The 280,746-nt window shown below is 48.0% G+C and overlaps 10 protein-coding genes, 3 long non-coding RNA genes, 1 other non-coding gene and 1 pseudogene across 91 annotated transcripts; 5 read left to right on the forward strand and 10 right to left on the reverse strand.

Annotated features, from left to right (window-relative positions):
* Window positions 1-235: 235 nt before the first annotated feature.
* Window positions 236-37,513, forward strand: RDH13 (retinol dehydrogenase 13). 4 transcript variants are annotated; one of them, XR_010115212.1, is made up of 9 exons: window positions 6,890-7,192; window positions 11,187-11,305; window positions 13,662-13,817; window positions 21,933-22,037; window positions 22,155-22,367; window positions 23,203-23,304; window positions 25,387-26,019; window positions 37,276-37,308; window positions 37,419-37,513. XR_010115212.1 is itself a non-coding variant. In XM_055238994.2 (8 exons), exons 4-8 carry the CDS (start codon window positions 13,691-13,693, stop codon window positions 25,620-25,622), a joined length of 783 nt encoding a protein of 260 aa, XP_055094969.1. In that variant the 5' UTR covers window positions 236-408; window positions 5,746-5,862; window positions 11,187-11,305; window positions 13,662-13,690; the 3' UTR covers window positions 25,623-26,598. The 4 variants fall into 4 exon arrangements, 3 of the variants coding, with proteins under 3 accessions (XP_055094969.1, XP_055094967.1, XP_055094966.2); XM_055238994.2 differs by lacking the exons at window positions 6,890-7,192; window positions 37,276-37,308; window positions 37,419-37,513 and adding exons at window positions 236-408; window positions 5,746-5,862 and having other exon boundaries at window positions 25,387-26,598; XM_055238992.2 differs by lacking the exons at window positions 6,890-7,192; window positions 37,276-37,308; window positions 37,419-37,513 and adding an exon at window positions 236-408 and having other exon boundaries at window positions 25,387-26,598.
* On the reverse strand, window positions 27,738-54,225 carry LOC134732255 (uncharacterized). The gene is made up of 3 exons (XR_010115224.1): window positions 53,925-54,225; window positions 53,754-53,807; window positions 27,738-27,798 (listed from the first exon to the last, which is right to left on the reverse strand). It is a non-coding gene; the product is annotated as an uncharacterized lncRNA (long non-coding RNA).
* GP6 (glycoprotein VI platelet) lies at window positions 32,301-45,980 on the forward strand. The gene is made up of 6 exons (XM_055239013.2): window positions 32,301-32,421; window positions 37,276-37,308; window positions 37,419-37,676; window positions 42,849-43,133; window positions 43,829-43,882; window positions 45,291-45,980. Exons 1-6 carry the CDS (start codon window positions 32,388-32,390, stop codon window positions 45,524-45,526), a joined length of 900 nt encoding a protein of 299 aa, XP_055094988.1. The 5' UTR covers window positions 32,301-32,387; the 3' UTR covers window positions 45,527-45,980.
* Window positions 54,226-56,063: 1,838 nt separating the features above from the next.
* Window positions 56,064-57,182, forward strand: LOC134732097 (uncharacterized). The gene is made up of 3 exons (XR_010115019.1): window positions 56,064-56,095; window positions 56,279-56,410; window positions 56,715-57,182. It is a non-coding gene; the product is annotated as an uncharacterized lncRNA (long non-coding RNA).
* Window positions 57,183-59,813: 2,631 nt separating this feature from the next.
* Window positions 59,814-94,689, reverse strand: NLRP2 (NLR family pyrin domain containing 2). The gene is made up of 13 exons (XM_055238787.2): window positions 94,617-94,689; window positions 90,283-90,581; window positions 86,334-86,378; window positions 83,052-83,123; window positions 78,913-78,978; window positions 76,870-78,430; window positions 75,055-75,225; window positions 73,668-73,832; window positions 69,798-69,968; window positions 69,323-69,493; window positions 65,859-66,029; window positions 62,558-62,728; window positions 59,814-60,218 (listed from the first exon to the last, which is right to left on the reverse strand). The coding sequence occupies exons 2-13, from the start codon at window positions 90,560-90,562 to the stop codon at window positions 60,080-60,082; spliced, it is 3,183 nt and encodes a 1,060-aa protein (XP_055094762.1). The 5' UTR covers window positions 90,563-90,581; window positions 94,617-94,689; the 3' UTR covers window positions 59,814-60,079.
* Window positions 94,690-94,842: 153 nt separating this feature from the next.
* Window positions 94,843-136,599, forward strand: NLRP7 (NLR family pyrin domain containing 7). Of its 3 annotated transcripts, XM_055238781.1 has the most exons (13): window positions 94,843-95,045; window positions 110,287-110,493; window positions 110,631-110,667; window positions 116,558-116,873; window positions 118,997-119,071; window positions 119,536-121,114; window positions 121,767-121,964; window positions 123,459-123,629; window positions 125,240-125,410; window positions 126,175-126,345; window positions 129,115-129,282; window positions 132,605-132,775; window positions 136,247-136,599. In XM_055238781.1, exons 2-13 carry the CDS (start codon window positions 110,486-110,488, stop codon window positions 136,377-136,379), a joined length of 3,198 nt encoding a protein of 1,065 aa, XP_055094756.1. In that variant the 5' UTR covers window positions 94,843-95,045; window positions 110,287-110,485; the 3' UTR covers window positions 136,380-136,599. The 3 variants fall into 3 exon arrangements, with proteins under 3 accessions (XP_055094756.1, XP_055094757.1, XP_055094758.1); XM_055238782.1 differs by lacking the exons at window positions 94,843-95,045; window positions 110,287-110,493 and having other exon boundaries at window positions 110,606-110,667; window positions 121,851-121,964; XM_055238783.1 differs by lacking the exons at window positions 94,843-95,045; window positions 110,287-110,493; window positions 132,605-132,775 and having other exon boundaries at window positions 110,606-110,667.
* A 10,092-nt stretch (window positions 136,600-146,691) lies between these two features.
* Window positions 146,692-152,390, reverse strand: NCR1 (natural cytotoxicity triggering receptor 1). 5 transcript variants are annotated; one of them, XM_055239023.1, is made up of 7 exons: window positions 152,347-152,390; window positions 152,234-152,269; window positions 151,761-152,045; window positions 150,181-150,459; window positions 149,641-149,688; window positions 147,323-147,370; window positions 146,692-146,873 (listed from the first exon to the last, which is right to left on the reverse strand). In XM_055239023.1, the coding sequence occupies exons 1-7, from the start codon at window positions 152,378-152,380 to the stop codon at window positions 146,692-146,694; spliced, it is 912 nt and encodes a 303-aa protein (XP_055094998.1). In that variant the 5' UTR covers window positions 152,381-152,390. The 5 variants fall into 5 exon arrangements, with proteins under 5 accessions (XP_055094998.1, XP_055094997.1, XP_055094999.1 ...); XM_055239022.1 differs by having other exon boundaries at window positions 147,323-147,373; XM_055239024.1 differs by lacking the exon at window positions 147,323-147,370.
* Window positions 152,391-168,501: 16,111 nt separating this feature from the next.
* FCAR (Fc alpha receptor) lies at window positions 168,502-185,611 on the reverse strand. 7 transcript variants are annotated; one of them, XM_055239017.1, is made up of 5 exons: window positions 185,523-185,611; window positions 184,480-184,515; window positions 175,235-175,525; window positions 172,641-172,862; window positions 168,502-170,282 (listed from the first exon to the last, which is right to left on the reverse strand). In XM_055239017.1, the coding sequence occupies exons 1-5, from the start codon at window positions 185,554-185,556 to the stop codon at window positions 170,068-170,070; spliced, it is 798 nt and encodes a 265-aa protein (XP_055094992.1). In that variant the 5' UTR covers window positions 185,557-185,611; the 3' UTR covers window positions 168,502-170,067. The 7 variants fall into 7 exon arrangements, with proteins under 7 accessions (XP_055094992.1, XP_055094990.1, XP_055094994.1 ...); XM_055239015.1 differs by having other exon boundaries at window positions 172,575-172,862; XM_055239019.1 differs by lacking the exon at window positions 184,480-184,515 and having other exon boundaries at window positions 172,649-172,862.
* A 5,283-nt stretch (window positions 185,612-190,894) lies between these two features.
* LOC129461414 (U6 spliceosomal RNA) lies at window positions 190,895-191,001 on the forward strand. The gene has a single exon (XR_008650547.1). It is a non-coding gene; the product is annotated as a U6 spliceosomal RNA (small nuclear RNA).
* A 1,744-nt stretch (window positions 191,002-192,745) lies between these two features.
* On the reverse strand, window positions 192,746-207,089 carry LOC129460711 (killer cell immunoglobulin-like receptor 2DL3). Of its 12 annotated transcripts, none has more exons than XM_055238976.1 (9): window positions 206,993-207,089; window positions 206,319-206,354; window positions 205,292-205,576; window positions 203,503-203,802; window positions 201,656-201,955; window positions 198,416-198,466; window positions 194,044-194,148; window positions 193,528-193,580; window positions 192,746-193,427 (listed from the first exon to the last, which is right to left on the reverse strand). In XM_055238976.1, exons 1-9 carry the CDS (start codon window positions 207,024-207,026, stop codon window positions 193,230-193,232), a joined length of 1,362 nt encoding a protein of 453 aa, XP_055094951.1. In that variant the 5' UTR covers window positions 207,027-207,089; the 3' UTR covers window positions 192,746-193,229. The 12 variants fall into 12 exon arrangements, with proteins under 12 accessions (XP_055094951.1, XP_055094956.1, XP_055094957.1 ...); XM_055238981.1 differs by having other exon boundaries at window positions 194,040-194,148; window positions 206,993-207,072; XM_055238978.1 differs by having other exon boundaries at window positions 193,112-193,427; window positions 203,503-203,766; window positions 206,993-207,026.
* Window positions 207,090-209,013: 1,924 nt separating this feature from the next.
* Window positions 209,014-222,044, reverse strand: LOC129460708 (killer cell immunoglobulin-like receptor 3DL3). Of its 3 annotated transcripts, XM_055238969.2 has the most exons (9): window positions 221,686-222,044; window positions 220,703-220,738; window positions 219,647-219,931; window positions 218,066-218,365; window positions 216,177-216,496; window positions 216,079-216,100; window positions 210,303-210,407; window positions 209,796-209,848; window positions 209,014-209,695 (listed from the first exon to the last, which is right to left on the reverse strand). In XM_055238969.2, exons 1-9 carry the CDS (start codon window positions 221,717-221,719, stop codon window positions 209,423-209,425), a joined length of 1,428 nt encoding a protein of 475 aa, XP_055094944.1. In that variant the 5' UTR covers window positions 221,720-222,044; the 3' UTR covers window positions 209,014-209,422. The 3 variants fall into 3 exon arrangements, with proteins under 3 accessions (XP_055094944.1, XP_055094945.1, XP_055094947.1); XM_055238970.2 differs by lacking the exon at window positions 216,079-216,100 and having other exon boundaries at window positions 216,203-216,496; XM_055238972.2 differs by lacking the exons at window positions 210,303-210,407; window positions 216,079-216,100 and having other exon boundaries at window positions 216,203-216,496.
* A 10,790-nt stretch (window positions 222,045-232,834) lies between these two features.
* On the reverse strand, window positions 232,835-239,101 carry LOC129459497 (leukocyte immunoglobulin-like receptor subfamily A member 4; annotated as a pseudogene).
* Window positions 239,102-240,754: 1,653 nt separating this feature from the next.
* On the reverse strand, window positions 240,755-244,180 carry LOC134732251 (leukocyte immunoglobulin-like receptor subfamily B member 5). The gene is made up of 3 exons (XM_063615462.1): window positions 243,784-244,180; window positions 243,421-243,511; window positions 240,755-241,091 (listed from the first exon to the last, which is right to left on the reverse strand). Exons 1-3 carry the CDS (start codon window positions 244,022-244,024, stop codon window positions 241,049-241,051), a joined length of 375 nt encoding a protein of 124 aa, XP_063471532.1. The 5' UTR covers window positions 244,025-244,180; the 3' UTR covers window positions 240,755-241,048.
* Window positions 244,181-247,472: 3,292 nt separating this feature from the next.
* On the reverse strand, window positions 247,473-269,680 carry LOC129460674 (leukocyte immunoglobulin-like receptor subfamily B member 1). Of its 50 annotated transcripts, none has more exons than XM_063615419.1 (19): window positions 269,268-269,533; window positions 268,472-268,692; window positions 254,619-254,942; window positions 254,329-254,445; window positions 253,859-253,940; window positions 253,661-253,696; window positions 253,188-253,472; window positions 252,739-253,041; window positions 252,216-252,512; window positions 251,660-251,962; window positions 251,291-251,341; window positions 250,953-251,000; window positions 250,716-250,772; window positions 249,972-250,091; window positions 249,548-249,623; window positions 249,431-249,468; window positions 249,118-249,170; window positions 248,075-248,230; window positions 247,473-247,995 (listed from the first exon to the last, which is right to left on the reverse strand). In XM_063615419.1, the coding sequence occupies exons 4-19, from the start codon at window positions 254,338-254,340 to the stop codon at window positions 247,849-247,851; spliced, it is 2,064 nt and encodes a 687-aa protein (XP_063471489.1). In that variant the 5' UTR covers window positions 254,341-254,445; window positions 254,619-254,942; window positions 268,472-268,692; window positions 269,268-269,533; the 3' UTR covers window positions 247,473-247,848. The 50 variants fall into 50 exon arrangements, with proteins under 50 accessions (XP_063471489.1, XP_063471484.1, XP_063471487.1 ...); XM_063615414.1 differs by having other exon boundaries at window positions 248,075-248,233; XM_063615417.1 differs by lacking the exon at window positions 254,619-254,942 and having other exon boundaries at window positions 269,268-269,632.
* Window positions 269,681-274,689: 5,009 nt separating this feature from the next.
* LOC134732253 (uncharacterized) lies at window positions 274,690-278,501 on the reverse strand. Its single transcript, XR_010115219.1, has 4 exons — window positions 278,126-278,501; window positions 277,459-277,494; window positions 277,051-277,217; window positions 274,690-276,839 (listed from the first exon to the last, which is right to left on the reverse strand). It is a non-coding gene; the product is annotated as an uncharacterized lncRNA (long non-coding RNA).
* Window positions 278,502-280,746: the final 2,245 nt, after the last annotated feature.

A 280,746-nucleotide genomic window follows, 5' to 3' on the forward strand; every position in this document is an offset into this window, starting at 1 on the left:
CGCTGTGGAGGAAACGAAACAGGTGAGGGAACGGAGTGACTAGGAGCAGGCAGGTGCGGCTGCTTCAGGTAGGGTGGTCAGGGAAGGAGGCGGCGTCTGAGCTTTGACCTCAATTTCGAGAATGAGCCAGGAACGCGGACAGGATTTGAGGCAGAGGAAACCTTAGGGAGGCTGGCGGGTTAAATCTGCAGGGGTGTGGCTGGCCGGCGGAAGGGAGGTGTGAGACAGTCACGTTGATGGTGACAGCAGCAGTGAGCGTAACAGCCGAGAGGTGGCCGAATGCTTACTGTAATGGGCTGGCCCAAGCCTGAGCGTCTAGAGTTCCCAGCCCGCTTAAGGAGGGAAGGAAAACACAGGCAGCTCTAAGTGTGCGATGAGGGAGGTCTCATCGGCAGTGAGGAAGCCCAGGTGGGTCCCCTTCCCAGCTGAAAGGGGTTCGGGTAGGTTTTTCCTGGGCATTCCTCTGAGAACAGTCAGCCCTGGTGAGGGTGCGGGGAGAGGCGCTTATGGCGCAGGGAGGGTGGGTCTGGGAACCGGCCTGGCAGGAGGAGGAGGGAGACTGCCGGCGGCCGGGAGCTGTTTGTTCTCTGGGAGGGATCGTGGCAGGGCGGTTTGTGCAGCCCTTTCCTGAAACCGGAGGAGCCTGGCTCCTTCCCAGGTCTCTGAGGGATGGGTCGGGGCGGGGGTGGTGGTGACGGGGATAGGACCCCAGACAGACTTGAGTTTGGATCCTGGGTTGGAGCCGGTGACTTCACTCTCAGCTCCCTGAACATCAGGGCCAGCCGGCCTGCCTGCCTGCCTGCCTGCCTTCCTTCCTCCCTCCCTCCCTCCCTCCCTCGCTTCCTCCCTCCCTCCCTCCCTCCCTCGCTTCCTCCCTCCCTCCCTCCCTCCCTCCCTCCCTCCCTCCCTTCCTTCCTCCCTCCCTCCCTTCCTCCCTCCCTCCCTCCCTTCCTTCCTTCCCTTCCTCCCTCCCTCCCTTCCTTCCTTCCCTTCCTCCCTCCCTCCCTTCCTTCCTTCCCTTCATTTCCCTTCCCTCCCTCCCTCCCTCCCTCCCTTTTTCTTTTCTTTTCTTTTCTTTTCTTTTTTTCTTTTCTTTTCTTTCTTGACGGAGCCTCACTCTGTCAGCCCAGGCTGGATTGCAGTGGCACGATCTTGGCTCACTGCAAGCTCTGCCTCCTGGGTTCACGCCATTCTCCTGCCTCAGCCTCCCCAGTAGCTGGGACTACAGGCACCTGCCACCATGCCCGGCTAATTTTTTGTATTTTTAGTAGAGACGGGGTTTCACCATGTTAACCAGGATGGTCTCGATCTCCTGACCTCGTGATCCACCCGCCTCGGCCTCTCAAAGTGCTGGGATTACAGGCCTGAGCCACAGCGCCCGGCCTCCTCTTTCTTTTTTTGAGACAGAATCTCGCTCTGTCACCCAGGCTGGAGTGCAGAGGTGTGGTCTCGGCTCACTGCAACCTCCACCTCCCAGGCTCAAGCGATTCTCCTGCCTCAGCCTTCCGAGTAGCTGGGACTACAGGTGTGTGCCACCATGCCCAGCTAATTTTTTGGTACTTGTAGTAGAGACAGGGTTTCACCATGTTGGCCAGGCTGGTTTCAAACCCCTGATCTCCAGTGATCTGCCTGCCTTGGCCTCTGAAAGTGCTGGGATTAAAGGCGTGAGCCACCGCGCCGGGCTGTGGAGTAGCTAAACTTCCACTGCTGAGGTCTCTCAGGATGTGTATAGGGAGAGAGAGTGGGGGGGAGAGGGAGAGACAAAGGAAAAGAGGAACAGAGAGAGAGGGAGGAAGAGAGGAAGAAAGGAAGAGAGAGAAACAGGAAGAGTGAGAGGAGAAAGAGAGGAAGGGGGAGAGAAAGAGAGATGGGGGAGAGAGAAAGAGAGAGAGAGAAGGAGACACAGGAGGGGGAGAGAAAGAGGGAGAGAGAGATGAGAGAGATATGAGAGAGAGATGAGAGAGAGAGAGAAAAGACACACAGGAGGGGGAGAGAAAGAGGGAGAGATGAGAGATTGATAGCACCCAGCTAATCAATCAGTGGCTCTAGTGCCATGAGCCGGAAGGGAGGAATGGATACTGGGGAACAGTTGGTTGACTTTCCCTAGTGGGACAGTCCCTCTTTCTAGAACTACCTTTCCTATGTCCCCCGTGCTTCTCTCCAGTCCATACTCTACATCTCAGCCAGAAAAGAAGAAATTCTAAAACATGCTTCTGCCCGTGACCCTCCGTGACTCAACACTCTTCAGCAGTACTCAGCGCCCTCTGAGTCAACGCCAAGCTTCCTACCGTGGCATGGGAGCCGCGCTCTGGGTCCTTTTACTGATGGCTCCCGCCTCATCCCTTCACCCCCTCCCATACCCTGCATGCCAGCCCGGGCAGGCCCTCCCTCCTCCCACAATCTCTCTCATGCATTCCCGTCCCATGCCTTCTGCTTAAGCTGTTCCCACAGCCTGGAGTCTCCTTCCTGGCGGAAGGAAATCTTTCCGGCTCACACGGCCGTGATCCCCATCATTTCCTGCAGAAAGCTTGCCCAGCTCTCCGACACAGGGACCTTCTGCCCCTCCTGAACCCTGAGTCCCCTCCGTCTTAACTGGGAGGTCACCTGTTTGCATGGTGTCTGCTCAGCTTGCAGGCAAGGCCACCAACACCCTCTTTTCCTGTCTTCTTTCCTTCCTACCACCCTCTCCTGTCCACCCTCTGCCCCTCCTTCCCTTCTTCTCTTCTTTCCTTCTAGTTACTGAGCCACGCATGTGTTGCATGCAGCAAAGATGAATAAAATAAACCTAGAGCAATCATTCCAGTTACTATGGCCATATAACAAATTATTCTAAAACTCAGTGGCTTCAGACAAGGATCCTGTCTATTTTACTCAAAACCCTACCATCTGCACAGGCCTTGGTGGAGGCAGCTTATCTGTGTGCCCTTTGGTGATGGCTGGGGCTGTCAAGAAGCTGGGGAGGTGCTTGGGCTGGAAAGACTCAAACGGCTGGAGTCTGGGACAACTGGAGCTCCTTGCCCCGCTTTGCTTATCTCTACACAGGGTAGCTAAACTTACCTTACACTGCTGAGGCCTCTGAAGATGTGTGTAGGGAGAGAGAGTTGGGGGGAGAGGGAGAGAGAGAAGAAGAGAGAGAGGAGAGAGAGAGAGACAAGAAGAGAGAGAGGAAGAACAGAGAGGAAGAGGGAGGGAGAGGAAGAGAGAGGAGAGAGAGGGAGAGAGGAGAGAAAGAGACAAGAAGAGAGAGGAAGAAAAGAGAGAGGAAGAGAGAGGGAGAGAGGAAGACAGAAGGAGGGAGAGGGAGAGAGGAAGAGAGAAAGAGAAGAAAGAGAAAGGAAGGGAAAGAGATGAGAGAAGGAGAAAAGAGAAGACAGAGGAAGAGAGAGAGGAAGAGAGAGGGAGAGAGGGAGAGAAAAAGAAGGAGAGAAAGACAGAGAGAGGGAGAGAGAGGAGAGAGAGAAGAACGAGAAAGGAGAGAGAGAATGTGAATGAGAATTGGGTGCCATAAAGCCTCTGATAGGGAAAGCAAAGGGCATTGTGGGAGAATCCTCTCAGCACCTGGGACAGCACCCAATGCTGATAAGGAACTTGTTAACAAGGAGGAAAATGGTAAAGGGGTGGACAGCCCACCTGGAGTCCCAGTAGATGTTCTAACTCCCTTGGGTGTGTCTGGGAATCAGGTAGGAGGTCCTCAGAGGAGGAATTTGCGTGCATTGTTCTCTTTATAATAACCATATTAACAGCCAGCAATATTCTGGCACTTACTATGGATTAAGTCCTTGTTATGAATGACTTCATGCCATCCTTCCAAATTCAATGACAGGTGGCTGGGCGCGGTGGCTCACACTTTGTAATCCCAGCACTTTGGGAGGCTGAGGCAGGTGGATCACCTGAGGTCTGGAGTTCGAAACTGGCCTGGCCAACATGGCGAAACCCCGTCTCTACTAAAAATACAAAAATTAGCCAGGTGTGGTGGCGAGCGCCTGTAATCCCAGCTACTCCTGAGGCTGAGGCAGGAGAATCGCTTGAACCCAGGAGGCAGAGGTTGCAGTGAGCTGAGATTGCGCCACTGCGCTCCAGCCTGGGCATCGGAGAGAGACTCTCAAACGGAGCTGGCAAACTGTGGCCCACTGCTTATTTTTGTAAATAAAGTTTTATGGGAACACAGCTATGCTCACTTGTTTTCATACCATCTATGGCTGCTTCCCAGCTCCTATGGCAGAGTAGGTGCAGCAGCCACTGTGTGGGTCACAAGGCTGAAATTATTTACTATCTGGCTGTTTGTAGAAAAAGTTTGCTAATCCCTGTCGTGGAGGTCAATGATATTAGGATTTCAGTTTACAGAAAAGGAGAAAAAGACATAGAGAAAAACAGTGTTTTTTTTTTTTCAAGGTTGAGAAAATGAACATCTGAACCAATTGCCCATGTTATTAAATTTAAACATTTATTATTATTATTTTTGAGACAGGGTCTTGCTCTGTCACCCAGGCTGGGGTGCAGTGGCATGATCACGGCTCATCATAGCCTTGACCTCCTGGGCTCAAGTAAACCTCCCATCTCAGCCTCCCAAGTAGCTGAGGCTGCAGATGTGTGCCACCAAACCTGCTAATTTTTGTATTTTTTGTAGAGAGAAGGTTTTGCCGTGTTGTCCAGGCTGCTGTCAAACTCCTGGGCTCATACTATTCCCCGCTTTGGCCTCCCAAAGTGCTGGGATTACAGGCATGAGCCACCATGCGCAGCCTAAAATTTTTCTTTATTTTTACTTGTGGTAAAATATGCGTAAAGTAAAATTCACCATCTTAACCATTTTAAGTGTACAATTCAGTAGTGTTAAGTATATTCACATTGTTGTGCAGCCATCACCACCGTCCACCTTCAGGTCTTTTTTTATTTTGCAAAACAAACTATCTATTAAAAAACAGCTTCCCAGCCAGGTGCAGTGGCTCATGCCTGTAATCCCAGCACTTTGGGAGGCCGAGGCAGGTGGATCACCTGAGGACAGGAGCTCGAGACCAGCCTGGCCAACATGGTGAAACCTCGTCTCTACTAAAAATACAAAAATTACCTGGGCTTGGTGGCTGGCACCTGTAATCCCAGCAACTCGGGAGGCTGAGGAAGGAGAAAGGCTTGAATCCGGGAGGCAGAGGTTGCGGTGAGCCAAGATCACGCCACTGCACTCCAGCCTGGGTGACAGAGTAAGACTCCGTCTCAAAAACAACAACAACAACAGCTTCTGGTGTGGCGCGGTGGCTCACACCTGTAATCCCAGCACTTTGGGAGGCTGAGGCAGGTAGATCACCTGAGGTCAGGAGTTTGAGACCAACCTGGCCAACATGGTGAAACCCCATCTCTACTAAAAATACAAAAATTAGCCGGGTGTGGTGGCACGAGCCTGTAGCCCCAGCTACTTGGGAGGCTGAGGCAGGAGAATTGCTTGAACCCAGGAGGCAGAGGTTGCAGTGAGCTGAGATGGCCCACCAGTCTCCAGCCTGGGTGACACAGTGAGACTCTGTCTCTCAAAAAACAAAACAAAACAAAACAACAAATCCTGTGACTTCCCAATCTCATCTCCTCCAGCCCCTTGAGCCACCACTCTATTTTCTGTCTCTATGAATTTGACTCCTCCAAGTGCCTCTTATACAGCATTTGGCATTGTGTAACTGGTTTAATACGTTTGAGATGGTGAGAGTTTAAGGTCTACAGGACTAAGGTTTTTTCTTGTTTTTTGTTTTTTTTTTTTGACAGAATTTCACTCTGTCGCCAGGCTGGAATGCGGTAGGGCAATCTCGGCTCACTGCAACCTCCACCTCCCGAGTTCAAGTGATTCTCCTGCTTCAGCCTCCTGAGTAGCTGGGACTACAGGTGCCCGCCACCACATCCAGCTAATGTTTGTATTTTTAGTAGAGACGGGGTTTCACCATGTTGGCCAGGCTGGTCTCGATCTCCTGACCTCGTGATCCATCTGTCTTGGCCTCCCAAAGTGCTGGGATTACAGGCGTGAGCCACCGTGCCAGGTCATGGACTAAGGTCTTAAAATAGCTCTTCCTGCCTGTGTAATCTCCATTATGGCAGGGCTCATATAAGAAGATGACAGTTCATCTGATGGGGAAGAAAACTTACTCCTAGTCAGAGTGACTTGGGTTGAATTCTTCCCTGTTTCCAGCGGTGTCTGCTCCTGGCACCTCAGGCACTGTCAGGGGTAGGAGGTGGTGATCAGATATGCTCGCTGTGAGCAGTGCAAGCGGAAGCAGGTGCCCAGAGGTGCATCCCGGTTTGGTGGGGGTGACAAACATGGACAGGTAAGTGCAGGAGTGTGTGCAATACTCACTCTAAGAAAGGTAGTTCAGGCAGAGTTCAGGGAAGATATCTCTGTGCAGGCCCAGACATGGGGATGAGATTCTGATAATTTGGGAATGAATCAGGCCCCCAGCCCCTCCTCCCTCAGACTCAGGAGTCCAGGCACCCACCCCTCATCCCTCGGACCCAGAAGTCCATACTCCCGGCCCCTCCTCCCTTGGACTCAGGAGTCCAGGCCCCCAGCCCCTCCTCCCTCAGACCCAGGAGTCCAGGCCCCCAGCCGCCTTCTCCTGCAGGACCCCAGGAGCTTGGGTACCCACAGGCTACTAGATCCTTGTTTCTGTGCGTGGAAATTCTCAAATTATCCCCAAAAGTCTATGAAGAAGGTAAACACACATTTCCAGATGAGAGAATAGGCTGATATAGTTGAAAGACACACAGAGGGTCACAGTCTGGAATTGACAGTGGTGGGATTCGAACCTATTTCACTCCAGAACTGCGTCGCGCCTTATACGGTGCGGCAAGTGTGACGTCATTCGAACAAACCATAGGCCCCGCCCCCGGACGCAGCCACGCCCACAGGCTCCTGAAACCACCACTCCCAGCTGTGACAGCGCTCAGGACCGATGCTCATAGGTCCCGCCCCCGGGATCCCCGCCCCCTCCGCCCGCGCCCCGCCCCTCGCAGCCCAGTTCCGGAACCCGCGGGCCCAGCCGCGCCTGCGCCTCCGCTGGTGCGTGCCTGCGTCGCGCGCTCTTACTCGGAGCTGCAGAGGCGGCTGGTGTGCAGCAAGCTCCGCGCCGACCCCTGACCCCTGTCCCCGGCCGGGCATGAGCCGCTACGTGCTGCCGCTGTCGGCGCTCGGCACGGTAGCAGGCGCCGCCGTGCTGCTCAAGTGAGTACATTCTAGTCCCGCGTGCGCGGTCAAGGCGGGCCCCCCGCGCAGGGGCCGGGAAGGCGGCGGAGACCCCCGCCCCTCGCACCCGGGTCCAGGCCCCGTAGCTCCCGACCCGCAGTGCCCGCCCGGAGTGGGGCAAACCTGCGCTCTGGCCGGCCAGGTCACCGGCCCAAGGTCACTCGGAGGGAAGGGCGAGCCTGGGCCCTTGTAAACGTTGCTTTCCTTGCAGACTTTTAAACTCTTTATTTTGTTGTTTTGTGTTATTTATTTGTTCGTTTATTTTTAAAGGCAGAATCTGGCCTTGTCACCCAGGCTGGAGTGCAGTGGCGCGATCTTGGCTCACTGCAGCCTTGACCTCCTGGGCTCAGGTGATCACTCTCACCTTAGCGTCCCCAGGAGCTGAGACCACAGGCGCGCCACTACGCCCGGCTAATTTTTGTATTTTTAGTAGAGACAGGGTTTTGCCATGTTGGCCAGGCTGGTCTCAAACACCTGCCCTCAGGTGATCCGCCCGCCTCGGCCTCCCAGAGTGCTGGGATTACAGACGTGAGCCACTTCGCCCAGCCTACTTAGTTTACTTTCTTAAAAATTAGCCTCAGTGGCTGGTGACCGCTGTATTGCATGGTGCCCTTCTCTCCTGTAGGTGCAGTGCTGTTTACCTGCTCAGTCTCCTGTTGCTGGACACTGTCTTGTTTCCAGCGTTAAGCCTCTGTGGGACATGGGTGTGGTGGGCAGAGTCATGGCTCCGCAGAGGGGTCCACATCCTAATCCTCAGAACGTGTGACTACGTTACCTCACGTGTGAGAGGTTCTTGCTGATGTGTTAAGTGAAGGATCTTTTTTTTTTTGAGACAGAGTTTCGCTGTTGTTGCCCAGGCTGGAGTGCAATGGCACGACCTTGGCTCACCGCAACCTCCACCTCCCGGGTTCAAGCGATTGTCCGGCCTCAACCTCCTGAGTAGCTGGGATTACAGGCATGTGCCACCACGCCTGGCTAATTTTGTATTTTTAGTAGAGGCGAGGTTTCTCCATGTTGGTCAGGCTGGTCTTGAGCTCCCGACCAAAGGTGATCTGCCCACCTTGGCCTCCCAAAGTGCTGGGGTTACAGGCATGAGCCACCGTGCCTGGCCAAGTGAGGGATCTTATGATTATCATGTAGTCTTTTTTTTTTTTGGAGACAGGGTCTGTCACCCAGGCTGGAGTGCAGTCATGCTGTCACAGCTCACTGCAGCCTCAACCTCCCTGGGCTCAGGTGGTCCTCCCACCCCAGCCTCCTGAGTAAATGAGTCTGCAGGCGCGCACCACCAAGCCCTGCTAATTTTTGTATTTTTAGTAGAGATGGGGTGTCAGCACGTTGGCCATGGCTGGTCTCGAACTCCTGACCTCAAGTGATCCTCCGGCCTTGGCCTCCCAGAGTGCTGGGATTACAGGTGTGAGGCACTGTGCCGGGCCTGCCTTGTAGTCTTATAGGGTCCTTATAAGAGGGAGCAGGAGGCTCAGTCAGAGGGGAGATGGAAGATAGAAGGAGAGGTTGTCGGGTGTGGTGGCTCACGCCTGTAATCGCAGCACTTTGGGAGGCCAAGGCAGGCGGATCACAAGGTCAAGAGTTTGAGACCAGCCTGACCAACGTGGTAAAACTCCGTCTCTACTAAAAATACAAAAGAAATTAGCCAGGTGTGGTGGCATGTGCTTGTAATCCCAGCCAAGGCAGGAGAATTGCTTGAACCTGTGGCAGGAGAATTGCTTGAACCTGTGAGGTGAAGGTTACAGTGAGCCGAGATCGTGCCACTGCACTCCAGCCTGGGCGACAGAGCGAGACTCTGTCTCAGAAAAATAAATAAATAAGTAATAAATAAATAAAGGAGAGGTTCCAGTGAGGATGCAGTTTGAAGATGGAGGCGGGGCCAAGAGTGGAGGAATGTGGTGGTCTGTAGGAGCTGGAAGTGGGTTCTCCCCTAGGGCCTCCAGACGGAACCTGACTCTACCAACACCTTGATTTATTCCAGTGAGACGTATTTTGGACTCTTGACCTGCCGAACTGGAGGAAGATGCACTTACGTGGTTTTAAGCCACTAAGTTTGTGGTAATGCGTACGGCAGCCATGGGAATCTCATGCAGCAGGCATTTTAAATTTAAATTTTTTTGAGACAGTCTCGTCTGTTGCTCAGGCTGGCACCATTTCGACTCACTGCAACCTCTGCCTTCCAGGTTCAAGCAATTCTCGTGCCTCAGCCCCCCCAGTAGCTGAGATTACAGGTGTGCGCCACCACGCCTGTGAAGGGGTGGCCTGCCCCTCCACACCTGTGGGTATTTCTAGTCGGGTGGGACGAGAGACTGAGAAAAGAAATCAGACACAGAGACAAAGTATAGAGAAACAACAGTGGGCCCAGGGGACCGGCACTCAGCATAGGGAGGACCCGCACCTGCACCGGCCTCGATGAGTTCCCTCAGTTTTTATTGGTTATTATTTTCATTATTTCAGCAAAAAGGAATGTAGTAGGAGAGCAGGGTGATAATAAGGAGAAGGTCAGCAAAAAACACGTGAGCAAAAGAATCTATGTCATAATTAAGTTCAAGGGAAGGTACTATGCCTGGATGTGCACGTAAGCCAGATTTCTGTTTCTCTCCACCCAAACATCTCAGCGGAGTAAAGAATAACAAGGCAGCATTGCTGCAAACATGTCTCGCCTCCCACCATAGGGCGGTTTTTCTCCTATCTCAGGATGAACAAATGTACAATCGGGTTTTATACCGAGACATTCAGTTCCCAGGGGCAGGCAGGAGACAGTGGCCTTCCTCTATCTCAACTGCAAGAGGCTTTCCTCTTTTACTAATCCACCTCAGCACAGACCCTTTACGGGTGTCGGGCTGGGGGACGGTCAGGTCTTTCTCATCCCACGAGGCCATATTTCAGACTATCTCATGGGGAGAAACCTTGGACAACACCCCGCTTTCCAGGGCAGAGGTCCCTGCAGCTTTCCACAGTGCATTGTGCCCCTGGTTTATTGAGACTAGAGAAAGGCGATGACTTTTACCAAGTATACTGCTTGTAAACATTTTCTTAAGGCACGTCCTGCACAGCCCTAGATCCCTTAAACCTTGATTCCATACAACACCTGTTTTTGTGAGCTCCAGGTTGGGTCAAAGTGGCTGGGGCAAAGCTACAAATTAACAACATCTCAGCAAAGCAATTGTTTAAAGTACAGGTCTTTTTCAAAATGGAGTCTCTTATGTCTTTCCTTTCTATATAGACACAGTAACAGTCTAATCTCTCTTTTCCCTACACGCCTGGCTAATTTTTGTATTTTTAGTAGAGACAGGGTCTCGCCATGTTTGCCAGGCTGGACTTGAACTCCTGACCTCAAGTGATCTGCCCCTGCCCCCCGAAACTTCGGCCTCCCAAAGTGCTGGGATTACAGGCGCGAGCCACCTCGCCTGGCCGGGAATCTCATGCAGTGAGCATTTAGAAAATAACGAGTGTCGGCCGGGCGCGGTGGCTCACGCTTGTAATCCCAGCACTTTGGGAGGCCGAGGCGGGCGGATCACGAGGTCAGGAGATCGAGACCACGGTGAAACCCCGTCTCTACCAAAAATACAAAAAAATTAGCCGGGCGTGGTGGCGGGCGCCTGTAGTCCCAGCTACTCGGAGAGGCTGAGGCAGGAGAATGGCGTGAACCCGGGAGGCGGAGCTTGCAATGAGCCGAGATCGCGCCACTGCACTCCAGCCTGGGTGACAGAGCAAGACTCCGTCTCAAAAAAAAAAAAAAAAAAGAAAATAACGAGTGTCACTTGCTGAAGGCGTTCCACACACCATACATGGGTGGAGCCATTTGTGGAGAACGTGACAGAGATCCCGTGGTGGGATGTAATGACGTCTGTGTTTCAGTTGGGGTACGTGAGGGAGCTCAGACAGGTTTGCCTGAGATCAGTCAGTCAGGGGCACGTGGGGTGAGTGGGCAGACAGGACTGACCATGCCGCTTCTCACCCTCAGGGACTATGTCACCGGTGGGGCTTGCCCCAGCAAGGCCACCATCTCTGGGAAGACGGTCATCGTGACGGGCGCCAACACAGGCATTGGGAAGCAGACCGCCTTGGAACTGGCCAGGAGAGGTAAAATCTCCCCTGCTTTGGCTCCCAGAGAGATATCTGCACATCCATGCTCATTGCAGCATTATTCACTGTCCAGAAGTGGATGGAACCCAGGCACTCATCCACAGATGAACAGGGAAACAGAATGTGGCCTCTATAGACAGGGGCATATGATTCAGCCTTAAAAAGGAAGGGCATTCTGGCTGGGCGCGGCGGCGCATGCCTGTAATCTCAGCACTTTGGGAGGCCGAGGCTGGCGGGTCAAGAGGTCAGGAGTTCGAGACCAGCCTAACCAAAATGGTGAAACCCCGTCTCTACTAAAAATACAAAAATTAGCCAGGAGTTGTGGCGGGCACCTGTAGTCCCAGCTACTTGGGAGGCTGAAGCAGGAGAATCGCTTGAACCTGAGAGGCAGAGGTTGCAGTGAGCCGAGATGGCGCCATTGCGCTCAAGGCTGGGTAACAGAGCGAGACTCAAAAACAAAACAAAGCAAAACAAAACAAAACAAAAAAAAGGGCATTGAAACAGATGAACCTTGAGGACATTCCACGAAGTGAATGAAATAAGCCGGTCGACAGAAGAGCAAATACTGTATGATTCCACTTACAGGAGCTACCTAGAGTTAAATTCATAGAGAAGTTTGAATGGTGCTTGCCAGGGGTCGGGAGGGGAGGGGAGAATGGGGAGTTATTGTTTAATGGAAACAGAAGTTTAGTTTGGGAAGATGAAACAGTTTGAGAGATGGATGGTTGTAATGATTGCACAACATTAGGAATTATTATTATTATTATTATTTTTTGAGATGGAGTTTTGCTCTTGTTGCCCAGGCTGGAGTGCAGTGGCGTGATCTTGGCTCACTGCAACCTCCGCCTCCTGGGTTCAAGCGATTCTCCTGCCTCAGCCACCTGAGTAGCTGGGATTACAGGCATGCAGCACCACACCCAGCTAAGTTTGTATTGTGTTGGCCAGGCTGGTCTTGAACTCCTGACCTCAGGTGATCCACCTGCCTTGGTCTCCCAAAGTGCTGGGATTACAGGTGTGAGCCACCGTGCCCATGCCCAGCCCAGCCATAAATGTTTTTAATACCAATGAACTGGACACTTAAAAATGGCTAAGAGGGCAGGTCTTGGTGGCTCACATCTATAATTCCAGCACTTTTAGAGGCTGAGGCAGGAGGATCACTTGAGGCCAGGGGTTCCAGACCAGCCTGGACACCATAGCAACACCCCCATCTCTACCAGAATTAGCCAGGCATGCTGGCACAGGTGGTGCCTATAGTCCCAGCCTAGGACTTCAAGGCTGAGTGAGCTATGATGGTGCCAGCACTCCAGCTGCAGCAGCAGAGTGAGACTGACTCAAAAAAAAAAAAAAGAATAAAAAGAAAAGGGGGTTAAGATGATAAATTTTAAGTGATTTGTATTTTACCACAACAAAAAAAATTGGAGGCTGGGCATTGTGGCTTATTTGTAATCCGAGTACTTTGGGAGGCTGCGGAGCGGATCACCTGAGGTCAAAAGTTCAAGACTAGCTTGGCTAACATGGTGAAACCCCTGTCTCTACTAAAAATACAAAAAAAAAAAAAAAAAAAAAAAAAAATTAGCTAGTTGTGGTGGCAGGCGCCTGTAATCCCAGCTACTCGGGAGGCTGAGGCAGGAGAATTGCTTGAACCCAGGAGAGGTGGAGGTTGCAGTGAGCCAAGATTGCACCACTGCACTCCAGCCTGGGTGACAGAGTGAGACTCCATCTAAAAAAAAAAAAAAAAAAAATCCTCTTGCCTTGGCCTCCCAAAGTGCTGGAATTACAGGTGTGAGCCACCGTGCCTGACCAATTCAGTGATGTTTAGTATAGTCACAGTGATGCAACCATCTTTAAAATCAATCTTAGAACATCTGTTTCCCTAGAAAGAAACCTTGCTCACTTTAACTATCAAGCAGTAATTCCCTCTCCCCACCCCCAGCCCTAGAAAACCAGTAATCTATTTTCTTTCTCTATGGATTTGCCTGTTCTGGGCATTTCATAGGTGTGAAATCATATACATAGAATTCATGTAAGTGGGATTGTACGCTGTCTGGTCTTTCGTGTCTCCTTTCTTTCCCTGAGCACAGTGTTTCTGATGGTCATCCTTGCTGTAGTGTGAGCCAGTGCTTCACTCCTTTTCACGGCCGTCTAATATTCCATCTCTGTGGATGGACCACATTTTGTTGTCCCTTCATCCACAGATGGACATTTGGTTGCTTCTACCTTTTGGCTCTTGTGAAGAATGCCGCAGTGAACATTGGTGCACGTGTTTTTGTGTAGACGTATGTTTTCATTTCTCTGAGGTCAGTACCCAGGAGTGGATTATTAATTTAAATCTTTTTCCATCCTGGGTTTTCAGGAGGCAACATCATCCTGGCCTGCCGAGACATGGGGAAGTGTGAGGCGGCGGCGAAGTACATCCGCGGGGAGACCCTCAATCACCACGTCAACGCCCGGCACCTGGACTTGGCTTCCCTCAAGTCCATCCGAGAGTTTGCAGCGAAGATCATTGAAGGTAGGAGAACGCTGGCCATGTGGGGTGAGGACTGGGATAGGCGGCTCCCAGGGCCAGGCTCTGAGAAGTGAACGAAGCAAGCAAACTTTAGAGCAGAGTTTTGGCAAACTATGGGTTAGGGGCCAAATCCAGTTGCTGCCTTTTTTTGTACAGCCTGCAAGCAACGACTTTGTTTATTTATTTATTATTATTATTATTTTGAGAGGGAGTCTCACGCTGTTGGCCAGGCTAGAGTGCAACGGCGTGATCTTGGCTCACTGTAACCTCTGCCTCCTGGGTTCAAGCGCGGACCTTAGCCTCCTGAGTAGCTGGGATCAAGGTGCCTGCTACCACACCCGGCTAATTTTTGTATTTTTAGTAGAGACGGGGTTTCACCACGTTGGCCAGGCTGGTCTGGAACTCCTGACCTCACATGATCTGCCTGCCTCAGCCTCCCAAAGTGCTGGGATTACAGGTGTGAGCCACCACGCCCGGCCTGAATAATTAGTTAGTTTGAGACAGGGTCTGTCACCTAGGCTGGAGTACAGTGGTGCAAACACAGCTCCCTGCTGCCTTGACCTCCTGGGCTCAGGTGATCCTCCTGCCTCAGACTCCTGAGTAGCTGGGGCTATGGAAGCACACCACCGCACCTGGCTAATTTTTTTTTTTTTTTTTTTTGAGACAGGGTCTTGCTCTGTCACTCAGGCTGGAGTGCAGTGATGCAGTCATGGCTCACTGCAGTGTCAACCTGCTGGGCTCAAGTGATCCTCCCACTTCAGCCTCCCAAGTAGCTGGGAGTACAGGCTTATGCCACCACACACAGCTAATTATTGTTTTTTTGTTTTGTTTTGTTTTTAGAGCTGGGGTTTCACCATGTTGCTCAGGCTGGTCTGAAACTCCTGGGCTCAAGTGATCCACCCAGGTCAGCCTCCCACAGTGCTGGGATTACAGGCATGAGCCACTGCACCCGACCTTATTAAGCATTTATTGATCAAGTGCCTTCCCCACCATGGTTAAAGAAATACGTGTTTGTTATGGGACATTTATAAAATACTGCAGTGTAAAGAAGACAGAACTGGCTGGGCACGGTGGCTCACGCCTGTAATTCCAGCACTTTGGGAGGCTGAGGCAGGTGGATCACTTGAGGTCAGGAGTTCAAGACCAGCCTGGCCAACATGGTGAAACCCTGTCTCTACTAAAAATACAAAAATTAGCCAGGCGTGGTGGTGCACACTTGTAATCCCAGCTACTCAGGGTGCTGAGGCAGGAGAATTGCTTGAACCCGGGAGGCGGAGGTTGCAGTGAGCTGAGATTGTGCCACTGCACTCCAGCCTGGGTGACAGAGTGAGACTCTGTCTCAATAAAAAAGAACTAAACACCTTTGATCTGCACCAACCCCAGGAGAATCACTTTTATGGATTTCTTTCTAGTCTTGTTTCTAATAGGTTCGTGTGTGTGTATTTATGTATTTTTATGTAAAACTGGGACCATCCTCTAGCTTTTCTGTTGTTCATCTTTAAATAGACTCAAGAATACATTAAAATTATATATTTATTGTTTAGTTGACATGTACACTTGTATATATTATGTACAACATGATGTACATTGTATACATTGTAGAATGGCTAAATCAAGCTAATTAACATATGTATCACCTCAAATACTTACCTGTTTTTGTGGTGACCACATTTAAAATCTCTTCTCTTAGGACTGCTTGAGCTCAGGAGTTAGAGACCAGCCTAGGAAGCATAGTGAGACCTTGTGTGTACGAAAGATTAAAAAAAAAAAAAATTAGCCGGGCATCCTGGCATGTGCCTATAGTCCCAGCTACTCAGGAGGCTGAGGCAGGAGGATCACTTGAGCCCGGGAGTTCAAGGCTGCAGTGAGCTGTGTTTGCACCACTGCACTCTAACCTGGACGACAGAGCAAGACCTTTTTTTTTTGAGAAGGAGTCTTGCTTTGTCACCCAGGCTAGAGTGCAATGACACAATCTCGGCTCACTGCAACCTCCACCTCCTGGGCTCAAGCGATTCTCCTGCCTCAGCCTCCCAAGACTATAGGTGCCCGCCACCATGCCCGGCTAATTTTTGTATTTTTAGTAGAGATGGGGTTTCACTATGTTGGTCAGGCTGGTCTCGGACTCCTGACCTTGTGATCCGCCCGCCTCAGCCTCCCAAAGTGCTGAGATTACAGGCGTGAGCCACCGCGCCCAGCTGCTTTGTTTCTTTTCTAGTCTGGCACTGAAGGGGCCAAAGCTTTCTTGTTCAGAGTCAATGTGCCCCGCTCAGTAAATGGGTACTCAGGAAATGAACAAGGAAAGAGGGAGTTGTGGGACCTCATTTATTTAGCAGATGTGATCTCAGACCTGACCAGGTGCTGGAGGTGTGAGATGAACCAGAGCTGTCCTTGTGCCACTCACAGCCATAGGGAGGCAGGTGCAGGTGTAGGTTCGTTCATTCATTCATTCATTCATTCATATTGAGCCCCTGCTGTGCCCTTGGGGATCAAGAAAGAGCCGGCACTGTTGTGGATCAGGTGAGAGGCACTATGGTGAGATCACAAAGAACAGTGAGAGGGCAATGCCTCAGAGGTGGATGAACATTTACTAAGCACCTGCTGTGTACCAGGTACAGCATGTCACCTTCATGCACACTGTCCCAGGCAGTCCCACCCAGGGCGCCTCTCATCTTGTCTCTGGCTTGTGGAGACAGGTGTCCGGAGCACTGAGGTCCCGGAGACAGTGCAGGGCCTTGTGGGCAGCGAGGACCCAGGCTGGACGCACTTGGGCAGGTGATGCCTCCTCTCTTAGCCACACGTTCCTCTTCCAGGAAATGGAATAATAATTCCTTCTATTTTCTGGGATTCTCTAGAAGATTTTTTTTTTTTTTTTTTTGAGACAGTGTCTTGCTCTGTCGCCCAGGCTGGAGTGCAGTGGCGCCATCTCGGCTCACTGCAAGCTCCGCCTCCCGGGTTCATGCCATTCTCCTGCCTCAGCCTCCTGAGTGGCAGGGACTACAGGTGCCCGCCACCACGCCCGGCTAATTTTTTATATTTTTTAGTAGAGACGGGGTTTCACCGTGTTAGCCAGGATGGTCTCAATCTCCTGACCTCATGATCCGCCCACCTCAGCCTCCCAAAGTGCTGGGATTACAGGTGTGAGCCACCACGCCTGGCCTCTCTAGAGGATTAAGTAAAGCTGTGTCTGTGACTTTTTTTTTTTAGCAAATCAAGTACCAGCTTCTTGGTGTTTTCCTAAGATCAACAGCCAGGAATAAAGACATCAGTGGATTTAAAAATAGTGAAGATGGTACATTTTATGTGGTGTGTATTCTACCACATTTGGGCAGGCCAGGTGCAGTGGCTCACGCCTGTCTTCCTGGCACTTTGGGAGACAGAAGTTTTGGGAAGATCACAGTTTGTGAGATGACACCCTGACAGAGCCGGAAGCTGTGGCTCTTTCCAGCTCCAGACTAGAAAGAACACAAAGCAAAGAGCCCCAGGAAGCAGGTACCCACAGCCTTGTTTATCAGGGAGTTTGAGATCAGCCTGGGCAACATAGCAAGACCTCATCTCTACAAAAAATACAAAACAATTAGGCAGGCTTGTGGGCGCGGTGGCTCACGCCTGTAATCCCAGCACTTTGGGAGGCTGAGGCGGGCGGATCACAAGGTCAGGAGATCGAGACAATCCTGGCTAACACGGTGAAACCCCGTGTCTACTAAAAAATACAAAAAAATTAGCCGGGTGTGGTGGCGGGCACCTGTAACCCAGCTACTTGGGAGGCTGAGGCAGGAGAATAGTGTGAACCCGGGAGGTGGAGCTTGCAGTGAGCCGAGATGGCGCCACTGCACTCCAGCCTGGGTGACAGAGTGAGACTCCATCTCCAAAAAAAAAAAAAAACAATTAGGCAGGCGTGATGGTGTGCACTTGTAGTCCCAACTATTTGGGAGGTGGAGGTGGCAGGATTGCTTGAGCCTGGGAGGTTGAGGCTGCAGTGAGGTTTTTTTATTTTTTTTTTTGAGACGGAGTTTTGCTCTTGTTGCCCAGGCTGGTACAATGGTGGGATCTTGGCTCACTGCATCCTCCACCTCCTGGGTTCAAGTGATTCTCCTGCCTCAGCCTCCCGAGTAGCTGGGATTACAGGCCTGCACACCACCATGCCCGGCTAATTTTTTGTGTTTTAGGTAGAGACAGGGTTTCACCATGTTGGTCAAGCTGGTCGACCTCAGGTGATCTGTCCGCCTCGGCCTCCCAAAGTGCTGGGATTACAGACATGAGCCATCGCGCCTGGCCTGCAGTGAACTTTGATTGTACCACTGCACTTGGGGTGAGACCCTGTGTCCAAAAAAAAAAAGAAAATGTTGAGGCAGTTCCCAGATAAACAAAACAACAGGCCAGGCACTGTGGCCCATGCCTGTAATCCCAGCACTTTGGGAGGCCGAGGTGGGCGGATTGCTTGAGCTCAGAAATTCGAGACCAGCCTAGGCAACATAGCCAAACCCCAGTTCTACAAAAAATTTTAAAAGTAGCTGCTCCTGGTGTCGGGCGCCTGTGGTTTCAGCTATGTGGAAGGCTGAGGTGGGAGGATCGTCTGAGCCCTGGCGGCGGAGGTTGCAGGGAGCTGAGATTGCGCCACTGCACTCCAGCCTGGGCCACTGAGTGAGATTCCCTCTCAGAAAAGAAAAAGCAGGCTGGGCGTGGTGGCTCACACCTGTAATCCCAGCACTTTGGGAGGTGGAGGCGGGTGGATCACGAGGTCAAGAATTCAAGACCAGCCTGACCAAGATGGTGAAACCCCGTCTCTACTAAAAATGCATAAATTAGCCAGGTACGGTGGCAGGCACCTGTAATCCCAGTACTCGGGAGGCTGAGGCAGCAGGCAGCGGAATCGCTTGAACCCAGGCGGTAGAGGTTGCAGTGGGCCATGGGCCAAGATCACACCACTGCACTCCAGCCTGGGTGGCAGAGTGAGACTTCATCTCAAAAAAAAAAAAAAAAAAAAAAAGAAAAAACCAAAACCAAACGAAAACAACAGAAGCCAGCGGCACTCCTGGGTGCCCAGCGTGAGTGGAGTCTCCCTGCTCCCGCCTTTGGACCTTACCCGTGCTGTGCCTGCTGCCTGCATTCCCCTTCCCTGGGTCTCCGCACGTGGGCCCTGCTTCATTTTCCTGGTCCCAGTTTCTGCGTCACCTCCTGAGAGGGGCCTCCTGTCAGCTTCCACACAGCTCTGTCACGGGTAGATTCTCTCACGAGTGGAAGTGGCTCTCAGCTGCACTGGAATGTCCGGTCCACACGGACGGAGCCTCAGCTGTCCTGTCCACCCTGTATTTCCAGTGCCCAGTAACAGGTGCTTAGAAAATACTTACCGAATGAGTAACTGTACAGTTGTACCAGGCAGGTGGTGATGTTATCCTTTTTTTTTTTAACAAGGAGTAAACTGAGTCACAGAGAAGCGATGTGACTTGGCCAGGATCATGCAGCTGGCCGGGGTGGAGCCAGGGTTTGAAGCCGTCTGTCCTGCTCCAGAGCTCGTATTCATGACGGGTGTGCTGCAACCCCTCCTCCCACAGACAACGAGACGGTGTGTGTGTTACGCACTGGACACCTAATTCATGATCCCCGCTGAAACCACTTCCGTTTTTACTGATTCCATTGTGTCCTCCACCCCAAGGATAGGTTGGGCTCCTGACCCCCCGTCCCTCCGCATGTGACCTCACTTACAGGTGGGTGTTTACGGAGGTCCTCAAGTTAAAATGAGGTCATTAGGGTGGGCCCTAATACAGTGACTGGTGTCCTTATTAAAAGGGGAAATTTGCACACGCAAACAGACGTGCTAGCTGGGCATGGGGGCGCGTGCCTGTGGCCCCAGCTACTTGGGAGGCTGAGCAAGAAGACTGCTTGAGCCTGGGAGGTTGAGGCTGCCGTGAGCAGTGACTGCGCCGCTGTACTCGAGCCCAGGTGTCAGAGGGAGACCCTGTCTCAAAGAAATATAAAAAATAGGCCGAGTGTACCGAGTGTGGTGGTTCACGCCTGCAATCCCAGCACTTTGCGAGGCCGAGGCAGGTGGATCACAAGGTCAGGAGTTTGAGACTAGCCTGGCCAACATGGCGAAGCCCCGTCTCTAGTAAAGATACAAAAAATTAACCAGGTGTGGTGGCAGGTGCCTGTAGTCCAGCTACTCGGGAGGCTGAGGCAGAATTGTTTGAACCCGGGAGGCGGAGGTTGCAGTGAGCCAAGATCGCACCATTGCACTCCAGCCTGTGTGACAAGAGTGAAACTCCATCTCCAAAAAAAAAAAAAAAAATAGGTTGGGGGCAGTGAAATTGCAGCACTTTGGGAGGCCAAAGCAGGAGGATTGCTTGAGGCCAAGAGTTTGAGACCAGCCTGGGCAACATAGTGAGACCATGTCTGAAAAAAGAAGTATATATATATTACACATACATACATATACATACATATATACATACATATACATACATATATACATACATATATACATACATATATACACATACATATACATACATATATACACATATACATATACATGCATACATATACATACATATATACATATACATACATATACATACACACATATACATGCATATACATACATACATATACATACATATACATATATACATACATATACATATATACACATACATATATACATACATATACATATATACATATATATACACATACATATACACATATACATATACATACATATATACACATACATATACATACATACATATATACATATATACATACATATATACACATATATACATACACATATATACATACACATATATACATACATATATATACATACATATATATACATACATATATATACACACATATATATATATATACACACACATATAAAATTAAAAAAGGAAAAAAAAAAGACAGCTCCAAAGGGAAGAGGAAGGGAAGAGGGAGAGAGGAGATGGTCACCTCTGAGCCAAGGAGAGAGGCCAGAGCAGATTCTCCCTGGGGGCCCTCAGAGGGAACCAGCCCTGCCCACACCTTGATCTGGGACTTCCAGCCTCCGGGACTGTGATTTTTTTTTTTTTTTTTTGAGATGGAGTTTTGCTCTTGTTGCCCAGGATGGAGTGTAATGACGCGATCTCGGCTCACTGCCACCTCTGCCTCCTGGTTTCAAGCTATTCTCCTGCCTCAGCCTCCTGAGTAGCTGGAATTACAGGTGCACGCCACCATGCCTGGCTAATTTTGTATTTTTAGTAAAGACGCGGTTTCTCCATGTTTGCCAGGCTTGTCTTGAACTCCTGACCTCAGGTGATCCGCCCACCTCGGCCTCCCACAGTGCTGGGATTACAGGCGTGAGCCACTGTGCCGGGCCAGGTCCGTGAGGTTTTAAACCACCTGTCTGTGGCACTTTGTTATGGAACCTGAGCCGAGTGGTACAGGGAGGAAGGCCCTGTGGTTCAGTGCATTTTACAGCTGAGGAAACTGAGGCTGCAGTCTCCATCTGTGTGTCCTTTGGTTGCTTGTGTGAGGTGGCAGGTTTGGGAATGAAACCACACCTGCGAGCCTGCGGTGCCGGGGCTCCCACAGGCAACCCCCCGTTTTTGGCCCCGTTTTGGTCAGGGGCTCCTGCAGGAAAGAGTCCCAAGGCTTAGATGGAGGTGCGGAGGGCGTGTGAGTGTCCTGGGGCTGCTGTAACAATGTACCACAAACCCAGTGGCTTACACCCTCAGACATGCATTCCCTCACGGTTCTGGAAGCCGGCAGTCTCAATCACGGTGTCCCTGTGGCTGTGACCTGTGAGACGGGCCGTAATCCTCCCAGCCTCTTCCAATTCCAGTGGGGGTGCCCACCCTCACCTTGGAGCTGCGCCTCTCCGGTCTCCACCTCCGCTCACACGTGGCCTTCTCCCCATGTGTCTCTGTCTCTGTTTTCCCTTCCTATAAGGACACCAGTCACTGGATTAGGGCTCACCCTAATGACCTCATCCTGACGTGGCCACTTCTGCACAGACCCTGTTTCCGTCACAGGCCACACTCACGGTCTGGGAGTACAGGAGTGTTTCTGCTGGTGCCTCGGGCTGGGGTCTGTCCTCACCCTGATGTCTCCTTCCCCACCCCTCTCTTCCAGAGGAGGAGCGAGTGGACATTCTAATCAACAACGCGGGTGTGATGCGGTGCCCCCACTGGACCACCGAGGACGGCTTTGAGATGCAGTTTGGCGTTAACCACCTGGGTGAGGCCTGGGCAGGGGCTGCACCGTGGGTTCAAGCGATCCTCCCCCGTCATCCTCCCAAAGTGCTGGGATTTTAGGCGTGAGCCAAAAGTGACCTTTACGTCATCCTTCATCCAGGTCACTTTCTCTTGACTAACTTGCTGCTGGACAAGCTGAAAGCCTCAGCCCCTTCGCGGATCATCAACCTCTCGTCCTTGGCCCATGTTGCTGGGCACATAGACTTTGATGACTTGAACTGGCAGACGAGGAAGTATAACACCAAAGCCGCCTACTGCCAGAGCAAGCTGGCCATCGTCCTCTTCACCAAGGAGCTGAGCCGGCGGCTGCAAGGTACGGGGGCGCTAGGCTCCGCCTCCCTCTTGCTCTACTCTGAGCCTAGAGCGGCCTTCCCATGATCCTAGGCTGATGGGAGGCCAAACAGCGGATCCAGAACACAGTCGGCGAAAGTACAGCATGTGGACCACGCTGCCCCCTTCTGGTGCCTGGAGCAGACATCACTAATCGATCGTTCTGATGATTGTCTGTTCATCCCAGGTGGTCTAATCTGCCTGGATCAGATGTCCTTCCCTGCTGCTGTTGGGCAGGCAGCTCAGCCTTTTGGCTCCAGCCAGTGAGTCTCAACCGGGGGCAGTTTTGACCTGCAGTTGTCAATGCCTGGAAACACAGTGATCACAGCTGGGTTGGGGAGAGATTGCTCTGGGCATCTGGAGGGTAAAGGCACGCATGCTGCTCAACGTCCTACGGCACACAGGACTGCCCCTCACTCCTCCCAACCCACAGTGTCCATAGTGCTGAGGTTGAGAAGTCTGTGCTGGGCCCTTGCTTCTGAAAGACGGTCTGTGGACCAGCGGTGCCAGCCCCACTGGGAGCTGGTCAGAGTTACGGTATCTCAGATCCCACCGCCACCCACCGATGCAGGCTCCCGGGGTAAGCTCAGCGTTCTGGGTTTATCAAGCCCTCCAGGAAAGCTCGGCTCCCAGCAGCCATGTGGCAGAGCCACCCTGCAAGATGAGACCACTTCACCAAGATTTCAGAGCAAGAGGGACGATGGGGTTTGAGTTCAGGAAGCAGCCTGGTGCCCGGAAAGCCCCACAGCTGGGTGTGGGCTGCCACAGCCTTCCAGGTGAGGCTGGACCCCTCCCTCAGTCTTCTCTTTCTTCCCCAGGTTCTGGTGTGACTGTCAATGCCCTGCACCCCGGCGTGGCCAGGACAGAGCTGGGCAGACACACAGGCATCCATGGCTCCACCTTCTCCAGCACCACACTCGGTGAGTCCCCTCCCAGCCTGGGTCTCCATGCTGTGCCCTCCACCCCTGCTTTCTCGGCCCAGGGCCCCAGGACCCTCCCTCAGAGACGGTCCCTGAGGCCTCATGCCTGCTCCTCACCTGCATCTTCCGAGGCACAGAGCACAGGTCCTTTTCCTCTGTCGACCTGGCCTGCCAGCCTCTAACAGCCCCAGGAAGCAGGCAGAGCCCCGCTGGCAGATGAGAAAACCGTGTCTCAGAGGAAGAGGCCGTGGAGCTGACTCCTAGAGTCAGGCTGTGCTCAGGGTAACTCCAGCTTCACCCCAAAACAGCCGCACCTCCTGGGGAAGAGCTGTTACCCCTCTGAGCCTGTTTCTTCATCTGCAGAGTGGAGGCCTTAATAGGATTCAGCTCACAGTTGCTGGGAGGGTTAGACGAGACCGTCCTTGGAAGGGCCAGCACAGTACCCCGCCCAGAGAATAGGTGGAACAAACAGTTGGAGCTTTACTTACTTATTTTTGAGATGAAGTCTTGCTCTGTCACCCAGGCTGGAGTACAATGGCATGATCTCCACTCACTGCAACTTCCACCTCCCAGGTTCAAGCGATTCTCCTGTCTCCAAGTAGCTGGGATTACAGGTGCACACCACCATGCCTAGCTAGAGGTGGGGTTTCATCATATTGGTCAGGCTGGTCTCGAACTCCTGACCTCAAGTGATCCAACTGCCTCGGCCTCCCATTGTGCTGGGATCACAGGCGTGAGCCACCACCTCCAGCCAGTTCAAGCTTTATTACTAGTGTTTATAATCCTGAAAAACATGGAGTGGGTGATTGGTTGGCATCAAGAATCTTAACGTGGCAAGGCTAATAGCCACGGCTATAATCCCAGCACTTTGGGAGGCTGTGGTGGGCAGATTACCTCAGGTCAGGAGTCCGAGACCAGCCTGGCTACCATGGTGAAACCCCGTCTCTACTAAAAATACAAAAATTAGCCAGGCGTAGTGGCGTGCACCTGTAGTCCCAGCTACTCAGGAGGCTGAGATAGGAGAATCACTTGAACCCAGGAGGCAGAGTTTGCAGTGAGCCAAGATCGCACCAGTGCACTCCAGCCTGGGTGACAGAGCGAGACACCAGGTCTCAAAAAATAAATGTCTTTTTTTTTTTTTTTGAGATGGAGTTTTGCACTCATCACCCAGGCTGGAGTGCAGTGGCACAATCTTGGCTCACTCCAACCTCTGCCTCCTGGGTTCAAGTGATTCTCCTGCCTCAGCCTCCCGAAGTAGCTGAGATTGCAGGCGCCCACCACCGCACCCAGCTGTTTTTATTTTTAGTTGAGACGGGGTTTCACACGTTGGCCAGGCTGGTCTTGAACTCCTGACCTCAGGTGATCCACCTGCCTCAGCCTCCCAAAGTGTTGGGATTACAGGCGTGAGTCACCACACCCAGCCTTTTTTTTTTTTTTTTTTTTTTGAGATGAAGTCTTGCTATTGTCACCCAGGCTGGAGTGCAATGGTATGATCTCAGCTCACTGCAATCTCTGCCTCCCAGGTTCAAGGGATTCTCCTGCCCCAACCTCCTGAGCAGCTGGGATTACAGGCACCCGCCACCACACCCAGTTAATTTTTGTATTTTGAATAGAAATGGGGTTTCACCATGTTGGCCAGGCTGGTCTGGAACTCCCGACCCCAGGTGATCCGCCCGCCTCGGCCTCCCAAAGTGCTAGAATTGCAGGCCTGAGCCACCTCGCCTGGCCAGAAAAAAAGTCCTTAACCTGAGGCTGATGCCAGGTGCATTTAATAAGATAAGTTATTTAAGGAGAAATGGGGTAGGGTGAGGACTGGGGCTGACCAGGAGGAGAGCTTCCATTTTCCTGGACAAAGCCAGGAAGGCTCCTTGGGGGAGGCAGCTTTTGGTCTGATCCCTGGTCCGGTGGGATTTGCCTGGGCAGTGTCAGGGAAGGGAACTGCAGATGGAGGCAGCCAAGGGAAAAGGGCTAGAGGAGGGCTCTGTGGGACTCCAGGGGCCTGGAGCTCACTGATGGGGGAGTGGGGCTTCCTCCCTTCTCTCTGAGCGAGTGTGGACTGAATGCCCTGTATGCTGATTGCAGGGCCCATCTTCTGGCTGCTGGTCAAGAGCCCCGAGCTGGCTGCCCAGCCCAGCACATACCTGGCCGTGGCGGAGGAACTGGCAGATGTTTCGGGAAAGTACTTTGATGGACTCAAACAGAAGGCCCCGGCCCCCGAGGCCGAGGATGAGGAGGTGGCCCGGAGGCTTTGGGCTGAAAGTGCCCGCCTGGTGGGCTTAGAGGCTCCCTCTGTGAGGGAGCAGCCCCTCCCCAGATAACCTCTGGAGCAGATTTGAAAGCCAGGATGGAGCCGCAAGACCGAGGACAGCTGTCCGCCATGCCCGCAGCATCCTCTAGGGGGCGGTGCTGGCACCACCTGAGCTGGGAGACCCAGGACTGGCGGCCGCCATGCCCGCAGCGTCCTCTAGGGGGCGGTGCTGGCACCACCTGAGCTGGGAGACCCAGGACTGGCGGCCGCCATGCCCGCAGCGTCCTCTAGGGGGCGGTGCTGGCACCACCTGAGCTGGGAGACCCAAGACTGGCGGCCGCCATGCCCGCAGCATCCTCTAGGGGGCGGTGCTGGCACCACCTGAGCTGGGAGACCCAAGACTGGCGGCCGCCATGCCCGCAGCGTCCTCTAGGGGGCGGTGCCGGCCGCAGTGGACTGGCCTGCAGGTGAGCACTGCCCTGGGCTCTGGCTGGTCCCATCTGCTCTGCTGCCAGCAGGGGAGAGGGGCCATCTGATGCTTCCCCTGGGAATGTAAGCTGGGAACGGCCGGGGAAGCAGGGGCTCCATGCGCTTGTGGGCCATGTCAGGAGAGCCGGTGGTGCCTGTGGGAGAGGGCTCCAAGGTGCTGCGTGAAGGGCACGGGCGAGCTGTCTGACACTGGATTCTTGCGTCCCTCTGGGGCCTTGTGCATGCATGGTCCTCTCTGAGCCTTGGTTTCAGCGGTGAGGTGCTCAGAGTAACTGCTGTCTCCCGCGATGGTGCGGTGCGGTGAGCCGTTGCCTGGCTGTGCACAGCCCTTGCCAGGGGTGTTTGCTGAGGGTTTCCTGTGCCAGAGCCCGGCCAGAGAGCAGGTGCAGGGGTCATCCCGAGTTCAGGCTCTGCACGGCATGGAGTGGGAACCCCACCAGCTGCTGCTACAGGACCTGGGATTACCTGGGGCTCCCACCTTCCTATCAATTGTCACGGTAATCTAAACCGCAGACTCTCAAACTTGCTCATTTAAAAAAAAAAAAAAATGTGCCCGAGTCGTAGGTTTTGTTTTTCATCTGTGTATGGGTGAATGCCCATGAGCTGAACAAAGGCAAGTCATGGATTTACTCCTTTTAGGAAACAAGGCATCAGTTTATCACCAGGGCAACAGGCCATGCAAAAGTTCAGACTTTTTAGAGATGAAAGCCCCTTTTTCACAGGTAATAACCGTTTAAGTCCGGGCATCTTACAAGACTGCTGTGTTAGAAACTGGATAGAGATCAGGGTGAGATGAAGGGGCTCTTAGCTTAGGTGCAGAACCGAAGGAGGCACCGAAAAGCTCAGTAATCAAGATAGAAAACATGTTTTCATATTTGAGATACTGGGGAGGCCAGGGATATTGCTCAATATCCTGCAGTACACAGAACAGCCACCCAGTCTCGCTCTGTTGCCCAGGCTGGAGTGCAATGGCATGATCTCGGCTCACTGCAACCTCTGTCTCCCAGGTTCAAGCGATTCTCATGCCTCAGCCTCCTGACTAGCTGGGATTACAGGCGCCCACCACCACACCTGGCTAATTAAAGACAGGGTATCACCATGTTGGCCAGGCTGGTCTTGAACTCCTGACCTCAGGTGATCCACCCGTCTTGGCCTCCCAAAGTGCTGGGATGACAGGTGTGAGCCAGTGCACCTGGCCCTTTTTGCTTTTTAGAGACAAGGTCTCACTGTGTTGCCAAGGCTGGAGTGCAGTGCCATCACAGCTCACTACAACCTCAACCTCCTGTGATTCTCCTGCCTCAGCCTCCTGAGTATCTGGGACTACAGGTGCATGCCACCACACTTGGGTAATTATTTGTAGAGGTGGGGTCTTGCTGTGTTGCCCAGGCTGGTCTCAAACTCCTGGGCTCAAGTGACCCTTCCACCATGGCCTCCCAAATTGTTAGGATTACAGGCGTGAGCCACCGTACCTGGCCTTAGTTTTCTTTCCGATGCCATACCAAATGGCTGGAGGGTGTGTTTGGGATGACCTGACTCTGGTAGGCAAGTTCCAGTGGACCCCACAGTGAGACCACCTCCCTTTGAGTGTGGGGGAGATGTAGCGACGGGCTTCTAGCAGTAGGGTAGGGCAGAGGTGACGGTAGGTTAGTCTTGTTATGAAACTGACCTCTGTGATGGTAGCGTCCCTCTTGTCAGCCCTCTTGTCTTGCCCTCTCACTGGCTGGCGGTGATGGAGCCGGCTGCCATGGTGAGCGGCCCTGTAGAGAAGCCAGGGAGGAATGGGGACAGCTGGGAGAAACAGAATCACACCGACAACCATGTGCGTGAGCTTGCTATGTGCTCTTGCTTGGAAGTTACAGGTTCAGCCCAAGAGGAGTGGACCACTCCAGGGTGGGAATACCAGGAGGGGGAATCGGAAGGCCACCCTAAGCACGCCGACCGGAGACAGTGTGTGTGTAGTAGCTATTTCTTACTGGGAGTTCATGGAAAAGCAAGTTTGGGAAACACTCCCATCAGATGGGTGGGCTGAGGATAACCTCAAAGGCTTTGGTTCTCTGAATAGGTGCGTAGGACTCACCCAGGCACTCTTTCCTTTTTTGAATTGTGGTAAAAAGTACGTAACACTGGCCAGGCGTGATGGTGCACGCCTGCAATCCCAGCTACTAGGGAGGCTGAGGCAGAAGAACTGCTTGAACCAAGGGGGCGCTGCTCCTGACTGTAACACGTTTTCAACATCCCCGCTCTTTGGTGGCACAGGGGCTGGCCCCATATACATATGCGATGGCAACTGACCGGGTCCCTGATACACCGGGAGTGCTCCAGAAACACCCCGTTGCCTGGGACGGAGGATGTTATGTGGCCCTCCTAGGGTTTGAGTTTGATAAATGGGCAAAGGAAGTGGTTTTTAGTAGAAAGCCAGCTTTCCTTTTTTTTTTTTTTCCCAGCCAGCAAACCCCAAACAGGAACCTATAGTTGGTGATGGATGTGCGTTCAGAAAGCAGGGAGGGAGGGGGAGCCAGAGGTAAGGGGGGTCATCAGCCATAGCTGTCTGCTGCATCACCCCCTCGCTATCTCCAGAAAGTTTTCTGGGCTTTTCCTGTTGCACAGTGTGGAAGTCCCCCATCGTCATTCATATTGAGGAAAGTCAAAGGACAAACCCTAAAGATGGCAGTGTCTTTCTGCCTTCCTAGTCAGGCTGCTGCTGTAGCGGAGTGTCACCCTGATTTCCAGCCCCACAGCACACAGTCGCACAGTGAGACCCTGCCTGGCGTGATTCAGAGGCAACATATTTCCCAAGGTGGCTGTGAAGGAACTGGGGGGATAAACACAGCCCGTGAACCGCAAGCCAGAGGGCAGGTCCAGCTGGCTGCTGCTGAGTCATCACAGCGTGTTGTGTCTGAGCACTTCTCCAAACTACCCAAGTGGCACCCGGGGCGACATTTACATCATCTTGAGTACAAGTCTCTCAAGGAAAAAGCGAGCCCAGCATCTTCTGCCATGGCAACCCTGGCTTGGAGCCTCATAGGAGAGAAGGCCCTAAGAATACCATTTTCTTGCTCTAAGTTGCTCTTATGGGAAAGAAGTGATAATATTCTTCCTAAATGCCATCATTCGTGCATCTTTCCCACCTACATGTGTCACCGGATCATTCCCTGCCTGGGTGGGGCCGTCCTGTGCACTGCAGAATGCTGAGCAGTGTCCTTGGCTTCAACCGACCAGATGCCAGGAGCACCCCAATTTCTGCCATCGGATGACTGAGTTCACTGTTGCATTTGATTTTTTATGTATCTTTTAAAAAGGACCCAGTAGGGCCAGGCACAGTGGCTCACACTTGTAATCCCAGCACTTTGGGAGGCTGAGGTCGGCAGATTGCTTGAGCCCAGGAGGAGTTCAAGACCAGCCTGGGCAACATAGTGAAACCCTAACTCTACAAAAAACAGTTTTTTTATTTTTATTTTTTTTTAGACAGAGTTTCGCTCTTCTTGCCCAGGCTGGAGTGCAGTGGCGCAATCTCGGCTCACCGCAATCTCTGCCTCCCGGGTTCAAGCGATTCTCCTGCCTCAGCCTCCTGAGTATCTGGAATTATAGGCATGCGCCACCACGCCCAGCTAATTTTGTATTTTTAGTAGAGACGGCGTTTCTCCCTGTTGGTCAGGCTGGCCTCGAACTCCCGACCTCAGGTGATCTGCCTGCCTCGGCCTCCCAAAGTGTTGGGATTACAGGCATGAGCCACTGCGCCCAGCCAGGTTTATAGTTTTCTAACCCTTATGACCAATCTCATAGTATTCTGCAGGGATAAGCATGAAACCACTTGTTCAATAAATGCAAACAAAAATGCCAATGATTCTTAAGACATTTCTAATCTTATTTTACCAATAATTTTAAAGCCAGCTTATGTATTAAAGATTTATAACCACTGTTATTAACGTTTAAAGTTCTATGCAGCTTAAAGCATTTATAATTGATAAAACTGCCGATACTGAGTGCCTGACATAACATTTGAAAGGTGGCAGGCATTCAACCATGGTCACTGAATTAGAGATGTAGGGGAGATGATGGCAGGGAGGTTTTTAGATATCAACACCCTGATATTTATCATTTTAACCACTTGTAAGTGCACATACAAGTCAATGGCATTGGCTGGGCGCGGTGGCTCACGCCTGTAATCCCAGCACTTTGGGAGGCCAAATCACGAGGTCAGGAGATCGAGACCATCCTGGCTAACACGGCGAAACCCCATCTCTACTAAAAATACAAAAATCAACTCGGCATGGTGGCACGCACCTGTAGTCCCAGCTACTCAGGAGGCTGAGACAGGAGAATCGCTTGAACCTGGGAGGGGGAGGTTGCGGTGAGCCAAGATCACGCCACTGCACTCCAGCCTCGGCGACAGAGCGAGACTCCGTCTCAAAAAAAACAAAAAAACAGTCAATGGCATTAGATATAAATACATTTACAGTGCTGTGTAACCATCACCACTATGGATACCCCAGACTTATCATCATCTTCAACCTAAGCTCCCCCTATTAAATAGTAACTCCCCACTTTTCCCAGACCCTGGCAACCACCATGCTAATCCCTGTCTCTATGAGTTTGACTCCTCTCGATACTGCAAATAAGTGGAACAATGCAGTATTTATCCGTCAAATCTGGATTATTTCCTTTAGCGTAATGTCTTCAAGGTCCATCACGTTGTAGCACGTATCTGAATTTTATTCTTTTATAATATTTATTTTATTTTTGGAGACAGAATCTAGCTCTGTCACCCAGGCTGGAGTGCAATGGCGCGATCTCGGCTCACTGCAACTTCCGCCTCCCGGGTTCAAGCCATTCTCCTGTCTCAGCCTCCGGAGTAGCTGGGACTACAGGTGCCTGCCGCCATGCCCGGCTATTTTTTTTGTATTTCAGTAGAGACAGGGTTTTACCGTGTTGCCTAGGCTGGGCTTGAATTCCTGAGCTCAGGCAATCTGCCTGCCTCGGCCTCACCAAAGTACTAGGATTACAGGCATGAGCCACCGCGCCCAGCCTTATTTTTATTTTTGAGAGAGTCTCACTCTGTCGCCCAGGCTGGAGTGCAGTGGTGCGATCTCAGCTTACCGCAATCTCCGCCTCCCAGGTTCAAGCGATTCTCATGCCTGTCTCCCAAGTAGCTGGGATTACAGGCGTGCGCCACCATGCCCGGCTAATTTAACGCCCAGCTAATTTTTGTATTTTTAGTAGAGACGGGGTTTCACCATGTTAACCAGGCTGGCCTCGAACTCCTGACCTCAGGTGATCCACACGCCTCGGCCTCCCATAGTGCTGGGATTACAGGTGTGAGCCACTGTGCCTGGCTGATTTTTATTCTTTTAGTTAAGGCTGGTTGATATTACCTTGTGTGTATATACTGCATGTTGTTTATCCATTGTTGATGGACATTTGGGTGGTTTCACCTTTTGGCTATTGTGAATAAAGCTGTTATGAATGCTGGTGTACAAATATCTGTTAGAGACCCTGTTTTCAATTCTTTTAGGTGTATACCCAGAACTGGAATTGCTGGATTTTATGGCAATTCCATGTTTACCTTTTGGAGGAGCTGCTAAAACTGTTTTCCACAGCAGCGGCACCATGTTACGTCCCTGCCAGCAATGCACGCGCGGTCCAATTTCTCTGCATACTCACCAATATTTGCCATTTTCCATTAAAAAAAATTACAGCCCGTCGGGTGCGGTGGCTCATGCCTATAATCCCAGCACTGTAGGAGGCCGAGGCAGGCAGATCAACTGAGGTCAGGAGTTCAAGACCAGCCTGGCCAACATGGTGAAACACCATCTCTACTAAAAATACAAAAATTAGCCTGGCATGGTGGTACATACCTATAATCCCAGCCACTTGGGAGGCTGAGGCAGGAGAATCGCTTGAACCTGGGAGGTGGAGGTTGTAGTGAGCCGAGATGCCACCACTGCACTCCAGCCTGGGCAAAAAGAGCGAGACTCTGTCTCAAAAGAAAAAAAAAATTACAGCCATCCCAGAAGGTGTGAAGTCATATCTCACTGTGGTTTTGATGTGTATTTTCCTAGTGACATCAGGGAGTTTATGGGAGCACGGGAACACAGACCAGGCCCCAGCAGGCGGACGAACGGTACAACCCCAGGCTGGCCAGAGGAGATAAGCGCAGCTCCTTGGAGCTTGTGTGCAAGTCACTGTACTGAGGAGCCGGCGACGGCTCGATGAGTCTCAATTAGGAAAGGCCGGGGCTGGTGGGGGAAGGGAGGAGAGCATTCTTCACCCTCATCACATCCTGAGCCTGTGCCCCAGGCTGCCACCACTTCCCCTCCCTGGCCACAGAGCTCGGGGCTGAGGAACCATGTCTCCATCCCCGACTGCCCTCCTCTGTCTTGGTGAGTCCTGAGGGTCGATCTGGGAAATGCTGAAGGGCAGGCATGGACTGCCAGACAAAGGATTTTTAAGAAATTTGTGTTGGTGATGAATTTCAGGACAAAAAGGAACCTGTGAGAGCCCCTTCATTTGTTGGGTGGGGAAACGGGGGCTAGCGAGGTGGCGTGTTTTGCATGAGTTATTCCAGTGTATTCATGGCTGGGTCAGGAAATGAACAGAGGTATCCTAGCATTAGTCACAACTTTGTTCTGCTACACTGCAGTTGCCCCTTTTTTAAAAAATGTGGGCCAGGCACGGTGGCTCATGCCTGTAATCTCAACTTTGGGAGGCCGAGGTGGGTGGATCACCTGAGGTCAGGAGTTCAAGACCAGCCTGGTCAACATGGTGAAACCCCGTCTCCACAAAAATTAGCCGGGCATGATGGCGGGTGCCTGTAATCCCAGCTACGCGGGAGGCTGAGGTGGGAGAATTGCTTGAAACCAGGAGGCAAAAGTTGCAGTGAGCTGAGGTCAGGCATTGCACTCCAGCCTGGGCAACAGAGACTCTGTCTCAAAAAAAAAAAAAAAAAAAGCTGAGTGCCATGGCTCATGCACTTTGGGAGGCCGAGGCGGGTGGGTCACCTGAGGTCGGGAGTTTGAGACTAGCCTGACCAACATGGAGAAACCCCATCTCTACTACAAATACAAAATTAGCCGGGTGTGGTGGCACATGCCTGTAATCCCAGCTACTCTGGAGGCTGAGGCAGGAGAATCGCTTGAACCCAGAAGGCAGAGGTTGTGGTGATCCAAGATCACACCATTGCACTCTGGCCTGGGCAACAAGAGCAAAACTCTGTCTCAAAAAAAAAAAAAAAAAAAAAATTGTGGAATTGATGATATCTGGACTAGGTATGGATTTAATTTGTCAGTATCCCCTACAGTAGTGGAGTAAATAAGAGTCTCCTGACGGATGGGTGGCAGGTCGAATGCATTTCTGCTGCCTGATCTTCACTTGTGCTGGGCATGTCGAATGCATTATTTCTTGATTTCTTCAGAATTTGACCACTAAAGGGACAGCATCTCCAAAAGGCTAAGCAGGAAGGAGATGGTTGTTACTGGAGATGAGAGGGTTAACTGTGAATATAAACAACCTTTCATTCATTATCCATCCACGGATGTGTTCTGTTTTTTTTTTTTTTTTTTTTTTTGAGATGGAGTCTCGCTCAGTCGGTCACTCGGGATGGAGTGCAGTGGTGTGATCTCAGCTCACTGCAAACTCTGCCTCCCGGGTCCAAGTGATTCTCCTGCCTCAGACTCTCGAGTAGCTGGGATTACAGGCATCTGCCACCAGGTCTGGCTAATTTTTGTATTTTTAGTAGAGACGGGGTTTCACCATGTTGGCCAGGCTGGTCTCGAACTCCTGACTTCAGGTGATCCACCCACCTCGGCCTCCCAAAGTGCTGGGATTACAGGCGTGAGGCACCGCACCTGGCCTGTTTTAACATTTATTTAATTTTATTTGAGACAGGGCTTCACTTCTGTCACCCAGGCTGGAGTACAGTGGCATGATCATGGCTCACTGCAGCCTCAACCTCCCAGGCTCAACCAGTCCTTCCCCATCAGCCTCCTGAATAGCTGGAACTACAGTTGCACACCATCATGCCTGGCTCATTTTTGTAATTTTTGTAGTTACAGGGTCTCGCTATGTTGCCCAGGCTGGTCTCGAACTCCTGGGCTCAAGCAATCCACCCACCTCAGCCTCCCAAAGTGTTGGGGTTACAGGTGTGACCTCTACAGGTTACTGCATCTGGCTTAATGTTTGCTTCAATAGCTTTTGGGATACAAGTGGTTCTTGGTTATGTGGATGAATTATATTCTGGTGAATTCTGAGATTTTAGTGCACCTGTCACCTGACTAGTGTACCTTGTACCTAATGTGTAGTTTTTCATCCCTACCCCCCTTCTGCCCTTCCGAGTCTCTGAAGTCCATTACATCACTCTGCATGCCTTTGCATACCCACAGCTTAGTTCTCACTTATAAGTGAGAAAATACAGATTTTTGTTTTCCACTCCTGTGTTACTTAGAATAATGCCTTCCAGCTCCATCCAAGTTGCTGCAAAAGACTTTTTTTTTTTTTTTTTTTTTAAGATGGAATCTTGCTCTGTCGCCAAGGCTAGAATGCAGTGGTGCGATCTCGGCTCACTGCAACCTCCACCTGCAGGGTTCAAGCGATTCTCCTGACTCAGCCTCCTGAGTAGCTGGGATTACAGGCACGTGCCACCATGCCCAGCTAATTTTTTGTATTTTTAGTAGAGATGGTGTTTCACCATGTTGACCAGGCTGGTCTTGAACTCCTGACCTTTGATCCACCCACCCTGGCCTCCCAAAGTGCTGGGATTATGGGCATGAGCCACTGCGCCCGGCCAGTGGTGCAATCTTACCTCACAGCAGTCTTGACCTCCCGGGCTCAAGCAATCCCAGGAGGGGATTGCTTATATACATGTATTTGTATCCATATATATATATATATATACATACACACACACACACACATGCATATACACATGTATACATACACATATATGTATATGTATGTACACACAGGTATATGCACACATACATGTATGTATAGATGTATGTTTACATATATGCACTATATGTGTATATACATATAGTGATCAGATCAGGGTAAGTAGCACACCCATCTTCTCAAACATGCATCCTTTCTGTGTTGGGAATTTTCACCATCCTCCTTCAGGCTATTTGAAACTGTTATTATATATATTACATTCTATCATGTAATCATGGAATATTGATCCAACCAAATGCTGTAAATACTGGGAAACCCATGGCCAGCACGTGCTGAGACGCCCTGACTTACACACTGAGGCGCCATCCTGCTCCATCCTTGGAGCCCAATGCGTCCCATTAGTGTGGGGTTTTATCGCATATATTACATAGACAATAAAATACAATAATATACAATACGCAATAGTATTTACAATACCTGTCTATACAATTGCATACTATTGTAATGCACTTGGATATTATTTAATATTGGGAGACTGAAGGGAGGAAACGAAGGAACAGCAATGTCTGAGGTCCCATTCCTCACATCCACTGAGGAAGTCAATGGGCAATGTCTAGCACGAATGAATCCACAGTGTCTAACACGAACGAATCCACAGCGTCTAACACGAACGAATCCACAGCGTCTAACACGAACGAATCCACAGCGTCTAACACGAACGAATCCACAGCGTCTAACACGAACGAATCCACAGCGTCTAACACGAACGAATCCACAGCGTCTAACACGAACGAATCCACAGCGTCTAACACGAACGAATCCACAGCGTCTAACACGAACGAATCCACAGCGCCTAACACGAACGAATCCACAGCGTCTAACACGAACGAATCCACAGCGTCTAACACTAATGAATCCACAGCGTCTAACACTAATGAATCCACAGCGTCTAACACGAACGAATCCACAGCGTCTAACACTAATGAATCCACAGCGTCTAACACTAATGAATCCACAGCGTCTAACACTAATGAATCCACAGCGTCTAACACGAACGAATCCACAGCGTCTAACACGAACGAATCCACAGCGCCTAACACGAATGAATCCACAGCGTCTAACACGAACGAATCCACAGCGTCTAACACTAATGAATCCACAGTGTCTAACACGAACGAATCCACAGTGTCTAACACGAATGAATCCACAGTGTCTAACACGAATGAATCCACAGTGCCTAACATGAATGAATCCACAGCGTCTAACACGAATGAATCCACAGTGCCTAACACGAACGAATCCACAGCGTCTAACACGAACGAATCCACAGCGTCTAACACGAACGAATCCACAGCGTCTAACACGAACGAATCCACAGCGTCTAACACTAATGAATCCACAGCGTCTAACACTAATGAATCCACACCGTCTAACACTAATGAATCCACAGCGTCTAACACGAACGAATCCACAGCGTCTAACACGAACGAATCCACAGCGCCTAACACGAATGAATCCACAGCGTCTAACACGAACGAATCCACAGCGTCTAACACGAACGAATCCACAGCGTCTAACACTAATGAATCCACAGCGTCTAACACGAACGAATCCACAGCGTCTAACACTAATGAATCCACAGCGTCTAACACGAACGAATCCACAGCGTCTAACACGAACGAATCCACAGCGTCTAACACGAACGAATCCACAGCGTCTAACACGAACGAATCCACAGCGTCTAACACTAATGAATCCACAGCGTCTAACACGAACGAATCCACAGCGTCTAACACGAACGAATCCACAGCGTCTAACACGAACGAATCCACAGCGTCTAACACGAATGAATCCACAGCGTCTAACACTAATGAATCCACAGCGTCTAACACGAATGAATCCACAGCGTCTAACACGAACGAATCCACAGTGTCTAACACGAATGAATCCACAGTGTCTAACACGAATGAATCCACAGCGTCTAACACTAATGAATCCACAGCGTCTAACACGAACGAATCCACAGCGTCTAACACGAATGAATCCACAGATAGCAGTATGCCGCCACGCCTCGCCCTCCTCTCCCACCACCCCCAGCCATGGATCTGTTTTCTTCTCCGTCTCCTATAGATTTACCTATTCTGGATATTTCATATAAATGACCTCATAAACTATGTGGCTTTTTCTGACTGGCTTGTCCCACTTAAATTACATTCCTGTGTGTCTTTTGAAGAAATAATTAGGACAGAGTAAAGCATACGCATGCAAATGTCTTATCACCGCGCCCAGCAGGCAGGAATGTCCATAAAAGCGAGTGCTGGCATCTGGTCCCTTTCTTCTTTCCTCAGGGCTGTGTCTGGGGCGTGTGCCAGCGCAGAGTGGTGAGTCCTTCCCCAGACCTCTTCCCTCCTGCGGGATCCGCCAGCGTGGGGGGCAGCGGGGCCCAGGCGGGGTCTGCAGGGAGGCTGACCCAGCCCTGCTCCTCTTCCAGGACCGCTCCCCAAGCCCTCCCTCCAGGCTCTGCCCAGCTCCCTGGTGCCCCTGGAGAAGCCAGTGACCCTCCGGTGCCAGGGACCTCCGGGCGTGGACCTGTACCGCCTGGAGAAGCTGAGTTCCAGCAGCTACCAGGATCAGGCGGTCCTCTTCATCCCGGCCATGAAGACACATCTGGCCGGACGCTACCGCTGCTCCTACCAGAACAGAAGCCTCTGGTCCCTGCCCAGCGACCAGCTGGAGCTCGTTGCCACCGGTAAAGGAAGGGGGATCGGAGCCTGGGACTGCGTGGTCCTCCATTCAGGACACAAATACGGGGGACATTGAGGGCAGGGATTAGGGTGAGGCAAACGAGGCACTGGCCTAGCGGGTGGTGGTGCCACAACATTTATGGATCAATGTGAATAATATTTTGTTTTTTGGACACAGGGTCTTGCTGCGTCACCCAGGGTGGAGTGCAGTGGCGCGATCTTGGCTCACTGCAGGCTCCGCCTCCCGGGCTCAAGCGATTCTCCTGCCTCAGCCCTCCAAGTAGCTGGGACTACAGGTGTGCACCACCACGCCCAGCTCATTTTTTATGTTTTTCTAGAGATGGGGTCTCTTGACAGTTTTCACAAAAGGCATTAAAATACAAAAGAGAGAGAGAGGGTCTCGCTGTGTTGCTCAGGCTGGTCTCGAACTCCTGGGCTCAAGCAATCCTTCCACCTTGGCCTCCCAAAGTGTTGGGATAACAGGCGTGAGCCACTGCATCTGTCTGTGAATAACATTTTAATGCAATTTTTTAAAAAATCAAAATAAATTGCAAAAACATCCACGATAAAAAAAAAAATCAGAATTTCAAATAAAGGCAGAATCAGCCAGTGCCTGTGCCAAGTCATACCAGAGCCTGTGCCAAAGCGAAAAACAGGCACCCCTTTATCTGTGTTTTAACACACTTAAAAAAATTAGAGATGGGGTCTGCTACATTGCCCAGGCTGGAGTGCAGTGGCTGTTCACAGGAGCAATCATAGCTCACTGCAGCCTGGAGCTCCTTGCCTTCAGCAATCCTCCTGCCTCAGCCTCACGAGTAGCAGGGACTACAGTCACAGGCCACCATGCTTGGCTCAGGATTCTTTTTAAAAGTGTGTTTTGGAATAATTTTTAGACTGACAGAAAAGTTGCAAAGATAATATTAATGCAAATATTTCACCCGGGATCCCCTCATGTTAACATCTTACATTTGTTACAACTAAAAAATAAACATAGCACTGGTCCCAGTGGTTTACACCTGTAATCCCAGCACTTTGGGAGGCTGAGGTGGGAGGAGTGCTTGAGCTCAGGAGTTCAAGACCAGCCTGGGCAACACAGTGAGACCTCATCTTCAAAAAAATTAAAAATTAGTGGGGCATGGTGGCATACACCTATAGTCCCAGCTACTCAGGAGGCTGAGGCAGGAGGATCGCTTGAGCCAGGGAGGCCGAGGCTGCAGGGAACTGTGATCATGCCTCGGTGACAGAGTGAGACCCTGTATCAAAAAACAAACAAAAAACTAACCATAGATACAACTATGTTATATCAAGTAAACTCCAGGCTATTTGAATTTCACCAGTCTTTCCACTAATATCCTATTTCTGTTCCCAGACCCCGTCCAGGGCCCACAATGCATTCAGTATTTATGTCTCCTTAGACTCTTGATTGGTGCGAATATTCTAATTTCTTTTCTTTCTTTTTTTTTTTTTTAGAGAAGAGGTTGGGCCAGGCGCAGTGGCTCATGCCTGTAATCCCAGTACTTTGGGAGGCCGAGGCGGGTGGATCACTTAAGGTCAGGAGTTCGAGACCAGCCTGGCCAACATGGTGAAACCCCGTCTCTACTTAAAAAAAATAAAAATAATTAGCTGGGCATGGTGGCGCACGTCTGTAATCCCAGCTACTCCGGAGGCTGAGGCAGGAGAATCGCTTAAACCTGGGAGGCAGTGAGCCGAGACTGCGCCACTGCACTCCAGCGTGGGCGACAGAGCAAGACTCCGTCTCGGAAAAAAAAAAAAAAAAGAGAGAAGAGAAGAGGTCTTACTATGTTGCCCAGGCTTTAGTACAGTCGCTACATTCACAGGCACGATCATAGCTCACTTTAGCCTCAAACCCCTGGGCTCAAGTGGTCCTCCCTAGTAGCTGGGACTACAGGTGCACCCAGTTAGTGCACTTTTAAATGGTTAATTATTTTCTAGAAGTAGGTTTTGGAACTATCACTGATGGGCTTGCATCCACAAAAGCCTAGAATATAAAATCCTAATAAATCTTTCAGGCGAATAAATAAAGTATTCAAGCCGGGCGCGGTGGCTCACGCCTGTAATCCCAGCACTTTGGGAGGCTGAGGCAGGTGGATCACGAGGTCAGGAGATCGAGACCATGGTGAAACCCCGTCTCTACTAAAAATACAAAAAAAATTAGCCGGGCGTGGTGGCGGGCGCCTGTAGTCCCAGCTACTCGGAGAGGCTGAGGCAGGAGAATGGCGTGAACCCGGGAGGCGGAGCTTGCAGTGAGCCGAGATTGTGCCACTGCACTCCAGCCTGGGTGACAGAGCAAGACTTCGTCTCAAAAAAATAAATAAATAAATAAATAAATAAATAAATAAATAAATAAATAAATAAAGTATTCAAACAGCATAATGTGAGTTTTAATGACCTACTCTTCAAATTTTCAATAATTTTTTCAAATGTTAATTGTTTGGGAATAATTAAATTTTACATCCCAGGAGAGTGCCTCACTCACGCTACCCTAATTCCTGGCCAGCTGCACTGTGGGTCTGTTCCGCGTTGTAAATCCTGCCTCCCCCCTCTTCCCTGCCTCACTCTCCTCCACAGCATCACCGGCCTCCTCTCTGCTACTAGAGTGGACCAGCCTGGCTGCCTCATTACTTCTTTCGGGGTCAGACCCAAATGCTGTCTTCTCACTAAGTATATCCCCCACCACCCTAGTCAAAGTGGCCCTCCTCACTATCTGGTATGTGAAGTATACCTTTATTTATCGTGGTGGTGGTTGTCTATTTCTAATTCCTGGCCGGGCGCGGTGGCTCACGCCTGTAATCCCAGCATGGGAGGCCGAGGTGAGCGGATCACCTGAGGTCAGGAGTTCGAGATCAGCCTAGCTAACATGGTGAAACCCTGTCTCTACTAAACATACAAAATTAACGGGGCATGGTGGCGCATGCCTGTAGTCCCAGCTACTCGGGAGGCTGAGGCAGGGAAATCGCTTGAACCCAGGAGGCGGAGGTTGCAGTGAGCTGGGATCACGCCACTGCACTCCAGCCTGGGCAACAGAGTTAGACACTGTCTCCAAAAAAAAAAAAAAAAATTTAATTCCTGATGGAATTTTTATTTGTTAGAATACAGAGCTGGGAGCGGTGGCTCATGACTGTAATCCCAGCACTTTGGGAGGCCAAGGCGGGTGGATCACCCGAGGTCAGGAGTTCAAGACCAGACTGGCCAACATGGTGAAACTCTACAAAATACAAAAATTAGCCGGGCATGATGGTGAGTGCCTGTAATCCCAGCTACTCGGGAGGCTGAGGCAGAAGAATCGCTTGAACCTGGGAGGCGGAGATGGCAGTGAGCCGAGATCGTGCCATTGCACTCCAGCCTGGCCGACAGAGCGAGACTCCATCTCAAAACAAAACAAAACAAAACAAAACAAAACAAACGAAACAACAAAAAAAGAATACAGACAGACACATAATAGTTGCTTAAGTGAAAATTAAGAGAAAATATTGCTGAGTGAATGTTATAGTTATCAGGCAGCTTATATATTTCCTTCCTTCCTTCCTCCCTCTCTCCCTTCCTCTTTCTTTCTTTTTCTTGTTGAGTGAATGCCATAATTTTCAGGCAGCTTATATTTTTCTCTTCCTTACTTCCTTTCTTTTGCTTTCTCTGTCTTTTTTTTGAGACAAGGTCTCACTCGGTCACCCAGGCTAGTGTACAGTGATCACGGCTCACTGCAGCCTCGCCTTCCTAGGATCAAGCGATCCTCCCACCTTGGCCTCCCAAAGTGCTGGGATGACCGGTGTGAGCCGCCGCACCCAGGCTAACCTTTGTTTTTCTGACTCCTGTGTGCAGGCATGCATCACCACACCGGTCTATGACAATCCCCTCACATCAGAGTAGTGTAGGTTCGTGTTTAGGAGTGGAGACCCTGGAATCAAACTCTGTGAGTGCAGATTTCAACTCTGCCACTTACGATCTTGGACAAGTTTTTTATTTATTTTTAAATTTAAAAATGTCCAGCTTTGTTGAGATATAATTGAAAAACAAAAATGGAATATATCCAAGGTGTACAAGTTGATGTTTTGATATACGAATCCACTGTGAGACAGTTACCACTAGCAAGCTAATTAACACACATCACCTCACACAGTTAACTTTTTTGTGTGTGAGAACACTTATAATCTACCCTCTTAGCAAATTTCAGGTGTACACTGCAGTATTGTTACCTAGAGTTGGACAAATTATTTAATGCCATGTGCCTTAGTTTCATTTATAAAATAGGGACTTTAAGAGTGAGGACTCTGGGCCGGGCACGGTGGCTCACGCCTGTAATCCCAGCACTTTGGGAGGCCGAGGAGGGCGGATCACGAGGTCAGGAGATCGAGACCATCCTGGCTAACACGGTGAAACCCCGTCTCTACTAAAAATACAAAAAAAAAATTAGCCGGGCGTGTTGGTGGGCGCCTGTGGTCCCAGCTACTCAGGAGGCTGAGGCAGGAGAATGGCGTGAACCCGGGAGGCGGAGCTTGCAGTGAGCCGAGATGGTGCCACTGCACTCCAGCCTGGGGGACAGAGCAAGACTCCTCAAAAAAAAAAAAAAAAAAAAAAAAAAAGAGTGAGGACTCCATAGGTCTCTGAGGGTTCACTGAGCTGATACACATCAAGAGTTTGGAAGGCACCAGGAAGCTGGCACTGTCAGCCACGTTAACAACGTAACAATTGTATGTGGCAATACAAGCTTACAGCCCAGTATAAGCTTAAGCTTAACAACGTAACAATTGTATGTGGCAATACAAGCTTACAGCCCAGTATAAGCTTAAGCTATTTATTTACTCCAGCGCTTGCTAGGCAACAGGCACTCTGCAAATTACTGTGTACTGTCTCATTCAGTCACCCTCATTTTAACAGACAAGGCAGTGAGGCTCAGATACAAAGGGAGATTTGTCTCCAGGGCCACCAGGCCCTTAAAGGCAGAACTAGGATTTGCACCCAAGCACTAGGACGTGAGCACAGCCTCGCTTCCTCAACCACTCGGTGACCCGACCTGTCTGTGAGCTTGGGTGGGGGAGTGCACTCTCTGGGAGGGATACAGCCAAAAAGCTCCCCAGCTCTTAGGCAGGTGGGGGGACCTCCCCAGTATCAGCTGAGATGCTGGCTGCTGCCTTTAACATCAGCCTTTCCTTTTCTCCCAGGAGTTTTTGCCAAGCCCTCGCTCTCAGCCCAGCCCGGCCCGGCGGTGTCCTCAGGAGGGGACGTAACCCTACAGTGTCAGACTCGGGGAGGCTTTGACCAATTTGCTCTGTACAAGGAAGGGGACCCTGCGCCCTACAAGAATTCCGAGAGATGGTACCGGGCTAGTTTCCCCATCATCACAGTGACCGCCGCCCACAGCGGAACCTACCGATGCTACAGCTTCTCCAGCACGAACCCATACCTGTGGTCGGCACCCAGCGACCCCCTGGAGCTCCTGGTCACAGGTAGGGGTGGTGCAGACCAAACCTTTCTTCCTCAGCCTTTATAGGTCCTGATGGCCATTCCAAGGGAGGGGCCATAAGTAGGAAGGAAGTGGGAGGGCAGGAAGCCCTGGGCTGCAGGGGAGGGACCATAGGTGGGAAGGAAGTGGGAGGGTGGAAGCCCTGGGCTGCAGGGGAGGGGCCACAGGTGGGAAGGAAGTGGGAGGGCAGGAAGCCCTGGGCTGCAGGCAGCTGGGAGAATGGAGGTTTCTTTTTTTTTTTTTTTTTTGACGAGGTCTCACTCTGTCACCCAGGCTGGAGTGCAGTGGTGCGATCTCAGCTCACTGCAACCTCCGCCTCCCGGGTTCAAGCGATTCTCCTGCCTCAGCCTCTCGAGTAGCTGGCATGACAGGTGCCTGCCACCATGCCCGGCTAATTTTGTATTTTTAGTAGAGACGGGGTTTCACTATGTTGGTCAGGCTGGTCTCGAACTCCTGACCTTGTGATCTGCCCGCCTCAGCCTCCCAAAGTGCTGGGATTATAGGCATGAGGCACTGTGCCCAGCTCAAATACTTATTAACATCCACAACAGTCCAGTGATGTAAGCTACTTTAGGCTCATTTTTCAGGTGAGGAAACTCAGTCACGGAGATGTTTCATTATTTGTTCAGGACCCACAGCGACAAGAGCACGGATTTATCTCATTTTCTGATTTCCCAGGAACCTCCGTGACCCCCAGCCTGTTACCAACAGAACCACCTTCCTCGGTAGCAGGTAGGTTCTGCAGGGTCCATTCTGGTGCACAGCATATGAGGTACATGGACCCCTTCTTTTCTTTCTCCTCTCTGCTTAGACTTCTCGATTTAATTCACTTGGTTCTTTCCCAAATCTGCTTTGTTTTAAAAATCCTTTACTTCTGCCTGTAAACAGGGTGGGTGTCCTAAGTAGTTAGATGTTAAGATGCTACCCCCAATCCTACTCTAGGTAGATGGTTTATCACATATAACACGCAGAAGAATAGTCAGAGTGGCCTGCTATACTGTGGAGTCCAGCTGGTTGAATGTGGGCAACAAAAACCAACCAACCAACCAACCTGTAGAGTCCGGGATTCTGTTTCTGAGTCACTGATTCCATTGATCAGCGGTTCTCAAATTTCCATGGGCATAAGAATCACCTGGAGGCTTAAAGAACAGATTTCTGAGCCCCCAGGGCTTCTGCTTCGGTAGGTCTGGGGTGAATCCAGTCATTTTCATTCCTAGTAAGTTCCCAGGTGATGCTGATGCTATGGCTCCAGGATGCCGCTTTGAGAACCACTGCAGTAAGTTTTGTGTAGGTGTGCTATCCCCTCCACTTTCAAAAGCATCTCAGCTGAATACGGTGTGCCGGACCACGGCCTGCACTTCAAGAATATCATACGCTAGGCTGGAGGCTGGGCGTGTCTAACATTCCCTGTGTCTCAGAGCAAAGCACCAAGGCAGGAGAAACATGCTGGAAAGAGCCGAGGTTGATAAGGATGAGATTTGCGGGGTTGAGGGCAGAGTGGGGGCTATTATGCCCAGTGGGCAAGGACATGGAAGATGGTCACATACTGTGTGCGTGCATGTGCGCGTGTGCGTGCATATGTGTGCGTGTGTGTGTGTGCACGCGTGCATATGTGTGCGTGTGCTTCTGACTGACTTTTTGAACTTTCTCTTTTGAAATGGTTCTAGAGTCACAGGAAGTCTACAATGATAGAACAGAAGAATCCCATGTGCTCTTTTTCCAGTTTCCCCTAATGGTTACATCTTACATAATTAGAGTACAACATAAAAACCAGGAATTTGACACTGGCATAAAGTAGGTGTCTAGTTCTATGCCAATTTGTCACAGTTGTAGATTGGTGTCACCATCACCGCACTCACTGTACAGAAGGGCCTCCCTTGGGCTACCCTTTTATATTCACACCCACACCCTTCTCTGTGTCTGGGAGGAGTTGTCTCAGAGGCAGCACACGAGGGAGAGGTGCTAGAGAGTCGGGGTCTGGCCCTGACCCCTACTCGGGAGGGGAGGGACCCTCCAGGAAAGCGAGTGGCATCCCCTAGCTAGTAGAGGATAATAGGATCTCTGAGAAGCCCAGATGTGGCTTGGAGGGCGTCCTGGAGGTGAGCTCTTTCACCTGCCCCGCCTTTCCTCATTCCTCCAGGTCCTGCCCGCCAGTACTACACCACGGGCAACCTGGTCCGGATATGCCTCGGGGCTGTGATCCTAATACTCCTGGCGGGGTTTCTGGCCGAGGACTGGCACAGCCGGAGGAAGCGCCTGCGGCCCAGGGTCAGGGCTGTGCAGAGGCCGCTTCCGCCCCTCCCGCAGACCCGGAAATCACACGGGGGTCAGGATGGAGGCCGACCGGATGTTCACAGCCGCGGGTTACGTTCATGACCACTGAACCCCAGGCACGGTCGTATCCAAGGGACGGATCATGGCATGGGAGGCGACTCAAAGACTGTGGCGTGTGTGGGGCGTGGAAGCAGGAGGGCAGAGGCTCCAGCTGTGGAAAGGAGGCCATGCTGCCTCCTCCTGGTGTTCCATCAAGGAGCCGTTCAGCCAGTGTCTGTCTGTCTGTCTGTCTGGCTCTCTGTCTGAGGGCACCCTCCATGTGGGATGGAAGGAATCTGTGGAGACCCCTCCTCCTCCCTGCACACCGTGGATGACGTGGTACCTGGCTGGACCCCATACTGGCCTCTTTCTTCAACCCTCTCTAATACGGGCTCCAGACGGATCTGTAACGTTCCCAGCTCTCAGGGTCGACTCTGCTCCATCCTCTGTGCAAAACCCTCCCGTGCTTCCCCTTGGCCCTCTGTGCTCTTGTCTGGGTTTCCCCAGAAACTCTCACCCTCACTCCATCTTCCGCTGCAGTCTAGCAAATCTCCTTTCGTCTCTCAGAACGGGCCTTGCAGGCAGTTTGGGTGTGTCATTCATTTTCCTTAGTATAAAACTAGCACGTTGCCCGCTTCCCTTCACATTAGAAAACAAGATCAGCCTGTGCAACATGGTGAAACCCCATCTCTACCAAAAAAACAAAAAACAAAAATTAGCCAGGCGTGGTGGTGCATCCCTATACTCCCAGCAACTCAGGGGGCTGAGGTGGGAGAATGGCTTGAGCCTGGGAGGCAGAGGTTGCAGTGAGCTAAGATCACACCACTGCACTTTAGCCCGGGTGACAAAGCCTGACCTTGTCTCAAAAAAAAAAATAAAGTGATGGATATGTTAATTACCCTGATTTGATCATAACACATTGTATACATGTACTGAAATATTGCTGTCTACCCCATAAATATGTACAATTATGTATAAATTTTTAAAATAATAAAAATAAAATGAGATAATGCACCATCTCCACCCCCCTCATATTTACTTTCTGAAGGAAATGTTAGGTCTTCTCAAGGTAAAGTTCTATATTTATTATAGCATTTAGGCACTTCTTGACCATCTAATGAGTGTAAAACTGTACCACTGGGCCAAGTGCAGTGGCTCATGTCTGTAATCCTAGCACTTTGGGAGGCCAAGGCAGGAGGATCACTTGAGCCCAGGAGTTCAAGACCAGCCTGGGCAACATAGTGAGACCCCATCTCTACTTAAAATAAAGAAGATAAAAATTGTTTAAAAAAAGGAAAAGAGGGCCGGGCGCGGTGGCTCACGCCTGTAATCCCAGCGCTTTGGGAGGTTGAGGTGGGTGAGTCACTTGGGAAAAGACAGAGGGATGGCAGAAAGAAGTTCCAGGACGACCGATGCCAATCAGAGCTAGCGAGCACACAGCTTGGGTGAAGGGGGAATGGGCAAGTTGCTTAGAGAAGCCTCCAAATGTAAGAACGGGTCAATTATTTGTCTTAACATAGTGGAAAATCATACTGAGATGCCATCAGAAGACAGAGGAAAAATAATTATAGAGGTCAAGTAAACTAAGTAGATTTTAAAAAGACCAGTATAGCCTAGGCACAGTGGCTCACGCCTGTAATCCCAGCACTTTGGGAGGCTGAGGCGGGATCACCTGAGCCTAAGAGTTCGAGACCAGCCTGGGCAACATGGCGAAACCTTGTCTCATATACAAAAACTACAAAGAATTAGCTGGGTGTGATACCACATACCTACTCTCGGGTACTCAGGAGGCTGAGGTCGGGGGTCACCTGAGCCCGGGGAGGTTGAGGCTGCAGGGAGCCATGATTGCACCACTGCTCTCAAACCTGGGTGACAGAGTGACACCCTGCCTGAAAATAAAAATAAAAAACAAATATAAACTTTAGGGGAACAATAACAACAACACATGGTTACACATTTTGAGAAACCTAATATTAACAAGTTCCTAAAGAAAACAGCTAAAAGTGGGTGTCTCTTAGGCGGAGCAATGGAAGAGACGGTTGGTTAGCCACTGCATTTTGTACACACCCTTTTAGTGCTATTGGAATTTTTTTAGGTAGGTGCTGTCAGGCCTCTGAGCCCAAGCTAAGCCATCATATCCCCTGTGGCCTGCACGTACACATCCAGATGGCCGGTTCCTGCCTTAACTGATGACATTCCACCACAAAAGAAGTGAAAATGGCCTGTTCCTGCCTTAACTGATGACATTGTCTTTTGAAATCCCTTCTCCTGGCTCATCAGCTCCCCTACTGAGCACCTTGTGACCCCCACTCTGCCCATCAGAGAACAACCCCCCTTTTACTGTAATTTTCCACTACCTACCCAAATCCTATAAAACGGCCCCACCCTTATCTCCCTTCACTGACTCTCTTTTTGGACTCAGCCTGCCTGCACCCAGATGAAATAAACAGCTTTATTGCTCACACAAAGCCTGTTTGGTGGTCTCTTCATATGGACGCGCATGAAATTTGGTGCCGTGACTTGCATCGGGGGACCTCCCTTGGGAGATCAATCCCCTGTCCTCCTGCTCTTTGCTCCGTGAAAAAGATCTGCCTACGACCTCGGGTCCTCAGACCCACCAGCCCAAGAAACATCTCACCAATTTTAAATCAGGTAAGCGGCCTCTTCTTACTCTCTTCTCCAACCTCTCTCACTGTCCCTCAACCACTTTCTCCTTTCCACACTTCAATCTCTCCCTTCTCTTAATTTCAATTCCTTTCATTTTCTGGTAGAGACAAAGGAGACACGTTTTATCCGTGGACCCAAAACTCCAGCACCAGTCACGGACTAGGGAAGGCAGCCTTCCCTTGGTGTTTAATCATTGCAGGGACGCCTCTCTGATTATTCACCCACGTTTCAGAGGTGTCAGACCACGCAGGGATGCCTGCCTTGGTCCTTCACCCTTAGCGGCAAGTCCCGCTTTTCTGGGGAAGGGGCAAGTACCCCAACCCCTTCTCTCTGTGTCTCTACTCCTTCTCCACCTTTCTGGGGGGCAAGAAACCCCCAACCCCTTCTCCTTCACTCTTAGCAGCAAGTCCCGCTTTTCTAGAGGAGGGGCAAGTACCCCAATCCCTTATATCTCTGTGCCCCAATCCCTTATTTCTTATCTCTGCACTCAGATCCCTTATTTCCACGCCCCAACCCCTTTCCCGCTTTTCTGGAAGGTAAGAACCCCCGAACCCCTTCCCTCCATGTCTCTTTTCTCTGGGCTTGCCTCCTTCACTATGGGCAAACTTCCACCCTTCATCCCTCCTTCTTCTCCCTTGGCCTGTGTTCTCAAAAACTTAAAACCTCTTCAACTCACACCTGACCTAAAACCTAAATGCCTTATTTTCTTCTGCAATGCCGCTTGACCCCAATACAAACTCTACAGTAGTTCCAAATAGCCAGAAAACGGCACTTTCAATTTTTCCATCCTGCAAGATCTAAATAATTCTTGTCGTAAAATGGGCAAACGGTCTGAGGTGCCTGACGTCCAGGCATTCTTTTACACATCGGTCCCTTCCTAGTCTCTGCCCAGTGCAACTCATCCCAAATCTTCCTTCTTTCCCTCCCACCTGTCCCCTCAGTCCCAACCCCTAGCATCGCTGAGTCTTTCTAATCTTCCTTTTCTACAGACCCATCTGACCTCTCCCCTCCTTGCCAGGCTGAGCTAGGTCCCAATTCTTCCTCAGCCTTCGCTCCTCCACCCTATAATCCTTTTATCACCTCCCCTCCTCACACCGGGTCCGGCTTACGGTTTCGTTCCGTGACTAGCCCTCCCCCACCTGCCCAGCAATTTACTCTTAAAAAGGTGGCTGGAGCTAAAGACATAGTCAAGGTTAATGCTCCTTTTTCTTTATCCCAATCAGATAGTGTTTAGGCTCTTTTTCATCAAATGTAAAAATCCAGCCCAGTTCATGACTCGTTTGGCAGCAACCCTGAGACACTTTACAGCCCTAGACCCTAAAAGGTCAAAAGGCCGTCTTCTTCTCAAAATACATTTTATTACCCAATCTGCTCCCGACATTAAATAAAACTCCAAAAATTAAATTCCGGCCCTCAAACCCCACAACAGGATTTAATTAACCTCGCCTTCAAGCTGTACAATAATAGAAAAAAGTTGCAATTCCTTGCCTCCACTGTGAGACAAACCCCAGCCACATCTCCAGCACACAAGAACTTCCAAACGCCTGAACCGCAGCAGCCAGGCGTTCCTCCAGAACCTCCTCCCCCAGGAGCTTGCTACAAGTGCCAGAAATCTGACCACCAGGCCAAGGAATGCCTGCAGCCCAGGATTCCTCCTAAGCCGTGTCCCATCTGTGTGGGACCCCACTGGAACTGGGACTGTTCAACTCACCTGGCAGCCACTCCCAGAGCCCCTGGAACTCTGGCCCAAGGCCCTCTGACTGACTCCTTCTCGGCTTAGCGGCTGAAGACTGACGCTGCCCGATCGCCTCGGAAGCCCCGTAGACCATCACAGACGCCGAGCTTCAGGTAACTCTCACAGCAGAAGGTAAGTCCTTCCCCTTAGTCAATACGGAGGCTACCCACTCCACATTACCTTCTTTTCAAGGGCCTGTTTCCCTTGCATCCGTAACTGTTGTGGGTATTGACAGCCAGGCTTCTAAACCCCTGAAAACTCCCCAACTCTGGTACCAACTTGGACAACGCTCTTTTATGCATTCTTTTTTAGTTATCCCCACCTGCCCAGTTCCCTTATTAGGCCGAGATACTTTAACCAAATTATCTGCTTCCCTGACTATTCCTGGACTACAGCCACATCTCATTGCCGCCCTTCTCCCCAACCCAAAGCCTCCTTCGCGTCTTCCTCTCATATCCCCCGACCTTAACCCACAAGTATGGGACATCTCTACTCCTTCCCTGGCAACCGATCACATGCCCATTACCATCCCATTAAAATCTAATCACCCTTACCCCACTCAACGCCAATATCCCATCCCACAGCACGCTTTAAAAGGATTAAAGCCTGGTATCACTCGCCTGCTACAGCATGGGCTTCTAAAACCTATAACTCTCCTTACAATTCCCCTATTTTACCTGTCTAAAAACTGGACGAGTCTTACAGATTAGTTCAGGATCTGCGCCTTATCAACCAGATTGTTTTGCCTATCCACCCTGTGGTGCCCAATCTGTACACTCTTTTGTCCTCAATACCTTCCTCTACAACTCACTATTCCGTTCTCAATCTTTAAGATGCTTTTTTCACTATTCCCCTGCACCCCTTGTCCCAGCCTCTCTTTACTTTCACTTAGACTGACGCTGACACCCATTAGGCTCAGCAAATTACCTGGGCTGTACTGCTGCAAGGCTTCACAGACAGCCCCCATTACTTCAGTCAAGCCCAAATTTCATCCTCATCTGTTACCTATCTCGGCATCATTCTCATGAAAACACACGTGCTCTCCCTGCTGATCGTGTCCACTTAATCTCCCAAACCTCAATCCCTTACAAAACAACAACTCCTTTCCTTCCTAGGCATGGTTAGTGTGGTCACAATTCTTACACAAGAGCCAGGACCGCACCCTGTAGCCTTTCTGTCCAAACAACTTGACCTTACTGTTTTAGCCTAGCCCTCATGTGTGCATGCAGTGGCTGCCGCTGCTTTAATACTTTTAGAGGCCCTAAAAATCACAAACTACGCTCAACTCACTCTCTACAGCTTTCATAATTTCCAAAATCTATTTTCTTCCTCATACCTGACGCATATACTTTCTGCTCCCCGGCTCCTTCAGCTGTACTCACTCTTTGTTAAGTCCCCACAATTACCATTGTTCCTGGCCCGGACTTCAATCCGGCCTCCCACATTATTCCAGATACCACACCTGACCCTCATGATGGCATCTCTCTGATCCACCTGACGTTCACCCCATTTCCCCACATTTCCTTCTTCCCTGTTTCTCACCCTGATTACACTTAGTTTATTGACGGCAGTTCCACCAGGCCTAATCACCACTCACCAGCAAAGACAGGCTATGCTATAGTAGAAGCCACTAGCCCGCCTCTTAGAACCTCTCATTTCCTTTCCATCGTGGAAATCTGTCCTCAAGGAAATCACTTCTCAGTGTTCCATCTGCTCTTCTACTACTCCTCAGGGATTATTCAGGCCCCCTCCCTTCCCTACACATCAAGCTCGAGGATTTGCCCCCACCCAGGACTGGCAAATTAGCTTTACTCATATGCCCCGAGTCAGATAACTAAAATACCTCTTAGTCTAGGTAGACACTTTCACTGGATGGGTAGAGGCCTTTCCTACAGGGTCTGAGAAGGCCGCCGCAGTCATTTCTTCCCTTCTATCAGACATAATTCTTCAGTTTAGCCTTGTCATTCCCTTCTGTCAGACATAATTCCTCAGTTTAGCCTTCCCACCTGTATACAGTCTGATAACAGACCAGCCTTTATTAATCAAATCAGCCAAGCATTTTTTCAGGCTCTTAGTATTCAGTGACAGACTAATGGTCTATTAAAAACACACCTCACCAAGCTCAGCCACCAACTTAAAAAGGACTGGACAATACTTTTACCACTTTCGCTTCTCAGAATTCAGGCCTGTCCTCAGAATGCTATAAGGTACAGCCCATTTAAGCTCCATTTAAGTTATTTCTTTGAGGATAGATTTCCACGATGGAAAGGAAATGAGAGGTTCTAAGAGGCGGGCTAGTGGCTTCTACTATAGCATAGCCTGCCTTTGCTGGTGTGTGGCGATTAGGCCTGGTGGAACTGCCATCAATAAACTAAGTGTGATCAGGATGAGAAAAAGGGAAGAAGGAAATGTGGTGAAATGGGGTGAACGTCAGGTGGATCAGAGAGATGCAGTCATGAGGGTCAGGTGTGGTATCTGGAATAGACGCTCCTTTTTATTAGGCCCCAGTCTCATTCCAGACACCAGACCAACTTAGACTGTGCCCCAAAAAACTTGTCATCGCAACTATCTTCTGTAGTCATACTCCTATTCACCGTTCTCAACTACTCATACGTGCCCTGCTCTTGTTTGCACTGCCGGTTTACACTGTTTCTCCAAGCCATCATAGCTGATATCTCCTGGTACCATCCCCAAACCGCCACTCTTAACTCCTAAAGTAAATAAATAATCTTTACTGGCAAAGCTGTGCTGAACCTCCTTAGGCACTCTCTAATTAGATGTCCTAGGTCCTCCCAATTCTTAGTCCTTTAATACCTGTTTTTCTCCTTCTCTTATTCCGTTTAGTTTTTCAATTCATACAAAACTGTATCCAGGCCATCACCAATAATTCTACACGACAAATGTTTCTTCTAACGTCCCACAATATCACCCCTTACCACAAAATCTTCCTTCAGCTTAATCGCTCCCACTTCAGGTTCCCACGCCGCCCCTAATCCCACTCGAAGAAGCCCTGAGAAACATCTCCCATTATCTCTCCATACCACCCCCCAAAATTTTTGCCGTCCCAACACTTTACCACTATTTCGTTTTATTTTTCTTATTAAGAAGACAGGAATGTCAGGCCTCTGAGCCCAAGCTAAGCCATCATATCCCCTGTGACCTGCACGTACACATCCAGATGGCCGGTTCCTGCCTTAACTGATGACATTCCACCACAAAAGAAGTGAAAATGGCCTGTTCCTGCCTTAACTGATGACATTGTCTTGTGAAATTCCTTCTCCTGGCTCAATCCTGGCTCAAAAGCTCCCCTACTGAGTACCTTGTGACCCCCACTCTGCCCGCCAGAGAACCCCCCTTTGACTGTAATTTTCCTTTACCTACCCAAATCCTATAAAACGGCCCCACCCCATCTCCCTTCGATGACTCTGTTTTCGGACTCAGCCCACCTGCACCCAGGTGATTAAAAGCTTTATTGCCCACACAAAGCCTGTTTGGTGGTCTCTTCACACGGACGCGCATGAAAGGTGCGTGTATATTTTTGTAACACAATAAATAATGACAGTATACACTTTTTCTTTTAGAAGTATGCTGTTACACAGAATTAAGAACAGGAAGTCTCAAAATTGTTTCCTTCAGGAGAGAAAACTTATTGATGGGGGAGACTTCTGAAACACTTGCTTTGCATACTGCCGCTTAGTTAAAAAATCGCATTTTAACTTAAAAATATCCAAAAATAACACGGTTTTATAATAACAAATTATTACAAATATTACAAAATAATAAAAATACAAGTAATGCAGAGTGGAAATACAAAGCTATGTGTGCTAGACGGCTAATAAGTCATAACAAACAACACCAAAATTAAAGAACAAGATAGTTGTGACTTACCTTGGTCAATCACTTTCCATAGTAATTCAAATCATTCAATCCAGGATCTCATCTCTGAAAATGAAGGAAAAAAGCAACAGAAAATGGTGTAGAGGTCTCTGGTGTTCCAAGAATAGGCGCTGGAGGGAGATGTGGGTGCCTGAGCTGTGCCCAGTCACTCAAATGGCACACCTGATGCTACCTGTTCACTTCAGGCCAAGCAGGAGAGAGAAAAGACGTTCCCCTCAGCCACTTCCTGTCTTCTGATTTCACTTCTTGCCTGCCTCCGACTGCAAGTCCTGGTTTGACGTCACTTCCTGTCTTCTGATTTTACTTCATGTATGACCTCACTTCCTGTCTTCTACAACCACTTCCTGTCTTACTTCACTTCCTGTCTTCTGACTTTGCTTCCTGTATGACCTCACTTCTTGTCTTCTACCAGCACTTCCTGTCTTCCGATGTTACTTCCTATCTTGACTTCACTTCTTTTTTTTTTTTTGACAGGGTCTCGTTCTGTCGCCTAAGGTGGAGTGCAGTTGTGCCAGCTTGAAACCACCTTTCCAAAATTATGACTGAGACAGTGAAAAAGATTTAACTGACTCCATTTTGCTTCTAGCCTCCAAGCTGTCTTTTTTCATTCCTGGGCATAGGCTGAACTTTGGGAGAAACTTAGTTTATAGTTTAAACAAAGACGATAGCCCTTTTCCAAAGCAGACCTCTTTGTTGCCTGGGGACTAGATTGGCTCTGTAGGATAAACATTAGCCACGAGATTAGAAATTATGATTTAGGAGTCATGCAGCTGGAGGCTACAAGATTGTGACCCTCCCTAAACTGCCTCTAAGATCAGTGCTTAATTTGCAGACCCTGTACTTGATGGATCAGCTGGCACCACCCATATCAATAAACTGGCCCATCTTATCTTTTGGCCTCCACTCAGGAACTGAGTGCAAGAAGATAGCTTTGGCTCCCATGATTTCATCCCTGACCAATCAGCACTCCTGGCTCACTGGCTTCCCACCCACCCACCAAGTTATCCTTAAAAACTCTTCTTCCTGAATGCTGGGAGACACTGACTTGAATAATAATAAAACTCTGGTCTCTCGTAGAGCCAGCTCTGCATGAACTATTCTCTATTGCGATTCCCTGTCTTGATGAATCAGCTCTGTCTAGGCAGTGGGCAAGGTGAACACCTTGGACGATTACAATCTTGGCTCACTGCAACCTCCACCTCCTGGGTTCAAGCGATTCTCCTGCCTCAGACTCCCAAGTAGCTGAGATTACAGACGTGCACTACCATGCTCAGCTACATTTTTTTTTTTCTGTCCCCAGGCTGGAGTGCAATGGTGCGATCTCGGCTCGTTGCAACCTCCACCTTCCGGGTTTAAGCAATCCTCCTGCCTCAGCCTCCAGAGTAGCTGGGATTACAGGCATGCGCCACCACGCCTGGCTAGTTTTTGTATTTTTGGTAGAGACAGGGTTTCACCATGTTGGCCAGGCTGGTCTCGAACTCCTGACCTCACGTGATCCACCTGCCTCTGCCTCCCAAAATGCTGGGATTACAGGTGCGATCCACCACGCCCAGCCCACTCCCTGTCTTCTGACTTTACTTTCTGCTTTTACTTGCACAGAGCACAACATTTACATCATCTACACTGCTCTGTCTGGGTGAGTAGAGGAACCCTGAAGAAGCCTGGGTCAGGGCTAGGGAATGAGCGAGGGGAAAGGATGTGGTTACCATGGAAGTTGTTTTGGGGCGCAGGATGTGGTCTGGGATTGGGGAGTGTGAAAAGAAAGACCGTCACCGGGGTCTTTCTTCCAGAGCTGCAGCTGAGCCAGAGGATCTTCAACAGCAGAGGTCTTCGTATTCTGGTGGAAGAGCTGAGGATTGAGAGAAGCGTGGCTTAGCTCATGGAGTGACCTTAGCTTTGAGAAGCCTGAAAACGAGGCTTGGAGGTGGAGAGTGGGGTGTGTGTGTGTGCACTGGGGGAGGGGTCACTCTCATGACCTCTGAAAATGAGGCTTGGAGGTAGCGAGTGGGGTGTGCGTGTGCATTGGGGGAGGGGTCACTCTCATGGCCTCTGAAAATGAGGCTTGGAGGTAGCGAGTGGGGTGTGTGTGTGTGCATTGGGGGAGGAGTCAGGCTCTCATGGCCTCTGAAAATGAGGCTTGGAGGTAGACAGTGGAGTGTGTGTGTGTGTGGGGTGTGTGTGTGCATTGGGGGAGGAGTCAGGCTCTCATGGCCTCTGAAAATGAGGCTTGGAGGTAGACAGTGGAGTGTGTGTGTGTGTGTGTGTGTGTGGGGTGTGTGTGTGCATTGGGGGAGGAGTCAGGCTCTCATGGCCTCTGAAAATGAGGCTTGGAGGTAGCGAGTGGGGTGTGTGTGTGCATTGGGGGAGGGGTCAGGCTCTCACGGCCTCTGGCTCTTATTGTTTTTTTTGTTCCGGGAACATTTGCCAAGCCCATCATCTGGGCTCACCCAGCCCTCGTGGTTCCTGGGTGCAAACATGGCCATGGAACTGTGGAAGGGTTTTTTTTGTACTCTTAGCAGAGAACCCAGTGAATGCTTTCTTCTCGATCATCAGTGTGATGAGATCCAGAGCAAGCAGGGGCTAATGCTGCTGTGAGCCTGAGGCCACACTTTCAGAATTCAGTGATGGGCGGAGGCGAGTGGTCACAGGTAAGGAGGTGCAAGAAAATAGGGACAGTAGTTCATCTCTGAACATATAGATTCAGACACACAGAAACCACGTGCCACAGGTTTCACTGTTTAGGACTTGTCGGTCATGAGGGTGGGCATCTGAGAGTATGGCTAGATGAAACACACATTGGAGAAAGATGGTGAATTATGAGTGCAAGTTTACATTTTATGGGCCCCCGGGGTGTCAATAGTTCCTAAATGGATGTAAATGTTACTCAATTTCTTCTCTAAAGATGGGGCTAGATTACAATGGCTCTCAACCTAAGAAAACTTTGCATTTCAGGAAGTATTTTCTACGGCCCAGAGACGTTTTTGATCATCATCACTGTGAGGATGCTGGCATCCAGGGGGTGGAGGCCAGGGATGGTGCCAGACACCGTGTAAATGTACAGGACCATGCTTCCCACCAAGTAGTGATCTGACCCCAAATGTCAATAGTGTGGAGAATGAGAAACCTTTAGTTTCTTCATGCAATGTCCTTTTTAAACTTTATGCCTCTCTTTTACCAATTTTCCCCCTTCTTCCCGCTGAAACTGAGAATAAAGATGCTCTGGAGGTCGGGCACGGTAGCTTATGTCTGTAATCCCAGCATTTTGGGAGACCGAGGCAGGCGGATCGCTTGAGGTTAGGGGTTCAAGACCAGCCTGGCCAACACGGTGAAACCTTGTCTCTACTAAAAATGCAAAAATTATCCAGGAGCCTGAGGCAGAATTGCTTGAACTGGGGAGGCAGAGGCTGCAGTAAGCCGAGATCACACCACTGCACTCCAAACCCGGCAATGGAGCGAGACTGTCAAAAAAAAAAAAAAAAAAAAAAAATGCTCAGGGAATGACCCATGCCCCATTGAACAAGGAGACCTTGAACCAGGAACAGAAGGAAACAGGAAACCTCAGAAGCCCAAACTGTATGCAGTGGAACTGGAAAGTGATGGAGTGGTTTAAAGGTAGTACCAGAGAACTTGGATCTAGTCGGTGAGAATAAACCAATGGCCCCTGATGAAGAAATGAAAGTAGGAAGAGAGATTAATTTTTTTAGTTTTAAATTTAAATATTAAAACTACTTTTGACCAGGTGTGGTGGCTCATGTCTATAATCCCAGCACTTGGGGAGGCCAAGGTGGGCAGATCACCTGAGCTCAGGAGTTCAAGACCAGTCTGGGCAACGTGGCGAAACCCTATCTTTACCAAAAATACAAAAATTACCTGAGTGCAGTGGTGCACACCTGTGGTCCCAGCTACATGGGAGGCTGAGATGGGAGAACTGCTTAAACTGGGGAGGTAGAGGCTGCAGTGAGCCGAGATCGTGCCATTGCACTCCAGTCTGGGTGAAAGGGCAAGATTCTGCCACCCAAAGAAAAAAAAAAAAAAAAGAAAAAAATGTTGCCAGGCGCGGTGACTCATACCTGTAATCCCAACACTTTGGGAGACCAAGGCCGGTGGATCACCTGAGGTCGGGAGTTCGAGACCAGCCTGACCAACATGGAAAAACTCCGTCTCTGCTAAAAATACAAAATTAGCCAGGCTTGGTGGCATATGCCTATAATCCCAGCTACTCGGGAGGCTGAGGCAGGAGAATCGCTTGAACCTGGGGAGGTGGAGGTTGCAGTGAGCCAAAATCGTGCCATTGCACTCCAGCCTGGGCAACAAGAGTGAAACTGTCTCAAGAAAACAAACAAACAAAAAACCATGATTTTATTAGTGTTTAATAAAAATTTGTACTGTTATTTTTCCCCCTTACCATTTGTTTGCTCATCCAGTAAACACAGCAACAGTCTCCCCATGAGAAGCAACTTTGCCAACTAGTGTCGTCTTTATAGTACAGTTCCTTTTGTTTGTGGTTTTACAGCATAGAGCTTGCACTGCTGCTTTGTTGAATTTGGAATTCTTTATCACAAGGAAATACTGGAGACTCTGTAGTGAAAAACTATGCATACCATGAGATTTTTTTTTTTTTTTTTGGAGAAGGAGTCACTCTGTTGCCCAAGCTGGAATGCAGTAGTGCAGTCTTCAGCACAGTGCAACCTCCACCTCCTAGGTTTAAGCAATTCTCCTGCCTCAGCCTCCCAAGTAGCTGGGATTACAGGCATGTGCCACCATGCCTGTCTAATTTTTTATATATTTTTTTGAGATGGAGTCTCGCTCTGTCACCCAGGCTGGAGTGCAGTGGCGTGATCTCGGCTCACTGCAAGCTCCGCCTCCCGGGTTCACGCCATTCTCCTGCCTCAGCCTCTCCGAGTAGCTGGGACTACAGGCACCCGCCACCATGCCCAGCTAATTTTTTTTTGTATTTTTAGTAGAGACGGGGTTTCACCGTGGTCTCGATCTCCTGACCTCGTGATCCGCCCGCCTCGGCCTCCCAAAGTGCTGGGATTACAAGCGTGAGCCACTGCGCCTGGCCATTTTTTATATTTTTAGTAGAGACGGGGTTTCACCACGTTGGCCAGATTGGTCTTGAACTCCTGACCTCGTGATCTGCCCACCTCAGCCTCCCAAAGTGCTGGGATTACAGGTGTGAGCCACCGTGTCTGGCCGAGATGCTATTTTAAGTAAAGCTGGAATTTTTAAAGAGCAAAATCAGAGCAATGACATGGTCATATATGAGCTACACCGAAGCCCCTAAAATATTGTAGGCTGGTGGGAGAAATGCTGTGGTAGGTAATACTCAGCAGGCGGTGACCCATGCAGGTCGAGAAGTAACAACACAGGCCGGGCACCGTGGCTCACACCTGTAATCCCAGCACTTTGGGAGGCTGAGGCAGGAATATTACTTGAGCCTGGGAGTTTGAGATCAGCCTGGGCAACATAGTGAGACCCTGTCTTCAAAAAAATCCCACAAAAATTGGCCTGGTTTGGTGGTGTGCACCTGTAGTCCCAGCTACTGAGGAGGTTGAGGCTGGAGGATCGCTGGAACCTGGGTGCTTGAGGCTGCAGTGAGCTATAACCATGCTGCTGGATTCCAGCCTGGGCAACAGAGCAACACTCATGCTTGAGGGGAAAAAAAAAAAAAAAAAAAAAAAAAAAAAAGCCAGGTGCAGTGGCTCGTGCCTGTAATCCCAGCACTCTGGGAGGCTGAGGTGGGTGGATCACTTGAGGTCAGGAGTTTGAGACCAGCCTGGCCGACATGGTGAAACCTCATCTCTACTAAAAATACAAAAAAATTTAGCCGGGTGTGGTGGGGGATGCCTGTAATCCCAGCTACTCAGGAGGCTGAGACAGGAGAATCGCTTGGGCAACAGAGTGAAACTCAGTCTAAAAAAAGAAAGAAAAAAGATAGAAAATACCACAGCAAGGCAAAGATTGACAAGGCAATAGAAATCAACGCAATTAAACACGGTCACTTCCCCCAGCCCCCAGGTTCTCCCCAATGAGACATCTTCTCTCTAACTTGTCAAAGCCCATTAAGTAACAGCTTCATTTGTGAATGCTCTCACCTTTATTTCTCTCAATATACCCGTGACACAGATATTTCATATGTAACAAAGGACGTGTGCACGTGTCAAACAGAGGCAGAATCATGGCTAAAACACCTAGCCCAGCAATGAACTCATGATCCCTGAGGAGTGGGGGCGGGGGAGGAGAGGAGTCACCAGCAGTTCACCAACACCTGGAAAATCGATGACTTCACGGAGAATGAATGACTCAGGGGGGATTCAGATCATGAAGTCATGAGAAGAAGGCCTTTTTTTCCAGGGATCATGTTTCTCAGTATCAATAATCAGTTGTGGGTTGTTTTCTTCTATTTCTTCCAGCAGCTTATCGAGTTCATCATTAAAGTCATCTATTTTCAACCTGGGGTACAATGGGGGAAGAAAAGGTTACTTTGTGCATCAAGGAGATTTGTTTCAAATTCCCAAGTACCTGAAAGTCTGTTAAGGAGGCACAGGGCATGGGTCACCTTTCCTGATTATTCTAGGTGGCAAAAGGAGTGTTCCACATTGATTTTTTTTTTTTTTTTAAGACAGTCTCTCTGTCGCCCAGGCTGGAGTGCAGTGGCACCATCTCAGCTCACTGCAACCTGTGCCTCTCGGGTTCAAGCCATCCTATCCTCAGCCTCCCAAGTAGCTGGGACTACAGGTGCCTGCCACCATGCTCGGCTAATTTTGGTGTTTTTAGTAGAGTTGGGGTTTTACCATGTTGCCTAGACCGCACCTGGCCTGATTTGGTTATTTTTTATTTTTAAATATAAAATGAGGCCAGATGTGGTGGGTCATGCCTGTAATGCCAGCACTTTGGGAGAGCGAGGCAGGCAGATCACTTGAGGTCAGGAGTTTGAGACCAGCCTAGACAAGATGGTGAAAGTCCATCTCTACTAAAAATATAAAAGTTAGCTGGGTGTGATGGTGTGTCCCTATAGTCCCAGCTACTCAGGAGGCTGAGACAGGAGAATCACTTGAACCTGGGAGGCAGAGGTTACAGTGAGCCGAGATCGGGCTCCTGCACTCCAGCCTGAGCAACAGAGGGAGATTTTTGTCTAAAAAATAAATGAAGCAAATAATAAAATGTAAAATTAAAGACTTCCATTTCTCTTTTTAATCTTTTCATTCCTCTTATTCTCAACCATGTTGATCTGATGATAGAGAAAACATAACATCAGGTTAACCTTGTAGTGGTATATAGCCATGTGTAGTTTTAGATGCTTGCTGATTATCATACACAGAAAATGGAATTGCTGAGTACAGCTGGGCTGTAGCTCTAATACTTGCCTACCTGCTCTGTCACCCACTTCGGCAACTTGTACTCGGTGGACCCTGGAGTACCAGTTAAATAGAGGAGATGCAGGCCAGGCGTGGTGGCTCACGCCTATAATCTTAGCACTTTGGGAGGCTGAGGCAGGCGGGTCACCTGAAGTCAGGAGTTCGAGACCAGCCTGACCAATATGGAGAAACCCCGTCTCTACTAAAAATACAAAATTAGCCAGGCGTGGTGGCGCATGCCTGTAGTCCCAGCTACTTGGGAGGCTGAGGCAGGAGAACCTCTTGAACCCAGGAGGCAGAGGCTGCAGTGAGCTGAGATAGCGCCATTGCACTCCAGGCTGGGCGACAAGAGCAAAACTCTGTCTCCAAAAACATAAATAAATAAATAAATAAACTTAAAGCTTAAAAAAACCCTTAGTGTCCATATGTCTTTTGACTTACAAAGTATCTTAGGCTGAGATTTGTGTTAAATAAACAAGTAATCTATGTTTCTTCTACATAAAGATTATTTTGAGCCAGCAGTAGAGTATATTGCTTGTGAGAATTTCTGGAAGTTCCCACACTCCTAGGAAGGGGCTTCTTGGTTCTTTGACGCCATGGTATCGAAATACAACTCAGGCCGGGTGCAGTGACTCATGCCTATAATCCCAGCACTTTGGGATGCTGAGGTGGGCAAATCACCAAGGTCAAGAGTTCGAGAGCACCCTGGCCAACATGGCAAAACCCTGTCTCTACTAAAAATACAAAAATTAGCTAGGTGTGGTGGTGCATGCCTGTAATCCCAGCTACTTGGGAGGCTGAAGCATGAGAATCGCTTGAACCTGGGAGGTGGAGGTTGCAGTGAGCAACCATTGCAACCCAGCCTGGGCAACAGAGTGAGACTCCATCTCAGGGAAAAAAAAAAAAAAAAAAAGGAAAAGCAGAACAAAACAAAACCCCAAAACCCTGATAAAATGCAACAAACAAAACGCAGCCCAGTGACAACTGGCTCTCATGAGCAGGTACACAGCAGCCGTGGCTGGTGCAATGGCTCATGCTTATAAACCTAGTACTCAGGAATGGAGGCAGAAGGATTGCTTGAGCCCAGGAGCTGGAGCGAGCCTGCAGCGAGCCATCATTGTGCTGCTGGACTCCAGCCTGGGGAACATAGTGAGTTCTTGCCTCGAAGAAATAAAGGGCCGGGCGCGGTGGCTCATGCCTGTAATCCCAGCACTTTGGGAGGCCGAGGCAGGCGGATCACCTGAGGTCAGGAGTTTGAGACCAGCCTGACCAACATGGTGAAACCCCGTCTCTACTAAAAATACAGAAATTGGCTGGGTGTGGTGGCGGGAACCTGTAATCCAGCTACCAGATGAGTCTCCTACAGCAGGTCCATGTCATTATGCTTCCCCTAAACCTGCCACTCTGGAGAAAGCCTGATGGGGAAGTAAATACCTGAGTGTCTGAAGGGTGCCATTGGGACGTGTCAAGGTTTCAAACAGCATCTTCACTCCACTAGACCCCAAGGGATTCTGACCCAGGTCCAGAGTGACGAGGCTCTGGTTGCAGCTGAGGGCAGAGCAGAGGTCTTCACAACTGAACGGAGGGATGGAACATCCCCACAACCTGGGGAAACACAGAAATCCACACATTAATTCGGCTGGTGCTGATCGATGCCCTCCTATAAGCCAAGCCCCCCCTCGGGTGTTGGGGATCTGCATGACCAACAGAAGTCTCAGGCTGGGCGCGGGAGCGCTGTAATCCCAGCACTTTGGGAGGCCAAGGTGGATGGATCATCTGAGGTCAGGAGTTCAAGACCAGCCTAACACGTTAAAACCCTGTCTCTACTAAAAGTACAAAAGTTAGCTGGGCGTGGTGGCGGGCACCTGTAATCCCAGCTACTCGGAAGGCTGAGGCAGAATTGCTTGAATCCGGGAGGCAGAGGTTGCAGTGAGCCGAGATCACGCCATTGCACTCTAGTCTGGGTGACAGAGTGAGACTCAGTCTCAAAAAAAAAAAACAACAACAACAACGAAGTCTCCGCCCTCAGGGCTCATCTGCTAACAGGAAAATATGGAGGTGATGAGGGGTTATGAAGGACAAGGGGTACAGGGAATAACTGGGGGTTCTAGCTACAGTGGTTGGAGGTGATGGGGTGAAGGGACCAAGTCATAGAGCTCAGGGGGAGTTCTCCAGGCAGAGAAATAGCTTGTGCAGAGGCCCTGAAGGTGCATGTGATTGACACGTAAAATAGAACATCCAGGCAGCGGGCAGGAGTGAGCCAGGGAGGATTGTCAAGATGAGGTCATAGGTAAGCGGTGGCCAGCTCACAGAAGACCGCGAGGCCATTGTCAATATAGGATTTTACCTAGATTGACATAGGGAAGCACTAAGGCTTTTGAGCAGAGAGGTTAAATAACTTCCATCTTTAAAGTTATTCTTAGAGACAGTCTCGCTCTATTGCCAAGGCTGGAGTGCTGTGGCATGATCTCAGCTCACTGTAACCTCTGCCTCCTGAATTCACGCAGTTCTCGTGCCTCCAAATAGATGAGATTATAGCTATGTGCCACCACGCCCGGCTAATTTTTGTGGTTTTAGTAGAGACAGGGTTTCACCACGTTGGCCAGGCTGGTCTACGAACTCCTGACCTTAGGTGATGCACCTGCCTTGGCCTCCCAAAGTGCTGGAATTACAGGCATGAGCCACTGCACCCGGTCACTTTTTTTATTTTTTGAAAAAAGTTCTCAGTCAGTTGCCCAGGCTGGAGTGTGGTAACACCATCTTGGTTCACCGCAGCCTTGACCTCCTGGGCCATCCAGCAACTCAAACTTTTTGCTCCTCTACACGTGTCAGTGAGTGATTCAAAGCGCCTTTGTTTTTTTTTTTTTTTTTGAGACAGGATCTCACTGTCACACAGGCTGGAGTGAAGTGACATGATCTCAGTTCACTGTAACTTCTTCCTCCCAGGCTCAAGTGGTCCTCCCACCTCAGCCTCCTGAGTAACTGGGAGCAGAGGTACACAGCCACGCTCAGCTAATTTTTGTACTTTTAGTAGAGACAGGGTTTCATTGTGTTGGCCAGGCTGTTTTTTTTTTGTTTTTGTTTTTGTTTTGAGACAGAGTCTCGCTGTCGCCCAGGCTGGAGTGCAGTGGCGCGATCTCGGCTCACTGCAGGCTCCGCCTCCCCGGGGTTCACGCCATTCTCCTGCCTCAGCTGGGACTACAGGCGCCTGCCACCTCGCCCGGCTAATTTTTTGTATTTTTAGTAGAGACAGGGTTTCACCGTGTTAGCCAGGATAGTCTCGATCTCCTGACCTCGTGATCCGCCCACCTTGGCCTCCCAAAGTGCTGGGATTACAGGCTTGAGCCACCTTGCCCAGCTGGAGTCAAATTCTTTTAAGATTCCCTCCCCGGGCAGGATTCCAGGTTCAAGTGCATTTGACTGTAGGTAACTCACAAGGGATTTGTAAGATAGCCATGTTGAGACCACTCACCTGCTGATAGAGCCAGCATTTTCTGGCACGATGTCCAATTCCTACCTTTTTTTTTTTTTTTCCTGAGATGGAGTCTTGCTCTTGTCGCCCAGGATGGAGTATAGTGACAGGATCTCAGCTCACTGCAACCTCCGCCTCCAGGGTTCAAGTGATTCTCCTGCCTCAGCCTCCCAAGTAGCTGGGATTAAAGGCACCTACTGGCTGGGCACGGTGGCTCTCGCCTGTAATCCTAGCACTTTGAGAGGCCAAGGCGGGAGGATCACCTGAGGTCGGGAGGTCGAGACCAGCCTGACCAACATGGAGAAACCCCGTCTCTACTAAAAATACAAAATGAGCTGGGTGTGGTGGCACATGCCTGTTTATTTCCAGCTACTTGGGAAGCTAAGGCAGGAGAATCACTTGAACCCAGGAGATGGAGGTTGCAGTGAGCCAAGATTGCGCCACTGCACTCCAGCCTGGGCAACAAGAGTGAAACTATCTCAAAAAAAAAAAAAAAAAAAAAAAAGAGGCACCCACTAGTACACTCGGCTAATTCTTATATTTTTAGTAGAGATGGAGTTTCACCAAGTTGGCCAGGCTGGTCTTGAACTCCTGACCTCAAGTGATCCGCCTGCTTCGGCCTCCCAAAGTGCTGGGATTACAGGTGTGAGCCACCGTGCCGGGCGCAATTCCCACCTCTCTGAATGTGGGGTGCTGGGCAGTGGCTTTGGGCTGAATGGCTTGAGGCACTGTATCCTTAAAATTTCACAGGTGTTCTTTGCATGACACAGACTAGAACTTAGACATAGGGCCGGGTGCAGTGGCTCACGCCTGTAATCCCAGCACTTTGGGAGGCCGAGATGGGCGGATCAACTGAGGTCAGGAGTTTGAGATGAACCTTCAACATGGCGAAACCCCGTCTCTACTAAAAATACAAAAACATTAGCCGGGCATGGTGGCGGGCACCTGTAATCCCAGCTACTCGGGAGGCTGAGGCAGGAGAATCGCTTGAATCCGGGAGGCGGATGCTGCAGTGAGCCAAGATCACGCCATTGCACTCCAGCCTATGTGACAAGAGCAAAACTTCGCCTCAAGAAAAAAACAAAAAACAAAAAACTCAGACATAGACTAGAACTTATTCCTTTAACCATCCTAGTGAATGCTCAATTGACTCTATCCAAGTCCTGTCAATTATATAACTTGGGAGGTTGGCTTCACTGATTCTATTAGCCACAGATTCAATAAGGTATAAGTATAGGAAGTTGAACTTATAAGTTAACTCACCACAGACATTTCAAGTTGCACAGTGGTTTCCTCAAAGCTTCGCACAGGAGCTTCACTCCGATAACTCCTATGTGATTCAGCCCCAGATCCAAACACGATAGGGTTGATTTTTCTTGGAGAAGCTTTGCGAGATCGCAGCAGCCATCGCTAGTTATGTCGCAGTTCCACAGCCTAGAAATCAACCACAGGAAGAAAGAAAACCCGAACCTGTGAGTTCTCAGTGGTGTGATGCACCTTCCACTCTGAGCCGTGGGTTTTAGACACACTTAGAGACAATGGTGACATGGAAATGGAATCGTGGGTGGCGTGGTGGACAGAAGAATGGCCTCCCCCAAAGATGTCCAAGTCCCAACTCCTGGAATCTGCGAGCAAAAGGGACCTAGAAGATGTGACTGAGCATCTTAAGATGGTTTATATCCTGGTTTATTTGGGTAGGTCCAGCAATCACAGGGATCCTCGTAAGAGGGAGCTGAGAGTCAAAGCCAGCAGGAGGTGATGTGATAAGGGAGCCAGAGCAACATTTCAGATGCTTTGCTGAAGTTGGAGGAAGGGCCACAAGCCAAGGAATGCAGGCGGCCAACAGAAGTTGAAGTAAAAAAGATTCTCAGCGGGCATGGTGGCTCACTTCAACCTCTGCCTCCTGGGTTCACGCGATTCTCGTGCCCCAGCTTTCCGAGTAGCTGGGATTACAGGCGTGTGTGTGTATGTGTGTGTGTATGTGTGTGCACGTGCCACCACACCCAGCTAAGTTTTGTATTTTTAGTAGAGACAGGGTTTCCCCATGTTGGCCAGGCTGGTATTGAACTCCTGACCTCAGACGGTCTGCCCACCCTGGCCTCCCTAATGTGCTGGAATTACGATTCTATTTCCTAAATTCAGTTGCTAGAGAGGTAGTGTCTTACAGGCAGAAGACACCAGCTCAGACTCCGACATGTCTGGTACTAGGATCCTAGATATTAACCAACACAGATTATCAGAGATATTTCACCTTAGCTCTGTTTTCTTTCTTCTGTCTCAATAGAGTTCTAAACTTAATTATAATTTGAACTATAATGCCCATGTATCTCTGGGTCCCAAGAGAAGTATACCACTAGCTGAGGGACACAGGACCTGGAAGGACCTTGGAAATAGATGGCAGATTGGAGCCCATGACGGAGGAGTGAAAACACACCCCCAAATCTTGAAACTTTATGAATGTATAGAAACTTCATTTTTTTTTTTTTCTGAGGCAGAGTCTCGCTTTGACACCCAGGCTGGAGTACAGTGGCACAATCTCGGCTCACTGCAACCTTCACCTCCCAGGTTCAAGCAATTCTCTGCCTCACCCTCCCAAGTAAGCTGGGATTACAGGCATCTGACACCATGCATGGCTAATTTTTGTATTTTTAGTAAAGACAGGGTTTCACCATGTTGGCCAGGCTGGTCTCGAACTCCTGACCTCATGATCCACCTGCCTCGGCCTCCCAAAGACCATGACTGGCCTTCTAGAAACTTCTATGACTGTGTAATGGAGGAAAACCCACATAAGACTAAAGGGAAGTTGACAACTTAGCAAAATAGGGGCATGGATCAAAAAGTTGAATTGAGGGGGCTGGCACGGTGGCTCACACCTGTAATCCCAGCACTTTGGGAGGCTGAGGTGGGCGGATCACCTGAGGTCAGGAGTTCGAGACCAGCTTGACCAACATGATGAAACCTCGTCTCTACTAAAAATACAAAAGTTAGCTGGGTGTGGTGGCATGCACCTTAATCCCTGGGAGGCTGAGGCAGGAGAATCGCTTGAACTCAGGAGGTGGAGGTTGCAGTGAGCTGAGATGGAGCCACTGCATTCCAGCCTGGGCAGCAGAGCAAGACTATTAAAAAAAAAAAAAAACCACCACACCACCCACACACCCACACATACACACAACCAAAAAAACTAGACATTCATTTGAAGATACAGTTAGTGAGTGGGTGACATCTCACTGCTTGTGGCACTTCATTTTTAGTGTTTCAGGGCCTAGATATAGTGGGTGTGGGGAGAATCCTTTCCTTCTACTCGTCTCCAGCCATGAACTGAATATGTCATTAAATTTAAGTGGGTAGTTTTCAGATGCCAGGTGCATATCCTAGATTAAAGCTACTTTATAGGAAGAGGACAGTTCCTAACTGTTGGAGGTGATGTTAGAGACAAAGAATGCCAGAGATGTATGGCTGGGCGCGGTGGCTCACGCCTGTAATCCCAGCACTTTGGAAGGCCGAGGTGGGAGGATCACAAGGTCAGGAGTTGGAGACCAGCCTGGCCAACATGGTGAAATCCCATCTCTACTAAAAATACAAAAATTAGCCGGGCGTGGTGGCGGGCACCTGTAGTCCCAGCTACTCAAGAGGCTGAGGCAGGAGAATCAACCTCCTTGAAGCCGGAGGTTGCAGTGAGCCTAGATCACGCCATTGCACTCCAGCGTGGGCAAGAGTAAAACTCCATCTTAAAAAAAAAAAAAAAAAAATACCAGAGATGTTAACACAAAATTGAATCTCTGAACAGGCATGAGCCACCATGCCAGGCCCCAATTCGTTTCTAAAGATTTGTCCTATATTTTTTTTGAGAGAGAGTCTTGCTCTATTGCCCAGACTGGACTGCAGTGGTGCCATCTCAGCTCACTGCAACCTCCACCTCCCGGGTTCAAGTGATTCTCCTGCCTTAGCCTCCTGAGTAACTGGGATTACAGACATGTCCCACCATGCCTGGCTAATTTTTGTATTTTTAGTAGAGAGACGATGTTTCACCATGTTGGCCAGGCTGGTCTCGAACTCATGCCCTCAAGGGATCTGCCAGCTTTGGCCTCCCAAGGTGCTGGGATTATAGGCGTGAGCCACTGCGCCAGGCCACGTGTCCTGTGATTTTAATATTAACAAGAGGATCATATTGAGCGTGTAGCTTCCAATAGCTTCCACTGGGAGTCTGAGCCTACACTGGCCCAGAAGACTACCTGATTTGCAAATCATTCATTAAAAAATCAGTAAATGAATTCCATTTACAACCAATTGCATGCAATTTATGTTACAGTTATAGTTCTAAGAACACAGATTAAAAGAAAAAACAGCATGGGGTGACATGGCTCATGCCTGTAACTCTAGCACTCTGGGAGACCAAGGCAGGCAGATGTCTTGAGCTCAGGAGTTTGAGACCAGCCTAGGCAACATGGCGAGACCCCATCTCTAAAATATATACATACATAAAGAGGAAAAAAAAACAACAAACGCTGAAAACCAGCTACATTCTCCAAATCCCTATAGAATATTACTACTACCTACTACTTATACTTTTTCCTATCATCATCTCCCCAGGTCTCACCAGTTGTCATTAGCATCATGCTTGGGGCATTTAGAGGAATTAAGTGTTCTCATAACCACCCTACTCAAACCCGGAGGTGGGGGGTGTGTGCATATACACCCACGCACACAGGCAGCCAGCACGGACTTACACCAAGTTCTGCAGTTTACACTCGGGGTACCTCAAGCCCTCACACAGGAACTTCACCCCTGTATCCTTGAGGGAGTTCTTGGCCAAGCACAGGTGTGTCAGCTCCCGGCTGACAACCAAGACAGCAGCAAGGTCCTTGCAATTGGCTTCTGTAAGCTGACAGTTTTCCAACCTGCAAAAGAATCACAAATGGCAACACGGTTGACATTTTCAACTTCAACCTTCCCGGCTATCTCCACAAGTGCCAGCATCCAAAAGCCCCTTCTTGTGAACTCCCCACCCTCTCTCATGCACTGGTGATCCTATGAAGGAATAGGAATGAGAGAAGAACAAGACTCACAGGCCATCGGCCTGGATCTAAACATGGGAACAGGTGTTCACATCAGCGAGAGGCTCCATACAGCCAAGTCAGGCATGACCATTGCTCGTCTATGGCCCCAGATCAAAAGCACAGCTGCTCTGAAGACAGGACTTACGACAACCTCTGCAGAAAGCACTTGGGGTGTCTCAAAGTTGTGTACAGCAACTTGGCACCCTCATCCAGAAGCTCATTGTCGGAGAGGTTTAAGCACATCAGGGATTGGTTGACTTCAAGGGCCGAGGAGAGATCAGCCCACTGCTGAGTGGTAGCGGAACAAGACACCAGCCTGTGGGAGAAATGGGAACAAAGTCTTTTTTTTTTTTTTTTTTTTGAGACTGTCTCACTCTTGTTGCCCAGGTGGTGCGATCTCGGCTCAGTGCAACCTCTGCCTCCTGGGTTCAAGTGATTCTCCTGCCTCAGCCTCCCGAGTAGCTGGGATTACAGGCATGCACCACCACGCCCGGCTAATTTTGGATTTTTAGTAGAGATGGGGTTTCTCCATGTTGGTCAGACTGGTCTCAAACTCCCAACCTCAGGTGATCCGCCCACCTCGGCCTCCCAAAGTGCTGGGATTACAGGCGTTCAGCCACCGCGGCCGGCGGAACAAGTCATTCTTGAGACTCTAACCATGGAATAGTCTTTGGTTTATATCTCACTGGTTATGTTATACCCAGACTTGAATTATCTGGAGCAGTAGTTGTCAAAGGGTAGTCCCCAAACCAGCGGCATCAACATCACCTAGCAATCAGCTGCAAATACAGAACTTAGTCAATCTGACTCCAACGTTGGATGCAGAGTCCACTAACCTATGTTTCGTTGTTTGGTTTTTTGGAAGGGAGTTATTTATGCTGTGTCGCCCTGGCTGCAATGTCGTGGCGCGATCTCGGCTGACAGCAACCTCTGCCTCCTGGATTCAAGCGATTCTCCCACCTCAGCCTCCCGAGTAGCTGGGATTACAGGCGCCCGCCACCATGCCCGGCTAATGTTTTTGTATTTTTAGTAGAGATTGGGTTTTACCACGTTGGCCAGGCTGGTCTCAAACTCCTAACTTTGGCCGGGGCGACGGCTCACACCTGTAATCCCAGCACTTTGGGAGGCCAAGGCAGGCAGATCACGAGGTCAGGAGTTTGAGACCATCCTGGCCAACATGGTGAAACCCCGGCTCTACTAAACATACCAAAGTTAGATGGGCGTGGCGACACGTGCCTGTAGTCCCAGCTACTCAGGAGGCTGAGGCAAGAGAATCACTTGAACCCAGGAGGCAGAGGTTACAATGAGCCGAGATCACTCCACTGCACTCTAGCCTGGGCAACAGAGCAAGACTCTGTCTCAAAACAAAAAACTCCTGACTTTAAGTGATACACCAGCCTAGGCCTCCCAAAGTACTGGGATTACAGGCATGAGCCACCATGCCCAGCCCACTAACCTATGTTTCAAGGTGCTCTGTTCATCCAGAAAATGTGTTAGAATAAATTCATAAGAAATGAGTGGCTAGGCACAGTGGCTCATGCCTGTAATCTGAGCACTTTGGCAGGCCAAGGCAGGTGGATCATGAGGCCAAGAATTTAAGACCAGCCAGGACAACATGATGAAACCCTGTTTCTCCTAAAAATACAAGAATTAGCTGGGCATGGTGGCACATGGCTGTAATCCCAGCATTTTGGAAGATGGGTGTCACTTGAGGTCAGGAGTTCAAGACCAGCCTGGCCAACATGGTGAAACCCCGGCTGTACTAAATATACCAAAAATTAGCTGGGCGTGGTGGATTGCCTGAGGTCAGGAGTTTGAGACCACCTTGGCCACCAGCATGGTGTAACCCTGTCTCTACTAGAAATACAAAATATTAGAAATATAAGAATACAGCCGGGTGCCTGTAATCCCAGCTACTTGGGAGGTTGACGCAGAAGAATCACTTGAACCCGGGAGGCAGAGGTTGCAGTGAACCAAGATTGTGGCACTGCAGCCTGGGAGACAGAGCAAGACTATATCTCGAGAAAAAAAGAAAGAAATTAGTGACCCAAGTCTTTAATTCACCCAATATTCCCCCTCACCCTGCATCCCATTATTCTCATGTAAAAAAGAAAAGAGGGTAATTGTAATGGTTAGTAATGACAGCAGCCACTATTGAATGCATGTGCTTGGATTTGGTTTCATTTAACCTTCAAATACCTGTGAGATGTACAGCATCCTATTCAACTGAGAAGATCCCATTAAGCAGCCTAAGATTGTATCAGTAGAGCCAGAGCAATAAATTTTTTTTCTGTCCTCGAGATGGAGTTTTGCTCTGTTGCCCAGGCTGGAGTGCAATGGCATGATCTTGGCTCACTGCTACCTCTGCCTCCTAGGTTCAAGCAATTCTCTTGCATCAGCCTCCACAAGTAGCTGGGATTACAGGCACGCGCCACCAGGCCCGGCTAATTTTTTTGTATTTTTAGTAGACATGGGGTTTCACCATGTTGGCCAGGCTGGTCTTGAACTCCTGACCTCGTGATCCACCTGCCTTGGCCTCCTAAAGTGCTGGGATTACAGGCATGAGTCACTGCACCCAGCCAAGATTTTAATTTTTTTTTCTTTTTTGAGACAGTCTCACACTGTTGCCCAGGCTGGAGTGTGGTGGTGTGATCTCAGCTCACTGCAACCTCCGCCTCTCAGGTTCAAATGATTCTCCTGTCTCAGCCTCCTGAGTAGCTGGGACTACAGGCATGTGCCAACATGCCCAGCTAATTTTTGTATTATTAGTAGAGACGGGGTTTCACCATGTTGACCAGGCTGGTCTTGAACTCCTGACATCAAGTGATCCACCCACCTCGGCCTCCCAGGTGTGAGCCACTGTGCCCGGCCCAGGGCAATAATTTGAGGCTAATGACCGCGTACTACACCAATGTGGCCAAGTGAGGCTTCATGGAACCCCATGACGCATGACGGTTCTCATCACCTGGGCAGCCACGTGGACAGCTTCCCAAGGGGAGAGCTCTCAAACCAGAGGACTAACAGAAAACGGGCAATTTGATGCTCCTGAAGGGTTCTTGCTTGAAAAATGTCAATAGCTGGTATTCTGAGTCATCATATAGGAGAAGCATGAACCATGAGTGAATGATCTGATAGAAGATAAAGATTCTGGGCTGGGCATGGTGGCTTACGCCCTGCTTTGGGAGGCCGAGGCGGGGGTGGATCACCTGAGGTCATGAGTTCGAGACCAGCCTGGCCAATGTGGTAAAACTCCATCTCTACGAAGAATATAAAAATTAACCAGGTGTGGCGGTATGCACCTGTAATCCCAGCTACTCAGGAGGCTGAGGCAGGAGAATCACTTGAACCTGGGAGGTGGAGGCTGCAGCGAGCTGAGATCATACCATTGCACTCCAGCCTGGGTGACAGAGTGAGACTCCATCTCAAAAAAAAAAAAAAAAGGAAAAGAAAAAACCAGAACCAAAACATAAGGACTCTGGCTGGGCATAGTGGCTCACACCTATAATCCCAGCGCTTTGGGAGCCTCAGCGGGGGCAGGTCACCTGAGGTCATGAGTTCAAGACCAGCCTGGCAACGTGGCAAAACCATCTCTACTAAAAGCAAAAAAATTAGCCAGGTGTGGTGGCGGGTGCCTGTAATCCCAGCTACTTGGGAGGCTGAGGCAGCAGAATTACTTGAACCCGGGAGGCAGAGGCTGCAGTGAGCCAAGATCGTGACATTGCACTTCGGCCTGGGCAACAGACCAAGACTCCATCTGAAGGAAAAAAAAAAAAAAAAGAAGATAAAGATTCTGGGAGTTTCTTTGGATTCAGGGTCCTTATATATGGTTGTCCAGGTTGTTTACTGCTCAAGGCAAGTAGAAACCCAAGTTCAGCCCATGCTGCATCCTGGGTCATCTGCCCTTAGTACTGTTTCTAGTCAGAATAATGAACTTTTTCTTATTTATACAAAATTGCCATATAAGCTTGTGGTAGCTGTTTGTATGATGAAGGATTTTAATGATTAAGACATATACCCGAGATATCGCAGGTTACATTCTGGATGTCTCAAGACCTCACACAATGTGGGAAGCATATCATTCTGGTCATTGCCTTGAAGGGTCAGATACGTTACAGTCTTGTGAGCTCGAAGAGCTAGGCAGAGGTTCCGAAGAGCATCAGCTGGGGAAATGTTTTTGAACCTAGGGAAAAGAGAATGAAAGTGAAATCTTGAGTGTGCACACCTGTATCGTACTTCAATAGAAACCAGGGGCTCAATATATTTAAACTTTAGCAACTATTTTTTCCATGTTTAAATTTTTGTCCATCTTTACAGATTTTTTTTTTCTTTTCTTTTTTTTTTTGTTGTTGACATGGAGTCCCACTCTGTCACCCAGGCTGGAGTGCAGTGGCGCAATCTTGGCTCACTGCAAGCTCCGCCTCCCGGGTTCACGCCATTCTCCTGCCTCAGCCTCTCCGAGTAGCTGGGACTACAGGCGCCCGCCACCACGCCCGGCTAATTTTTTTTGTATTTTTAGTAGAGACGGGGTTTCACTGTGGTCTCGATCTCCTGACCTCGTGATCCGCCTGCCTCGGCCTCCCAAAGTGCTGGGATTACAAGCATGAGCCACCGCGCCCGGCCTTTTTTTTTTCTTTGAGATGGAGTCTCACTCTGTCGCCCAGGCTGGAATGCAGTGGCACGATCTTGGCTCACTGCAAAGCAAACTCTGCCTCCCGGATTCAAGCAACTCCTACCCTCAGCATCCGGAGTAGCTGGGATTATAGGCACCTGCCACCACGCCTGGCAAATTTTTGTATTTTTAGTAGAGACAGGGTTTTGCCATCTTGGCCAGGCTGGTCTCGAACTCCTGACCTCAGGTGATCCCCCCGCCTTGGGCCCCCAAAGTACTGGGACTACAGGCGTGAGCCACTGTGCCCGGCCCCCCCCCCCTTTTTTTTTTTTGGAGACAGAGTCTCGCTCTGTCACTCAGGCTGGAGTCCAGTGGCAGGATCTCGGTTCACTGCAACCTCCGCCTCCTGGGTTCAAGGAATTCTCCTGCCTCAGCCTCCCAAGTAGCTGAGATTACAGGTGCCTGTCACCATGCCTGGATAATTTTTGTATTTTTAGTAGAGGCAGGGTTTTGTCATGTTGGCCAGGCTGGTCTCGAACTCCTGACCTCAAGTGATCTGTCTGCCTCAGCCTCCCGAAGTGTTGGAATTCCAGGTGTGAACCACCATGCCCAGCCCCTAGAAATTACTTTATATGATTATCCCACAAGACACCTTTAAGGACAGGACTCTCTCAATTCCCTGTGTCTTGAGCACTTAGGAGTCTAGGACAGGAATCTGAATATTGCTCCAATGTTAAAATTGTAACATTTTCACACCCTAAGGATTTTAATTCATGAATTAGTTTCTACTTACACCACTCTCTGGAGATGACAGGTGTCAGAGGCTATTTGTTCACACAGGATCCTTACTAGGGAGGCACTGAGAAAGCTATTATTGATCGTTAGACCCATCAGATCCTTATTTGAGCCAAATATGGAACAAAGGTCCGTCCAGAAAGGAAGCATGTGCTCGTCATCCTGGGATCTACAGGGAAGAGAAGGGGGTTACACCAAATGTGTGTCCATCACGGCTGAAGTATTTAGGGTTTCTCTGTGCATATACCCCTAACAAATAAGTATAACTGAAAGCTGGACCATTTAATCATTTAGCACCAACATCAGACAACTCAACACCCAAGAAGCATCACAGGAGAAAGAACCTATTCTTCTTACACAAAAATCCAGTAGAGGGTAAAAATAAGTTAAAATGCTAAGCACATCATTGATAAAAGATAGAGAATATAGACCGGGCACGGTGGCTCACACCTGTAATCCTAGCACTTTGTGAGGCTGAGGCGGGTGGATCACCTGAGGTCAGGAGTTCGAGACCTGCCTGGCCAACATGGTGAAACCCCGTCTCTACTAAAAGTACAAAAATTAGCTGGGCATGGTCCTGGGTGGCTGTAATCCCAGCTACTTATGAGGTTGAGACAGGAGAATCATTGAACCTGGTGGGGCGGAGGTTGCAGTGAGCCGAGATTGAGCCACTTCACTCCAACCTGAGAAAAAGAGTGAAACTCTGTCTCAAAAAAAAAAAAAAAAAAAAAAAAAAAAGATTGGGAATATACATATCTATACATATCAATAAGAAATATTCAGGCAGGGCGTGTGGTAGCTCATGCCTCTAATCCCAGCAGTGTTTTGGGAGTTCAAGACCAGCCTGGGCAACATAGTGAGATTCTGTGTTTCCAAAAAAACAAAACAAAACAAAACAAAACCCCTTAAGTTAGCTGGGCATGATGGTGCACACCTATTACCTGTCATCCCAGGTACTCAGGAACTTCACTTGAACCCCGAAGTTTGAGGCTGCAGTGAGCTATGATGGCACCACTGTACCACTCTGTACTCCAGCCTGAGCAACAGAGCAAGACCTTGCCTTAAAAAAATATATTTGGGCCGGGCATGGTGAATCGCACCTGTAATCCCACTTTGGGAGGCTGAGGCAGGTGGATCACCCGAGGTCAGGAGGAGTTCAAGACCAGACTGGCCAACATGGTGAGATCCCGTCTCTACTAAAAATATAAAAATTAGCCAGGCAAGGTGGCGGGTGCCTGTAGTCCCAGCTACTCAGGAGGCTGAGGCAGGAGAATCGCTTGAACCCGGGAGGCAGAGGCTGCAGTGAGCCAAGATCATGCCACTGCACTCCAGCCTGGGTGACAAAGCAAGACTCCATCCCAAAAACAAACAAACAAACAAAAGAGTCCAACAAGAGGGAATTCCTGACCCTAAGCCACAGTGCACAGGATGCTCTGGCCTCTTCCTAAGGGTGCATGGGATGAGGCTAAAGATGGGGCCGAGTGCGGTGGCTCACGCTTGTAATCCCAGCACTTTGGGAGGCCAAGGCGGGCGGATCACGAGGTCAGGAGATCGAGACCATGGTGAAACCCCATCTCTACTAAAAAAATACAAAAAATTAGCCGGGCATGGTGGTGGGCGCCTGTAGTCCCAGCTACTAGGAGAGGCTGAGGCAGGAGAATGGCGTGAACCCGGGAGGCGGAGCTTGCAGTGAGCCGAGATTGCGCCAGTGCACTCCAGCCTGGGCGACAGAGCGAGACTCCGTCTCAAAAAAAAAAAAAAAAAAAAAAAAAAAAAAAAGATGGAACGACTGGTAGACTGAAACGGTTCTTACCTCTCAGCCTCAGCGTCTGATTCAGACACAGTGACATTCTCCGGGAGCTCCGCCTTTATGACCTGCAGTGACATTTTCTGCAGGTTTCGACAGTGCTTGACACAGAATGAAGATGGCAGAACGTCTACTGCATTTAAGTGCAGGGATATTTCTTTGAACTGAGCCATCACCTCCTTCACCAGCTCCTCCTCCTGAGACTCGTACAGACAGCCGAGGAGCTCCTTCAGGTCTGTCATCGTTGAATGTCCACCCTTACAACTTATGTCGCATCGCAGCAATTCCTGTTTGATGTCTGCTGACATCCGGCAGCCAAAAGTGGCCTCCAGCTCCTTGGCTCTCTTCTCATTAGCGAGGCCGAAGGAGTAGTATCCTGCTTGAATCAGGTCGGGGTTCCTCAGTCTTTCTCCTCCGGAAAGCAGCTTCTGTACATCCCCAATGTCCCAGGCGTGGCCGTCCCTGTCCTCCTCCTCCTCCTTCTCCAGGGCGTAGAACAGCGCAGCGAGAAACTGCTGGAAGCTGAGGTGGATGAAGGAGTAGCAGCCTTTCGAGACTGTGTCCTGGCGGAGGATGTGTCCGTCCAGGAACGGGAGGAGGTCGGACTCCTGCACCCCGAGCCTTTCCAGGTCCTCTCGGTGGAGCACAGACATCTGCGCCCACAAGCCCTGCGCGGCCAGGAGGCTCAGCTTCCGCAGCGCACCCCGCAGCTGTGCGCCCTGCGGGAACCGGCTGCAGAGGAAGCGCAGGAACAGCCCCGTGCGGGTGAGGCAGGTGGGGGCCGGGTCCTTGCCCTTCTCCATCTGCAGCTTCAGAGTCGTGCACACGATCCGGCACACCGCCGGGGCCGAGCCCAGCTGGAACAGGGCCGCGTTGCTCCTCATCAGCTCAAAGGCACGCATGGCTTGGTCCTCGTCTCCAAAGTGTCTCAGGAAATAGGCCCTCCTGTCCTCCTCCAGGAAGCCCTCCACCCTTATGTAGATCGGCTCCTCCGCCAGGAGCCGGAGATCCCTCAGGGCCCGGGACCGCGTGGTGACCAGCAGGCCGGCCTTGGGTAACATACTCCTCTTCAGCAAACTCCCCAGGAGGACCGGCACCGGCTTCTGCTTCTCCCAATCCCCGCAAATGTCCTGGATCAGCGCCCCAGGTGGGGCTCCCAGCTCATCAAAGCCGTCAATCACGAACAAGATTTTCTGTGCTTGGGCTAGGATGTGTGGAATGTCATCCTGCAATTCAGGCCAGTCCCTGAAGACCAGCTCTGCAAAACTGCATGGGCCCAGGCGGCTGAGCTCCCTGCAGCTGAGGTAGAACGCGTATTTGAATTTGTGGGTGAGGTTGTCCTCTGCCCAGTCTAGCATTAGTTTCTGGGCCAGCGTGGTTTTCCCAAGGCCTGCAGGACCGTGCAGCACCACCGTGTAGGAGAAGGGCCCGGGAAGCACCCTGGGGTTGCTGAATGGGATCAGCATCTTGTATCTCTCAGCCATAACCTGGACCTCTTTGCTATCGCCAGGCCAGCTCTTCCACATCTCCCGGAACTTCGTCTTCAATATATACCTGTACCTATTGTCTTTATCATTGGTGAGGAGGGAAGGGAGAGACAGAGGATGCAATCAGTTACCCATAGAGAAAACCAAAATAACAAAATGCCTTGTGTTGGCCGGGCGCGGTAGCTTATGCCTGTAATCCCAGCCCTTCCGGAGGCTGAGGCAGGCAGATCACCTGAGGTTGGGAGTTCAAGACCAGACTGACCAACATGAAGAAACCTTGTCTCTGCTAAAAACAAAACATTAGCTGGTCATGGTGGCGCATGCCTGTAATCCCAGCTACTTGGGAGGCTGAGGCAGGCGAATTGCTTGAACCTGGGAGGCAGAGGTTGCAGTGAGTCGAGATCACGCCACAGCACTCCAGCCTGGGCAACAAGAGCAAAACTCCATCTCGATACATACATACATCAATAATGCTTTGTGTCACATAGGAAAGTTAAGAGGACTTCAAGTTTATAAAGAGAAACTTGATCCCAAGCTCACCGCAGGAAGATATGGTACAGACCTGGCTTTTCTCCTTTAAAGACTTCTTTAGTCAGGCAGGTGACATCTTCCTCCGTTTCTATAAACGCTACAAAACACAAACTCATGTGAGCTTGACACAAAATCAGGTGTATTTCCTGTGGAGTCTCAATTAGGGAAAAGAGTCAGGCTGACAGGACCCCGGGGGAGAAAACAGATAAAGCAAACAAGCTACAGATATGTTTTCCGGCCAGGCGCGGTGGCTCATGCCTATAATCCCAGCACTTTGGAAGGCTGAGGTGGGCGGATCACTTGAGCTCAGGAGTTCGAGACCACCCTGGCCAACACAGAAACCCCATCTCTACTAAAAATGCAAAAATTAGCCGCCAGGCATAGTGGCGCACGCCTGTAATCTCAGCTACTTGGGAGGCCGAGAGGCAAGAGAATTGCTTGAACCTGGGAGGTGGAGGTTGCAGTAAGAGATCGCACTACTGCACTCCACCCTGGGCAACAGAGCAAGACTCCATCTCAATAAAATAAATAAGCTTTCCTCCATGGTTCAGGGCATACAAACAAGAGGAAACAGGTCAGCTATAGGTCTGTTTGAGACAGTCTCACTATGTTGCCCAGGCTGGAGTGCAGTGGCGCAATCTCAGCTTACTGCAACCTCCGCCTCCAGGGTTCAAGCGATTCTCCTGCCTCAGCTTCCCGAGTAACTGGAATTACAGGCATGTGCCACTGAGTATAGGCTAATTTTTGTATTTTTAGTAGAGACGGGGTTTCGCCATGTTGGCCAGACCAGTCTAGAACTCCTGACCTCAGGTGATCCACCCACCTCAGCCTCCCAAAGTGCTGGGATTACAGGCGTGAAACACTGCACCCGGCCAGGTCTGCTTTTATGGTCCAGGAGATATGGCCCAAGATGTTTGGCCTTCCTGGCCAGATCACACACAGAGCTCACAAACTCCCTGCTTGCCATGAAACGCCTCAGTTTATCAAACACCTCTGCTGAAAGAAGACTGCCAAGTTAAACCCCCTGTTGACATTATCAGCCCAAGCCCTATTCTATAAAATCTGCAGGAAGCTTTGGTCTCCTGGCAATGAGCTTCTCTCATGACAACCTGCCCGCTGTGGTCTCTCTGCCAATGTCTCTTCCTGCTTTCTCCAATAAATCTGCCTTTCTTTACCTACGATTGTCTTGATAAATTTCTTTACCCGCCATGCCACCAGGCACTGTTCATCCACATTTCCCGCTGAAGCATGATGATGGAGCAGGCTCCACAGTGCCCCAAGTCGCACCGGAATTCTTTGTCAAGATTGTGTGCTAGGCCGGGCACGTGGCTCACGCCTGTAATCCCAGCACTTTGGGAGGCCGAGGCGGGAGGATCACGAGGTTAGGAGATTGAGACCATCCTGGCTAACACAGTGAAACCCCGTCTCTACTAAAATACAAAAAATTGGCCGGGCGCGGTGGCTCACGCTTGTAATCCCAGCACTTTGGGAGGCCGAGGCGGGCGGATCACGAGGTCAGGAGATCGAGACCACGGTGAAACCCCGTCTCTACTAAAAATACAAAAAATTAGCCGGGCGCGGTGGCGGGCGCCTGTAGTCCCAGCTACTCGGAGAGGCTGAGGCAGGAGAATGGCGTGAACACAGGAGGCGGAGCTTGCAGTGAGCCGAGATTGCGCCACTGCACTCCAGCCTGGGCGACAGAGCGAGACTCCGTCTCAAAAAAAAAAAAATAAATAAATAAAATAAAAATACAAAAAATTAGCTGGGCGTGGTGGCACACGCCTATACTCCCAGCTACTTGGGAAGCTGAGGCAGGAGAATCGCTTGAACCTGGGTGGTAGAAGTTGCAGTGGGCCAACATTGCACCACTGCACTCCAGTCTGGGCGACAGAGCAAGACTCTGTCTCAAGAAAAAAAAAAAAAAAAAAGATTGTGTGCTGGGAATGACATTGGCCGGGTCTAGAGAGATGAACAGGGCAAACAATTCCTTCAACCAAGTTACTCACCTCTATTCTACAGAGCCATAGCAAGAAATACTTGCTGTATCAAAAGTCAATGTGGACTAGGCATGGTGGCTCACGCCTGTAATCCCAAGCACTTTGGGAGGCCGAGGGGGGTGGATCACCTGAGCTCAGGAGTTCAAGACCAGCCTGGCCAACATGGTGAAACCCTGCGTCTACTAAAAATAAAACTAAAACATGCAAAAATTAGCCAGATGTGGTGGTGGGCGCCTATGATCCCAGCTACTCGGGAGGCTGAGGCAGAATCACTTGAACCTGGGAGGTGGAGGTTGTGGTGATCCGAGATCACACCACTGCACTCCAGCCTGGGCGACAAGGGTGAAACTCTTTCTCAAGAAAAAACAAAAATGCTACCAGGAAGATAAGAGGGAACGTGGAGTAAGCAAGGCTGATCTGAAACTGATCACAGGCTGGGTGCGGTGGTTCACACCTGTAATCCCAGCACTTTGGGAGACCGAGGTAGGTGGATCACTTGAGGTCAGGAGTTCCAGACCAACCTGGCTACCCTGGCGAAACCCCATCTGTACTAAAAACTAGCCAGGCATATAGTGGTGGGCACTTATAGTCCCAGCACCTGGGGAGGCTATGGCAGGAAGATCCCTTGAACCCGGGAGGCAGAGATTGCAGTGAGCCAAGATCGGGCCACTGCACTCCAGCCTGCGTGACAGTGAGACTCTATTTCAAAAACAAAACAGAAAAAACCTATCACAAAGTCAGCTCAGGCAGGTCACCTACCCAAAAGACTCAATTTTCTCTGTGAGTTGTTTATATTAAAGTTGTCTGAACAATGTACCATAAATACATTTATGCCTGTCAATTTTTTTTTTTTTTTTTTGAGACGGAGTCTCACGCTGTTGCCAGGCTGGAGTGCAGTGGCACGATCTTGGCTCACTGCAACCTCCACCTCCCGGGTTCAAGTGATTCTCCTGCCTCAGCCTCCTGAGTAGCTGGGACTACAGGTGCCCACCACCACACCCGGCTAATTTTTGTGTTTTTAGTAGAGTTTTCGCCATGTTGGCCAGGATGGTCTCTATCTCTTGATCTTGTGATCCACCCACCTCAGGCTCCCAAAGTGCTGGGAGATTATAGGCGTGAGCCACCACACCTGGCCACCTGTCAACTTTTAAAGAATTTAAAGAAGGCCGGGTGCGGTGGCTCACGCCTGTAATCCCAGCACTTTTGGGAGGCTGGGGGGGCGGGGCAGATCTCGAGGTCAGGAGTTCGAGACCAGCCTGACTGAGATGGTGAAATCTGTCTCTACTAAAAATACAAAAAAAATTAGCTGGGCGTGGTGGCATGCACCTGTAGTCCCAGCTACTCAGGAGGCTGAGGCAGGACAATCACTTCAATCTGGGAGGCGGAGGTTGCAGTGAACAGGAATGGTGCCACTATACTCCAGCCTGGGTGACAAGAACAAGACTTTGTCTCAAAAAAAAAAAAAAAAAAAAAATTAGCTGGGTGTGGTGGCAGGCGCCTATATCCCGGCTACTCAGGCGGCTGAGTCAGGAGAATCAGGAGAATCGCTTGGACCTGGGAGGTGGCTGTTACAGTGAGCCGAGATCACGCTATTGCATTCCAGCTTGAGCGACAGAGAAACTGTCTCAAAACAAAAACAAAGGCTGGGCGCGGTGGCTCACACTTGTAATCCCAGCACTTTGGGAGGCCGAGGCGGGTGGATCACGAGGTCAGGAGATTGAGACCACGGTGAAACCCCGTCTCTACTAAAAATACAAAAAATTAGCCCGGCGTGGTGGCGGGCGCCTGTAGTCCCAGCTACTTGGAGAGGCTGAGGCAGGAGAATGGCGTGAACTCGGGAGGCGGAGCTTGCAGAGCTGAGATCTCGCCACTGCACTCCAGCCCGGGTGACAGAGCAAGACTCGGTCTCAAAACAAAAACAAAAACAAAAACTAAAACTCTTTGCACCGTGCTCCTAACTTTCTACAAACTGAGTTCTAATTCTCTGCAACGTTCGTTCTTCCCTCTATTCTTATGGAAGGGAGGTTGGCATTCTCCGGGAGACAGTGGGCAAATTAAGAAGAGTGGAGAGAAAGATTGAAGAGAGATGGGGTTCTTCAAAGGAACAGGAGAAAGCAGCAAGAAGGGGCGGCTTCCCTCGGCTGACTCCAGCGTCGGAGGTCCTGACACCCACCTAGTGCTTCTGCTTCGAAGCGTTCCAGCATTTCCTCCAGGTCTAGAGGTGGTCGTTCTTTCCGTGTTACCCCTGAAGAAAAAGGGGGGGCATTACAGGCCTGTTGCTGTGCTGGCAGTGGGACTCCAAGATGGCTCAAGTTCGACCACTGAGTCTCAATAGTTAAATCTAGATTAGGTAATTTACTAGATTACTAAAAAGGATGTGGACAAGGTACTGGATGTAAAAGTGAAAGTACATTAGGCCATGATCCCAGGTTTACATGCCTTTCTGGTGAGAATTCCTAAGTAGTTCAGAACACACGGTGTGAAAGACACACACACACACACACACACACACACACACACACAGTACTCATGCATAAGGCCACTGGAAAGGCTTTGAGGATTAACCGCCTAGTTTTTCTTTTTTTTGAGATGTAGTTTCGCTCTTGTTGCCCAGGCTGGAGTGCAATGGTGTGATCTCGGCTCCCTGCAACCTCCGCCTCCTGAGTTCAAGTGATTCTCCTGCCTCAGCCTCCCGAGTAGCTGGGATTACAGGCATGCGCCACCGTACCTGGCGAATTTTGTATTTTTAGTACACACAGGGTTTCTCCATGTTGGTCAAGCTGGTCTCAAACTCCCAACCTCAGGTGATCTGCCTGCCGGGCCTAACTCCTTAGTTTCTGATGAGGTAAATAAATTTAAAATGAACTGGGAAAGAATGTAAGAAGAAGGTGGAATCAGCCGGGCGTGGTGGCTCACGCCTGTAATCCCAACACTTTGGGAGGCCGAGGCAGGTAGATCATGAGGTCAGGAGATCGAGACCATCCTGGCCAACATGGTGAAGCCCCATCTCTACTAAAACAAAAAATTAGCCGGGATGGTGGTGTGTACCTGTAAGTCCCAGCTACTTGGGAGGCTGAAGCAGGGGAATTGCAGGAGGCGGAGACTGCAGTGAGCCGAGATCGCTCCACTGCACTTCAGCCTGGCAACAGAGCAAGCGAGACTCTGTTTCAAAAAAAAAATAAAATAAAATAAAAATAAAAAGAGAACAAGGTGGAATCCTAATAAGAGTATCTGCAGCTTAACCCTGGATAATGAAGGGGCGAGTCCGTGGAACTCCTGAAAAAGATGCTGGGGAGGCAACTGGACACAGGCATGTGAACTTCAGGACAAAGGCTGGTCTGAGAAGAGCCTTTCGAGTCTTCACCACCAGGTGAGGTGGCTCACGCCTATAATCCCAGCACTCTGTGAGGCCGAGGCAGACAGATCACTTGAGGTCAGGACTTTGAGACCAGCCTGGCCAACATGGTGAAACCCTGTCTCTACTAAAAATACAAAAATTAGCCAGGCGTGGTGGTAGGTGCCTGTAATCCCAGCTACTCGGGAGGCTAAGGCAGGAGAATCACTTGAACCTAGGAGGCAGAGGCTGCAGTGAGATTGTACCCCTGCACTCCAGCCTGGGTGACAGAGCAAGACTCTGTCTCAAAAAAGGTCTTCATAGGCCAGGCGCGGTGGCTCAAGCCTGTAATCCCAGCACTTTGGGAGGCAGAGGCGGGCGGATCACGAGGTCAGGAGATCGAGACCATCCTGGCTAACATGGTGAAACCCTGTCTCTACTAAAAATACAAAAAAATTAGCTGGGCGTGGTGGCGGGCACCTGTAGTCCCAGCTACTCGGAGAGGCTGAGGCAGGAGAATGGCGTGAACCCGGGAGGCGGAGCTTGCAGTGAGCCGAGATCGCGCCACTGCACTCCAGCCTGGGTGACACAGCAAGACTCCATCTCAAAAAAAAAGAAAAGAAAAAAAAAAAAAAAAAAAAGGTCTTCATGAGACCGGGCGCAGTGAGTGACTCACACCTGTAATCCCAGTACTTTGGGAGGCTGAGGCAGGTGGATCACGAGGTCAAGAGTTCAAGCCCAGCCTGGCCAACATGGTGAAACCCCATCTTTACTAAAATTACAAAAATTAGCTGGGCTTGGTGGCAGACGCCTGTAATCCTAGCTACTCGGGAGGCTGAGGCAAGAGAATCGCTTGAACCGGGAGGCAGAGGTCAGAGGTTGCAGTGAGCCGAGATCATGCCACTGCATTCCATCCTGGGCAACAGAGTGAGACTTTGTCCAAAAAAAAAAAGTCTTCATGGCCAGGTGTGGTGAATCATGTCTGTAATGCCAGCACTTTGGGAGGCCACGGTGGGAGGATCACTTGTGACCAGGAGTTTGACACCATATCTGGCAACATAGTGAAACTGTCCCTACCAAAAATACAAATATTAGTCAGGTGTGGCAGTGCACACCTGTAGTCCCAGCTACTCAGGAGGCTGAGGTAAGAGGATCTCTGGAGCCTGGAAGGTTGAGGCTGCAATGAGCTATGACTGTGCCACTGCAATCAAGCCAGAGCAACACAGCAAGACTCTATCTCAAAAAACAATCTTCAGGATATAAGTAGCTGATAAGGGCCAGGTGTCATGGCTCACACCTGTACCCCAGCAGTTTGGAAGGGTGAGGCGGGAGGACTGATTGAGTTTAGTAATTCGAGACCAGCCTGGGCAACATAGCAAGACCGTCTCTACAAAAAGTGAAAAAAATTAGTCAGGCGTGGTGGCGGGTGCCTGTGGTCCCAGCTACTCAGGAGGCTGAGGCAGGAGGATCACCAGAGCCTGGGAGGGCAAGGCTGCAGTGAGCCATGATTGCACCACGGCACTCCAGCCTAAGAGACAGAGTGAAGCCCTGTTTCAAAAAAAAAAGGCCGGGTATGGTGACTCACGCTTATAATCCCAGCATTTTGGGACACTGAGGTGGGCAGATCACTTGAGGTCAGGAGTTCAAGACCAGCCTGGCCAACACGGTGAAACCCCATCTCTACAAAAAACACAAAAAATTAGCCAGGACTGGTGACCGGCACCTGTAATCCCAGCTACTCCAGAGGCTGAAGCAGGAGAACTGCTCGAACCCGGGAGGTGGAGGTTGCAGTCAGCCGAGGTTGTATCACTGCACTTCAGCCTAGGTGACAGAGCAAGCCTCCATCTCAAAAAAGCAAAGTCTCTAGCTTATCCAGATTCAAAGGCCAAGCTTACCCTTCCCTGCTTTGTATGTACTTATAGATTTCCAACAAATGCTATCGTGTTTCGGCTTCCCAGGTCTTACTGCTACGCACCTGCATGACCAGCTCCGCCCTGGGAGCAGGGGTGTGAACTCCGGCATTTCTCTGCATTCTTAGTGCTCAGCACATTCTCCTTAAAACAAAGGCCCGAGTCCCCAGATCTCACATGAAGAATAAAAGTTGTAAATGAGGTAACTTACCTAATGATAGAGGCTTGTTTTTATTAAACGATTTCAAAGCTGCTTCTGAAAAAGAAGGGGGGAAAAATTTTGCATTTAACATAAGCTCAAGATTTTATTGCCTTCATAAAAGAAAAGATGACACTTAGAACTGGATCACTTGTTCCTTTCTCTTACCTCCTTCCAGTTCAAAATGCTTGCATCTTTTTTTTTTTTTTGAGACAGAGTGTCACTCTGTCACCCAGGCTGGAGTGGCACGATCTTGGTTCACTGCTACCTCTGCCTCCCAGGTTCAAGCGATTCTCCTGCCTCAGCCTCCTGAGTAGCTGGGACTACAGGCATACACCACCAATGCCCGGCTAAGTTTTGTATTTTTAGTAGAGATAGGGTTTCACCATTTTGGCCAGGCTGGTCTCAAACTCCTGACCTTGTGATCCACCCACCTTGGCCTCCCAAAGTGTTGGGATTACAGGCGTGAGCCACCACGCTCGGCTGCTTGTATCTTTTAATAGCCAGCATTCTTATATCTGCAGTTGGGCTCAAGGCACTCGATGAGCCTTAGCACAATCTTCTTTGTAGTTTTTAGCTTTTTTCCGGAAAATCGGCTTAGTATGCCCACCATAGCCACTCTGCTTCCTGTCATAACACTGCTTCCCCTGGGCATACCAAGAATCCTTGCCCTGTGTCACTTTGTGGGGCTGGTGCTTGCCATACTTCTTACAGAAAGTCTGGCGGGTTTTAGGAACATTCACCATGTTTGTGCGAGCGCTATCGGCATGGAAAGAAAATTTGCATCTTTTTCAGAGCCCAGACCCTCATAAGTTTACAACTCTCTGGGTTTCCTCCTGCTGTTTTCAAACTTGTAACCTCCGGAGGCCAGCTAGAGTTAAAAACCCTCGGCCCGGCATGGTTGCTCACACCTGTAATCCCAACACTTTGGGAGGCCAAGGTGGGCAGATCACCTGAGGTCGGTAGTTCGAGACCAGTCTGGTCAACATGGTGAAACCCCGTCTCTACTAAAATACAAAAATTAGCGGGCGTGGTGGTAGGCGCCTGTAATCCCAGCTACTCTGGAGGCTGAGGCAGGAGAATCACTTAAACCCGGGAGGAGGAGGTCGCAGTGAGCCGAGATTGTGCCATTCTACTCTAGCCTGGGCGACAAGAGTGAAACTTCGTCTCAAAACCAAAACCAAACCAAAAAAACAAACCCTCATCCATCGTTAAAGACAGGAAACATTATGCTAAAAAGTGATCTCTAGCTGAAATAAAACTGGCAATTTTTAAATAAAAAGATAGGATTTCCTTAAGTTTGAGGAGTATTCCATTATGTAATTAATACCATGTTTTCTTTTTTTTTTTTTTGAGATGGAGTCTTGCTGTCACCCAGGCTGGAGTGCAGTGGCACAATCTTGGCTCACTGCAACCTCTGACTCCCTGGTTCAAGTGATCCTCCTGCCTCAGCCTCCCAAGTAGCTGGGACTACAGGAGTGTGCCACTATGCCCGGATAATTTTTTTATATTTTTAGTAGAGACAGGGTTTCACCACGTTGGCCAGGCTGGTCTCAAACTCCTGGCCTCAAGTGATCCACCCGCCTTGGCCTCCCAAAGTGCTGGGATTACAGGCGTGAGCCACCGCGCCCGGCCTACCATGTTTCCTTTTTGAGGCTTGGGGTCCCAACAATCTTACAACCCAGGCAGTAGGCAGGGTACCCAATGGGCACATTTTCTATTCATCCACTGATGGTCACTTAGACTGACTCTATATCTTGGTTACTGTAAATAAAGCTGCACTGGCCAGGCACTGTGGCTCATGTTTCTGATCCCAGGACTTTGGGAAGCCAAGGCAGGAGGATCGGTTGAGCCCATAGAAGTTCGAGACCAGCATGGGCAACATGGTGAAACCCTATCTCTACAAAAAAAAAAAAAAAAAAAAAAAAAAAAAAAAAAATACAAGAATCAGCGAGGTGTGGTGGGAGGCTATAGTGGCAGGATTGCTCAAGTCTGGGAGGTTGAGGCTGCAGTGAGCTGTGATTGCCCCATTGTACTCCAGCCTGATCAACAAAACGAGACCCCATTTCAAAAAAAAGTGTAGCTGGACATGGTGGCTCACACCTGTAATTCCAGCACATTGGGAAGCCGAGGCGGGTTGATCACATGGTCAGGAGTTCAAGACCAGCCTGGCCAACATAGTGAAACCCCATCTCTATTAAAATACAAAATTTAGGGCCAGGCGCAGTGGCTCACACCTGTAATCCCAGCACTTTGGGAGGCTGAGGCAGGCGGATCACCTGAGGTCGGGAGTTCGAGATCAGCCTGACCAACATGGAGAAACACCGTCTCTACTAAAAATACAAAATTAGCCAGGCGTGGTGGCACATGCCTATAATCCCAGCTACTAGGGAGGCTGAGGCAGGAGAATCGCTTGAACCTGGGAGGCGGAGGTTGCGGTGAGCCGAGATCGTGCCATTGCACTCCAGCCTGGGCAACAAGAGTGAAACTCCGTCTCAAAAAAAAACACAAAAAAACAAAATTTAGCCAGGCGCAGTGGTAGGTGCCTGTAAAATCCCAGCTACTCAAGAGGCTGATGCAGGAGAATCGCTTGAACCTGGGGGGCAGGAGTTGCAATAAGCTGAGATTGTGCCACTGCACTCCATCCTGGGCGACAGAGTGAGACTTGTCTCAAACAAACAAAAAAAAAACCGTAAAAAAAAGTTATGGGGTAGAAAGTTTAGAGTTGTTTTAAATGCACTTGCTAGCTGGGTGCGGTGGCTCACGCCTGTAATCCCAACACTTTGGGAGGCCAAGGCGGGCAGATCACGAGGTCAGGACATCGAGACTATCCTGGCTAACATGGTGAAACCCCATCTCTTGTTTAAAATACAAAAAAAAAAAAAAAAAAAAAATCAGCCGGGCGCGGTGGCTCACGCTTGTAATCCCAGCACTTTGGGAGGCCGAGGTGGGCGGATCACGAGGTCAGGAGATCGAGACCACGGTGAAACCCCGTCTCCACTAAAAATACAAAAAAAATTAGCCGGGCATGGTGGCGGGCGCCTGTAGTCCCAGCTACTCGGAGAGGCTGAGGCAGGAGAATGGCGTGAACCCGGGAGGTGGAGCTTGCAGCGAGCTGAGATTGCGCCACTGCACTCCAGCCTGGGCGACAGAGCGAGACTCCGTCTCAAAAAAAAAAAAAAAAAAAAAAAAAAAAAAAAAAAAATCAGCCAGGCGTGGTGGGACATGCCTGTAATCCCGGCTACTCGGGAGGCTGAGGCAGGAGAATCGCTTGAACCCAGGAGGCGGAGGTTGCAGTGAGCCGAGATCGTGCCACTAAACTCCAGCCTGGGTGACAGTGAGATCCTCTCTCAAGAAGAGTTAAATAACCATAGTTCATGTGCATTTTATTGTATTGTTATTTTTAATTGTCTTTGCCCCCATTATTTTTGATCTAGGATTAGTTAAGTTCACAGATATGTTAGGCCAACTGTACGATACCTGAAAGGGATAGAAACAGGTAGAAAATAAGGACCAGGACAGACACCAGGGTTTATGAAGATCCAGCACCTGTGTTCAGAACAAGCAGTCCCTCTCCAAGCCTCAATGCCGTTTTTTTTTTTTTTGAGATGGAATTTTGCTCTTGTTGCCCAGGCTGGGGTGCAATGGCGTGATCTCAGCTCATAGCAACCCCCGCCTCCTGGGTTCAAGTGATCTCCTGCCTCCGCCTCCTGAGTAGCTGGGATTACAGGTGTCTGCCACCACGCCCAGCTAATTTTTGTATTTTTAGTAGAGATGCTGTTTCACCATGTTGGTCACGCTGGTCTCAAACTCCTGACCCTCAGGTGATCCAACCACCTCGGCCTCCCAAAGTGCTGGGATGACAGGCGTGAGCGAGCGTGCCTGGCCTTCTGAATTTCTAAAGTCCTGGAGAGGACGCCTGCTTCCTCCTAGGACACAGGGTGGACCGATTTCCACTCACCTCTGAGTTCGTCCTTTGCACTCTCAGACAGATCCATTCGGTGCATCTTTTCAAAGACCTGGATGGTCGCCATCTCCACCCAGTAGCTGTGACAATGGCTGGTAAGGATTTCTGCCAGTTGCTTTCTATCAGCTTTGTCTACCTCCTTGTGGGGGATCTTCTGGAGCTCATTTGCCAGGGAGACGGTCATGATCAGAGACTTGAACTTGCTCAACTCATCCTGGCTGAGCTGCTCCAGGAGAGCCGGCAGGTTGAAGCCCATCGGCCCCGGAGACACCATCTTGTCCCACGTGGGAGCTCTGATGAGAATTAAGGGAGGAATGGAGAGGGATGGTGATTAGCACTCCTGTCTCAAATGCCAGTCCCCACTGTGCCATGAACGAGGACACTCACCATCTACCCTGCTTCTTCAAGAATAAACTCCCAGCCTGGGCAACATAGTGAGACCCCCATCTCCACAAAAAATAAATTAGCAGTGGGTGGTGGTACATGCCTGTAGGCCCAGCTACTCAGGAGGCTGTGATGGGAGGATCGCTTGAGCCTGGGAGATTGAAACTGCAGTGAGCCTTGATTGTGCCACTGCACTCCCATCTGGACAACAGAGCAAGACCTCAGCTCATTTTATTTTTATTTACTTATTTTTGAGACAGTTTCACTCTGCTGCCCAGGCTGGAGTGCAGTAGTATGATCTCAGTTCACTGCAACCTCCGCCTCCCAGGTTCAAACAATTCTCCTGCCTCAGCCTCCCGAGTAGCTGGGATTATGGGCACCCACCACCACGCTCGGATACTTTTTGTTTTTTTTTTTTTGTTTTTTTTTTTTTTGGTTTTTTTTGAGACAGAGTCTTACTTTGTCACCCTGGCTGGAGTGCAGTGCTGCAATCTCGGCTCACTGCAACCTCTATCTCCCGGATTCAAGCAATTCTCCTGTCTCAGCCTCCCGAGTAGCTGGGATTACAGGCATTCACCACTATGCCCAGCTAATTTTTTGTATTTTTAGTAGAGATGGGGGGGGGTTTCACCAAGTTGGCCAGGCTGGTCTCGAACTCCTGACCTCGTGATTCACCTGCCTCGGTGCCCAGCTAGTTTTTCTAATTGCAAAATAACCAGCTACTGTCAGGGTTTTCCCTGAGGGGCTGCTCAGGTTCTAAAAGTTAACCTATAAAGCAAAAACACTCTCTCATTATAGCAAAGTAGTAATACAACAATGAAAGGACAAGCATAGATCGGATGAGGAAGTGGGGAGCTATGTGGATCACCCAGGAGACAAGACACTTCGTGAAAACTGGGGTGAATATGAAAATGCAAACACACAGCCGGACGCAGTGGCTCACGCCTGTAATCCCAGCACTTTGGGAGGCCGAGGTGGGCGGATCACGAGGTCAGGAGATCGAGACCACAGTGAAACCCTGTCTCTACTAAAAATACAAAAAATTAGCCGGGTCTGGTGGCGGGCACCCGTAGTTCCAGCTACTTGGGAGGCTGAGGCAGGAGAATTGCTTGAACCCGGGAGTGGGAGGCAGAGGTTGTGGTGAGCCAACATGGTGCCATTGCACTCCAGCCTGGGGCGACAAGAGTGAAACTGTCTCAAAAAAAAAAAAAAAAAAAAAAAGGCTTGAAGATGCGTTAGTGGTGGAGCCTGGTTTCAGGACACAGGTGTGTGGCTTTTACTTTACTGAAGCTGGCCGGGGGGCCATGGCTCACACCTGGAACCCCAACACTTTGGGAAGCCAAGGCAGGAGGATTGCTTGGAGTTTGAGACCAGCCTGGGCAACATGGCAAGAACCTGTCTCTACAAAAAAAATACAAAAAAAAAAAAAAAATGTGCTGGGCATAGTGGCATGCACCTGTGGTCCCAGCTACTGAGGAGGCTGAGGTGGGAGGATCACCTGAGCCAGAGAAGTTAAGGCTGCAGTGAGCTGCGATCGCACCACTGCACTCCAGCCTGGTAAAACAAACAAAAACACAACACTGGGGGTGGTGGCTGATGTTTGTAATCCCCGAACTTTGGGAAGCTGAGGTGGGTGGATCACTCCAGTCCAGAAGTTCCAGACAAGCCTGGCAACATAAGACCCTGTCTCTATTTTAAAAACAACAGCAGGACCGGGTGGGATGGCTCACACCTGTAATCCCAGCACTTTGGGAGGCCGAGGCGGGAGGATCACCTGAGGTCTGGAGCTTGAGACCAGCCTGGCCAACATAGTGAAACCCTATATCGACTAAAAATACGAAAATTAGCCGCGTGGTGACAGGCGGCTGTAGTCTCAGCTACTTAAGAGGCTGAGGCACGAGAATTGCTTGAACCTGGGAGGTGGAGGCTGCAGTAAGCTGAGATAGCACCATTGTACTCCAGCCTGGGCAACAGAGCTAGACTTTGTCTCAAAAAAAAAAAAAAAAAAAAAAAAAATAGCACCAACAAAAACTTTACAGAAAGGGTATAGCACCTCTCTAGATGATAGCTGTGAATAACTTGAGAATGGCAACTGGCATAGGTATTTGCATAAGACTCAGGTCTGGAAGCTGGACTAAAACAATGCTAAAGAGGCTTCGTCACCTCAATGAATAAAAAATACCTTCTGTTAAGAGGACTCATTAGACACAAAACCTCGGCACTGCCCAGGACTCCACATACAGCAACCACAGCAACTGACCTGTTCCAATGTATTTTTTTTTTTTGGAGCTCTCTATAGCTCTATCTTAAATCCCCCAAGAGAACAGAAATAAAAGCACACAAACCTATCCTCTTATGAGCCAACATAAACTAGAGTCTCTCTAGATCTAAGCATCTGCTACTCTTTCCGAATTCAGAACCACTGGATTTTATTTTTTGAGACAGTTTCTCTCTTGCTGTGCAGGCTGGAGAGCAATGGTATGATCTCGGCTCCCCGAAACCTCCGCCTCCCGGGTTCAAATGATTCTCCCGCCTCAGCCTCCTGAGTAGCTGGGATTACAGGCATGAGCCACCACGCCCACCTAATTTTATATTTTTAGTAGAGATGGGGTTTCTACATGTTGGTCAAGCTGGTCTCGAACTCCTGACCTCCGGTGATCCGCCCACCTCGGCCTCCCAAAGCGATTACAGGCGTGCGCCACTGAGACAGGCAGAACCACTGTATTTCTAACAGAAGAAAAGATTTAGGCTGGGCGCAGTGGCTCCTGCCTGTAATCCCAGGACTTTGGGAGTCTGAGGCAGGAAGATCGCTTGAGCCCAGGAGTTAGAGACCAGCTTCGGCAACATACTAAGACCCTACATCTAGTGAGTCTCTACAAACAGTGGTAATAATATTATTATTAGCCAGAACAGATGTGGTGGCACCCTCCCACGGTCCCAGCTACTTCAGAGGCTGAGGTGTGAGGATTGCTTGAGCCGGAGAGGTCAAGGCTTCAGTGAGCCGAGATCCTCCCACAGCGCTCCAGCCTGAGAAACAGAGTTAAAACCCTCAAAAAAGAAAAAAAAAAAAAAAAGGCCCCTGTGATCCCGACACTTTGAGAGGCCGAGGCGGGCGGATCACAAGGTCAGGAGACTGAGACCAGCCTGGCCAACATGGTGAAACCCCGTCTCTACTAAAAATACAAAAAATTAGCCGGGCGTGGTGATGGGCGCCTGTAGTCCTAGCTACTCAGGAGGCTGAGGCAGGAGAATTGCTTGAACCCAGGAGGCGGAGCTTGCAGTGGGCCAAGATCGCACCACGGCACCCCAGCCTGAGCGACAGAGCCAGACTTCGTCTCAAAAAAAAAAAAGAAAAAAAAAAAAAGACAACTTGAGGTTCCAGCAAGAGATGAAAGGCTATTCAATGTTTGCCAGGCGTGGTGGCTCACGCCTGCAGTCCCAGCTACTCAGGAGGCTGAGGTGTGAAAAATCGCTTGAACCTGATCGCACCACTGCACTCCAGCCTGGCCGACAGAGCGAGACCGTCTCAAAAAAAAAAAAAAAAAAAAAAAAAAACACCGGGCGCGGTGGCTCACGCCTGGAATCCCAGCACTTTGGGAGGCCGGGGCGGGTGGATCACGAGGTCTGGAGATCGAGACCATCCTGGCTAACACGTGAAATCCCGTCTCTACTAAAAATACAAAAAAAAAAAAAAAAAAAAAAAAAATTAGCCAGGCCTGGTGGCGGGCGCCTGTAGTCCCAGCTACTCGGGAGGCTGAGGCAGGAGAATGGCGTGAACCCGGGAGGCGGAGCTCGGAGTGAGCCAAGATGGCGCCAATGCACTCCAGCCTGGGCGACAGAGCGAGATTCCGTCTCAAAAAAAAAAAAAAAGAGGAGAAATTTTACCAACTGTGGAATGGAGAAATAAAGAAAGGAAGTTGCAGAGTTGCCGGAGAGCCACTCACCTCCCAGCACCTGGCCCTACTCTCCGGCGGCGGTGAGGGCTGTAGGTTGAGAAAGCTCTAATAAGGCTTCTCGTTCGGCCGCAGCCCTGTGATTGGCCCACGGGGCGTAATCGCTGCTGAGCACTTCCGGTATCCACCGGAATTACCGGGGGGTCGTTTGGGGACGGGGAGTGGTGGGTGGGCGATTCCTCACCTGACCTTCCCGATCTCCACCTGTGGTTCTCAGTCTTAGCTGCCTGTTAAACTTACCTATCTGGAGCCTCATTTCAAAGCACAAACGCCCAGAGATTCTGCTTGATTGGTCAGACTGGGGCGGCCCAGACCCTGGAGTTCTTAAGAGAGTCCCAGATAATTGTGATTGCCGCCGAGGCTGAGAATCACCGCTTAGAAACCTCAGCTGTGATTGGCTACCTTCTCCCATCACCCCAGGTATATTATTAATAAAAATCCAACCGTACTTCAAGTGAAGTATCAATGACACGTCAACTATGAGACACATGAAAAGCACCAAGTTCATCAGTTTTACACTCACAGTATCTTTTTTTTTTTTTTTAGTGGAGTCTTGCTCTGTTGCCCAGGCTGGAATGCAATGGCACGATCTCGGCTCCCTGCAGCCTCCGCCTGCCGGGTTCAAGCGATTCTCCTGCCTCAGCCTCCTGAGTATTTGGGATTACAAGCATGCACCACAACGCCTGGCTGATTTTTGCATTTTTTTTTTTTAGTAGAGACGGGGTTTTGCCATGCTGGCCAGGCTGGTCTCAAACTCCTGACCTCAGGTGATCCGCCAGCCTCAGCCTCCTAAAGTGCTGGGATTACAGGCGTGAGCCACCATGCCTGGCTGGCAGTATTAATTTTGTAAATATATAAATAAGACTAAAAAGTTGGGTTTTATAGCTTTTTTTCATGTTTGTTTGTTTTTGCTTTTTTTTGAGACTGATTCTTGCACTGTCGCCCGGGCTGTAGTGCAGTGGCACGATCTCGGTTCACTGCAACCTCTGCCTCCAGAGTTCAAGCGATTCTCCTGCCTCAGCCTCCTGAAGAGCTGGGATTACAGGTGCGTGCCACTGTACCCGGCTAATTTTTTGTATTTTTAGTGGAGATGGGGTTTCACCATGTTGGCCAGGCTGGTCTTGAACTCCCAACCTCAGGTAATCCGCTCACCTCGGCCTCCCAAAGTGCTAGGATTACAGGCGTGAGCCACTGCGCCTAGCCTTTTTTTTTTTTTTTTTTTTTGTATTTTTAGTAGAGACAGAGTTTCACTATGTTGGCCAGGGTGGTCTCAAACTTCGGACCTCGTGATCCGTCCGCCTCGGACTCCCGAAGTGCTTGGACTGCAGGCATGAGCTACCACGCCCGGCCTTTTTCATGTTTTAGAACCAATATATGTATATGTACGTGTATATTTCTTTTTGTTTTTTCTTTTTGAGACAGGGTCTCACTCTGTCGCCTAGGCTGGTGTGCAGTGGCATAATCATAGCTCACTGAAGGCTACAGGCATACGCCATCACGCCTGACTAGATTTTTGTATTTTTTTATAGAGACGGGGCTCTCACTATGTTGCCCAGGCTGGTCTCAACCCCATGGGCTTAAGCAACCTTCCCACCACGGCCTCCCAAAGTGCTGGGGTTTCCGGTGTGAGCCACCGTGCTTGACCCTGTATTTACTTATTACGTCCTCCAAACTTTGCCACACAGTAGCGATTGCCATGATCCTACCCATTTTTCACTTTCCTTGAGAAAATGAAGGCAAGACATATTTAGAAAACCTGTCTGAGGTCTTGAAGATCACAAACAGCTGTCAGCTTCCGGAAGCCCATCTCTTCACTGCTGCGCTCAGTTGCCTATCCTAGAAAGAATAAGAAAGTGAGGGGCCCGGCGCGGTGGCTCACGCCTGGAATCCCAGCACTTTGGGAGGCCGAGGCGGGCGGATCACGAGGTCAGGAGATCGAGACCATCTTGATTAACACGGTGAAACCCCGTCTCTACTAAAAATACAAAAAATTAGCCGGGCGTGGTGGCGGGCGCCTGTAGTCCCAGCTACTCAGGAGGCTGAGGCAGGAGGATGGCGTGAACCTGGGAGGCGGAGCTTGCAGTGAGCCGAGATGGCGCCACTGCACTCCAGCCTGGGCGACAGAGCGAGACTCCATCTCAAAAACAAACAAAAAAGAAAGAAAGAAAAAAAAAAGAAAGTGAGGGGCCGGGTGTGGTGGTTCATACCTGTAATCCCAGCACTTTGGGAGGCCGAGGCGGGTGGATCACCTGAGGTCGGGAGTTGGAGACCAGCCTGACCAACATGGTGAAACCCCATCTCTACTAAAAATACACAAAAAATTAGCTAGGCGTAGTGGCAGGTGCCTGTAATTCCAGCTATTCTGGAGGCTGAGGCAGGAAAATCGCTTGAACCTGGGAGGCAGAGGTTGCAGTGAGCTGAGATCGCGCCATTATACCCCAGCCTGGGCAACAAGAGCGAAACTCTGTCTCAAAAAAAAAAAAAAAGTGACGGATGGAGGGAATAGGAAGGATGAACGAAAATGTGCCAAGAGCAGTTTTCAGACCGCACATTTCAATAACTTCTTTTTCTTTTTTTCTTTTTTTTTTTTTTGAGACGGAGTTTCACTCTTGTCGCCCAGGCTGGAGTGCAATGGCGTGATCTGGGCTCACTGCAACCTCTGCCTGCTGGGTTCCTGCGATTCTCCTGCTTCAGACTCCGGTGTAGCTGGGATTACAGGCATGCACCACCACGCCCAGCTAATTTTGTAGTTTTAGTAGAGACGGGGTTTCACCATACTGTGTTGGCCAGGCTGTTCTTGAACTTCTGACCTCAGGTGATCCACCCGCCTCAGCCTCCCAAAGTGCTGGGATTACAGGCGTGAGCCACTTCCCCCCACCTTTTTCTACATTCTTAATATGGACACCCTACCATAATTTGAAGGTACTTTTTTTTTTTCCTTTTTGAGACAGAGTCTCCCTCTGTTGCCCAGGCTAGAGTACAGTGGTGCAGTCTTGGCTCACCGCAACCTCCGCCTCCCAGGTTCAAGCAATTCTCTTGCCTCAGCCTCCTGAGTAGCTGAGATTACAGGCGCCTGCCATCATGCCAGGCTAATTTTTAGTAGAGATGGGTTTTCACCATGTTAGTGAGGCTCTTATTGAACCCCTGATCTGAGATCCACCTGCCTCGGCTTCCCAAAGTGCTGTGATTACAGGTGTGAGCCACCATGCCCAGCCACAGTACCGTTTTTAAAAAATTTGTATTTTCTTTTATTTATTTATTTTGAGATGGAGTCTCGCTGTTGTTGCCCAGGCTAGAGTGCAGTGGCATGATCTTGGCTCACTGCAACCTCTGCCTCCCAGGTTCAAGCAATTCTCCTGCCCTAGCCTTCCAAGTAGCTGGGATTACAGGCTCCCACCACCATACCTGGCTAATTTTTGTATTTTCAGTAGAGATGGGGTTTCACCACCTTGGCCAGGCTGGTCTTGGACTCCTGACCTCAGGTGATCCACCTGCTTTGGCCTCCCAAAGTGCCGGAATTACAGGTGTGAGACATTGTGCCCAGCCCCCTCCCCCTCTTTCTTAACTAGAGACTGGGTCTCCCTTTGTACACCGGGCCGGTCTTGAACTCCTGGGCTCCATGGCCCTCCCGCCTTGGCCTCCCAAAGTACTGAGATTACAGGTGTGAGCCAGTATGCCTGGCCCATTATTTTATATTTTAATATAAATATTTACATTTATAAATTTCCATCAGTGGCCGGGCATGGTGGCTCAAGCCTGTAATCCCAGCACTTTGGGAGGCCGAGGCGGGCGGGCGGATCACGAGGTCAGGAGATCGAGGCCATCCTGGCTAACACGGTGAAACCCCGTCTCTACTAAAAATACAAAAAATTAGCAGGGCATGGTGCCACGCACCTGTAGTCCCAGCTACTCAGGAGGCTGAGGCAGGAGAATGGCGTGAACCCGGGAGGCGGAGCTTGCAGTGAGCCAAGGTCTCGCCACTGCACTCCAGCCTGGGTGACAGAGCAAGACTCCGTCTCAAAAAAATAAATAAAAATAAATAAATAAATAAAATGAATAAATACATACATACATTCATACATAAATGAAAAGGAGTAGAGACTTGGAGCTTCTGGGGGTGGTAGAGGCAAATTAAGGTATGATAAAAGGGGGAGAAGTTGCCAGGCACGGTGGTTTATGCCTGCAGTTCCAGCACTTTGGGAGGCTGAGGCAGGTGGATCACCTGAGGACAGGAGTTTGAGACAAGCCTGGCCAACATGGTGAAACCCCGTTTCTACTAAAAATGCAAAAAATTAGAAGGTGTGATGGTGGGTGTCAGTAATCCCAGCTACTTGGGAGGCTGAGGCAGGAGAACCGCTTGAACCTGGGAGGCGGAGTTTGCAGTGAGCCGAGATTGCGCCACTGCACTGCAGCCCGAGCGAGGGAGCGAGACTTCATCTCAAAAAAAGGAAAAAAAGAAAGGAGGAAAAGTATGATGAGCTGGGGGTTGAATTATTAATGCAGGTGAAAGTTCCTCAGGTAATAAAAGTTGTCTCTGAGCAACTCTCTTGGTAGAAATATCCTTTTTTTTTTTTTGAGACAGAGTCTTGCTCTGTCGCCCAGGCTGGAGTGCAGTGGCCCAATCTCGGCTCACTGCAACCTCCTCCTGCTGGGTTCAAACAATTCTCCTGCCTCAGCCTCCCAAGTAGCTGGGACTACAGGGGTGTGCCACCACACCTGGCTAATTTTTCTTTTGTATTTTTAGTAGAGACAGGGTTTCACCATGCTGGCCAAGCTGGTCTCAAACTCCTGACCTCCTGAACCGCCCGCCTCAGCCTCCCAAAGTGCTGGGATTACAGACGTGAGCTACTTCGCCTGGCCCTTTTGTTTTTTGTTTTTTTTTTTGAGATGGAGTCTCACTCTGTCGCCCAGGCTAGAGTGCCGTGGTGCGATGTCAGCTCACTGCAGCCTCTACCTCCTGGGTTCAAGCAATTCTGCCTCAGCCTCCTGAGTAGCTGGGATTACAGGTGTGCAACGCCACGCCTGGCTAATTTTTGTATTTTTAGTAGAGATAGGGTTTCACCATGTTGCCCAGGCTGGTCTCGAGCTCCTGGACTCAAGTGATCTGCCCATCTTGGCCTCCCAAAATGCTGGGATTACAGGCGTGAGCCACCACACCCTGTCCTGGTATAAATATCTTTACTAATGAAGATTTCTCTTATTGAAGCCAGGGCATGGTGCTTGCCTGTAGTCTCATATACCCAGGAATCAAGAGGATTGCTTGAGCCAAGGAGTTCAAGTCCAGGTTGGGCAACATAGTGAGACCCCATCTCAAAACAAAACAAAAAGCAAAGGAGAAAATTTCTTTATAGATGTAGATTTCCTTTACAACAGGGCAGGTTTTTAGAGGTAGTCCTTTGTCTATCGTTTTCAAAATGATCAATATGGCAAAGATAAATGTTTTGGGATGGTGTGTCTTGAGCCCCAGCACCAAAAAAAGAACCTCAGCAAAGCCTCAAACAACTGCCCCCCACCAATAACAAACCACAAATGATTTGTTGAATTTTTTTCATCTCTCTTATCTAGCCATAGGCTACTTTCCTGTTATAGATCCTAGAAACTCTTGAATTCTTCCATTTCCTTCCAGAGAAAATAGGCTTTCAAATAGGCAACACACTAAGTCAAATTAATACACTTTTTTTGGTGGGGGAGGGGTTGGGGGTCTTGCTTTGTTGTCCAGGCTGGATTCAGCCTCTCCAGTAGCTGAGGCTGCAGGTGTGCAATAGCACACCTGGCTCATTAATTAATTAATTAGTTTAGAGACAGGGGCTGGCTCTGTTGCTTAGGCTGGAATACAATGGCATGATCTTGTTTCACCGCAGCCTCTGCCTCCCAGGCTCAAGTGATCCTCCTGTCTCAGCCTCCCAAGTATTAGCTGGGATGACAGGCATGCATCACCACACCTGGCTAATATCTGTATGTATGAATTCATTATTTATTTAATTATTTATATTATTTATTTTTATTTTATTATTTATTTATTTATTTGAGATGGAGTCTCGCTCTGTCGCCCAGGCTGGAGTGCAGTGGCGCAATGTCGGCTCACTGCAAGCTCCTCCTCCCGGGTTCACGCCATTGTCCTGCCTCAGCCTCCCGAGTAGCTGGGACTACAGGTGCCCACCACCACGCCCGGCTAATTTTTTGTATTTTTAGTAGAGACGGGGTTTCACCGTGTTAGCCAGGATGGTCTCGATCTCCTGACCTCGTGATCCGCCCGCCTTGGCCTCCCAAAGCGCTGTGATTACAGGCGTGAGCCTCCGCGCCTGGCCCCAGTCCCTGCATTTTAATATTTTTTTTTTTTCAAGATGGAGTCTTGCTGTGTCACCCAGGCTGGATTAGAGTGGCACAATCTCAGCTCACTGAAACTTCTGCCTCCTGGGTTGAAGCGATTCTTCTGACTCAGTCGTCCCAGTGGCTGGGATTACAGGCGCCTGCAACCATGCCTGGCTAATTTTTGTATTTTTCTATTTTTTTGAGATGGAGTCTTGCTCTGTTGCCCAGGCTGGAGTGTAGTGGCGCAATCTCGGCTCACTGCAACCTCTGCCTCCCAGATTCAAGCGATTCTTCTGCCTCAGCTTCCTTAGTAGCTGGGACTACAGACGCCCGCCACCACACCCAGCTAAGTTTTGTATTTTTAGTAGAGACGGGGTTTCACCATGTTGACTAGGATGGTCTGGATCTCTTGACCTCGTGATCCACCTGCCTGGGCCTCCCAAAGTGCTGATATTATAGGCATGAGCCACTGCACCCGGCCTTTTTTTTTTTTTTTTTGAGACGGAGTCTTGCTCTGTCTCCCAGGCTGGAGTGCAAAGGCACAATCTCCGCTCACTGCAACATCCGCCTCCTGGGTTCAAGTGATTCTCCTGCCTCAGCCTCCCGAGTGGCCGTCATTACAGGCGCCTGCCACTGCGCCCAGCTAATTTTTGTATTTTTTTAGTAGAGATGGGGTTTTGCCATGTTCACCAGGGTGTTCTCAAAGTCCTGACCTCAAGTGATCCACCTGCCTTGGCCTCCCAAAATCCTGGGATGACAGGCATGAGCTACCACACCCCGTCCTGTTTTTCCTACTTTCACACTCAACACAGAATACTTCACCAAAAATGTATGTTTCTCCCCACCAACAACCAGTTCTCCAGCAGAGACCAGCTGGGTGTCCTCTCCTTTGGTTTAGTTCTGACACTCCCTACCTGGGGACAGCATCAGATCCCACAGGTTCAGGGCTGAGTCCCACAAGACTGACTGACTCCCTCCCTCCCTCCCTCCCTTCCTTCCTTCCTTCCTTGTCCCAAAAGACTGACTTCCTTTCCCTCCCTCCTTCCCTCTTTCCCTCCTTCCCTCCCGCCTTCCTTCCTTCCTTCCTTCCTTCCTTCCTTCCTTCCTTCCTTCCTTCCTTCCTTCCTTCCTTCCTTCCTACCTTCCCCTTTGTTGCCCAGGCTGGAGTGCAGTTGCGAGATCACGGCTCACTGCAGCCGTGACCTCCTAGTCTCAAGTGATCCTCCTGCCTTGGCCTCCTGAGTAGCTGGGACTACAGGCATGCACCATCACAGTTGGCTATTTATTTATTTATTTTTGAGACACAGTCTTGCTCTGTCATCCAGGCTGGAGTGCAGTCCTGTCATCTAGGCTGGAGTGCATTTTTGCAATACAAAAATTAGCCAGGCATGGGAGCGAACATGTATAATCCCAGCTACTCGGGAGGCTGAGGCTTGACAATCCCTTGAATCCAGGAGGTTGAGGGTCACAACTCACTGCAACCTCAGCCTCCTGGGTTCAAGCGATTGTCGTGCCTCAGCCTCCCGAGTAGCTGGGATTACAGGCGTTCATCCCCATGCCTGGCTGATTTTTATTTTTATTTTCTGAGATGGATTCTCGCTGTGTCGCCCAGGCTGAAGTGCAGTGGCACGATCTTGGCTCACTGCAACCTACGACTCTGGGATTCATGTCATTCTCCTGCCTCAGCCTCCCGAGTAGCTGGGACCACAGGCGCCCGCCACCTCCTGGCTAACTTTTGTATTTTTCGTAGAGATGGGGTTTCACCATGTTAGTCAGGCTGGTCTGACCTCAAATAATTCACCCACCTCATCTTCCCAACACGCTGGGCTTACAGCCATTGTGTTCAGTCGAAATTTTGTATATTTGATGGAGAAGAGGTTTTGTCATGTTGTCCAGGCTGGTCTGGAACTCTTGAACTCAAGCAATCCACCTGCCTGGGCTTCCCAAAGTTCTGGGATTCCAGGCACGTGCCACCATGCCTGGCCCAAGGCTGCTCTTCCTAAAGAAGAAAATTATTCCAATGATTTTATTTATTTATTTATGAGATGGAGTTTCACTCTTGTTGCCCAGGCTGGAGTGCAATGGCGTGATCTCAGCTCACTGCAACCTCTGCTACCTGGGTCCAAGTGAGTGATTCTCCTGCCTCAGCCTCCCAAGTAGCTGGGATTACAGGCATGTGCCACCACACCCAGCTAATTTTTTAAAATATTTTAGTAGAGTTTTGTATTTTAGTAGAGACGGGGTTTCTCCATGTTGGTCAGGCTGGTCTCGAACTTCTGACCTCAGGTGATCCGCCAACCTTGGCCTCCCGAAGTGCTGGGATTACAGGCGTGAGCCACCACACCGGGCCACCAATGATACTTTTTTAAAGCAAGTAAGGACGAGCTGGGCATGGTGGGTTCTTGAAGCTCATGCCAGAAAGAATTCAGGGCAAGACCATGGAGTAAAGTGAAAGCAAGCTTATTAGGAAAGTGAAGGAATAAAAGAATAGCTACTCCATAGACAGCTGCCCGTAGGGCTGCTGGTTGCCCTTATTTTTTTTGAGATGGAGTTTTGCTCTTGTCGCCCAGGCCGAGTGCAATGGCGTGATCTTGGCTCACTGCAACCTCTGCTTCCTGGGTTCAAGTGATTCTCCTGCCTCAGCCTCCTGAGTAGCTGGGATTACAGGCACCTGCCATCACCTCTGGCTAATTTTTATATTTTTAGTAAGAGATGGGGTTTCACCATGTTGGCCAGGCTGATCTCGACCTCCTGACCTCAGGTGATCTGCCTGCCTCGGCCTCCCAAAGTGTTGGGATTACAGGCATAAGCCACCACTCCCAGCCTTGGTTGCCCATTTTTATGGTTATTTCTATGGATATGCTAAACAAGGGGTGGATTATTCATGCCTCCCCTTTTTAGACCATATAGGGTAACTTCCTGACATTGCCATGGCATTTGTAAACTGTCATGGGGCTGGTGGGAGTGGAGCAGTGAGGACAACCAGAGGACACTCTGGTCACCATCTTGGTTTTGGTGGAGTTTGGCTGGATTCTTTATTGCTAAGGGAGGAGACCACCCCTCATATTGTCTTATGCCCAATTTCCACCTCCAAAGAAAGAAAAAGTAAAAACTAAAAGGCAGGAATGAAATCCACAAGCAGACAGCCCGGCGCCACACCCTGGGCCTGGTAGTTAACGATCGACCCCTGACCTAATCGGTTATCTATAGATTACAGACATCGTATAGAAAAGCACTGTGAAAATCCCTATCCTGTTTTGTTTGGATCTGATTACTGGTGCATGCAGCCCCCAGTCACGTAGCCCCTGCTTGCTCAATCAATCACGACCCTCTCACGCGCACCCCCTTGGAGTTGTGAGCCCTTAAAAGGGACAGGAATTGCTCACTCGGGGAGCTCAGCTCTTGAGACAGGAGTCTTGCCAATGCCCCTGGCCGAATAAACCCCTTTCTTCTTTTTTTTTTTTTTGAGACAGAGTCTCACTCTGTCACCCAGGCTGGAGTGCAGTGGCACGATCTCGGTTCACTGCAAGCTCTGCCTCCCGGGTTCGTGCCATTCTCCTGCCTCAGCCTCCCGAGTAGCTGGGACTACGGGCGCCCGCCACCACGCTGGCTAATTTTTTGTATTTTTAGTAGAGACGGGGTTTCACCGTGTTAGCCGGGATGGTCTCGATCTCCTGACCTCGTGATCCACCCGCCTCGGCCTCCCAAAGTGCTAGGATTACAGGCGTGAGCCACCGTGCCTGGCCACCCCTTTCGTCTTTAACTCGGTGTCTGAGGAGTTTTGTCTGTGGCTGGTCCTGCTACATTGCAACCTGTCTTATCAGCAAGGTCCTTATGACCTGTATCTTGTGCTGACTTATCTCATCCTGTGACTTAGAATGCTTTTTTTTTTTTCTTTTTACTGCAAGCTCCGCCTCCCCGGCTCAAGTGATTCTCCTGCCTCAGCCTCGAAAGTAGCTGGGATTACAGGCGCCTGCCACCACGCCTGACTAATTTTTGTATTTTCAGTAGAGACAGGGTTTCACAGTGTTGGCCAGGCTGGTCTCAAACTCTACCTCAGGTGATCCACCTGCCTCGGCCTCCCAAAGTGCTGGGCCACCGTGCCTGGCATTTTTTTTTTTTTTTTTGGACAATGCCTTAACTGTCTGGGAGTGCAGCCTGGTAGGTCTCAGCCTTATTTTACTCAGCTCCTGTTCAAGATGGGGTTGCTCTGGTTCACAAGCCTCTGACAGTAGGTCCGTTGCCCAGTGCACGCGGTGAGTCAATTTGCCGGGTCACTGGGTTGCAGAAGAGACGGAAGTTTAATCATAGGGCTCAGGAATGAGGAGATGGGAGGAAGCCTCCAATCCATCTTCCCCAGAAGTCTGGGTCTAGGGTTTTTTTTTTTTTTTTTTGAGATGGAGTTTTGCTTTGTCACCCAGGCTGGAGTGCAGTGGCAGGATCTTTGCTCACTGCAACCTCCACCTCCCAGGTTCAAGTAATTCTCTTGCCTTAGCCTCCTGAGTAGCTGGGGTTACAGGTACCCGCTACCACGCCCGACTAATTTTTTGTGTTTTTAGTAGAGATGGGGTTCCACTATGTTGGCCAGGCTGGTCTTGAACTCTTGACCTCAGGTGATTCACCTGCCTTGGCCTCCCAAAGTACTGGGGTTACAGATGTGAGCTACCACGCTTGGCCAGGGCTAGGGTTTTTTGTTGTTGTTGTTGTTGTTGTTGTTGACATGGAGTCCCACTCTGTCACCCAGGCTGGAGTGCAGTGGTATGATCTCGGCTCACTGCAACCTCTGCCTCCCAGGTTCAAGCGATTCTCATGTCTCGGCCTCCCGAGTAGCTGGGACTACAGGCACCCGCCACCATGCCTGACTAATTTTCATATTTTTAGTAGAGACAGGGTTTCACTATGTTGGCCAGGCTGGTCTTGAACTCTTGACCTCAGGTGATTCACCTGCCTTGGCCTCCCAAAGTGCTGGAGTTACAGGTGTGAGCCTCTGCGCCCCGCCAGGGCTAGGGTTTTTAAGTGTTTTGGTGTGTGCCAAAGTGTGGCCATGCTGACTGCTGGCGGAGACAGGGACATGAACACGCAGTGTTCTCATGCTGATCCTATTCCTCGCTGGGGTCTTCAAACTGGGTAGTGTCAGCTATTTGGCTGGAATTCAGGGTCTGAAAAACATCTGAAACCATCCTTAAACAAAAGCCTTATAATTCTAATGTCCCAGAGTTTATCTATAGGAACCATGCAGATACAAATCCCTCTAATGACCCTCCTGTCAGAAATCCTATCTACGGGAACAATAAGGAGGCAAAAGTGCAGTGTCTAGAGCCACATGACGCTCAGCAGCCAGGGCATGGTCCAGAGTGCAGCCTGATTCACATTTTTTCATTTTTATTTTTTTACTAAAAGCGGGTTTTCTTTTTTTCTTTTTTTTTTTTTTTTGAGATAGAGTCTCCCTCTGTCGCACCCAGGCTGGAGTGCAGTCGTGCGATCTCTGCTCACTGCAACCTCTGCCTCTGCCTCCCGGGTTCAAACAATTCTCCTGCCTCAGCCTCTCGAGTGGCTGGGATTACAGGCGTTGAGCTACCATGCCTGGCTAATTTTTGTATTTTTGTAGAGACGCAGTTTCACCATGTTGGCTGGGCTGGTCTCAAACTCCTGACCTTGAGTGATCCATCTGCCTCAGCCTCCCAAAGTGTTGGGATTACAGGCCTGAGCCACTGTGCCTGGCCTACAAAGGTTATTTTTGTGGGGAAAAGAAAGAGAGATCAGATTGTTACCGTGTCTGTGTAGAAAGAAGTAGACATAGGAGACTCCATTTTGTTCTGTACTAAGAAAAATTTTTCTGCCTTGAGATGCTGTTAATCTGTAACCCTACCCCCAACCCTGTGCTCCCTGAAACATGTGTTGTGTCAACTCAGGGTTAAATGGATTAAGGGCTGTGTAAAATGTGCTTTGTTAAACAAATGCTTGAAGGCAGCATGCTTGTTAAGAGTCATCACTACTCCCTAATCTCAGGTACCCAGGGACACAAAACACTGCGGAAGGCAGCAGGGACCTCTGCCTAGGAAAGCCAGGTATTGTCCAAGGTTTCTCCCCATGTGATAGTCTGAAATATGGCCTCGTGGCTGACCATCTCCCAGCCCGACACCCGTAAAGGGTCTGTGCTGAGGAGGATTCGTAAAAAAGGAAGGAACGCCTCTTTGCAGTTGAGACAAGAGGAAGGCATCTGTCTCCTGCCCGTCCCTGGGCAATGGAATGTCTGGGTGTAAACCCCGATTTTATGTTCCATCTGCTGAGATAGGGGAAAACCACCTTAGGGTTGGAGGTGGGACATGCGGGCAGCAATACTGCTCTGTAAGGCATTGAGATGTTTCTGTGTATGCATATCTAGAGCACAGCACTTAATTCTTTACCTTGTCTATGACGCAGAGAGCTTTGCGCACGGGTTTACCTGCTGACCTTCTCTCCACTATTATCCTATGACCCTGCCACATCCCCCTCTCTGAGAAATACCCAATAATGATCAAGGACGGGGGATCCTCCGTGTGCTGAACGCCGGTCCCCTGGGCCCCCTTTTTTCTTTCTCTATACTTTGTCTCTGTGTCTCTTTCTTTTCCAAGTCTCTCCTTCCACCTAACGAGAAACGCCCACAGATGTGGAGGGGCAACCCACCCCTTCATATTTTAAAGGATACAAATGAACAGCCAAGGAGGAGATGCATAGGGGGAGGTTTAGAGGAGTCCCAAGTGCAGGAGCTTCTGTCCCTGTGGACCTGGGGTGCACCATTGTCCTGGCACACGGATGCACCCCGGTTCACCAACCAGGAAGTTCTTCTGAACTTTCCTGTTTTTTTTTTTGAGACTGTCTCACTCCGTCACCCAGGCTGGAGTGCAGTGGCGCTATCTCAGCTCACTGCAGCCTCTGCCTACTGCGTTCAAGTGATTCTCATGCCTCAGCCTCCTGAGTACCTGGATCTACAGGTGCACTCCACCACGCCTGGCTAATTTTTTATTTTTTTAGAGGCAGGGTCTTGCTATTTTGTCCAGACTGGTCTAGAATCCTTGGGCTCAAGCAATCCTCCCATCTAGGCCTCCCAAAGTGTTGAGATTACAGGCATGAGCCACACGACGCCTGGCCCAAACCCTTTTCTTTTGGGGTTTATGTAGGATTCCTTAGGTGGGCAATGCTGATCACATAGCTGGCAGTTCATAATCAATTCAACCTTCAGCCCCTCTCCTCTCCCTGGAGGCCACTTGGAGCCTGGGGCTGAAAGTTCCCAATGTCTAATCACTGACGGTTTCCTTGGCAGCCAGTTCCCTGCCCTCTTGGGGTTATCTAGGGGCCTTCCAAAAGTCACCTCATTAACATAAGCTCAGGTGTGGTTGTAGGGCCTAGGTATGCATAACAAGAGATACCTCTTTCATCTTTATCTCTCCATAGCTGCTCTAGGACTAAAGGCCAAATGTTTTAACAAAACATACTCTCTCTCTGTCAGCTAGAATATAATTTATTTTTATTGTTTTTATTTTCTTTTTTTTCAGAGAGGGAGTCTCGCCATATTGCCCAGGCCGGTCGTGAACTCCTGGACTCCGGCAGTCCTCCCGCCTCAGCCTCCCAAAGTGCTGGCATTACATTCATGAACCACTGCACCTGGCCATCTTTTTTTTTTTTTTTTTAAAAGATGGAGTCTCGGCCAGGTGCGGTGGCTCACGCCTGTAATCCCGGCACTTTGGAAGGCCGAGGCGGGTGGATCACGAGGTCAGGAGATCGAAACCATCCCGGCTAACACGGTGAAACCCCGTCTCTACTAAAAATACAAAAACTTAGCCGGGCGTGGTGGCGGGCGCCTGTAGTCCCAGCTGCTCCGGAGGCTGAGGCAGGAGAATGGCGTGAACCCGGGAGGCGGAGCTTGCAGTGAGCCGAGATTGCACCACTGCACTCCAGCCGGGGCGACAGAGCGAGACTCTGTCTCAAAAAAAAAAAAAAAAAAAAAGATGGAGTCTCTGTCTCCCAGCCTGGAGCGCAATGGTGCAATCTCGGATCACTGCAACCTCCACCTCCCAGGTTCAATCAATTCTCATGCCTCAGTCTCCTGAGTAGCTGGGATTACAGGTGCACACCACCATGCCTGGCTAATTTTTTGTTTTTAGTAGCCAGGGGGTTTTTGCCATGTTGCCCAGGTTGGTCTCGAACTCCTGACCTCAGATGATCCACCCGCCTCAGCCTTCCAAAGTGCAGGGATTACAGGCATGAGCCACCGTGCCTGGCCTCCACGGTGCCTATCTCTATAGATGGCATGCTGCAACTGGTATATACATCTTCATTTGTGGGACCATTTACTTCCATTAAATTAACAGTTTAAATTACCAAAATTCTGTGCTGAATGCTTTCCACAAGATACACTGTTTTATTTAAAAACAATTTTAGGCCAGGTGCGGTGGCTCATGCCTGTAATCACCTGACATCAGGAGTTTGAGACCAGCCTGACCAATATGGTGAAACCCTGTCTCTACTAAAAATAGAAAAAATTAGTCGGGCATGGTGGCATGTGCCTGCAGTCCCAGCTACTCGGGAGGCTGAGGCACGAGAATTGCTTGAACCTGGGAGGCAGAGGTTGCATGAACCGAGATTGCACCACTGCACTCCAGCCTGGGCCACAGAGCGAGACTCCATCCAAAAAAAAAAAAAATTAAATATCAGTTATTTATTTATTTTTTTGAGACAGGGTCTCACTCTGTGGCCTAGGCTGGAGTGAGGTGGCCAGTCACAGCTCACTGCAGCCTCAAACTCCTGGGCTTAGGTGATCCTCCCACCTCAGCCTCCTGAGTAGCTGGGATTACAGGTGCAGCCCATCATGTATGGCTAATTTTTTTGTTTTTGTTTTCGAGACAGAGTCTTGCTCCTGTCACCCAGGCTGGAGTGCAATGGCGTGATCTTGCCTCACTGCACCCTCCACCTCCCGAGTTCAAGTGATTGTCCTGTCTCAGCCTCCTAAGTAGCTGGGATTACAGGCACCACACCTGGCTAATTTTCTGTATGTTTAGTAGAGACAGAGTTTCACCATGTTGACCAGTCTGGTCTCCAACTCCTGACCCCAGGTGATCCATGGCTAATTATTAAATATTTTTGTAGAGATGGCATCTTGCTATGTTGCCTAGGCTGGTCTCAAATTCCTGGCCCCTAGGGATCCATTGGCCTAAGCCTCTCAGCCTGCTGGGATTTACAGGCAGGAGCCACCACATTTGGCCACAAAGTAGACTTATTGTATTTGTAACTTAGGAAGTCACAGAAGTTTTTATCCTCTTTTTTTTTTTTAATTTTAATTTATTTTTGCTTAATTTTTTTTCTCTACAAGAGTTTTTAAAGCTGGGAGCCAGGTACCCTGCAAAACTCAAAATGTGTATTTCCTGTTCCGTTGCCTATCACACCTGGCCCGGGTGGTCTAGGAAGGGAATTGCACCTTAATCTCACCTGGGGAGATTTAGCAAGCCGTGGTTCTCCAAAGCCCACTGCAGCCCAATTACAGCCGAATCCCTGAGGATGTGGCCCAGGTGATGTCAAGGTGAGCCTGAGGTTAGTGGTTGGGAGCCACCCAATGTTAATCTCAGTGGGGCGGATCCACCCTGGGCGGGAAAGCTCTCTCTCCACCCAGCGTACCAAGGGCCAGAGACCTCCCCTTTTTATCCATTTGCTTTGCAGAAAACACAGGCTGGAAGCAAGTCCTGACCTAAGGGAGGTGAGTGCTGGTTCTTGCATCTATTTATTTGTCTCTTCAAGGAAGAAGTAATTAGTGGTTGAGTTTTATCCAATTCCTTTGCAGAAAACAGGCTGGAAGCAAGACCTGACCTAAGGGAGGTGAGTGCTGGTTCTTGCATCGATTTCTTTGTCTCCTCCTTTAAGGGAGAAGAAATTATTGGTTGAGTTTCCACCATAGCCCTTCCCAAGCCTTAATGGTTGGTGTGAGGATACTGGAAGGATCTTTGATTTTTTTTTTTGAGACAGTCTCCCTCTGTCGCCCAGGCTGGAGTGCAGTGGCGCGATCTTGGCTCACTGCAAGCTCCGCCTCCAGGGTTCACCCACCATTCTCCTGCCTCAGCCTCCTGAGTAGCTGGGATTATAGGCATGTGCCACCACGCCCGGCTAATTTTTGTATTTTTAGTAGAGGCGGGGTTTCACCATGTTGGCCAGGCTGGTCTTGAACTCCTGACTTTAGGTAATCCATCTGCCTGGGCCTCCCAAAGTGCTGGGATTCCAGGCGTGAGCCACCGCGCCTGGCCTAATGGTTGTCTTAAGGACTTCTATTCAAATATAGTTTAGAGGAGCTCAGGAGTTTGAGACTAGCCTGGGCAACATGGTAAAACTCTGTCTCTACAAAAAAATACAAGGCCAGGCACAGTGGTTCATGCCTGTTATCCCACCACTTTGGGAGGCCGAGGCGGGTGGATCACTTGAGGCCAGGAGTTCGAGACCAGCCTGCCCAAAATGGTGAAACCCCGTCTCTACTAAAAACACAAAAATTAGCCAGGTATGGTGGTGCATGCCTGTAATCCCAGTTACTTGGAAAGTTGAGGCAGGAGAATAGCTTAAACCTGGGATGGGGAGGTTGCAATGAGCTGAGATCGCGCCACTGCACTCCAGCCTGGGAGACAGAGTACGACTCCGTCTCAAAAAACAAAGAAGGCCAGTCCTTGTGCTGTGTCCAAGCTACTTGTGGGGTGAGATGGGAGGATCACCAGAGCTGGGAGGTGGGGGCTGCAATGAGGTGTGATTGAGCCACTGCACTCCAGTCTGGATGAGATGGAGACCCTGTTTAAAAAAAAAAAAAAAAAGGCTGGGCGCGGTGGCTCACGTCTGTAATCGCAGCACTTTCGGATCACCTGAGGTCAGGAGTTTGAGACCAGCCTGACCAACGTGGAGAAACCCCATCTCTACTAAGAATACAAAATTAGCTGGGCGTGGTGGCACATGCCTGTAATCCCAGCTACTCGGGAGGCTGAGGCAGGAGAATCATCTGAACCTGGGAGGCAGAGGTTGCGGTAAACTGAGATTGTGCCATTGTACTCCAGCCTGGGCAACCAGAGTGAAACGCCGCATCCAAAAAAAAAAATGTAGATGGCCAGATGCGGTTGCTCACGCCTATGATCCCAGCACTTCGGGAGGCTGAGGCGGGCGGATCACGAGGTCAGGAGATCGAGACCATCCTGGCTAACACGGTGAAACCCTCTCTCTACTAAAAATACAAAAAAAATTAGCCAGGCATAGTGGCAGGTGCCTGTAGTCCCAGCTACTCCTGGAGGCTGAGGCAGGAGAGTGGCGTGAACCCAGGAGGCGGAGCTTGCAGTGAGCCGAGATCACGCCACTGCACTCCAGCCTGGGCGACAGAGCAAGACTCTGTCTCAAAAAAAAACCAAAAAACAAAAAAGACAAAAAAAAAAACCCTTGTCTCTACTAAAAATACAAAAACTAGCCAGGCATGATGCGGTGCGCCTGTAATCCCAGCTCGTTGAGAGGCTGAGGCACTAGAATCACTTGAACCTGGGAGGTGGAGGTTGCAGTGAGTCGAGATTGTGCCATTGTGCTCCAGCCTGGGCAACAGAGGGAGACTCTATCTGAAAAAAAAAAAGAAAAGAAAAAAATGTACTTGGGAAAAAAAAATACTTGGCTGGGCCTGGTGGCTCATACCTGTAATCCCAGCACTTTGGGAAGCTGAGGCAGGCAGATCACCTGAGGTCAGGAGTTCAAGACCAACCTGGCCAACATGGTGAAACCCCGTCTGTACTAAAAATACAAAAAACATTAGGTGTGGTGGCGCATGCCTGTAATCCCAGATACTTGGGAGGCTGAGGCAGGAGAATCGCTTGAACCCGGGGAGGAGGAGGTTGTGGTAAGCCTCACACCATTGCACTCTGGCCTGGGCGACAGAGCAAGACTCTTTCCGAAAAAGAAAAAAACCCTGAATTTTTTCTCAAGCGTTCTCACTGCAAAACGGAAAGGCAACTATAAGAGGCAGTGGATATGTTAATTAGCTTGATTGTGGTAATCATTTCATTGTATATATAACATCGCTCCATGCTGTACACTTTAACACGTAAACATTGTATATATTACTTTAAAAATACTTAAAAAATACAGACAAAGTCTCCTTGTGTTGCCCAGGCTGGTCTGGGACTCCTGGGCTCACATGCTCTTCCTGCTCAATCCTCAAATTGTATATATGTAATTATACCTCACTGAAGGGGTGGCCTGCCCCTCCACACCTGTGGGTGTTTCTTGTCGGGTGGGACGAGAGACTGAGAAAAGAAAGAGACACAGAGACAAAGTACAGAGAAAGAAAAGTGGGCCCAGGAGACCAGTGCTCAGCATAGGAGGACCCGCACCGGCCTGGTCTCTGAGTTCCTTCAGTATTTATTAATCATTATCTCTATCATCTCGGAGAGGGGAATGTGGCAGGACAATAGGGTAATAGGTAATAGTGGGGAGAGGGTCAGCAGGAAAACATGTGAAACAAATGTCTCTGTCATAAACAAGCATAGAAAATATGGTGTGCTTTGATGTGCACATACATAAACATACCTGGTGTATTAAAGAGCAGTATTGCCACCAGCATGTCTGACCTCCAGCCCTAAGGTGGTTTTCCCCTATCTCAGTAGATGGAACATACAATCGAGTTTTACACGAGACATTCTATTGCCCTCAGATGAGCAGGAGACAGATGCCTTCCTCTTATCTCAACTGCAAAGAAGCCTTCCTCTTTCACTAATCCTCCACAGCTAGGGGACGGTCAGGTCTTTCCCTTCCCACGAGGCCATATTTCAGGCTATCACATGGGGAGAAACCTTGGACAATACATGGCTTTCCTAGGCAGAGGTCCCTGCGGCCTTCTGCGTGTTTTGTGTCCCTGGGTGCTTGAGATTAGAGAGTGGTGATGACTTTTAACAAGAATACTGCCTTCAAGCATTTGTTTAACAAAGCACATCCCGCATAGCCCTAAATCCATTAAAGGACACAGCACATGTTTCTGCGCGCACAGGGTTGGGGGTAGGGTTACAGGTTAACAGCATCTCAAGGCAGAAGAATTTTTCTTAGTATAGAACAAAATGGAGTCTCTTATGTCTACTTCTTTCTACACAGACACAGTAACAGTCTGATCTCTCCTTTTCCCCACACCTCCCAGCTGGGGAAAAAGATTTGCTGTTCCCTCCAAGGGTAAAGCTGTCCACCTGTATCACCACCCAGGCTTGGCAAGTCACAATGTTATTTATTTTCCAGGCTGCCTCTTTTTTTTTTTTTTTTTTGAGACGGAGTCTCGCTCTGTCGCCCAGGCTGGAGTGCAGTGACTCGATCTCCGCTCACTGCAGGCTCCGCCTCCTGGGTTCCCGCCATTCTCCTGCCTCAGCCTCCGGAGTAGCTGGGACTACAGGTGCCCGCCACCATGCCTGGCTAATTGTTTGTATTTTTAGTAGAGACCTCGTGATCCGCCTGCCTTGGCCTCCCAAAGTGCTGGGATTACAGGCCTGAGCCATTGTGCCCGGCCTTCTTTTTTTTTTTTTTTTTTTTAAGGCAGTGTCTCACTTTGTCACCCAGGCTAGAATGCAGTAGTGCGATCTTGCCTCACTGCAGCCTCAACTTTCCGGGCTCAAGAAATCCTCCTGCCTCAGCCCCCCAGGTAGCTAGAGTAGAGATAGGTTTTCGCCTTGCTACTCAGGCTGGTCTCCAACTCCCCAGACTCAAGCGATCCTGCTGCTTCAGCCTCCCAAAGTGTTGGGATTACAGGTGTGAGCCACTGCGCCCAGCCATTAGTTACTTACTTTTGAGACAGTGCCTCACTCTGTCACCCAGGCTGGAGTGCAGTGGCTCGCTCACTGCAATCTCCAAATCGCAGGCTCAAACGATCCTCCTGTGTCAGCCTCCCAAGTATCTGGGACTACGGGTATGTTCCACCAGGCCTGGCTAAGATTTTTTTTTTTTTTTTTTTTTTTTTTTTTTTGAGAAGGAGTTTCGCTCTTGTTGCCCAGGCTGTAGTACAATGGCACCATCTGGGCTCACTGCAACCTCCGCCTCCCGGGTTCAAGTGATTCTCCTGCCTCAGCCTCCCAAGTCCCTGGGATTACAGGTTCCTGCCAATACGTCTGGCTAGCTTCTGTATTTTTAGTAGAGATGGGGTTTCACCATGTGGGCCAGGCTGGTCTCAAACTCCTGACATCAGGTGATCCGCCTGCCTTGGCCTCCCAAAGTGCTGGGATTCCAGGCCTGAGCCACCTTACCCAGCCAGTACAGTTATATTTATATCTGTCCTCCTGCTATTTGTTTTCGATGTGTCATTCAGTGGTGGGCTGAAATGTTAAACAAGTGGCTCTTGGGGTTGGTGGCGAGGAAGTCTTGGTTTGTAGTGTTTGCTGATTTCTTTTTTTGTGTGTTTGAGACAGAGTTTTGTTCTTGTTGCTCAGGCTTGAGTGCAATGGCGTGATCTCAGATCATGCAACCTCCACCTCCCAGGTTCAAGTGTGATTCTCCTCTCTTGGCCTCCTGAGTAGCTGGGATTATAGGCACCTGCCACCACGCCTGGTTAATTTTTGTATTTTTAGTAGAGACAGGGTTTCGCTGTGTTGGTCAGGCTGGTCTCGAGCTCCCGACCTCAGGTGATCCACCCGCCTCGGCCTCCCAAAGTGCTGGGATTACAGACGTGAGCCACCACACCCTGCCGTGTTTGCTGATTTCTGTGGTATGATTGTGATTTTGTACTATCAGTGTGAAATCACAGCCCATGGATGTTGGTATAGGTACATGTAGGAAGCCCCTATTAGCCAGCACGGGCTGGCCCTAGCATACCACTGACCCTTCATTCTTTGTATTCTTTTTTTTTTTTTTTTTTTTTTTTGAGACGGAGTCTCGCTCTGTCGCCCAGGCTGGAGTGCAGTGGCGCAATCTCGGCTCACTGCAAGCTCCGCCTCCCGGGTTCACGCATTCTCCTGCCTCAGCCTCTCCGAGTAGCTGGGACTACAGGCGCCCACCACCACGCCCGGCTAATTTTTTTGTATTTTTAGTAGAGACGGGGTTTCACCGTGGTCTCGATCTCCTGACCTCGTGATCCGCCCGCCTCGGCCTCCCAAAGTGCTGGGATTACAAGCGTGAGCCACCGCGCCCGGCCTCTTTGTATTCTTTTTTTTTTCTTTGTTCATTCTTTTTTTTTTTTTTTTGAGATGGAGTCTGGCTCTGTTGCCCAGGCTGGAGTGCAATGGCATGATCTCTGCTCACTGCAAGCTCCGCCTCCCGTGTTCACACCATTCTCCTGCCTCAGCCACCCGAGTAGCTGGGACTACAGGTGCCTGCCACTACGCCTGGCTAATTTTTTGTATTTTTTTTAGTAGAGGCGGGGGTTTCACTGTGTTAGCTAGGACGGTCTCGATCTCCTGACCTTGTGGTCCACCTGCCTCGGCCTCCCAAAGTGCTGAGATTGCAGGCATGAGCCACTGTGCTGGGTCAGATTTTCCGTCTCTTAATTCAGTCTACATAATATTTTACCACTCATGGTGCTGCAGGGACAGTCTTGTTCTTGGCACATAGGCAACTGTGGTTTCATTTAATGATGGTAACTGGTGAACTGTTTTTTCTTTTTTCCCCCGCAGTTCTTCAGCCTTAACCTGAGGTCTCATACTTGGAGCACTATGATGTCAACCCAGCTACAGTGGACTCTGGAGACCCTTCTGGAACAGCTGAATGAGGATGAATTAAAGAGTTTCAAATCCCTTTTATGGGATCTCCCCTTGGAAGACGTGCTACAGAAGACCCCATGGTCTGAGGTGGAAGAAGCTGATGGCAAGAAACTGGCAGAAATTCTGGTCAACACCTCCTCAGAAAATTGGATAAGGAATGCGACTGTGAACATCTTGGAAGAGATGAATCTCACGGAATTGTGTAAGATGGCAAAGGCTGAGATGCTGGGTAAGTAGCACCTGGGGTGTCCTGGTCATTTGTAACAAAGAATGAGCCCTGGCTGGGTGCGGTGGCTTGCGCCTGTAATCCTAGCAATCTGGGTGGATGTATCACCTGAGGTCAGGAGTTTGAGACCGGCCTGACCAACATGGTAAAACTCCATCTCTACTAAAAATACAAAAATTAGCAGGGTGTGGTGGGGTGGTGGGTGTGTGTAATCCCTGCGATTCGGGAGGCGGAGGCAGGAGAATCCCTTGAACTCGGGAGGCGGAGGTTGCAGTGAGCCGAGATCGTGCCATTGCACTCCAGCCTGGGCGATGGGAGTGAGACTCCATCTCAAAAAAATTAAAAAATGATAGATTCGTACATATACTCATGATCTTAATTTTCCTATTACCTGTTTTGCATTTTCAGCATATTTTAAGAGATGTGGTCTTGCTACATTGCCCAGGCTCTTCACTGGCATAATCACAATACACCACAGCCTCAAATGCCTCACCTTAAGCAATCCTCCTGCCTCAGCCTGTTGAGTAGCTGGAGATACAGGTACATGTCCTGTGCTTGGCTCAGCTTTTTTTTTTTTTTTCCTTTGAGACAGGATTTCAGTCTGTTGCCCAGGCTGGAGTGCAGTGGTGCGATCGTGGTTCACTGTAGCCTCCAACACCTGGGCTCACGCTGTCCTCCCACCTCAGCCTTCCAAGTTCATTTTTTTGTTCTCTTTTATAGAGATGGGGTCTTGCTATGTTGATCAGTCTGGTTTCGAACTCCTGGGCTCAAGCAGTCCTCTTGCCTCAGTCTCCCAGGAGACTGTGAGCCACCATGTCTGGCAGCATTCTTTTAAAAACTTTGTTTTGGAATAATTTTATTTTATTATTTTATGGGTTTTTTTTGTTTTTTTTTTTTTGAGATGGAGTCTCGCTCTATGGCCCAGGCTGGAGTACACTGGCACGATCTCAGCTCACTGCAAGCTCCGCCTCCCGGGTTCACACCATTCTCCTGCCTCAGCCTCTCGAGTAGCTGGGACTATAGGCGCCCACCACCACGCCCGGCTAATTTTTTGTATAACCCCGTAGAGACAGGGTTTCACCGTGTTAGCCAGGATAGTCTCGATCTCCTGACCTCGTGATCCACCCTCCTCGGCCTCCCAAAGTGCTGGGATTACAGGCGTGAGCCACGCCTGGCCTATTTTATGTTTTTTGAGATGGTGTTTCGCTTTGTCGCCCAGGCTGGAGTGCAGTGGCGCAATCTCACTGCAACCTTTGCCACCTCCGGAAATATGATAGAGAAATGATCTTTGGTCTGGAAGAATACCTATTGACTCTGTTTTGTGGGAGAAAAATTGCTAGGTCATATAGTAATTCTGTGTTTTTGAAGAACCAAGCTGTTCTATTTTTAAATGCGGGAAAGATTCAAGTTTCCATTTGTCAGGAAATGACATGCTAGTTATGAGAGAGAAAAAAAGCAGACAGTCCCTAAACCAGGTACTGAATTGTGTCCAGAGAACTTATACCGAAGCTCTAACCGCCTCCCCGCCCACCATATGACTATGTATTTGGAGACAGGGCTTCAGGGGTAAAGACTAAATGAGGTTACAAGTTTGGGGCCAATAGGACCAAAAAAAAAAGGCAGTGCTTGGCTCAAATATTAGTAGTCCCAGCCACTCAGGAGTCTTGAGGTGGGAGGATTGCTTGAATCCAGGAGTTCGAATCCAGTCTGGGGAACATATCGAGACCGCATCTGTAAATATATATGTATATATTTGACACTTTTTTTTTTTCTTTTGAGGTGGAGTCTCGCTCTGTCGCCCAGGCTGGAGTGCAGTGGTGAGATCTGGGCTCACTGCAACCTCCGCCTCTGGGTTCAAGCGACTTTCCTATCTCAGCCTCCCGAGTAGCTGGATTACAGGTGTGTGCCACCACACCTGGCTAATTTTTTTTTTGTAGAGATGGGGTTTTGCCATGTTGGCCAGGCTGGTCTTGATCTCCCGACCTTGTGATCCACCCACCTCAGCCTTCCAAAGTGCTGTGATTACAGGCGTGAGCCACCATGCCTGGCTGACACTTTATGTACAATAATGTCTGATTTATGAAGTGTAAATTACTGTGTCAGGCTTACGTCTAAGTATTTTACAGAGGACGGACAGGTGCAAGAAATAGATAATCCTCAGCTGGGAGATGCAGAAGAAGACTCGGGGTTAGCAAAGCCAGGTGGGTAAATACGGTCCTGTGGTCATGAGTTGAGTGTTTGAGAAGGTGCATCACTTCTTCCTGGTTTTCTTCATTTCTGGTACTTTTTTTTTTTTTTTTTTTTGAGACGGAATCTTGCTCTGTAGCCCAGGCTGGAGTGCAGTGGCTCCGTCTCTGCTCATTGCAACCTCCGCCTCCTGGGGTCAAGCAATTCTGTGCCTCAGCCTCCTGAGTAGCTGGGATTACAGGCGCCCGCCGCTACCCCCAGCTAATGTTTGTATTTTTAGTAGAGATGGGATTTCACTCTCTTGGCCAGGCTGGTCTTGAACTTCTGACCTTAAGTGATCCACCCACCTCGGCCTCCCAAAGTGCTGGGATTACAAGCATGAACCACCGTGCCTGGCCCTCATTTCTGGTACTTGACAAGGTAATTTTCAGAAGAGCATCATCATCAGCCTCAACTGTCCTATGGGCTGTCACTGCAGGTGAAAAGGAAGGACGGAGAAATTCAATGGAGAAGCAATCTTTGGTTTGGAAGAACACCTTTTGGCGAGGAGACATTGACAATTTCCATGACGAAGTCACTCTGAGAAACCAACGGTTCATTCCATTCTTGAATCCCGGAACACCCAGGAAGGTAACACCTTACACAGTGGTGCTGCACGGCCCTGCGGGCGTGGGGAAAACCACGCTGGCCAAAAAGTGTATGCTGGACTGGACAGACTGCAACCTCAGCCCGACGGTCAGATACGCGTTCTACCTCAGCTGCAAGGAGCTCAGCCGCATGGGCCCCTGCAGTTTTGCAGAGCTGATCTCCAAAGACTGGCCTGAATTGCAGGATGACATTCCAAGCATCCTAGCCCAAGCACAGAGAATCCTGTTCGTGGTCGATGGCCTTGATGAGCTGAAAGTTCCACCTGGGGCGCTGATCCAGGACATCTGCGGGGACTGGGAGAAGAAGAAGCCGGTGCCGGTCCTCCTGGGGAGTTTGCTGAAGAGGAAGATGTTACCCAAGGCCGCCCTGCTGGTCACCACGCGGCCCAGGGTACTGAGGGATCTCCAGCTCCTGGCGCAGCAGCCAATCTACATAAGGGTGGAGGGCTTCCTGGAGGAGGACAGGAGGGCCTATTTCCTGAGACACTTTGGAGACGAGGACCAAGCCATGCGTGCCTTTGAGCTGATGAGGAGCAACGCGGCCCTGTTCCAGCTGGGCTCGGCCCCGGCGGTGTGCCGGATCGTGTGCACGACTCTGAAGCTGCAGATGGAGAAGGGCGAGGACCCGGCCCCCACCTGCCTCACCCGCACGGGGCTGTTCCTGCGCTTCCTCTGCAGCCGGTTCCCGCAGGGCGCACAGCTGCGGGGTGCGCTGCGGAAGCTGAGCCTCCTGGCCGCTCAGAGCTTGTGGGCGCAGATGTCTGTGCTCCACCGAGAGGACCTGGAAAGGCTCGGGGTGCAGGACTCCGACCTCCGCCCGTTCCTGGACGGACACATCCTCCGCCAGGACAGAGACTCCAAAGGCTGCTACTCCTTCATCCACCTCAGCTTCCAGCAGTTTTTCGCTGCGCTGTTCTACGCCCTGGAGAAGGAGGAGGAGGAGGACAGGGACGGCCACGCCTGGGACATTGGGGACGTACAGAAGCTGCTTTCCGGAGAAGAAAGACTCAAGAACCCCGACCTGATTCAAGTAGGACACTTCTTATTCGGCCTCGCTAATGAGAAGAGAGCCAAGGAGCTGGAGGCCACTTTTGGCTGCCAGATGTCACCAGACATCAAACAGGAGTTGCTGCGATGCAAAGCACATCTTCATGCAAATAAGTCCATATCCATGACCGACCTGAAGGAGGTCTTGTGCTGCCTGTATGAGTCTCAGGAGGAGGAGCTGGCGAAGGTCGTAGTGGCCCCGTTCAAGGAAATTTCTGTTCACTTGACAAATATTTCTGAAATGATGCAGTGTTCCTTCAGCCTGAAGCATTGTCAAGACTTGCAGAAACTCTCACTGCAGGTAGCAAAGGGGGTGTTCCTGGAGAATTACATGGGTTTTGAACCGGATATTGAATTTGAGAGGTAAGAACTGTTTTCCCATTCCACGTTGCACTAGGAAGAGGCCAGCGTCTCCTGTGACCTGTCGCTAACGGTCAGAATTTCCCTCTGGCTGGACTTCCTTCCAGCTTCACGTTCAACGCGGAGACACGACTTGGCAATCAGGAATTGGGGCTTTTTTTTTTTTTTTTTGAGACGGAGTCTCACTCTGTCGCCCAGGCTGGAGTGCAGTGGCACGATCTTGGCTCACTGCAAGCTCCGCCTCCTGGGTTCAAGCGATTCTCCTGCCTCAGCCTCCCGAGTAGCTGGGACTACAGGCGTGCACCACGTTGCCCGGTTAATTATTTTATTTTCTGTGGAGATGGGGGGGTCTCAGTTTCTTTCCCAGGCTGGTCTTAAACTCCTGGGCTCAAGTGATCTTCCCACTTTGGCCTAGCAAAGTGTTGGGATTACAGGCATGAGCCACCTCACTCAGCCTTATCTGTTATTTTATTTTTTTGTAAAACTTAAGATCTATACTCGTAGCAAAGTATGTGATGCAATATTGTTTACTATAGACACTGTTTTAGGTTGGTGCAAAAGTAATTGTGGTTTTTGCCATTGAAGTGTGGTTTGCAGACACCCATCTCGCCATGCAGGTACTAGTCATAAGAGATGAACATGTGTTCTCCTGCAGGTGCACTTACCTGACCATTCCGAACTGGGCGCGGCAGGATCTTCGCTCTCTTCGCCTCTGGACAGATTTCTGCTCTCTCTTCAGCTCAAATAGCAACCTGAAGTTTCTGGAAGTGAAACAAAGCTTCCTGAGCGACTCTTCTGTGCGGATTCTTTGTGACCACGTAACCCGTAGCACCTGTCATCTGCAGAAAGTGGAGTAAGCAGAAGCTCATCTTGCGAGGAAGACCCTGAACCATGACTAAGCTTCTTGTACTTTTGTTTTTTAAATTTCGAAATGTGCTGTTTCATCTCCATGTATTTGGGGATTTTCCAGCTGTCTTTTTTTTTTCTTTTTTTTTTTTTGGGTGAGATGGAGATTTACTCTTGTTGCCCAGGCTGGAGTGCAATGGTGCGATCTCAGCTCACCACATCCTCCGCCTCCCAGGTTCAAGCAATTCTCCTGCCTCAGCCTCCCAAGTAGGTGGGATTACAGGCATGTGCCACCATGCCTGGCTAACTTTGTATTTTTAGTAGAGACGGGTTTTCACCGTGTTGCCCAGGCTGATCTCGAGCTCCTGACCTCAGGTGATTCGCCTGCCTCGGCCTCCCATAGTGCTGGGATTATAGGTGTGAGCCACCGCACCTGGCCCTTTTTTTTTTTTTTGAGACAGAGTTTCACTCTGTCACCTAGGCACTGGAGTGCAATGGCTTAACCTTGTATTTTTAGTAGAGGCGGAATTTTCTCCATCTTGGCCAGGCTGGTCTCGAACTCCTGACCTAAGGTGATGCACCTGCCTCGGTCTTCAAAAGTGTTGGGATTACAGGCATGAGCCACCATGCCTGGCCCCAGCTATCTTTTTTTTTTTTTTGGTTTGTTTTGTTACCAAAACAAACCAAAAAGTAGATACAAGTACCGGTTAATCACACAGGTAAACGTGTGTCATAGGAGTTTGTTGTACAGATTATTTTGTCACCCAAGTATTAAGCCTAGTACCCATTAGTTGTTTTTCCTGATCCTCTGCTTCTTGAATTTTTTTATCTTTTTTTTTTTTTTTTTTTTTTGAGATGGAGCCAGGCGCCTGCCACCATGCCCGGCTAATTTTTTGTATTTTTAGTAGAGACGGGGTTTCACTGTGTTAGCCAGGATGGTCTTGGTCTCCTGACCTCGTGATCCACCCACCTCGGCCTCCCAAAGTGCTGGGATTACAGGCTTGAGCCACCGCGCCCAGCGAATTTTTTTTTCTTTTGAGGTGGAGTCTTGCTCTTGCCCATGCTGGAGTACAGTGGCGCAGTCTCGGTTCACTGCAACCTCTGCCTCCTGGATTCAAGTGATTCTCCTACCTCAGCCTCCCGAATACCTGGGACTGCAAGCCTGCACCTCCATGTGCAGCTAATTTTTGTATTTTTAGTAGAGACAGGGCTTCGCCATGTTGGCCAGGCTGGTCTCGAACTCCTGACTTCAGGCGATCCGCCTGCCTCGGCCCCAGCTAATTTTTGTATTTTTTGTAGAGATGGGGTTTCACCATGTTGCCCAGGTTGGTTTCAGACTCTTGACCTCAGGTTATCCTCCTGCCTCAGCCTCCCAAAGTGCTGGGGTTACAGCCATGAGCCGCTGCACCCGGCCAAGAACTTCTAATAATTTCTAAATGTGAAAGAGCTTTTTGTTTATACATGCCTCTACACAATGTGAATCTCTTCTGCTTTTCCCTAGGATTAAAAACGTCACCCCTGACACTGCGTACCGGGACTTCTGTCTTGCTTTCATTGGGAAGAAGACCCTCACGCACCTGACCCTGGAAGGGCACATCGAGTGGGAACGCACGATGATGCTGATGCTGTGTGATCTGCTCAGAAATCATAAATGCAAACTGCAGTACCTGAGGTGGGTCTCACGGTCACGGCTCTCCCCAGTACCCAGAGTCCACTGCACCGTGTTGCAGGGGGATCTAGGAAAAAGGATAAACACTCCAGATACCATCCCAGACAGGGAGTGTATTCCTCAAACAGGCCTGTGTCTGGAGTCAGCCTCTCCTCTTTTCCCCGCCAGCTTGACTTCTGTGTTGCATAACCAGCTATCAATGCAAAGAAACACCCCGAATTCTGTGCTGGGTTCCAGCTTTAGGGACGTGTTATTCCTGACTGCACCTTGCCTAACTGTTGGGATTGAGAGCAGTGGCCCCCAGCCTTTTCTGCACCAGGGCCCGGTTTTGTGCAAGACAGTTTTTCCACAGACAGGGGTTTGCGGGTAGTTTTGGGATGAAACTGTTCAATCTCAGATCAGGCACAGGAGCTAATCGTTGGTGCTTGATCCTATGCAGTGCTATGATCCCAGCACTTTGGGAGCCTGAGGTGAATGGATCATCAATCTCAGATCATCAGGAGTTCGGTACTCAGAAGGAGCATGCAACCTTCACTGCACTCATGAGAATCTTTTTTTTTTTTTTTTCTTTGAGACAGTTTTCCTCTTGTCGTCCAGGCTGGAGTGCAGTGGTGCGATCTCGTTCACTGCAACCTCTGCCTCCTGGGTTCAAGCAGTTCTCCTGTCTCAGCCTCCCGAGTAGCTTGGGTTACAGGCACGCACCACCACGCCTGGCAAATGTTCGTATTTTTAATAGAGACGGGGTTTCACCATGTTGGCCAGGCTGGTCTCGAACTCCTGACCTCAAGTGAACCACCTGCCTCGGCCTCCCAAAGTGCTAGGATTACAGGCATGAACCACTGTACCTGGCCAGGATAAAATTTTTGAGTATTAAGCATCAATTTGCCCCTTCTAGTTCCAGCTACACTGGAGGCTGAGGTGGGAGGATCATTTGAGCCCAGGAGACAGGTTGTGGTGACCTGTGATCATGCCACTGCACTCCAGCCTGGGCAACAGAGCGAGATCCTGTCTCAAAAAAAAAAATTTTTTTTCCCCCTACAAAATCATCCACACAGGCCGTTTTGGTGAAACATTGCACAGAATTGTATTACAATCTCTTGGAGATGGGGCTGGATGTTACTCTAATGGCCATGGGGATACTTGAAGAAGCAGAGGCAACATTAGATCTTTCCAATAATTCAGGCCAGGGTTGGAGACATGAGTAGAATGAGATAAACCAGAGACATAATGTCTTGGGAAGTGAAGCAGACGAAGCTGATCTGGGCCAGGCACGGTGGCTCATGCCTGTAATCCCAGCACTTTGGGAGGCCGAGGTGGGTGGATCATCTGAGGTCAGGAGTTCAAGACCAGTGTGGCCAACATGGTGAAATCCTGTCTCCGCTAAAAATACAAAAATTGGCGTATGCCTCTCACCCCAGCTACTTGGGAGGCTGAGGCAGAAGAATGTCTTGAACCCGGGAGGTGGAGGCTGCAGTGAGGTGAGATCACACCTTTGCACTCCAGACTGGGCAACAGAGTGAAACTCTGTCTCAAAAAAAAAAAAAAAAAAAAAAAAAGCTGATAGGGTGTACTCTGTCCTCCCAGAAGAATGACTTTTCCCACTCTTTTCACAGGTTGGGAGGTCACTGTGCCACCCCAGAGCAGTGGGCTGAATTCTTCTATGTCCTCAAAGCCAACGAGTCCCTGAAGCACCTGCATCTCTCAGCCAATGTGCTCCTGGACGAGGGTGCCCAGTTGCTGTACAAGACCATGACACACCCAGAACACTTCCTGCAGATGCTGTCGTAAGTCTCCTCTTCCCACGGGCAGTTCTGGTTTAGTTCTGGGGCCGTAGAAGAGAAAGGGTAACACCTGACTTACTGCGCCACCCTCGTGGCGCCTCTCACTGAAATAAACACCTGCTTCAGGCTGGGCGCGGTGACTCCTGCCTGTAATCTCAGCAGAGAGGTGGGCAGATCATCTGAGTTCAGGAGTTCGAGACCAACCTGGCCAACATGGTGAAACCCTGTCTCTTAAAAATACCAAAAACAGGCCGGGCGCGGTGGCTCACGCCTGTAATCCCAGCACGTTGGGAGGCCAAGGTGGGCAGATCACGAGGTCAAGAGATTGAGACCATCCTGGCTAACATGGTGAAACCCCGTCTCTACTAAAAAATACGAAAAATTATCCAGGCGTGGTGGGCGCCTGTAGTCCCAGCTACGCAGGAGGCTGAGGCAGGAGAATGGCGTGAACCCGGGAGGCGGAGCTTGCAGTGAGCCGAGATCGCACCACTGCACTCCGGCCTGGGCGACAGAGCGAGACTCCGTCTCAAAAAAAAAAAAAACAAACAAAAGAACACCTGTGTCCTGTGATGGCTCCAGGTGGACCGCTGCATCTTGGCCTTCTCGCCTTCCTGCTCTTTTGTGGCCGTGATGACTCGCACAGGACAGAGGGCAGGGGATGAACAGGAAGGGCTGAAGCTGAGGACCCTAGCATGTGGACATCGCCAAGCAGGTTGGAGTTGTGGAAATGTTCTCATCCTTTTACCATTTGTTTCATATTTTTGCAGGTTGGAAAACTGTCGTCTTACAGAAGCCAGTTGTAAGGACCTTGCTGCTGTCTTGGTTGTCAGCCAGAAGCTGACACATCTGTGCTTGGCCAAGAACCCCATTGGGGATACAGGGGTGAAGTTTCTGTGTGAGGGCTTGAGTTACCCTGACTGTAAACTGCAGACCTTGGTGTAAGTCCCTGTTGGGTGTGTGTGTGTGTGTGTGTGTGTGTGTGTATGTGTGTGCACGTGAATTCAAGCAGGAGAGAGATGAAAGTACTTGTTAATTCATTTCAAATGTAACTTTTAAAAACCTGGTAAGAATTAAAGAACAGGCAGAGGCCAGGCGCGGTGGCTCATGCCTGTAATCCCAGCACTTTGGGAGGCTGAGGCAGGTGGATCATGAGGTCAGGAAATGGAGACCATCCTGGTTAACATGGTGAAACCCTGTCTGTACTAAAAATACCAAAAATTAGCCAGGTGTGGTGGCGGATGCCTGTAGTCCCAGCTACTTGGGAGGCTGAGACAGGAGAATGGCGTGAACCTGGAAGGCGGAAGTTGCAGTGAGCCGAGATCGCACTACTGCACTCCAGCCTGGGCAACAGAGCAAGACTTTTTCTCAAAAAAACAAACAAAAAAAACCAGGCAGGTACAGGTAGAAACATGTTAATATTTGCATGTCGGCAGGGCTTCTTCCTGCTATGAAGGAAGATTTGAGATAAGCAGTTGGTTCTCGGATCTGATGCTTTGTGTGTGTTCTTTCAAATTCCTATGACATAGTACTGCCTGCTATTCGAGGTAGGTTGAGTTATATGGTAGGGCCAGTGACACCTTTTTAAAAATTTTATTTCCATAGGTTATTGGAGAACAGGTGGTGAATGGTGGGCAGATCACCTAAGGTTCGAGACCAGCCTGGCCAACATGGTGAAAACCCGTCGCTACTAAAAAATACAAAAATTAACCAGGCTTGGTGGTGCGTGCCTATAGTACCAGCTACTCAGAAGGCTGAGGTAGGAGAATCGCTCAAATCTGGGAGGCAGAGGCTGCAGTGAGCTGAGATGGCGCCACTGCACTCCAGCCTGGGCGACAGAGTGAGACTCTGTCTCAAGAAAAAAAAAAAAACTCAACAAAAATCCTTATTTATAAAAAACATAGGTGGCAGGTTGGAATTGACCCATGGACTGTGGTTGGCTGAATCTTGTTATAAGGAAAGAAGCCCAGCATGAGTTGCCTGTTCACATTAAAATTATGGTTAGAACAATATTCAAGAGATTGCATAGGGTTGAAGACCTATTCCTGTTCAGAAATTCTAGCTAGTGTTCATTTCTGAGATTCTTTTTTCTTTTTTTGGATGAAGTCTCACTCTGTCGCCCACACTGGAGTGCAGTGGTGTAATCTCGGCTCACCGCAACCTCTGCCTCTCAGGTTCAAGCGATTCTCCTGCCTTAGCCTCCCAAGTAGCTGGGATTACAGGTGCCCTCCACCATGCCTGGCTAATTTTTGTACTTTTAGTAGAGATGGGGTTTCACCATATTGGCCAGGCTGGTCTTGAACTCCTGGCCTTAGGTGATCTGCCTGCCTCGGCCTCCCAAAGTGCTGGGGTTCCAGGCATGAGCCACTGTGCCTGGCTTAGAATAACTATTGTTAAACAGTCACCTGCCTAATCGTTATATGATGTGTACTTGCACCAAAACATCACACTATACCCCTATATACGTAGAATGTGTCAATTAAAGACAGAACCTAAACGTGAAATAAAATGACAAGGGAAGTGAAATTTCCATAATCTAACCGTGCAGAAAATAACTGACCCAGGTCTCAGATCCTGTCCTGGGTCGGTCTAAACCCAGAGCCTAAGATACTGTCCCAGGCAGAGCTGGAAATGGATGGAATCAGAAGCAGAAGGCCATTTGGATGATTTTTTTTTTTTTTTTTTTTCTAACTGAGTCTCTCTGTCACCAGGCTGGAGTGCAGTGGTGCGATCTTGGCTCACTGCAGCCTCCGCTTCCTGGGTTCAAGTAATTAATTCTCCTACCTCAGCCTCCTGAGTAGCTAGGATTACAGGCATGGGCCACCACACCCGGCTAATTTTGTATTTTTAGTAGAGACGGGGTTTCTCCATGTTGCTTAGGCTGGTCTCGAACTCCCGACCTCAGGTGATCCATCTGCCTCAGCCTCCCAAAGTGCTGAGATTACAGGTGTAAGCCATCGTGCCCAGCTAACTTTTGTATTTAGTAAAGATGGGGTTTCACCACTTTGGCCAGGCTGGTCTTGAACTCCTGATCTCGTGATTCACCCACCTTGGTCTCCGTAAGTGCTGAGATTACAGGCTTGAGCCAGCGCGCCCGGCCCGATTTTTGTACTTTTTAGTAGAGATGGGGTTTCACCATGTTGGCCAGGCTGGTCTCGAACTCCTGACCTCAAGTGATCTGCCCGTCTTGGCCTCTCACTGCTGTGATTATAGGCGTGAGCCACTGTGCCCGGCCCATTTGCATGCTTTTATGTACAGGTCCACCTGGAAGTATATAGCTCCAGTTCATGGGTCAATTCCTACCTGCCACCTATGTTTTTTATAAATACTTTTTTTTGTTGTTGTTTTTTTCTTGAGACAGAGTCTCGCTCTGTCACCCCGGCTGGAGTGCAGTGGCGCGATCTCAGCTCACTGCAGCCTCTGCCTCCCGGATTCAAGCGATTCTCCTGCCTCAGCCTTCTGAATAGCTGGTACTACAGGTGCGCACCACCAAGCCTGGTTATATAGGTGGCGGGCACCTATAATCCCAGCTACTTGGGAGGCTGAGGCAGAAGAATCGCTTGAACCTGGGAGGCAGAGGTTGCAGTGAGCCAAGATTGCAGCACTATATTCCGGTATATAGGTGGAAGGTATATAGTGTTGGAAATAACTGCTTCACAGGGCGTTAGCCAGAGGGATAACAGGCTTCTCTTCCTTTGATTATCCCGCAGATTACAGCAATGCAGCATAACCAAGCTTGGCTGCAGATATCTCTCAGAGGCACTCCAAGAAGCCTGCGGCCTCACAAACCTGGACTTGAGTCTCAACCAGATAGCTCGTGGATTGTGGATTCTCTGTCAGGCGTTAGAGAATCCAAACTGTAACCTAAAACACCTACGGTAGACGATTTTCTTTTCTTCCTTTCTTTCTTTGAGACAGGGTCTTGCTCTGTCCCCCAGGCTGGAGTGCAGTGGGGTGATCACGGCTCACTGTGGCTTCAGTCTTCCAGGCTTGTTCGGCCCTCCCACCTCAGCCTCCTGAGCAGCTGGGTCTACAGGCATGTGTTACCATGGCCAGCTAACTGTTTTCTGTACAGATGGGGTCTTGTCATCTTTCCCGGGCTGGTTTTGAACTCTGGTGCTCAAAGAATCCTCCCACCTCGGCCTCCCAATGTGCGAGGATTACAGGCATGAGCCATCATGCCTGGCCTCATTTTTAAAGTGTTTGGAAATCTGGAAATCCTTAATTTCTATGTTTTCTTGTTTTTTTTTGAGCCTCGCTCTAGTTGCCCAGGCTGGAGTGCAGTGGTGTGATCTTGCCTCACTGCAACCTCCATCTCCCAGTTGCAAATGGTTCTCCTGCCTCAGCCTCCTGAGTAGCTGGGATTACAGGCACCCGCCACCATGCCCGGCTAATTTTTTGTGTTTTAGGTAGAGACAGGGTTTCACCATGTTGGTCAGGCTGGTCTCGAACTCCTGACCACAGGTGATCCGCCTGCCTCGGCCTCCCAAAGTGCTGGGATTACAGGCGTGAGCCACCGCGCCTGGCCAATTTCTATGTTTTCAATATTTTTTTTTGAGACGGAGTCTCGCTCTGTCACCCAGGCTGGAGTGCAGTAGCTCTGCCTCCTGGGTTCACGCCATTCTCCTACCTCAGCCTCTCCGAGTAGCTGGGACTACAGGCGCCCGCCACCACGCCCGGCTAATTTTTTTGTATTTTTAGTAGAGACGGGGTTTCACCGTGGTCTCGATCTCTTGACTTCGTGATCCGCCCCCCTCTGCCTCCCACAAGTGCTGGGATTACAGGCATGGGCCACCACGCCCATCCAATTTCTATGTTTGTTTTCAATATCTCAAACTGTATCACTTTGAATGCAGTTGTTTTTTTTTTTTTTTGAGAAGGAGTTTCACTTTTGTTGCCCAGGCTGGAGTGCAATGGCACGATCTCGGCTCACCGCAACCTCCGCCTCCCAGGTTCAAGTGATTCTCCTGCCTCAGCCTCCCTAGTAGCTGAGATTACAGGCATGTGCCACCACGCCCGGCTAATTCTGTATTTTTAGTAGAGACGGGGTTTCCCCATGTTGGTCAGGCTGGTCTCGAACTCCTGACTTCAGGTGATTCACCCGCTTCAGCCTCCCAAAGTGCTGGGATTACAGGCATGAGCCACCACACCCGGCTGAATGCAGTTTCAAGAGCAAACCCCTCCAGAAACTGAATATAGGTGGGTGGGCACTTCCAAAGTCAGGTAGAGGGCCTGGAGAAGTGAAATATAGATGAGAATGGCCCCCAGGGACCTGGGCTTCAGCAACATGCTGCTTCTGCTGGGATCCAGGAATCAGGAAGCAGTGAGCCTGCCCCAGCTCATAAACCCAGGGAACCACAGGTGGGATACCACCCCCAGGAAATGCAAAGTCTCCACAAATGGAATGGCGAGCTCTTCATCACTTCTCTCCCCCAACTTTGTCAATTGCATCTCTTGGATGCAACCTATTTTCCAACTAGAATCTGCAATCCTAATGCGAAGAGAATCTGCATAATGTCATTACTACTTAGCTTTGCTGTAGAGACAAGAAAAACCACTAGAACACAGGGTACTTTTTTTGTTTTTTCAGACAGAGTCTCGCTCTGTCACCCAGGCTGGAGTGCAGTGATGCCATCTTGCTTGGCTCACTGCAACCTCAGCCTCCAAGGTTCAAGCGATTCTCCTGATGCAGCCAAGCAGTTGGCATTACAGGCATGCACCACCATACCCAGCTAATTTTTGTATTTTTAGTAGAGACCAGGTTTCACCATGTTGGCCAGACTGGTCTCAAACTCCTGACCTCAAGTGACCCACCTGCCTCAGCCTCCCAAAGTGCTGGGATTGTAATCCTGTAGGCATGAGCCACCGTTCCTGGCCTCCTGAAGTTTCTTAACCCATCACCCTGACGAACATTTCAAGCTTCAAGCCAGACTGTGACACCTTTATTTCCAAACACTCAAAAGCTCAGTGCAAATAAAGGGGTGGATTACCTGGTGTCTTGTGCCTGTAATCATCCCAGCTATGCCTGTAATCCTAGATTCTCGGGAGGCTGGGGCAGGAGAATCACTTGAACCTGGGAGGCAGAGGTTGCAGTGAGCCGAGATGGCGCCATTGCACTCCAGCCTTGGCAACAAGAGCGAACCTCTGTCTTAAAAAAAAAAAAATCGAAGGCTTTTACAGTGGCCTACAGATCCTTATGGGATCCTCTTATAAGTTATGAGCCAAAATCATTCTACTTTTTCACTAGCTCAGTATTTTATTGACAAGATTCCTTCCCCCTATTTGCATGCTGGTTCATGATCTATCATCCTTCAGTTTGTTTCCTCATATCACTTTCCAAAAGAGGACTTAAATGACCAGCATAAGTCTAGCCAATGCCTCTCTGGTTGACTTACCTCTAAGTGGTTTATTTTAATACCATCATCCATTGTCTTCAATAGAACATATCGAGGTGTCTGCTGTCACTAAAAACTCTAAGGACGAGGATTTGCTCTGCTCACTCCCCTCTGCATTTCCTCACTACTGAAGCCCCAGTAAATATGCTGCTTGTTTTTTTGTTTGTTTGTTTGTTTTTTGTTGTTGAGACCAAGTCTCACTCTTTCACCCAAGCTGGAATGCAGTGATGATACATTGGCTCACTACAACCTCTGCCTCCTGGGTTCAAGCGATTCTCCTGCCTCTTGAGTAGTTGGAATTACAGGTGGCGCCACCATACCTGGCTCATTTTTGTATTTTCATTTTATTTTATATATTTGTGAGATGGAGTCTCATTCTATTGCCCAGGCTGGAGTGCAATGGCATGATCTTGGCTCACCGTAACCTCCGCCTCCCAGGCTCAAGCGATTCTTGTGCCTCAGCCTCCCAAGTAGCTGGCATTAAAGGCACACACCACCATGCATGGCTAATTTTTTGTAGAGATGGGGTTTCGCCATGTTGGCCTGGCTGGTCTCGAACTCCTGACCTCAGGTGATCCACCCTCCTCTGCCTCCCAAGGTGCTGGGGCTACAGGTGCCTGCCCCCACGCCCTGCCTAATCTTTGTATTTTTAGTAGAGATGGGGTTTGACCATGTTGGCAAGGCTGGTCTCGAACCCCTGGCCTCAAGTGATCCACCCACCTCGGCCTCCCAAAGTGTTGAGATGACAGGCGTGAGCCACTATCTGCTCAGTGAATGTGTGGGTTTCCATGTTCTTCCTCAACAGCCTCTGGAGCTGCTCCCTCATGCCTTTCTATTGTCAGCATCTTGGATCTGCTCTCATCAGCAATCAGAAGCTTGAAACTCTGGACCTGGGCCAGAATCATTTGTGGAAGAGTGGCATAATTAAGCTCTTTGGGGTTCTAAGACAAAGAACTGGATCCTTGAAGACACTCAGGTATGGGTTTTTTTTGTTTGTTTGTTTTTTGTTTTTGTTTTTTTTTTGAAATGGAGTCTTGCTCTGTCACCCAGGCTGGAGTGCAATGGCGAGATCTTGGCTCACTGCAACCTCCGCCTCCCAGGTTCAAGCAATTCTCCTGCCTCAGCCTCCTGAGTAGCTGGGCCTAGAGGCATGCCAACATGTCCAGCTAATTTTTGTATTTTTTTCTTTTTCTTTTTTTTTTTTTTGAGATGGGGAGTTTTGTTCTTGCAGCCCAGTCTGGAGTGCAGTGGTGCGATCTTGGCTCAATGCAACCTCCACCTCCTGGGTTCAAGCGATTCTCCCACCTTGGCCTCCCAAGTAGCTGGGATTACAGATGCCTGCCACCACGCCTGGCTAATTTTTGTATTTTTAGTAGAGAGGGGTTTCACCATGTTGGCCAGGCTAGTCTTGAACTCCTGACCTCAGGTGAGCCACCTGCCTCGGCCTCCCAAATTGGTGGGATTACAGACGTGAGCCATTGCGCCCGGCCTTTTTGTTTTTTGCTTTTTGGGATGGAGTCTCACTCTGTCACCCAGGCTGGAGTGCAGTGGTGTGATCTTGACTCACTGCAGCCTCCGTCTCACAGGTTGAAGCGATTTTCCTGCCTCAACCTCCCGAGTAGCTGGGATTACAGGTACACACCACCACAGCTGGCTAATTTTTTTTGTTTGTTTTTTTAAGACAGTCTCTCTCTGTCGCCCAGGCTGGAGTGCAGTGACACTATCTCGGCTCACTGCAAACTCCGCCTCCTGGGTTCAAGTGATTCTCCTGCTGCAGCCTCCCGAGTAGCTAGGATTACAGTCGCTCGCCACCACGCCTGGCTAATTTTTGTATTTTTAGTAGAGATGGGGTTTTGCCATGTTGGCCAGGCTGGTCTTGAGCTCCTGACCTCAGGTGATCTTCTCGCCTTGGCCTCCCAAAGTGCTGGGATTACAGGCATGAGCCACTGCACCTGGCCAATTTTTTGTAGTTTTTAGCTGAGATGGGGTTTCACCACGTTGGTCAGGTTGGTCTCAAACTCCCAACCTCAGGTGATCCACCTGCCTCAGCCTCTCAAAGTGCTGGATTACAGGTGTGAGTCACTGTGCCCGGCCCTGGGATGGCTGTTTCACACGGTGAATTTCCCATGCAGAGAAGAGTTTTTTTGGGAGTGGGTGCACTCTTTGTAGGGATCACCTTAAAGCATCTTTCTATAGCACACTCCTAGCTTAGGAGATAATTTAAAAATTAGATACTTCTCTAAAATTCTCTGTGAATTGAATATTGTCTAACGTTCCCCCAAAACACTTAGTACTAGGCATACTGAGAGTTTAAATCATCCTGGAATACAGACTGGAAGCTTGTGTGTATGTGTGTGCATGAGCATACACACACACACACACATATGCACACACACACACCCCTAATCATTATATCCAAAAATAGGTAGTTCGCAGAGCTGTCCTGGGTCTTAGCTTTTCAGAAGATCATCCTACAGATGTTCCCTTAATTGTGAACCGTGTATATCTTTTCAATGACTTATTTTAACATAATCTACCTTTAGTTTCTTCTTGTCTTTCTCTTTTCTTTTTTTCTTTTCTTTCTCTTTTTTCTTTTCTTTTTTTTTTTTTCCTTTCTTTTCTTTTTGAGACAACGTTTTGCTCTGTTGCACTGTGTGGCTGTGTTGCCAAGGTTCTCAAACTCCTGGCTTCAAACGATCCTCCTGTCTTGGTCTCACGAAGTACTGGGATTGCAGGCGTGAGCCACTTTGCACAGCCCACTTGTCTTATTCAAGAGTTATTTTAGTTGTAGAGATGATACCCACGTAAACTGCTTAATGATGCCCAGCATTCCACTATTGGAATGCTAAGCATGTGGGAGTTATTTATATCCTGATCAAGGTCATTGCCAAGGTATGATTTTTCACACGTCTGCAATTCAAATAATTGTAACCTCTGGCATAAATGGGTTAAGGTTTTAGGGGTATATCATTAAACTTGAGCTAAATAGTGTCATGCTTCTCTTGCTAGTGGGACCGAGGTCTATAATGCCACCAAGAACTATTGGTGACAAATCTCTAGACCCCTGTGGTCTCTGATGTCATATGTTTTGGGCATATTTCTTTTCTCATTCCTCAGTTTCTCCTTTGGGAGGCCAAGGTGGGAGGATTGTTTGAGGCCAGGAGTTTGAGACCAGCCTGTGCAACATAGCAAGCCAGTGTCTCTACAGTCACCACCCCTCATGTTCAGGTACACAGGCTTGCATGCTGCAGCCACGTTAGAGCCAAGTTTGCTATCATTAACCCTGGGGTTCACGCTGGCATTCTCTTAGTTCTACTGAAGGTTTGATTCGCCACTATTTTTTATTTATTTATTTGGAGACAGAGTCTTGCTCCGTCACCCAGGCTGCAGTGCAGTGGCGCGATATTGGCTCACTGAAACGTCTGCGTCCCAGGTTCAAAGCGATTCTCCTGTGTCAGCCTTCTGAGTAGCTGGTATTACAGTTTGCCACCATGCCCAGCTAATTTTCGTATTTTTAGTAGAGACGGGTTTCACTATGTTGGCCAGGCTGATCTCGAACTCCTGACCTCAGGTGATCCGCCCGCCTCGGCCTCCCAAAGTGCTGGAATTATATATAGGCGTGAGCCACCGTGCACCGGCCTGATTATCTATTTTTTAAATTTATTTTTTAAAGGCATGTTTTACTCTGTTACCCAGGCTGGAGTGCAGTAGGGCAATCTCCAGCTCGTTGCAACCTCCGCCTCCTGGGCTCAAGTGATCCTCCTGCCTCAGCCTCCCGAGTAGCTGGGACTACAGGCATGCACCACCATTCCTGGCTAACTTTTTGTATTTTTGGTAGAGACAGGGTTTCACCGTGTTGCCCAGGCTGGTCTTGAACTGCTGAGCTCAAGCAATCTGCCTGACTTGGCCTCCCAAAGTGCTGGGACTACAGGTGTGAGACACCGGGCCTGGCCATAATCTTTTTTTTTTAGACTTATAAGGATCCCCATTGTGTGGGTCTAAATTTCTTTTTAGAAAACGTTTCTGGCCGGGTGCCGTGGCTCACGTCTGTAATCCCATGGCTTTGGGAGGCCGAGGTGTACGGATCACTTGAGGCCAGAAGTTCGAGACCAGCCTGGCTAACGTGTTGAAACCCCATCTGTACTGTAAATACAAAACTTAGCCGAGCGTGGTGGTGCACACCTGTAATCACAGTTACTCAGGAGCCTGAGGCATGAGAATTGCTTGAACTCGGGAGCTGGAGGTTGCAGAGAGCCAAGATGGCACCACTGTACCCCAGCCTGGGCAACAGAGCAAGACCCTGTCCCCCCAGAAAATCCCAAAAACGTTTCCTGCTTTGAGTATTTGAAAACAGATATTCAGACATCCTGGTTAGTTGAGAATGAATTTCTTGGGACAATGAAACTATAGGCGCTCTGGGAACATTTGTGTTCTCTGATCCCTCCAGGTTGAAGACCTATGAAACGAATGTGGAAATCAAGAAGCTGTTGGAGGAAGTGAAAGAAAAGAATCCGAAGCTGACTATTGATTGCAATGCTTCCGGGGCAACGGCACCTCCGTGCTGTGACTTTTTTTGCTGAGCAGCCTGGGATCGCTCTGTGAATTACACAGGAAGCGGGAATCGGGTCTCTAAGATATGAATGCAGGTCAGAGGGTCACATGTTAACACTAGAGTCTGTGTCAAGATGCAGGATTTGACTCTGGTTTTCTCACTGTTTTTGGGAGATTCTGCACCAGTCACGCACCCCCTTCACATCACGCTATGTACTTTTTCACAGGGATAATAAAGTTAGAGCACTCGTTGCGGCTGCGTTTATTGACATGCTCAAGAGAAACCTGCAATAAATATGGTACTCTGTGCTTAGTCTACGAGGAAGTATTGCTAAGAAGTTCAGGGATGATTCCGTTGATTCTTGTATTTTCTTCCCTAACTCGGGCACCACTTGGTCTAGTTTACTAGCTGCCTGGTGCATCTATGTGATCAGTATGTCTTTGTGACTTATTTGCTCATATCCTAACCCACACATTGACAAACGGGCCAGATAGTTAATATGCGTGGCACTGTGGGCCCCGTGGTCTCTCATCAGCTCTCAGCTGTGCCTTTGGACATGGAAGCAGCGCAGGGCCTGGCTGGGGCCTGCGGAGGCTTCCCAGAAACAGCTCGTGGGCCATGGGCAGCCAGCCCTGTTCTAATCTATCCTGTTACACGCAAAGCACAAGCTTACAGTCACTGTTGTCTTTAATTCAGAAGATGGCCCTGCCTCATGCCGGCTCTGCCTGGCTCCCACGGGCTGGCTGCTACTCTCTCTCTGTGTGTGTGTGTGTCTCTCTGTCTCTGTCTCTCTTTGTTTCTCTGTGTCTCTATCGCTGTGTCTGTTTCTCTGTGTGTCTCTCTGTCTCTGGGTGTTTTCTCCGTATCTCTTTGTATGTGACTCTTTGTCTCTGTCTCTCTGTTCTTTTTTTTTTTTTGAGATGGAGTTTCACTCTTGTCGCCCATGTCACCCATGCTGGAGCGCAATAGCATGATCTTGGCTCACTGCAACCTCCACCTACCAGGTTCAAGAGATTCTCCTGCCTCAGCCTTCCGAGTAGCCGGAATTACAGTCGTATGCCACCATGCCTGGCTAATTTTTTATATTCTTACTAGAGACAGGGTTTCACAACGTTGGCCAGGCTGGTCTCGAACTCCTGACCTCAGGTGATCCACCCGCCTCGGCCTCCCAAAGTGGTGGGATTACAGGCGTGAGCCACCGCGCCCAGCCTGTCTGTCTCTGTTTCTGTGTGAGTCTGTGGCTGTCTCTGGGAGTCTCTGTGTATGTCTCTGTCTCTCCCCTCCCCGGTTCTCTCTGCTTCCCATTGCCATGGCAAACACAGCTTTTCCACACCCTGTATTTGGTCATTCATAGAAAACGCATAGAAGTCACTCCGCAATTTTCCTTAAGAATGAAAAGTCACCATGATGTTAACAATGGCTTCCAGGTGCTGCCAAAAGGGACTGACCCCTCCTCACTTCGCTCTCCAAACTTGCAGTAGGTGATGAAACTATTTTAAGAATAAGAGTGGCCGGGCGCGGTGGCTCACGCCTGTAATCCCGGCACTTTGGGAGGCTGAGGCGGGCAGATCACCTGAGGTCGGGAGGTCGAGACCAGCTTCATCATGGGGAAACCCCATCTCTACTAAAAATACAAAATTAGCCAAAATTAGCCGGGCGTGGTGGTGCATGCCTGTAGTTCCAGCTACTCGGGAGGCTGAGGCAGGAGAATCACTTGAACCCGTGAGGCGGAGGTTGCGGTGAGCCGAGATTGCGCCACTGCACTCCAGCCTGGGCAATAAGAGCAAAACTGTGTCTCAAAAAAAAAAAAATAAGAGCATTGATATGGGGAAAGTTGTCATGGTCCCAGGCACAAAAACACGGGCATATGGCTAATGCTTTAGGTTGAAAGCTTGTATGACAAAGTTTTCCTTTTTTTTTTTTGAGATGGAGTCTCGCCTCTGTCACCCAGGCTGGAGTGCAGTGGTGTGATCTCGGCTCACTGCAACCTCCACCTCCTGGGTTCAGGTGAGTCTTCTGTCCCAGCCTCTCGAGTAGCTGGGACTAGAGGTGTGTGTCACCATGCCTGGCTAGTTTTTGTATTTTTAGTAGAGATGAGGTTTCACCATGTTAGCCAGGCTGGTCTTGAACTCCTGACCTCAGGTGATCTGCCCACCTTGGCCTCCCAAAGTGCTGGGATGACAGGCATGAGCCACTGCGCCTGGCCTGACAAAGTTCTTCTTACTAACCCAAACCTGAAGGTTGAGTGGCTTCGGCACTGAATGATCCCATGAAGGCCCTCATTTATCTTGCTGTTGAGCGTTGCTGTCTTTCGTGAGCCCTTGTCAAGATAAGTCTTCTCCAATGCTCGAGGTCGCCGTGCTGTTTAGGGCTACAGTCAGCTGGTGGTAATGCAGGCTGTGGGTAACAGTGTTGAGTGGGATACAGCTTACATCAATGGGAAGGGTGGTGGAGACAGCGTGAATAAAGGAAGTGGTCAGGTGATGAGAGCTGGGGCTGAGTCAACATGTAGGGTTCTGCATGGGCATGAAGTTCCTGTGTAGAATTTGCTAAAAATAAAGACACAAAGATAGTAGGTAGAGGCTGGGAGTGAAAACGTCTAGGTCGGACTCTGCTGCATATTTAATTGAAGTTTTTTTCCCCTAAATATTTTATCTACTTAAAAATTTTGATTTTGTTTAAGAAGGTAGTTTTTTTTTTTTGGTGGGGTGGTGGGGTGGACAGAGTCTCATTCGGTTGCCTAGGCTGGAGTGCAGTGGCGTGATTTCACCATGTTGGCCAGGCTAGTCTCAAACTCCTGACCTCAGGTGACCCACCCGCCTTGGTTGAGCCAGTACGCCCAGCCAAGATGGTGGTGGTGCTCTGTTGCTCACAGCCGGGTTGGAGTGCGATGGTGCGATCTTAGCTCCCTGCAGCCTTAAACTCAAGGAGGCCTCCCAGCTGAGCCTCCTGAGCTGGGATTACAGGTGCATGCCAAACATGCTTGGCTCATTCCAAAATATTTTATAGAGATGGAGTCTCGCTGTATTGACCCGGCTGGTCTTGAACTGCTGGTCTCCAGTTATCTCCTTGCCTTAGCCTCCCAAAGTGCTGGGATTACACACGTGAGCTGCCACACTGGGCTCTTACCCACTTACGATAATAAACACAGAACTCCTAAAGTGCTGTGATTACCGCGCCTGGCCAGCCTTAATTACCTCTGAAAAGCGCTGTGGCCAAATATAGTGACATCTGGGGCTAGGGCTTGTACGTGAAGTTTGGTGGGACCAATTCAGTCCGTAGCAAGGACTGTCCTTGTATCACATGATGTATAGCAGCACCCCTGGACTTGGATGAGCCTGAGCCTGCCCCCACTGCAACTCGTGACAACCAAAAAAACCTCTCGGGATGTGGCCAGATGCCCCCATGGGGACAAAATCACCCCCAGTTAAGAATGGCTGGCTCAGTCATTCACAATTGCAAAGGTGTGGAACCAACCGAAGTGCCCATTGACTAATGAGTGGATAAAGAAAACGTGGTGTCTATATACCATGGAATCCTATTCAGCCATTAGAAGGAATGAAATAATGTCATTTCCAGCAACTTGGATGCAGCTGGAGGCCATTATTCTAACAGGAGTAGAATCCATATGTTCTCACTTTTTTTTTTTTTTTTTTTTTAAAGACAGTTTCGCTCTTGTTGCCCAGGCTGGAGTGCAATGGTGTGATCTTGGCTCACCGCAACCTCTGCCTCCTGGGTTCAAGCGATTCTCCAACCTCAGCCTCCCTAGTAGCTGGGATTATAGGCACCTGCCACCACGCCCAGCTATGTATTTTTCTATTTTTATTAGAGATAGGGTTTCACCATGTTGGCCAGACTGGTCTTGAACTCCTGGCCTCAGGCGATGCACCTGCCTCAGCACCCCCAAAGTGCTGGGATTACAGGCATGAGCCACCGCCACCGTGCCTGGCTCTGTATGTTCTCAGTGGGAGCTAAGCTGTTGGTGGTACACAAAGGCAGAGTGATGTAATGGGCTTCAAAGGCTCAGAAGGGGGAGGGCAGAAGCGAGGCCACAGATAAAAAACTACACATTAGGCCGGTGTGGTCGTGCACGCCTGTAATCCCATCACTTTGGGAGACTGAGGCAGGTGGCTCACTTGAGGGCAGGAGTTCGAGACCAGCCTGACCAAGATGGTGAAACCCTGTCTTTACTTACTAAAAATACAAAAAATTAGCCGCGCATGGTAGTGGGTGTCTGTAATCCCAGCACTCTGGGAGGCCGAGGCAGGAGAATCGCTTGAACCAGGGAGGCGGAGGTTGTTGCAGTGAGTTGAGGCCACGACACTGCACTCCAGCCTGGGTAACAGAGCAAGACTTGGTCTCTAAATAAATAAAATAAATGGCTCAGACTCTGTCTCAAAAAATAAATGAATAAGGCTGGGCGCAGTGGCTCATGCCTGTAATCCCAGCACTTTGGGAGGCCGAGGCAGGAGGATCACGAGGTCAGGAGATTGAGACCATCTTGGCTACCACGGTGAAACCCCGTCTCTACTAAAACTACAAAAAATTAGCCAGGCGTGGTGGCGGGCGCCTATAGTCCCAGCTACTGGGGAGGCTGAGGCAGGAGAATGGCGTGAACCCAGGAGGCGGAGCTTGCAGTGAGCCGAGATTGCGCCACCGCAGTCCAGCCTGGGCAACAAGCGAGACTCTGTCTCAAAAAAAATAAATGAATAAATACAATAAAAAAGAAAAATAGCCACGTCTTACGTAGGCTGAGACTGGAGAGTTTCCGTGGACTCATAACCCTGCCTTTGTCCCTACACTGAAGTGTGTAAGGTGGTTGCTTTCTGGATGAGCCAATGTTTCTCAGCCTTGGGGCTGCTGCCATCTGGGGCTGCCCTGGGCATTGTAGGAAGCTGAGCAGCATTCCTGGACCCTACCTACCAAATGCCAGTAGAGCCCCTTCCCAAGTCATGACAGTTAAAAATTACCGTGGACATTGCCGAATGCCCTCTGGAGTGGAGAGCAAAATCGCCCAGCAGAGAACTGCTGGGCTAGAGAGGTGCAGGAGCCTAGGCTTGGTGCGGGGGCCTGTAATCCTAGCACTTTGGGAGGCCAAGGCAGGCAGATCACGTGAGGTCAGGAGTTCCAAGACCAACCTGGCTAACATGGTAAAACCCCCGTCTGCACTAAAAATACAAAAATTAGCCAGGCGTGGTGGCACATGCCTGTAGTCCCAGCTCCTTGGGAGACTGAGGCAGGAGAATCGCTAGAACCCAGGAGGCAGGTTGCAGTGAGCCAAGATGGCACCACTGCATTCCATCCTGGGCGACAGAGCAAGACTAATTTTTTTTTTTTTTTTTTTTTGAGAAGGAGTCTCTGTCACTCAGGCTGGAGTGCAGTGGCGCGGTCTCGGCTCACTGCAACCTCTGGCTCCCGGGTTTGAGCGATTCTCCTGCCTCAGCCTCCCGAGTAGCTGGGATTGGCTCTGGTGGTGGAGGCACCTGCAAACCTGGTGGTACTGTAACCATCAGAAAACAAGTAGCAAGAAGTGTCCGAGAAAGCCAGTGAAGTGAGTCCTTCGAGGAGGAAGTGGTCAATGTGTCAAATACAACTGTGGAGGAGCAATAATGAGAAGGGCTGAGCAGGGTCACTGTGTTCCAGGAAGCTCATTAGCGTTGGTCACACAAACAGCTTCAGAAGAAGTGTGGGGAGAGAAGCCAGTTTCCAGCAGGCGGGGAGCACAGGTGAGAAGTCAGAACAAAGGCCGCCAGCGTGGGTCTTCTGGCTGGGCGTGGTGGCTCAGTAATCCCAGCTACTCTGGAGACTGAGGCAGGAGAATCACTTGAACCCGGGAAGCGGAGGTTGTAGTGATCTGAGATTGCAGCACTGCACTCCAGCCTGGATGTGCAGAGTGAAATTAAAAAAAAACAACAAAAAACAGTTGATCTCCTAGAAGTGAGAGTAGGTGGAGGTTACCAGGGGCTGGGGGTGGTAGGAGAGGAAGATGTTGGTCAAAAGGCACAAGTAGCTGGGTGTGGTGGCTCACATCTGTAATCCCAGCACTTTGGGAGGCCAAGGCGGGTGGATCACCTGAGATTGGGAGTTTGAGACCAACATGGAGAAACCCCGTCTCTACTAAAAATGCAAAAATTAGCCAGGCGTAGTGGCACGTACTTGTAGTCCCAGCTACTCGGGAGGCTGAGGCAGGAGAATTGCTTGAACCTGGGAGGCAGAGGTTGCAGTGAGTCAAGATCGCACCACTGCACTCCAGCCTGGGTGACAGAGCGAGACTTGGTCTCAAAAAAAAAGCACAAGTATTCAGTTATAAGATGAGTTAGTTCTGGGGATCTGATACACGGGATGGCAATTACGGTTAACACAAGCAGGTTTTAAATGTCCTCACCCCTGGTCCCCCTGTTACCAGCTGAAGCTGTGAAGTTCCAAGCCCTTGGTGTTTCGAACAAAGAATTGGGCGCGATACACACATATAGCAAAGCGGCAAAAGTTTATTAAGCACAGGATTACGCTCTCAGAGAGGGGAGAGCAGGGGGACCTCTGCGAAATAAGATCAGCATCAGCTCGCTGTACTTTGGGTCTTTTTTTCTTATTAGGAATATACAACCATTTATTCACTGTTCACCAGTATTTAAAGTAAATAAAATACAGTTGAATAGCATTCAGATTACCACAAAGTCATGTTTCCTGGCTTTTGCTGAACCAGTAAAGCAGATACTGAAAAGATTGAGCCTATGTGGTTTTTTTGTTTTTGAGATGGAGTCTCGCTCTGTCGCCCAGGCTGGAGTGCAGTGGCACGATCTCGGCTCACCGCAACCTCCATCTCCCAGGTTCAAGCGATTCTCCTGCCTCAGCCTTCTGGGTAGCTGGGATTACAGGTGCCTACATGTAAGGAATGAGTTGGGGTAAAGAAAAAATACGCAAGTCAGCAGTTTGTTTGTTTATTTTGAGACGGAGTCTCGCTCTGTTACCAGGCTGGAGTACAGTGGCGCAATCTCGGCTCACCACCCCCCCTGCCTCCCGGGTTCAAGCGATTCTCCTGCCTCAGCCTCCCAAGTAGCTGAGATTATGGGTGCGAGCCACTGCGCCTGGCGAATATTTTGTATTTTTTAGTAGAGATGGGGTTTTACTGTGTTGGCCAGGCTGATATTTAACGGAAAAATCAGATTTAGAGAATAAATTTGACTGGCATGAGGCACCAGAATAATGGGAGGGCGTGAGGACCCATGCAATGAGTATATAAATGGGTTGATAAGTAGAAGTTCTCAGGGAGGAAAGCGATGGTGGTGTCCAGACAGCATTTCAAGACCCCTAGTGAGAAGTCTCAAGTTGCAGGCCGTGCCACAGCCCCGTATATACATTCACTCATTTGATATGTATTTCCCGAGAACCCTGTTATAGTTGTGGGAGCTGTGAACGCAGCCACTAAATCTGACATAGATCAATTCACACGAGTTCACGGTAGAGGCAGGGAAATGGACGTGCATGCCGAATCAGGGTTCAAGTGCTGTTACAGGGAATTAACAGGTGCTTTGGGATGAGAAAAGTGTTGTCTTGGCCAGGCGCGGTGGCTCATGCCTGTAATCCCAGCGCTTTAGGAGGCCAAGGCGGGGGGATCACCTGAGCTCAGGAGTTTGAGACCACCCAGGGCAACATGATGAAACCCCATCTCTACTAAAAATGCAGAAAAAATTAACCAGGTGTGGTGGCGCGTGCCTCTAGTCCCAGCTACTTGGGAGGCTGAGGAAGAAGAATCGCTGGAGCCCCAGAGGCGAAGGTTGCAGTGAGCTGAGATTGCGCCACTGCACTCCAGCTTGGGCTACAGAGTGAGACTGTCTCAGAAAAAAAAAACGTGCTGTCTTCGTGAAGTCGGAGTTGTGGAAGCTCTCTTGGAGGAAATGATGCCTCTGCAGAGCCCTGAAGAACAAGGCAAGGTGCGGATAAAGAGGAGAAGATGGTGGCCGGGCGCGGTGACTCACACCTGTAATCCCAGCACTTTGGGAGGCCGAGGTGGGTGGATCACCTGAGGTCAGGAGTTCAAGACCAGTCTGGCCAACATTGTGAAACCCCATTTCTACTAAAAATACAAAAATTAGCTGGGCGTGGTGGTGCATGCCTGTAATCCCAGCTATTCAGGAGGCTGAGGCAGGAGAATCACTTGAACCCTGGAGGTGGAGGTGGCAGTGAGCCAAGACTGCACCACTGCATTCCAGTCTGGGTGACAAAAGTGAAACTTGGGGGGAGGGATAGCATTAGGAGATACAACTAATGTTAAATGAGGAGTTTGTGGGTGCAGCACACCAACATGGCACATGTATACTTATGTAACTAACCTGCACGTTGTGCACATGTACCCTAAAACTTACCTTTAAAAAAAAAAAAGTGAAATTCTGTCCCAACAAAACAAAAAGGAAGAGAAGATGGAATTCTGTGGTTAGGAGGAATTGGGGTATGGTTGGGATGCAGCCTGGACTCATTTTTTTTTTTATTTTTATTTTTATTTTTTTATTATACTTTAGGGTTTTAGGGTACATGTGCACAATGTGCAGGTTTGTTACATATGTATCCATGTGCCATGTTGATTTCCTGCACCCCTTAATTCGTCATTTAGCATTAGGTGTATCTCCTAATGCTGTCCCTCCCCCCACCCTTTTTTTTTTTTTTTGAAATGGAGTCTCTCTCTGTCGCCCAGGCTGGAGTGCAGTGGCGCAATCTCGGCTCATTGCAAGCTCCGCCTCCCGGGTTCACGCCATTCTCCTGCCTCAGCCTCTCCGAGTAGCTAGGACTACAGGCGCCCGTCACCACGCCCGGCTAATTTTTTTTGTATTTTTAGTAGAGACAGGGTTTCACCGTGGTGTCGATCTCCTGACCTCATGATCCGCCCGCCTCGGCCTCCCAAAGTGCTGGGATTACAAGCGTGAGCCACCGCGCCCAGCCTTCTTTTCTTTTTTTTGAGACAGAGTCTTGCTCTGTCAACCAAGCTGGAGTGCAGTGGTGTGATCTTGGCCCCCTGCAGCCTCTGCCTCCCGGGTTCAAGCTATTCTCCTGCCTCAGCCTCCTAGTAGCTGGGATTACAAGCACACGCCACCATACCTGGCTAATTTTTGTATTTTCAGTAGAGATGTGGTTTCACCATGTTGACCAGGCTGGTCTCAAACTCCTGACCTCAGGTGATCCTCCCACCTTGGCCTCCCAAAGTTCTGGGATTACAGGCATGAGCCACCGTGCCTGGCCAAATTTTTGTATTTTTAGTAGAGATGGGATTTCATTGTGTTGGCCAGGCTGGTCTTGAACTCCTGACCTCAGGTGATCTGCCTGCCTCAGCCTCCCAAAGTGTTGGGATTACAGGTGTGAGCCACCGTGCCCGGCAGGATTCACTTATAAAGCTGCTTCTCTACGACTGGTTGTTGCCACAATTCCTCCTGAACCATTTGATATAGACCTATTCTATATTGGTTATTAACTATTTTGAATGGCTTCCCTGCAGAGAAAGGAAAGAAAAAAAGACCAAAGTAGGAAAAAAATATTTCTGTGGCCATCCTGTTAAAGAAGGAGAGAGCTTTTCAGAAAAGAACAGAGTGTTTAAAAGTATGGTTTGCTGTAAGTGGCACAAAAATAGTTAGAGCCTAGAAGAGACCGTAGGATGTGTCTACAGAAGAAATTCAGTGGCTGCGCGTGGCGGCTCATGCCTGTAATCCCAGCCCTTTGGGAGGCCGAGGCGGGGAGATCACTTGAGGTCAGGAGTTCGAGACCAGCCAACAGGGAGAAACCCTGTCTCTGCTAAAAATACAAAATTAGCCGAGGTGGTGGCGCATGCCTGTTATCCCAGCTACTCGGGGGGCTGAGTCAGGAGAATTGCTTGAACCCCAGGGATGGAGAGGTAGAGGTTGCAGTGAGCCAAGATCGCGCCATTGCACTCCAGCCTGGGCAACAAGAGCACAACTCTGTCTCAAAAAAAAAAAAAAAAAAAAAAAAAAAAGAAATTTAGCATGTAGTTCTCCCACCCTCTGCATCGTCCGGGATAGAGATTTAGCATGTAGTTCTCCCACCCTCTGCATCATCCGGGACAGAAATTTAGCATGTAGTTCTCCCACCCTCTGCATCGTCCGGGATAGAAATTTAGCGTGTAGTTCTCCCACCCTCTGCGTCATCTGGGATAGAAATTTAGCGTGTAGTTCTCCCACCCTCTGCATCGTCTGGGAAGCTCTGACAAATGGCATGCCAGTGTCCCTTGTTCCCTGCAGTGACTCCCTCCTTCATGGGTCCAACACAGAGCTCACGCCGCCCAGGCTCAACACCAGCTTTCAGTTCCACCCATGGCCACTGTGTCTCATGGTCATTCTTCACAGAGTCTTTGTGTTCGGCCTTCTCCTGCCTTCCCAAGCGGAAGCTCTGCTGGCTCGCTCTCTAGTCCTCTTCCTGCCGAGCCAGTCTTCAACCAGGAACCACACTAGAGCCACCAGGACCAGGAAGGCCAGGCCCATCCGAAGGAGATTCTGGGCAGTGTGATCCCAGAGGGCATGGTCTGTGGGCAGGAGAACAGGGTGATCGCTGACAGGGATGTGAGGACACCCTCTTTTTTTTTTTTTTTTTTTTTTTTTTTTTTTTGAGACAGAGCCTCAGTCTTGTCTCCCAGGCTGGAGTGCAATGGCACAATCTCGGCTCACTGCAACCTCCACTTCTGGGTTCAAGCTATTCTCCTGCCTCAGCATGCAGGCACACGCCACCATGCCCAGCTAATTTTTTTGTATTTTTAGTAGAGATGGGGTTTCGCCATGTTGGCCAGGCCGGTCTCGAACTCCCGACCTCAGATGATCTGCCCGCCTCGGCCTCCTGGAGGGCTGAGATTACAGGTGTGAGCCACTGTGCCTGGCCAAGGACACCCTCTTGTTCCCTCCATCTCAATCTCCTTCCTAGGTCTACTCTATGCCCAGCTCCTTCCTTCAGGGCCTACGGCCTCAGCTGTCTACTTACCTTTCTGGAGTCCCGTCTCTGTGGTTACAAGGTAGGTGTCCCAGGGGTCTGCTGATAATAAGGGAAGTGAAGAAAAGAGGACGGTTTTGACCTCCTCCGCCCCAGCACTCCTTCTCTTGGGTCTTCCCCATGACATTCTGCAGCTTTGCAAGGTCCCACCCCATCCTGCAGGTCCCAGGAGCTTCATCCAGCAGGTAAAGTGGAAGGGTCCACAGATGGACAAAGCTGAGGAGGAATTCCAGTCTAGCACTCATGAGCTTGTGTCTTTGCACCAGTCATGTCTTCTATTTTTTTTTTTTTTTTTTGAGAGAGAGTCTCGCTGTGTTCCAGCCTCCGGAGTAGCTGGGACTACAGGCACAGACCACACACCCAGCTAATTTTTTTCATATTTTTAATAGAGATGGCGTTTTGCCATGTTGGCCAGGCTGATCTCGAACTCCTGACCTCAGATGACCTGCCCGCTTCGGCCTCCCAAAGGGCTGGGATTACAGGCCTCCGAGGTTGGAGTGCAGTGGTGTGATCTCAGCTCACTGCAACCTCCGCCTCCCGAGTTCAAGCAATCCTCTTGCTTCAGCCCCGAGTAGCTGTAATTATGGGCGTGCGCCACCACGCCCAGCTAATGTTTGTATTTTTAGTAGAGACGGGGTTTCACTGTGTTGGCCAGGCTGGTCTCGAACTCCTGACCTCAAGTGATCCACCCGCCCCTGCCTTCCGAAGTGCTGGGATTACATGCGGGAGCCACCCGGCCCAGCCCGTCTTCTATTTAAGCCTCATTTTCCTCATTCAGTCATCATTAGGTCTTTCTCCTCACACATAGTCAAATTCAAAGTCTCACTATTTTTTTTTCAACGTCCTAACCGTGCAGCCCCCGCCCCATCCCATCCCCACCGTCATCTTCCAAACATCATTTTCAACTCTCCTGGCCTCATAGTTATTATTTTATTACCCCAGTTATCTTCCTGCCCCAGGGCACAGGCAGACGCCATTTCATCTCTCCAGAGCCTCCTTTCTCCTGACAGCCACGTGACTAACTCAAGTCTGAATGCATTTGCTCAGATGCCTTCTTCTCTGTGAGGTCCATCTGGACAAACCTATTTAATATTGCTACCTGCCATTTCAATCACTGTAAGTCTGTCCTACTTCGTCTTTTCCTTCCATAGCATCATTCCCTCCTATGTGCTATCCTGACATTGACCCATGGTCTGTCTCCTCCTGCTAGAATCTTAAGTGCCGTACAGTCAAGATATTTGCCTGGCTGACTGGTATAGTGTAGTTCACTGTGTATACTATGCACTTGATGAATATATATATATGGTTTTGTTTTTGTTTTTCTGTGAGATGGAGTCTCGCTGTGTCACCCAGGCTGGAGTGCAGTGGTGCAATCTCAGCTCACTGCAACCTCCGCATCCCAGGGTCAAGTGATTCTCCTGCCTCAGCCTCCTGAGTAGCTGGGATTACAGGTGCTTACCATCACGCCCGGCTAATATTTGTATTTTTTTTTTTTTTTTTTTTTTTTTTGAGATGGAGTCTCGCTGTGTCACCCAGGCTGGAGTGCAATGGTGCGATCTCGGCTCACTGCAACCTCTGCTTCCCTGGTTTAACAATTCTCCTGCCTCAGCCTCCTGAGTAGCTGGGATTACAGGCGAGCACCACCAGGCCCGGCTAATTTTTGTATTTTTAGTAGAGATGGGGTTTCACCATGTTGGTCAGGCTGGTCTCCAGTTCCTGACCTTGTGATCCAACCACCTTGGCCTCCCAAAGTGTTGGGATTACAGGCGTGAGCCATGATGCCCAGCCTAATTTTTTTTTTTTTTTTTCGAGATGGAGTCTCGCTCTGTCGCCCAGGCTGGAGTGCAGTGGTGCAATCTCGGCTCACTGCAAGCTCCGCCTCCCGGGTTCACGCCATTCTCCTGCCTCAGCCTCCGAGTAGCTGGGACTACAGGCACCCGCCACCGCGCCCGGCTAATTTTTTGTATTTTTAGTAGAGACGGGGTTTCACCGTGGTCTTGATCTCCTGACCTTGTGATCTGCCCGCCTCGGCCTCCCAAAGTGCTGGGATTACAAGCATGAGCCACCGTGCCCGGCTGCCCAGCCTAATTTTTGTATTTTTAGTAGAGATGGGGTTTCACCATGTTGGCCAGGCTGGTCTTCAACTCCTGACCTCAAGTGATCCACCATCTCAGCCTCCCAAAGTGCTGGGATTACAGGCCTGAGCCACCGCGCCCAGCCTCGATGAATATTTTGAATGAATGCCACGTTTTTAGTATCATTGGGAGGCTCTGATCTCTCCTCTGAGCTTAGAAGGAGCAGTTACTCACCAGGAAAGGTGGGGTCTTCAGGTGCAAGGCTGGTGTTCTCAATGTCGCCTGGAAAAGGAGATAAAGAAAAAAAGTAAGGGTTTTGGGTTTCCTCTAGTCTTGCCTTTTTTTTTTTTTTTTTTTTTTTTTGAGATGGAGTCTTTCTCTGTCACCCAGGCTGGAGTGCAGTGGCACGATCTCGGCTCACTGCAACCTCCATCTGCCGGGTTCAAGCGATTCTCCTGCCTCAGCCTCCTGAGTAGCTGGGACTATAGGTGTCCACCACTGCGTCTGGCTAATTTTTGTATTTTTAGTAGAGATGGGGTTTCACTGTCTTGGCCAGGCTGGTCTCGAACTCCTGACCTCGTGATCCACCTGCCTTACCATTCCTTTCTCTGCTCCCTCCTCCTTCCTGCTTCTGGTGTTCTTCCTCACATGACCAACTGGATCCCCAGGAAGTGGACGTCCCTTGGACACCCTCCCCATCACTCTTTGGGGATCCCTTAGGGCTCCAGGTAGGACATGGCGGTGGGGAGTGTGGGGAATTGAGCATTTCCTCACCTGTGACCAGGAGCTTCACTGGCTCACTGGGGAAAGACCAGGCATGCTTGTTATAGGAGCCAAAACATCGGTATGTCCCTCTATGGGCTGTGGTCACAGGGCCCAGGGGGAACTCCGCCTGGACCTTCCCGTATCCGCGCTGTACGCGGGTGGATCTTTCCTCCTTGAGCAGTAAGAACATGCTTGTTGCAGTGTCTAGACGGCAGTAGAAGGTCACCTTCTCCCCCGAGATCACTTCGGGTCCAGGATGAACCGAGAGGGTGGGTGTGTCATACATTTCTATGAGAGAAGGTGGGACCACCACACCGGAAACTCAGTGATGGCCAGCCAGCTATTTGTTTTTTTTCTTTTCTTTCTTTTTTCAGAGATGGAGTCTCGCTCTGTCACCCAGGCTGGAGTGCAGTGACGCCATCTCGGCTCACTGAAACCTCCGCCTCCTGGGTTCAAGCGTTTCTCCTGCCTCAGCCTCCCAAGTAGCTGGGACTACAGGGGCCTACCACCATGTCTGGCAGCCAGCTTTCTTTTTTTTTTTTTTTTTTAATTATTATTTGGTCAAATACACACAATAGAAGATTTACCATCTAAACCATTTTTTTAAAATGATACAGGGTCTTGCTGCGTTCCCCAGGCTGGAGCGCTGTGGCACTGTCTTGGCTCACTGAAGCCTCGATCTCCTGGGTCAGGAGTCTGAGACCAGCCTGGCCAACATGGTGAAACCCTGTCTCTACTAAAAATGCAAAAATTAGCCGGGTGTGGTGGCCCATGCCTGTAATCCCAACTACTTGGGAGGCTGAGGCAGGAGAATTGCTTGAACCCGGGAGGCAGAGGTTGCAGTGAGCTGAGATTGCACCACTGCACTGCAGTGAGACTGTCTCAAAAAAAAAAAAAAAAAAAAAAAAAAAGCTAAATTTTTTTTTTTTTTTTTAGCAAAACACCACCTGGCTGGGCGCGATGGCTCACACCTGTAATCCCAGCACTTTGGGAGGGTGAGGCGGGCGGATCATCTGAGGTCAGGAGTTCGAGACCACCCTGGCCAACATGGTGAAACCCCATCTCTACTAAAAATACAAAAACTGGCATGGTGGTGGGTGCCTGTAATCCCAGCTACTTGGGAAGCTGAGGCTGGAGAATCGCTTGAACCCAGGAGGTGGAGGTTGCAGTGACTGGAGATTGCACCACTGCACTCCAGCCTGGGTGACAAGAACGAAACTCCATCTCAAAACAGATAAAAAAAAAACCCCACCACCTGTGATGGGTGAGGGAAGCAAAGTGTAAGCCACTGCGCCTGGCCCACAGGTGTTGTTTTTGAGGATATTCCTCAGTCATACCCCTGCACCCAAATATCTATCTCAGAATCTATGTCTTGGAGAAACTGACCGAGGACACATCTGCTCCTAGGACGTAGAGACACCGTCTGCAGACAACCCCTTGTAGGCAAGGATTGTGATGGGGATCACCCCTCCTCCCAGCCTCCTACCGAGACAAGCAGCGTCTGAATGGGGCTTGGAAGAATTCATAGATGATGCTCCATCCCGGATGCAGACGGAGATCACTCTCCAGTTAGAGAACCGGACAGTTACCTGTTACCACCAGATCCAGCCAGTTGCTGGGCTCTGACCAGAGCTCCCCAACCCGATAGATGCAGCTGTATTGCCCTGCCGTGCGGGAGTTCATGGCCAGGATGTAGAATTTGACTTTGTTAATCCGTTCAGGGGGTTTTGGTCTCTCCACGGCAAAAAGGCTTCCTTCAAAATGCAGCCGGTATTCAACTGCCCCATAATTTCCCTGGCAGCAGATAGTCACTTGCTTTTCCTTTGGAACCATGAAATGGGGCTCGGCCCAGATGAACGGTTTTGGGAGAGTCTCTGGAAGGGAATCAGAGGCTGGAGTTCCAGCTGAGCCCCCTCCCCCGAATCCTAGGCTCCACCCGGCTGCTGGCCCCAAGCCCTCCTGGGAAGCCAGCACCCTGCCCCCTCTCCCCAGCCGTGCTTGGGTGGAGGGAGCTTGGCCTGAACCCGGAAGAGTGACCCTGGGCTTTGAAGGAAGGACTCACGCTGCTGGGCGCTGATTCTCTGGCTCAGACACAGCCCTGGAAGACGGGAGTAATGAGACCTGTTGCCTCCCAGGCACACCCTGATCCCATTCCCCTTCCATGCAAGAACTCACCGACGCAGAGCAGGGCAGGGAGTGTGGAAGACATTGCTCAGATTCTGCCGGCCTAGTGCTGAGCAGTGGGGACTGAGCCCAGCCGGACGGACGGGGAGAGGCACAGGAAGTGGTGGATGAACACCAGCGCCCATCACCAAAGCGCTTTCATGTTGACTTTTTTCATCAGAACGTTCACAACTCCCCTCCGCCTCTGACCATGAGCTTACAGAAAGGCCACAGTCCCTCTGACACAGCTGTGGCCTAGCCAGCTCCTCTGACAATTGTCTGCTCAGCCCGAAATGCATTTCTGGGTCAACTTCTCAATTCTGCAATGTGGAGGTCGTGCCTGGAGCTGACTGTGGGAAGTCGTGCCCAATCATGCCCAGAGGAAACCTCCTGAGAATCGTATAAAAACATAGGGAGTTTCACAGTGAGATACTGGAACAGGAATTAAAAGAAATTAAAGAATGTGTAAACAAAAACTCAGTTGTATGTAAGAAAACCCAATTCCCCCTGAGGAAGAGAAAGAGGTGGAGTCCTTTAAAAATGAACTGCCTGTTTGTCTGTCTGTGGCTAGTGAGCCTTATCTCTCCCTTTCCCAGGCATTGTGAAGACCCTGTTTCTCTTGCTGTGCAGCTGCAAGATCACTAGACAGGATAACCTCAAGTCGTAAAACATGTTTTTCCTTGAAAAGTAAGAAATAATGTAATGCATGTCTCAACTGAATAACTTTGTTTCTCGCTTCTGTAATATGCTTCTACCTGCACAGATCTCCCTCCGCCCCACAAAATGCTTAAAAGGTAACCGGACTCTTTGTTCGGGCCTCTGTCTTTTTTTTTTTTTTTTTTTTTTTGAGATGGAGTCTTGCTCTGTCCTCCAGGCTGGATTGCAGTGGCGCCATCTCGGCTCACTGCAAGCTCCACCTCCCGGGTTCACGCCATTCTCCTGCCTCAGCCTCCCGAGTAGCTCGGACTACAGGCGCCCGCCAACATGCCCGGCTAATGTTTTGTATTTTTAGTAGAGACGGGGTTTCACCGTGTTAGCCAGGATGGTCTCGATCTCCTGACCTCGTGATCTGCCCGCCTTGGCCTCCCAAAGTGCTGGGATTACAGGCTTGAGCCACCGCGCCCGGCTCAGGCCTCAGTCTTTTTGGATGTTAATCTGACTGGGCCGGTGCACCTAAATAATAATAATAATAAATCCTCCTCAACCCCTCGGTCTCTCTGATTCCTAAACTATCCCGCAACAATATCATCTCACAGCAGTCAGAATGGCTATTACTGAAAAGTCAGAAATTAACAGATGCTGGCGAGATTGTGGAGCAAAGGGGACACTTATACACTGTTGGTGGGAGTGTAAATTAGTTCAGCCACTGTGGAAAGCTGTTTGGAGATATTTCAGAGAACTACAAACAGAGTTACCATTCAGTCCAGCAATCCCATTACTGGGTATATATCCAAAGGAAAGTAAGTCATTCTACCAAAAACACACATGCACTTGTATGTTCATTGCGGCAGGATCCACGATAGCAAAGACATGGAATCCACCCAGGTCCCATCAGAGGTGGGTTGGATAAGGACAATGTGGTATGTATACACCATGGAATGCTATACAGCCTTGAAAAATCACAAGATCATGTCCTTTGCAGCAACATGGATGCAGCTAGAGGCCATTATCCTAAGCGAGTTAACACAGAAACAGAAAACCAAATACTGGCCAGACGCGGTGGCTCATGCCCGTCATCCCAGCACTTTGGGAGGCTGAGGCAGGCGGATCACCTGAGGTTGGGAGTTCGAGACCAGCCTGACCAACATGCAGAAACCCTGTCTCTACTAAAAATACAAAATTACCCGGGCGTGGTGGTGCATGCCTGTAGTCCCAACTACTTGGGAGGCTGAGGCAGGAGAATTGCTTGAACCTGGAAGGTGGAGGTTGCAGTGAGCCGAGATGGCGCCATTATACTCCAGCCTGGGCAACAAGAGTGAAACTCAGTCTCAAAAAAAAAAAAAAAAAAAAGAAAAAAGAAAACCAAATACCACATGTTCTCACTTGTAAGTGAGAGCACTAAACATTGGGTAAGGAGGGGAGCAAGGCTTGAAAATCTACCTATTTGGTGACTGGATCATTAATGCAAGCCTCAGCATCATGCAATATACTCATATAAAAAACCTGCACATGTATCTGCTGAATCTAAAAAGATAAAAATAGGGGTTTTAATGTTGGCTCCTCTGTGTACAGCATGCATATGCTTGGATAAGTTAACTGGTTTCATCAGAAATACAGTGTTATAATGTTTCAAATACAGTGTTATAATGTTTCAATAAAATAAAAGTGAAAAGAAAAGCTTTTCATTTAAAGAACTTAATACGAAAAGAAACATTTCTTTTCTTTTTTTTTTTTTTTTTGAGACAGAGTCTTGCTCTGTTGCCCAGGCTGTGGTGCAGTGGTGTGATCTTGGCTCACTGCAACCTCTGCCTCGTGGGTTCAAGCAATTCTCCTGCCTCAGCCACCTGAGTAGCTGGGACTACAGACACCCAACACCATGCCCAGCTCATTTTCGTACTTTTAGTAGAGACCGGGTTTTACCACGTTGGCCAGCCTGGTCTTGAACTCCTCACCTCAAGTGACTCTTCCTGCCTGACCCTCCCAAAGTGCTGGGATTACAGGTGTGAGCCACCACGCCCAGCCAAGAAACATTTCTTAAGTAACTAACTCTCCACCTAATAAAAAAAAATTCTATGCAGAAGTTGTTAAAATCTACGGTAAGAATAAATGTTCTATCTGTGACACTGTGAAGAAGAAAAAAGGAATTCATGCATTTTATATATATATATATATATATATATATATATATATATATATATATATATAGGGTATGGTAGTATGCATAGTTTTCAGCATCCACTGGGGCCTTGGAATGTAACCTGGTGGATACATATGACTACTGTCAAGACTAGTTGTATCTTCTTGAGGCAAACAAATGTGCTAATTTTTTTTTTCTCTTTAAGACGGAATCTCGCTCTGTCCCTCAAGCTGGGGTGCAGTGGTGCAATCTCAGCTCACTGCAACCTCCACCTCTTGGGTTCAAGCAATTCTCCTGTTCTAGCCTCCCGAGTGCCACCACACTTGACTAATTTTTGTTTTTTAGTAGAGACAGGGTTTCACCATTTGGCCAGGCTAGTCTCGAACTCCTCACCTCAAGTGATCGGCCCACCTTAGCCTCCCAAAGTGCTGGGATTACAGGCTTGAGCCACCGCATCCAGCCCACCTCCTTCTTATTTACTGAAGATTCAGCACTGGGTGCTGGCGTTTCCCCTTACACAACTGTCATAACTGGGTGTTTTCTTTATCCTTCCCCCTATGGAACGCTTGGATGCCCTTCTGTGGAAGAGACTTATGTAGGCTCGGTCCTCACACCTCAGCCCCCCTCTCAGCCATAACATAATTACCTTCACCAAATAAATATATTATCTTTTATTATTTTGAGCTTTTAATTTTGACATAATTCCAGACTTACAAAAAAACTGGCAAAAATAGTTTAAAGAATTTCTGGCCAAGCGCAGTGGCTCACACTTGTAATCCTAGCACTTTGGGAGGCCAAGGTGGGTGGATTGCTTGGGACCAGCCTGGGGAAGAAAAATATACAAAAATTAGCTAGGTGTGGTGCTGTGTACCTGTAGTCCCAGCTACTTGGGAGGCTGAGGTGAGAGGGGCATCTGAGCCCAAGGAGGTAGAAGCTGCAGTGAGCCATGATCGTGCCACTGCACTCTAGCCTGGGTGACAGAGTGTTACCCTGTCTCTAAAAAAAAAAAAAAAAAAAAAAATTCTGTAATTTCTTCATCCAGATTTCCCCAAAGTTAGCGTTTTACCACATTTGCTTCATCATTCAGCCTCTCTCCCTCCCCCAAAAAAGTATGTCTAATTTGCATATGATGCCCTAAACCTCTAATCACTTCAGGTTATACTTCCCAAAACCAAGGACATTCTGTTATGTTATTGATGTTCAAGGTCAAGAAATAGCACTGATATGACACTATTGTCTGATTTATCCACTTTATTCAAATTTCACCACTTGTTTTACCAGTGACATATATTTGGTTTAGGATTTAATCCAAGATTACACAATTTATTTAATTGTCATGTCTCTCTTTTTTGGAGATGGAGTCTTGCTCTGTCGCCCAGGTTGGAGTGCAATGGTGTGATCTCAGCTCACTGCAACCTCTGCCTCCTGGGTTTAAGCGATTCTCCTGCCTCAGCTTCCTGAGTAGCTGGATTAGAGGCACCCACAACCACGCCCAGCTAATTTTTGTATTTCTAGTAGAGATGGGATTTTGTCAAGTTGGCCAGGCTGGTTTTGAACTCCTGACCTCAACTGATCCACCTGCCTCAGCCTCCCAAAGTGCTGAGATTACAGGCATGAGCCACCACACCCAGCCTCTTTTAAAAAATAAAACTGTACACTTTATTCTGATTTCACCAGTTTTTCCACTAGCATCCTTTCTTCGCTCCAGGAGCTCAAGTGATCCACCTGCCTCAGCCTCCCAAGGTATTGGGATTACAGGTGTGAGCTATCTGGATCTATTTAATTCAGCCTTAAGCCCACACTGTCATTCCTGGGACTGTCCCCTCTACAGACTCTAAGCCATGTTTGAGATGATGAATTTCAAGTCATGATTCAACCACATTGGTAAGTGACACAGAGGATATTACTAATCCTTTTTTTTCTGAGAAGCAGTCTCGCTCTGTCACCCATGCTGGAGTGCAGTGGCGCAATCTCAGCTCACTGCAAGCTCTGCCTCCCAGATTCATGCCATTCTCCTACCTTAGCCTCCCGAGTAGCTAGGACTACAGGTGCCCACCACCACGTCTGGGTAATCTTTTTTTTTTTTTTTTTTTTTAAGTAGAGACGGGGTTTCACCATGTTAGCCAGGATGGTCTCCATCTCCTGACCTCATGATCTGCCTGTCTTGGCCTCCCAAAGTGCTGGGATTACAGGTGTGAGCCACTGCACCCGGCCTTTTTTTGGTATTTAAAAATATAACTTTATTGAGATATAATTTACATGCCATACAATTACCCATTAAAAGTGCATAATTCAATGGCTTAAATTTTGTGGTATTCACAGAGTTGGTGCAACCGTCAACACAGTCTAATTTTAGAATGTTGTTATCACTGCCCTTCAGAACCCCATGCCGATCAGCTGCCCATCACCACGATCCCCTTACTCTCCCAGCCCCAGGCAACCACTCATCTTCTGTCTCTAAAGACCACAAGGTACTTTTCAAAAATTGTGGCAAAATATACATAACATAAATTTTAATATTTAAAAAGTTTTTTAAGGCCAGGTGCAGTGGGTCATGCCTGTAATCCCAGCATTGTGGGAGGCTGAGGTGGGCAGATCACCAGGTCAGGAGATCCAGACTGTCAGGCCTCTGAGCCCAAGCTAAGCCATCATATCCCCTGTGACCTGCACGTACACATCCAGATGGCCTGTTCCTGCCTTAACTGATGACATTGTCTTGTGAAATTCCTTCTCCTGGCTCATCCTGGCTCAAAAGCTCCCCTACTGAGTACCTTGTGACCCCCACTGCCCGCCAGAGAACAACCCCCTTTTACTGTAATTTTCCTTTACCTACCCAAATCCTATAAAATGGCCCCACCCCTATCTCCCTTCGCTGACTCTCTTTTCGGACTCAGCCCGCCTGCACCCAGGTGAAATAAACAGCCATGTTGCTTACACAAAGCCTGTTTGGTGGTCTCTTCACATGGACACGCATGAAATTTGGTGCCGTGACTCAGATCGGGGGACCTCCCTTGGGAGATCAATCCCCTGTCCTCCTGCTCTTTGCTCCATGAAAAAGATCCACCTACGACCTCGGGTCCTCAGACCCACCAGCCCGAGGAATATCTCACCAAGTTTAAATTGGCTAAGTGGCCTCTTCTTACTCTCTTCTCCAACCTTTCTCACTGTCCCTCAACCACTTTCTCCTTTGAATCTTGGAGCCATCCTTTAATCTCTCCTTTCTCTTAATTTCAGTTCCTTTCTTTTTCTGGTAGAGACAGGAGACGTGTTTTATCCGTGGACCCAAAACTCTGGCACTGGTCATGGACTCAGGAAGACAGTCTTCCCTTGGTGTTTAGTCATGCAGGGACGCCTGCCTGATTACTCACCCACGTTTCAGAGGTGTCTGACCACGCGGGGACACCTGCTTTGGTCCTTCACCCTCAGTGGCAAGTACCACTTTTCTAGGGGGCAAGAACTCCCCGATCCCTTATTTCCACACTCTGACCTCTTACCTCTGTACCCTAATCCCTTATTTCTGCACCCCGACCTCTTATCTCTGCACCCCGATCCCTTATTTCCATGCCCCAACCTCTTATCTCTGCACCCCAATGCCTTATTTCTGTGCCCTGACCCCTTTCCCACTTTCCTGGGGGGTAAGCACCCCCCACCCCTTCTCTCCGTGTCTCTACTCTCTCTTTTCTCTGGGCTTGCCTCCTTCACTATAAGCAAACTTCCAGCCTCCATTCCTCCTTCTTCTCCCTTAGCCTGTGTTCTTAAGAACTTAAAACCTCTTCAACTCACACCTGAGGTAAAACCTAAATGCCTTATTTTCTTCTGCAATGCTGCTTAACCCCAATACAAACTTGACAGTAGTTCCAAATAGCCAGAAAACGGCACTTTGGATTTTTCCATCCTACAAGATATAAATAATTCTTGTCATAAAATAGGCAAACGGTCTGAGGTGCCTGACGTCCAGGCATTCTTTTACACATCGGTCCCTTCCTAGTCTCTGTGCCCAGTGCAACTCGTCCCAAATCTTCTTTCTTTCCCTCCCACCTGTCCCCTCAGTCCCAACCCCAAGCATCGCTGAGTCTTTCTAATCTTCCTTTTCTACAGACCCATCTGACCTCACCCCTCCTTGCCAGGCCGAGCTAGGTCCCAATTCTTCCTCAGCCTCCGCTCCTCCACCCTATAATCCCTTTATCACCTCCCCTCCTCACACCGGTCTAGCTTATAGTTTTGTTCCATGACTAGCCCTCCCCCACCTGCCCAGCAATTTCCTCTTAAAGAGGTGGCTGGAGCTAAAGGCATAGTCAAGGTTAATGCTCCTTTTTCTTTATCCGACCTCTCCCAAATCAGATAGTGTTTAGGCTCTTTTTCATCAAATATAAAAACACAGCCCAGTTCATGGCTTATTTGGCAGCAACCCTGAGATGCTTTACAGCCCTAGACCCTAAGTCAAAAGGCTGTCTTATTCTCAATGTACATTTCATTACCCAATCCACTCCCAACATTAAATAAAGCTCCAAAAATTAAATTCTGGCCCTCAAACCCCACAACAGGACTTAATTAACCTCGCCTTCAAGGTGTACAATAATAGAATAGAGGCAGCCAAGTAGCAACATATTTCTGAGTTGCAATTCCTTGCCTCCACTGTGAGACAAACCCCAGCCACATCTCCAGCACACAAGAACTCCAAATGGCTGAACTGCAGCTGCCAGGGGTTCCTCCAGAACCTCTTCCCCCAGGAGCTTGCTACAAGTGCTGGAAATCTGGCCACTGGGCCAAGGAATGCCCACAGCCCAGGATTCCTCCTAAGCCACGTCCCATCTGTGTGGGATCCCACTGAAATTCGGACTGTTCAACTCACCTGGCAGCCACTCCCAGAGCAGCTAGAACTCTGGCCCAAGGCTCTCTGACTCCTTCCCAGATCTTCTCGGCTTAGCAGCTGAAGACTGACACTGCCCGATCGCCCCTTAAGCCTACAAGACCATCACAGACACTCTAGGTAACTCTCACAGTGGAGGGTAAGTCTGTCCCCTTAGTCAATATGGAGGCTACCCACTCCACATCACCTTCTTTTCAAGGGCCTGTTTCCCTTGCCTCCATAACTGTTGTGGGTATTGACGGCCAGGCTTCTAAACCTCTTAAAACTCCCCAACTCTGGTGCCAACTTAGACAATACTCTTTTAAGCACTCCTTTTTAGTATCCCCACCTGCCCAGTTCCTTTATTAGGCAGAGACACTTTAATTAAATTATCTGCTTCCCTGACTATTCCTGGACTACAGCCACATCTCATTGCCGCCCTTCTTCCCAATCCAAAGCCTCCTTTGTGACCTCCTCTTGTATCCCCCCATCTTAACCCACAAGTATAGGATACCTCTACTCCCTCCTTGGTGACCGATCATGCACCCCTTACCATCTCATTAAAACCTGATCACCCTTACCCCGCTCAATGCCAATATCCCATCCCGTGGCATGCTTTAAAAGGATTAAAGCCTGTTATCAGTCGCTTACTACAGCATGGCCTTTTAAAGCCTATAAACTCCCCTTACAATTCCATTTTACCTGTCCTAAAACCAGACAAGGCTTACAGGTTAGTTCAGGATCTGCACCTTAACACCAAATTGTTTTGCCTATCCACCCCATGTTGCCAAACCCATATACTCTCCTATCCTCAATACCTCCCTCCACAACCCATTATTCTGTTCTGGATCTCAAACATGCTTTCTTTACTATTCCTTTGCACACTTAATCTGAGCCTCTCTTTGCTTTCACTTGGACTGACCCTGACACCCATCAAGCTCAGCAAATTACCTGGGCTGTACTGCCACAAAACTTCACAGACAGCCCCCATTACTTCAGTCAAGCCCAAATTTCTTCCTCATCTGTTACCTATCTCAGCATAATTCTCACAAAAACATACATGCTCTCCCTGCCGATCGTGTCTGACTGATCTCTGAAACCCCAGCACCTTCTACAAAACAACAACTCCTTTCCTTCCTAGGCATGGTTAGCGTGGTCAGAATTCTAGAGTCAGGACCACACCCTGTAGCCTTTCTGTGCAAACAACTTGACCTTACTGTTTTAGCCTCGCCCTCATGTCTGCGAGCAGCGGCTGCCACTGCTTTAATACTTTTAGAGGCCCTAAAAAATCACAAACTGTGCTCAACTCACTCTCTGCAGTTCTCATAACTTCCAGAATCTATTTTCTTACTCACACCTGACACAGGTACTTTCTGCTCCCGGGCTCCTTCAGCTGTACTCACTCTTTGTTAAGTCTCCGCAATTACCATTGTTCCAGGCCCGGACTTCAATCCGGCCTCCCACATTATTCGATACCACACCTGACCCTCATGACTGTATCCCTCTGATCCACCTGACATTCACCCCATTTCCCCATATTTCCTTCTTCCCTGTTCCTCACCCTAATCACATTTAGTTTATTGATGGCAGTTCCACCAGGCCTAATCACCACTCACCAGCAAAGACAGGCTATGCTATAGTATCTTCCACGTCTATCATTGAGGATACCGCTCTGCCCCCCCTCCACTACCTCTCAGCAAGCCGAACTAGTTGCCTTAACTCAGGCCCTCAGTCTTGCAAACGGACTACGCGTCAATATCTATACTGACTCTAAATATGCCTTCCATATTCTGCACCACCATGCGGTCATATGGGCTGAAAGAGGTTTCCTCACTACACAAGGGTCCTCCATCGTTAATGCCTCTTTAATAAAAACTCTGCTCAAGGCTGCTTTACTTCCAAAGGAAGCTGGGGTCATTCACTGCAAGGGGCATCAAAAGGCGTCAGATCCCCTCGCTCAGGACAACGCTTAAGCTGATAAGGTGGCTAGACAAGCAGCTAGCATTCCAACTTCTGTCCCTCATGGCCAGTTTTTCTCCTTCATGTCGGTCACTCCCACCTACTCCCCCGCTGAAACTGCCACCTATCAATCTCTTCCCACACAAGGCAAATGGTTCTTAGACCAAGGAAAATATCTCCTTCCAGCCTCACAGGCCAATTCTATTCTGTCATTTCATAGCCTCTTCCGTGTAGGTTACGAGCCGCTAGCCCATCTCTTAAAACCTCTCATTTCCCTTCCTTCGTGGAAATCTATCCTCAAGGAAATCACTTCTCAGGGTTCCATCTGCTATTCTACTACCCCTCAGGGATTGTTCAGGCCCCCTCCCTTTCCTACACATCAAGCTCGGGGATTTGCCCCTGCCCAGGACTGGCAAATTGACTTTACTCATATGCCCCAAGTGAGAAAACTAAAATACCTCTAGTCTAGGTAGACACTTTCACTGGATAGGTAGAGGCCTTTCCCACAGGGTCTGAGAAGGCCACCGCAGTCATTTCTTCCCTTCTGTCAGACATAATTCCTCAGTTTAGCCTTCCCACCTCTATACAGTCTGATAACAGACCAGCCTTTTTATTAGTCAAGTCAGCCAGGCATTTTTTCAGGCTCTTGGTATTCAGTGAAACCTTTATATCCCTTACAGTCCTCCGTCTTCAGGAAAGGTAGAACGGACTAATGGTCTTTTAAAAACACACCTCACCAAGCTCAGCCACCAACTTAAAAAAGACTGGACAATACTTTTACCACTTTCCCTTCTCAGAAGTCAGACCTGTCCTCAGAATGCTACAGGGTACAGCCCATTTAAGCTCCTGTATAGATGCTCCTTTTTATTAGACCCCAGTCTCATTCCAGACACCAGACCAACTTGGACTGTGCCCCAAAAAACTTGTCATCGCTACTATCTTCTGTAGTCATACTCCTATTCACTGTTCTCAACTACTCACACATGCCCTGCTCTTGTTTACACTGCCGGTTTACACTGTTTCTCCAGCCATCACAGCTGATATCTCCTGGTACCATCCCCAAACCGCCACTCTTAACTCCTAAAGTAAATAAATAATCTTTGCTGGCAGGACTATGCTGAACCTCCTTAGGCACTCTCTAATTAGATGTCCTAGGTCCTCCCAATTCTTAGTCCTTTAATACCTGTTTTTCTCCTTCTCTTATTCCGTTTAGTTTTTCAATTCATACAAAACCGTATCCAGGCCATCACCAATAATTCTAAATGACAAATGTTTCTTCTAACAGTCCCACAATATCACCCCTTACCACAAAATCTTCCTTCGGCTTAATTGCTCCCACTCTAGGTTCCCACGCCGCCCCTAATCCCGCTTGAAGCAGCCCTGAGAAACATCTCTCATTATCTCTCCATACCACCCCCCAAAATTTTCACCGCCCCAACACTTCAACACTACTTCATTTTATTTTTCTTATTAATATAAGAAGACAGGAATATCAGGCCTCTGAGCCCAAGCTAAGCCATCATATCCCCTGTGACCTGCACGTACACATCCAGATGGCCGGTTCCAGCCTTAACTGATAACATTATCTTGTGAAATTCCTTCTCCTGGCTCATCCTGGCTCAAAAGCTCCCCTACTGAGCACCTTGTGACCCCCACTCTGCCCATCAGAGAACAACCCCCCCTTGACTGTAATTTTCCTTTACCTACCCAAATCCTACAAAACAGCCCCACCCCATCTCCCTTCGCTGACTCTTTTTTTGGACTCAGCCCACCTGCACCCAGGGGAAATAAACAGCCTTATTGCTCACACAAAGCCCGTTTGGTGGTCTCTTCACACGGACGCGCACGAAACAGACCAGCCTGGCCAACATGGTGAAACCCCGTCTCTACTAAAATACAAGAAATTAGCCGGGCGTGGTGGTGCGCACCTGTAGTTCCAGCTACTTGGGAGGCTGAGGCAGGGGAATCACTTGAACCTGGGAGGCAGAGATTGCAGTGAGCCGAGATCACACCAGCCTAGTGACAGAGTGAAACTGTCTCAAAAAAAAAAAAAGAAAAAAAGTTTTCTAAGGCCAGGCATAGTGGGTCATGCCTGTAATCCAAGCACTTTTGGGAGGCTGAGGTGGGCAGATCACCTGAGGCCAGGAGTTCGAGACCAGTCTGACCAACATGGTGAAACCCTGTCTCTACTAAAAATACAAAAATTAGCTGGGTGTGGTGGCACCTACCTGTAATCCCAGCTTCTTGGATGCGGGGGGATCTGTCTTGCAGCTCCCAGCTGTACGACAGATGAGACACGTCCTCAGACACCAATATTCAGTGGAAGAGCAGGCCAGGGGGCTGCCGGCACTAGGAGCCAGAGAGAGTCTGCAGCCCCTCTAAGCTGGCAACGCTTGCATTTATTTAGCACAGATTTAATTAACAAAGGCTTTGAGTCAACACACCTGTGTGTAATTAACCCGGTCACCCCGCCGCCCCCCCCCCCCCCCCCCCCCCGAGAGGGCCATCCTGCCCGAGAATGATCAAAGGTTGATTTTAGGACCACATGAGTAAACAAGCTATTTAGATAAAATACTCCGCGTTCCTTTGTATCTGGGCCCTAAGCTCTTTCGCTCCTGAAAAGAGAATCTGGCTGCTTTCAGCCAAACTATCTGAAGCTATGCCAACCTCCCTGGCCTTCCAAGAAGGTTTGCTTCTTCCTATTCCTATAATTTCTTCTGCTACTCTGACTGATCTCCCACACTTGGGAGGTTGAGGCAGGAGAATCACTTGAACCAGGGAGGCAGAGGTTGCAGTGAGCCGAGATCACACTACTGCACTCCAACTTGGGTGACAAGAGTGAGACTCCATCTCAGAAAAAAAAAGTTTAAAAAAATTGTAGGCCAGGAGTGGTGGCTCACGCCTGTGATCCCAGCACTTTGGGAGGCCGAGGCGGGTGGATCACCTGAGGTCCAGAGTTTGAGACCAGCCTGACCAACATGGAGAAACCCCGTCTCTTCTAAAAATATAAAATTAGCCGGGCGTGGTGGCGCATGCCTGTAATCCCAGCTGCTCTGGAGACTGAGGCAGGAGAATGGCTTGAGCCCAGGAGGCGGAGGTTGTGGGGAGCTGAGATCGCGCCATTGCACTCCAGCCTGGGTAACAAGAGTGAGACTCCGTCTCAAAAAAAAAAAAAAATTGTAGCAAAAACATAACATACAATTTACCATCTTAGCCATTTTAAGTGTACAGTATAGTAGTGTTAAATGTATTCACAGTGTTGTGAAACAGATCTCCAGAATATTTTCGTCTTGTAAAATTGAAACTCTATGCCTAAAAGAGGAATTGTTCAATGCATAGAAGTTTCATTTCAACCATTTTTGTTGTTGTTGTTGAGATGGAGTCTTGCTCTGTCACCCAGGCTGGAGTGCAGTGGTACAATCTTGGCTCACTGCAACATCCGCCTCCTGGGTTCAAGCCATTCTCCTGCCGCACCCTCCTCAGTAGCTGGTAATACAGGTGCATGCCACCACACCCAGCTAATTTTTGTATTTTTAGTAGACACGGGGTTTCACCATGTTGGCCAGGCTGGTCTCGAACTCCTGGCCTTGTGATCCACCCACCCGCCTCAGCCTCCCAAAATGCTGGGATTTCAGGTGTGAGCCACTGCGCCTGGGCTGGGAAATGTATACTTCAGAGATTGCTGGACTTTCAGGGCCTTCTGTGGCTTGACGTCATCTGGAAAAGTGTGGTCATTGGGAAGATATTACTGTGATTGGTTGTCACTCATGCTTGGGTGTTTACTGAAATGAGTCTGGGCCGGGCGCGGTGGCTCACGCTTGTAATCCCAGCACTTTGGGAGGCTGAGGCGGGCGGATCACGAGGTCAGGAGATCGAGACCACGGTGAAACCCCGTCTCTACTAAAAATACAAAAAATTAGCCGGGCGTGGTGGCGGGCGCCTGTAGTCCCAGCTACTAGGAGAGGCTGAGGCAGGAGAATGGCGTGAACCTGGGAGGCGGAGCTTGCAGTGAGCTGAGATTGCGCCACTGCACTCCAGCCTGGGTGACAGAGCGAGACTCCATCACACACACACACACACACACACACACACAAAAGAAATGAGTCTGATTGGATGACTTTTAGAAGCAAGGAGCTGTCTGATTGATGGTAACATAACAATATAAAATGTATGGAGTGGCTGGGCTTTGTGGCTCACTCCTGTAATCCCAGCACTTTGAGAGGCTGAGGCAGGCAGATCACCCTGAGGTCAGAAGTTAGTGACCAGATCACCCTGAGGTCAGAAGTTCTTGACCAGCTTGGCCAACAAGGCGAAAACCGTCTGTACTAAAAATACAAAAATTATCTGCGTGTGGTGGCAGGTGCCTATTATCCCAGCTACTGGGGAGGCTGAGGCAGGAGAATCCCTGAACCTGGGAAGGAGAGGTTGCAGTGAGCCAAGATCGCGTCACTATTCCCCAGCCTAGGTGACAGAGCAAGACCCCGTCTCAAAAAAAAAAAAAAAAAAAAAAAGATGAGCATTTTCACAGAGATGAGTTGTCATTGATGATGGGTTCAAAATCAGTTCTGGTGGCTACTTGTTACTGTGGTTACAGGACAATAAAATATTTTTCTGAAGAGCTCAGGAACTTTTTATTCTGAAAACGCTTTTTCCAAACAAGGTCCTTCCGTCAGCAAAACGACTTATATGAGTTTAATCTTATCCATCCCTGGGAATCCAGCCCCATTGTGTCTCTGTAATCCAAGTCCTGGACCCGACATAAAGTCCCTCATCCCCCTTCATCCAAAATTGGGGCACTTTCCCTTTATTTATTTATTTATTTATTTATTTACTTTTGAGACGGAGTCTCACTCTGTGGCCCAGGCTGGAGTGCAGTGGCGTGATCTCAGCTCATTGCAAGCTCCGCCTCCCAGGTTCACGCCATTCTCCTGCCTCAGCCTCTGGAGTAGCTGGGACTACAGGCGTCTGCCACCACGTCTGGCTAATTTTTTGTATTTTTTAGTAGAGACGGAGTTTCACCGTGTTAGCCAGGATGGTCTCGATCTCCTGACCTCGTGATCCACCTGCTTTGGCCTCCCAAAGTGCTGGGATTACAGGTGTGAGCCACCACGCCCGGCCTTATTTATTTATTTATTTATTTGAGACAGAGTTTTGCTCTTGTTGCCTAGGCTGGAGGGCAATGGCACAATCTTTGCTCACTGCAACCTCCAACTCCCAGGTTCAAGTGATTCTCCTGCCTCAGCCTCTCAAGTAGCTGGGGTTACAGGCATGCACTACCACACCCGGCTAATTTTGTATTTTTAGTAGAGACGGGGTTTCTCCATGTTGGTCAGGCTGGTTTCGAACACCTGACCTCAGGTGATCTGCCCGCCTCGGCCTCCCAAAGTGCTGGGATTACAAGTGTGAGCCACCGCGCCCGGCCACTTTCCGTTTATTTAATCTAGCCCAATCACTAACATTTCATTTGTCAGTTTATTCATAATTTTCAATAAATACGTCCAATATTGTGTGTTTTTTAGACCTCATGATGAATACAAAGAGATAAACCAATAGACTAAGTAGCTCAAAGTGCTGAGATAACCCAATAGAGATTCTCATTTGAGCTATTTTAATAAGTGTATTTGAGACATGTGACATTTTAAAATGTGTCACGGTTGGCCAGGTGCGGTAGCTCATGCCTGTAATCCCAGCATTTTGGGAGGCTGAGGTGGGCAGATCACAAGGTCAGGAGATTGAGACCATCCTGGCTAACATGGTGAAACCCTGTCTCTATTAAAAATACAACAAAAATTAGCCAGGCGTGGTGTCTGGCACCTGTAGTCCCAGCTACTCGGGAGGCTGAGGCAGGAGAACGGCGTGAACCCGGGAGGCGGAGCTTGTAGTGAGCGGAGATCACACCACTGCACTCCAGCCTGGGTGACAGAGCGAGACTCCATCTCAACAACAACAACAACAAAAGTGTGTCATGGTTTTGTGAGAAGAGAAGATTTTTCTCAACAATGGGGAAAGCATGTGTTAATACTGACTGAAATTTCAATGCTGGAAAAAATAGGAGCACAAATATATAGTAGAATATGTGGTAAATTGAGAGATAACCATTAATAATAAGGGGTAGAATTCTCAGTGTAAAGCTCTTATACAGGAGGACATAAGAGGGTTCAGTTTTGCTGATAAATTCAGAACAAACTGGCCAGGTGCAATGACTCACGCCTGTAATCCCAGCACTTTGGGAGGCCAAGGTGGGCGGATCACTTGAGGTCAGGAGTTTGAGACCAGCCTGGCCAACATGGCAAAACCCCATCTCTACTAAAATACAAAAACTTAGCTGGGCGTAGCGGTGTGCGCCTGTAGTCCCAGCTATTAGGGAGGCTGAGGCAGGAGAATTGCTTGAACCTGAGAGGTGGCGGTTGCAGTGAGCCGAGATTGCGCCACTGCACTCGAGCCTGGGTGACAGAGCAAGACTCCGTCTCAAAAAAAAAAAAAAAAAAATTCAGAACAAACTGAAGATATGGGCCAGAACTTGTATAAAGTGTGAAAAGCAGTCAATAAAGAAAATTGGAAATACTTTGCATTTTTTTTATCACGACGTGAGTTAAGCCAAGAATACAGTAGAAATTTTATCAAGTAGAGATAAGCTCTCAGTAAAGGATAAAAGTGGGCCTAAGTCCCTCCAGTTTCACTGGAAGTAGGACCCTTACATTTTATAATTATATTTTCATACATTAACTACTGGACAATGAAGTAAATAGTAATCAGTGAAAGAACCACATATGACCAACTTAGATTTCCTTTGAGTAAAGTCTGTCAAGGGTGAAGCTGTGAAAATTTATAAGAAAAAAGAATGGGGAATTATTTGGAAGACCATTTGAGTTTTGTACACAAGAATTTAATGTTTGCACACTTGGTAATGTATGTGAATATTATGAAGACTAAGTGAAAAAATAAATTAATGAGGTGAAACACATGCCAGTATTCCTTGTATGAAAATCCCGTAGAAACAGGGTTTGTGAAATAAATAGGGTAATCCCCCTGTAGGATTCTGACTTTCACTCTTATCAATTTGTAGATGAACACAGCAGGAAGCTGAGGTAGGAGGATTGCTTGAGACCAGGAGTTCAAGATCAGCTTAGGCAACATAGGGAGAGCCTCACTTCAACAAAAAAAATAAAGGAGGGGGGTTACTGAGTATATTTGGCATGCTTACCAACCATTTATATTTGGGGAAGACACATTTAAAAATATAAAAAGAAGACCGGGCACCGTGGCTCACGTCTGTAATCCCAGCACTTTGGGAGGCCGAGGTGGGCGGATCACGAGGTCAGGAGTTTGAGACCAGCCTGGCCAACATGATGAAACCCTGTCTCTACTAAAAATATAAAAAAATTAGCTGGGCGTGATGGTGTGCGCCTGTAATCCCAGCTACTTGGGAGGCCGAGACAGGAGAATCGCTTGAACCCGGGAGGCAGAGGTTGCAGTGAGCCGAGATCGTGCCACTGCACTCTAGCCTGGGCAACAGAGTGAGACTGTCTCAGATAAAAATAAAAATAAAAATAAATAAAATAAAAAAAGAGAAGAACAATGAAGGAAGAAATTAAACAGGATATAAAAAATCAGAAGACAAATAAGATGGAAAACCATCACTGATGTTCAGAAAGGTGTGTGCAAATCGATCAGTCCTGTATAAGAAAACACCATTTGATTGGTTCGAAAATGCATCTGGCCGGGCGCAGTGGCTCACGCCTGTAATCCCAGCACTTTGGGAGGCCAAGGCGGGCGGATCATGAGATCAGGAGATCGAGGCCATCCTGGCTAACACGATGAAACCCCGTCTCTACTAAAAATACAAAAAATTAGCCGGGCGTGGTGGCGGGCGCCTGTGGTCCCAGCTACTCAGGAGGCTGAGGCAGGAGAACGGCGTGAACCCGGGAGGCGGAGCTTGCAGTGAGCCGAGATTGCGCCACTGCACTCCAGCCTGGGCGACAGAGCGAGACTCTGCCTCAGAAAAAAAAAACAAAAAACAAAAGAAAGTAGATTCGAGCTTCTTAGTGCACTTTTCTCTCTTGCATCCTTCAAGTAGCTTTGTTGGACTCCACAGTCCCGACTCCTCTCTGCCTTCACCTCCAGGTGTTTACTTGCAGACACTTGGTGTTCCTGCAAAGGTCAATCCTGGCTGACACATCTGTTGGTTCCAGCTCGGTTCAGCCACATCTGCCGAAGCTTCCTTGTTCAGCGCCTTATGGCTGTGCCAATTTTCAACCAGTATGGCCAAGAGAGTCACGAGGACCAGTCCTGCCACGGCCATGCGGATCAAGTTCTGCGTCGTGTAATCTTGGTTTATGGAGTCTGGAGACACAATTCACGGAGATGAATGGTTGGTGGTTGTGTTCCATTCCATCCCAACCCCAGAGCCCTGAAGCGGGAGCTCATTTCCCTGTTCGCTTGCCAAAATGTGACTCCCTCAGGCATCCCCTCAATGAGCTCACGCTTCGCCAGCACCGCACTGATCAGTCAGCAAGACTGTGTCCACGGGCAAGGAACTGTACTTCCCGGGGAAGTTCCATAAACTGGGAAGGAGGTGATTATGGGCAGGTTGTGTTTTTTTTTTTTTTTTTTTTTGAGACGGCATCTCACTCTGTTGCCCACACTGGAGTGTAGTGGCGCGATCTTGGCTCACTGCAACCTCCACTTCCCTGGTCAAGGGATTCTCTTGCCTCAGCTTCCCAAGTAGCTGGGATTACAGGTGCCAACCACCACCACCACGCCTGGCTAATTTTTATATTTTTAGTAGAGATGGGGTTTCACCATGTTGGCCAGGCTGGTCTTGAACTCCCGACCTCAGGTGATCCAGCTGCCTCGGCCTCCCAATGTGCTCGGATTACAGGTGTGAGCCACCATGCCCAGCAGTTTTTTTTTTTTTTTTTCTTGAGATGGAGTCTCGTTTTGTCACCCAGGCTGGAGTACAATGGCACGATCTTGGCTCACTGCGACGGCTGCCTCCTGGGTTCAAGTGATTCTCCTGCTTCAGCCTCCTGAGTAGCTGGGACCACAGGCTCCCGCCACCACGCCTGGGCAGGCAGGTTGTGTTTTCATTCTCTCCTCACTTGGTGATTTCACTAAATAGCTAATCATATCTCTACAACAACACTAGAACAAGGTGGAATCCTAATAAGAATATCTGCAGCTTGGCCGGGCACGGTGGCTCATGCCTGTAATCCCAGCACTTTGGGAGGCCGAGGCAGGTGGATCACGCGGTCAGGAGATCGAGACCATCCTGGCTAACATGGTGAAACCCCGTCTCTACTAAAAATACGAAAAATTAGCCGGGCGTGGTGGCGGGCGCCTGTAGTCCCAACTACTTGGGAGGCTGAGGCAGGAGAATGGTGTGAACCTGGGAGATGGAGGTTGCAGTGAGCCAAGACTGCGCCACTGCACTGCAGCCTGGGCAACAGAAAGAAAAGAATAGCTGCAGCTTAACCCTGGATAATGAAGGGGCAAGTCCGTGGAAGTCCTGAAAAGATGCTGGGGAGGCAACTGGACGCAGGCATGTGAACTTCAGGACAAAGGCTGGTCTGAGAAGAGCCTTTAGAGTCTTCACCACCACGTGAGGTGGCTCACGCCTGTAATCCCAGCACTTTGTGAGGCCGAGGCAGACAGATCACTTGAGGCCAGGAGTTTGAGACCAGCCTGGCCAACATGGCAAAACTCCGTCTCTACTAAAAATACACAAAGTAGCCTGGTGCGGTGGTGCACGCCTCTGGTCCCAGTTACTTAGGAGGCTGACGCATGAGAATTGCTTCAACCTGGGAGGTGGAGGTTGCAGTGTGAGCAGAGATTGCACCACTGCACTCCAGCCTGGGCAACAGGATGAGATTCTGTCTCAAAATAAATAAATGAATAAAATAAAAATGGGGCTCATGATAGAGGTTTTAAAAGTCTTTCCTATGACCCCTCAGTCCCCATTTGATCACTCATGGTGGATTCTAGTACTGTTGGTGAGTTCAAGGATTTCCAGCTGCAACTGGAAAGGAGAGGTGTGCTAGCCAAGGTTGAGCCTGGTGTCTACTGTCTCAACACAGCCCATAAACATGTGACTCTAAAAGTTAGCCCTCCTTGGCCGGGCGCGGTGGCTCACGCCTGTAATCTCAGCACTTTGGGAGGCTGAGGCAGGCGGATCACAAGGTCGGGAATTCAAGACCAGCCTGGCCAATATGGTGAAACCCTGTCTGTGTGGTCCCAGCTACTCAGGAGGCTGAGGCAGGAGAATTGCTTGAACCCAGGAGGTGAGGGTTGCAGTGAGTCGAGATCGTGCCACTGCACTCCAGCCTTGGGGAACGAGCAAGACTCTATCCCGGAAAATATAATTAATAAAATAAAATAAAATAAAATAAAACAAAATGAGTTAGCCCTTCCTTTCTCCATAGACCATAAGTTTTCAGTGCACACTGTCTGGAGAGCTCTAGTGAGGAAGTGAAAGTGGAAAGTGTGGTAGGGAAGCCGTTCTCTCTCCACTGTCCTGGAGTGGGTGAGTCTTTGCCTCTCTTCAGTTTACTCTCAGTGCACCTCTTCCTATTCCTGCCCAGTGACAAGGCCCTGGACAGCCAACCGAGACACAGGGCTGGACTGGGCGGTACCTACCTGTGACCGCAAGCTCCAGGGCATTACTGGGGAAGGACCACAGGTAGGGGCTCCTGTTGTACCAACCGTAGCACCTGTAGATCCCTGAGACATTGAGGTCCACAGGACCCAAAGAGAAGTTGGCCGGGTGTTCCCCACTTTGGTGCTGTGGCAGAGAAAGTTCTCCCTCCTTGGCCAGTGAAAATCTATCAAATGGGATGTGTGCTGAGCTGCACGTGAGGGAAATATTCTCTCCCGGCATCAACACCAGACCCCGATCCGCAGAGAGGAAGGGTTTGCCATACAAGCCTAAGGGAGAAAAGAGTGAGCTATTAGCAAGACCTTTTCTCCTTTATTCTTTTCTTCTTATTATTATTGTTATTATATATTTTTTTGAGACGGAGTTTCGCTCTTGTTGCCCAAGCTGGAGTGCAGTGGCGCGATCTCAGCTCACTGCAACCTCCGCCTCCTGGGTTCAAGCGATTCTCCTGCCTCAGCCTCCCGAAAAGCTGGGATTACAGGTGCATACCAACATGCCCAGCTAATTTTTGTATTTTTAGTAGAGACAGGGTCTCTCCATATTGGTCAAGCTGGTCTCGAACTCCTGAACTCAGGTGATCTGCCCACCTTGGCCTCCCAGAGTGCTGGGATTACAGGCATGAGCCACTGCGCCCGGCCTATTATTGTTTTTTGAGCTGGTGTCTCGCTCTGTCACCGAGGTGGCAGTGCAGTGGCACAATCTCATCTCACTGCAACCTCCACCTCCGAGGTTCAAGTGAGTCTCTTGCCTCAGCCTCCTGAGTAGCTGGGATTACAGGCACCCGCCACCACGCCCAGCTAATTTTTGTATTTTTAGTAGAGATGAGGTTTCACCATGTTGGTCAGGCTGGTCTTGAATGCCTGACCTCAGGTGATCCGCCTGTCACAGACTCCCAAAGTGCTGGGATTACAGGCGTGAACCACAGTGCCCAGCCCCTTTTTTCTTTTTAAAAATTTATTTATTTATTTTGGAGAGGGTCTCACTCTGTCACCCAGGCTGAGGGCAGTGGCATAATCATGGCTCACTGCAGCCTCGACCTCCCAGGCTCAAGTGATCCTACCATCTCAGCCTCTCAAGGTGGGTGCCACCATGCCCAGCTAAGTTTTTGATTTTTTTGCACAGGTGGAGTCTTACTATGTTGCCCAGGCTGGTATCCTGGGCTTAAGTGATCTGCCCCTCTCGGCCTCTCAAAGTGCTGGGATTACAGGCGTGAGCCACAGCGCCCGGGCTCCCAAAGTGCTGGAATTACAGGCACGAGCCGTGGTGCGTGGCCACAGTTACTACTTCAGCCAGGCTTTCAACAACAGCCAGCTCAACACCCACTGTCATATTCCCATGGACAGTTTAAACCTTTGCTATGAGGCGAGGAAATGGCACTTCGCTTCTGTGGTCTTCCCTGCAATAACCCATAACTCAGTCTGGTCATGAGCAAAACATCCGACAATTTCCAGTAGTGGGAGTTTCCTTGAAAATAATGGACCACTACTCTCAAAACTGACAAGGTCATGGAAAACCAGCAACATCTGAGAAGCTGTGACAGCCAAGACAAACCTAAAGATACGTGACACCTGCCGGGCGCGGTGGCTCACACCTGGAATCCCAGCACTGTGGCAGGCCAGGCGAGTGGATCACGAGGTCAGGAGATCGAGACCATCCTGGCTAACACGGTGAAACCCCATCTCTACTAAAAATACAAAAAATTAGCCGGGCGTGTTGGCGGGTGCCTGTAATCCCAGCTACTCGGGAGGCTGAGGCAGGAGAATGGCAGGAACCCGGGAGGCGGAGCTCGCAGTGAGCCGAGATCGCGCCACTGCACTCCAGCCTGAGCGACAGAGCGAGACTTCGTCTCAAAAAAAAAAAAAAAAAAAAAAGATACATGACACCTGAATGCAATGTGAAATCTTTTTGTGTGTGTGTGTGAGACGGAGTCTCGCTCTGTCACCCAGACTGGAGTGCAGTGGCGTGATCTCGGCTCACTGCAACCTCTGCCTCCTGAGTTCAAGTGATTCTCCCACCTCAGTCTCCCGAGTAGCTGGGATTACAGGCATGTGCCACCAGGCCCGGCCAATTTTTTCCATTTTTAGTAGAGACGGGGTTTCACTGTGTTGCCCAGGCTGTTCTCAAACTCCTGACCTCAGTTGATCCACCCGCCTCAGCCACCAAAAGTGCTGGGATTACAGGCGTGAGCCACCGCGCCCAGTGATTGCTACATTTTCAGTAGAGACGGGGAATTCACCATGTTGGCCAGGCTGGTCTCGAACTCCTGACCTCGGGTGATCCACCTGCGTGGGCTTCCCTAAGTGCTGGGATTACAGGCGTGAGCCACCACGCCCGGCCGCAATGTGAAATCTTGACTGGGATCCTGGAACAGAGAAAGACTATCGGGTAAAAACTAACAAAATGTAGATAAGCTACAGACTTTAGCTGAGAATGTGTCGATATTTGTTCATTAATGGTAAGAAATGTGCCACACTAATGTAAGATGTTAACTCTGGGAGAAGTGGGGTGCCAGATAGCTGAGAACTCTCTGAAGCAATCATCAATTTTTTTTTGTTTGGAAATGTAAAACTTCTTGAAAAATACTCTGTTAAAAATAAGAAAAAGATCACGCCAGGGCTGTGGACCCTGGATGTCTCCTTACCTGTCACTACCAGCTCCAGGGTGTCACTGTACCAGAACCTGTAGTGCCCTATCCTATATTGGCACTGATAGCGCCCTGCCTTGTTCGCATCCATGTGGTGAACGATGAACTCAGGATTGGTCTCATTCCAAAACTTCAGTCTTCTGCCTATCTCTTGGTACGTGGAGTTTTTCAGGATCATCAGCTGGGTCAGGTATGCTTCACGAATGGCCTGGCACTCGATTTTCGCAGATCCACCCAAGGGAACCACAGGACTTGATTTGGCAGATATGAAAGGCATGGGAGAGTCCCCTGGAAGAAAATAAAGCCCAGACTGAGGTGGCTGGCCATTGGGAAGCTATTCCTTTCCTTCTCTGTAGGGGAAGTAAAAATACATTAGGGTGTGAAGAATCTATCATTCTTTATTTAAAGAAAAATTTAGGCCGGGCGCAGTGGCTCACGCCTGTATTCCCAGCACTTTGGGAGGCCGAGGCGGGTGGATCACGACGTCAGGGTATCGAGACCATCCTGGCTAACACGGTGAAACCCCGTCTCTACTGAAAATACAAAAAATTAGCGGGGCATGGTGGCGGGCGCCTGTAGTCCCAGCTACTCGGGAGGCTGAGGCAGGAGAATGGCGTGAACCCGGAAGGCGGAGCTTGCAGTGAGCCGAGATCACACCACTGCACTCCAGCCTGGGCGACAGAGTGAGACTCCTGTCTCAATAAAAAAAAAAAAAAAATTAAAAAAAGAGAAAATTTAAAATAATTTATGATGCTGAGGTTTGGGGTACGATTGATCCTGTCACCCAGGTACTGAGCATAGTACCCAATAGGCAGTTTTTCAACCCCCTTTCTTCCTCCCCGTCTAGTAGCCTCCAGTGTCTGTGGTTGCCATCTCTATTTTTTATTGTTATTATTTTTCGAGACAGAGTCTCGCTTTGTTGCCCAGGCTGCAGTGCAGTGGTACAATCTCAGCTCAGTGCAACCTCTGCCTCCCGGGTTCAAGCAATTCCCCTGCCTCAGCCTTCTGAGTAGCTGGGATTACAGGTGCCCACCACCATGCCTGGATAATTTTTGTATTTTTAGTAGAAACGGGGTTTCACCATGTTGGCCAGGCTGGTCTTGAACTCCTCACTTCAAGTGATCTTACCTGCCTCGGCCTCCCAAAGTGCTGGGATTACAAGCGTGAGCCACTGCACCCGGCTGCAACTGGGGTTTCTGCAGAGGCAACACTGAAGCCATGGGGACCTCCACAGGCCTTGACCCCAGAGCAGCCTGGGTGACAGAGCAAGACCCTGTGTCAAAAAACAAAACAGAAAACGAAACAAAACTACAAAAGAGGCTTGTGGCTAAGATCCTATATGCTGGCCACCCCTTTTAAGTGCCACCTACTGGATCACACTTCAAAATACAACACTGAAATCTTTTGCCAGTATACAACGAAGGGAAAAATCCAGCCACAAATAAAGAGTCTGTGCAGAGTCCTGGCATCTGAAAACACCCAGAAATGAAGCCAAGTGACTGTACTCAACTGACATCACAGTTAAAGGAACACCAGCCCTCACACAAGAGAAAGAATCAACACCAAGCCCAGGCACGGTGGCTCACACCTGTAACCCCAGCACTTTGGGAGGCCAAGGCGGGTGGATCACTGGAGATCAAGAGCTCAAGACCAGCCTGACCAACGTGACAAAACCCGGGCTCTACTAAACATACAAAAATTAGCTGGGTGTGGTGGCACACACCTGTAATCCCGGCTACTCGGGAGGCTGAGACAGGAGAATCGCTTGAACCCGGGAGGTGAAGGTTGCAGCAGTGAGCTGAGATCACGCCACTGCACTCCAGCTGGGGCGATGGAGTAAGACTCTGTCACAAAAAAGAAAAAAAAAGAAAAAAAAAATCAACGCAAGAACTCTGGCAACTCGATAGTCCCCCGGAAATCTGTTTCTTAGCTACATTGAGATGAATGAAATGAGGAATATAGAATTCAGAATCTGGATGGCCGGGAAGCTCATCGAAATTGAGGAGAAATTTGAAACGCAATCCAAGGAGTCCGTGGTGGGGACAAACTGGCTTTTTGGGTTTCCAGAATTCTTTTCCATGTGTGGGGGCCTGGTCATTATGCCACAGCCAGCAGACAGAGAGGAGTCCAGTCTCTCTTCCCTGTGAGCCCCACCCCACTTTACCAGGCACAGCCCCCAGCTCGGGACTGCAGAGCAGCTGCCCTGCCCTCAGCATACTCACTGGTGGTGGCTTCGTGTTTCCCTGCAGAGTGGCTCCCAGAGGCAACTGACAGCCCCTCTGCCACTGCCATGGCAAGGGTTCTGCCCCTGCTGCCCGGGATCTGGGGAAGAAGCAAGGAGCCTGGGGGCTTCATTCATGCTTCTATTTATTTATTTATATTTATTTATTTGAGACGGAGTCTTGCTCGTTGCCCAGGCTGGAGTGCAGTGGCACGATCTCCGCTCACTGCAAGCTCCGCCTCCCAGGTTCACGCCATTCTCCTGCCTCAGCCTCCCAAGTAGCTGAGACTACAGGCGCCTGCCACCACGCCTGGCTAATTTTTTCTGTTTTTAGTAGAGACGGGGTTTCACCGTGTTAGCCAGGATGGCCTCGATCTCCTGACCTCGTGATCCGCCTGCCTTGGCCTCCCAAAGTGCTGGGATTACAGGCGTGAGCCACCGCGCCCGGCCTTCATTCATGCTTCCAGCACACCACAGTCACCATACAGAGAGGCGCTCAGTCTCCTCTCCCTGTGAGCCCTCAACCTCCTGCTCTTCACCCAGCCCCAGCTTGAGCCCACAGCACGGCAGCCCCACCCTCTGGCAGGGCATTCCCAGCAGCTGTGAGTCCGCATTTCTCTGTGTCAGAGCTCCCAGAGGCAACTGAAAGCCACTCTGCCGCTGCCACTGCAGTGGTACTGGCCTTGCCGCCCTCAGACTGGGTAAGGAGCAAAGACTCTGAGTGCTTTAACCACACCTCCAGCAAACTGCCCTAAGGAGAAGAGGCCAGTCTGTCACCCCTGTGACCCACCTGTCCCCCCTGCTCATCACTAAGCAGGGCCCCTATCTTGGACCCACAGTGCAGTCGCCCCACTCTTGGTCATCGCACTGACTGATAGTGGCTCCACATCTCTCTGGGGTGAAGTCCCAAGGGACAAGTGAAAGGCTGTCTGCCACAACCACTGCTAAGGTCCCTTCTTCTGCTGCCCCCAAGCCACGGAGGGGACATGAAGTCTGAGCTCACCCCAGAGCTGTGATGTGCAGCCTGGGAGTGCAGAGCCCAGATCTGCAGCCAGCACTCGAGTGGGAGAGGAGCCCACACTTTCAGAGCATGAGAGGGAGCACAGCGGCAATCATGAGGAATGACCTACCGGCCGTTATGCTTAAGCATCATTTACTGGATTGCAGCCCAAACTTCAACACCAAAAATGCTTGCTAATATACCCCCCTGTGAAACCAAAGACAAGAATTTAGCTATAAATAAAGACCCTGCACGAAGCCCCAGCCCTCTGAAACCATCCAGAAAAGAAGTCTAGGCTGGGCGCGGTGGCTCACGCTTATAATCCCAGCACTTTGGGAGGCCGAGGCGGGTGGATCACGAGGTCAGGAGATCAAGACCACGGTGAAACCGTCTCTACTAAAAATACAAAAAATTAGCCGGGCGCGGTGGCGGGCGCCTGTAGTCCCGGCTACTCAGGAGGCTGAGGCAGGAGAATGGCGTGAACCCGGGAGGCGGAGCTTGCAGTGAGCCGAGATTGCGCCACTGCACTCCAGCCTGGGCGACAGAGCGAGACTCCGTCTCAAAAAAAAAAAAAAAAAAGAAGTCTACTGACTGTGCTCAAATTACATCACAGTTAAAAGAAAAAAGAAAAAAATTCAAATTGCACCACACTTAAAGGAACATTAGCCCACACAGATGAGAAAGAACTAGTGCAAGAACTCTGTCAACTCAAAAAGCAGCAGTGTCTTCCTTCCTCCAAATTACCACACAAGCTTCCCAGCAAGGGCTCTTTACCTGGCCAAAATGACAGAAATAGAATTCAGAATATGGATAGAAATTAAGGTCATCAAGATTCAGGAGAAGGTTGAAACCCAATGCGAGGAATCTAAAGATTACAATAAAATGACAGACGGGCTTATCTATGAGATGGTCATTTTGAAAGAACCAAATGGATCTGATAGAGCTGAAAAACACACTATGAGATTTCATAATGCGATCACAAGTATTAATGGCAGAATAAAGCAAAATGAAGAAAGAATCTCAGAGCACGAATACTGGCTCTCTGAACTAATTCAGTCAGACAAAAATGAAGACAAAATAATAAAAAAGAATGAACAAAACCTCTAAGAAATATGGGATTATGTAAAGAGACCAAATAGCCCATTGGCATCCCTGAAAGAGATGAGGAGAAAGCAAGCAACATGGAAAACATATTTCAGGGTATTGTTCATGAAAACTTCCCCAACATCACTAGAGAGTTCAAGAATCAAATTCAGGAAACAAAGAGAACCCCTCCAAAATACTACACAAGAAGAGCATCCCCAAGACACAAAATCCTCAGATTCTTCAAGGTAGAAATGAAAGAAAAAAATGTGGGCCGGGCGTGGTGGCCACGCCTGTAATCCCAGCACTTTGGGAGGCCGAGGCGGGCGGACCACGAGATCAGGAGATCGAGACCATCCTGGCTAACATGGTGAAACCCCGTCTCTACTAAAAAACAAATACAAAAAATTAGCTGGGTGTGGTGGTGGGCGCCTGTAGTCCCAGCTACTGGGGAGGCTGAGGCAGGAGAATGGCGTGAATCTGGGAGGAGGAGCTTGCAGTGAGCCGAGATTGCGCCACTGCACTCCAGCCTGGCAGCCTGGGCAACAGAGCGAGACTCCGTTTCAAAAAAAAAAAAAAGAAAAAATGTGAAAAGGAGCAGAAAAGAAGGGGCAGGTCACCTACAAAGGGAATGCCACCAAGCTAGCAGCAGACCTTTCAGCAGAAACTCTACAAGACAGAAGAGATTGGGGGCCTATGTTTAATATTCTTATGAAAAGAATTTCCAATCAAGAATCTCATTCCCAGCCAAGCTAAGTTTCATAAGTGAAGGAGAAATAAAATCCTTTTCAGACAAGCAAATGCCGAGGGAATTTATTACCATCGGGCCTGCCTTACAAGAGGTCCTAAGAGGAGCGCTAAATATGGAACGAAAAGACCATCACCAGCCAACAGAAAACACACTTATGTATATAAACCAGTGACACTATAAAACAACCACACAAACAAGTCTGCATAATAACCAAGCCAGCTAACAACATGATGACAGGAAAAAATCCGCACATATAACTGCTAACTTTGAATGTAAATATGGGCTAATTGTCCTAATTAAAATGCAGAGAGTGGCAAGTTGGATAAAGAAGCAAGAGGCTGGGCGCGGTGGCTCATGCCTGTAATCTGGCACTTTGGGAGGCTGAGGTGGGTGGATCATTTGAGGTCAGGAGTTCGACATCAGCCTGGCCAACGTGATGAAATCCCATGTCTAATAAAAATACAAAAAAAAAAAAAAAAATAGCTGGGCGTGGTGGCACACACCTGTAATCCCAGCTATTTGGGAGGCTGAGGGAGGAGAATCATTTGAACCCGGGAGGCAGAGGTTGCAGTGAGTCAAGATCGTGCCACTGCACTCCAGCCTGGGTGACAGAGCGAGATTCCTTGTCAAAAAAAAAAAAAAAAAAGGCCAGGTGCAGTGGCTCATGCCTGTAATCCCAGCACTTTGGGAGGCCGAGGCGGGTGGATCACGAGGTCAGGAGTTCGAGACCAGCTTGACCAACATGGCAAAACCCTGTCTCTACTAAAAATACAAAAATTAGCCGGGCATGGTGGCGGGCGCCTGTAATCCCAGCTACTCTGGAGGCTGAAGCAGGAGAATTGCTTGAACCCAGGACGTGGAGGTTGTAGTGAGCTGAGATCGCACCAATGCACTCCAGCCTGGGTGACAGAGCGAGACTCTGTCTCAAAAAAAAAAAAAAAAAAAAGCAAGACTCAACATTATGCTGTCTATAAGAAACCCATCTCATATGCAGTGACATCCACAGGCTTAAAGTAAAGAAATGGAGAAAAATCTACCAAGCAAATGGAAAGCCAAAAAAAAAAAAAAAGCAGGAGCTGCTATTAAAATTTCAGACAAAACAGACTTTATACCAACAAAGATCAAAAAAGGCAAAGAAGGGCATTAAATCATGGTAAAGGGTTCAATTCAACATGAAGACCATAGCAGGACAGTGGCCACGGAAGTCGGAATCTGCTAAGGAGTGTGTAATAGCCCATCTGCTGAATCAAAAAGAAAAAGAAAAAAAAATTAAAAAAAAGAACATGAAGACCTAACTATCCTAAATATTATGCACCTAACACAGAAGCACTCAGATTCATAAAGCGTGTTCTGAGAAACCAACGAAGAGGCTTAGACGACCACACAATAATAGGGGGAGACTTTAACATCCCGCTGACAGTATTAGATCATTGAGGCAAACAAAGATATTCAGGATCTGAACTCAGCAGTGGGTCAAATGGACCTGATAGACATCTACAGAACTCTCCACCCCCAAAACAACAGAATCTACGTTGTTTTCATTGCCCCATGGCACATACTCTAAAGTCGATCATACAGTCAGACATACAACAATCCTTAGCAAATCCAGAAAAGTGAAATGATACCAGGCACATTTTCAGAGCACAGTGGAATAAAAATAGGAATAAATACTAAGAAAACCATTCAAAACTGTACAATGCATGGAAATTAAGCAGTCTGTTCTGGAATTTTTGGGTAAATATAGCAGAATCTCTGGGACACAGCTAAGGCAGTGTTAAGGGGGAAGTTTATAGCACTAAACTCCCACGTCAAAAAGCTAGAAAAAGTTCAAATTAACAACCTAACACCACAACAAGAGGGACCAAGAGAACCAAGAGGAAATCAACCCCAAAGCTCGTAGGAAACAAGAAATAACCAAAATCAGAGCTGAACTGAAGGAGATTGAGACACGAAAAACCATTCAGAAGATCAGCACATCCAGGAGTTGGAGTTCTGAAAAAATTAGTAAGACAGATGACTAGTTAGACTAATAAAGAAGAAAAGAGAGATGATCCAGATAAACACAATTAGAAACAACAAAGGATATATTACCACTTACCCCACAGAAATACAATCAGCAGAGAATGTTACGAACACCTCTATGCACACAAACTAGAAAATCCAGAATAAATGGAGAAATTCCTGGACACATACACCCTCCTGAGATTGAACCAAGAACAAATTGAATTCATGAACAGACCAATAATGAGCTCCAAAATTGAATCAGTAATAAAAAGCCTACAGGCCAGAAAAAGCCCAGGAGCAGACAGACTCACAGCTGAATCCCATCAGATATATAAAGAAGAGCTGGTACTATACCTACTGAAACTTTCCAAAAAAATTCAGGAGGAGGAATGCCTCCCCAACTCATTCTATGAGACCAGCATCATCTTGATGCAAAAACATGCAGAGACACAACAAAACCAGAAAACTTCAGGACAATATCCTTGTTGAACTTAAATGCAAAAATCCTCAACAAAATACTAGCAAACAATCCAGCAGCACATCAGAAAGCTAATCCATCACCATCAGGTAGGCTTTATTTCTGGGATGCAAGGTTGATTCGATATACACAAATCTTTTTTTGTTTTTTGAGACGGAGTCTCGCTCTGTCGCCCAGGCTGGAGTGCAGTGGCGTGATCCTGGCTCACTGCAAGCTCCGCCTCCTGGATTCACGCCATTCTCCTGCCTCAGCCTCCCAAGTAGCTGGGACTACAGGCACCTGCCACCACACCTGGCTAATTTTTTTGTATTTTTAGTAGAGACAGTGTTTCACCGTGTTAGCCAGGATGGTTTTGATCTCCTGACCTCGTGATCCGCCCGCCTCGGCCTCCCAAAGTGCTGTAATTACAGGCGTGAGCCACTGCGCCCGGCCAATATACGTGAATCTTAAATGTGATTCATCACATAAACAGAACAATCCCCCCACCACATAATTATCTCAATAGAACTTTTGATAAAATTCAACATCCCTTTATGCTAAAAAACCTTGAAAAACTAGGCATTGAAGAAACATATTTCAAAATAATAAGAATGATGTATGACAAACTCACAGTCAACATCATATTGAATGGGCAAAAGCTGGAAGTATTCCCCTTGAAAACTGGCACAAGACATGGATGCCATCTCTCACTACTTCTGTTCAACATAGTACTGGAGGTCCTAGCCAGAGCAATCAGGCAAGAGAAAGAAATAAAAGGCATCCAAACAGGAAGAAAAGAAGTCAAACTATCCCTGTTTGCAGATGATATGATTCTATACCTAGAAAACCACAGTCTCTGCCCAAATACTTCTTAATCTGATAAACAACTTTGGCAAAGTTCCAGGATGCAAAATCAATATACAAAAATCAGTAGCATTCCTGTACACCAAAAACATCTAAGCTGAGAGCCAAATCAAGAACAGAATCCGTTCACAATTATCACAAAAAGAATAAAGTACCTGGGAATACAGCTAACCTGGGAGGTGAAAGATCTCTGCAAGGATAACTACAAAACACTGCTCAAAGAAATCACAGATGACACAAACAAATGGAAAGACATTCCATGCTCATGGATAGGAAGAATGAATATTGTTCAATGCACAAATAATTCAGGCATTAGAAGGAGCTGGAAGAGAGAAGACATGGATGGATATGGGGCTTACACCCACTAGGAGGCTAAGGCAGTAGTAGTTGGGGTGGCAGAATATTCAGTAGTACACTAAGACTACTTCACGCTTAGTACTGCAATAGTACTATACAACGCTAGAGTGTTCAGTAGAGTTAGACTATGGCAGAATCCTTTAAAATGAAGTGACGGGAGGAAGTAGTTGCTAAAACAAAATAGAATCAGCATAAGGAAAGATGTTGGGCAGATGACTCCTGACTTCCTTATTCTTGCAGTTTTGAGCATTCAGTAAGTTACAGATCCTTCATGGACAGTCTAACACAGGCAAGGACTAACTATAAATCCAGGCCTGAGTGTTAATGAGTCTGAAGGGTTTGGAGATAACAAAGTGAGATAGAAATTATGCAAGAGAAGCACAGCAGAAACAACTAGAATGGGGACTAAAATAAGAATCTGTGTTTCAGGCTATTCCTCAATTTCTTTATCCTAGAGCTTCCAAGAGGGTCTAAAGGGGCTGGGAGAGATTTACAGGACACTTACCTTCCTGTGCCTGAATCCTCTGGCCCAAACAGAGCACTGGAAGAGAGAGATTTATGAAAAATCAAGCTTCCATTTCCAACCTTTGTGACAAATCACCCTCTGTAATGACAGACCAGAAAAAGACCAGCACCAGATGGATTCACAGCTCAATCCCACCAGATATATAAAGAAGAGCTAGTATTTTTTTTTTTTTTTTTTTGAGACGGAGTCTCGCTCTGTTGCCCAGGCTGGAGAGCAGTGGCATGATCTCAGCTCACTGCAAGCTCCACCTCCCAGGTTCATGCCATTCTCCTGCCTCAGCCTCCCGAGTAGCTGGGACTACAGGCACCTGCCACCACGCCTGGCTAATTTTTTTGTATTTTTAGTAGAGACAGTGTTTCACCGTGTTAGCCAGGATGGTTTTGATCTCCTGACCTCGTGATCCGCCTGCCTCGGCCTCCCAAAGTGCTGGGATTACAGGCGTGAGCCACTGCACCTGGCCAAGAAGAGCTAGTAATATTCCTACTGAAACTATTGAAAAAATCCAGGAGGAGGGACTCTTCCCCAACTCATTCTATGAGGCCAACATCATCCTGAAAACAAAATGTGGCAGAGATACAACAAAAACAGAAAACTTCAGGATAATATATTTGTTGAACATAAATGCAAAAATCTTCAACAAAATACCAGTAACCATATTTCTATATGGGGTTCAATCATGTTTTCCTTCCATAACAATCACAGTTTTGAGGCTCATTCTTTATTTTTACCTTTCAGATTCCAGCCTCTAAGTCTCTCCTTGATAGGAACCTTGGAACCATCGTGAATCCCAGATAACACACTATAGGTTTAATACAAATATTCAACCTTGAGCCCCACAAGCTTTCTTGGGCTTGGGTAGAGACAAAGTTATAGATATATTGACAAAGATGGCCTTTCCACTAAGGAGATCAGAATCTCCTTGGCAGCCACTAAAATCTCCTAGTCACACTGTTAAGAGACACCCTGATTATTTTGGGATTTCCCTATCTTCCCCTCTAACCCACTTTTACTCTGAAACTCACCAAGACACAGGAGGGTGGTCTCTTTGGGGTCCATCGTGCTGACACGGCCTCAGCCCCGTTGGTCTCCTTTTGATGCACATTAGCAGGATGATAGATACTCTTATGACAATAAGCTCCACAGGAAGTATGAGGACAGAGCCCCTCGTCAGGGCATTTCCACATCTATTGCCTCACAGCAAAGTGGAACAGTTCGTTCCCTAATAACTTAGTTCCAGGTTGCTCTTGGGTGGAGCCCAAGAGAAGACATATATATGTATTTTTTTAATAGAGATGGGGTCTTGCTATGTTGGCCAGCGTAGTCTCTAACTTTTGGCCTCAAGAAATCCTCCTTCCTAAGACCTGCATTTCTATTTATGTTTCAAATGAGAAGTGAATGAGAAGTGAATTTTCATCAAGCCAGTGTCTAATGGTGTTCAAATCCATCTTTGAACCAGATCCTACATCCAAATGGAAGGGCTTGGGACAGAATATAAGGTGGTGGATACCATACAGGCAGAGATTGTCTTCACTGGGCCATTAGTCAAAAGCTCTATGGCTTTGTCTGTTTGGAACCTATGTTTCATCTCTGAGATTCATGGTCTGAGTATATTTACTTGGGCTTGACCAGGCATGCAGTACACCCTTATCCTGGAGATTATCTCAATGCCAGAATGTGGAGGCATTTTCTCTGGCACTTTTTGTCATCTCTAAAGAAAGAATCTACTATTTTATTATACTTTTTAAAAAATTTGTATAAATTTAAGGAGCACAAGTGAAATTTTGTTACATGGATATTTTGTGTAGTGGTGAAGTCTGGGCTTTTAATGTAATTATCCTCAAATAATGTACATCGTCACTCATTAAGTATTTTTTAACTTTTATTTTAGGTTCAAGAGTACATGTGAAGGTTTGTTATACAGATAAACTTGTGTCATGTGGGTTTGTTGTACAGATTATTTCATCACCTAGGTAATAAGCTTGGTACCTAATAGTTACTTTTCCTGCTCCTTTCCCGCCTCCCACCCTCCACCCTAAAGGAGACCCCATTGTCTGTTGTTCCCTTTTTTTGTGTTCATGAGTTCATTATTTAGCTTCCACTTATAAGTGAGAACATGCTGTATTTGGTTTTCTATTCTTGTATAGTTTGCTAAGGATAATGGCCTCCAGCTCCATCCATGTTTCCACAAAAGATATGAATTCATTCTTTTTTATGGCCTCAAATTAATTTTATTTTTATCTTATTGTTTATGTTATTTTGATTGTAGACTCCTGGCTATCATGAATTCTTCAAGTATGGAGAGTGAAATATTCCAAATTAAACCTTCTACTATTTTATTTTATTTATTCTTTTTTTTTTTTTTTTTTTTTTTTGAGATGGAGTCTCGCTCTGTCGCCCAGGCTGGAGTGCAGTGGCGCGATCTCGGCTCACTGCAAGCTCCGCCTCCCAGGTTCACGCCATTCTCCTGCCTCAGCCTCCCGAGTAGCTGGGACTACAGGCGCCTGCCACCACTCCCAGCTAATTTTTTGTATTTTCAGTAGAAACGGGGTTTCACCGTGTTAGCCAGGATGGTCTCGATCTCCTGACCTCATGATCCACCCACTTCGGCCTCCCAAAGTGCTGGGATTACAGGCGTGAGCCACTGTGCCCAGCCTTTATTTTCATTTTAATACATCATAACTTAGGCCTTCCAATGCCGAAGTATTTTGAAGTCCTGAGCTTGTCCTATATTTCAGAAAGCAGATCAACTTCCATGTTGGCTGTTTCATTTGTGCAAATTTAAGTGACCTTTTGTTTCGCCACATTTTGTTAATTTCCACATGCATATTTACGTTCAGGAAATTTGGAAATATTACATTCTGGAAATTTGGTGTTGATGATTGCATGAAATTGACCACATTCTAATTTTCTTTTTTTGTTGCTGTTGTTACTTATGCCTTATTTATTTATTCCTTTGCTCTCACTTGAATGGGACTTTGGGTGAAAGACAAATAATGGCTGTACTCTTAGTTGAGTTTTTAAAATGCAGAGATTGTAAAGGCAGGATGACCTAATTAAAAATACTATTGTTGGCTGGGTGCAGTAGCTCACACCTGTAATCCCAGCACTTTGGGAGGCCAAGGCAGGTGAATCACTTGAGGTCAGGAATTTAAGACCAGCCTGGTCAACGTGGTGAAACCCAGTCTCTACTAAAAATACAAAAAATTAGCTGGGTGTGGTGGCGGGTGCCTGTCATTCCAGCTACTCGGAAGGCTGAGGCAGGAGAACCGCCTGAACCCGGGAGGCAGAGGTTGCAGTGAGCCAAGATCACTGCACTCCAGCCTGGGACACACAGAGCGAGACTATATCTCAAAAAAAACAAAAAAGACTATTGTTATGGTTTACAAATGACATGGCTTTCTATTGGGAGAGGAGATACTTACTAATCGGTTGAATTTCAGGAACTTCAGTGGCCAATATTTACTAATGGGCCGGAACAGATTGTGTCAACTTACCACGTTTGGCGTGGTTTTGATCTTTCGTTTCCTCCTTTTGTGGAACAGGAATGGTAACGTAGCCGTGGGGTGCTGAGATATTTGGTTCAATATTATTCTGTGTGTGTCTGTGGGGGTGTTGCTGAATGAGATTATCGTTGGAATTAGTGTAATTTATAAAGCAGATTGCACTCCCTAATGTGAGTCGGCCTCATTCAGTCAGGTGAGACCTGAATAGAACAAAAAACTGAACTGGTAATGTAAGATGAAGTTCCTTTTGCCTGGACATCGGTCTTTTCTGGCTCTTGAACTCTCACTGAAACATTGACTCTTTAGATGTTGAGCCTGCCAGCTTTTTCTTTTTTTTTTTTTGAGATAGGGTCTCACTCTGTCGCCCAGGCTGGAGTGCTGTGGCGCGATCTCGGCTCACTGCAACCTTCACCTCTTGGGTTCAAGCAATTCTCGTACCTCAGCCCCTGAGTAGCTGGGATTACAAGCGAGCGCCACTATGCCGGGCTAATTTTTGTATTTTTAGTAAAGATGGGGTTTCGTCATGTTGGCCAGGCTGGTCTTGAACTCTGACCTCAGGTGATCTGCCTGCCTTGGTCTCCCAAAGCCATCCCAAAGATGGCTCACAGGCGTGAGCCATCGTGCCCGGCATGAGCCTGCCAGCTTTTGGACTGTTATGTATACCACTGACTCTCCTGGTTCTCAGACTTTTGCATGTAGACTGGAACTACACGTGGACTCCCCTGGGTCTCCAGCTTGCGGATGGCAGATCATGGGGGCAGATCATGGGACCTGTCAGTCTACACAGTTGCATAAGCCAATATATAAATACCCTATCTGTGTATCAATCATTATATATCTGTCATTAGCCATCTATCTATCATTATTTGTGATATCATTATATATCTATCATTATTTGTCTATCAATCATTATCTATATATCTATCATTATTAGTATTGATTTTTTTTTTTTCTGGAGAACCCTGACTACTGTAGCTTCCATGTTCCTATCTCAACTGTCACCAGTCCCCTTAGCAGAGGGGCCTATCATAGCCATTCTACGGCCCAAGGAATTACAAACCACATAACTACAGGAGTCACAGTGACCCAAGGATTTAGACGGAAACACAGAAGAACTGAGGCATCTATTGGTCTCTGCATGTTTTGGGATTTGGGATTTCCCAGTAGGGAAATTTGCCTTGAATCTGTCTAACTGGTCACTAAGAGTTGATTGGTAAGTTCCATTCTCCGTGCACAGCATAGACCCTAATAAGCCCAAACTGTGACTGGCAGTGGAGACCCTCAACCCTCAGTGGGACTAAACTGTGACTGGCAGTGGGGACCCTCAACCCTCAGTGGGACTGAACTGTGACTGGCAGTGCAGACCCTCAACCCTCAGTGGGAATAAACTGACTGGCAGTGGAGACCCTCAACCCTCAGTGGCACTAAACTGTGACTGGCAGTGGAGACCCTCAACCCTCAGTGGGAATAAACTGTGACTGGCGATGGGGACCCTCAACCCTCAATGGGACTTTACAGTGCTTAGCTGCACCTGTGTGGAGAATTTGTCCCAAATGCCTCAGAAGGAAGGAGGCCTTGGTTTCGAGGAAGAAGAAGGGGAGCTGCTTCTCTATCCACTGACCTCAGAGGTACCGGAGAGTGGCCAGCGACCACCTTAACTCTCTGCGGTTTTTTTTTTTTTTTGAGATAGAGTCTCACCCTGTCACCCAGGTTGGAGTGCAATGGCACGATCTCGGCTCACTGCAACCTCCGCCTCCCGGGTTCAAGCAATTCTCCTGTCTCAGCCTCCTGAGTATCTCAGATTTACAGGTGCTTGCCACCATGCCCAGCTATTTTTTGTATTTTTAGTAGAGACGGAGTTTCACCATGTTGGCCAGGCTGATCTCGAACTCCTGACCTCATGATCCACCCGCCTCCGCCTCCCAAAGTGCTGGGATTATAGGTGTGAGCCACCGCACCCAGCTACTCTCTGCAGTTTTAAAGGCCATTTCCATGAATTAGAGTATACTTAGGCACTGAGGTAAGCATGGCACAGCTTTCTGAAAATAAAGTTGAAACTTAGAGGTTTCTTTCAGCTGTATTGAGATATGATTGACAAATGGAAATTGTATATATTTAAGGTGTATTACACTTGATGTTTTGATGTATGTATACATGGTGACATGGTCATCGCAGTTAAGCTATTTTTTTTTTTTTTTTTTTTTTTGAGACGGAGTCTCGCTTTTTCACCCAGGCTGGAGTGCAGTGGCTCAATCTTGGCTCACTGCAAGCTCTGCCTCCTGGGTTCCCGCCATTCTCCTGCCTCAGCCTCTCCGAGTAGCTGGGACCACAGGCGCCCGCCACCACGCCTGGCTAATTTTTTGTATTTTTAGCAGAGACGGGGTTTCACCATGGTCTCGATCTCCTGACCTCGTGATCTGCCCGCCTTGGCCTCCCGAAGTGCTGGGATTACAAGCGTGAGCCACTGCACCCGGCCAAGCTAGTTAACATATCCATCATTTGGCAGGGTTATTGTTTCATTTCTTTTTCTTTTTTGTTTTGTTTTCGAGAGGGAGTCTCACTCTGTCTCGCAGGCTGGAGTGCAGTGGTGCGATCTTGGCTCACTGCAACCTCCGCTCCCAGGTTCAAGCGATTCTCGTGCCTCAGCCTCCTGAGTAGCTGGGATTACAGGCTTGTGTCACCATGCCTGGCTAATGTTTGTATTTTTAGTAGAGACAGGGTTTCACCATGTTGGCCATGCTGGTCTTGAACTCCTGACCTCAAGTGATCTGCCCGTCTTGGCCTCCCAAAGTGCCGGGATTACAGGTGTGAGCCAGCGCGCCAGGCCTATTGTTTCTTTTTTTTTTTTTTTTTTTTTTTTTGTGGTGAGGACCCTTAAGATCTACTCTCCCATGCTCACCTCGGCAGCACATATACTAAAATTGGAACGATACAGAAAAGACTAGCATGGCCCCTGCACAAGAATGACAGGCAAATTCGTGAAGTGTTCCATATTTAAAAAAAACTACTCTCCGGGTAAATTTCAAGTATAGAGCACGGTATTGTAAATTTCAAGTATAGAGCACGGTATTGTGAACTATAGTGGCAAAGCTGTAAAGAGATCTTCAGACGCATATTCCTCCTGAATACCTGAAACTTTGTATCCTTTGATCAACATCTCCCAATTCCCTCCCCCACACTGTCCCTGTGGTTCTAGTGAGTTCCCCAAACTCTGAGGTCTCAATTTCTTTGAGTCATTTTCCTCCAGAAACATCTACCCATTCCTACTGCATCTTATTATCCTGAGCCTTGGGGGCAGTTTCTGTGCCTAGTGGAAATGTGGAAATGAGATATTACGAAGAAAAATCTTTGCCCACCTAGACATGGATCTGATATTTTCCAAGATGAAACATGATTACATGTTGAAATGATAATATTGTGAGTCTATTTGGATAATAAATAATATTTTGGATCTATTAGGTTAATATTTTGGGTCTATTGGGTTAATAATATTTTGGGTCCATTGGGTTAACTTAAATCAATTTTATCTGTTTCTTGTTAGCTTTTTAATTTGGATACTAGCAAATTTAAAAGAACGTATGTGGTTTGCATTATGTTCTATAGGACAGAACTTATCTGTAGATTTAATGGAGTCACAACAAAATTACAGGCATTGTTTTTGGTGGAAATGAGAAAAATGATTACAAATTTACATGGAATAGCAGGTAGCCAATAATAATAATAATGGCAATCTTAAAGAGGAAGGAGAAATTTGAGGATTCAGGCTACCAAATTGTAAGGGGTTCTATAAGGCTACATAAAGTGCAGCATCCTCATGAGAGTGGACACAGACAGCCACTGAGCAGAAAACAGTGTGTAAAATACATCTGTGCACACACAGTCCCTTTGTAGTTGACAGAGGCTGCCGTGTGGATTAAGGTGGAGTAGAATGTCTTCTCAATAAATGACACTGGACCAGAGGGTTACATGTAGGAAAAAATAAATCTAAGCTTATTTTCACACCATAAAAACACTGCTTATTTTTTATCTTATTATTTTGATGATTTATTTCTAAAATTGATGAATAAAAATTATATACAGTTGTCCTTCACTATTCATGGGTGATTGGTTCCATGAAACCCCCCTCCCTACCAGACACCAAAATCGGCAGGTGTTCAAGCATCTTGCATGAAATGGCACAGCGTTTGCATACAACCCATGCACATCCTCCTGTATACATGAAATCATCTCTTGATTACTTATAATTCCTGATACAGCCTACACACCACCTCACTTGTGTCCATACAATATAGTTTTGCTTTTTGGAACTTTGTGGATTTGTTCTCTGACTATTTTTGATTCATACGTGGTTCAATAAACACCTGTAAATCCCACAGACATGGAGGAGCGACTGTATATTTATAGGATGAAAGATGATGTGTTGATATGTGTCTCCGTGGAGATGAGACTAACAAGGCCTATGACTCTACAAATGTTTCATGGTGGAATGACTCTGCCAGCTTTCCAGGTCTGCAGAGAGTAAGAATATCACTTGTTCATCTGATTCACGATCCTTGCAACCTCCTATGTGCTGCATCTTTGGAAGGAAATTGGAGTCCCAGAGACAAATCAGGCTCCACCTTGCTTCCAGAAGCTCAGAGTTCAGGGGTGAGAACCCAGTGGAGAACATATCGGGTTATATGGACATAGTAATGATAACACCGGTTTCTTTCAGCCAAAAAAGAGTCCCATTACTGAAACCATGAAGGCAGACATGTTTATTTGAAGAGGAGAGAGCTACATTGAAATTATAAAAAAATTTATAAATTTTACTGATGACAGAAGACTGAAAGATAGTCTGAGGAAAGGTGGAACAGCATGAGGGAAGGTGGAACAGCACGTATCTAAGTGCCATGTTAAGAGGGAGCCTCTTGTGTGTTTGGAATTGTGAGTTCCTCAGTGTGATCGCAGCCTCAAGTAGGACTAGGAAGTAAGCCAGTTAGGTTGGAGAGGTGGGCAGGGGTCAAGGGAAATGGAGAATTGTGGGCTAAGCAAAGGAGTGTGTTTTCTCTGCAGCAGGCAGTGGGAACCATAGACATTTGTAAGCAAGAGAGAGACACCAGATTCGTGGTGTGAGGAAGAGCGATCCCCTAAGATGAAGACTGATGCCTTCAGATTCCAGCTGCTGGTACATGGGAGCTGGCAAGCCGGGTTTGAGACAGGGCCGTTGTCTCCCTAGAAAACCCCCTAAAGACCTGACTGTGCTGCTCGTGGGCAGGAGACAACTTTGGATCTGGGCTCAGCATCTGGAAGTTCCGTGTACACGATGGTATCTGTTGGGGGTGTCTTGGGCCTCTGAGAAGGGCGAGTGATTTTTCTCTGTGTGAAAACGCAGTGATCCAACTGTGCGTATGTCACCTCCTGAGGGTCTTGTTCATCAGAATCCTGGAGAGAGGGAAATGCTGAGTGAGGGAGGGTGCTCACATTTTTCAGGACTATTAGGGAATAAGACTGTATCCATGAGGCTGGGCTGAGGAGGACCTACCTCTGTGTTCACTGTTCTGTCCCCCGCAGGCTCTTGGTCCATTACAGCAGCAGCTGTAGGAGACAGAAGTCATCAAAACAGCTTGGAGGGCACTTCTGGGTCCTCATTTCATAAGCAGATACCAACACACAGGGGGAGTACATAGGTGCCTGAGGTCCCTCAGCTGCCAACACCCAGACTCAGACATTCTATTTCTCTGAGCTCAAGGACCCATCCCACGAATAGCTCTGAGTTCCGATCCCATTGATTCTGTCTCCCACTTTCTGCCTGTCATGGAACCTTCTCCTGGATGTGAGTGGCTGCAGGGGACATGAGGATACAATTCAGAACCAGGCAATGGTCTGTGAGTTGAAGGCAGGGGCAGGTTGTCTGGTGCTCTTTCTGGAAAGCCCCTCCTCTGTGGCTCCTGCTATGGGCCAGGGACCATCGTGCTAGTGAGGAACACACACCTGCCTGCCCCTATCCTGCTTCCCCACACAGCCCTGAGGTCTCTGGCCTCTGCTTCGTGAAACTTACTCTTTTTGTTGGAGCACCAGCGATGAAGGAGAAAGAAGAGGAGGAGGATGAAGAGGATGATGACCACTGAGGTCCCAGTCAGAACGTGCAGGTGTCTGCGGATACCTGGAGGAAGATGGGAATCCAATAAGAAGCTAATCATAGCAGTTCCTCTTTATGGATTGTCTCTCATTTCTTGATTGTCAGGTAACCACATGGAACGTCTCCTTAGGACAAGCAGCCTGATGGCGGGAGACCCAGCTTTCTCCTGCTTTCTCAGTTATAGCTCTCATAGAAACCATAGAATGTGCTGAAGATACAACTGCTTTAGTTTAGATGTTTGACCCCTTCAAACCTCACGTTGAAATTTAACCCCCAGTGTGGGAGGTTGGGCCTCTTGGGAGGCTTGGGAGGTGTTTGGGTCATGGAGGTGGATCCATCATGAACAGATCAATGCTGCCCCACACGACAGGGTTAGCAAGTTCCCCCTCTGTTAGTTCCTGGAGAGCTGGTTGTTAGAAAGAGCTTGGAAGCTCCACTGCTCCCCCTCCCCCTTGCTCCCTCTCTTGCCCTGTGATCTCTGTGGTCTCTGCACAGACAGACCCTCCTTCCCTTCTGCCAGAGTGGGAGCAGCCTGAGGCCGTCACAGGAAATAGATGCCAGTTCCATGCTTTCCGTACAGCCTGCAGAACTGTAAGGCAAACAAATCTCTTTTCTTTAGACGTTACCCAGGCTCAAGTGTTCCTTTATAGCAACACAATTGGACTAAGACAGCAATGTCCTGAGATCAGGAGGAATGTCCCAGAACAGCCTGGGCTGTCTTCCTATTCTTCCTAGAGGAGGATGTCATGCAATGCTTTAGCTCTGTGCTTCCTGCGGCTCCAGGGTACAAAACCCAGGCTGGGCTGCTTTTTGTGTTCCCCCAGATACACTGCAAATGGGGTGAGTCCATATGTCCCGAGCAGCTTTTCTGAGCCTTGGGGGACTGGCTCACATTGAAATGTAGGCTTCTGTTGTCACCTGCTGCTTATCTGTTAGTAATGAACCTGCCTATGTAATGTATTCCCTGTGTGTTCTGTCTCCCTGGAGTGACAGTGAGTGATAGGAATTGGCATAGCCCCGGGTGCAGTGCAGGAGGTGTTTAGAGTCTTCTCTGGGAAGACTGGGCTGGGATTGATACACAGTAAATGTGCTTTACAGTTTCTACATCCACAACCCTCTTGACTCAGACAAATTACATTCTCTAAGAAAAGGAAACAAAAGTGAAATCAACATAAAAGAAGCGAAGTAGGATTCTCTTATGTCAGACAGCCAGGAAATAGTGTTGAAGGCCGTGTGAAACGTGCTACCCTTTGTGATCTCGGGAGACACATGTGAGGCTGCTGTTCCACCCGAGAGGCTGGGGGAAGGACCACCCCCTCGACCATCTGTTGCTTCCACACCACCTGTCCTCCTGTGAATTAGTAGGAAAGGGGAGCAGGGGCTAGTGCTGGTGCTGATCTCTGATTCCAACATCTGAACTCACTCCAAGGAGTGTTAGTGTTTACCTCCCCATGGTCTATCTGAATCTCCACAGGTGATTGGAAGTAGGGGTGAGGTGGGGGATTTGGGTGAAGGGGCAAGTTTTATGCCATGAACAGAGCACGTTCTCCATTCCAGGACCTGTGCCAGTGGGTTCACGGGGCTTTCATATTTTCCATATGATCTCATGTTCACAGAAAGCCAAATAGGGAAGAGGTTTTAGGCTGATTGCCTAATGGATAAGATAAAGGATCAAAGAAGTAATTATAGAGAAATAGAAAAATGATGACTGGAATTCAGGTGCCTGCATCATTTGTGTTTGTTATGTTTATGTATTCTTTATTTTTATTTTTTGAGACGGAGTGTCCCTGTGTCACCCAGGCTGGAGTGCAGTGACCCACTCTCAACTCACTGCAACCTGTGCCTCCAGGGCTGAAGTCATTCTCCTGCTTCCTCCTCCAGAGCAGCTGGGATTACAGTCAGGCACCACCACCACACCGGCTTAATTTTTGTATTTTTAGTACAGATAGGGTTTCCCCATGTTGGCCAGGCTGGTCTCGAACTCCTGACTTCATGTGATCCACCCGCCTTGGCCTCCTGCAGTGCTGGGTTACAGGCATGAGCCACCATTCACAGCCTTGTATATTATGCTATAATAGGTCCCTTCATTTGCACCACCCCTCATCTATCTCTCACTCCTCTGCCAGGTATTGATTTAGATGCAGGAGAAATAAATATCAGAAATAAGTTAATGAAGCAAGGATTAAACTACCAGGAAAAATCAAACCCAGCAAGCCTTTCCAGCCAATGATTCTATCTCATGAACATATCTTGTATCCATCTACTTCATTCATTTAGTGTGTAAATCAGCACCACATTTCACCAGTGGGGCGGGAATTGCCTTTTCCACGGTCTCCTAGATTCCAGTTACGCACCTGGGCCTCCCTTATTTTCAGGTCAGTCACTATTAATCATGTAGGGATTCCTGGTTCCCCCGAGGTGGGTCCAATGACTGTGAGTATAAAACACACACTCCTTGTTCCTCCTTAGTTTCCTGTGTACCCAGTGTGCTCTCCGTCTCTCTACCGTCATCTTGTCATTCTCCCCATCTCATTCCCAGCATTTCAGGCAGAGCCTCTTCCTTCAACATCAGATTGTCTTCACCTTTGTGCCTTCACTGCTGACAGCTGTGTGGAAAATCCTTCCACCAGTCTTCCAAGGGTTGAATCCATTTTTTTCATTAACATCACAAGTATGTGATTAGTGAGACCTTCTCTGTCACCTGAAATTATACACTCAACATTATCTATTATTGATTTGAAAATGTGACTTGGCCCTATGGCTCATGCCTCTTATACCAGCGCATTGGGAGGCACAGGCTGTTGGATCACTTGAGGTTGGGAGTTTGAGACCAGCCTGGCCAACATGGTGAAACATCCTTTCTACAGAAAATATGCAAAAAGAGTTAGCAGGGCATGGCGGTGGTTGTCTGTAATCCCAGCTACTGGAGAGGCTGAGGGAGGAGATCACTTCAACCTAGGAGGTGGAGGTTGCAGTGAGCCGAGATCATGCCACTGCACTCTAGCCTGGATGACAGAGCAAGACTCCGTCTCAATAAATAAGTAAGTAAACAAATAAATAAACTAATAGATTTCATGCACAGATGCTTCTCAATGGATCTTTTATTTATTGGTCCACTTGTGCATACATTTTCTGTCCTCCCATTTAACCATCCGCAATAGCAGTGTCCCAAGAATAGAGGCCAAATGCATCTTGTTTACTATTTGTGGAAGAAGAACGCCACCCCACCCCAAAAATGTCCATGTCCTTGTCTCCATAGTTTGTGAGTATGTTATTTTACATGAAAGGGGGAATGAAGATTGCAGATGGAATTACGGTTGCTAATCAGCTGAACTTAAAACAAGGGTATCCTGGATGATTTCCAGGAGATTATGATGGATTTTTATCTTGGTGAACCCAATAGAATCCCCAAGTTTTCAAAAGAAGGGGAAGAAGGGAGAGCAGCATTCAGAGAAAGAGGTGTGGTAAGGAAGAAGGGTCTGAGTGATGCCATGTGAGATGTGACCAGCCTTTTTGGGCTTTGAGGAAGGAGGAAGGGGACCAGGAGCCAAGGAATGTGGGAGCTTCTAGAAGCTGGGAAAAGTGAGAAGCAGATTCTCACCTGGAACCCTCATAGGGAAGGCAGCCTTGCTGTCAACTTGATTTTAGCCCAGTGAGATGCACTTCATACTTTGAGCTACCCCACTGTAAGATAATTAAATAACTGTTTTGTTTTCACCCACGGATCTTGTGGAAATTTGTTATGGCAACAAGAGGAAAAGGTTCCACACTGCACAGCCTGAGCATGGGGCCGTGGCTGAATGAGTCAGTGAGTCGAAGTGTGTGTGCATGAGCTCTATTCTCTGTTACGTCAAGGCTCTTGCTCTGCTGAGTCAGCCAGGGTTGCCTCATGACCAACAGTAATTCATTCCTTGGCCAGTGGAACTTCTCTAAAACACCTCACTCTCATCAGATGTTCCCTTCCCTTCCCTCTCTAAGCCCCCAGGAATTTATCCTCCAGTTAGGAATGCAGGCAGAAAAAACACTGCATTTTTCCTGAGAAGGATGTCAGATTTGCAATTATTCTTCTAGCTTGTAGGAGGTCTCAGCTGCAGAAAATGAAAGATTAAGAGACTTCAGTGAGCCCTTTGGTGGCCCCAGATCCCTTTCACCATTGGAGTGTCTGGAGTTCAGAAATGGTGGAAGATAGGCCCTCATTCACAGAGCTGGGAGGTTTGAGCCAACGCTTGCATCCAAGGCTTCCACCTCCCCAGGTTTCCAAAAGCAGAGATAAGAGGAGTCCTTTACTCACCAGATTTGGAGCTTGGTTCTGTGGGTGAAGGCCAACTACTTGAAGGGTTTCCTAGAACATGGGACAGGAGAGATTTGAGGAAATGAGGGTGCTTGTCCTCTACTCAATGGAAATCTTTGAGGTTGGTTCATGGCCAACACTCTGTTTTCTAATGTTGGACCCTGGGAGTCTTGAGATCCTCTTCTCCCTAATTTTCGTGTGTGATGCCCACTGTCTTGAGACTTCAAGGTATAAAGAGAAAACAGGAGCATCACACTAACTGACTTAGAAATATGTTACAGAGCTGTAGTAAGCAAAACAGCATGACATTGGCATAAAGAAAGGCACATAAAAAATGGAACAGAATGCAGAACACAGATATAATCTATGCGTTTACATCCAATGGCTTTTTGTGTGTGTGTGTGTGATGGAATCTTGCTCGGTCATGCAGGCTGGAGTGCAGAGGTGCAATCTCAGCTCAGTGCAACCTCCACCTCCTGGATTCAAGCAATTCTCTTGCCTTAAACTCTCAAGTAGTTGTATTACAGGCACTGATTACCATGCTCAGCTAATTTTTGTATTTTTATTATAGACGAGGTTTCTCTCTGTTGGCCAGCCTGGTTTTGAACTCCTGGCCTCAGGTGATCCACCCACCTCGGCCTCCCAAAGTGCTGGAATTGAAGGTGTGAGCCACCATGCCCAGTCCATTTAATGGACTTTGACAAAGGTGCCAAGAACTTACAATCAGGAAAGGACAGTCTTTTCAATAAACGGTGCGGGGAAAACTGGATATCTACATGCAGAGGAATAAAACTGCACCTCTACCTGTCACCATACAGAAAAATCAAATGAAAATAGATTAAAAACACGAGTCTAAGGCCTGAACCTATGAAACACATAGAAGAAAATATTGGGGAAGACATTTGTCTGAGGAAAGATATTCTGTTTAAAACCTTCAAAACACAAGTGATCAAAGCAAAAAATAGACCACTAGGATTACATCAAACTAAGCAACTTCTGCACCACAAAAGATAAACCAACAGAGTGACAAGACAACCCACAAAATGGGAGCAAATATTTGCCAACTATTCATCTGAGACGGGATTAATAACTAGAACTATAAGAAGCTCAAACAACTCAGTAAAACAAATAATTTAATTAAAAAATGAGCAAAAGACATGAGGAGACATTTCTCCACAAACAAAACATACAAATGGCGATCACGTATATGAAAAAGTGCTCAGCATCACTCATCATCACAGAAATGCAAATTAAAATCGCGATGAGTTTTCATCTCATCCCATTAAAAAGCCTTTTAGGCCGGTGGCTCACGCCTGTAATCCCAGCACTTTGGGAGCTGGAGGTGGGCAGATCACCCGAGGTCGGGAGACCAGCCTGACCAACACGGAGAAACTCCGTCTCTACTAAACATACAAAAATGAGCCAGGTGTGGTGGCGCATGCCTGTAATCCCAGCTACTTGGGAGGCTGAGGCAGGAGAATCACTTGAACCCGGGAGGCGGAGGTTGCAGTGAGCCGAGATCACACCATTGCACTCCAGCCTGGGTGACTATGAGCGAAACTCCATCTCAACATAAATAAATAAAATAAAATAAAGTAAAATAAAGTGGCTTTTATCTGTAAGACAGGCAAAACAAGAGCTGGCAAGGTGGTAGAGAAAGGAGAACCCTGGTTCCCTGTTGGTAGGAATGTAAATTAGTACAACTATTATGGAGAAAAGTACGGAAATTCTTTAAAAAACTAAAAGAGGCTGGGCATAGTGGCTTACGCCTGTAATTTCAGCACTTTGGGAAACTGAGGCCGGCACCTCACTTGAGGTCAGGAGTTTGAGAGCAGCCTGGCCAAAATTGAGAAATTCTGTCTGTGCTAAAAAATACAAAAATTAGCCAGGCATGGTGGCGTGCACCTGCAATCACAGCTACCAGGGAGGCTGAGTCAGGAGAATCGTTCGAACCTGGGAGGCAGAGGTTGCAATGAGCCAAGGTCGCACCACTTTGACTCCAGCTTGGGCTAAGGAGGGAAACTCCTTCTCAAAAAAAAAAAAAAAAAAAAAAAAAAAAAAGCTAAAAAGAGAACTTGCATAGTATCCAGCAATTTCACTACTGGGTTTATATCCAAAGGAAAGGACATCAGTGTATCGAAGTGATATCTGCACTCCCATGATTGGTGCAGCACTGTTCACAGTAGCCAAGATGTGGAGTCAACCTACCTGCCCGTCAGTGGGTGAATGGATAGAGAGAATGTAGTACACACACACAGTGGAGACTACTCAACCATAGAAAGAATAACATCCTGTCATTTGCAGCCATATGGATGGAACTGGAGGTCATTGCAAAGATTCCCATTCTCATCCATATGCAGGAGCTAAAAGGTGGATCTCATGAAGATAGACAATAGAATGGTGGCTACCAGAGGCCAGGAAGGGAAGGGTGGAGGGTGACAAAACAAAGAATATAGGTGTATTTATTTATTTAGAGACAGAGTCTCTCTCTGTCTCCCAGGCTGCAGTGCAGTGGCGTGATCTCGGCTCAGCGCAACCTCTGCCTCCTGGGCTTAAGTGCTTCTCCTGCCTCAGCCTCCCAAGTAGCTAGGACTACAGGTGCATGCCAGCAGGCTTGGCTAATGTTTCTTGTCTTTTTAGTAATGATGAATTTCCCACATGTTGGCCAGGCTGATCTCGAGTCCCTGATCTTAAATGATCCACCTTCCTTGGCCTCTCAAAGCGCCGAGATTACAACCGTGAACCACCTCACCCAGCATATAAAGGTATCTATGACCACTGGATTTTACTTTTAAAAATGGTAAAGGTGGTAAATTATATAGTTACATTTAACCTCAATAAATATTTTTGAAAATGAAAAGAAAAGGGTGTAGGCGTTGCTGGTGATGACATCTCTGTGCGGGTGAGAGACCAGGATGGGCTTCTGGGAAATGGGTAAGATTGAGGGGCTGAGGGAACCTCTGATCTCCCCAAACTGAGCCCAGTCTCCCCTCCTTTGGGTCTGTCCTGACTGGTTTGTCCATCTTCCTGGGTGCCTGAAGCCCTGACCGCGGGCATCCATGCAGGCCGTGAAGGAGGGTTTGGAGGTGCCCTGTCTGCCATCCTGTGCCCTGATCCCGCCCTCACACCCAGGCTGCGTGTTCTCTCTGCATCTGTCCATGCCTCTCCCATCATCAGCAGGAAGCTCCTCAGCTAAGGCTCTAGGATCATAAGACATGGGACAGGCATGGGGTTTCTCACCTGTGACAGAAACAAGCAGTGGGTCACTCGAGTTTGACCACTCGTAGGGAGAGACACGGAAAGAGCCGAAGCATCTGTAGGTCCCTCCGTGGGTGGCAGGGCCCAGAGGAAAGTCGGCCTGGAATGTTCCATTGACCTTGGTCACTGCAGGGAAGCTAAGTTCACGTTCACGGGCCTCCCCCTCCCTGGATAGATGGTAGATGTCATAGGAGCTCCTGGAGCTGCAGGACAAGGTCACATTCTCTCCTATCTGAACCGTGGGGCCCGGCTGGGCTGAGAGAGAAGGTTTCTCATATAGACCTGGAAGCAGAAGAGGCAGTTTCCTCAGGGAGGTTCTTCCTTGTCACAGCTGCCTTCACCTGAGCTGAGAACTCACTCCCCTGCTCTATGGCCTAATGCTCTCTCTCTCTCACCCTCCACCCCATCTCTCTTCATGTCTATTTCCTCCTTCCACCTTCTCTGTCTCTCTAGGTCTCTGACCTCACTTCCCCACCCCGAGGTACGTTTTCCCATTTTGGATTGTTTTATTCTCTCTGACCCTCCTTGGATTGGTTGACTTGATCTTCCTTTTTCTTTAATTTTGAGTCTCTCACTTTCTGTGTTGTTCATAACTTTCTGCACATTTCTATCTATTATCTATCAATCTATCTATTTATCTATTTTGTGTCTATCTACAAATTATCTATCACCTATATTTACGTATCATTTATCTTTCTCTCTATCAGTTGTCTATCTATCCATCAATCATCTATTATCTATATATGTATCATCTCCCTCTCTCTATTACCTCTTTATCTGCCTCTCTGTCTCTATCTATGTATCTATGTGTCTGTCTATCATCATTATCATCATCATCTCTATGTATCATCTGTCAATCATCATTTATGTATCTATAACCAATCCATTATCTATCATCTACCTATTTATCATCTATCTACATCTATCTATCCGTCTATCATCTGTCTCTCTCCATCTCCTTGTCTTTCTCTGCCTCTCAGTCTCTCTAGTTCTATTTGGAATCTCTGCAATCCATCCCCACATCTTTATCTTTCTCTGTCTTTGTGTCCCTCCCTCAGGGTTCTGATTTTGGGGCTTTTCTCTCCTCCTTTCCATCATTCTCTCCACTCCTCTGCCCTCTTTTCTTTCTTTTTATGTGTCTGTGAATCTCTTAATCTCCTTCTTCTGGCTCATTTTGTGTGTGTTTGTGTCTTTGCTTTTTGGTGTCCCTGATTTTTCTCTGTGTCTCTCAGTGATCCTATCATATGTGGGATTATTTGGAATATGAGCCTCAGAATCCAGTCTGGGGACCCCAAGTTCACACAGCATACAGGGGTTGGTGTTCTGGGCCCATGATATCCTGGGACAACTACTCTCCATTGCATGGAAGGTGGAGGTGTCAGAATAAACATGGCATCTGTAGGTGCCACAAGACCTGAGGCCACAGGGCCCAACTCAGGTCAGAAATATGAGTGTCCTTGGGTTCTCCTGGTAGAGAACACTTTGTGGAGGTAAAACAGAAATGAACCTTCTAACCTGTGCCAGGTGTCTGAGCAAAGTCAGCATGGAAGGACACCTCTCTCTGGGACATGCCTGTCTGTCTGTCTCCTTTAACTCTTTCTGTCTTTTCTACCTCCCTGTATGGCCCCTGTGTCTGTCCTCTGTTATGACACCTGGTCTGTACTTGTGTCTCCTGTTTCTCTGTCTCTGTTGGTACAGACCTCACCAAGTCAGTCTTTCTCCATAAGAATCCCACGCTCATCTTCCTCACGACCACCTGGGGGTTTCAAGTCCTGGATCATTCACTCTGTGTCCCAGTGACAATGAGAAGAATGTCTGGACACTCTCACCTGTGATCACGATGTCCAGGGGGTCACTGGGAGCTGACAACTCATAGGGGGAGTGAGGAAGAGAACCGTAGCATCTGTAGGTCCCTGCAAGGTCGTGCCTCATGGGACCGATGGAGAAGTTGGCCTTGGAGACCCCATCATGGAGCTCTCCAGTGAGGTTCAAAGTGCCCTCAATCTTCCCCTCTCTGTGCAGAAGGAAGTGCTCAAACATGACATCTGACCAACACTGCAGGATGACTGTCTCTTTTGATTTCACCAGGGGACCTGGGAGGGCCAGGAGGGAAGGTTTTCTGTGGTCTCCTAGAAAGAGAAGTTTTGAGTTTAGAAGGCATCTCTCTTTATCATCCCATCCACGGCACCTGGAATGAGTGAGGGTTCCCCTCCCAGGTGTGTGTCTCTCTCCTCCCTCTCTGGGCCTCCGTGTCTTTTCTGTGCCCATATCCCCGGTGCAGGTCCTTCCATCTGTCTTCCTCCCTCTTCTCTGTCTCTCTGTCTCCAGTAGCCCCTGACTCCCTTCCCACTGTGAAGAGAGCCTCATCTCTTGGGCTGTTGTATCTGTTTCCCACTAATCTCTTTCCTGCTGTCTATGTGGGGGTGGAAGAAGACAGGCTGCATGTCCAGGCTCTTAGCAGCCTGAATCAATCTCTTTTGAACAAATTGGAGTCTGTGGCAGGAGGTATAAACTCATCAGTAAGGCAGGCATCAGTGTCCACACACCCTGTTCCTGATGGGGATTGGGAGACTCTCCTGCCATGTCTGTGCCTTCTCCGTGGCCCCAGCTTCCATAGCGTGGCCCCTGGTGCTGGTTGCAGGAGCATCAACCCCTCCCTATGTGGATGGAGCCTGGTGGTGGCATCATCATCCCGCCCTTGATGATCTCAGGGTAGGCAACCTTCTCCTTGTTTGGTTTCTTTAATTAATTGATTAATTTATTTATTTTTGAGACAGTCACTTTTTCACCCAGGCTGGAGTGTAGTGGTGTGGTCTCGGCTCACTGAAACCTCTGCCTCCCCGGTTCAAGTGATTCTCTTGCCTCAGCCTCCCCAGTCGTTGGATTCCTCGCGGCCTCCACCACGCCCGGCTATCCTTGCTTGGTTTCCTAACTTGTCCTTGACCTGGGTTCCTGTGTTGGTTTCCTGTTGCTGCTGCAGAAAGTTATCACAAACACGGCAGCAGGAGAGAACACACTGACCCCTTCCACTTCTGGAGACAGAAATTGGATCCAGTTCTCCCTGCACTAAAATCAAGGCGTCTATAGGGCTGTGTGATCTGGAGCATCTACAGGTTCCAGAGGGATCTGGAGACTCAGCGAATCAGTTTCTTGACTTCTCCAGCCCTTAGAGACCACCTGCATTCTGTGACTAGTGGCCTTCCTCCCCGTTCGAGGCCTGCAGTGGCTGATAGCGTCTCCCTCCCTCTACATTGCTCTAATGCCCACTCCCGTCTTCCTCCTCCTTTCATGTGGACCCTTGTGATTACACTGAGCCCGGCGGGACAGTCCAGGCCGTCTCCCCATCTCAAGGTCAACTCATCAACCACCTGAGCTCCACCTTCCCCTGCAGTCCCTTCCCCTATAACATAAATAGTCACAGGCTCCAGGGATTACAATGTGGCCATCGTTGGGGACAGTTATTCTTTCCACCACAGTGCCCATATCCCCTGTATTCAATCCCCCTTTATCCCAAATACAGTCAGGGCCTGGGTGATGGGACCCTGATGGACACCCCGACCAGAAGCTCTGGGATTCAGGAGGTGGGACAGTGAGAAGCCCAGACAGAAAGCCTCTGACCTGTGACCATGATCACCACGGGGTTGCTGGGTGCCGACCACCCAGTGGGGGAGTGCTGGTGTGAACCCCGACATCTGTAGGTCCCTGCATGTGCTGAGGTCACAGGGCCCATGATGAAGCGCTTCTGGAATATTTTGCCGTGGAAGATGGGAACGTGGATTTCGTCTTCTTTGTACAGCGTGAAATTGTTAAACCCACCACGATAGTGACACCGAAGAGTCACGTGTCCTCCTTGAGGCACCACAGTGCTGGGCCAGGCAGACAGGAAGGGCTTGTCCTGACCACCTGAGGGAGAAGGAGGCACTGCCTTAGAGAGGAGGATGTGGAGCCGCCCCTCCCTCCCAGTGCTCAGGAGATTCATCACCTTCCACGTTTCTAAGCCTCCTAACACAGCTGGATGCCCAGGACTACGGGAAGGACCCATCCCGCATAGACATGGCATCTCCCTACAACAAAAGTGTCAGCTGAGAACTTTGAGCAAGTGCCGATTAAGTGACTCTTACTAGATTTTAATACTGCAAGATTACTCACATAACACAAAGTAGACACGGCATGGAGGGCAAGTCCTATGTGAATGGAATATCAGCCAATTCATGAAGGGACCCCCCATCAGAGGATTTGGAATGTCAGGGCCATGGCTGTGGTTTCCCCACGTCTTCTGGTAGAATGACAGCAGCCACACTGCAGCCCCCACCGTCACGGAAACGCTGGAGGGTGTGAGTTACACCTTCGTCCTCAGAGGACCTGCTGTTCCTAGCACTGCTTCCCTCTCTTTGTCTCCTGCTGACACCACTTCCTCCCTGCACACCCCAGCTTGCAGCACCCCAGTCTCACCCCGGTCTTCATAGAGCTTGACCCAGGAAAGGGAAAGAAAGACTGGAGAGGGCGAGGTCAGAACTGTGGGCCGCGCATCCAAGGGTCCCCTCTTCCTAGCTTATGAGAGTCTCCCCAACAGGACTGCCCTCCCCTTTCAGGAAAATCCTCTTATGTGGGGAGATGACACCCTAAGGTTTGGGCAAGGACTCACCCATGTGTGGACAGGCCCTCTGGACCAAGAAGAACCCTGGAAAGAAAGATCATGATGGACCATCCATCTGCGCGCAAACCAGGGCACCCAGCTGCCCCATCGGGCTGTGCGTCTTGGCAGCCAGGCCCTTGCTGGGCTGAAGGTAAACTCACCCTGGCTGCCTACCTGCCCCCAGGAACTAGGATCTCGGCTGTGCAGGGACTCAGCCTCTAGGCCCAGATCTACACAACAGGCCCAGATCTCCACCTCCAGGCTTGTATCACTGCTGCAGGCCTGTATCTCCACTCCCAGGCCCATAACTCCACCTCTAGGCCCATATCTCTACCTCCAGGCCCACATCTACACAACAGGCCTGGATCTCCACCTCCAGGCTTGTATCTCTGCTGCAGGCCTGTATCTCCACCCCAGGCCCATATGTCCACGTCTAGGCCCATATCTCTACCTCCAGGCCCGTATTTCCATTCCAGGCTTGTATCTCTGCTCCAGGCTCCCATGTCCACTCCAGGTCCATATGTCCCCTCCAGGCTCCTATCTCCACCTTAGGCCCATATCTCCAATCCAGGCCCATAACTCCACCTCTAGACCCCTATCTCCACCTCTAGGCCTGTATCTCCACCTCCAGGCCCAGATCTCTAGCCCAGCGCTCCCTCCGTCGATTCCCTTCCAGGACTCACCAACACACGCCATGCTGACGACCAGGAGCGACATGGTGCTGCCGCTGCAGACAGGCGGCCGCGCCCCAGCTCAGCTCAGCAGCGCACAGGATGTTATCTGGCGCCCTGCCCATGCAGTTTACATGCTGACCACATCATGGGAGGGTGACGTACGCAGGCTCTTTCTACCTTGCATGAGGCCCAGTGGGTGCTCGCTCAAGTGCGGAAAATGGCTTCCTGGAAATTGTTCCAACTAGAATTGACACCTCGCATGCTTCACTATGATCAACTCAAAACTTGTCTCAGATCCAACCTCCCAAACACGAGATGCCTAAAATCTGTGCTAACGTGAAAGACTTCTCATGTATTTTTATTATTTTTATTTGAGATTCAAACTCTTCTTCCTGTGTAATATGCAAAATATCTAATAGGTATTATTAATGTTTTCAGAGTAATTGTGACTGATAAACCATTAGAATGTTTCATGCTTGTATTTCTAGTATTACAGCAGAACGAGTTTAAATGATTTAAACTCCCGGGGAAGGATTATGCAATTATTTACAATCTTAGAATTGTACTTTATCAGCAAAAACCACACATTTAAATTCTGGATTTTTGTAGTTTTATCTAAAATTTGTCTCATGACCCAAGATTCCAGAGTCCCAACTCTGGAGTTTGCTCTCTCTCTGTCTTTCTCCCTCCCTCATTTTAAATTTTACAGAAATATCCAGTAACATAATGCTATAGAGAATCAAGTTTCCCCCAGCACGTTGGGAAGCCGAGGTGGGCGGACCAACTGAGATGAGGAGTTTGAGAGCAGCCTGGCCAACATAGTGAAACCGTGTCTCTGCTAAAAATTGAAAAATTAGCCATGCCTGGTGGCAGGCACCTGTAATGCCAGCTACTCAAGAGGCTGAGGCATGAGAATCTCTTGAACCTGGGAAGCGGAGGTTACAGTGAGCTGAGATTGTGCCACTGCAGTCCAGCCTGGGCGGCAGAGCAAGACTTCACCTCAAGGGAAAAAAAAATAGCAAATAGCCTATAATAACAAATTAGAGGAATCCGGCTACTAAATTTAAAGGGTTCTATAAGACTACATAAAATGCAGCATCCTCAAGAGAGTGGACAGAGAGCCTCTTAGCAGAAAACAGTGTCTAAAATACACATCTGTGTACACACAGTCCCTTTATAGTTGACAAAGGCTGCCATGTGGCTTAAGGTGGCATAGAACGTCTTCTCAATAAATAATATTAAACCAAAGGGTTACATGTAGGAAAAAATAAATCTAAACTTATTCTCACACTATAAAAACACGTCTTAGTTTTTATCTAGTTATTGTACATTTTTTATGATTTATATTTAAATTTGAGAAATAAAAGCTATATACAGTCATCCTTCACTATTCGTGGGTGACTGGTTTCAGGATCTCCACTCAGATATCAAAATCTGCAGATGCTCAAGCCTCTTACATAAAATGGCACAGCATTTGCATATAACCCATGCACATCCTCCTGTGTACACGAAATCATCTCTTGATTACTTATAATTCCTGATACAGCCTACACACAGCTTCATTTGTGTCCATTCAACACAGTTTTGCTTTTTGAAACTTTGTGGATATTTTCTCTGAATATTTTTGATTTATATTTGGTTCAATAAACACCTGTAAATCCCACAGGTATGGAGGAGCGACTGTATATTTATAGTATGAAAGATGATGTGTTGATATGTGTCCCCATGGAGATGAGACTAACAAGGCCTATGACTCTACAAATGTTTCATGGTGGAATGACTCTGCCAGCTTTCCAGGTATGCAGAGAGTAAGAATATCACTTGTTCATCTGATTCACGATCCTTGGAATCTCCTATGTGCTGCATCTTTGGAAGGAAATTGGAGTCTCAGAGACAAATCAGGCTCCACCCTGCTTCCAGAAGCTCAGAGTCCAGGGGTGAGAACCCAGCGGAGAACAGATGGGGTTATGTGGACATGGTAATGATAACACCGGAAGCCTTAGGCAAGAAGAGTCCCATTACTGAAACCATGAGGGCAGACATGTTTATTTGAAGGAGGGAAAACTACATTGAAATTATTTCAAAAAATTTGTAAGTTTTACTGCTGACAGAGGCTGAAAGATAGTCTGAGGGGAGGTGGAACAGCATGAGGGAAGGTGGAACAGCACGTGTCTGTGCCGTGTTAAGAGGGAGCCTCTTGTGTGTTTGGAATTGTGAGTTCCTCAGTGTGATCGCAGCCTCAAGGAGACTAGGAAGTAAGCCAGTTAGGTTGGAGAGGTGGGCAGGGGTCCAGTGAAATGGAGAATTGTGGGCTAAGCAAAGGAGTGTGTTTTCTCTGCAGCAGGCAGTGGGGACCTTAGACATTTGTAAGCAAGAGAGAGGCATATTCAGATTCGTGGTGTGAGGAAGAGCAATGCCCTAAGATGAAGACTGATGCCTTCAGATTCCAGCTGCTGGTACATGGGAGCTGGCAAGCCGGGTTTGAGACAGGGCTGTTGTCTCCCTAGAGGACCCCCTCAAGGCTGACTGTGCTGCTCGTGGGCAGGAGACAACTTTGGATCTGGGCTCAGCATCTGGAAGTTCTGTGTACACGATGGTATCTGTTGGGGGTGCCTTGGGCCTCTGAGAAGGGCGAGTGATTTTTCTCTGTGTGAAAACGCGGTGATCCAACTGTGCGTATGTCACCTCCTGAGGGTCTTGATCATCAGAGTCCTGGAGAGAGGGAAATGCTGAGTGAGGGAGGGTGCTCACATTTTTCAGGACTATTAGGGAATAAGACTCGATCCACGAGGCTAGGCTGAGGAGCACCTACCTCCCTGTTCCCTGTTCTGTGCCCCGCAGGCTCTTGGTCCATTACAGCAGCATCTGTAGGAGACGGAAGTCAACAAAACAACTCGGAGGGCACTTCTGGGTCCTCATTTCATAAGCAGATACCAACATACGGGGGAGGCTGTAGATGCCTGAGGTCCCTCAGTTGCCAACAGCTGACTCAGACATTCCATCTCTCTGAGCTCCCATCCCATGAATAGCTCTGAGTTCCCATCCCATTGATTCTGTCTCCCACTTTCTACCTGTCATGGAACCTTCTCCTGGATGTGAGTGGCTGCAGGGGACGTGAGGATACAGTTCAGAACCAGGCAATGGTCTGTGAGCTGAAGGCAGGGGCAGGGTGTCTGGTGCTCTCTCTAGAAAGCTCTGCTTCTGTGGCTCCTGCCTTGGGGCAGAGACCATCCTGCTGGTAAGGAACACACACCTGTGTGCTCCCATCCTGCTTCCCACACAGCCCTGAGGTCTCTGGCTTCTGCTTCGTGAGACTTACTCTTTTTGTTGGAGCACCAGCGATGAAGGAGAAAGAAGAGGAGGATAGCAAAGGGGACGATGACCACTGAGGTCCCAATCAGAACGTGCAGTTGTCTGGAGTTACCTGGAGGAAGACAAGACACCAATACGAAGCTAATCATAGCAGTTCCTCTTTATGAATTGTCTCTCATTTCTTGGTTGACAGGTAACCACACAGAACGTCTCTTTAGGACAAGCACCCAGAGGGTGGGAAACCCAGCTTTTTCCTGCTTTCTCAGTTGTAGTAACCATAGAACGTGCTGAGGATACAACTGCTTTAGTTTAGATGTTTGACCCCTTCAAACCTCACATTGAAATTTAACCCCCAGTGTGGGAGGTTGGGCCTCTTGGGAGGCTTGGGAGGTGTTTGGGTCATGGAGGTGGATCCATCATGAACAGATCAATGCTGTCCCAAGGAGACGGGGTTAGCAAGTTCCCCCTCTATTAGTGCCTGGAGAGCTGGTTGTTAGAAAGAGCTTGGAAGCTCCATCGCTCCCCCTCCCCCTTGCTCCCTCTCTTGCCCTGTGATCTCTGTGGTCTCTGCACAGACAGACCCTCCTTCCCTTCTGCCAGAGTGGGAGCAGCCTGAGGCCGTCACAGGAAATAGATGCCGGTTCCATGCTTCCAGTACAGCCTGCAGAACTGTGAGGCAAACAAATCTCTTTTCTTTAGACGTTACCCAGGCTCAAGTGTTCTTTTAGAGCAACAAAAATAGACTAAGACAGCAACGTCCTGAGATCAGGAGGAATGTCCCAGAACAGCCTGGGCTGTCTTCCAGTTCTTCCTGGAGGAGGACGTCATGCAGTGCTTTAGCTGAGTGCTTCCTGTGGCTCCAGGGTACAAAACCCAGGCTGGGCTGCTTTTTGAGTTCCCCCAGCTACAGTGCACATGAGGTGACTCCATGTGTCCTGAGCAGCTTTTCTGAGCCTTGGGGAACTGGTTTACATTGAAATGTAGGCTTCTGTTGTCACTTGCTGCTTATCTATAAGTAATGAACCTGCCTATGTAATGTATTCTCTGTGTGTTCTGTCTCCCTGGAGTGATGGTGAGTGATAGAAATTGGCATAGGCCCAGGTGCAGCAGAGGAGGTGTTGAGAGTCTTCTCTGGGAAGACTGGACTGGGATTGATACACAGTGAATGTGCTTTACAGTTTCTACATCCACAACCCTCTTGACTCAAAAAAATTACATTCTCCAAGAAAAGAAAGAAAAAATGAAATGAAGATCAAAAAAGTGAAGTAGAACTGACTTACATCAAACAGCCATGAAATAATGATGGAGCCCGGGAACAACGTGCTACTTTTTGTGATCTCCTGAGACATATATTAGGCTGCTGTTCCACCCGAGAGGCACGGGGAAGGACCACCCCCTCCATCATCTATTGTTTCAATATAGCCTGTCCTTCTTTGAGTTAGTACGAAATGTGACCAGGGGCTAGTGCTGGCACTGGTCTCTGAGTCCAAGATCTGAGCTCACTCCAAAGAGTATTAGTGTTTACCTCCCCACAATCTATCTGTATCTCCACAGGTGATTGAAGTAGGGATGAGTTGGGGGATTTGGGTGAAGGGGCAAGTTTTATGCCATGAACAGAGCACGTTCTCTATTCCAGGACCTATGCTGGTGGCTTCAGGAGGCTTTCACATTTTCCATATGATCTCAAGCTCACAGAAAGCCAAATAAGGAAGAGGTTTTAGCCTGATTGTTTAATGGATAAGATAAAGGGTCAAAGAATTTAATGCAGAGAAGTAGAAAAATGATGGTTGGTATTCAGCTGCCTTTGTAATTTCTGTGTGTTATATTATATTTATGTATTTTTTTATTTTTATTTTTTGAGACAGAGTCCCCCTGTGTCAGGCTGGAGTGCAGTGATGTGATCTCAGCTCACTGAAGCCTGTGCCTCCAGGGTTGAAGCCATTCTCCTGCTTCAGCCTCCCCAGTCGCTGGGATTACAGGCACGTGCCAATGCACCGGGCTAATTTTTGTATTTTTAGCACAGACAGGTTTCACCATGTTGGCCAGGCTGGTCTCAAACTCCTACCCTCAAGTGATCTACCCGCCTTGGCCTCCCAAAGTGTTGGGTTACAGATGTGAGCCCCCATCCACAGTCTTGTATATTATATCATACTAGGTCCCTTCATTTGCACCACCCCTCATGTGTCTATCACTCCTCTGCCAGGTATTGATTTAGATGTAGAAAAAAACACATCTCTGAAAGAAATTAATGAAACAAGGATTAAACTACTAGGAAAAATCAAACCCAGCAAGACCTGCCTGCAAATGATTCTACCTCACAAGCATAGCTTATAACCATCTTTCATTCCTTTAGTGTGTAAATCAACCCTACGTTTCACCAGTGGGACGGGAATTGCCTTTTCCACGGTCTCCTAGATTCCAGTTACGCACCGGGGCCTCCCTTATCTTCATGTCAGTCACTATTAATCATGTAGGGATTCCTGGTTACCCCGAGGTGAGTCCAAGGGCTGTGAGTATAAAACACACACTCCTTGTTCCTCCTTAGTTTCCTGTGTACCCAGTGTGCTCTCCATCTCTCTACAGTCGTCTTGTAACTCTACCCATGTCATTCCCAGCATTTGAGGCAGAGCCTCTTCCTTGAACGTAAGAATGTTTCCACCTTTGTGCCTTCACCACTGAGAGCTCATTGTGGAAAATCCTTCCACCAATCCTCCAAGGGTTGAATCCATTTTTTTCATTAAGGTCACAAATATTATCTGATCAGTGAGACCTTCTCTCTCACCTGAAATTATATACTCGCATTATCTATTATTTATTTTAAATCCTGGCTGGGGGCCGGGCGTGGTGGCTCACGCTTGTAATCCCAGCACTTTGGGAGGCCGAGGCGGGCGGATCACGAGGTCAGGAGATCGAGACCACGGTGAAACCCCGTCTCTACTAAAAATACAAAAAAAAATTAGCCGGGCGTGGTGGCGGGCGCCTGTAGTCCCAGCTACTCGGAGAGGCTGAGGCAGGAGAATGGCGTGAACCCAGGAGGCGGAGCTTGCAGTGAGCCGAGATCGTGCCACTGCACTCCAGCCTGGGTGAAGAGCGAGACTCCGTCTCAAAAAAAAAAAAAAAAAAAAAAAAGAAATCCTGGGTGGATGCAGTGGCTCACACCTGTAATCCTTGCACTTAGGGAGGCTAAGGCGGTGGGATCACTTGAGATTGGGAGTTTGAGACAGCCTGCATAACATGGTGAAACTTCATCTCTACTAAAAAATATACCAAAAAAATTAGCCAAGTGTGGTGGTGGGTGGCTGTAATCCCACCTACTCAGTAGGCTGAGGCAGGAGAATCGCATGAATCCAAGAGGCAGAGGTTGTAGTGAGCTGAGATTGTGCCACTGCACTCCAGCCTGTGGGACAGACCGAGACCCTACTCAAAAAAAAAAAAAAAAAAAAAAAAAACAAAAACCCAGATTTGGTGCACAGATGCTTCTCAATGGATCATTCATTTATTGGTACCCTTGTGCATTCATTTTCTGCCCTTGCATTTAACCATCTGAAATATCAGCATCCCAAGAGCAGAGGCGAAACGCATCCTGTTTACCATTTGTGGAAGGCAGGAGAATGCTGTCCTACCCCAAAATGTCCCTGTCTTAGCCTCCATAGCTTGTGAATATCTTATTTTACAGGAAAGGAGGAATGAAGATTGCAGATGGAATTATGGTTGCTAATCAGCTGAACTTAAAAGGAGGGCATCCTGGATAATTTTAGGGAGATTATGATGGATTATCTTGGCGACCCCAATAGAATCCCAAAGTCCTTAAAAGATGAGGAAGAAGGCAGAGCAGCATTCAGAGAAAGAGGTGTGGGTAAAGAAGAAGAGTCTGAATGATGCCATGTGAGACATGACCAGCCTTTGTGGGCTTTGAGGAAGGAGTAAGGGGACCAGGGGCCAAGGAACATGGGAGCCTCTAGGAGCTGGGAAACATAATCCAAGCAGATTCTTGCTTGGAACCTTAAAAAGAAATTCAGGCTTACTGTCCCTTTGATATCAGCCCAATGAGATGCATTTCATACTCCTGAGTTACAGCACCATGAGATAATTAAGAAAAACATGTTTTCACCCACGAAGCTTGTGGAAATTTGTTATGGCAACAATAGGAAAAGATTCCACACTGCACAGCCAGAGCATGGGGCATTGGCTGAACGAGTGAGTGAGTGGAAGTGTCGTGTGCATAAATAAACTAAATTCTCTCTTACTCCAAGTCTCTTGCTCTGCTGAGTCAACCAGGGTTGCATCTGGTACACTGTTGATACGAATATAAATTAGTACAGCCATTACGGAGGAGAAGAGTCTGGAAGTTCCTTAAAAAATAAAATGAGGTCGGGCACGATGGTTCATGCCTGTAATCCCAGCACATTGGGAGGCCGAGATGGGTTGGTCACTTGAGGTCTGGAGTTGAAGAGCAGCCTGGCCAATGTAGTGAAACTCCGTCTCTACTAAAAATATAAAAATTAGCTGAGTGTGGTGGTGGGAGCCAGTAATCCCAGCTACTCGGGAGGCTGAGGCTGGGGAATCTCTTGAATCCTGGAGGTGGAGGTTGCAGTGAGCCCAGATGGCACCGCTGCACTCCAGCCTGGGCAACAAGAGTGAAACTCTGTCTAAAAAAAAACACAAAAAAACAAAAACCGTAAAACAAAACGTAAAAAGGCACTTCCAGGGGATCTAGCAATTCCATGACTGGGTGTAAACCCAAAGGAAAGAACATCAGTGTGTTGAAGTGATATCTGCACTCCCAGTGACTGTTCCAGCACTGTTCACAGTAACCAAGCTGTGGAGTCAACCTACCTGCCCATCAGTGGATGAATGGATAGAGAGAATGTAGTACACACACACAATGGAGACAACTCATCCACAGAAAGAGTAACATCCTGTCATTTGCAGCCACATGGATGGAACTGGAAGTCATTACAAATATTTCCATTTCTCACTGATATGCACGAGCTAAAAGGTGGACCTCACAAAGGTAGAGAGTCGAATGGTGGCTACCAGAGGCCAGGAAGGGAAGGGTGGAGGGTAAAAAAAAAAAGAATACTAATTAATTAATTAATTTTGAGAGAGTGTCTCTCTCTGTTGCCCAGGCTGCAGTGCAGTGGCATGATCTCAGCTCACTGCAACTTCCACCTCCTGCAATTAAGTGCATCTCCTGCCTAACCCTCCCAAGTAGCTGGGACTACAGGCATGTGCCACCATGATCGGCTAATTTTTATTATTATTATTATCATTATTATTATTATTATTATTTTGTATTTTTAGTACAGATGGATTTTCCCTATGTTGGCCAGGGTGGTCTTGAGCCCCTGATCTCAAATGATCCACCTGCCTTGGCCTCTCACAGTGTTGGGATTACAACCGTGAGCTACCGTGCCCAGCCTATAAATGTATTTATGAACAGTAGACTTCATACTTAAAAATGGTAAAGGTGGTAAATTATACAGGTATATTTAACCTCAATAAATATTTTTTCAAATGAAAAGAAAAGGATGTAGGGGTTGCTGGTGATGACATCTCTGTGTGAGTGAGAGGCCACGATGGGCTTCTGGGAAATGGGTAAGGTTGAGGGGCTGAGGGAACCTCTGATCTCCCCAGGCAGAGCCCAGTCTCCCTCCTCTGGGTCTGTTCTGACTGCTTTCTACATCTGCCTGGGTGCCTGGAACCCTGATCAAGGGCCTCCTTGCAGGCCGTACAGGAGGGTTTGGAGGTGTCCTGTCTGCCATCCTGCGCCCTGACCCCACCCTTACACCCAGGCTTTGTCTTCTCTCTTGGCATCTGTCCATGCTTCTCTCCACCATCAGCAGGAAGCTCCTCAGTTATGACTCTAGGATCACAAGACATGGGACAAGCAGGGTGTTTTCTCACCTGTGACAGAAACGGGCAGTGGGTCACTCGGGTGTGACCACGCGTGGGGCAGGGCACGGAAAGAGCCAAAGCATCTGTAGTTCCCTCCGTGGATCACAGGGCCCAGAGGGAAGTCAGCCTGGAATGTTGCCTTGACCCTCGGCACTGCAGGGAGCCTAAGTTCACGGGCCTCCCCCTCCCTGGATAGATGGTACATGTCATAGGAGATTCGGGAGCTGCAGGACAAGGTCACATTCTCTCCTGCCTGAACCGTGGGGCCTGGCTGGGCTGAGAGAGAAGGTTTCTCATATAGACCTGGAAGGAGAAGAGGCAGTTTCCTCAGGGAGGTTCTTCCTTGTCACAGCTGCCTTCACCTGAGCTGAGAACTCACTCCCCTGCTCTATGGACCAATGCTCTCTGTCTCTCTCTCACCCTCCACCCCATCTCTCTTCATGTGTAATTCCTCCTTCCACCTTCTCTGTCTCTCTAGGTCTCTGACCTCACTTCTCCATCCCTAGCTATGTTTTCTTTTTTTGTACCGTTTTATTCTCTCTGACCCTCCTTGGATTGGTTGACTCGATCTTCCTATTTCTTTAATTCTGAGTCTCTCACTTTCTGTCTTGTTCATAACTTTCTGCATATTTCTATCTATTATCTATTGATCAATCTATCATTTGTCTATGTATCTATCATCTATCATCATCTGTGTATCTATGACCTATCTCTGTGTTATCTATCATCTATCAATGTATGTATGTATGCATCTATCCATCTATCACCATGTGTTTATCTGTCTTTCTATCTCTCTATGTCTATTTATGTATCATCTGTCTGTCTTTCTATCTACTTATCTATCTATATCATCTATCGGTCATTCATCATCTATTTATCTATCACCTATCTCTCTATTATCTATCCTCTATCTTTTATCTTTCATCTATCTATATCTATCCATCTATCATCTGTCTCTCTCCATCTCCTTGTCTTTCTCTGCCTCTCAGTCTCTAGTTCCCTTTTGGAATCTCTGCAATCCATCCCCACAACTTTATCTTTCCCTGTTTTTGTGCCCCTCCCTTAGGGCTCTGATTATAGGGCTTTTCTCTGCTCCCTTCCATCATACGCTCCACTTCTCTGCCCTCTTTTTCTATCTCTTTATGTGTCTGTGAGTCTCTCAATTCCCTTCTTCTGGTTCATTCTCTGTGTGTGTTCATGTCTTTGCTTTTTGATTTCCCTGATTTTACTCCGTGGCTCTCTGTGGGCTTTTGTTCTCAGTAATCCTATAACATGTGTTGTTATTTGAACACGAGCCTCAGAATCCAGTCTGGGGACTCCGGGATCTCACAGCATACAGGGGTTGGTGTTCTGCTCCCTCACCTGGGGCCATGGTGTCCTGGGACGATGACAGCTCCACTGCATGGAAGGCAGAGGTTTAAGAATAAACATGGCATCTGTAGGTGCCACAAGCCTGGGGCCACAGGGCCCAACTCAGGCCAGATAGATGTGTCTCTTTGGATTCTCCTGGTAGAGAACACTTTGTGGAGGTAAAACAGAATGGAACCTTCTAACCTGTGCCTGGTCTCTGAACAAAGTCAGCATGGAAGGACACCTCTCTCTGGGGCATGTCTGTCTCTCTGTGTCTTCTTTACTTCTTTATCTCTTTTTCTAACACCCTGTATGGCCCCTGTGTCTGGCTTCTATGTTATGACATGTGGTCTGTACTTGTGTCTCCCGTTTCTCTGCCTTTGTTGGCACAGATCTCACCAAGTCACTTTCTCTCCATAGGAACCCCACACTCATCTTCCTCATGGCCACCTGGGGCTTCCAGTCCTAGATCATTCACTCCCTGTCCCAGCAAGGGTGAGAGGCAGATCTGGATTCTCTCACCTATGATCACGATGTCCAGAGGGTCACTGGGAGCTGACAACTCATAGGGTAAGTGAGTGACAGAACCAAAGCACCTGTAGGTCCCTGCAAGGGCAGGTGTCATGGGACCCATGGAATAGTTGGCCTGGGAACCCACATCGTGGAGCTCTCCAACAAGGCGCAAGGGGTCCTCAGTAATCCCCTCTCTGTGCAGAAGGAAGCGCTCAAACCTGGTATCTGACCAACATTGCAGGATGACCATCTCTCCTGATTTCACCAGGGGACCTGGGTGGGCCAGGAGAGAAGGTTTTCTGTGGACTCCTGAGAAGAGAGGTTGTGAGTTCAGAAGGCGTCTCCCTTTCTCATCTCATTCATGGGACCTGAAATCAGTGAGGCTTCCCCTCCATGGTGTCTATCTCTCTCCTCCCTGTCTGTGTCTCCGTGTTCATTTCTGTGCCCATAACCCCTGGTGCAGGTCCCTCCATCTGTCTGCCTCCCTCTTCCCTGTCTCTCTGTCTCTAGTAGCCCTGATTCCCTTCCCACTGTGCTCAGCATCATCTTTTAGGATGTTGTATCTGTTTCCCACTAATCTCTTTCCTGGTGTTTATGTGGGGGTGGAAGAGGAACCACGACAGGCTGCATGTCCAGGCTCTTAGCAGCCTGAATCAATCTCTTTTGAACAAATTGGAGTCTCTGGCAGGAGGTATGAACTCATCAGTAAGGCAGGCATCAGTGGCCCTGTTCCTGATGGGGACTGGGAGCCTCTCCTGCCATGTCTGTGCCTTCTCCATGGCCCCAGCTTCCATAGGGTGGCCCCTGGTGCTGGTTCCAGGAGCATCAACCCCTCCATATGTGGATCGAGCCTGGTGGTAGCATCAGCATCCCACCTGTGCTAAAATCAGTGTAGCCAACCTTCTCTTTGTTTGGTTTCTTAACTTGTCCTTGACCTGGGTTCCTGTGTTGTTTCCTGTTGCTGCTGGAGAAAATTATCACAAACATGGTGGCAGGAGAGAACACAATGACCCCTTCCACTTCTGGAGAACAGAAATCGGACCCAGTTCTCTCTGGGCTAAAATCAAGGCGTCTGCAGGGCTGTGTTTCCTCTGGAGACTCAGGGAAGAATCAGATCAGTTCCCTTGACTTCTCCAGCCCTTAGAGGCCACCTGCCTTTGTGGCTCATGGCCTTCCCCCATCTTCAAAGCCCGCTGTGGCTGATGGAGTCTCCCTCCCACTACGCTGTTCTAATCCCCACTCTCCTCTTCCTCCTCCTCTCTTGAGGACCCTTGTGATTACACTGAGCACAGCAGGACAGTCCAGGCCGTCTCCCCATCTCAAGGTCAACTCATCAACAACCTGAGCTCCACCTTCCCCTTCAGTCCCCTGCCTTATAACATAAATAGTCACAGGGTCCATAGATTGCCATGTAGCCATCATTGGGGACAATTATTCTTCCCACCATAGCACCTATTTCTCTATACTGAATCCCCCTTTACCCCAAATACAGTCGGGGCCTGGATGATCGGACCCTGATGGATGCCTCCACCAGAAGCTCTGGGATTCAGGAGGTGGGACAAAGAGAAGCCCAGACAGATAGCCTCTGACCTGTGACCATGATCACCACGGGGTTGCTGGGTGCCGAACACCTAGTGGGGGAGTGTGGGTGAAAACCCCGACATCTGTAGGTCCCTGCGTGTGCTGGGGTCACAGGGCCCATGAGGAAGCTCTTCCAGAATACTCTGTTGTAGAGCTCAGGGACAGGCATCCCGTCTTCCTTGGACAGACTGAATTTGTTAAACCCAAGACGACAGTGACACTGAAGAGCTACGTGTTCTCCTTGAGACACCACAGTGCTGGGCCAGGCAGAGAGGAAGGGCTTGTCCTGACCACCTGGGGGAGAAGGAGGCACTACCTTAGAGAGGAAGATGTGGAGCTGCCCCTCCCTCCCTGTGCTCAGAAGATTCTCCCCATTTCCATGTTTCTAAGGCTCCTACCACACCTGGGTGCCCAGAGCTACAGGAAGGACCCATCCCACATAGACATGGTGTCTCCCTACAACAAGTGTCAGCTGAGAACTTTGAGCAAGTGCTGAAGAAGCGACTCTTACTAGATTTTAATACTGCGAGATTACTCACATAAAAGAACACAAAGTAGACACAGGATGGAGGGCATGATCAGCTAATGCATGAACCATAATAAACAGCTGAGCCCCCATTAGAAGATCTGGAATGTCAGGGTCATGACTGTGGTTCCCCCACCTCTTCTGATAGAATGACAGCAGCCACACCGCAGCCCCTACCGTCATGGAAACGCTGGAGGGTGTGAGTTATGCTCTTGTCCTCAGAGGCCTGCTGTTCCTAGCACTGCTTCCCTCCCTTCCTCTGCCGGTGACACCACTTCCTCCCCACACACCACTGCTTTGAGCACTTCAGTCTCCTCCTGGGCCCCCATAGACTCAGCCAAGGGAAAGAAAGGCCGGGGAGGGCTAGGACAGAGCTGTGGCTAAGCTTCCCATGACTTCCTTTTCCTAGTTCATGAGAGATTCCCACATGGCTTCCCATGGTCAGCCCATCAGTCAACCCCCTGTGCTACCTGCCTCCCGTTTCCAGAAAATCATCTTATGTGGGGAGATGACAACCTAAGGTTTGGGGAAGGACTCACCCACATGTGGCCAGGCCCCCTGCAGGAAGAAGAACCCTGGAAAGAAAGATCATGATGGAGGATCCATCTGTACATCACTTCCAGGCCCATGTCTCCACCTCCAGGCCCACATCTCCACTCCAGGCCCATATCTACAGTTCCAGGCCCATATCTCCACTCCAGGCCCATATCTACAGTTCCAGGCCCATATCTCCACTCCAGGCCCATATCTCCACCCCAGGCCCATATCTCCACCGCAGGCCCATATCTCCACGCCAGGCCCATATCTCCACTCCAGGCCCATATCTCCACCCCAGGCCCATATCTACAGTTCCAGGCCCATATATCCACTCCAGGCCCATATCTCCACCCTAGGCCCATATCTCTACTCCAGGCCCATGTCTCCACTCCAGGCCCATGTCTCCACTCTCGGCCCAGATCTCCACTCCAGGCCCAGATCTCCACTCCAGGCCCATATCTATAGTTCCAGGCCCAGATCTCCACTCCAGGCCCATATCTCCACTCCAGGCCCATATCTACAGTTTCAGGCCCATATCTCCACTCCAGGCCCATGTCTCCACTCCAGGCCCATATCTCCACTCCAGGCCCAGATCTCCACTCCAGGCCCATGTCTCCACTCCAGGCCCATGTCTCCACTCCAGGCCCATATCTACAGTTCCAGGCCCATATCTACAGTTCCAGGCCCAGATCTCCACTCCAGGCCCATATCTCCACTCCAGGCCCATATCTACAGTTTCAGGCCCATATCTCCACTCCAGGCCCATGTCTCCACTCCAGGCCCATGTCTCCACTCCAGGCCCATATCTCCACTCCAGGCCCATGTCTCCACTCCAGGCCCATGTCTCCACTCCAGGCCCATATCTACAGTTCCAGGCCCATATCTACAGTTCCAGGCCCAGATCTCCACTCCAGGCCCATATCTCCACTCCAGGCCCAGATCTTCACCCCAGCACTCCCTCCCTCGATTCCCTTCCAGGACTTACCAACCCACAACATGCTGACGACCATGAGCGACATGGTGCTGCCTGTGCAGACAGGCAGCTGCGCCCCAGCTCAGTTCAGCAGCGCACAGGATGTTGTGAGGGGCTCATGCACTTTACCTGCTGACCACATCATGGGAGGATGACGTATGCAGGCTATTTCTACCTCGCATGAGGCCCAGTGGCTGTTTGGTCAAGAGCGGAACATGGCTTCCTGGAAATTGTTCCGACTAGAATTGACATCTTGCATCCTTCACTATGACCAACTCAAAACACATCTCAGATCCAATCTGTCATACAGGAGATGACTGAATTCTTGGTTTACATTAAAGACTTTTGATGTATTTTTGTTGTTTTTATCTGAGATTCAAACTCTTCTTCATGTGCTGTTTTCCCCAGGCTGGTCTTTGACTTCAGAGTTCAAGCAATCCTTCTGCCCCAGCGTTTCTAGCAGCTGGCAGTACATCACAATCTGCGACACCCAAATCACAACTTTTAGAACATTTTTTTTTTTGAGACGCAATCTCACTTCATCACCCAGCTAGGAATGCAGTGGTGAGACCTTGGCTCATTGCAGCCTCCACCTCCCAAGTTCAAGCAATTCTTGTGCCTCAGCCTCCTAGGTAGCTGGATTTACAGGCACCCACCACCACGCCCACCTAATTTTTGTACTTTTAGTAAAGAGGAGGTTTCTCCATGTTGGCCAGGCTGGTCTTGAACTTCTAACCTCAAGTGATCTGTCCACTTCAGCCTCCCAAAGTGCTGAGATTACAGGTGTGACCCACCATGCCTGGCCAGGACATTCTATATGTGTGTGTATGTGTGCGTTTATATACATATGGTTATACACACACACACACACACACACATCCAAGCACTCACATATATAGTTGTTTCAAATTTTTAAAAATATAAATTTTGTATTTTTCTTTCTTTTTCTCACATTTATGTTTCTATGACACCATATACATATTGAATTTTATAGCTCTATTTTATTCTTTTGGATTGCAATTTAATAGTCCATGCATAACTTTATCAACATGTAATTATCCATTCTTTTTATCATGGGCATTTGCGTTGTTTCTGGATTTTCTGTTTTATAACTCGGGACTTGATAATCATGTTTCTGTGTGATCCCTTGCATACATATGCCGAATTAATTAGATATATTTACCTATAAATGAAATTATTGGTTTTGGGTGCAAGTTGGTGTTGAGCTCAACCAAGAAGTGCCAAAATATTTCCATCATGACCAAATGCGGCCTGGAAATTTTTTTTTGGTCAATTTTCCTGTTTCTTCTAAGGAACAAAATTGATGTCACTGATTTTTCTGTCCTGTTTGTCATTTATGAATGTATGTACATATGCATGTATATATTTGCTTGCCATTTTATGTTTTTCCTCGATGTTACTTTGGAATTAATTTGCCAATATGTAGTATTTCTGCAAGTGAAAGTTACATATTTACTCAGCTCTTCCTTCTTTTCTAACATAGACATTTGAGGCTTATTGTCCCTTAACACTGTTCTATCTGTATCCCCAGTCATTTGCTGAGATGTGTTTTCATTTTTAATTGATACAAAATGTTTTCCACTTTTCTTTGAAATGTTTTTCTTCACTCATTCTTTATTGTTATGCGTGTTTATTAATTTTCAAATATTTGATAATTTCCCCAGCATTTCCTTGTTGTGTATTTATAATTTAATTCAACTGTTTCATCTATCATATTACCTATGATTCAGCATTTAAAAATTTATTTTAGTGAATGTTCCAGGGGTGCTACACAAGTTTATGGATTAGGAAGATTTGAGGTGATGTTTTCTAAATGTCAATTAAGAAAAAAAGTCATTCAAATGTTTTTCTTTATTTTAAAAAAATAGAGATGGAGTCTTGCTGTGGTGCCCAGGCTGGTCTCAAACTCCTGGCCTCAAGTGATCCTCCCATTTTGGCCTCCCAAAGTGCCAGGATTACAGGCATGAGCCATCACCACCTACACAACTGTTTTTCAAGTCTTTCATATGCTTAATAATTTTCTGTGTACTTGTTCTGGAAGTGAGGTGAATGTTGCTATCTCTAGCTGCAATTTTGGATGTGACTGATTATGTTTTGAATTATGCCTTTAATTTAATGTGTTTTGAGGTTGCAGCTTTAGGTGTGTAGGCATTTAGGATGATTATGTCTTATTTATGAATTTGTCTCTTTGTCATTATGAAGTACCCCTCTTCATATCTCCATATTTCCTCTTCTTTGTATGTGCATGCTGAAATATTTCATTCTTTGAGTTAAGAAACTTCTATTGAGGAATCCTTTTTATTACAAACATTTACCTATTCTATGTATACAACTGACTATAAGCATATTTTGCATTGGGCATTATCATGACAATGTAATGTCATTCTTTCAATATTTACATCTTGTGGATTAGTGTTTGAAGTGCCGCTTATGTAGACAGCATAAGGTTGGGTGTTGATATGAAACATTTAATAATTTCACATGTATTTGCCTCTTGTGATACTTCCACTTTTTTGAAATTCAAGTTACTAAATGGTATCATTAATCTTTTGCTTCAAGAACTTAACATTTATTGTAGAACAAAGCTTCATGTAATAAATTGTGAGACATTTTTAATGGCACCTTTATTGCAGAAAAATGTTTTTCTTTTCGAGTTGAAAGATTCTAGTTTGAAATATTTTCTTCTAGCACTTTAAAAATGTTGGTCCACCTATTTCTTACTTTCATAGTTTTGAATACAAAGTGTGCTGTCATTCTTATATTTCTTCTTCTGTTTTTTATTTATTTATTTTTGACAGAATATCTTGCTGTCTCACCCAGGCTGGAGTGCAGTGGCATGATCTTGGCTCACTGCAACCTCTGCCTTCCAGGTTTAAGCAATTCCTGTCTCAGGCTCCTGAGTAGCTGGGACTACAGGCATGCACCACCATACCCAGCCAATTTTTTGTGTGTGTGTTTTTTTTTTTTTGTAGAGATGAAGTTTTGCCATATTGGCCAGAACTCCTGACCTCAAATGATCCACCTGCTTTGGCCTCCCAAACTGCTGGAATTACAGGTGTGAGCCACTGTGCTCAGGCTATTTCTTCCTTTTTATATAATATGAGTTCACATTCATACATATTAGGGGTTAGGATTTCAACAAATGTTTCTGGGGGAGACCACTCAAAACACAGCACTCATCCTTGGTTATTTCCAGCTGTGGAGCCTATATCAATATCCTGGTGAATTATCTAAGCTGTCCACCTACTTACCCCAAATCCTCATGGTCACATAAAAGGCTAGTATAGTATAATAATTGTTTCTTTCTCTGATTATCTACAGTGATGAAGAAGCTAATATTCAAAGGGAAAAATCTTAGCTTTAGGTATAGGGTAATTCTTCTTCCTGTTTTTAAATAATTTCAACCTTTACTGTAGATTAAAGGTACGCATGCAGGTTTGTTACGTAGGCATATTGTGTGACTCTGAGGCTTGTGGTTCCAACAGTGCCATCACCCAGGCAATGAGCATAGTACCCAACAGGTGTTTCTTCAGCCTATACCTCCCTACTCCTCCCCCAATCTATAGTCCTCGGTATCTGTTGTTTCCATCTTTATGTTCATGTGTATTCAATGTTTCGTTCTCAGTTATAAGTGATAACATGTGGTATTTGGTTTTCTGTTCCTGGGTTAGTTCACTTAGGAGATTGACCTCCTGCTACATTCATGTTGCTGCAAAGGACATGATTTCATTATTTTTTATGGCCATGTAATATTCCATGTGTATATGTAGCACATTTTCTTTATCTAATCCACTGTTGGTGAGCACTTAGGTTGATTGCAAATCTTTGCTATTCTGAACTGCACAGCAATGAATATACTAGTGCATGTGTCTTTTTGACAGAGTTAATTACCTTCCTTTGGGTATATACCCAGTAGTGGGATTGCGTGATTGAATAGTAGTTCTATTTTATGTTATTTGAGAAGTCTCCAAACTGCTTATCACATTGGCTGACTAGTTAACATTCCCACCAAGAGTGTATAAGTGTTCCCTTTTCTCCACAATCTTGTCAGCATCTGTTATTAAAACAAAACAAAAAACTTTTTAGTAATTGCTTCTGCTTCTCTGACTGGTATGAGATGGTATCTCATTGTGGTTTTAATTTGCATTTCTCTGATGATTACTGATAATAAGCATTTGATCATATGTTTTTTGGCCATGTGTACATCTTCTTTTGAGAAGTGTCTGTTCATGTCATTTTTAATTAAGGTTTTTTGGTTTTCTGCTTGTTGATTTGTTTACATTCCTTATAGATTCTGGATATTAGAACTTTGTCAGATGCATAGTTTGTGAATATTTTCTCCCAGTCTGTAGGCTATCTGTTTACTCTGTTGATACTTTCTTTTGCTGTGCAGAAGCTCTTCAGTTGAGTTAGGTCCCAATTTCTGTTTTTGTCACAACTGGTTTTGGGGAGTTAGCCATAAATTATTTGCCAAAGTCTATCTTGAGAAGGATATTTCCTAGGTTTTCTTCTAGAATTTTAATATTTTGAGGTTTTATATTTAAATCTTTAAACTATCTTCGGTTAATTTTTGTATATGGTGAGAGTTAGGGGTCCAGTTCTATTATTTTGCATATGAGTAGTCAGTTATCCCAGAACCATTTATTGAAGAAAGGGTACTTTCCACATTGCTTTTTTTGTCAATTTTGTCAAAGATGGTTGTAGGTATGTAGCCTCATTTCTGGGTTCTCTATTCTGTCTCATTGGTCTATGTGTCTGTTTTTGTAGTAGTATCATGCTGTTTGGGTTACTATAGCCTTGTAGTATAGTTTGAAGTTGGGTAATGCAATGCCTGAGCTTTGTTCTTTGTGCTTAGGATTCCTATGTGTATTCAGGTTCCTTTTTGGTGCCAAATACATTTTAGAATAAATTTTTATAATTTTGTGAAAAATGACATTGTATTTTGAAATGGATGGCATTGAATCTGCAATTTGTTTTTGAAAATATGGCGATTTTAACTACTGGTTTTCCTAATTCATTAGCATGGAATATTCTTCCATTTGTTTGTATCGTTTCTTATTTCCTTCAGAAGTGTTTCATAGTTCTCCTTGTAGAGACTTTTCACCTTCTTGGTTAGATGGATTCCTAGGTATTTTGTTTTCTTTGTGGCTAGTGTAAATGGGATTGTGTTCTTGATTTAGTTCTCAGCTAGAATGTTAGTGGTGCATAGAAATGTTACTAATTTGTGTACATTTTTTTAATCCTGAAACTTTATTGAATTTGTTTATCAGTTTCAGGAGCCTTCTGACAGAGTCTTTAGGGTTTTCTATGTATAAAATTATCTCATCAGCAAAGAGAGATAGTATTACTACTTCTTTTCCAATTTTAATGCCTTTTATTTCCTTTTCTTGCCTGATTGCTTTGGCTAGGACTTCCACTATCATGTTGAATTAAAATGGCGAGAGTGGTCATCCTGGTCTTGTTTCAGTTCTCAAGGGGTATGGTTCCAGCTTTTGCCCATCAATATGATGTTGGCTGTGGGTTTGTCATAGATGGCTCTTAATACTTTGAGATATGTTCCTTTGATGCCTATTGACAGTTTTTATCATGAAGGGATGTTGGATTTTATGGAAAGCTTTTTCTGCATCTATTGAGATGATCATATAGTTTTTGTTTTTAATTATGTTTATGAGGGGAATCACATTCATTGACATGTGTAGGTTGAACCAACCTTGCATCCCAAAAATAAAGCTTACTTGATCATGTGAATTAACTTTTGATGCACTGACAGATTCAATTTGCTAGTATTTTGTTGAGGATTTTTGTGTCTATGTTCATTAAGGATATTTAGTTGTAGTTTTCTTTTTTCATTATGTCTCTGACTTTCCACATTGCTTTTTTTGTCAATTTTGTCAAAGATGGTTGTAGGTATGTAGCCTCATTTCTGGGTTCTCTATTCTGTCTCATTGGTCTATGTGTCTGTTTTTGTAGTAGTTGGTATCATGGTGATAATGGCTTCATAGAATGAGTTAGGAAGAAGCCCCCACTCCTTGATTTTTTCCAAAAGTTTCAGTAGGATCAGTATCAGTTCTTCTTTGTATGTCTGTTGGATTTCGGTTGTGAATCCATCTGGTCCTGGGCTATTTTTAGTTAGTAGGGTTTTTATTACTGATTCAATTTCTGAACTTGTTATTGGTCTCTTCAGGTTTTCACTTCTTCCTGGTTGAAATATGAGAGATTTTGTGTTACCAGGAATTTATCAATTTCTTCTAGGTTTTCTAGCTTGTGTGTATAGAGGTGTTCATAATAGTCTTTGACGATCTTTTCTATTTCTGTGGGATCATTCGTAACATTGTTTTGACATTGTTTTGTCAGTTCTATTTGTGCTTATTTGGATCTTATCTCTTTTTCTTTGTTAGTCTAGCTAACAGTCTATGAATTTTGTTTATTTTTCTTCAAAGAAAACTCTTGGTTTTATTTATCTCTTATATGGACTTTTGGGTCTCAATTTATTCAGTTCTCTCTGACTTTGGTTATTTCTCATCTTTTGCAGGCCTTGGGTTTGGACTGTTCCTTTTTTTTAATAGTTCCTCTAGATGCAGTGTTAAGTCACTAATTTGAGATCTTTCTAAACTTCTGATGAGGCATGTATTGCTATAAATTTTCCTCTTATCACTGCTTTAACTGCATCCCAAAGGTTTTGGTAAGTTTGTTTCTATTTTTATTAATTTTAAATAATATTTTATGATTTCTGCTTTAATTTCATTGTTCACCCAAGAGTTCTCAAGGGGTATGGTTCCAGCTTTTGACCATTCAATAGGATGTTGGCTGTGGATTTGTCATAGATGGCTCTTAATATTCATTCAGAAACAAGTTGTTAAATTTCCATGTTTTTCTGTAGTTTTGAGAGATCATCTTGGTATTTTTTTTCTATTTTTATTGTGTGCCTTGTTATGATTTTGATTCTTTGAATTTATTGAGACTTGCTTTGTGGCCAGTCTTAGAATATGATATGTTTTTTGTGTGTGCAGATAAGAAGAATCTATATTCTGCAGTTGTTGGGTGGAGTGCTCTGTAGATTAGATGTCTATTAGGTCCAATTGGTCAAGCGTTGTCTTTAAGACCAGAATTTCTTTGTTAGTTTTCTGTTTTAGTGATTCATCTGACGTTGTTAGTGGGATACTGAAGTCCCTTACTATTATTGTGTGGCTGTCTAACTCTTTTCATAGGTGAAGAATAACTTGTTTTATCAATCTGGGTGCTCCAAAGTTGGGTGCATATATATTTAGAATAGTTAAGTCTTCTGTCAAATTGAACCCTTTATCATTTTGTAATGCCCTTCTTTGTCCTTCCTGATTGCTGTTGATTTAAAGTGTGTTTCATGTGATATAAGAATAGGTATGCCTTCTCTTTTTTTGTTTGCTGGTTGCCTAGTAAATGTTTCTCCATCCTTTTACTTTGAGCCTGTGGGTGTCATTACATGTGAGATGGGTCTCTTGAAGACAGCAGGCAGTTGGCTCTTGGCTTTTTATACATGTTGCCACTCTATGCCTTTAATGTGGGGAATTTAGGCCATCTACTTTATTCTCCTGATATATCCTTTTTATATTTTTACGATTGCCTTTTAAAATATATTGAATGGTTGTAATTCCAGGGAAATGTCTTTCAGAACAGTATTTATTCTTATCTACATGTTTTGGAGAGTGTACTAGGGGACATTGAAGTTTATTTCCTGAAAAGAGTTTAATTTTAAAATGTATTTTATTTAATAACTCAATGATTTGGGAAATGTCTAGGTATTTCAGAGATTGTTTTAGACAATTTGTTTTCTTGTGATATGTGACCACTTCATCTAGGCTGAATACTGTCTTCATAATGTCCACTTAGAATCTTTTGAATTCTGTAGGATCTGTACTGATGTCAATGTTTCCTTTCTGATATTGGTAATTTTCCTGGGGTAGGATTCTTATCTCCTCCTGAGGGCTTGCCTCTAAAATTCAGGGAACAGTGAGTCGGATTAGTACTCTGATTTCAAAGGGAAAGCTGATCATCTACCATTTTTTGTTTATGTAAATGGACACATTAACATCCCTTGTCTGAGCCTTAGTTACCTTGTTTGGAGCATTTTGCTATAAATCTCACTTCTCAGAGTGGTTGTGGGGCTTGATGTGGCTGGGGTATGGGATGAGCTCAAACATAATTTATTTCCAGACCAGGTTAAGGCATGAAGGGGTTGGGACTTGCTAGAATCCTGTTGTTGGACTCCACAGTAAGGGCAGACATTTGAGGCACCCAATCAAAAACCTCAGTTGTTCCCAGCACTGAGAAATTTGATAGAACATTTCTAAAACATTGTTCGTGGTCTAATGCACAAAAAGTAAAGTGATAGCCCTGGAAGTAGACAGGGAACCATAAGAAAAAAGAGAGAGCAAAGCTCAGTGGTTACTAGTGCCTGGGACCATCAAGGCGTTATTAAGGAGGAAGTTTCCACCTCTGTGTGGAACAGAAGAGGCTCCCTAGGGTCCTCACACACAGGGAGTGAGCCAAGACTCTGGGCGAGGCTGGAAGCTCTGGTTCTCCTTCTCTGGGATTTTTTTTTTTTTTTGAGATGGAGTCTTGCTCTGACGCCCAGGCTAGAGTGCAATGGCACGATCTCAGCTCACTGCAACCTCTGCATAAAGTGGCATGTATTTAAGGCACGCATTAGACAAATTACTAAGTATTTACTAGATAAGAAAAAATTATATCTGAATCTTTTCAAATTGCCATCTTATGCATTATATTCTCTTTTTATAGTGCAATTTCTTAATAGTTAATGCCAAAAGATTTTTTTTTTCTTTCTTTTTTTTTTTTGAGACAGAGTCTCACTCTGTTGCCAGGCTGGAGTGCAGTGGCACGATCTTGGCTCACTGCAACCTCCGTTTCTTGGGTTCACACCATTCTCCTGCCTCAGCCTCCTGAGTAGCTGGGACTACAGGCACTCCCTACCACGCCCAGCTAATTTTTTTTTTTGGATTTTTAGTAGAGACGGGGTTTCACCATGTTCGCCAGGATGATCTCCGTCTCTTGACCTCGTGATCCACCCGCCTTGGCTTCCCAAAGTGCTGGGATTACAGGCGTGAGCCACTGTACTTGGCCACCAAAAGATATTGTTAAAAACCTAAATACCACTTGAAATGAATGAGACCCTCAATAATTCATGGGATATACATGTGAACTTATGACATATGATGAAATAAGCAGGTTACAAAATTGTAATATATCAAGAAAGGTAGAAAGCCATGGTAGAAAAAGAGACAAGCATTTTCAAGATCAGGAATGAAAGAGGGGAAACAGTACTATTGATTTTACAGATTTTACAAAGATATCTTAGGGTGTTTTCCTAAATAATAAATGTACCCTCCTTTTGACCTTTATGTAATGAAATAACCATGCACACATTTTCAAAATAATATTTCATTTACTTGACTTTATGCTTGAAAATTGAAGTATGGTGTTGTTTGTTATTTTCATTTATGCATTTTACTACATTGTAATATTCCACTCAGTCTATTTACCACCCTATGTTTATTATTTTCAGAGGTGGACTTTGGTATTTTATAGCTTTGGTTAATAGGAACAGTATTCCTATAACAGTTGTGAGTGTATCATGATACATAAGTAGACATTTATCTCTAGGGCACATAATTAAGTACACAATTAAGGGTCACGGCTGTGTGCCTCCTCTTTTTAACCAAATAATTCCAATATACTTCTTTAATTGATTAAAGCAATTTGTACTCTTACTATTAATCTATTAAATTCTACATGTTCAATATTCTTTCCAAAAAACAATTTTGCTACTTTTTTCTTTTTTTGAGACTGAGTCTTGCTCTATCACCCAGGCTGGAGTGATCTCAGCTCACTGCAACCTCCACCTCCTGGGTTCAAGCGATTCTCATGCCTCGGCCTCCCGAGTAGCTGGGATTACAGGCAGGCACCACCACGTCCAGCTAATTTTTGTATTTTTAGTAGAGATGGGGTTTCACCGTCTTGGCCAGGCTGGTCTCGAACTCCTGACCCCAGGTGATCCTCCCACCTCAGCCTCCCAAAGTGTTGGGATTAAAGCCATGAACCACCACACCTGGCCTATTTTTTTCTTTTCCCTCCATTGTGCTATGATTTTGACATTACAATTTTATTGAAACTGCACCATAAGAACGAAGCAGAAATTATTATAACCTTTAAATAAACTTTACAACTGGTTCATACTCGTGTGTGAACGACAATTCTTTTGACTACTTCCCAACTGTGCATTCAGTGGCGTCATAAGGGCACCTCGAAGTTGGCCATAAAGGACGTATTTATACCACACTAATCAGCAAATACTATAAATCAGGGGCTTTATATGTTCAGAGTTTTCTTAAGAAAATAATTTTTTCAGAGATCCGGTTTAGCAGCATACCATGAGGCTAAGCCTTCAAGCATTAGTGTGCTAATTCTGAGAGATGATATTTCTGGACAAAGTACACAGGTATCATCTGATGAAGACTGAAGGGAATTCAGGGTCCAGAGACAGTGCTAGGGCATCATTTCAGACTTATATTTCCTTTTTTTTTTTTTTTGGAGATGGAGTCTTGCTCTGTTACCCAGGCTGGAGTGCAGTGATGTGATCTCGGCTCACTGCAACCTCCGCCTCCCAGGTTCGAGCTATTCTCCTGCCTCAGCTTCCCAAGTAGCTGGGATTACAGGTGCTCACTGCCACACCCAGCTAATTTTTGTATTTTTTAGTAGAGACAGGGTTTCACCATGTTGGCCAGGTTGGTCTTGAACCCCTGACCTCAAGTGATCCGCCTGCCTCAGCCTCCCAAAGTGCTGGGATTACAGGTGTGAGCCACTGTGCCTGGCCTCAGACTCATGTTTCAAAGTCTCAAATACAAATTTGCCCACCTGTTCCAGTTATTTAATTCAGATCTATGCTCAGAACTGAAGAGATGTAGAATCAATAGTTCACTTCAGGGAATGTGGTAGTTGGAAACAAAGAAAAATATATTACATGACAGGGGACCAGAGCACGCGATCTCAGGGGTGTGGATGCAAACCCACCATGGGGGATGTGCCTTCACGTCACAGAGAGCAAAAGGAAGGGAGGGGCAGGCACGGAGGGTCCACAACAGCAGGATGGAAAGCACTGCCGTTTAATGGAGGTTTAATAGAGGAAGCGTTCTCTACAGGCACCCAGACATCTTCCTGCACCTGACCCAAGCCTCCCCTTCTCGACTTTCTCAGTAGACAGTTTCCTGAATGATGGTCCAGACTTTCTTCCAGAACCTCTTGGGACTATCAGATTCATTGCCAAAGCTCTAGCACTCTGAAGGGTGCATTGTTCTCTCTTGTGTTTACCTCCTGGCTGCATCTTGGGGGCTTCTCTGGCTGTGCCAATCCTAAAACAGCAGAATCCCGAGGACCACCACGACCAAGCCAGCCACGCCCATGTGGATGAGATTCTCCACTGTGTAATCCTGGGGGTGTGAGGCTGGGGAGGGTGGGCAAAGAGGCCACAGAGGTCAGGGCAGATCAACTTCACCCAGGACCCCTGGATGTCCACCCAGGGCACCCACCTCCTCTTCACAGGACCTGATCCTCTGTGCCAGCCCCATCACTGACAGCATCTCCTTATGCACCAGTCTTGGGGTCTGAATTGTTTTGTGATGGGCTGAGGGTCTCAGCTGCTCCTGAGAATCAACCAAAAAAGGGGGGAGGTGTGTGAGGAGTTGAAGAGACTTAAGCCAACATGTCCCTCAGTTGCTGCATTCCTTTGTCTACACTTGTCATAACTGTTCTGTAGCTATGTGATAGACCCTTTCCCTGCTGTGGCAGAGGTACATTCGCATACGTATGTACATATATGCATAGGTGTAAATATGTGTGTATACATAATTGAGATATAACAGTGTGTATATGTAAATATATAATGCATAATATGTATTATAAGATATATGATAGCATGTGTATATATAAATATATAATACATAAAATATATTATATATTACTGTGTGTATACATATAAATATGTAATAAGATATATAATTGTGTATATATAAATATATAATACATAATATATAAGATATAAAATACAGTGTGCATATATAAATATCTAATACATAATATATAAGATATATCATTGTGTATATATAAATATATAACACATAATATATTTAAGATATATAATAGTGTGTAGATATAAATATATAACATTATATATAAGATATATAATAGTGTGTGTATATATAAATATATAACATATATAAGATATAATAGTGTGTATATATAAATACATAACACATTATATATAAGATGTATAATAGTGTGTGTATATATACATATATAATACGTAATATATAATAAGATATATAATAGTGTGTATATATAAATATATAATACATAATATATATTATAAGATATATAATAGTGTGTGGGTATATATAAAAATATGTAATACATAATATATAATAAGATATATAATTGTGTGTATATATAAATATAAATACATGATATATAAGATATATAATAGTGTGTATACATAAATATATAATACATGATATATAAGATATATAATAGTGTGTATATAAATATATAATACATGATATATAAGATATATAATAGTGTGTATATATAAATATATAATACATAATATATATTATAAGATATATAATAGTGTGTGGGTGTAAATACATAAATATATAATACACAATATACAATAAGATATATAATTGTGTATATATAAATATATAATATGTAAAATATATATTACTGTGTGTATACACATAAATATGTAATAAGATATATAATTGTGTATATATAAATATATAATACATAATATATAAGATATATAATACAATGTGTATATATAAATATATAATACATAATATATAAGATATATCATTGTGTATATATAAATATATAACACATAATACATTTAAGATATATAATAGTGTGTAGATATAATATATAACACATTATATATATTATAAGATATATAATTGTGTGTGTATATACAAATATATAACACATTATATATGATATGTAATAGTGTGTATATATAAATATATAATACATAATATAAATTATGAGATATATAATAGTGTGTGCATATATAAATATATAACATATATAAAATATATAATAGTGTGTACATATAAATACATAACACATTATATATAAGATGTATAATAGTGTGTGTATATATACATATATAATACATAATATATAATAAGATATATAATAGTGTGTATATATAAATATATAATACATAATATATATTATAAGATATATAATAGTGTGTGGGTATATATATAAATATGTAATACATAATATATAATAAGATATATAATTGTGTGTATATACAAATATATAATACATGATATATAAGATATATAATAATGTGTATATATAAATATATAATACATAATATATATTATAAGATATATAATAGTGTGTGGGTGTAAATACATAAATATATAATACACAATATACAATAAGATATATAATTGTGTATATATAAATATATAATACATAATATATAATAAGATAGTAGTGTGTGGGTATATATAAATATATAATACATAATATACGTTACAAGATATATAATAGTGTGTGGGTATATATAAACACATACATATATATTTGAAGTGAGAAGAGTATTATAAAATTTAGAAACAAGTTTGTCCTCCATTTTCTTGCGGTTAATGTGATTATTATCAATAAATCAGAAGAGAGCATTTGGGAAAGGATTGAAAGGGAGTGTGTCTGTGGTAAGTCATTAGGAAGTAAAATCTGCATACTCAAACCAATAGCCTTCTCATCTATACTTAACTAATTTTAGAAGATAGAAAGGAATCAAAGACTTTCAAATTATTCAAGTAGTAAAACAATGCTTAAAATTCACAGTGTCCACAATTTTTATGAATACAACTTCAAGCGTCTGCTGATATGTGTATAAAGTTTAATTTTAAATGTATTGGATAAAAAGACATTATTAATGAGAAGTTATTCTCCATCATGAATGCATATATTTAATTTAATCCCAAAGAAAATCAGAGCACAGTTATTTTACATCATAACGCTACCTAACAAATTAAATGTGTAAATTATAAATGCCAGCATTGCTTTGAAATCTTCAGAAACAGAAAGAGAAACTAGATAGGTGGACATAAAAAACAAAGGACAGAAAGGCATTGCACGTGAGGTTTGCTGCTGAATATTTGCCTGCATTGCTGCAGTGAGCAGGTGCACGATCTCCCCCTCGTCTCAGGTATGCACTGAGTATTACGAGGCTGCCAGGGGAGCCCAGGTGGGGAGTGGGTGGGGCCTCCATCTTCTACCCTCAGTCTAAGCATGATTCCCCCCAGGCGCCTCCATATCTCCTTTCAGACCTCCCTGGCCTTTAGCCCCATCTGAGGTCTCTGGGGTGGGAGCCCAGGATCAGGAGGTCCCTGACTATTTCCACCCTCCCATGGGCTGGGCCCTCCCCTGCGGACCCTCCCCCTTTACTCCCCTCTTTCCTTAGCGTCCTGAGCTCTCCTGGAGGCACGGCCTGAGCTGAGCCTTTGAGCTCTGAGAAGACAGGGTCAGGGGCCTCACCTGAGACCACGAGCTCCAGGGGGTCACTGCGGTGAGACAGCAAGTAGGGGAAGAATGTGCGTGAGCTGAAGCACCTGTAGGTCCCCGCGTGGGCTGAGGTCACAGGACTCGTGGGGAATTCAGCCTGGTGCTGCTGAGCTTGGTGCTGTGATCTCAGACGCAGCGGGTGATGGGCTGCCTCATCCTTGGTCAGAAGGAAAGTGTCCATCGGGCTCCATGACTGACACAGCAGGGTCACATTCTCTCCTGAGGCCACTGTGGGGCCCGGCTGCACCAAGAGGAAGGGTCTGGCACGGATCTGTCCTGGAGAGAAGAAGGATGGGTGAGGGGCTGCCCCTCCTTGTTCTGAGCTGAGACCCCCCCAGGCCTCTCTCTGGGACCCTCAGTCTCTCTGTCTCTGTTTTCTCTGAGTCTCCCCTCCCCGCCCATCCCCTGTCTCTGTCTGTCTCTCCCTCCCTTGGGACCCCACCCCTCATCCCGGCCATCACCACCTGGGCTCCCCCGGCAGGGCCTGTGCAGAGCCTGGATCCCTGACTGAACCCGCTGGGCTCCTCACCTGCGATCTGGATGTCCAGGGGGTCACTGGGGGCCGACCACTCGGAGGAGAGGTTGTGTGCACCGGAGCATCTGTACTGGCTGCCGTGGGAGCCCCTCACAGGGCCCAGGGTGAAGTTGGCCTGGGAGAGCCCAGCCTGGGGCTGCCGGCCAGGGCGCTGGAAGAGGTCATGTCCCCCCTCCTTGTACAGAGCGAATCTGTCGTAGCCGACATCAGAGCCACACTGCAGGGTCAGGTTCCCTCCAGGGGTCACGACAGGGCCCTGCAGGGTCAGGAGGGAGGGCTTCCTAGACACGCCTGGAGGGAAAGAAGAGTCGGGACTTGGAGGGGCTGGTTCCTCCCGCACCCCTTCCTTCTCCCGTCCTGGCCCTGCAGGTCTCACTGTGTCTCACACTCAGTGTCTCTGGGCTCAGGAGTCCCTAACTTCCCTTGTTCCACCCTCCTACATGGGGCTTCCTGAGAGTAAGTTCTCAAAAATAAATAGGGCAAGGAGGAAGACGTCCGTACCTAAGACCAGGATCTCCATGGTATCACTGGGTTCCGACCAAGCCGGGGGATGTCCGTGTAATACCCATAACATCTGAACATCCACCGGTGACTGGCGGTCACGGGGCCCACAGGGAACAGGACCAGGGACAGCCCCTTGGAGGGTTCCTGTGAGTCCGGCGTCCAGGAGAGCTTGTTTTCTCCTTCCTCAATCAAAAGGAACCTGTGAAACCCCACCCTTGAGCTACACTGGATGGTCCCGTTCTCTCCTGAGGCCACCACAGGGCTTGGCAGGGCTGAGAGAGTGGGTGTTCTGTAGGCTCCTAGGAGAGAAGGAGACACTGTCTTAAATGGGGCTCATGCCTCCCACATCATCCCCCAGGGCTGAGTTATTAGAACAGAGATGCCCTTGAGAGCCGACCCCCTTCCTGCGGGCAGAGCCTGGGGCTGGGACCCCTGGGTGTCCTCTTACCTGTCACCACCAGCTCCAAGGGGTCACTGCGCTCTGACCAGCCTGCAGGGCTGCGATAGTGACAGCGGTATCTCCCTGCGTGGTGCTCTCTCATGGATGGGATGAAGAAGTCGGTCTTGTTGCTGGGCTCTGTTGGTACCAGGTCATGGGGCTTCCTTCCTTGGTGAGATGGTAACCCTGGGTATCCAGGGTCCCCTGGCACCAGAGGGTCATGGGGCTCCCCCAGGTAATCACAGAGCCTGGCTCAGCCCAGAGGCTGGGTTTGGGGAGGGTCCCTGGAAGAAACCACAGCTGGGGTCCACAGACCTCCCCCGCCCCTCATTCCCAGCTCAGGTCACGGACCCTCTTGATTTTCTCACCCTCAGCTGAGAAGCCCCTGAGATGAGAGTCCAGGTGCTGAGTGTGAAGTAGGGCGTGGGAGCTTAGCAGAGACTCACCTGCAGGTGCTCGGGCTTTCTGGCCCAGACTCAGCCATGGAGAAGAGTTTCCTGTGGGGGATTTGGAATACAGAGGTGTGGCTGCTTCCCCTCCTGCTGGAGCACCAGTAGCCACTGGAGCCCTGAGGCTCTCTGGTGAACAAGGCTGCTGTGGGACCCCCTCCACCCCAGCCCAGTGCCCCTCCTGGCCCTCGTCTCTCCACCACTGACTGAGGCACAGAAGAACAGTGAGGATGGACACTATGATGCCTGCTCTGCGTGCTCCAGCTGTGGGACAGGTGACCACATGGCCCTCCATGACAGACAGATGCACGGATGTGGTTAAGTCAGAGCTTGCTGCTGCCTGCCTGGGTCCCCACAGCTGTGAACTCACAGGAAGTGGACGGCCCGTGGCTGGGCCTGTCTCTGATTCCCCCCAGTGCGGGGGCTCAGGGGGACCCAGGCCCTCTGCACACATCTCAGCCCAGACCTGAGGTGTCCCCTGATTGCCAGGGTTCCTTTGTCTGACAACCTGCCCTTGGAGGGTAGACCCAACATCACATCCAGGTCAGCTCCCGACTTAGCGTGGGTCTAAACTGAAAACACCGCCCTTATTTTCTCAGAGCCTCCACTCAGGACATCGACTTTCTTTTTCCCCACCGATGCAAAGACAAATATTTCCCCAGCAGAAAGTCATCCTGATCTGGAGAGACCCACTTCCTGCGTTCGGTAAATAAAGTCAGTTTCATTAGGGGAGGCTCTGGAAAAATAAGGGGATGCAGATTAGCAGAAGATGAATATTCGGCAACTTGTTTCTTAATTAATTAATTTATTACCAAAGAAAGAGAAGTGGAAACATGAGAATAGGGACCATGACTAGAACGTGGTTGAGGGAATGGCTTCTATCTTATTCCCTGGCAGAGAACTAAGGGATAAGAACGAGAAAGCTGGCTGAGCGCAGTGGCTCACACCTGTAATCCCAGCACTTTGGGAGGCCGAGGCAGGAGGATCACAAGGTCAGGAGTTCAAGACCAGCCTGACCAACATGGTGAAACCCCTGTCTCTACTAAAAGTACAAAAACTAGCTGGGTGTGCTGGCATGCACCCGTAATCCCAGCTACTAGGGAGGCTGAGGTGGGAGAATCGCTTGAACTCGGGAGGTGGAGCTTGCAGTGAGCCGAGATCACGCCACTGCACTCCAGCCTGGGCAACAAAGCCAGACTCTGTCTCAAAAAAAAAAAAAAGAAAACTGAGTGAGTGGTGGTTGTGAGAACACACTAAAGAGGAAAGATAGTCCAGGGCTGGGAGTGGTGGCTCACGCCTGTAATCCCAGCACTTTGGGAGGCTGAGGCAGGCAAATCACAAGGTCAGGAGTTTGAGACCAGCCTGACCAACATGGTGAAACCCTGTCTCTACTAAAAACGCAAAAATTAGCTGGGTGTGGTGGCGGGCACCTGTAATCACAGCTACTTGGGAGGCTGAGGTGGGAGAATCGCTTGAACCTGGGAGATGGAGGTTGCAGTGAGCCGAGATCGCACCACCGTACTCCAGCCTGGGCAACAAAGCCAGACTCTGCCAAAAAAAAAAAAAAAAGAACAAGAAAGCTCAGTGAGAGGTGGTTGTGAGAACACACTAAAGAGGAAAGATCATTCAGGGCTGGGAGTGGTGACTCCCAGCACTTTGGGGGGCCGCAGGCAGGTGGATTACCTGAGGGCAGGAGTTCGAGACCAGCCTGGCCAACATGGTGAAACCTCGTCTCTACTAAAAATACAAAAATTAGCTGGGTGTGATGTCAGGTGCCTGTAATCCCAGCTACTTGAGAGGCTGAGTCAGGAGAATCTCTTGAACCTAGGAGGCAGAGGTTGCAGTGAGCTGAGATCGTGCCACTGCACTCCAGCCTGGGCGACAGAGCGAGACTCCGTCTCAAAAAAAAAAAAAAAAAAAAAAAAAACTCAAAGCCATTTCTTGGATGGATACACAATAATCGATAACAGTCTGGCCCAAGTGTTGTAGAGGATGAGGAGAAAAATAAGAGAATAAGAAAAGAATATGAATTTCATATAGGATGTGCACATGAACCTGTCGAAAAATTTTCTTGGAAAGAAAATATTCTATAACAATAACTAGAATATACTTAGCAAATTTGTATCAGAAATCAACCAATCAACAAATACAAGTTAGAGAAAGAGGTATGTTGCCCATTAAGTCATAGAGAAAACATACAAATAAATTTAAATTATACCAAATAAATCATTTAAGCAGGAGGGAGAATGACACAATTATGGTAAATAATGGAGACAAGAAAATATCTGTGAATCCTAGACCCGTCATGATTATGGGCCCCATATGTCCTTCAGTAACTACAATCAGTTATGAAAAAGTAAATACTAGCCTTTGTTTCTTTTATGAAATTCTTTGTTTTTCTTATGGAAACACAATTACGAAATAATGGGGCTACATTTTACTTTCTGGGATGGTGACAGGAAATTCCTCACCTCACAGCTCCTGTGGCTGGGATCTCAGCTGTCAGAACAGACCAAGCATTCACTGCTTAAGGGCTGAGAGGAAGAACGGTTTCAGAAAGCTTTGGCTTCAGAACCCAGTGGATGTGGAGCAGATGAAAAGGTTTGGGAACTATGAAAGCACTTTTAAATATGGTTAAGGATCAGAGTTGCATTTATTAGACATGAACATCCATACAGTCCCTGATTATTCCTGCTCTCTAAGCCTTGACAACTCTTAGTCACATCTTGTAAAAGGGAGATTTACATTTTCCTAATGAAAGATATAATTTACCTTCTTCACACTGATCCGAGAAATTGTCTATAGACATATATTACTGGTGAAATCTAGTGCATCCGGCTCCCTGGAACCCATAAGAAAGGAGATGAAAGTGTACCGTTTTGCAATCATCACAGAAAGTTTTCAGAGACGTACAGCCATTGCCAACCAAAGCACAGCATGCAACCACCAGAGATATTTCAAATATCCTAAGTAGCAGTTAATTATGGGTATTATTTTATAATTAATTATTATAAAAAAGAAAGAAAAGAAAAGAAAAAGAAAAAGAAAAATCAAACCCAGAATTATAATAATAGCAGTTAAAGATGGATATTAGACAGTATCTATTAGAGAAATAGAGAGACAGAGGATAGGTATATACATAAATAAACATCTGATTGGTTCCATTTCTCTGAAGAACTCTTGCAAAAACAGATTTTAGTCTAAGGGATAATCGCACTCAAACTTTATTGCACTCATAATATACACTCACAAGCAACTGAGGAAACTCAGCATTCTGTATGACCAAGGAAGTTCCAGGATGCTTCCCTCTGGTCTGCCTACCCTGGTGTAGAGTACAAAAATAATTGCCTATTTAGATAGCAACATTCCATGGTCCAACTAGACGTCATCTACCTCTTGAGCTTCCCCACATCCTGTTCAATTTTGGCTCCTATTCAAGGTCTCCAACAGTCCTGGCCCTGTATCTAGACACTCTTCCTATTTCCTCTATCAGGCCCCAGCCCCAGGAGAATGGTTCCTGCGGTTGCTGTCCACAGCACTGACTGGGACGTTGCCATGAACTCTAGTTTCAGCACCATGGTCAGAGTCCAGGAGGTAACATGGCTTCCTCTGTTTTCTGGTGTGTTAGTTGATACATTTGTAAAAGCTGGGCCCCCTCTTAGAGACTCCTAGAGATTCCCTGAAGGAGGCTAATAAATATTTAGCGAATGCATCAGAATAAATTGGAAAAAGACACATCCACTCCATGGATTCTGAATAGGAATGGAATTCAGAAGCTTATGATATTGGCTGCTCACCCAGCAGGACAACCACTAGCACGGCCCAGGGTGGCAGTTAGAGTTGGTTCTTCCTCATCCACCTCAGGTCATCTCTTTCCTGACCAGGTTCAGGAAACCAGTTTATAGGGCATTGACTAAAAAGCAACATGCTTGGGGCCTGACACAGTGGCTCACGCCTGTAATCCCAACACTTTGGGAGGTTGAGGAGGGCTGATCACGAGGTCAGGAGATCAAGACCATCCTGGCTAATATGGCGAAACCCCGTCTCCACCAAAAATACAAAAAAAAAAAAAATTAGCCAGTCGTGGTGGCAGGCGCCTGTAGTCCCAGCTGCTTGGGAGGCTGAGGAAGGAGAATGGCGTGAACCCGGGAGGCAGAGCTTGCAGTGAGCTGAGATCACACCACTGCACTCCAGCCTGGGTGACAGAGCAAGACTCTGTCTCAAAAAAAAAAAAAAAAAAAAGCAACAGGCTTGGAGTTACATCACAGTATTTTCAAAACCTACATCTGCCTCTTGCTATCTCTGTCTCCTTGGGAAAGCCACTTTGCTTCTCTGAGACTCACTTTGCTTTTCTATAAAATTGCAATAATAAAAGTGTCTTCTTTGTAAGGATATTTGGTGGGTTGACAATCAGAGATTATTATATTCTACCTCTCGTAGGAAGCAAGCAATTGAACTAATAGGGAAGACTCTGGAGCCAGGAAGCCTGAGATTTGATCACGGCTCTGCCCCTTTTAACTATGTGACTTAGGGAAAGTTACCCACATTACTATTGTGTCATATATAAACTTAGCATAGTGCCAGTAACTACCTTATATGGTTTTGGTGGGGAACTACATAGTTAATACACGTGATGTACAAAGTAAAATTCTACCATGTTCTTAGCAGTCACTCAATAATGTAAGCTATTTTTTACTATTATTATTATTATTATTATTTTCATTATATGCTTAGAAATAACCTGATAAACTATGCTCAGTAAATGACAGCTGCTTTTATGAAGAATTGCTAGAATTGCTGTGAAGGTCCTTAGGCATCTGTCACATTCCCTGGTTTATGTTCTAACGTTCTAGACTCTCCATCTGAGGTTTATAGACTCTTTATCAGCCCTGAGGGATGCAGGTATTTGTTTATTACTAGATTCATTCAGAAAACATCTCCTGGGTCTCTGGCGTGCCACATCCTGTGCAGGGAATGGGTGATGTGAAAGATAGATGTTAGAAGCTTAGAATATCGCATAGCACCTGTAAGTCCCCGCATGGGCTGAGGTCACGGGACTCATGGAGAATTCAACCCCTACCACTGAGTAGGGTACTTTGATATTAGATACGAGGGTGGGGTCTTGTCAGCTGCATCCTCCTCAGATGGAAGGAAAGTGTCTGTCCACCCACCTTTGCATCTGACACAGCACGGCCATGTTCTCTCCTGAGGCCGCCATGTGGCCTGGTTGCACCGAGAGGGAGGGTGTCTCAGGGATCTGTCCTGGAGAGAAGAAGGATGGGTGAGGGGCCACCCCACCTTGTTCTGAGCTGAGACCTCCCCAGGCCTCTCTCTGGGACCCTCAGTCTCTCTGTCTCTGTTTTCTCTGAGTCCCCCTGTCCCTGCCCAATCCATCCTCTCTCTCTCTCTCTGTCTCTCTCTGCCTCTCCCTCCCTTGGGACCCCCACCCCTCATCCCAGCCATCACCACCTGGGCTCCCCTGGCAGGGCCTGTACAGAGCCTGGGTCTCTGACTGAACCTGCTGGGCTTCTCACCTGCAATCAGGATGTCCAGGGGGGTCACTGGGGGCTGACCACTCGGAGGAGAGGTTGTGTCCACTGAGCATCTGTACTGGCCCCCATGGGAGATGGTCACAGGGCCCAAGGGGAAGTCATCCTGGGAGAACTTCTGGCCAGAACTCTGGGGAAGTTGATGTATCTTTTTCTTGGACAGAGAGAATGTTTTGTAACCAACATCAGAGCAACACAGGAAGGTCAAGCTCTTTCCATGGGCCATGACAGGACCCTGTGGAGTCAAATGGGAGGGCTCCCTAGGCACACCTGGAGTGTGCAAGGAGCCAGGACTCAGAGGGCTGGTTCCTTCCAAGCCTCTTCTTTCACCAGGTCGCCTCCAGGTATGGTCAGAATCTAGTGAGCTGCTGGAGCTCTTGGTCTCAGGTGCTAAAGTCTGCTAAACCAGACTGGTAAACCTCCACCTGTGGCTAGAAGTCATGGGGTCCGCCAGGATCAGGGCTTGGAACTGTCCATTGGACTGTTTTTCGGGGTCCAGGAGGCAGAATAGCTTGTGTTCACCTTCCACAGTCAGAATGAACCTGTCAAATCCCAGCCGTGGAGGACATAATCGGGTCACCTTACCTCCTGAGGTCAGAACAGGGCTGGGCTGAGCTGATAGGGTGGGTTTGCTGTAGAATCCTAGGAAAGAAGACAGCACCACGTTAAATGGGGCTCACACTTCCCACATCATCCCCCACGGCTGGGCTGTGAGAAGGGAGACACCCCTGAGAGCGGAACTCCTTCCCGAAGGCAGTGCCTGGGGCTGGGACCCCTGAGTGTCCTCTTATCTGTCACCACCAGTTCCAGGTGGTCACTGGCTTCTGACAAACCTGCAGGGCTGAGAAAGTGACAGCAATATCACTGTGCATAGTGCAGAAATGCAGGGAAATAGGGGAAGAAAACATAACTCCTCCACTGACCCTGGGTCGTGGGTGTTCTTTCTACCAAACAATTCTCTGCTTGGGCTTCCCTTTTTTTGTTACTATTTTCTAACAGTCTCCTCCACGTCTCCCTGGAAACAGCCCATGATTCATTTCTGCCTCCTCAGTGCCCCTTGTCTAGTTCTCAGAACCTTCCTCCTCCTCTTTCCATGGTCCTGCCCTGAAGCCTTAGGGACAGTGGGTGGGTTAGCACTTCAACTCTGAAAGGAAAGCTAATCTTTATTTAAATAATCATCTGTCATCCACTGTCTGTGGCCAGGACTCAGCAGCAAATACACCTGGTGCCTTCCTCAGTTGGACCCTTTTCAATGAGGCTGACTGAAGGCTGAGCACACACGTGTGTGAGAAGTGCTAGGAGTTCAGCCAGAGTGCAATTAGAACTGTCCTTTCTGAAGGAGGAGGACGGAAGAATCCTTACTCAAAAGTATATGCTCTCACTCCTTCTATTCAGCATAGTAACAGAAGTCCTAGACACAGCAATTAGGTAATAAAAATACACAAAAGCACCCAAATCAGATAAAAAGTGATATTGTCTCTGTTTGCTGACATGATTTTATGTATAAAAATCCCTAAAGACTCAACCCAACAACTTTTAGAACTGATCCAAGAATTTAGTAGAGCTGCAGGATACAAAATCAACATGCAAAAATCGGTAGCATCTCTATGTAATAAAAACAAACTATCCTGAAAGAAATCAAAAGAAAAATTACACTTACAATAGCTACAAAATTACTTAGAATTAATTTAACCAAGGAGGTTGAATATCTCTGCACTAAAATCTTTACAACATTGATGAATGAAATTGAACAAGACCCATATAAATAGGAAGGTAGCTTATGTTCATGATCTGCAAGAATTAACATTGTTAAAATGTTCATATTACAATGAGAACACATGGACACAGGGAGGAGAACAACACACACTGGGGCCTGTGGGGGGAGGGCGGAGGATGAAGGGAGGGAGAGCATTAGGGAAAAGAGCTAATGCATGAGGGGCTTAATACCCAGGTAATAGGTTGATAGGTGCAGCAAACCACCATGGCATATGCCTACCTATGTAACAAATCTGTGGGTCCTGTACATGTGCCCTGGAACTTAAAAAAAAGTTCATACCTGCAGACTCAATGGAATTCCTATCAAAATTCCAAGCTCGTCTTCCAGAGATATAGAAAAACAATCCTAAAATTTGAATGGGACTACAAAAGGACCCCTAATAGCCAAAAGAATCTTGAGCAAAGGGAAAGAGGGGGTATCACACTATGGAATCCCCAAATATCCTACAAAGCTACAGCAAGGAAGACAGCATGGAACTGGCATAGAAGCAGGTACAGTGATCAGTGCAATAGAGATGAAAGCAAAGAATGAAACACACACATTTATGGTGAATTGATCCTCAACAAAGTTTCCAAGAACAAGAGAGGGCAGTCCTTTTGAATAAATGGTCCTGAGAGAACTGAGTCTCCATGGAGTGTGGGGGTCTGGGTCCTCCCTGGGCTAGTGGATGGCCAGAGTGGCATACACACTCAGCTCAGCTGAGCGTTCCCTTTCCTGGGAGGAAGGAGGCTTCATTATTTCCTGTTTGAGGGTCAAGCTGTGCAGCTGGGCATAGGACACATCCTGGGGATATTCATATGAAGAAGAATGAAATTGAACCCTTATCCCATATACAAAAATGGGTGGGAGAAAACTTTCAAGACGTTGGTCTGGGCAAGCCTTTTTGGATATGGCCCTGAAAACACAAGCAACAAAAGCAAAATAGACAAAGGGTGTGGCTTCTAACTAAACAGCTTCTGCAAACAACAGAATGAAGAGACAACTCAGAAATGGGAGAAAATAGTTGCAAGCTGTATACCTGATAAAGGGTTAATATTCAAAAATATGTAAGCAACTAAAGCAACGCAACAGCAAGAAACCAAAAACTACTTGAAACATGGGTAAAGGAGCTGAACAGGCATTTCTCAAAAGAAGACATACAAATGGTCAGCAGGTATATGAAAAGGTGCTCAGACAAAAGCTTTGTCTATCGAGATGATAATTTTTTGTTTATTTTGTTAAAATATTGAATTACCTTGATTGAGTTTTTGAAAATTAAGCTATCCTTGCTTTTCATAAACAAAATTAAAAGATAATAAAAAACCAGTGTAGTCATGATATTTGTCTATTTTATAGAGACATGAATCTTACTTGTTAATATTTGTTCAGGGATTTATATTTCTGTGAGAGATCTTCTATGACTTTCCCATTTTGTAGTTTCCTTGTCAGGTTTGGGTATCAACTTGTTCCTAGTCCGATAAAATGTATTTGCGTAAATATATACAAAATATTCTCAGGGAAAATTTATGCAAGTTTGTGTGTGTGTGTGTGTGTGTGTTTCATGAGTGCATAAGAGTTTGAAAAAACCACCAACAAACCTTCCTGAAGTGGCATTTACTTTGTGGGAACATTTTTGATTACAGGATCAATGAATTTTATATATGTTTATGTATGATGATTCAGTTTTTCTATTTATTCTTATGTTCATTAAGTAAACTGTAATTTTTCATATTTCATCTATCTCATCTGCATTTTCTGTTACATCGGCATAGAATTGCTGACAGTTTTGTTTCACCGCTGTAAAGCTGTGTGTAGGGTCTGTAGTGCTGCCTCCTATTTTGTTCCTGTATGGAAATGGATGCCTGCTCTTTTTTTATTTTTATTTTTCTCATTGTGGCCAAGATTCATGTATCATTAATGTTTTCAAAAATAAACTTTTTTGACTTTATTAATTTTTCTCTATTTTTTGTTTGTCCTCATTAGAAGCTTCCATTTTCCCATATCATTGGTTTGATGTGTAATGTTTACATGATCATTCAATTTAAAACATTGTCTGACTTCTGTTTTATCAGTTAACTCATTGTGAATTGAGAAGTCTGCTACTTTATTTTGATAATGCAGGGATACTATTTATCTTTGCAGAATCAGGTGACTCCCAAAGTTCCCGGAATCTTCTAGTGGTCTGTGTCAGGGGTCTAGGCTGGCTGGGGTTCAATGATGTCTACTGGAGGCAGCTTCCATGCCTTCTGGGGTCTTCAGTCTCCATGGTTTGTGGGGTCTGGGTCCCCCCTGGATTAGTGGATGGCCAGCGTGGCGTAGATGCTGGGCTCAGCTGGAGGTTCCCCTTCCCGGGATGGAGGAGGCTCAGTTGCCTTCCATCTAAGGGTCAAGCTGTGCAGCTGGGCGTAGGTCACATCCTGGGGGGCTTCAGATGCAGCAGCCTGCAGTGGGGGAGAGTGAGAGGGAAGGAACGTGGTGGGCGTCGGGGAGGCCTGGGGGCCTGGAGAGGAAAGGACTCACCTCGGTGTCCATCTGCCTGTCCTCTTCTGCTTGTGTGTCCTTTGTGTCCAGGAATTCCTCGGACAATGGGGAGGGAGGGGAGGCCATTTCTCTCCTAGGTCTGGAGTGTTTCACCAGGGCATACGTCACTGCCTGGGGGTCTTCATCGTGTGGGCTCTGCTGGAGAGAGACAGTGGTGGGGGGTGTCCTTGAGTCCCCCTGACCCCCTGGAGTCAATTTTCCTCACTGTTCCCAGGGTGATCCGATTGCTTCCCTTTCCTCATGGAATCTCAGGGACGCCCTGAGGCCGTGGAGGGTCTGGCCGCTCCCTCCCAGTGGTTCTGGCCTCTCGTCCTCACTCTGACCTTGCCCATTTGGCTGCAGCCTCACACGGCCTTCCTGCAAGAGCTCGCTGCTGCCTCGGGGCCTTTGCACGGCTGTTCCCTCTGTCTACAGGGGCTCGTCCATTAGAAGATCGTGTGGCCCCCTCCGTCCAGGCTTCTCAGATGACAGCTGAGCAGACAGCCCTCCCCTTCCATTCAGACTGGCCCCACTGCCCCACACTCTCTGCCCTTTCCCTGGTTTATGTTCCTTACAGCACGTTGCACTGCTGGACACGGCGCATTTATTTGCATTTTGTCTCCCACCACGAGGTGAGCTCAGGAGGCGGGGGCGGCTCTGCTCCCTGCTGTGTCTGCAGCTCCCACGGGGAGCCCAATCCACAGTGAGCTCCCTGGGAACACTCGCTGGATGAATGAATGAAGGGGAGCCCAGGGGACCGGGTGGTTCATTTATTCCTCATCTTCCTGAGGCCCAGGGAGCGCTCTAACAACCAGACGGCCAAACAGAGGACGCGGAGCAGGAAGGGGACCCGAGAGGAGGCCCACGAGGTCCCAGGACAGCAGGAGAGAGTGAGGTCGCAGCAGGCGGGAGGCAGCGTGCTGGACAAGGAGGGGCCCACCGTGACGATGCTGAGAGCCGGGGGAAGGAGGACAGAGAAGTCCTGCTGGATTAAATCTGGCACCAGGAGGCCTTTGGTGCCCGGGACAGAGGCAGGGTCTCACCTGAGTGTCCATCTCCACCCCGTCCTCAAACTGTGTGTCCTTCACGGCAGCATCTGCTGGGGCAGAGCAAGGGGTTCGTCTCCTGGGAAGGTTCCCTGGGACCTCTCAGCCCCGCCAGCCCCTGCCCTGCTCCCAGATGGGGCCACTGAGATGCAGGGAGGGGCTGAGATGTCCCCGAGGTCCCACAGTGTGGGGTGAGATCATCTCACCCTGAGCCCCAGGCCCTTCCCAGCCGGTGCCCCTTTCCCCATTGCTACGGAAACTTCGGGGCCCCCATCTCCCTCCTGGCTGGTCACCTCCTCCTCTCACTCACAGAGGTTTTCTTCCTGGGCATCGGCAGCTGGGCTGGCCCTGGGGGAGGCACGGGAGCTTTAGGGGCAGTGGATGGGCCAGGGGCGGGTGGGAGTCTGGGCTCTTCGGGCAGAATTACCTCCTCTGCAGGCCTCTGTCTATGGGCTCTGGCTCCACAGCCCCTGCAGGATGCTGGAAATCAGCTTTTCTCTGGGCTGGGGGAAGAAGGACAGAGCCTCAGCCCTGGGAACATTGGAGTCCCCTGCCCTGACACACAGCTCGAAGGTAAGGAAGGAAACCTGAAAACACTCCTGCCTCCATGTTCCAAATGCCTCATGAGACAGACAGAGCCTGAAAGACACTTTACATTTGTAGATGGACTGAGCCTGCAGGACACTTTACATTTGTAGATGGACTGACGTTAAGTGCTTTCTCCATTCGCCTGGTGAGAGATGCTGGAACAGTTTCTCAAAGCTGCATCTGCCCAGTGGTTTGGATTCTCTCTGGCTGTGCCCTGAGCCCACCCTCGGTCGGCCCACAGGGTCCCCCCATTCCCTACTCACCCGATGTCCAGCATTTGCCGTGACGTCGATGTCGGAAGACGAGGAAGAGGAGGAGGAGGAGGAGCAGCAGGACGAAGGCCACCAAGATGCCGGTCACAACCCCCAGGTGCCTTCCCAGACCTTGAGCACGATGATGTCAGGAATGGGGGTGATGTCATTGAAATGAGCACCTACTGTATGCAGGTGACTGCTGGACCTTCCATTCACCACCTCCAACCCCCACAACAGTCGTGCAGCACGGAATTGAAACACCCACCCTACCCAGTGTACAGATGAAAAACTGAGGCTCAGAGAGGGCAATCGCCTGCCCCAGGCCCCCAGCCAGGAAGTGGCAGAGCTGGGAAGGGAGCCCGGGAGTGTGACCTGCAGCCCTTGTTCCTGTACCAGAGCCGAGCCCCGGAGCTGCAGGGAAAGAGCCTGATCGTCCTGAATCACTGCCCTGCTCCCCTCCCCTGCCCCAGGTCACCGTCTCTGCTGCAGGTGGGACAGGACAGGCCCCTGCGGAATCGGGTCTGGGAGGTTCCCTGGGAGGCCTCCTCTCCCAGGAGGTCACAGGTGAGAGTTAGAGCTGAAAGGAACTTTCCCACCCACAGGCCTTTCTCCTTTACACTTGGAGAAACGGAGGCCCAGGCAGGGGAGGGGTCTGTCCACATCGCCACCTCTAGAGGAGCCTGAACCTAGGACAGAACTGACCCCCACCTCCCCAGGACCCCTCCCACCTCCCACTCAGAGCCCCTCACTCACCACTCTGGGGATCCGACCCCATGGGGGTGAGGGGCTGGTCCTCAGGGCCTGCTGGGTCTGGATGGGGAGGTGAGGGCTGGGGTTACCTTGCTCCCCACATCAGCCCAGCTGCTCCTCCCCCAGGCAGGGGAGGGGCCTGTCCACATCGCCACCTCCAGAGGAGGCTGAACCTAGGAAAGAACGCACCCCTGCCTCCCCAGGACCCCGCCCACCTCCCACTCAGAGCCCCTCACTCACCACTCTGGGGATCCGACCCCGTAGGGGTAAGGGGCTGGTCCTCAAGGCCTGCTGGGTCAGAACAGGGCGCTGAGGGCTGGGGCTGCCCTGCTCCCCATGTCAGCCCGGCTGCTCCTCCCCCAGGCTGGGCCCCAACATCTCCCTCTGCCTCGACCCCCCGCCCCTCACCAGCCCAGCCTCAGAGCCCCAGGGGCCTGTGGTCCCTCCTCTGGCTCTGCCCAGCTCCCTGGAGGGAAGCTCGTGCCGGAGTCTCTGAGGGGAATGGGATTCTCTGGAGACTCAGGGCTGCCCTGCGGGAGGCCGCACTCCCTCTGAGTCCAGAAGCCTCAGGGACTCACCAGGTGTGGAGGTGGGGCCTGTTGTAGGGGAGCTGGGGCCCCCAGAGGGTCCTGGGTAAAAGAATGAGAGGAGGCTGAGGAGCTGGGGCTTCCCTGAAGAATCCCCCTCAAACCAAATTTCTCTACATGGGCCCTGTGGCCTCCCCAGCCTCTCCCTCCACCCACCTCTCCTGTTCATGATGCTGGCTATGCTGCTGAGGGCGGGCATGCCTTAGGGGGAGCCGTTCTCCTCCTCCTCTCTGAGGGGTGAGTCTCCCACTGGCTGAGATCCCTCAGACCCCCGCTCACTCCATCCCAGCCCAGAGCTCTCCTGGGGCAGGGCCTGAGCTGAGCCTTTGAACTCAGAGAGGACAGGGTCAGGGCCCTCACCTGAGACCACGAGCTCCAGGGGCTCACTGGGGTGAGTCAGCAGGTAGGGGTCGGAGTTGAGTGAGCCGTAGCACCTGTAGGTCCCCGCATGGGCTGAGGTCACAGGACTCATGGGGAATTCAGCCTGGTGCTGCTGAGCTTGGTGCTGTGATCTCAGACGCAGCGGGTGATGGGCTGCCTCATCCTTGGTCAGAAGGAAAGTGTCCGTCGGGCTCTGTGACTGACACAGCAGGGTGACATTCTCTCCTGAGGCCACCGTGGGGCCCGGCTGCACCGAGAGGGAGACCGTGTCATAGATCTGTCCTGGAGAGAAGAAGGATGGGTGAGGGGCTGCCCCACCTTGTTCTGAGCTGAGACCTCCCCAGGCCTCTCTCTGGGACCCTCAGTCTCTCTGTCTCTGTTTTCTCTGAGTCTCCCCTCCCCACCCATCCCCTGTCTCTGTCTGTCTCTCCCTCCCTTGGGACCCCACCCCTCATCCCGGCCATCACCACCTGGGCTCCCCCCACAGGGCCTGTGCAGAGCCTGGATCCCTGACTGAACCCGCTGGGCTCCTCACCTGTGATTAGGATGTCCAGGGGGTCACTGGGGGCCGACCACTCGGAGGAGAGTTTGTGTGCACCATAGCATCTGTACTGGCCGCCGTGGGAGACCCTCACAGGCCTCAGGGTGAAGTTGGCGTGGGAGAGCCCAGCCTGGGGCTGCCGGCCAGGACGCTGGAGGAAGTCACGTTCTCCCTCCTTGTACAGAACAAATCTGTCGTAGCCGACATCAGAGCCACACTGGAGGGTCAGCTCCTCCCCAGGGGTCACGACAGGGCCCGGCTGCACTGAGAGCGATGGCTTCTTAGAAGCCCCTGGGAAAAGGTGGTCATGGTTTCCAGGAGCCGACCCTCAGGCTTCCCCACAAACCCTCCCTCTCCCCCGGGGCCTCACCACTGCTGATCTTCCTGTGTCTCTGGCCCCAGGAGCCCTGAGCCCTCTCGCCCCAACATCATCCCCCCTGGAGCTGCCCTGAGACGCGGCTCCTCCCCACCTGCCTGGAGACTCAGGGAACTCCAGGCAATGCTGCGAATGTCTCACCTGGGACCAGGAGCTCCAGGAGATCACTGGGTGAAGACCATTCATAGGGAGAGCGCGAGTCATAAGCATAGCATCTGTACGACCACCTGCGACTCGGGCTCACGGGGCCCACGGAGAAGACGGCCTGAGATGTCCCACGGGTACGAGGCTGGGAGTTCAGGCATTGTGGGTGTTCATCTTCTCCTTCCTTACACAGAATGAAGCCATCAAATGCCACCTGTGAGACACACTGGAGGGTCACATTCTCTCCTGAGGCCACCACAGGGCTGGGCAGGGCTGAGAGGGTGGGTTTGCTGTAGACTCCTAGGAGAGAAGGAGGCACCGTGTTAAATGGGGCTCCCACCTCCCACATCATCCCCAGGGCTGGGCTGTGAGAGGGAGACGCCCCTGAAGCCGACCCCCTTCCTGAGGGCAGAGCCTGGGGCTGGGACCCCTGAGTGTCCTCTCACCTGTCATCACCAGCTCCAGGGGGTCACTGGGCTCTGACCACCGAGTGTGGCTGTGATACTGACAGCGATACCGCCCTGTGTGTTCCCAGGTGACGGATGGAATGTGGAACCGGCCCTTCTTCACAAGCTCTGGTCGTATCAGTGTAATCCAGGATGCTAATTTTTTCTCCCTATATAGACGGTACTCCTGGGCTTTAAGGCCGCCCTGACACCTGAGGGTCACGGGACTCCCCTGGGTGATGACAGAGCCTGGCTGAGCCCAGAGGGTGGGCTTGGGGAGGGTCCCTGGAAGGAAATCAGAGGTCGGATTCTAAGTCATTTCCCACCTGACAGATCTCAGCTCTTGGCTGCAGGACCCTCCAGACGCCCCCATCAGTCAGCCCAGAACTGCTATTTCCCATCCCCAGCTGCACTGGGGTGGCCCCTTGTCCCAGTGAGGAGGAGGGACCTGGGAGAGCTGGGGACAGACTCACCTGCCTGCACGTGGGTCCTGGGGCCCAGACTCAGCCCTGGAAGAGAGTTCCCTGTGAGAGATTTGCCTCCTGAAGGCTGAGCAGGCCCTCCCCTCCCTGGGATCTTTGTGAGCCCCTGGGGTCTCCTTAGGGACCAGAGTTTGGCTGTGGGGTGAGGTCCCTCCTAGGTTAGAAGCTCCCTCCCTCTTCAAATCTCACCGAGACAGATCAGGACCATGAGGATGGGGGTCATGGCGTCTCCTCCCACTGCCCTGCTCTGCGGATGGATGAGCCCTCGGTGCTGGCAGGACAGAGACACACAGGGTGTGGACAATTGGGGGCTGGGTCCTTCTTGTCATGGGGTTTTGTCATCTGCAGCCACACAGGAAGCGGAACTGCCCTCCCAGGAGCCTGACTCTCATTCCTTTAGGGCTGACGTGGGGGCAGTCACTAGGCCCTCTGCATCATTTCAGACAGTAATGGGCCCTTTCCTGACCCCAGCCACTGTCTGTCTGGTTTGTTTTCATCCCACTGAGAGCCAGGACGTAGCAGCAAATAAAACTGGTGCCTCCTGTGTCTGTCCTTCCTGATGAGGGTAGCGAAGGCATCTCCTTCCTTCTCACAGCCTCCCCCAAGGTCTCCCTCTCTCTTTCAGCCCATCCAACAGCACAGCATTGCGGGGTCCTTACCATGGCAGTCATCCCTCCAGCCCTGGAGATGCTTCAGGGAAGACCCAGGTCCATGCTTCAGGGAGACTCAGATCAGCAGAGACGCGTCTCGCATGTGGCTGTGCCGTCCAGGCTGAGCTGCGTGTGGCAGTGAGCACAGAGGAGAAATGCAGGGAAATAGGGGAAGAAAAGTGGACTTCTTTCTTGACACTGGATTATGGGTTTTCTGTCAACCAAATAGCCCCCTCTCAACTTCCCCCTTTTTAAAATATTTTGCTACAGTGTCCACCCCCACCCTGCTGGGAACAAACCTCTGAGTCTTTCCTGCCTCCTCGGTGCCCGTTGCGTCCTTGGCCGTCCCTCTGCACCTCAATCCCCGTTCAATGTTTTGGGAACAATGACTTATGTTTGAGCTTTGATTTGGGGAGTCGGGGAGGGAGTTGATATTTATTCAACGACTGGTTATCATCCACTGCCTACGTGACCTTGGGCGGTAATGAACCATCTCTGAGGCTCAGATTCTTCCTTTGCTGACTGTTGTCACAAATCCCACTCGTGACAGTGGTTGTGGGGTCAGTGGTGCCGGAACATTGGGAGGGGCTCATTTGTGCTTGATTTCCAGACCAGGGGAAGACCTGAGGTGTTTGGGACATGAGAGGATCTTGGTGTTGGACTCCACAGTCTACGTAGGTGGTTGATGTGTCCACTCTGGATCTCACATCTGACCCTAATGGATAGATGTACGTGTACTATTTCTGAAATACCCAGAGCATCAAGGTCATGAGCAGAAAAAGAGGTGTGGAAGTTCCCAAGTGTAGACGGATCCATAAGAAAGAACGGAGGCCAGAGGTGAGAGGCCACAGGGTCCCGGGACCATCAAGGGCTCATTAGGGTGGAGGATCCACCACTGAGTGGAGCCGGGAGAGGAACCTCGGGATCTGCAGTGACAGTGAGCGGCTCAGGGCTCCAGACCAAGGTGGGAGGCTGCGTCCTCCAGCTACACCTGAGGCTGGAGTGGACCCCAAGCAGCCCAGGGGAATTCCCTCAAGGGAGTGCACCAAACCGTCCAGTGATAGAGGTGCTGGGATTCCAACGAAAGAAGCACTAAACACCAGGGTGTGCATAGAGCATTTATTAGGGGGACTTTCATAGAGTGGGGCGCCCTCGTCTCCTTGCCTAGTGACTGCTTATGCATCTCAGGGATGTGCTTCCACATAGCAGCATGTTCCTGAGATGGACAAGGAGACACTGGGTGTTCTACCCAAAGCTTAACCTAAAATAAAAACAAAAATAAACCACTAGAGAACATTATCTCTCAGTACAGTTGTTTCTTGGGATACACAGGCAATTCGTTTCGGTACCCTCTACATGTACCCAAATGTGCCCATGCTCCAGCCTCGATGTTTTCTCTGCTGGACCTGCATATAGGAAAAGTCTGCCGTTCATATACGCAGGTCATGCTTCTCACAAATGCCACAGTTTTGATCCTCGTTTGGTTGGAAAAAGTGTGCACATAAGAGAACCCAGGAATTCAAGGTTGCATTGCTCCAGGGTCTCCTGGATTTCGAGTGTATTTGGGAATGAGAAGCAAGGATTACAATCTGGAGTGCATGGCATGGCAAGCCACAGTGTGTCTGGAGAGGGAAGTGCGATGTTGTGATACACACTAGTTTTCACCCGCGGCTCCTGGCTCGTAACTCCCATGGCCCTTGTTACAGTCTTTTGTTAAAACATTGGCTGTGTTGGGCCTCAGGGGAGGCCTCTGACCTCCTCCTGCCCTTCCTTCACCTGCTCCAAAGCAAGACTTGAATGTTCCCTCCCTTTCTGATGGTTGGATCTTAAGACCCTCCCAGAAGACGGTCTCACCCTGTTCCCTGTGGGAGGAAATGCTGACGTCATGAAGCTTCCTTAAAAGCCCAAGAGGACTGGGTTTCCTGAGTTTCTGGATGGCTGAGCATGCGGAGGCTCCTGGAGGGTGACGCCCAGGGAGGGTATGGAAGCCCTGGGCCCCTTCCCCCATGCCTCCTCCTAGGAGTCTCTTCATCTGTGTCCTCTGCAGTGTGCTTTGTATTCAACCAGGAAATGTCAGCATCTCCCTGAGTTCTGTGAGCTGCTACAGCAAATTAATCAAACCGAAAGAGCGGGGCATGGGATCCCCAACTTGAAGCTGGTCAGTCAGAAGTTCTGGAGGTCTGGACTTGGGAATGGTGTGGGGGGCAGTGTTGGGGACTGAACCTTCAATCTGTGGGATCTGGGACTGTCTCTGGGTAGACAGCGTCAGAGCTGACTCAGAGGACACTCATGTAAAAAGTAAAGTAGAGCGTCCTCTTCGAAGACTTTCCTCCCCAATTTAATTAGGAATAAATAATAATTTCTCTTAGAAGCAAAATTTATTCAAAGACCTGTGCTAACATTCTCAAATATCTGCTAGCCGTGATAAATAAATCAATGTACTTTATGTTATTAGCTCCCACAACTTAGCCTAAATATTTGCCCTGGCATGCTTATACTGGTCCAAGCAAGCATTAGGTCATAGCCTGTTCCTCTTCCTTATTTGAAGGTGTTTTCACCTTTCTCAGCATTCCACAACTTACTTCCTCCCTCCTTTGTTCTCCTCTACCTTTGCCTCTTTTCAGAAGTTCTAAGTTACTAGCCAATCAGGACAAATACAGAGTGCGAGGTCCCGTTCCAGCCAGTGGGAACCAGCCAGAGCAGTAGGGTGGACGTGTCAGGTTATAAAGGACCCTGTCTCTTTTGCTTGGTGTACTCTCGCGGCAAGACTGCTGGTGAGTGTTCCCTTGCTGTAGAAAGTCAAAATGGCCTTGCTGAGGAAATTAAATTTATGTTCAAGTGCTATTTCTTTACAGCACTGGGGAAGAAGCATTTAAACACTCAGCTGGTGTTCGCTACTGGGTCTAGGAAAAGAAATCCCACGCATCTGGTCCTAGAAGTCTTCTTCTGTGTTGACGATTCCTATGGTGTGAGAGTAGACGAAAAGCACTGTAGAGAGAGTTCTCTGTACATAGAGAGGTAAAGGAAGTTCTTTTTTTTTTTCTTTTTTTTTTTTTTTATTATACTTTAGGTTTTAGGGTACATATGCACAATGTGCAGGTTTGTTACATATGTATCCATGTGCCATGTTGATTTCCTGCACCCATTAACTCGTCATTTAGCATTAGGTATATCTCCTAATGCTGTCCCTCCCCCCTCCCCCCACCCCACAACAGTCCCCGGAGTGTGATGTTCCCCTTCCTGTGTCCATGAGTTCTCATTGTTCAATTCCCACCTATGAGTGAGAACATGCGGTGTTTGGTTTTTTGTCCTTGCGATAGTTTACTGAGAATGATGTTTTCCAGTTTCATCCATGTCCCTACAAAGGACACGAACTCATCATTTTTTATGGCTGCATAGTATTCCATGGTGTATATGTGCCACATTTTCTTAATCCAGTCTACCGTTGTTGGACATTTGGGTTGGTTCCAACTCTTTGCTATTGTGAATAGTGCCGCAATAAACATACGTGTGCATGTGTCATTCAGGCCATAGGCGTGGGCAAGGACTTCATGTCTAAAACACCAAAAGCAATGGCAACAAAAGCCAAAATTGACAAATGGGATCTCATTAAACTAAAGAGCTTCTGCACAGCAAAAGAAACTACCATCAGAGTGAACAGGCAACCTACAGAATGGGAGAAAATTTTTGCAACCTACTCATCTGACAAAGGGCTAATATCCAGAATCTACAATGAACTCAAACAAATTTACAAGAAAAAAACAAACAACCCCATCAAAAAGTGGGCAAAGGACATGAACAGACACTTCTCAAAAGAAGACATTTATGCAGCCAAAAACCACATGAAGAAATGCTCATCATCACTGGCCATCAGAGAAATGCAAATCAAAACCACAGTGAGATACCATCTCACACCAGTTAGAATGGCCATCATTAAAAAATCAGGAAACAACAGGTGCTGGAGAGGATGTGGAGAAAAGGAAGTTCTTATCAGCAGCAAGGGAGAGGCTGACAGAGCTGCCTGGAAACAGAGTTCCCTGGTTCCAGAGGTTCAAAGCCAGAGTTGCTGTCAGTCCATTGGAGGAGAAGCCGTTGCTGGGCAAGTGTTCTCTTGAGATCATCTTGTCGGAATTCCTGACATCCTAAAGAATATCTAGTGATTAACCTTGTCAAAGCAGGAGATGGGTGAAGGACATGGAAGGGTTTCTTGTGAGGTCTTTAAAGAGTCCTTAGAAACAGTTCTTATCTGAGAGCTGGAAGCAAGGCCTCCTCTCCTTCAGGCCTTCCTGGCCCTGTGTGGCTTGACCAAAGTCATCTCATCCTTGCACATGTGACTTTCCTATTGGGTGTCTGCAGTGAAGGGATTGGGTTATGAAGTTTAACCTGAAAGTTTCAGGAATTTGGTTCAGGGGAGGGCTTGTTTCTACCTCTTTAGCAAAAGGGTTAATTTTTCAGTGTTTTCTAGAAACAACCTAAAGTGCTTTATCAGTACCTGGGAATGCTCAAGACCTCAGCTTGGGTTCCAGCCTGCAGGTGGAGACATGCATCTGTCCAGCCCACAGAGCAGTCATGGCACTTTGTCTCTCTCTCAGAACAAGGAAAAAAGTGAAGGAAACCATGGGACCCTAGAGAGACTCTTGTTCCCCCTTTTCTGTGTTTGTGGACAGACCCTGGGATAGCTCTCCTCAGTGACCCGGGCTACATTCAGCACTGAGCCACCTTCCTGGGTGTGCATGAGACAGACTCGCTTTATCATTGCTGGACCGGGCATCTCTCACACATGAGTGTGAGGCTCACATGGACCCCACCATGCCGGACACAACACAGAGCTGATTCTAAGCTTGGGAGCATGGACACCTCAGGGCAGGAGCGGCTACAGCAATGCCCTCATCAGTTTCCTTCCTGAGTCAGCCCTGGGAGAAACTGTATGGAAGATCAGGTGTGTGGGAGAAAAACCCACCCAAGAGAAATAAAAATCAAAAAGTTCATTACAGAAAAAACAGGCAATTATAGAAATGAATTAGGAAGCTATTGTGATGTGAAAATTAGTAAATCATATCAACACATTTAGAAATAATTGCATCAAGAACAAGACACAGCTCAAATGATGAACATTGTATTGGTGTGGAATATCTATTAAATTTTTCATTAGTCATCAGAGAAAAACTAGAAAAGAATAAAATAGAAAACATAATTAATGCACACAAGAAATAGAATGAGAAGAGGAAACAAATACCTCTCTATGTGTCACACCTTCAGAATGAAGGGAATGAGGAGTATGTTATTCAGTAGATACTTGCAAAGAAAATGGTTGACATTTTTACAGAAATGAAGAAAGAGCATGAGTTTAACGTGAACAAATTCATAAATTACGTCAATGTCTTAACTATGATAGAGTAAAAGATACCTAGAATAGATTAAAAGTAATTTTAAAACTCCTGGAGAAAATGAAAATTATTCTCCAATGAAACACAAGCACATTGGGACTGGATTTCCCAAGAGTAAAAAGTGACAAGAAAATGACTGGGGGCCGAGGTTGAAGTTGGCTGAATGGAAAGGGCTGGAGTGTGCCTACTCACAAAGAGGACCCAAAATAGTGAGTAAATACCGACAGGTCAAGTGGATCTTCCAAGAGGATGCTGGGGTTCACCTGAGAAACGTGAGGACATGGAGAGAAGAGAAGAGAAAAGGTGGGAGCCAGGAGAGGGTCCTAACACCGGGAAGGGGTGAGTGAGTGAGAGGCTCCTAACACGGGGAAGGGGTGAGTGAGAGATTCCCTAACACAGGGAAGGGGTGAGTGAGTGAGAGATTCCTTAACACGGGGAAGGGGTGAGTGAGTGAGAGATTCCCTAACATGGGGAAGGGGTGAGTGAGTGAAAGGCTCCTTAACAGAGGGAAGGGGTGAGTGGGTGTGAGGCTCCTGGGATCCACACCCCTGTCTTGGCCCTTTACAATGCTGGTCGCAGGAGAGCCCCTGACCCTGCTTGGCCTGCAGAGGCACACAGGGAGCTCCTGGAGATGGTGCAGGGGCGCCTCTGGAGCCCACATGGAATCCCACAGGCTTCTGATCCCTGAGCAGCCTGGGTCCAGCTGCCACTGCCTTAGCAGGGAGGGAGGAGGCCAGGCACCTCTGTGGGCCCCAGAGTAAGTATGACAGCTGGGGTACAGGAGAAGCCAAGCTGAGCACCACACAGCTCCCCACCTCTGTTGCTTCCTGCAAAATGGGGCTTCCTTCCTGCTAAATGGGGCTTCCTTCCTGCTAATGGGGCTTGCCAGCTGCAGGGCCCCAGTGCACCCGTCCTGCCCCCACCTGAACACCGTGGCCCTGGCTCGGTGCCCTCTGAAAGCCCAATGCTCAGAGGCCCCTGACAAGCCCTTTGCAGTCACTGCCACCTCTGCCTCTGCCCCTGCTGCCCCAGGCCTAGGGAGGGGGTGGGGAGGCCTGGCACTTTTGTGTGTCCCCAACAGCAAAACCGAGTGACGCTTCTTCAGGAGGGAAGTGTGAGCGGGCCCTGTGCCCCACAGCTGCCAGTCTCCAGTGCCCCAGCCGAGGGGCCCTGCCCTCCCTAGTGACAGGCCCATAGCACAGCCGCCCTGCCCCCACCTGGACATTTCAGCTGCAGCCCCCAGCCCTTCTGAGAGCCCAGTCCCCACAGGCCTGTGATCTGACCCCAGGCTCCACCACCTGAGCCTTCTGCCTGCCCCACCTGAGGGTTCTGTCTGTGACCTGGGGACCAGCCCATCCCTCCCCATCACAGCCAGCACCTGAACCCCGGAGCAGCCGGAACCCAGTCGAGCCCCTTCAAGACTCACACGCGCTGTCCAGCCGGCCACTTAGGGGCCTGTGATCCGGGAACTACCTGCCCTTTCCTACGCTGCTGGCACCTGACCACTCACCCCAGAGCCTGAGGTCGGGCCCACCCAGCCAGCAACACCACCACAACTGACGTCCACTCTCCCATCCAGAGAGGCAGAGCCCCCACATCCCACCTACATGAGGCAGCTACCACGTCAGACAACAGACAGCTGCTCAGGGTCTCCACTGGGCTGAGGGAGGAAGCTCTGCCTTGGAACCATGCCTACAGAGAGTGACAAGGCAGGTGTTTCCCACTGCCCTCAGCCACACTGTGGCCTGGGGAGAGACAACAGTGTGTGTCTGAGCTGAGACTCATGAGCCCTGGAGCAGGGGTGTGATAGGGAAACAGATAATGTTCCTCCCTATGGGACTGGAAGCGGGTGTAGCTCCTTTACCCCCCGCAGAGACCTCAGGGCATTTCACTAGGAGCTGCACCAGCTGTGTCCATCAGGACTAGTGCCTGCACTCATCATTGGGATATCTGTGGGCAAGCCAGGGGTTCCAGCTCTGCCCAGCGGTGTTCCCTCGCCCCTGTGGAACAGGAAGCTTAGGGCACCTGACACTCCACGGTCCAGCCCTTCCCCTGAAACAACAGTCAGCCCCTCACAGGAAACACACCAGGTCCATATCCACCTGCTTGTGCTGAGGGTGGCTCTTACCCTTAAGCACCAGCTCTTAGCCTGCAATTTGAGCTGCAAAGCCCAACACAAACCCTGCTGCAGAAGCGCCCAAAGCTATGGGAAAAGCCAAAAGACCCTTCCCAACATGCTCTACAGTCACGCTCCCTGCGGGGCCAGGGGAAAATGTGCAAAAGAAATCCCATCCAAACGAAAATAAATTCGAAGAGAGTAAGTGGAGGCCTCTCCAGAAGAGAAGGAATCAGTGTAAGGATTCTGACGCCGTGAAAAATCTGAACATTGTGGCACCACCAAAGGATCGCACTAGCTCGCTAGCAATGGACGCTGAGAACAATGGAAACTCTGAAAGGACAGATAAAGAATGAGATTGAGACAAAAACATTACAAAGAATCAATGCAATAAAAAGTTGGTTTTTTGAAAGTATAAATAAAATTGACAGATGGCTAACTACACTAACCAAAAAAGAAGATTTAAATAAACACGATCAGAAATGATAAAGTTGACATTACAACCAATACCACAGAAATACAAATGATCATCAGAGACTACTATGAACACCTTTATGCACATAAACTAGAAAACCTAGAGAAATGAATGAATTCCTAGACACATACAACTTCCCAAGATCGCACAGGCAAAAAACAGAAACCTTAAACAGATCAATAACAAGTAACAAAAAAGAATCAGTACTAAAAATCTTCCAGCAATAAAGCCCAGGAACAGATGGATTCACAGTCGAAATCTGCCATATATACAAGGAAGGGCTGGTGCCAATCATACTGAAAGTATTCCAAAAAATCAAGGCGGTGGGATTCTTTCCTAGCTCATTCTATGAAACCAGTATCACCCTGATAGCAAAATCAGTCAAGGATCCAACAGAAAAATAAAACTACAGGCCAAGAAACCTGAGGAACATAGGTGCAAAAATCCTCAAGAATATGGTAGCAAACGGAATCTAACAGTGTATCAACACATAATTCATCATGATCAAGTTGGCTTGATTCCAGAGATGAAAGGATGGCTCAATATATGCAAAGTCAATAAAGGTGACTCATGACATAAACTAAGAACAAAAAGCATATGATCATCTCAATAGATGCAGATAAAGCATTCAAGAAAGTCCAATATCCCTTCACGATAAAATCCCTCAACAGACTAGGCATGAAAGAAACATACCCCAAAATAATAAGAGCCTTATATGACAAACCCGCAGCCAACATTAAAATTGAATGGGGAGAAGTGAAAGCATTTTCCCAAGAAATGGAACAAGACAAGGATGTCCACTCTCACCACTCCTATTCAACACAGTACTGGAAGTACTAGCCAGAGCAATCAGGCAACAGAAAGAAAGAAAGTGCATCCATATTGGGAAAGAGAAAGTGAAATTATCTGTGTGTGCTGATGACATGAACATGTACCTAGAAAACCCTGAAGATTCTTCTAGAAGACTCGTAGACTTGATAAGTGACTTCAGTAAAGTCTCTGGATAAAAAATCAAGCTACAAAAATCAGTAGCTTTTCTATACATCAATACCATTCAAGCTGAGAACCAAATTAAGAACACACAAACACAAACACACACTGAGGATTATATTTAACCAAGGAGGTGAAAGACCTCTACACAGAGAATGACAAAATGCTGATGAAAGGAATCGTAGGCAACACAACCAAATAGAAAAATATTCCTTGCTCACAAATGGGAAGAATCAATATTATTAAAATGACCATATTGCCCAAAGCACACTACAGATTCAACACAATTCCTATCAAATTACAAATGTCATTTCTTTAACAGAATTAGAGAAAAAGCAATTTTTTAAATTCACTTGGAACCAAAAACCAGCCTGAACAGCTAAAACAATTCTATGCAAAAAGAACAAAACAGGAGGCATCACATTACCTGATTTCAAGTTATACTATAAGGCCATAGTAACCAAGACAGCATTTACTAGTACAAAAATATACACAGACGTCAAGGGAACAGAGTAGAGAGACTAGAAATAAAGATACATGCCCTACAACATACTGAGCTTTGCTAAAGTCAACAAAGTAAACAATGGGGAAAGGACACCCTATTCAATAAAGGATGCTGGAAAAACTGGGTAGCCATACGCAAAAGAATAAAACTGGACCTTTATCTCCCACCATCTACAAAAATTAATGCAAGATGAATTAAAGACCTCAGTGTGAGACCTGAAACTACGTAAATCCTAAAACAAAAGGAAAAATCTTCTGGACATTGGTCCAGGCAAAGAACTTATGGTAAAGACCCTTTAAAATGCAACAAAAACCCAAATAGACAAATGAGACACGATTAAAATTAAAAGCTACTGCATAGCAAAAGAAACAATCAACAGAATGAACAGACAACCTACACGACGGAGGAAAATATTTGCAAATTATGCCTCCAACAAAAGACTAATGTCCAGAATCGGCAAGGAAGTCAAAGAATTCAACATGAAAAGAAAAACCACAAACAACTTTATGGAAAACTGAGTAAAGACCATCAACAGACATTTCTCAAAACGAGAAATATAAGTGGCCAACAAACACATTAAAAAATGCTCAACGTCATTAATCATCAGAGAAATTCAACTTAACACCACACTGAGTATCAACTTAACACCAGTCAAAATGGCTACTTTTAAGAAGTCAGAACCAACAGATGTTAGCAAGATACATGGTTGGTAGGAATGTAAATGAGTTTATCTTCTATGGAAAATAATATGGAGCTATCTCAAAGAACTAAAAATAGAACTACCATTTCACTTAGGAATCCCATTACATGGTATCCAGCCAAAGGAAAAGTCATTATATTAAAAAGACAACTGGGTCGAATGTGGTGGCTCACGCCTGTAATCCCAGCACTTTGGGAGGCCAAGACAGGCAGATCACCTGAGGTTGGGAGTTTGAGACCAGCCTGGGCAACATGGTGAAACCCTGTCTCTACTAAAAATACAAAAAATTAGCTAGGTATGGTGGCGAGCACCTGTAATCCCAGCTACTTGGAAGGCTAAGGCAAGAGAATCACTTGAACCCAGGAGCTGGAGGTTGCAGTGAGCAGAGGTGGCACCATTGCACTCCAGCCTGGGCAACAAGAATGAAACTCCATCTCAAAAAATAAAAAAAAAAAAAATAAATAAATAAAACAACTGCACTCATTATGTTTGTTGCAGCACTATTCACAACAGCATAGACATGAAACCAAACTAAGTGTCCACCAACGGTTGATTGGTTTTAATAGTTACTTGGTTCATATGCTTCATACGCCAGCCCCACCTGGCTCGCATACAAAGCATATTCACTGCTTCATCTGGGGTGCTGCACTTGATGTTTTATAGGGAGAGTTGGCTAGTCCCCTTCTCAGGGCCAACAGACCTTTCAGTGGCGTTTGTCTGGTCCACTAAGCTGGTCGTTCTCTCTGGAATAATCTCCTGTGCATTTGGATCACATATACTCATTAGTGATTGTTTAATAGTGAGCTATGGGTCCTGCGTCAACCCAAACAAGCTCTTAAATTCTGAAGCATTTAAAATTAAGAATTTGGGCGTGAACCCGGGAGGCGAAGCTTGCAGTGAGCCGAAATCGCGCCACTGCACTCCATCCAGCCTGGGCAACAGAGCGAGACTCTGTCTCAAAAAAAAAAAAAGAAAAAAATTAAGAATTTGGCCCTTACAGTGGTTATTTTTTACAATCTACTACATAGATTATTTTTAAGAAATTGATGATAACAATCTAAAAAGAGGAACAATTCCTTTGCATTATACCCTCTGGTTTTAATAGTTACTTGTTTTTCCCCTTCCTCTATATCAGCTATCTTCTTGGTAATCACAGGTCTCAGAGTTAACTTTTGTTGTCCTAGCTAAATCGTTCTTTTTATTTAGTTTTATCTCTGTAATTTTTTCTTCATTTTAAAGCAACTCTTAAATAGTTTCTTAACTAGAAAAAAACCTACATTTTTTTGCAGAACCCATATCCTTGTGTTTTATATGCATCACCAAAAACATTTTATGCTCCTACTATTTTAATTTAGTAACCCAAATTTCAAGTGAAAAAAAAACAACGTTTAACATAACATAGCTCTAAGATTGTAAATTACTAGAGTTTTAAGATTAAATTTACCAAATTAATTTTACTAAATATTAAAGTTTTGTGAATTCAAAAGCATTGGAGCTAGCATCTGCCAATCTGATAAGCACTTACTTTTTTTAAAAAAACACAATTGATGAGCTGTTTCATGTAGTTTGGTAGTGAAATATCACTTCCAGATAACACATATGAAGATAGAGATATAACAGGCATACAGAATAAAAACAGCAGGTCTAAAAGACATTTCATTTTTCTGTTTTTAAATAAAAATTCCTCTTACTTTAGATAATTAATAAAAGTTACAGAAGCCAACAGAAGGTGAAGGAGAGAGCTATCATCCAAGGCCTTTCAAAAGAGAAAGAGCCGAACTTTGATATATTCATCGGAAGAATTTCAAAAAGACAGATTATAGAATTTAAAAATTTTAAAAATTTTGCATTAAGAATAAGTTAATATTTTAGTAAAACCTTGTTTTAACCAATTATTTGGTTTTGTATTAGTGTGTGTTTTTTAAATATCAAAGACCCATCTGTAGAATGACTATTATAATTTATTTCTTAGTCATAACCAACTACATTACACAACCTTTCTTTTTTTAAAAAAAAGTCTTATTTTGACTTACAGAGACCACCTACAACATGCTTAAACTGCCTGTTTTGTCCTAAATATCCCTCTTTCTTGAACTATCAGTTATTTTATTTCAGGACAAAAATTCACTACATAAGACACTTTCTTGTGTAAAATTACTTTCCTTTTCATCTTTTTTACCAAAATTGCTCTTTATATTTATAACTGTCTTTACATCTCTTATTTCCTGGTTCCATTTATCTTGTTTTATACATAACTTTTAAAAAAGCTTTGAATTAAACACAGATATTTATCTTTTAATAAGAATTGTTTTTTAAAAAATGTTTTCCTATAATTTTCAAATTACAAATTACCCAGCTAGTCAATTAATATCTATTATTTAATATAACTTTAGATTGTAAATTATGTGACAAGTTTGTTTATAGGCATTTATTCCATTGCATTTACCTGATAAGTTTATTTAATAGTTTACCTAGATTATTTATGAACACTGTGATAGTCATCACTTAAAGTTAATTCCCTGTTAACCAATGTTATAAACTATGAATTTCAGATGTTTACCTAAGTAAGGGAACTTATGGTTAAATATAAAGTTATTTTTTTAACCAATATCTCAGTAGTTCACTGTTTTCATTTAACCAACAATATTACATGGCTTATTTGTTAAAAATTATACAAGCAAAGATCATTCTGTTTTGGGCTGGGTTTATAATTTTCTTTTGTATGTGTCAGGCTGCTCTTGAACTCCCCAACTCAGGTGATCCACCAGACTCGGCCTCCCAAAGTGCTGGGATTACAAGTGTGAGCCACCATGCCCGGCCAGGTTTATAGTTTTATAACCCCTTATGGCAAATCTCATACTATTCTGCAGGGATAAGCACAAAACCACTTGTGCAATAAATGCAAACAAAAACGCTAACGATTCTTAAGACATTTCTAGCCCATCTTATTTTACCCATAATTTTAAAGCCAGCTTATTTATTAAAGATTTTACTTAAGTCAGGCGAACTTGAAGAAGCATCTTGTTCTGATAAAGTATTTGATTTAAGCACTTTTATTTCCTTTAAGCCAATTAATTAGAGCTCTTGTATATTTTTAGTAGTGAAACATTATGTACACCACACACAGATTCATGGACGCATTAGGCATGCTGATAGAAGTACATCTTATAGATTCAAAAAACCTCTTTTTTTTTCCTATCTCAAACTTTCAAACTTTTTTTTCTTTTTTTTTTTTGAGGCAGGATCTCACACTGTCACCCAGACTGGAATGCAGTGGCATGATCTTGGCTCACTGCAACCTCCATCTCTCATGCTCAAGTGATTCTCCTGTCTCAGTCTCCCAAGTAGCCGGGATTACAGGAGTGTGCCACTACTGCCTGGCTAAGTTTTGCATTTTTAGTAGAGACAGGGATTCACCATGCTGGCCAGGCTGGTCTTGAACTCCTGATCTCACATGAGTCACCTACCTCAGCTTCCCAAAGTGCTGGGAATACAAGTGTAAGCCACCGCACCCAACCCTTTCAAACTCTTCATAACCTGTTTCCTTACCCCAGGCAGTTGTCAGCTAAATAGCCCTAAATTTCGGTATTACAGGAAACAATTTTTAGGAGAAAAAAATCAGATAGCAAAACCTACATCTCAAAGTACAGAGGAAGAAGTCTGGTGTGTTAGAGGGAAATTAAAATGGGTTCACTGCCAATTAATCATAAAATTATAGAAATTGATCATAAAGGCTTTTAAACACACCACACACACACACACACACACACACAGAGACATCCTGTAGCTTTTACTTCCAAACTCTAGCCATGAGATATTAATATAAATGTACCAGCTTGCAAAAAAAATTTGGATCTAAGCAGTGGTTTTTATCTCAGTAGAAAGATAACAGCAGATGTAAAGCAGACAGAAAAGAAAATAGAGAAAGAGAGAATTTAGGAAGTCTATAGTGTGCAAGCCGCCATTAGGGCTCTCTTACCTTGATGTAAATGTGCACAAAGACCGTAACATTTTTGTTTTACACAAACTCCAGCAAGTAGAGGCGCCATAAAACCAATGGAGTGCCCACAAGGGGGTCATTCTTCTTGCTTTCTCCTCATTCTTAGATTATTTGTTTCCCACTTTTTCTTTTCCTTTTTTCTTTCTTCTCTTCCCCCTCTCCTCTCCTCTCTTTTCTCAAAGGAGGAAGTGAGCTGTGGCCTAGAAGTTTGTGCAGTGGGTCACGGTGTGCTGGTTGTGGGTGGGACTCCACAGGGTCTCACCACTGAGTCATTTTTTCCCTCTCATGTGTCTCAGTTTTTCTCTCCAAAGAGAGAAATCTAAGCATCTCCAAGAGAGCTCAAAATGCACAGTGACCAGCTCCCATACATGCTTCCTGAACAAGCCTTTTTAAAGCTCATTTTGTTGAGTGTTCCCTGCCAGCCACTCACATCATGGTGGGGTCCACCCCCCAACAAGACACTCCCACGAGCCCCCCTCATCATTTCCCACATTTTGGCTGGGAAGAGCAAAATGCCCTTTCTTTTTTAAGCTGAGGAAACAGTCTCTCGTTTCCCTATGAAAACAACAGTTCAGTTCCTCATGCAAATGTGAACAGACAAGCCAAATTGAGATTAATTTGGGGAGAAAAGCAATGGAGAAGACCCTTTAGAATGTATCTCCCAACTAGAAGTAGGATCCTTAAACAACAACTTCCTAGAAAGAAAAAGAAATAGTAGCTCAGAATAAATAAAGGGCCGTCAACCAAAGGGAGGTTGGGACTCAGGAGGACTTACCACTTCTGGCAAAGAAGAAGCTCAAAATCCTAGAGGCTTTCAGTGGGTCCCTGCTGGTAACTTAGCTCCAGGTCGAGACAACTCCTTTGGGGTCCTGAGTCTTATCTGAGGCCTCACGTGTTCAGGCACCAAATTACTGTGGACAAAAAGAGTCAAACTCTGTAATATAGTAAAAGAGATTTTTCTGAGCCAAATATGAGTGATCAGCCCTCAGGAGGTCCTGAGAACATGTGTCCCTTGACTTTTTAATAATAGCCATTCTGACTGGTATCAGATGGTATCTCATTGTGGTTTTGATTTGCATTTCTCTCATGATCAGTGATGTTGAGCTTTTTTTATATGATTGTTGGCCGCATGTATGTCTTCTTTTGAAAAGCGTCTGTTCATGTCCTTTGCCCACATTTTAACGTGGTTGTTTGTTTCCTTCTTGTAAATTTGTTTAAGTTCCTTAAAGATACTGGAGAGTAGACCTTTGTTAGATGCATAGTTTGCAAAAACTTTCTCCCAGTCTGTAGATTGCCAGTTTACTCTGTTTACAGTTTCTTTTGCAGTGCAGAAACCCTTTGGTTTAATTAGATCTCATTTGTCAATTTTTGCTTTTGTTGCAATTTCTTCTGGCATTTTAGTCATAAAATCCTTGCCCGTGCCTGTGTCCTGAATGTATTGTCTAGGTTGTCTTCCAGGTTTTTATAGTTTTAGGTTTTACATCCATCAATCAATCCATCTTGAGTTAATTTTTTTTGTATATTGTGTAAGGAAGGGGTCCAGTTTCAATTGTCTGCATATGGCTAGCCAGTTATCCCAGCACTGTTTGTTGAATAGGGAATCCTTTCCCCATTGCTTTTTTTTGTCAGGTTTCCTAAAGATCAGACAGTTGTAGGTGTGTGGTATTATTTCTGGGTTTTCTATTCTGTTCCATTGGTCTATGTGTTTGTTTTTGTACCAGTACCATGCTGTTTTGGTTACTGTAGCCCTGCAGTATAGTTTGAAGTCAGGTAACATAATGCCTCCAGCTTTGGTTTTCTGTTTTTGTTTTTGCTTAGGCTTGCCTTGACTATTTGAGCTCTTTTTGTGTTCCACATGAATTTTTAAATTTTAAATTTTTGGTTCCATATGATTTTTCTAGTTCTGTGAAGAATCTCAATGATAGCTCAATACAAATAGTACTGAATCTCTAAATGGCTTTGAGCACTATGGCCATTTTTAAGATATTGATTCTTCCTATTCATGATCATGGAATGTTTTTCCATTTGTTTGTTTCATCTCTAATTTTTTGAGCAGTGTTTTATAGTTCTCCTTGAGGAAATTGTTCACCTTCCTAGTTAGCTGTATTCCTAGGTATTGTGTGTGTGTGTTTGTGTATGCGTGTGTGTAAACTGTAAATGGGATTGCGTTCCTGATTTGGCTCTCAACTTGACTGTTATTGGTATATAAACGCTAGTGATTTTTGCACATTTATTTCGTATCTTGAGTCTTCGCTGATGTTGTTTATCAGCTTAAGAAGCTTTTGGATTGAGACTATGATGTTTTCTAGATATAGGATCATGTCATCTGCAGCAAAGGTAGTTTGACTTCCTCTCTTCCTATTTGAATACGCCTTATTTTTTTCTCTTGCCCGATTGCCCTGCCTAGTATTTCCAATACTGTTGAATAGGAGTGGTGAGAGAGGGCATTCTTGTGCCAGTTTTCAAGTGGATTGCTTTCAGCTTTTGCCCATTCAGCATGATGTTGGCTGTGGGCTTGTCATAAATGGCTCTTATTATTTTGAAGTATGTTCCTTCAATACCTAGTTTAATTAGAGTTTCTAACAAGAAGTGATGTTAAATTTTATCAGAAGGCTTTTCTGCATCATTAATATAATCATGTGGTGTTTTGTTTTAGTTCTGTTTGTGCGATGAATCTGTTTATTGATTTGTGTATGTTGAACCAATTTCAGGCTCATTATTGGTCTGTTGAGGAATTCAGTCTCTTCCTGGTTCAGTCTTGGGAGGGTGCACGTGTCTGAGAATTTACCCATTTCTTTTAGATTTTCTAGTTTATGTACATACAGGTGTTCATTATATTCTCTGATGGTTGTTTGTATTTCTCTGGGGTCAATGGTAATATTCCCCATGTCATTCGTGATTGTGTTTATTCGAGTCTTCTCTTTTTTCAATTAGTCTATCTAGCAGTCTATTTTATTAATTTTTTCAAAAAACCAGCTCTTGGATTTGCTGATCTTTTGAAAGATTTTTTTTGTGTGTGTCCCAATCTCCTTCAGTTCAGCTCAGATTTTGGTTCTTTCTTGTATTCTACTAGCTTTGGAGTTTGTTTGCTCTTCGTTCTCTGGTTCTTTTAGTTGTGATGTTAGGTCATCACAACTAATGTGATGTGGACATTTAGTGCTATACATTTTCCTCTTAACACTCCCTTAGCTGTGTCCCGGAGATTCTGGTATGTTGTATCTTTGCTCTCATTAGTTTGTAATAACTTCTTAATTTCTGCCTTAATTTCATTATTTACCCTGATGTCATTCAGGAGCAGGTTATTTAATTTCCATGTAATTGTATGATTTTGAGTGAGTTTCTTAGTCTCAATTTCTAATTTGATTATGCTATGGTCAGAGAGTGGTTCGTGCTGATTTCAGTTGTCACAAACTGAATTTGCTGAGGAGTGTTTTGCTTCCAATTATGTGACTGAATTTAGAACATGTGCCACGTGGTGATGAGAAGAATGTAAATTCTGGTTTGGGGGCGTGGAGAGTTCTGTAGATATCTATCGTGCTGAGTTCAGGTCCTGATTATCTTAGTCAATTTTCTGTCTTGATGATCTGTCTGCTATTGTAAGTGGGGTATTAAAGTCTCCCACTATTATTGCTTGGGAGTCTCAGTCTCTTTGAAGGTCTTTACAAATTTATTTTATGAATCTGGGTGCTGCTGTGTTGGATGCATAGATATTTAGGAAAGTTAGATCTTCCTGAATGGAATGAATGGAATTCTCATGGGAACATGATCAAGGTTCTAAGATCCATGAAGGTGTCAGTTTGAGTGATACACAATTTTTTTTTTTTTTTTTGAGACGCAGTCTTGCGCTGTCGCCCAGGCTGGGAGTGCAGTGGGGCAGTCTCGGCTCACTGCAACCTCCTACCTCCCAGGTTCAAGCGATTCTCCTGCCTCAGCCTCCCGAGTAGCTGGGATTACAGGTGCTTGCCACCATGCCCGGCTAATTTTTGTATTTTTAGTAGAAATGAGGTCTCGTCATGTTGGCCAGTCTGGACTCAAACTCCAGACTTCATGTAATCTGCCGGCATCTGCCTCCCAAAGTGCTGGGATTACAGGCGTGAACCACTGCACCCTGCCTTGAGTGATACACTTTTTTACCTGCAACCACAATCTCTTACAGATCATCACAGGTAGCTGGAGAAAAATGTAAGACCAGACCATTTGTAATTTCCCTTGGTCCAGACAATTGTTGGTCCAATGAGAAACTGAATCTGGTACTTTCTCAATGTGAACTAGGAATAGTTTCATTTCATGGGAAATTGCACCCTACTTATTTTAGAAAACTGAGTGATATTGGAGTATCACATCCTGTTTTTACTTCTCCATGGGGTGTAGAAAAAAAGACAAAAAGGGTTTTGTGTGATACTTGGGAGATGTGAGCTTTAATAAAGACAAATTATATATACACATATGTACACACATGTATAGTTACTATTACAATTATCTGGCATGAGAAAAGAGACAGGGAACCAAGATTCTTCTTTCTAACACCTTTTTCTGACCAAGAATGGAACAGAAACACATACTTCTCCTCAGACATCAAGACTCAGGGTTCTCTCCTTCCTCTCAGGCCAGTAAGGAGTCTCCACTTGCCACCTATAGTTCTTACAGATGAAGCCCAGTTGTCCCTACATGCCTATATATAGAACCACATTTATAGTTGTTTTAAATTTCAAGATCTCTAAAACGTGGGCCTCTTCCATTTTGTACTTGAGTTTATATTGCTAAGATGCATGCCTATTAATTTTTAGTTCCATATTATTATTATTATTGTCAACCTTTATTTTAGAATGGGGGGGCACATAACGTAAGTTTGCTAGAAAGGTATATTGCGTGATGCTGAGTTTTGGAGAACGAATGAATCTGCAAACCCAGGTAGTGAGCATAGCACCCAACAGGCAGTTTTTCAGCCCTTGCCCTCCTCCCTCCCTCCCCACTCTAAGTGTCTCCAGTGCCAGAGCCAGATTCTGTCTCAAAGAAAAAAAAAAATCACAGGAAACATCCTGTTGTTATAGGCATTGACAAAATGTTTACAGCTCAGTCCTTGAAAGCAATTAGACAAAAACAAAAATTGATGAGTGGGACCTCACTAACCTACAGTGAAGGCCTAATATTCAGAATCTAGGAGCAACTTACACAAATCAGCAAGCAACAAACAAACAGCCCCATTAAAAAGTGTGCAAAGGACATGAACGGACACTTATCTATGTCCACATGTATCCAGTGTTTAGATCCTGTTTACGAGAACGTGCTCTGTTTGGCTTTCTGTTTCCACATTACATCACTTAGGCTAATGACCTCTAGCTCCATCCTTGTTGCTGCAAAGGAAATGATTTTCATTTTGATTGCTGTGTAGTATTCTATGGTCCATATATCCAATCCATTGTTGGATGGACACCAGGGTTTATTCCACGTCTTCGTTATCGTAAATGGTGCTGCAATGAACATATAGGTGCATCTGCCTTTTTGGTGGAATCATTTATTTTCCTTTGGGCATATACCTACCAATGGGTTTGCTAGGCTGAATGGTAGTTCACCTCTTAGTTCTTTGGGAAATCTCCCAACTGCTGTCCACAGTGGATGTACTAATTTACGTTCTCACCAACACTTGTTCCGTTTTCTTTGCAGCCTTACCAGCATCTGTTATTTTTTGACTTTTTAATAATAACTATTCTGAGTGGCGTGGGTATGTCATTACAGTTTTAATTTGCATCTCCCTAAGGATTAGTCGTATTGAAGTTTTTTCATATGCTTCTTGGACACATGTGTGTCTTCTTTAGAAAAGTGTCTGTTCACGTCCTTTGCCCCCTTTTTAATGGGGCTGTTTGTTTTGTGCCTGTTGATTTGTGTAAGTTGCTTACAGATTCTGAATATTAGACCTTTGCTGGATCTGTAGGTTTATTAGGTCCCACTCATCAATTTTTGTTTTCATTTAATTGCTTTTGAGGACTTAGCTGTAAACACTTTCCCAATGCCTGTATTAAGGAAGATATTTCCTATTTTTTTTTTTCTTTGAGACAGAGTCTGGCTCTGCTGCCGAGGCTGGAGTGCAGTGGCGCGATCTCGGCTCACTGCAACTTTGCCCCCCAGGTTCAAGCGATTCTCCTGCCTCAGCCTCCCAAGTAGTTGGGATTACAGGCACCTGTCACCATGCCAGGCTATTTTTTTTTCTTTTTTGTATTTTTATTAGAGACGCGATTTCACCATGTTTTCTTCTAGGATTCTTATAGATTGAAATCTTACATTAAAATATTTAATCTGTCTTGATTTAATTTTTGTATATGGTGATATGTAGGGGTCTGTCCAGTTTCATTCTTTTGCATATGGCTCACCAGTTATCACAGGATTATTTTTTGAATACGGAGTCTTTTCCCCGTTGCCTATTTTTGTTGGCTTTGTTAAACATCAGATGGTTGTAGGTGTGTGGCTTTATTCTGTTTCATTGGTCTATGTGTCTGTTTTTGTACCAGTACCATCATGTTTTGGCTAGTGTAGCCTTGTATTATAGTTTTTTTTTTAAAAAAAAATGTATTCTCTTTCAATAGCTTTTGGGGTACAAGTTGTTTCTAGTTGTATGAATGAATTGTATAATGGTGAAGCCAGAGATTTTAATACACCCATCACCCAAGTAGTGTACATTGTACTTGGTACATAGTATTTCATTACTCACTCTCCACCCCCTTTCTCCCTTCTGGGTCTCCAATGTTCATTACACCCCTTTACATGTCTTTGATTACCCATAACTTAGCTCCCACTTATAAAGTGAGAGCATATGGTATTTGGCTCTCCATCTGCTGAGTTAGTTCAGTTAGTGTCACGGCCCCCAGCTTCATCCAAGTTGCTGCAAAAGACATTATTTCATTTTGTTCAATGGCTCAATAGTATTTTCTTGTGTATATGTACCACATTCACTCATTGGCTGATGGACACTTAGGTCGATTCCACATCTTTGCAATTATGAATTTTGCTGCAATCAACATTTGTATGCAAGTGTGTTTCTGATGTAATGATGTCTTTTCCTCTGGGACGTACACATTTGTTGGCTGCAGTGGTGTCAGCAAGGCTGGGTGGGGTGGGTGGGAGCCCCGCAGGCGTTCATGTGCGCATTTGCACCAGTAGTGGTGTTAGCACGGTGGTGGGGCTCTGGCCTCACAGGACTGTGTACACCCTCTGTGTGTACTTCCACGCTGGCGGCAGCTGCTGCTTGCGGTGAGGGTGGATCCGCTGGTCTTCCTGTGCGTGATCACGCCGGTGGTAGTGTTGGCTTGGGGAGGGTGGAGGGCAGGTGGACACTGGACAGGCAATCTCTGTACCCACGAATGCTCTGACAGCAGTCCCAGTGCTTAGGGGTCATTGGGTGAGTGGGTGAACTCACACCAGCAGCTGTGGCACGGCGAGGTGCATGTGCACACGCGTGCTGTTGGGGAGGGGAGAGAAGGTCCGCTCGGGAGCACATAATGCTGGCAAAGCCCTGGGGGCAGTGGCTGCGGGCAAGCGAGTGCAAGCGAAGTGGCTCAGGGGAGGCTGAGGTGGGGCGAGGGAGCGGGCAGGCGGGTGAGGTTTGCAAGAGTGAGGTACACTCTGTGAGATTTCCTCAGTTATAAATAGCCTTAGGGTTTTGGCTTTCTCAAACACCAGCTTTAGTAATGAACCGGCCGTGTGAACAGATTCAAGACCTCTTGGTTATTCAGGGGGTTGCTGGCAATGGTGACAGCTGAGGACACGCATGCGTGTTCTCCTTCCTGGGTGCCGTGTTATTGAGCCTGCGGATGCTGTCCTGCACTGTGGCTGTCGTCTGCCTCCAGCCCAGAGGCAGCGGTTGCAAAAGCGCTCCACATCTTTGCAATTATGAATTTTGTTGTGTTAGTCTTCATGGGCTTTTTGCCTTCCTTATACTACTCAAGGGAGGCTGTCCGGTGTCTCAAGCAAAGGGCGAGGCCATAGAGCTCCCGGAAGTCTCTGTCCTTTGTGTTAACCTACCAGGGTGGGGGTATGGGCAGAGCCAGGTGCGGGCTGGGTCAGCCAAGCCCATGCTCTGGCTTCCCAGGTGCTAAGCGGGTTCAAGTGAACCCTCCCCAGTAGCTGGAATTACAGGCGCACACCACACGCCCAACTAATTTTTGTATTTTCAGTAGAGACGGGTTATTGTCATGTTGGCCAGGCTGCTTTTGAACTTCTGACCTCAAGTGATCTGCCTGCCTCGGCCTCCCAAAGTGCTGGGACTACAGGTGTGAGCCACTGTGCCTGGCGGAAGACGGAACTCTTATTTCCAATGTTGGAACTGTCAAATAGGACCTTTATTAGTGGAATTCTAGGAGAGAAGGAGGCACCGTGTTAAATGGTGCTCACACCTCCCACATCATCCCCCAGGCCTGGGCTCTGAGAGGCAAGATGCCCCGAAGAGCAGACCCCCTTCCTGAGGGCAGAGGCTGTGGCTGGGGCCCCTGAGTGTCCCCTCACTGTTACCACCAGCTCCAGGGGGTCTCTGAGTGCTCACCTGCCAGCAGGGCTGAAATACTCACAGCAATATCCCCCTGCATGGTGCGTTGTCCTGAGTGAGACGGAGGACTCACCCTGTCCTGGGCTTCAGCGAGCTCTGTGTGCTTCTGAGCACTGCGCTCTCCTCTTTATCCAGACCACACTCCTGAGCCTCTAGGGTCTCCTGACACCAGAGGGCCACGGGCCTCCCCTAGGTTATTACAGAGTCTAGTTCAGCCCTGAGCATGGGTTTAGGGAGGGTCCCTGGAATGAAATCAGAGACTGGGTCCTATATCATTTACCACCCCTCGGATCCCAGCTTTCAGCCCAAGATCCCCCCATGATCCCCCTCAGTCAGCCCAGAGTTGCTGTTCTCCAGCCCCAGCTGCCCAGGGGTGGGCCCCTGTCCCCAGTGAGGAGGAGGGACCTGGGACAGCTGGGGACAGACTCACCTGCCTGCATGCAGCTCCTGGGGCCCAGGCTCAGCCCTGGAAGAGAGTTCCCAGTGAGAGATTTGCCCCTGAAGCCTGGGCAGGTCCTCTCCTTCCTGAGATCCTCCCTAATTCCCTGGGGTCTCCTACTGGACCAGGGCCTACCTGTGGGGCAGGATCCCTCTCATGCTAGAATCTCCCATTCCCCTCGTCAAATCTCAGTGAAGTGGACTGTGGCCATGTGGGTGAGAGTCATGATGTCTCCTCCTACTGGCCTCGTCTGTGTGAGTGAATAAGACCATGGTGTCCACAGAACACACACACAAAGGAAGGGTTCTCTCCCTTACAGGATTCTCCCACCAGCATCTTCACGGGTAGTGTACTGTCCCGGACCCCGCCACGAGCCTAGCTCTTGTTTTCCTAGGGCTTGGCCTGAGACAGGCACCAGGCTTTCTGTTGATATTTCAGACACACATGGCATCTCTCCTGATCTCCTTTCACTGTCTGCCTGGCCTGTCCTCATCTCATTAAGGGCCAGGACGTAGCTGCAAATGGATGTGGTGCCTTCCTGAGTTGGTCCCTTCCAGGTCAAGGCGACGGAGGGTTCTTCCTTCCTCTCAGAGCCTCCTCATGGGGTCTCACCCTCTCCTTCAGCTTACCCACAAACACACCCTTGTGAGGAACCTACCACGGCCAGTCTTCTCACCAGTCCTGGGGAAGCTTCAGGGAAGATGCGAATTCAGGCTGCAGGGCAGACTCACATCAGCAGAGACTCATCTCACATCTGGCTGTGCAGTTCCAGTTGAGCTTTATTGTGGCGCTGAACAGAAAGGGGAAATATACGGAGACAAGGGAAGGAATCATGACCCTTTTCCGAGAACTGGAGTGTGGGTTTTCTTTATGCAAAAACGTTCCCTTCACGAACTTCTCATTCACTCATCACAACAGCATCCACCCCCGTCTCCCTGGAAACAACATTGACCTGACTCTGCCTTCTTGGTGCCCCCGTCTTCTTTCAGACACTCCTGTTCCCATCCTGCGCTCCTGTGTTCAAGGTTTTGGGACAATACGTGGGGCTAGCACTCTGATTTGAGGGGAAATCTTGTCTTTATTTAAATATTCATGTGTCACCCCCTGCCTGTGTGACCTTGGGCAGTAACCTCCCATCTCTGAGCCTTGGTTTCCTCATTTGGAGCCTGTCATGAACCCCATTTATCACAGGGGAGCTGGGTCATTGGAGCCTGGGGGCTGCAGGGGGCTCAGCCATGGGTAATTTCCAGAGCGGGTGAAGACAGGAGGGGTGGGGACATGAGGGGATGCTGGCACCCACTAAGGAGAGCCCCTTTGTTCCTGCCCTTGAGAGATACTTCTCATAATATTTCATCAACACCCTGGTTATCACAGTCATGTGCAGAAAATGGGAAATGAAAGCTCATCAGAAGGAGAAGGATACACATGAAACAGAGAGGGCGTCTGTGTCTGGTGCCATTAGGGGTCATTAGGGAGGAAGTTTCCATTTCTGTGCAGAACAGAAAAGGGGCCCTGGGTCCTCACAGGCAGAGAAGGGCCGGGGCTCTGGGCAAGGCTGAAAGCTGTGATGGAATATGTCTGTTTACTGACCCAGGCCCATGGCCACCACTGAGCCAACTCCCCTGGGTGTGTGTGAAACAAATTCATTCACTGCAGAGTTCTTACACATGGGCATCTGTATCATGTGTGGGTAAGAGTTTCTTTTTTTTTGAGACGGAGTTTTGCTTTTGTTGCCCAGGCTAGAGTGCAGTGGCACGATCTCCACTCACTGTAACCTCCACCTCACAAGTGATTCTCCTGCCTGATTCTCCTGTTCAAGTGATTCTCCTGCCTCAGCCTTCCGAGTAGCTGCGATTACAGGCGCCTGCCACCATGCCTGGCTAATTTTTTTGTATTTGTAGTAGAGACGGGGGTTTGTCATGTTGGCCAGGCTGGTCTTGAACTCCTGGCATCAAGTGATCCGCCCACTTTGACCTCCCAAAGTGCTGGGATTACAAGCATGAGCCACCGTGCCTGGCCATGAGTGTGAATTTCACATGGATTTTTTTCCTTCCGGGAGCAACCTGAGCAGACACTATGTTTGGGAAACGAATGCCACGTGTCATGACTAGCTGGAACAATCCCCCATTTTCAGACCTGGATTACTAAAAACAGCCTTGAGAGGATCCCTTCATGGTAGCTCAGGAGTGTGGGAGGTGAGTGTCCAACAAAAATAGACAACCAAGAGTCATCCTTCTAATGATAAAAAGTGCTATGATCATCAGTCTACATACTTGTTGATAAGGATTATTATGTGCAAAGAAATAGGATACTAGGAACGCATGAGACCCCTTTTCAATTAAACATGTTTAAATATCTGAAAAAAATACAAGAGGAAATTAAATTTTTGAGACAAGAATATGGATTATACTGGCAAAAAATGAGCATCAGAGAAATGAGTTAGAAATCCTAGAGGTGAAAATTCAGTTGAAGAAGCACACCCAAAATATTTATTCTATCAAGGTCAAGATACAGCTGAAGAGACATTTATTAAATTGGAAAACAAAATTGAGAGAATTTTCCAGAATGCACTGTGGAGACATCAAAAGTGAAAATTCACCATATTTGGGGGAATATTGTGAGGAGGGAGAACCTCATATCTATTGTACGTGTCAGAAGGAAAGAAGGGAGAATGATGTCTGGCAACAGCTCACGATTTAAAGAGTTGAACACTTGACAGAGATGAGGAAAGACTAATTAAGTGCTAAGATGCATACATTTAAACATGAAATGTAAGTCTTGACCTACCATGATAAACTGAAAAATACCAGAAGTAGATTAAAAAGTATATATGCTAGATTGAAATTGTCTAGCATAAATTGTATAGTTTAAAACGCATTTTTGTGTCCTGTGATTTTCAACTCAACATGTCAGTAGAATAGCATGATCATTGGGATCTGACTTCCCAACAGAAAAATGAAAGGCAAGGAAATGTTGAAAAAGTACTCTCAAGGGATTAACTGCAAGTGAGGAATTCTATGCTTACTCAAGTGAATACCTAAAAGGTAAAGGGGTCAGCAGGGGACCAATTCCTAAGCAGAAGAAGGCTCAGGGCAAGGCGGACCTGTGAAGCCCCTCAGGTTGGGCGTCCCCTGCGTGAGGGCTGAGGAGGGATTGGAGGGTGGGTCCCTCAATCATCAGATGTGCTTTCTCTCCCGGGTGTTATATCTTACCCTTTAACTAATATAGAAATGTTTTCATCTATTTTGATAGAGAGAGTGGGAGGAAAAATGAAGCATG

The sequence above is a fragment of the Symphalangus syndactylus genome, chromosome 13 (genome assembly GCF_028878055.3).
Source record: "Symphalangus syndactylus isolate Jambi chromosome 13, NHGRI_mSymSyn1-v2.1_pri, whole genome shotgun sequence".
NCBI lineage: Eukaryota > Metazoa > Chordata > Mammalia > Primates > Hylobatidae > Symphalangus > Symphalangus syndactylus.

Bases quoted from the DNA above. Each gene is read 5' to 3' on its own strand.
- NLRP2 (XM_055238787.2), bottom strand. From the start codon at position 90,562: ATGGTGTCTCCGGGGCCGATGGGCTTCAACCTGCCGGCTCTCCTGGAG. The intron at 78,431-78,912 runs GTCTGTACCATA...CCAATGATAAAG, and splicing joins CTTTAAAGGAGAAAAGCCAG to ACAATAGGTACAGGTATATA. The intron at 66,030-69,322 runs GTAAGTCCGTGC...GTTGATTTCTAG, and splicing joins TGTAAACTGCAGAACTTGGT to GCTGTGGAACTGCGACATAA.
- LOC129460674 (XM_063615402.1), bottom strand. The intron at 251,963-252,215 runs GTGAGGAGCCCA...TCTTCTCTCCAG, and splicing joins CCTGGACATCCTAATCACAG to GACAGATCTATGACACGGTC. The intron at 249,469-249,547 runs GTAATTCTGCCC...TGCCTCCCCCAG, and splicing joins GACAGAGGCCTGCAGAGGAG to GGCCAGCCCAGCTGCCGATG.
- LOC129460711 (XM_055238976.1), bottom strand. From the start codon at position 207,026: ATGTCGCTCCTGGTCGTCAGCATGGCGTGTGTTG. The intron at 201,956-203,502 runs GTGAGAGTGTCC...TTCTGCTTCCAG, and splicing joins CCTGGACATCGTGATCACAG to GTCTATATGAGAAACCTTCT. The intron at 193,428-193,527 runs GTAGGTCCTCCT...CCCTCTCTCCAG, and splicing joins ACAGAACAGTGAACACAGAG to GATTCTGATGAACAAGACCC.
- GP6 (XM_055239013.2), top strand. From the start codon at position 32,388: ATGTCTCCATCCCCGACTGCCCTCCTCTGTCTTG. The intron at 37,677-42,848 runs GTAAAGGAAGGG...CTTTTCTCCCAG, and splicing joins GCTGGAGCTCGTTGCCACCG to GAGTTTTTGCCAAGCCCTCG. The intron at 43,883-45,290 runs GTAGGTTCTGCA...TCATTCCTCCAG, and splicing joins ACCACCTTCCTCGGTAGCAG to GTCCTGCCCGCCAGTACTAC.
- NLRP7 (XM_055238781.1), top strand. The intron at 121,115-121,766 runs GTAAGAACTGTT...GTTCTCCTGCAG, and splicing joins CCGGATATTGAATTTGAGAG to GTGCACTTACCTGACCATTC. The intron at 121,965-123,458 runs GTAAGCAGAAGC...GCTTTTCCCTAG, and splicing joins TGTCATCTGCAGAAAGTGGA to GATTAAAAACGTCACCCCTG.
- LOC129460708 (XM_055238969.2), bottom strand. From the start codon at position 221,719: ATGTCGCTCATGGTCGTCAGCATGTTGTGGGTTG. The intron at 220,739-221,685 runs GTAAGTCCTGGA...CTTTCTTTCCAG, and splicing joins CGTCAGCATGTTGTGGGTTG to GGTTCTTCTTCCTGCAGGGG. The intron at 210,408-216,078 runs GTGGGGTCAGGG...GTCTTCCTCCAG, and splicing joins GACAAAGCCTGGGTGTAAGG to GTAACTCCAGACAACTGCAC.
- NCR1 (XM_055239022.1), bottom strand. From the start codon at position 152,380: ATGTCTTCCACACTCCCTGCCCTGCTCTGCGTCG. The intron at 152,270-152,346 runs GTGAGTTCTTGC...CCCGTCTTCCAG, and splicing joins CCCTGCCCTGCTCTGCGTCG to GGCTGTGTCTGAGCCAGAGA. The intron at 149,689-150,180 runs GTGAGGAAATGC...CTCCTTTTCCAG, and splicing joins AGTGAAGCTCCTGGTCACAG to GCGACATTGAGAACACCAGC.
- LOC134732251 (XM_063615462.1), bottom strand. From the start codon at position 244,024: ATGGCCCATGGAAAGAGCTTGACCTTCCTGTGTTGCTCTGATGTTGGT. The intron at 243,512-243,783 runs GTGAGAAGCCCA...TCTTCTCTCCAG, and splicing joins CCTGGACATCCTGATTGCAG to GACAGATCCCTGAGACACCC. The intron at 241,092-243,420 runs GTGGGTGGACAG...TATGGGTTCCAG, and splicing joins GTGCTGTGTCAGATGCAAAG to GGAGCCGGATGCACTAGATT.
- FCAR (XM_055239015.1), bottom strand. From the start codon at position 185,556: ATGGACCCCAAAGAGACCACCCTCCTGTGTCTTG. The intron at 184,516-185,522 runs GTGAGTTTCAGA...TCTCTCTTCCAG, and splicing joins GACCACCCTCCTGTGTCTTG to TGCTCTGTTTGGGCCAGAGG. The intron at 175,526-184,479 runs GTAAGTGTCCTG...ATTTTCTTCCAG, and splicing joins GAGGATTCAGGCACAGGAAG to GGGACTCTCCCATGCCTTTC.
- RDH13 (XM_055238991.2), top strand. From the start codon at position 6,924: ATGCTCATAGGTCCCGCCCCCGGGATCCCCGCCCCCTCCGCCCGCGCC. The intron at 13,818-21,932 runs GTAGGAGAACGC...CCTCTCTTCCAG, and splicing joins TGCAGCGAAGATCATTGAAG to AGGAGGAGCGAGTGGACATT. The intron at 22,038-22,154 runs GTGAGGCCTGGG...TCCTTCATCCAG, and splicing joins GTTTGGCGTTAACCACCTGG to GTCACTTTCTCTTGACTAAC.